The 230,638-nt window shown below is 40.1% G+C and overlaps 7 protein-coding genes and 1 non-coding gene across 12 annotated transcripts; 4 read left to right on the top strand and 4 right to left on the bottom strand.

Annotated features, from left to right (window-relative positions):
* Positions 1-323: 323 nt before the first annotated feature.
* HELZ (helicase with zinc finger) lies at positions 324-70,697 on the bottom strand. Of its 4 annotated transcripts, none has more exons than XM_072351852.1 (31): positions 70,586-70,642; positions 55,598-55,825; positions 53,874-53,910; positions 51,181-51,305; positions 48,496-48,552; positions 47,748-47,796; positions 47,402-47,477; positions 45,498-45,696; positions 44,311-44,418; positions 43,687-43,984; positions 42,038-42,305; positions 39,073-39,406; positions 35,945-36,075; positions 33,441-33,620; positions 32,846-32,950; positions 27,397-27,575; positions 26,859-26,977; positions 25,553-25,698; positions 23,913-24,060; positions 21,403-21,586; positions 20,232-20,460; positions 16,558-16,762; positions 13,727-13,778; positions 12,731-12,924; positions 10,181-10,391; positions 9,628-9,704; positions 8,686-9,253; positions 8,062-8,302; positions 6,377-6,890; positions 3,606-3,858; positions 324-1,502 (listed from the first exon to the last, which is right to left on the bottom strand). In XM_072351852.1, exons 2-31 carry the CDS (start codon positions 55,805-55,807, stop codon positions 1,171-1,173), a joined length of 5,829 nt encoding a protein of 1,942 aa, XP_072207953.1. In that variant the 5' UTR covers positions 55,808-55,825; positions 70,586-70,642; the 3' UTR covers positions 324-1,170. The 4 variants fall into 4 exon arrangements, with proteins under 4 accessions (XP_072207953.1, XP_072207954.1, XP_072207955.1 ...); XM_072351853.1 differs by having other exon boundaries at positions 32,846-32,947; XM_072351854.1 differs by lacking the exons at positions 53,874-53,910; positions 55,598-55,825 and having other exon boundaries at positions 70,586-70,697.
* A 3,937-nt stretch (positions 70,698-74,634) lies between these two features.
* Positions 74,635-81,820, bottom strand: PSMD12 (proteasome 26S subunit, non-ATPase 12). Its single transcript, XM_072351755.1, has 11 exons — positions 81,603-81,820; positions 80,554-80,613; positions 80,209-80,337; positions 79,416-79,523; positions 78,584-78,688; positions 78,023-78,172; positions 77,745-77,879; positions 77,304-77,416; positions 76,755-76,929; positions 76,172-76,249; positions 74,635-75,081 (listed from the first exon to the last, which is right to left on the bottom strand). Exons 1-11 carry the CDS (start codon positions 81,708-81,710, stop codon positions 74,872-74,874), a joined length of 1,371 nt encoding a protein of 456 aa, XP_072207856.1. The 5' UTR covers positions 81,711-81,820; the 3' UTR covers positions 74,635-74,871.
* A 1,920-nt stretch (positions 81,821-83,740) lies between these two features.
* PITPNC1 (phosphatidylinositol transfer protein cytoplasmic 1) lies at positions 83,741-140,670 on the top strand. The gene is made up of 10 exons (XM_072351682.1): positions 83,741-84,369; positions 108,960-109,108; positions 112,201-112,289; positions 112,651-112,658; positions 121,638-121,709; positions 129,302-129,397; positions 134,368-134,523; positions 135,013-135,076; positions 137,168-137,286; positions 140,533-140,670. Exons 1-10 carry the CDS (start codon positions 84,322-84,324, stop codon positions 140,536-140,538), a joined length of 807 nt encoding a protein of 268 aa, XP_072207783.1. The 5' UTR covers positions 83,741-84,321; the 3' UTR covers positions 140,539-140,670.
* Positions 140,671-146,301: 5,631 nt separating this feature from the next.
* Positions 146,302-157,992, top strand: NOL11 (nucleolar protein 11). Its single transcript, XM_072351763.1, has 18 exons — positions 146,302-146,532; positions 147,282-147,395; positions 148,237-148,293; positions 148,870-149,015; positions 149,285-149,342; positions 149,799-149,937; positions 150,313-150,510; positions 151,093-151,169; positions 151,866-151,989; positions 152,610-152,713; positions 152,887-152,961; positions 153,828-154,012; positions 154,114-154,239; positions 154,643-154,864; positions 155,255-155,333; positions 155,807-155,899; positions 156,125-156,232; positions 156,547-157,992. Exons 1-18 carry the CDS (start codon positions 146,383-146,385, stop codon positions 156,658-156,660), a joined length of 2,169 nt encoding a protein of 722 aa, XP_072207864.1. The 5' UTR covers positions 146,302-146,382; the 3' UTR covers positions 156,661-157,992.
* A 1,566-nt stretch (positions 157,993-159,558) lies between these two features.
* BPTF (bromodomain PHD finger transcription factor) lies at positions 159,559-202,348 on the top strand. Its single transcript, XM_072351756.1, is given in 32 exon segments — positions 159,559-159,866; positions 159,868-159,955; positions 160,003-160,339; positions 169,732-170,554; positions 173,120-173,343; positions 174,522-174,722; positions 175,179-175,367; positions 177,096-177,266; positions 177,395-177,570; positions 178,485-178,840; positions 179,101-179,232; positions 179,545-179,674; positions 179,864-179,999; positions 180,377-180,592; positions 180,854-183,278; positions 183,742-183,866; positions 184,086-184,214; positions 184,505-184,655; positions 185,414-185,456; positions 185,834-186,086; positions 187,598-187,746; positions 188,141-188,249; positions 188,712-188,935; positions 189,349-189,571; positions 189,804-190,687; positions 191,470-191,552; positions 192,940-193,165; positions 193,566-193,918; positions 198,038-198,230; positions 198,507-198,591; positions 199,345-199,531; positions 201,424-202,348. Coding segments are annotated over 32 exon segments (9,228 nt in total). The 5' UTR covers positions 159,559-159,696; the 3' UTR covers positions 201,461-202,348.
* Positions 202,349-205,820: 3,472 nt separating this feature from the next.
* Positions 205,821-211,921, bottom strand: C17H17orf58 (chromosome 17 C17orf58 homolog). 2 transcript variants are annotated; one of them, XM_072352006.1, is made up of 5 exons: positions 210,952-211,129; positions 208,567-209,187; positions 208,364-208,444; positions 207,007-207,198; positions 205,821-206,483 (listed from the first exon to the last, which is right to left on the bottom strand). In XM_072352006.1, the coding sequence occupies exons 1-5, from the start codon at positions 211,013-211,015 to the stop codon at positions 206,296-206,298; spliced, it is 1,146 nt and encodes a 381-aa protein (XP_072208107.1). In that variant the 5' UTR covers positions 211,016-211,129; the 3' UTR covers positions 205,821-206,295. The 2 variants fall into 2 exon arrangements, with proteins under 2 accessions (XP_072208107.1, XP_072208108.1); XM_072352007.1 differs by lacking the exon at positions 210,952-211,129 and adding an exon at positions 211,610-211,921 and having other exon boundaries at positions 205,822-206,483.
* On the bottom strand, positions 211,780-211,852 carry TRNAR-CCG (transfer RNA arginine (anticodon CCG)). The gene has a single exon. It is a non-coding gene; the product is annotated as a tRNA-Arg (tRNA).
* Positions 211,922-213,093: 1,172 nt separating the features above from the next.
* Positions 213,094-218,570, top strand: KPNA2 (karyopherin subunit alpha 2). Its single transcript, XM_072351792.1, has 11 exons — positions 213,094-213,158; positions 213,806-213,917; positions 214,011-214,148; positions 214,590-214,678; positions 215,262-215,530; positions 216,188-216,282; positions 216,377-216,640; positions 217,262-217,495; positions 217,579-217,761; positions 217,866-218,015; positions 218,113-218,570. The coding sequence occupies exons 2-11, from the start codon at positions 213,846-213,848 to the stop codon at positions 218,203-218,205; spliced, it is 1,587 nt and encodes a 528-aa protein (XP_072207893.1). The 5' UTR covers positions 213,094-213,158; positions 213,806-213,845; the 3' UTR covers positions 218,206-218,570.
* The last annotated feature ends 12,068 nt before the right edge of the window (positions 218,571-230,638 follow it).

The raw sequence follows: 230,638 nt of genomic DNA, 5'->3' as shown, positions 1-230,638 counted from the left end.
AAATCTTTTACTAAATTCACGCAATTTGTTTCTTTTAAAATAGTTATTAAATCTACTAAGCACCAACATACCTAAAAATTTCTTTTCGGCTTCATGATTCATTTAAAAAACCTATCAAATTAACTTTTCAAACAAGCTTATATTACCGGCTTGTCCAAAAATAAAATGTCATGTTTTTGTTTTTGTTGTGGTTTATTTATTTTTTTTTTTTGGGTTTTTTGGTTTTGTTTCCTTTTTTTTTTATTATTTGTTGTTTTTTTTGTTTTTTTGTTGCTATTGTTGCTGTTTTTTTGTGTTTTTTTTTTTTTTCAATATACCAACACTTCTTTTTTTTTTTTTTTCTTTTTTTTTTCTCTTTTTTTAATCTGAATGCTTCCAAACAATGGCATCGGTGTCTGCAAAGAATGCCTTTACTTTACCCTACAGTGAATGGAAAATACAAGACCACATCATACAGAATCTAAAACTATAAAAGTCTGAGAATGCAGCATCCCTTCACAAAAAAGCTGATAAAACTGAAAGTATTTAGAAGATGCTGCATCTTTATTAAAAAAAATTAAATGAATTTAAGCAGAAATAACATACATTTTTACATTAACTGGCCATTTCTGGTACAGAAATCCAGCATAGTATGCTAATGTTATTGAATAAATGTAAATGCTACTTACAATCTTTTTAAATACAATTTAGACAAACTTTTTTTTTTCTTTTTTTCTTTTTTTTCTTTTTTTTTCCTTTTTTTCTTTTTTTTCCTTTTTTTCTTTTTTTCCTTTTTTTTTTCCTTTTTTTATTTTTTTATTTTTTTAATAGTTTTCCAGGTAAGCTCTCAGCTGCTAGTTTAATGCAACAAACACCTCATCAACGTTACACAAATTAAAAAATAACCTGTGTGTTTTCCTACAGAAAAGCTTCCAAAAAAAAAAAGAAAAGAAAAAAAAAAAAGAAAACCAACAAAAAACCAAAAACGACCCACATCAAAAAATGCAAAATAATGGAATACAATTAAAAAAAAAAAAAAATTAGTTGCAAGTCTAGCAGCAAAGCAATTAGGTGAGGATATATTTACTAATATAAACAAAGGGAATATTTGCAACTACAGGTGAAGCCCCAACTATCTTAGATCTACTGACACAAATAAAAATTAAGTTCTCTCTAAAAAAAATAATCTGATTATTTAAAATAGGAGTAAAAGCCATTGCTACCTGATGAACTACCTAGGCTAAGTTCCTGAAACAAAGACAAAGGGTCACTATTCTTTTTTGTCTGCTCAGGAGGAGGTTTGGGCTTCGGAGGAGCCCGCAGAGCACTTGCGTAGGACATGACAGGTTTGCTCCCAGCAGCGTTCTGCTGGCTGGTGCTGTTGGATTCCATGATCTGCTTGTTGGGCATGAGAGGTGGGAACTGGCCGAGATGCTGCAGCACGCTGTAGTTGAAGGAATTGGAGAGCTGTATGTTTTCAGCCTTCAGGTGCTCCTCTGGGGGCTTGACTGTTTTCAGCGGAGCTGGGAAAGGAGAAAGCAGAGTCCATCAAGTGAACAGCAGACTTCAGAAATCCTCTCCCAGGAAGCTCAAAGTGGTACAGAAGGATACAGAAACCACCTCTGTCAGTGACCTTCCCCCCAACCAATTTTTTCTGTTTAGTCCCTCTTTGTCCAGGAAAATTTCTTCTTAAGTTACCCAGCTGCACTCCCAGCTACTGGCCCTTGTATGGCCTTGCCAGCAATGCTAATTAGACTGACATCATTGAGCATATTCTCCATGCACACGTACCGACAGAGTTGGTAACAGTGAACCTGCAAGTCTGCACAGATGGGAGGTAAGCTGCGTCAGAACGGGATATACCCTAATTCAGGTACTTCATCCACTGAGACAGCACAAAGAACATTTCATTTCTCTCGGTTTACAGCATAAAAGGCTCACATTACAATCTGCAGCACCACATATAATGCATTCTCAAGCAGCAGCTCAGCCTTCCGAATGCCACCCAACCTAATGATAATTTTGTCTAAATGCATTTCCACTGCTGTGTTCTTGCTCCACGTTTAACAACTTCTGTACAACAAGAAAAAACAGTTCCTTAAACCATTGGTCTAAAACTGCCTTCAAGTGGATTTCCTGAATCTTAATGAAGCATCTTAGTTTTGTCAGGGGAATTCTGCTGTCTCACACAGCTAAAGAAACTACTCTGAAACGCAGGTATTTATTACAGATAAAATAGCTCAGCAGTTGAGGAACTGATATATTCTGTAATTATTTACATCTTTAAATTCATAAAGTTATTTTGAAGTGCACACACAAGAACGTATGATCAAATGAGTACATAAATCAGACGTGCACAGTTCTGTTTCTCACTGGAAGGATTGCGCTCACCCTTTTGTTTCTGATGAAGTACTCAAAAATGCCTTAGAAGAATAATGGGGAAAGAACACAAGCAAAACATTTTTACTAAGGTTGCTATGATTCAAAACAAAACTTAAAAATAAACAGCAAATAAACAACAGCATATCCACAGAACAACATCACACCCATAGAACACCAGCAAAATACCCCTTCGGATAAGCACTAAGAGAAGAAAACCAACAAGCATGGTCAAAAGTGAAAATGAGGCATGGGAGAAATGAAATACGGAAAACAAAACTAAAAAACACACATATTGAACAAGAACTTAAATCCATTTCTTCCTATCAAGAGAAAGAACTCTGCAAATCAAGCTCTCAAATTGCAATTTTGAGAAGTGCCTGCTTATAACAACACCAAGCGATTCATAGCAGCTCTCCCTGCACTCTCCATAAATCCAAGCTGATAGAACTGAATAGCTGAGCCATAGCCATTTCTGATGTACATAAGTCCTTGAACTGCCTGGTGTCACAAAAGCTCACTCCCAGGCAGTGAATACAGACCCAGGACCAGTTCATAGCTTCTCATTCTTGTGGATTTTTTATTTCATGGATATAAAAACAGCAGTAACCAGTAACACTGAAGTTACTAGTCATTAACTTTCAGCACGACAAAGCCCACTTGGCTTGTAAATATTATCATCATAGAGAGCTGCAAATGCAGAAAAGCACAGCAGTTTTCATGAACTGTTAAATACAGGGTTAGGGTCAGGACAACACTGTATACGGATATATCTACAAAACAGAAATCACTCTTAACCAGAACAGAGAACACATTCATAGGAAATGCAGGTACCAGTCAATACTTGTCCCTTTACTTTAGTATTTATTACTGGACAGCAAACATGCAGGTAAGCCACTTCACATTTATAGGTATTTCCTCTGAGGATTTTACTCATTAATGCTTTCTTCATCAGTACATTAAAGCAACAAAAGGTGGTATCAACAGATCCCAACATAATCACACTAGGGTTCCTAAGCCATTCCCATCAGTGACCCCAGAGTTTACAGTACAATGCCAGAACTGGATACCTCCCTTGATAAGGCATAATATCATGCATTCAGTTCTTTAATTATCCATTAAATGTATGAAGAACCTGAAGGATGTGCCCCAAGTTTGAACCTCTGAACTCAGCACAAAAGAACTTAATTTCAATTGTCTATTTAATGGAGCAGAGAAACAAGCAAAGATTGAGCCTGTATACCTACCTAACAACTCCCGGTGTGGAACTGCTCTGTTGGCTCCATTGCATGGAATGTTTGGGTATGGGGCAGTTGAGGAGGAGTTGACCCACAACTCAGGTGATGAATAGTTGAAGGATGACTGATTACTGTGGTCCTGAAGCTCTTTACACTGACCAAGACTGTCTTGAGGAGTGCTTAATTCTTCAGAACAAGCCTGGACTGAACTAGAGGAAATTCTTCTTTGGTACAACGGCCTGCCTGGTCCTCTCGGTTCATACTGCAAAGACAAAAGAGAAAAACAATTAAAAAAAAAGACCCTTTGGTCCTTCTATTCAATTTTATGTAGCAAATGCCATTTTTTCATTCCAATTTTTTTTTTTTTTTTCCCATGTCTTAAAAGAAAAGTATATTTAGGAACAATAACTAGTGCATTTCAAATATGTTGTATAATATATGTTGCATGTAAGTACACAGATGATGTACTTTAACCACACAAAACAGATGGAGGATGTGTAAAGTGCTTTAACTAAGATTCCTTCTTTTTTATTATTATTTTTTTTTTAAATCAACCCTTATATCTTACACTCCTACACAGGAAATGTGTCACAGAATGATGAGAAAGACACTCAGCATTTACACAAGATAGAAAGGAAGTACAAAAACAAATGAGAGCAAGAGAAAATTCAATTCCAAGGTCCAGAGTTTAATAAAATGCAGATGTACACTCGATTTCATGCACACACACATACACAGAATGAAGGCTCTGGACAAGCGCACAACTTCAAGAAAAATAATGCAAAGAATTGATTTTTATCTGAAACCACGGGAACTACTGCTTGCTTCCACAAATCCTCACGATCACATAAATGAAAATGGCAGAACCTCCATTAACTTGTTGGCTTCAAGATTTAAAGACCCACTAGTCTACACCAAAAAATGAGCTAAGAAGTATCAAATAACTTGCTTACACTGCACAAAACAGGAAAAACTAGTGCACTCCTATCACAACTACTAAACCACAATATATCACAGAAGGAACATTTGGATATCAGTAGAAACGAAATTTCTAAGTTATAGCCTGGAATAAAGCTAAAAGCCCTTCCTTTTATTAAGTTCAATGGTCAATTTCATGTTTTGGTAAGTGATTGGGAAGTTATCAAAGTGCAGCAGCTGGAGAGTTGCCTGGCAGCAAAAGACCTGGTGGTGTTGGTCAGCACTTGGCTGAACACAAGCCAGGACTTTTCTAACCTCAATGATTCTATGATTCCGTTCCCTTTGATATGTTCAAACGTGGCTTAACTATACACGTGAAAAGCTTTCAAGCCCTCTTGAAAACTGTACAAGCAAGTCCTGTCTTGTAACACCTTTACAACACTTTGCATTTCTGTCACATATTTTCAAAGGAAGAAGAAACGAGAAAGAAATAAGAAATAAAATGAATTTGCTCTGATTACATAAAGACTCAACCTATTTGTCTTCAGATAGCAGGAGCTGTCACAAACTCTGTAGGAATATTTAATAGTTTACTGCTGAAGAGCCATTGTTCTTATGTCCCGCTGCACTGATGGCATTAAATGCTGTCACAAAGTATTAGATTTTATACAAGGTGATACAGCTTAACGGACTGAGACAAAGAATTTCTAAATGCCTATAAATCCGAATCTTACTGCAGCTCTAGCTGGGCCAGAGGACTGCATTAAGCTCAGTGCATCTGCAGCAGACACAAATTTGTAAAATGCACTGAACTTCAATTTTAGTTATTCTTCTCAGACACAAACAGTAAGATTTTTTCTACTTCCAGAAATCAAAAGACAATGAAATGCACGTTACATGGGACAGCAATGAGCTCAGACACCATAGCTACTCTAAAAACCTTCACAGAAACGTATCCAGAACAGGCCACTTAACTGTATGTAAAAATATTTGATCACAAGCAGTCAGTCCAACATTAACTGAGAGTATTAATTCTGCCCTTCCTTTAATGCAGCCAGGCTCCAGCACTCCCTGTCTGCGTATCATACAGCCCTTAGCACTCTTGATTCCATCAGGGTTTAAAAACCTCTGTCTGAAACACAGTCTGTCCTCGCTGTATGTGCTCAGTCTCCAATCACATTAACACCACCTCCATGAGAGTGCAGAACAAAAAAGACCGATAGGGACAGACACAGTTTTTGGTAGTAGGTCTGTGCTGGACCCAGATTTGTGCTACACAGCTGGATATTTCTGCATTGACATGCAACACCAAGTGCCCAAAATACACAGAACGACTTTGACAGAATTAATTCAGGTCAGGTGGGATTTATTAAATCAAGCTTTATACCATGTTTATAAACTAAAAAAAAAGCACTGTTTCTGGTCTCAAATTAGTATGAAAACACACACGTTCAATTTAGCAGTAAGCCAACTGGCTAGCTGATCCATGCTGACCTGCCAGAGAATCATTTCATGGGTTTTCACCTGAGGTGAAAACAAATGACAGACAAATGACTGTAGATAACTGAGCAACAACAGGGAAAGAAAAAAAAGCCACCAAAAGAAAACTACCCCTCTCTCTCTCTGGTAACCTTCAAAGAGCCAAAGACCTCCCATTAAGCAGAGAAAATTTTATACCTGCAGCGAGGAGAACCACAAATACACAAAGGGTGAACAGAAGACTTAAAGAAAATTCGACCTCAAAGAAATCCCTGGTGTGAAGCTTTTAAAACATGAGATATTTTTTGCATTCGTGACCATTTCAAAATATAACCTGATATTAAAATGACACAACAATTGCATAAGCAGACAAAAATGCCTACCTCTTCTAAGCTGTGGAGCGAAGAAGCAGATACTGCTCGAGATGTGAGTGGATGAAATGGCTCCTGACCAACTGCATGCTGATGATTCTGTATTTGTATAAAAGGGTTTTGTTGTGACCTATGGGGCAATGGAGGTATACCATAATGAAAGCCCTGCCCCATAAGGTGATTCTGCTGTAGGTTAGCATAAGTCCACGATCCATCAGGTTGCAGGTATTTCAAGGGAGATGGGGTTATGTGTTCAGATGGCATTGAGAAAGGGGGATTGTATATTTGGGGTAAATGCTGCTGAAATGCTGGGTTACTGGGGATTTCAATGTCTCTGTTGTTTTCAGTGAAGTTAGGAAAGTGACCACTGTGATTAGAGTTGCAGGAAGGAGAAGGGAGTGCTGGTGGGCTTCTGGGCTGAACTTGTCTATATTGCAACAGTCTTGACTGAGGGGGTGGCATTTCAGCTAAGTCCCGACTTTCACTTTGATCACGGTGTGACAGTTCTCTGAGCAAATCCTGGAATCTGTATTGACAGAATAAACGTATCAAGAAAAGGTGTTTTTTCTAAAATCCCACTCTTTGAGACTGAGAAAACTCAAAGCACAAAACACTGGATTTAAATACACTCATCTTTGAGCTGACCCTAACTTCAAAAGATATGACTGTGAGCAATCAGAAATTAGGCACAAGAGGATTAACTGGATGAAATACCCACCTGAAGCATCTCAAAGTTTTAATAACTCTTGAGATTTCCTTTTCAGTCAGAAGAATCAAGTTTTTGTTATCTCTTAGGAGACAACCAAAGTAAGGATTTCCTGCTTTATTATACAAAAGCCTTCACACAGTTAAAGGAAAATTTTAACTCTTTAAAAGGTAAAAACCACAACAATTGGGGATTTCCCTCACTTGTGCATTTCCAAACTTCTTCAAAAGGTGGGGGATATACAATTCAGCACTTTACGGAGTCGGCTAAGAGAGCATTTACAGGCTTTACCATGGCTATAACAAACCAGATGGAAAATAAAGCTCAGTGGGAGATGACAGTAAACAGAGGCAATTTAAAAATCTGGCCTTTACGATATATGTGATTAAAGCTGGTGGCCACAGGAACTATTTTATTTTATTTTTTTTGCTTATGTTCAACAGCTTTCTTTCTTGCCCCTTAATGCTGCATCTCAAGAATAAGCACATTTCTTTAATCCTCTTTAAAAGCAAAGGCTTTTTAAAAAGGAAGAGAAGTTTGAATTTGACTGGGGAGAAGAGCTGTGGGCAGGGGTTGGTTTTTTCAAGCACAGAAATCTGAAGTTTTTAAGACCAATTCAATCTGAAGAATTTGCAACTTAGCAGGCCTTAACTACACTCCAGTACCACTTGCAAAAGCACAAGGGCCTTACCCTCTTGCCATACTTGCTCTATAAATACAACACTGAGATACTCCATAAGCGTATTTTCTTCACTACAGTTTTAGTGACAAATAAAAAAAGCACTACAGCTTCATTACAATCCGATAAACAGAATAAAGCATAACATATAACAAAAGCACAGATGCGAGTCAGCCTGCCAACTATTTTAACCTTCATAATAACAGCAGCAAAACACAATACCTTTTAGTGCCTTGTACCAGATCACAGTGTTACAGATAGGTGCCTACTGCTCAATTTTATACAAGCTCTGATGACTCAGTAAACAAATACCTTGAATATGTTGCCTCTGTTTCATCTTCTGTATTACTGGCAAGTTTCCAGTTTGCCCTAACTTGCTGCTGTTGATGCAATCCAATTGGTTGCTGAGGAAGATGTGGTAGATGAGGATGGTGATGGTGTTGATATGGAATTGTGCCTTGACTGAGATAGGCATTATGTTCATTCCATTGCTGTAACCTGGCTTGTTGCTGCTGCCTTATTGTTTCCAAAGCTACATTTCCATGCATACGATCTATAAAAATAGTTTTAAAAAAAAATTTATCTAATGCCCCCCTTTTTATTTTTAAGAGAGAAAAAAAAGATTTTTATGTCAGGAAAAAAAATACTTTTTATACAGTATATTTCAAGGCCTATTGTCAACTAACTGCAATGCAGTGTATAACCTGGTTATTTAAATTATACGGAAAATCATATAAACATGAATCTTCTAATAAAGGGCTGAATATTCAAACATGCCTTAAGCAGCAAATTATACTCAATGACATTACTTATGGAAACTAACCCAACAATGACCCAATTCAGTGCAATATGCCTGGAAAGGTAAATAACTCCTTCATTTTCACTTCAATGTAGTTATAATTGAACACCAAATTCAAATAAAGAAAAGTCACCTACCTAAAGTGTCCCCTAGGGGCATTCCTGATGGATTCTCTTCAATGAAGTTGTTCAAGTGGGTTGGCAGAACAGGGTTGTGCTGTGCAATAGGCCTCAAAGGATTACTGACTTCTTGTAACATAGGAGGGGGGTGTTGTTCTGAAATCACAGCATCTACAGCAGGAGAATGTGGTCGGTGGGGAACTGGGTTATTAAAAAAAGATTGGCTGGGGCCTGCCTGGTAAGCAGGGGAAAGCTGCGAAGGTTGTGGAGGCTGTTGGTTCAAATGATTATGCTGCTGAACTACCTGGCTTTGCTGTGGTGGCATTTGGTTTTGTTGTTCAGGCAAATGATTTTGTTGTTGACTTAAAAGGTTTTGCTGCTGTTGCAGAGGATATGGCTGCCTTGGGATCTGGGACAGGTGCTGGAAATGGCGATTGGGAACTGCATACTGCGAGTGGGGTGGGGTGAGATGTAGATTCAGCTGCCTGGGGTTAAGATTATCTTTACGATGAAATTTAGCATTAGGGTAAGCAACATTGGAACGTGATTCCGGGCTTCTAGTCTGAGAATTTGCATCTAAGTCAACCTAGAAAAAGAGAATAGGAAAATCTAAGAAAACATACCTAATAAACAAGAGAATGTCAGCAATGAATAAAGCCATTTAACAATGAATAAAGTGTGTAAAACTTCTACAGTATAGTGGGAGGGGAACAGCAAATACATTCTTCATTACACAGTAGACATATTTAGCCATCAGTTTAATTCCTTGCTGTTCTCTAATGAATTTAAATTCTTTTCCCCTCCCGAATGAAGGTAACTAATTCTTCTGACACTATTCCAATTATTGAAAAATAAAAATATGAATAGGTCAGAAAGAGACAGATATCCTCTTTGCACAAAAACAAAAAAGAGCATCTAGAAAAAAAATGGGACTATTAAAAGAGATCACAGCAAACCAACCTGCTTAGACTCTACAGGTTTCTTCTCAGGTGTTCGAATTTTATTGATTTCGGGTCCAGCAGTGCCTTCACTTTTACCTAAAAACGATGAAGAAACATGCTAACTAGTTACAATGGAAGTCTGTATTCCAGATGCAGGAAGATTTAGAGTTATCAGTATCGCATTTACAGTATCATAAAAATGTAATTCAATTTACCCAAATAAGTTCTCCGCTAATCTCTGTGCTTTCTTCATTAATCATCAATAAGTAGCTCTTCCAACTTAACTGATGCTGATGTTATTTGCAGTCATCATTGAACTGCAGAACAGAAACAGATCTTCCCACCTCTTTTCCCTGACAAGTTCTGACTGCTTCCTCTTCTGTATGCCACAATATTTGAGTTATTCTATTTACACTGGCAAAACATCAGTTGTTTCCCTAACTCTTTATATTCCTCAGTTTCACTTAAAAGGCAGAAAGAAAGAAAGAAAGAAATCCTTTCCACAATACCCAGCTTAAGTTACAAACTTACTCAAAACAGAACTAATTTACAATGGAATTTCAACAACTCACCATTTCGACTTTGCTCATGTTGCTCCTTGTCTGGATGCTGAAGCTGTTGCTGCTGTCCTATACTAACTGGTGAATGATGTCCCAAGCCATAAGGTATAGGAGACCCACGCCCATGTGCCTGTAACAGGTTCATATTATATGCCATAGCTGCTTGATGAGTAATGATTCGAGGGTCAACTGCAAACCTACCCTGATACCCCGTCCATGGTACCTATATAATTAAAAAAATAAAGAAAGCAACCTGTCAAGGTACATTAAAGGAAGTAATGTTACAAGCATATTTATATGACATCAGTAAAAAGCAGCTTTCCATGCATCAGGTGGCCTGGCACGCTAGCACACAGCTACAGTAACACTGAAAGGGAGAGCAACAATGACAGTCTAGTGGCAAGGAGCAGAAAGTAAAGGTTTTAGAGGACTATCCATTGTACAAATTATTGTACTGAAATCCATTCCAGCTTCAGTGGTGCCAAGATTAAAACAGAAAAGGTTGATGGACAAATTACATTTTAATATTTATTATATTCCATTTTTCTCTTGGTAAGTTATCATTGGGTTCAGTAAAACAAAGCCCTTCCTCCTGGTAGCTGAAGAGAGATTGGGCTGCACTTCTGGGATGCAACAGAAAGAGGACTCCTTAACCTGAGGGCCTCCTTATGGTCCTTTAATCACCCAGCGTTGTAAACCTTGTAACACAGAATTAGTGGGAATACCGGTCTACTGACAGAATCAACTATCCGCACGGACGACCACTCTATTCTACATGACACACCTTTGCAGATTGTCTTCCTACTTATTAGAAGTAAAATCCACTTCCTGAAAGTATGTAAAAAAAAGTCAGGAAACTTTACAAGATTTTATATTTCATCCCTATAAGGAATGCAAAGGATGGCAGCTCGGGATCAAATTAGTTCCATCTTGCCCTGCAGGGAATTTATTAAAAGAAGGCAAATAGATACATGAGTAAGAGGAAAGTGCCAGGAAAGTAATTATCAACACTCAGGCTGACAAAGTATCCTTTTACTGATGACAGAACACAACCAAACTCCCCATGTTTTTACATTAGACATGGAAACAGCCTTAAATTAAGTAAAGGGATCGTTTTATCTCACACGAACATAAACGCACTTTACCTCAGATCTTAGTTATTTCCAAGTGTAATGACTTCCAAGCCATTCTTTTTTTAAAATTTTTATTTGCCCTTGAAAATACGCACTTTGAACTTTAGCTTTGGGCTGCTGCTGCATCTGCACAATCTCAAATCATGTCCAATAATTTTCTCTACAAGAGCAGCTATCCTCATTAGTACCTCAGTCTTCCCACTTAATGATTTTAAAAGTCCATCCTCAGGGAAGGTGAGCTCCAAATACTTATTTTTAATACATTTCTTTTAGTTGGAAATACATGAAAGTAGATTAAGCTTGGAACAATAAAAGAAAAATATTCAAATTATCTTGGTTTGATATTAATACAATGTGAGCAAGCTTGACAAAGATACAGCTGCTCGCCTTCTTGTTGCATTTAAGTTTATCCATCAAACGTAGGCTTTCCAGCAAGCTAGGAAAAAGGCAAATTACTTGACCTAGTGAAGGAAAAGAAGGAAAAAATAAAAAACAAACTGCCAGTTGATTCAAAACTTACATGTGAAATTTGAGTTCCTCCAGCAAGTCCCTTACACAGGGACCATAACCTACATTTCAGCAGAAGACTCAAGTAGTCAACAGCAAAATGTATGCAAATACTTAGACTTCAGAATGGAATTAAACACACATGCACGTGTGGGTTCCATGCCCATCCTACAGATAGTGCATACGTTTTATGCCAGAACATCCTTTCTGCAGCCATTGTTCTTTCCTCCCCATTTTCCTCCCAAAATATACTACGAAGGTTAGAATGAAATCAGAGACTGCTTCTTTCATTTGCACGAGCTTTGGTAGACCAGTTTTAGATGCAGTGCAAAATTATATACGAAGTGGAGCTCCAGAGACCTGATTACAGATCTTCACTATGCTCCCAAATGCTATGACAAAAGGGGACTGGAGAGGAAACGAGTGCACTGCGAGGCTCTGGAAGGGGAAAACATCCCAGTATGCTTATTTTCCTTATCACTATACTTCAGACAGCCTGCACTGCAGACATCCAAAACAGACAATTTTAACAGTATGGAGCTTGCTCTGAATTGCCCACATCTCTCCAATGATTAAGAACTGGACTAGGCAATTAATTCACATGCAGGTATCTTGAGTCAGATGAGAAATCCCACTGGTGTGTCTATATCTGTAGCTGAAAAAAATAAGCCAAATTACATTAACATGAAATTGCTTTTAGGTTGTCTGGAGTTATTTGTGGGAACAACAGTTTTAAGCCCTCTGAGCTGGGTGGTCCTCTGCACAGCCACTCTGTCGAGTCAGCTAAGGACATATATTTGAGGTGAAGTGCTGGAACACACAGCAAAATATTCAATAACTAATATTCAATAACTTTATTTATTGTACATAAAATAAACCGTATGGAGACATGGGGGAAAAAGTAAAGGAAATGAATTCTTACAGGCAAAGGCACAGACATGACCATGTTTCCTCCATAGACAGCAGGTACGTATAGAATACTTGTCCCAGTGTGTGGATCTATCCTTTGAACAGGACTTGGAGATTTCCCCAGGTTGGGGTGAGGTCCCAGAGGAGGAGGGGGAGGAGTAAATGCTCGGATAGGATTTCCTATTAGAACAGAAGGATTGGGCTGAACTGGAAAAAAACAAAGAAAAAGAGACACGTGTATAGACACTAAAAGAACATGATGTATATTACTTTCTTCATACTAATCGCAACTCTCTTGTTAAAGCACATGGGCAGCACCAACAGCATAGGACTGACATACTGAGAAAAAGTATTAGTCCTATATTAAATCCTGCAACCTACTTCAGAAATTAGAAGAAAATGTAGGTTGAAATACAGAATAACAGGTCACTGGTAACTGTTACAAAAAGAAGGTCCCAAACCAGTTACACATGCTGACAGTAACAGTAGCTGCTAGACACTGCATCAAAACAGAACCATCCTCCTTTCATCAGCAGGGAAGACAAGTTTTAAATTAACACCCTTTTAAATGAATAAACAAAACTCTTAAGCTGCTTCAAGCTATCTTGCAAGTATGTTCAGTACTATCTGGATATGTGACAGTCCAATATAAGTTCAAAATACATACCATTACATGCAATAGTACGTCCTACCTCTTGTCAGCACAAGAACACTGCTGGTATGGTATCTTGCATAATGAATGACAAGCAGCTATTTTTTAAACAGTACACAATCTATACTGTGATAAAGCTAAAAAGTTAGTTCATATAATACCTGTAAAGGGACAACCTGGGATATACCTGATGTACACTTAACAGTCTACGATTTGTTTCTCAAGTGCATACAAGAAGTAAATGGCTTTCAGATAGAGAGCAGATCAGATGTTCCATTCACATCAAATTACTATCAATCTGACTGAAGCCAATTCAGCACGAGCTCAGAGAAATTCCTTATTATAGCACATACTTACCAATTCCATCAGGTGGGAAATGGTCATTCTGGTTATGATGATGGACCTTGCCCTTTAAAGGGGAAAAAACAGTAATAGTAACGCTTTGCAGACTGAAAATTAGAATTAGCTTAGCTTTTATTTCAAGTGAATGTTATAACTGAATCGAATGCAAAACCCTCAGCACCCTTTTTCAGTGGCAGCTCTCAGTGGAAGCATAATTCATTTTTTTCTCCAGGTTCCAACTTAAGAACCTTGGATCCAAAGCAGCCACCACCAGTTTTATGCCAGTGTTCACTTCCTTAGAAAATGCCTCCCTACCCCATATCAAATACCTGCTTCTGCACCTTTGCTCCTTAGCTACTGCCCCCCCAGAACTGTAATAGAGAACCAGAGTACCCCAAGGAATTTATTTGTCCTTGGCAAAATGTACGTTAGAAAAGAAGGCTAACAGAACTGAGTTACCCCTCTGGAGCTGATGAGTTTACAGCATCCAGTAAGCAGTGAATATTCATAAGCAGTGAGCACATATTCAAATATCTGTATGCTCTTAAATACTTAGTGGAAAAGGAATACCTTACTTAATCTGGACTTAAATACATTCACTAGTTTGAAATAAATGTAAAAACCCTTTGATGCTGCAAAACTTTTCTTGCCCAGGAGATAAGTCTAGGCAGTTTTCCAGCAGTCTGAGCAAATTAGTCAGGGTACCAAGACAGGTTGTTTGACAGTGTTGACTCATGCATAAACTAGATTAAAGAACTGGTCTCTGAATTTCCTCCCCTTTTTAAAATGAATTATTGAAAAATAAAGTAATAATTACTTTTCGTTATATTACAGTACTTAAAAGAAACCTGAATCTTGTTCCCTTTAGCCAATAGACAATTTAAAATAAACCTTAGAGAAGCTACATTCTTTAACAATCACTCCTGGCTAAAACAAAGCATTTTTTGTACCTGTTATGCTGTCAGTTAGCATTAAGCTGGATGTGCAGAAGCACAACAAATGTCTGTTCTCCCTTCCTCATTTTTATTTTATGGGGCCATATTTTTAAAACCAAAACAGTAAATTATACACATTTGATTAAATAGCTGTCCTGTCCAACAGGGCCTTCAGGATGTAACCATACCACACAGATGAAGGTAAATGAACTGAGACCATTTCTGCGTTGGGAAAAGAAGGTGCTGGCTTTGTCTTTTCCTTTTTTTCTTTTAAGAGTTCTGATGGCCCTGAACTGCAATGGATATCCATAAAATCAGCACAAAACAGCATCTTCAACACTGTACTCCTTTCTCAGTATAAAACACATCAGCATTAGGTTTTTAGCCTTTCATCTTCGTATGTTAAACACTGCACTTCTGAGGCTGAAAATGAGCTCAGCTAACCGCCTGCTTTTACAACCTCAGCAAAGAGAAATACGTCTCTTAACACAGCCATTTTCTGTAACACTGGAAAACTCTCTGCATACTTTGTCTGGTTTTGCACATGCGAGCTGCCAGTTGCATGCAGAGGGAAGAGATTTCATTATAGTTATGATAGAGGTGGTTAAAATGCTTCAATCTTAAACTGAAATTACAGTGCCAGCTGATTCAAAGTGCGCCTTCTGATTTCTACAGCACATGTGCTTAGTTTACTAACAAATTGGAAGAAAAAAATGTAAGAGTCTATTCACAAGACTACCATACCTGCATTTTCATATAACTCCATAGTGACACAAAAAAAGAGAAAGAAAAGAGCCTTCAAGGCTGTAGCATTCATGAGAATGCTTAAAGAATTCCTTAATTTTTGTTTTTCTCTAAGTGAATTGTTTTGACACATCTCTGGATGCTTCCGAAAGACGTTTGTTTCAAGGAGTAATGCATGTTGATGATGAAGCTAAATGTTCTCACTTACAAAATCTCTTTTAGGAAGGAGTGTTAAAGGGAAGGCTTTCTGTTTTGTATTGTTGAAGTTCGGGGGAAAAAAAAAATGGTAAAAATTTAAATGAAATTCAATAGTTTGTGACAAAAGTGCATTTCTTCCTTGATGTACAACAGAATTCCTCACAAAATCAGGCAGCCTGCATTTTTGTTGCCTCTCTAAAGACAATTTAAATAAATTTTAACTAAATACATTTTGAAATAAGCTACAAAAAAATCTATTAAAATGGAATTAATTACATCACAAAACAGCTCTAAAAAATTCAGTGTTGTTCTTTATCATCTTAAGAAAGCAAGGAATGTGTTTTCATCACTTTTTTCACCTGATTTTATGAAAAGAGCTGAGAAAATTACTGCTGAGAGGTAATTGCCTCTCTCTGCCCTCTTAATGCCCACGAGGTCTGGCCTCCTGGAGAATGTTGTCAGTGAGACAATCCAAGCATTATATTGTCTTACGAGTTATTTTTAATGAAATCCGACACTTATCTCACACATAAACCCCTGAATTTTAAATGCAATTTTCAGTTCAAATGGCTTGTGGCTTGTTTCCTTGTGCTCCCTGCCACTGACTGCACCAACCTGTTGCTCCTTGGGATGGGGATTGCCTTGCATTCTGAAGTTTCTATTGGCTTATCTAACCACAGAGGCTGAGAATGATAACCAAAGTTTTTTGGGGCTACTGCAACATAGCCAATAAACACACTGAAGTGGCCCACAGTATATATTTTACTAAGGGAACAAGGCTTTACCTATCCCAAATTACTGCTAAGTCCAGAGTTGAAAATGCTGAGAATCCCATCAGAACTTGTATTTGTATCCGGGTGCCTGGATATCACATTAAAACAACTTGCCTGTAAACCTTTTACATCATTTCCCACCAACAGGATTTCTCAATCAGCTCCCTGACAAAGTTCACCACTGCTGAAGGTTTACCTTTGGAGGTGACTGCTGCTGTTTGGTGGTATTCGCTGAATGCTGATGCCGAAGAGCTCGGGGAATAAATTCAGGAGCCAGTGGGTTCAACACGTATGTTTTCTTTAACTCCAAAGCTTCCAGCTGAGCTTTGATCTGTTCAAATGTGATACCGTGGAGACTTTCATTCTCATGACATAGGGCAATAAACCTTTCCCAAAATTTCCTATGGAAACAATTTTTAGAAACAATAGAAAGGAGTAAGACTCACTGGCTGTTGTTAAAATGAAAATGGATTTTATACAACCAAGTCAATTTTTACCTTTCCCATATGCTCATTTTACACATCAAGACATCAATTTTGCAACGTGACCCTTCCATCTGAACCCAACAGCATAATGCAAAGCTCTCCAGTCTCTTAAAAGAGACATATGGATTTGTCTGTGCATATCAGACTCTGCACTGGGTCTATATCACATACAATATTAACAGCATGGATAGATCCCAACACAGAATTTTTCTAAGACAAAACACTTGCAAACACAATGCTTACAATTCTGGAAGGTGTCTGATTTATATAAGTGATAAAAGCTCAAGGAATCATATGAATCATGTGGGTTTCCAGTTGCAAAACATGTCAAAAAGACGTCATGATTTTTGGCAGATCATTCAGTTCCAGAGTCACAAATACAGACTTGTGATCTATTCTCAAATCTGTGCTTGTGAAGCTCTTCAGTGTCGCAGAAAGATTAACATGTCAGAAGCATCCAGAGGGACTTTGAGGTCCTCTGGTGGAAGACACACAAAAGTGTGGGATTTAGTGCATGTCAGACATTTCTAACATATGTAAGAAGTTTCCAGCCAGATAACCACCAGAGAGCACTCAGAACTTCTAGAGAAAAAGTCAGATCTGATCTTTTAATAAAAACAAAATCAGGTGTAATAAAAGTTACTTTAAAAACGGGGTTAAAAAGACAATAATTACAGAAGTGTGCCTGACTGAACTTCACTCCTTCATGCCTCAAAGATTGAGAAAAAACCTCAATAAGAGACACACATTATTTCATAATATGCATAAATACATGTAATACCACCTTGTATAACATGAAATGTCAAATAAAAGACTACGAATTTTAATTACACAAACAATTTCCACACAAACCAAGACAATAAGAGTATTTGTCCCGGGTATCTTCACAGAGCCACAAGGAAAACCACAATGCTCATTTTATTACATCATTCTACTGAGCTGAAAGGTGGTGCAGTTTGATTTTGATTTGGGGATCTTTGCTTGTTTTTAAGTTACATATTTTGTTCCTCCTCATAGTTCCCTTGTCAGTAACAAGGCCTGGCCAATCAGCTCTGTTTGCTTTCGTGTTATCTCCCAAATCCTATAAAATGAAAGACTGGCACATACCAACCTCAATAGCAGTGTCACACTTTGCTGAGCACCTGCCCTTTGCAGAAAAGAACAAATGTCCTTCTTTGCAAGAAAATCGTAACATTACTGATATATTTAAGAACTCAAAACAGTTTTCCCATCTCCTGTTGGAATTTCATATTGGTTCAAAATGCTCTTTAAAAACTCAGGATGCAATTATGCCCCTTTTCCCGCATTTTGTTGTAAGGCAAATATATCTTGCAAAGTTTTAAGTAAGGATTAAAAACCAAAATGAAATATTTCACTGGGATGCTTTAACGATGGAACTCCCTCTGATTAATCAATTCACCCACCAAACCTACTGTCGAGTACCACAAATCCACAGGGACCCATACACTTTTGCTTAAAACGCCCCAAGCAGTCTCTCTATACATGGAACACTTGTACTGGGGTGTAAGAACAGAGAATAAAATACTGCTGCCTCTGTCTTCCAGAGTGCTCTGGAGTTTAAAGAGAGTGTCTGCCATACCAGCCCTGTCTAGTCTGGTTGTAACACACAGAAATGTAATGATTACTCAGGGCATACTTCACAAAGCCTTCTACAACTATCATTACAGAGTCTTGACTCATCTTGACAGGTATTAGAATATTTATAAAATTCAAGTACTCTCTAAACTTTTTTGAGGTCTGTTTTTTCCTAACAAAATGTCACTGATTTCAGACTTCTTCACTCCTGCTGTACTAAAAAAGAACCATCTTCCTCACAGTACGCCTGAGCCCCTCCAGCACTACTTTCAAAGAGTGAATGTTCAATTATTCAGTGATATGAGACAATGGCATATTAAAAGCAAAGCTTGAGTTACATCCTAATAAAGCTCCAGTCATTCTGGTTTCTTAATTATCTTTTTCGTTTAATGATTCTGATCAGCATATAGATGTATAAACAGCTGCTGGTCTTAGAAAGGCAGACCAAACATCTTAAGTGCCGACAAAGTAACTCAGGTAACAGGTACCCTGCTAATAGTCTATGCTTGTATTTTTACAAGATCTTGCATTCCTGACTGAGGGTATTTTGAAAGAGCCATACCCAGAGCAACTTCCCAACTCCCACATTTGAAAACCAGGTCTCTTTTCACCATCCAATTTAGAACCTCAACATCCAGACGTACATGAAAATTCATGAGATCATCATCTCCAGCAAGATTAGAGAAAATAAAATGGCCGTTCACCCACAAGAGCCATACTTAGTTGCAGAATCTATAGTGGTTCTAGGTGCCAGCTAAACTAATTACAGATTAACTAAGAGACAGTGTTAGGTAACATTGTGCATCCTGAACACCACTGTGGGAAGGGAAGGAAAATTTGTCAACTAAGTGTAAATTCTGAACCAGAAGTAACAAATGTCAATCAGCACATCATAGCAAACTCCATAGCTGAGTCATGCACTGCTGCTGTGTGGGTTAATGAACCAGAGACTCCAACAGCAGACTAAGAGACACTCATCATTTGTGGGTCAAGTGTTCAAGAGCTCTCTCTGATCAGCTAAACTAGATCACATCTGAAACAGAAGCAGATTAATGGGAAAAATGAAATAAAACCACAACTCTTATTTCACTTTCAGTAAGATGTTATTAGTAGTTTTGAGCAGATTACTATAGTAACAAACATATGGCACTCTTGGCACTTCCCTTGCAGATAAGCAGTTAAATACAGGCTATGTTTCATAAATACAGCAATCAAAGGTTTGGAATCCACCTGGGCTTTTCAATTCTAACCTTTGAAAACCACATTCCATTTTCAGTTCTTGGTCAGGAAAGTAGAATACAATGTAGCTGTAGTACATATTTTTAGTCTTATTATAATGACACAGTCCATGCAGTGTTTTCCCTCTTCCAACAAATAAGCCTTAGGGCTTATCTCTGATCATCTTAACATTTCAGGTCCTCCATTGAAAGAGAAACCTTTGAAGAACAAGAGCTTAGTATCCTTAACAACACAGCTTACATTTCTTTTTCACCTTTCTACACTTAGGTATATAAAAAGTAAATCCAAAGTTTAGATCTTTGCAAGAGTTGGGAATACAACAAATGCTTTGCCATCTTTATGGTATTTTAGTAGGTATAAGTGTGAAGAGCTTAAATATCATTATGCAGTTATTTTAAGGACTTAAAATGTAATAACATGTCTTATTTGGCACCTGAAGGAACATCCCTTGTTTTACTGAATCCATCAGTCATAGATGAAAAATATTTTCCAGCATCTCTAAGTTAACAAAGGAACATACATTATATATATATATATATATAAAATATACCTGCATCTTCCAATGGAACATAAAGCAATGGGATCTCCCACCACAGCTACCAAGGATTGTGCTCTTGTAATGGCAGTATTGAGAAGTTTGTAATTAGACAGAAAACCATAATCCAAGTCTTCTGTTGAATCCTCGAGTAACTGCTCTTTCCTTTTAATTGGCGTTTGCTTATGTTTGCATGTATGCCGTGTTCGTACTGTGCTGAGAAACAACACTCTGAACTGTTTTCCTAAAAACAAAGCAAATAAAAAAAAACAGAGGTCAGATAATATAGCTATTTCTGCTGGTAAGACAATCAGCCCACTTCTCTTGCCAGCCAGACTTCACACCTGGATATTCTGAACAACTGATAGCTACCCTTCACATGAACGGCTTTATGCAAGAATAATAAGATGTAAAAATTTTAAAAGACACACTATAAATAGCATTTTCTATTATAAGAAAATTTCCTGTATAAAAAAATAATTTTCCATCTCAAAATTAATCACTCCAGAACTTTCTGAAATTCAAATCATCTTTACAATACTCCTATTCAGCCAATAACAACTCATGCACTTATTTATTCTACCTTATAAAAAAATAATGCTCTGGATGTTCTTGTTTTATATTGACCAAATTTCTCCAATACATGATAACTGCCACGAATAAAACAGAGCACACCACTCCCTGTCACTCAGTTTCTTATCTTGCTCTGCTTATTCCTGACTAAAAGTGCAACCTAGCAACAGGCCATGCCTACACAAAATCCTTACGTTATCAATGTGATCCAAGAGACTTATGTGTGTGGACCTCTTTTTTCTTTTTACATCCTGTTCTATAAGCAGAAAATCAGAAAAACACTTTGAGGCTAAAGCTTTGTTACATTTTTATTTGGAACTATTTTTTCCTTACAGTAAAAATATACCTGCTTTCAGTAAATCTAGTCTTGAAATCAGCTTGAACTTAGTTTTGAAAAAAAGAAAACATATCCATGAGTACTATTTTGCTATTCTATGTTGGAAAAACATCTTATCAGCATATTTGCCATGTTCATTTTGATACACCAGTTTCATTGGCTATATCACAGGTCTCCTTATATTCTGACTACTGTTTTTAAGTATATTGTACCTAGTTTCAACAGTCACATTTTAACTTCTTTATCACATCTCTGAGACATACAACCATTACTTACCCTGAACGTTGAGCACTCTCTCTACACTGACATCAGACAGCCTTTTTTTCCGAAGTTCAGCCCGAATTCTGAACACTTGATCAGCATAAGGTGTTACGACACCTATACTGCCATCATCCAACTTGCCCCAGGCAACAGGCCATTTTCTTCTCAACTCCTCAACACGCTCTACTACTTCAAACACCTTAAAAGAAAGTCAGAATTCTTAAAAGAATGCTTGAGTGAAGATCATTCTTTGATATGGAAAGATGGTTTTAATTTTAAAGTTCTAAGCCATTTAAACAATACAGCACTGCATAGCTCTACTGAACAAGAAACAATACTATTGTATTCTATACCAAAACTCTGAAGTATTATGTAGTAAAACAGTGCATTAGAGGTATTTACTATACATTACATTTTTCCAACCTTGAACTAAAAGTTTGCCCACAAAAATGTCACCTTTCAAGTACAAACAGGAAAATGATATTAATAACCTTAATTTTAATACTTATGATCTTACTAAAATGTCAAGTGCAGTAGGACCTTTCTGATCATAAATTATCTAATTTTTTTTTAAGTAAACACACTGCCTAAATAGGGATTATTTAATTTTTACCCTGAATTTTATAAGTGATATTTGAGTTTGGTAGCTCAAAAAATATAAAGAATGTTTATATCAGAAGACATTCACTTCCCATTCCAAAGGATACCACCAGGAGTTTCAGATTTTATTATATCAGCTGTTAGCCCATCCAAATGGAACACTAGTAAGTGTATTACCAGAAAAGAATAAACAATAATAATGGTTGAAAAACATTTCCTGTGAGAAGACACACAGATATGAGATGCTGCACTCTAAAAGGTATTTCTGAAAAGCTTTATGAGTGTTTTTTTATTATTATTATTAATTTTCAGATGTCTACATTAGAATTATCACCATACAGGTAAATTTTGGAGTTAGAACCAAAGAGAGGAAATTCACTTTGCTGACTGATAGTTAACAGAGGCACCAACAAACCTTACATTGCCCGACTAAAATTTCAATTAAAGGACAAACAGCAAAAAAATCTCCTTCATCCCCTGAATTTCAGTTTATGTTGGGTTTAAGCAGCTGTTGTCCTTCATTTCTGCCTGCAGCTATTAATGACTCACAATTTTCTGACAGTTACTGGGCCACTGAAGATATTTTAAGCATTTTTTACAACTTTTTTTTTTCTACTGGAGAAGCAGTACAAGTATATTGATGAAAGTAGTCAGGTGCCTTCAGTTTTTCCTCTGTGATGTGTCCAGAGATCACTGCAGGCTGAAACGCACCTAAAACCAGCATGAGCTTTTTATTGAAATAGATATTTTAATACATGGAGGAATGCGTAACTAGTGCAGAATAGCAACAACAAAAAGGTTAAAAACTGTGTGTCGAATGAAATGAACCACTAGTCAAAGAGGGAAATCAGACAGCTCTGCAATACTTCGTAACAAATACTGATGCTAAACTGTAACCTAAATTCAGTTACAATTCGTTACCTCATGAAGTTAAGATGGTTTCCTGCGTTCAAGCAAATCAGTCATACTTCTTTTTCTTGCAAAATCACTTAAAAGATTTATTAAGGCAGTTTTTTAGTGGGGAAAAACAGGGAGTTTGCTGACTTGAGGTGACTGGAGAAAATACATGTATATACATCATTCTAAAATTAATGCCTTCTATTTACTTCCCACATTTTTCCTACGTGGATGAATTCACTTCCACCCCCTTATTCCATTCTGCACCACTTCCATGTCAGAAACCATTCTGTCAGGCTGTCCCTTTGCTGCCACCTGTCACGTGGCAACGACATGAAATGGAGAACTGATGGGAAGGTTCAACCTTTACTGCCATACCACCAGCACCTACCTCTGATGCTGGGGGCCAAAATGGGCGAATTACAAGGGCTACTCCCAAAGTAATGCCTATTAACAATAGTGCCACGTCTGGTCTTTTTCTTAAACCCAAGGGAAGGAATAATTAAAAATAACAACTGTTTGAATACCCATAAATATATGTAAAACAAATACTTTAAGCCAGGTTTTCATTGAAATAAAGTAAAAAAAGTATCTGCACATGATCAATTAGGCACCACTCCCGAACATATTCAAGCAAATACGAAATGTTACTCCAGAGGACTCTTATCTGAGTGGGAGCATTTCTACAACAGTAGAAGAAATTTAAGTTTTACTTCAAATCGCAGTTACTCTCAGTTGCTAAGATACATCCATCACACTGTCACAAAAATTATCAGGGAAGACAACCCAAAAAACGAGCCTGAGAGAAAAGTAAGCAGCTTGCAATTTGCAAAGAGAAAAAGGAAAATAAATTAGTGGAAACATTTACCACGATCGCAACGTTCACTTTCACATTTAACAAACTTCACGTTTCTCTCTCATGTTAGACAACAATGCACGCTTTCCTCCCACACTGAGCATAAACCAATAGACATGAGAGGGTATGAGAGCTTTAAGAAAAATCAAGAATAAAGCCAAAGAAGAGTTACCTCTGCATTATTGTAAAAAGCTGTACTATTTTTTTCCTGCACATCTTCCCCACGTGCTGTGAAGAAAGTTAAAGGGTAGAAATCTTTGTGTGCTGGCTGCTTTCCACTTGCCATCAATTTGCCTTCATAGAAAAGTTCAGATGTGTAACTGCAACAAAGCAAAACAGAATAAAATGTGGAGCCTATACATGAGGTCACTAACATCAGAATTTCACCAGTCAAATATACAAACACAAAATTCTTTGTAAGTAAAACCACTGATTACTATTCACCATCTCCAAAGGATACACTCTAAAGCAGTATAGCCATACTACAATTTCTTTTGCAAATTAATCCTTAGTAATGAGTTCTCATTAGACAACAGAACACCCTTTCTACAAGGACTGCATTTTCCAGTTACAGCTCCAAAGCTGTTCTTCATTTCTTTTTGGTCTCTCCTCTTCAGTTAGGTAGGCACGATTAATGAGATCACCAGGAACTGTCTTCCCACACTTATTTCTGTCATAAATGTCATGGTTCAACATATCAAAGGAAATTCCACGTTATAAAGGAAGTAAACTTGACAGAATCCCTACAACCGGATCACTGTGAGAGCATGTTTCACTTCACACAACAGTACATTACATACACTGCATTTTGTCTCAATAGCCAACTATCCCCAGCGGTACTTTTGCAATCCTTACCTTGGTATTCAACACAGTGAGTCTCTCTAGAAACACACTGTCTGAACTTCTTGTGCTGAAATTTCTGAGGCAAGTTTCATGGGAATCACCTCTAAGAAAAAGCTGAAACAATTCCTACTCTTTCAGACTCCCTCTCATTTATAACTTAAAATTTCTAGAAACATCTAAGAAGTCTAGAATATGTAACAAATAAAAAAGAGATCAAGCTGTGTAATAAAGTACACTATATTCTCCTTTTTGATTCCCCAGTGCATTTAAATATTCCTGCTTTTGCTTTGAACACAGTGATAACCTAATTAGTATGACTGGATACCAACAAAATATCCCTCAGTACATATTTGAGTCAGGACTTAAACTTTAGCATTTTTCCCCATGATTGCACTTATTCTTTCTAGCACAGCTCATGGATGAGCTCATTACATTACACTTGCAGCCATTAGGTTATCATAGCATAAAAATGCAAAACCACTGATTAACTTCTTGAAAGAAGAAGCAAACATGCCCAAAATTTGACCTACTTTTTTTCCCTCTTCATAGCTGTACATCTGTAAGTTCCTTATACTGCACATATTTTACTGCTCCAACATAACCTACCCTACTAATTCTAAAAACCTGAATTTAAGGAAATACAGATCCTGCTGAAAATATTGCGTAATGGCTAAAAAGGGACAGTTAGCACTTTGACTCTGCATGCCCATCTTGTAGCCAGATCAGTTCTTCTCAAATAAGAGGGTCTGTAATAGATCTGCCTAAGTGACTCTTTGATGTCTGCTCTAAGAGACAGAATTTCAACCTTGTAAGAAGGAATTATTCTACTAATTAACTCCGAGACAACGAAGATTTCATTACAGGAATGTGAAATGCTTCATCAGCTGTTCTTGGCGTATCAAAAGAAAAAATCTGTAGTGTTCACTCGCACCAGTGAAAGCATGATACAGTGAAAAAGTTCACACCTACTTGATGATAGCTTCATGGGAGCGATAGTTCTCACACAGCAAGATCCTGCATGGAAATTCTGCAGGGTAGTGCTCATAGAGCCGATCAAGCAATGAAACATGAAGGTTTCTTTCCCTGGCAAATTCACTGTAGACAAAAGGACTGAGCTGTAATAGACACACACATACAAAGAAAACGTAACTAAATATGTGGATTTCATATTTCATGCTCCCAAGAAACACACTTTGCATCAAAATAAAAACAGAAGTTGCATTGTATATTCATATTTGGAAGACACAGAGTATGGATAAGCATTTTCTATTCCACAGAAACGTTCATTCCTACTATAAAAGTGACAAAAGAGCAGCATGCGCTTACAGGAACAATAAAACACTTAATAACTAGGTACAAAGGAGAGAAGAACCTTCATACATTTTTCTTTGTGGCTTGCAAAGATGAATAACATAGGGCAGAGTTGTATGGTCAAAAAAATTAAAATTAAAAAGACTATTTTGAATGCCATTAACAATTATGCTGTGAAACCTTTTACAAATGGTTACTACCAGCCATAGAGCAGTACATAAAATATAGAAATTTGTAAAAGAAAAGAAAGCTAACAAATTCATTTGAAAAAAAGTAATACAAAGGCAACCCAGTTACAAATACACTATTACCAGCCTTCTTTAACAACAACAACATCGTCTAAGATAGCAGGAAAAACAGAAACTAAAGATGCTGAAAAAACAATTTCAAGTCCAAAGTCAAAAATTATACCAAAATGTTGATGTTTTAAATGTTCATTATTCACAATCTGAGTTCATTATTTTTTTACCCTCAGGTATTATTTTTGGAAATGTAAATGGCTCACAGAACAGTTTCCATCAGAACTTTGTGTGAACCTGAGCTACAAAACAGCTCTTTACATACATAGCCAGAGACATCCAGACCAGAGTTACCTCCAGCCATCCTGCTGGGACTCACAAGTTCTAGCCTGAAGAGTTAAGGATACCACACCAGCCTCTTAAAAAGCACATTTGAGGCTTGTTTCATAAGAAACAGATAACAGTCCATAAGATTATGATTATCATGACTTTACATGATGCAGCAGCAGGAACAGGATGTATAACTCAGTATCAACAGAAGAATCGAAATGGTAAAGAAAAGAAAGACTACAGCAATGCAAACATCCACTTTACTGCCATCTTGAATTGTCAAAGGAAAGGCAAATCTATCACACATGCCATGGACTTTTGGAGAAGTTAGATTATGTAATTAAACAAACAAACATACTACATATACATCTGATATTATATACTACAGCTTTTACCTGCATATGGTCTCCAGCCAAGACAATTCTCGTGTTTTTATTAGCTAATGCTAGAGGCATAATAGTTTCACACTCCATGGCCTGCGCAGCTTCATCTAACAGAATGTGTGTAAAAAAACCTGTAAGACAGAAGTAGCAGCAAATAAGTGAAACTAGAGATATGGTAAAATAAACAGCGATAACAATATAAGAAACTGTACTAAAAGTTCTGTATTCTGATAGTAATAAAACACTAGAAAAAAATTCTCAAACAGATTTTTCCCCCTTAGATCTCAGAAACACCAGTTCACACACAGTACCTCTTCCTTCTTTATTTATACAAGGGGAAAAAAAATAGGGAGGCAAAAGGCTAACTTGAATGTCATTAATTTTACAGCTTGTTAATGAACATTTTTTTCACAATAAATAAATAAATAAAATAAAAAATCCAAACAAAGAACTGAGTAGGGAACAGAAAGAGCACTTGTCACCAATGCTGGAAAGACAAAGATACCTCTCAAAGCACCTTACAGACATGTCTTCTCTACAGCTATCATACCTGGTTCGAGATCCAGTTGACACAGATACTGTGATGTATTTAAAGTAACAACTACTACTCGTTGCTTAAGAATATCTTCTTTCTGTGGCATCTGAAAGGTGGAATGTGTGCTTGAAATCAAACAGTACTGATGCACAACTGGGTGGACAGTCTTTACCCAGCGATTTCTGAAATATACCCTACAAAAGAAAAAGGAGGCTTATTTTCTATACAGTTGGAACACAGAGACTGTCTAATGTTTCAAATTCTAGTATTCTAGCAAATAAAAGTCTTCAAAAAGCAAATCATCACTATTGTGCACAATTACATGCTGAAATACCTTGGTTTCCTTCCACTACTTGTTGCGGAGCAATACTACATATATGAATGTTTACCAGAGATTAATCCACATGCAAAAATCTCTAAGTTCTTCCTATATTTAGGTACTGTGACCTTCACATCAATGCCTTTTTTCTGTCTGTAAGCTCACTATAAAAATATATATAATTTCCTCAACTAAAATATAATAATAGCTGATGGAGTGGTAGTCGTCTCCACATTTCATCAATTACATCCATATGATCATTGTTTTGTTGTGTTGTTGTTGTTTTTTAAAGGCATTAATAAAATCATGCACTATTTTCACAAATATCATACACTTTCTAAGAACGAAATTGGATCTAAATTCACTGCTTAATCATGAAGGACCTTAATTCTGATATACTTAACAAAAGAATGATAAAGCAGTGCCAAAGGAAAGCTTTCTTCATCTAAAATATCAGGACACTGTCAGCAATGCACTGGGCACCAAACATCTCTCCATGTGATTTAAGATATTTTTAATCACTGTATCATGAGATCAACAATGAATTATTCTTAAGTGATGAAATGTCACAGCCCATCCAGCTAAAAAGGAAGAGGGAAGACACAAAGGCTATGCCCCAGAAGACAGAGTAGAAATAACTCCACATGGGTAAACAGAAATATACCCAACCACACCAGCTGCGGATCAGGATAAAGATGTGAAAGGGCTTCTTTAAGTGGCATTCCTCAAAAACATCACCTGTATCAAGTCAGAACTGCAAGTCTGAAGTGCAATTTTTAAATTACAAGACACTACTGTACATTGTTATTTAGAATTCAAGTTATTTCAACTTATTACCAAAGCAAGTTAAGATGAAAAGGTTTAAAATAATTTCAGTTCTGAATATGGGATCCAATGCTGTTTATCTATTCATTAATTACTTCCTTTTGATTAAGTTTCTCCCACAACCGCATTACAAATCCCAAATCATTAATAAAATATTTGAAAAAGTGAAATTATGCACTCAAGTGCAAAACATGATTGCAATGGCTGGACTCTGGATACCATACGTCTCCTCAAGTTGGAAAAGCACAGTTCAGTTCCACATAACATGAGAGAAACGGTGAGGGTTGTGATAAATTTGGTGAAAATACAGTATCAATGTCCATTTCAGACAAGACAAGAAAAATGAAAGGCCCAAGGGTGCAATTGTGCTGCAGTAATCTGAATGGCAACACCACCAGCCAAAACTGACAGTGATCAACCATAACCAGTTCAGCCTGGGTTCTGCACAGGTGCACTGTTTCAGGATCAAGAACCTTCCAACATGATCAATGAATTTATTTCCCATCAGCCATCAGGCTGATAAGCCTTATTTGATATGCTGTTATTACACCAGTGCAGCAACATGCAGTCAGAACCGCACCACAAGAAGGAGGCAGCAGGAGCAGAACAGCCCTGCTCTCTCCATCGCAGCCATTCACATGATTCAGTTTCCCAATGTGAACTGAGGATAATACTTACCTACCATCTCACAGGAGTACTGTGAGGATTAATGAGTTTATTGTGAGTTTATGTTTGTAAAGCACTTTGAGATTCTTGGATGAAAGGTGCTATTGAAATGCAAAATATTATGGTTATTAGACATTATTATACCATGCACTGTCTTTCATTACACAAATCCAACTATCTGTGACTCAAAGATTGGCTGACAGCATTTCAAACTGCACTGTTGCTTACCCATTAATTTATTTTATTTTGATGCAAGATCAAAAAGGTATCCCAAAGCTAATATGCACCAATGCCACAAAAGCACCTGGCAGATGTGACTACTTGGAAGTCACGATATAAGTAAGTCACGCAGAATGTGGCATTTCTTGTGTGCAATCTGCACTAATAGCACCTTCTGTAATTTCAAGCTTGTTTTCTTAAAGCTGGAGGAACCCGCTGCAACATATACAAATATTTTTAACCATCTTAATGCAATTCAAAAACAGCTCATTCTGCAACATACCCTTAACCTCCGAGCGAGCAACTAACCCAACTTCTACTCCTAATGCTTCCCTAAGCAAAGGCCCTGAGTGCCAGCAGTCAGGAGCCACCGACTGACCTTTCCTTCAGTGCCTCCAACTTCTGCTCATGTGCAGCTGGGGGTACAATCACTGCCACTACAAAACCAAAATCAAACCACTATTCACGTGCAAGTGTATTTTCTCACATCACGTGCCTCACCTTAAGACTTTAATTACAGAGAAATTGGATGCTGGAAGGCTAGCTTTGCCCAAACCACAGGCAGCGGAATCACAGACAAATACACTGGGAACCACATTGAAACAGAAGCCTCGTAAGTTTGAGTCCCTTAAATCTTCCACAAACAAAAGCACTGAAAGCATCCCCTGTACACAGGTTTAACTTACACAGAATCTGTATTTCATATGGAAAATGATACCACCTTTGTGTCTAAGTGTGACATCACATATTCCAACACAATTTCCCTCCTTTTAATAATGTATTTGAAACACACAAATAATAAACTACAGATACTGCAATAACTGCATGGAAAGAATCTCTATGCTTCCCAGGTCTGGACTAGAGTTTTTAGGTGCCACGTGCAGCTCCAGCACCTGCCTGCAGTGCCTGCTGCCAGAGCTGCCTCCTGAGGGCTCCAGCAGCTGATGCAGAGAGACAAGCACAGCCACAGAGTTAAAGCATACACAAGTTGGATGTCAATTACCACCTCCACTGCTTTGAATCACCCTCCATCACCACCTGCTTCTGCACGCAAAAAAATGAAAAGTAGAGTCTTAGCATGGAACAGAAGCATTTAATTGCAGGCTCTTTTCTCCTATCTGTAGGTTCCTTTCAGAAACACCTCAACATTAAATTACATCACTAAAACTTCAGAAACAGACAGGTTTTGGAGAGTGTCCCTTGAACAGCATTACCCCTATTCACAACCAGTGCCATTGTCTTTACTGTTTATGGACATTAGGACTGAGAATTTGGCCACCTGGCTTCCTTGCTCTCTTATTTAGGTGCAGATCCTAAATTCAATAACTTTTAGATTCATAGATAACTTTCAGATTCCTAACTTTTCCCCAATTCATTCTGCCTTTATGTTTTCCAAAGGGTAGAGATAATTATTTATTAGAAAAAAATACAAACACATGAATTTATTACATGGTATTTAAACAACCTCCTCCCCCAACTAAAGACTTCACGTTTTTATGGTGCAACTCCTAATGGGATAAATTATTTAGTGCGTGTTTTACCCACAGAAATTTATAGAAATATTTACGCAGTTCTCAGTACTCAGCCAATACTAAATAATTAAGCTTACTTCACAAACAACAGAAATATTACAGTGCTCCCAAGTAATCTGTGGAAACATTCTTAGCAAAGATGCTATTTAACCAACTCATAGCTGCAGAGGAAATACAAAACACCTAAAACAAACTGCTCGGCCATTCCAAAGCACAAACGCTGCAAGCAGCACATCCTGCTTGAGTACTTTCCTGCTTCTGTTCCATTCTGTTTCCCTCAGGCAGCAGCAAAAGGCTCAGGGCACCCTGTTTAAACTAACAGTAATGATTTTAATTTGAAAACATATCTCGACAATAGTCAATAAGAAAGGTAAGAGAACCACAATTGATTTTATGCTAGGAATATCACACAGCTCTAGCTTTCCGTGCAGATATTGACCCTCTATGTCCTGCTAGATCAGCTGGCATTCAGTTAGGCTTCCCAAGCATAAGCTGTTTGGAAGCTATGTAACTCTTTCAAAGTCATTTACAAGCATACAAACTTTGTGGATATATGAAAATAGACAGGAGACGTCCCTCCATTTTCCAAAAACTTTTCCTAAAGGTACCATGCTTATTAGAATAGAACATACAATTCACAACAGCACTTTCTAAAGTACTCATAAAAAAATACTTTGAAAGTTACTTTTTATTTTAAACATTCAGTGGTTTATTTTGTTTATGTATGTTTTTCACCAGCATGTCTGAGACTGTGCTAAACAGAATATAGCACGTGCAGAAGGTAGCAGAAGACTGGCAACACAATAAGACTACCTAACACCTTGCTCTGTTAAATCACAGTTCAATATTCCTGAAGTAACACATGCTTTTCCCCACTACAAAATTATTATACCGTAATGATTTCCATCACAAAGTGCTTTACAAAGCATCTGAAGATAATCTGTGTCAAAACACTCCAGATCCAAGAGAACTTCTCCATGCAAACTGCCTTCTCTTCTTGGCCACATCCTCAGTGTCTGTCACGTGGCAACCAAAGCCAACACACCTACCAGAATTTACATCTGTTGTAAATTTCACCCTTTCGTGGAACTTCTTTGGCTTTGCTGATATTATGTAAAATTTAAGTCCAGGATGGCTCTTAGAAGCTACCAAGTAAATACAGCGAATCATTTGCTTTGTAAGATAATAAACTCACACACTGGCATTTAGAAAATGAAGCCTGTAATTTAAAGAATATACACCAAGCTAGCAGTATTATGCACTGTGGTATCTTTGCAAATATTCCCAAGAGTGAGTTTCTGCCCATAAACACATACTCCCTATTCATAGGCATGTTTCACTCTTCCTGTGCTTTAGGTTTCCACTCCATCTTCTTCCATAAGTAACTCCCCCAGAATAACCATGTTGAACACATTTAATCACATCAACAATTACTTCAAGTTGACTGATCAGAAGAGGCCAAACTATCATGGTTTAAATGTATATTTTCCAAATATTTAACTCCTAAGACATATTTTTCCATCAAAAAGCCAGGTGAGCAGCCCCCTTTTCCAAACCTTAAGCATGACTCAAAGTCCTCTGGAATTTAAAATACAGTTAAATTTACTTTTATTTTATTACAGTAGCTTTAAGAGGAGCACATCAAAAGTTTGCTCATTAGGAACGACACATTTAGCAATAGAAAAATAAAAGCTTAAAAAAAGGATGTCTTTATTTTCGTTTAAGAAATGACACAAAGTTACGTTGATGTTTCATATTCCTTTTAGTCTATTGTTTAAAGTCACTGCTGGTAATGCCAATAGGCTTTGAGTTTTCAAATGTTCTTTAACTTTTTTTTTTTTGTAATAGACACCTTTTCTTAAGAAGAGTATTTTATAGATACATAATAAGCCTTAAAAAATACCTGAGAGGTCTTGCCTGGGGATTGCCTGCTTCTACATATGGATGTAAATAATCCTTTATGTAGAGATCAGCAGCACTATTAGAATGGGTGCAAATGAGAATCCTGCTGGAATAAATGGTGCAAATAAAAAAGCAATGAAGAAACAGAAAACAATTCAAAGCAGTAGAATACAAAACAAAGGAAACAGTGGCCATCTTCCTGTACATTTCTCTTAACGAAACTAGGCACAGACCTACTGTGGTTCACAAGGTTCAGACCTTTAACTTAAATCCTTCACTTATGTAAAAGTTTAAACATTATCTTGCAGTTATTAATCCAGACTTGATTTTAAATAAGGAACAGCTTTTACTATCAAATATGCTGCACAACTTTCCGTGTTGAACAAATCAGTCACTGTCAATTTTAAATAGTTTTAAAATGGAAAATACAGGGTAAGACTATAAATTTACCATTTGTAACAGTAACAGATGGCTCGGGTATTGGTTGTTTTTAAGCTGGATGGAAATTCTATACTTCTACCTTTAACATGAACTTAATAAGAGATGGTACTCCCTTTGCTAATCATGTATTGCTCTATTTAGAGCCCCCACCTCACCTAGTATCCTGTTGTTGCAGTATGTGCTTGACTGCCTGAGCCAGCGTGAACGTTTTTCCTGTCCCATAGGGACCGATGATAAGAACAGGAGGCAGTTGTATTGAAAGTGGGGTAGTGATAGCCAGAACAGCCTCTTTCTGCTTAGCATTTAGCCGAGGGTCCAACTGCTCATCCCATTGTCTGTACAAAAGGAGGCAAGAGTTGAAAATCAGAACCTATGACAACTCACAATCAAAAAGAAATGAAATGAGGTAAGATTTCAAAAGCTTTCATGAAGGTCTGTATGTTAATGAACTGATTCTGTTATTCTGAGGCATACTAAAACAAACCAACAGATCTAGCAAAACGTTTACAGTATCCTGCCTAAAAATAATTAGCCTCTATAAAGCACATTTCAGACAGAAGTATATAGTAAACCACTACTTGATAATAAAAGAAAGCAGCCATCAATGTTTTTCTGTCATTACTATATAAAATGTAACATTAGCTACACTGATTCCAGGCAGTATTTACCCTGTCAGCTTCAAAAGTCAACATTTATATTACCTCAGGCTTGGTAAAAATGAACTAGGATGAATCTCAAAATCAAACAAGAAAAACAAAAAATAACTAGTAATCACCAATTACAGACTTCTTTTTCCCTCTTTTGAGATCATTAAGGCATATAACTTCAACAAAAAAAGAAGTCTAAAAGGACCTCTGCTGTAACCAGTTAGAGATACCAGCATTAACAGAAAGATTCTTTCAGAAAGTTCCACTGAGCACAAGAGGTTAAAGATTTGTAGGCACAGTTTATAATATTCCCAGTGACAGATTTAAAAGTAGACACACACAGTAAAAAACACCTGTCACTGCTGCACATATGGCCATACTTTAGTAACGTGATCTGCTTTGGTGCAAGCACCATGATTCTTGCAAATAAGGAAAGCTTCTGCTACCAAAAGGGACTAAAATCAAGAGGAGCTGACTGAAGTCCTAACTTTTAAGATAGCTAGGAACAAAAAGCTTGCAAAGGAATCCAAGAAATACTGGAAAGTAAGAGAGACATAAAAGAGAAGTACAAGAAAAGCAGTATAGGAAAGATGGTTCTGAGTTAAATCAAACACCAAGCCATCAGAGGGAGAAAAAATAAGCTCATTACACTGACTTAAACTGAATGGCAATCATTATATGCATTATTTACATATATAAAAGATACAAATCAATTATACAAATAATTACACAACTAGAAGCAGTAAGTAAGGTTCTGATAACATAAATCTCCTGACATGAAACAGAAAAACATTCCAGCTTGCTTGACTTCCTTCCTTTTCATTGAAATCACTGCTTACTTCCAAACCATTCCTAAATACTACTTCTTTACAAGATTTACCCAAAACTTAATTAAGTCAGCGAACAGATTGTCTTTGTCCTTCATTAGCTTTGTGGTATAGCTGTGCAAAGCCTGCTCCCTTCTTGCAGTCTTTACTGACAAAGCTTTGACACATTCAGCAATCTTCCCCACCCAGAACACTGCACGAGCACCCCTTTATCATCTCTGTTCTTCCTGCGCTTCAAAAACAAACTCAGCTTTTTCCAGTAACTTTTTCCCTTACATTTTCTAGCTGCCTCAGTTTTCTGGCCAGATCACCCTCCTTCTCATCCTTGAGCTATCTTCTGTTTTGTAGTGCAGCACAATCACACTCCTAATTCGCACCTTCAAGACATCACATGACTCCCTGAGTGCTGCACAGGCACTCAGTTCCACATACCTCTCATTTCCCTACTGTCTAAGTACAAAAACTTCATACTTTTTTTTTCCCCCCCCTCATCCTTCCCCATGCACCAAGAACACTGACCATATTCCCTAAGCCACAAGCCTTATTTCTTCTCTAAGTTTCCTCTTCAGATGAACTTTTTACAGGGGTGCAGTAATGCAATGAAAGTTTTCTCAAAAGAGCTTAAATAATGTGGAGGTTTTTATGGCCTAAAAGAAAATGTAAAACATATACACAAGGAATCTCAGGACTAACTGCAATGTCTTATTCACACACCTTTTTGTTTTGCTATTCCCTTCAGTGATATGTCCAAATTTGAGTCACTGTATCAAACTCAAAGAGTACTAACGGATTGCTCATGTTAGTGAGTCTGCATGTTTAAGATCCTGCACAGCAAAATCCTTGCAACAGGTATTTCCATAAAGTACATATTTTGAATAAATGAATATCAGCAGAACAGGAAATAAGAACAGGAGTTTGCTTGCTGCAGCTACAACACAACTGCAGTGTCTATTAAAGTCACCATTCAACCACGGGGAAAAACTAATCTACAGATTCCAGTCCTCCGAGGATCAGCTTTCTTGTTTTATTCACAAGAGTTTCACTCCCTTCTCTGAACCATCCTCACCATTAATGAAGAGCAAGTCATATTTCCTGTTCCAGGGCAGATTTCAGCCATCTGTTATGGGAAATGCAATACTACATTACCATACGATCGTTGATATTAAAGTGTTTGTATTCTTGTACCTGTTGGGACTCCAGGGTATGGTGGGAGTCATGCTGACATCTGGAAACAAAATACTGTTGTCCTTAATCCTGTCCAAGGCATAATGCATTTCACAGAGGGGTAAGCGATTTAACTGAAACTGCAGTTCAACCTGCAATAAAAAATGAATTAATTAATAGATGAACCCCAAACCATTTCTTTAGAAAACACTGTAGATTTTGCTGCATACAAGAACTATTAACTTCCTGCAACCCACTGGTTCTCAGAAGGTAACAGGACTGGTTTTGTTTTTCTGTAAACAAAATACAATACAGCACCTTCTGTAACATCATTTTGTTGCTTAAGATCAGATTCCACTGCACTTTCAGGAAAAAATAGTAAAATATTCTTCAAATTATTTTGGGAACACAAAAAAGTGCTCCTTGAAAACAGCACTGACCTAGAGCATTGTTTTTAAACATCTAAGCCTCCATAGTTTACAGTAAGGACAACTTGAAAACAGAAACAGACCAGGAACTGATGCAGATGAACAGATAGTACAAATCAAATGTGTGACAAGCAGAGATAAAACCCAAACAGTGCTTAATTCCAGCCAAACATTCTTCAATAATACAGTTTGTCACTTCTGTTGAATGGTGAGAACTCTCCAAAACGTAATTTCTAAAATCTAGTTGTTTATCAATACTTTCTGTTTGCCTTCTCAATTACTCATGTCTTAAAGCTTGTAGCATTTCCTTTTTTCCCCCCCTATTACATTTAAAAGCACTGTTCATATCACAATGTAGCATGTAAAAAAAAAGAAAGCAATACTAGCTTTGCTGTAAATAAACACCTGCTTGCATCAGTGCAGCCACTAACTTCCTGTCTCTCACAGATATAAGGCACTAAATATTCATCTTACCTACTGCATCTTACAGCAAGATGTATAAAGAAAAGGGCAGCAATGGAGCTAAGGAACAAGCATGGAGCTCATGGTAGCAAATGATAGCAAAGCTTGCTTCTTAAAAATGCTCAAAACACTGTTTCCCCACTCTATAGAGGAAAAGTTCCTTTGCTCCTAAAGACCAAAGGCTAACAGAAGCCCACCTGGTATTAAAAAGCTGCAATTTAAACAGAAACTATAAATCTGAGCAACACTTTAACAGCCCTTTCTGGGAGTCCAAGGAAGGAGACTGGCATTCAACGTCTCTTATTATCTACCAGCATTCTCCATTTTCACAGCTTGTGATTTGTTTTGTTTTCAATCCAGTTTGGATTGAGTCATGTAGTTATGTCTGCTGTTGCAGAGTACTGAATGAGGCCATCTGTGAAGGAGAAGCATGTAACCTGCTTCAATAAACATTCCAGAACAAGAAAACAGTGGGAAAGGAAGTTAATCCATTGCCAGTTCACAGAAAACAACACAAGACAGTGCAACTACTCCAAAAATAAAACAGTCTCCTGTTAGTTTGGTCACCAAGAAGAGCGGCAGCCAAGGGGCTTTAAAGCACCAGCTCGTTCCAGCCCAAGTCAGAATTCTCTTTGTGCTTTAGTTTAGCTAGGACAACAGACAAGGAAATTATCAGCAGAACTCCAAGATGAATAATTAGGTAATAAAAGGAAGAAAAGCATGCATTTTATCCAAAATATACAGAAATTACTGCAATTTTGTCAGTGTTTAAGTATCACATAGGGATTACTAAATTCACTGGAGATAATGGCAAGATTTCCAGCATCTTTACTGGAATCAATGCACCTCCAAACTGTACCTCCCTCAGTTCTAAACTGAGGATCCCTTTCCACATTTTTCAGTCAACGTTTCATCAGAAAAGCTTTCCTCCCAGTCACGATTCATTAAAACATAGCTAACTGCTTCAGGATTTCACCACCAGTTCGCTGCTGTATATGTGAAGCACTGCATGATTTCACAAACTCAGAGCCTAGTTTTTAATGGAGAAGAGATTTGCTGCCTCAGGCCTGGCTCTATGACACTCGAAGGAAAATAAGTCAGTTACTCAAACTCCAGCTCATTTGGAATTCCAGAGCAGTTTTTGATAGAATCAATTAGTAGATTTAATTATTGTTTTAAGAAAACAAACACAAAACCAAGAGCCCAGAAGAGCGTAAGCCTTCCCAGACCAATCAGTCACATTGAATTAAGACATTAAGATTCCTACATATGTTTCCACAACAGAAAGTAAATTGAGATAATTCCTTGGTGAAAATGCATTCAATTCAAGTAATTTCAGTGACCTTAATTTGAGGTCATTTCTGGTTAGTAAACAAGGTCAGCTGCAAATTCTACAGCAGGCACACAGAGGGAACAGGTAGGAGGAGTGCAAGTAGTTAACTACAGCTTTGTCTTCCCTTCCTGCATGAGCAGGAATTGCAAGCTTGTTCGCAAGCTGCATAACACCACGATTTAAAAGCACTCTCATTTCATTTTAACTGCAAAGTAAACAAAAACTTGATCTTACTGCCAACACCGCTGTCACCAGCAGCAGTGTTGTAACTCTTCATGTTGTGATGGAACGCCTCCCAGACAGGTATTTCAGGGTTAATGGAGGCAAGTACCATTGTGAAATACAGGATATGCATCAGAAAATTATTTGTTCAGTTTCCTCACTCCTGTTTCTATTCAACCCTCATCATCTTTATCAAGGCAGTAAAGATGTCCACTAGAGGACGATATTCCTTTTGTTGTGATACAGGTGCAGAAGGCAGCACAAAGCCCATCCACAGCCTCAACAGACTTCCCTAAAAAGTCATCTCACCTCAAACCCAGGAACAAATGTAACAGAATCCACAGCAACACAAGGAAATAACACAAAATCAATAGCCTCAGATGCAAATGACCAAAGAGAGTTCCAGCTGACAATGTAAAGAGCTCCAGTGATTTATTGTTTTGGAGGAAAAATAAATCATAACACTCCTTCCCTTGACTTTGTTAATGAATAGATTCTTGCGGACTCTGGTGACAATACATGTTTTATAAACAAACATACACATTCCACCTATCTGAAATTCTCATTTGCACTCTACTTTCTCCTCATCACAAAGAGAAAAAAAAAAAAAAAAGCTTCCTTACAATATCTTCCAGCAATTATTTTGGGTGGAGCTGAAACAGACAAAATGCAAACATGCCAGGACAGTTTTGTCTCAGGCTTACCTGCATCTCACAATCTGCCCGAAGATTAAGCTCTTCACAGCATTCCCTGGATACCCTCAAGAAGATGTAATCCTTTGTTTTCTCTTCAATAGCTGCTTCATAAACCTTCTCTTTGGTTCCTTGGGTCTGTGCTGACTTCTCTTTAGTGACGGGCAATAAATAAACAGCGTTGACTTTGGTCATCACCAGCCGTCCAGCCAAAGTGTCTTCTGAAAGCGTTTCAGTGAGCTTAAAGCGTCCAAAGAGTTGTCCATTTTGGGCATACTTCGCACCTCCAGAAACCCCAGTGAGCATGAAGCTTGCCACAATCTGCAATTGCACTTTTATGTTGAACCTAAGCAAGAAAGCACCTAGTAAGTGCAGGAAAACACTCTGATTTGGAAATACCATGCATCCAGACCCAAGGTTCACTGCTCAACACTCTGAGTATGGAACAACATTTGAACAAGTATAGCTAAAGTGGCCCTTCAGAAAGAAGTATGTAGCTATAGAACACGTACATGCTTTCCTTCTGATGTCAGCCTACAAAACATACAACTAAGAGAAGAAATATTGATGAAGCTTTAAAAAACTAAGTCATAAAAAACACCTTCACTAGACTAAATCAAATACAAAAATCTCTGTGACCAAAATAAGTGAACTTGAGCTGCTGTGAAGGCTCCAAATCAGTTAAAAAAAAAAGATATAAATACTTCATAACCTTGTATTATGCTCACCAATACAAGGTATTCAGGGAGAGAGGTATAGAAGAACCTATTTATTCCTGTTTATTCCATCCACCTCTCCCAGGCTGCACACCAATGAAAGCAACCCACATCTTGAAGAAGGTAAATGGTATTATACCTATAAATTAGATGGATTGATTAAAACGCTAAAAATCAGCATATGGGTATTAAAAAATTCCCAAGCTGCTAAATGGGCACTACCTGATTCTCAAACTTGGATTTGTAAAAAGCTACAGGGAAATATTATTGCTGCCAATCTGATACAAGGCACAAATTACTGTTTTTGTACGTGAATAAACTGATCCTACTATACTAAAGGGAATCTCAAGTTTAGAGATTATCAGTTCTCTGTGAGTAAGCTGACATCTTCTGGTAAGACCTTAAATTACAAAATCAAGATCAGAATTAAAAATCCCCAAGTTTCTTCTTCCACCCTATCTCTCTATTTCTCACCTTGTTTAGCAGTGAGCTTTATACAAAGATCAACAAACTACATTATTAATGGGAAGAATTTATGTAAGATTCCTCATTGCAAAATCAAATCAGAGAAATACCAGATAAATCAAGAATCAATGCACGGCCAAGGCAGCCAAATTCTCTGTGACAAGTGAAGCCATTCTGAACAAAGCTCCATGCAACGTTTTCTTAAAGGTAAGTTCAACATATTTCATTTTACATTTGTATCTGCAGAGCTCAGACAGGATGCACAGTGTGACATGTACTTATGCACTGATAAAATATAAGACACAGTAATGATGAAAACAAATCTCAGAATTTTGACTGATGGAAAATAGTTTGCACAGCCTCGAGGCTAAACCTGTTCTATAATTCTGGAAGCAGAAAATGTAGTGCATAGGAGGAGCTGTGTTGCCTCACACACTCACTGATGTTCGTACAAGCAAACATATAGTTTTAGCCAACCTAACCACTACAGGCTGCTTCTCTTCAGAATGCATAAAAAAAAAGGATGACACTTAAAACAATCAGCAGATGGTACCAACAGCAAAGTGTTCAAAAACCAAGCTAGCATCTAGATCAGAACATTGTTTTGCTTTTTGCATTTGAAAACGAGTCAGTAATATAGCCCTTACTTTAACCTTTACTGCTTTGTTTTGCAATGCAGTCACGCTGCATATGCTTACAAAAACCCCTTGAAATATTAGAATAAACACGATTTAAAAGTAAAGCTTTTCAAGACCATACAGAATGGACTCCCTTAGAATTAAACTCAGGACTTCATAACATCATTGCAATTCAGTGGTTCCTCTCAGGTGGCCTCAAACTCAAACTGTTTTCCTAGAAAGTGCAAAAAAACTCAACATTCCACCCCAACCCGAGCTGCACACAGTCATGTTTTTTCCAATCCTGCCAGAAAAGACCATGCTGACAACCCTATTGGTTTACAAGATGCGTCCACAAATGCATTAGAGAGTAGCTGCTTATCAACATGTTGACTCTCAACAACTTCAGAGGTAATACAACCCACCTGCATTTGTATTTCCAGACCTACTTCTAGGCTTGCAACCCTAGCACCTCACTAGAGAATAACAAGTGTGTGATCTTAGCCACAGAGGATCAGAAAAATGTGCTACTTTCAGCCTTGTTGCAATTAAGTGGGTCAGCTACAAGATCAAAAGAATGCTTCTGTCATCAGCACTATCAAAGCAGAAGATTTCAAGAACATTATTAAAACTTACTAATCTACAAGACAGAAAAAGAAGAGCAAAAACTTATTACTGCACCATAAGGGAAGCATGACACAGAACACATTTCTTATTCTTTCATTTCTACAGGCATGCTGCTCTTTGCCTTCCTGTGAGGCGCAAGAGTGTAATTCTTGGTGTGAGAATTCACTCGGCAAAAACAATCTAGTTCTGCAGCATATTTCCCAACAACTCATTTTCTTTCTGTATCAAGAGCCCAAAATACATATATATATATAACTTTTATACATACGTTAGTAAACCATCGTACAACAGAAGTTTAGTGTCTCCAACTGTAAGCAAAAAGTGATACGTACAACCTACTTTAATGAGCATCACTAAGTAACACTTGTTAAGCACTGTTCTCTTTCATCAAATCACCGTTTTCAAATTCATATTCAACTTTATCTCCAAGCAAAAAGATGACTTAATATTTTAACTAATCATGAAGATTTAATCAGAAAAATTGCCATCTTCAACACTTCATCAGAACAGTAACAAATATGTAGCATATACTCTTGTAAATGTATTACTTACTTGCTAACTTCCTTATACTGTGCTATTTCTTCAATATAAAGGAGGTCATGCAACCGTGACTGATAGTTGGTCTTGGTCAATGATTTGTCCAGAACAGATTGCGTAAATAACTGGTCAGCAGATAGAGGGATTTGGTATCTGGTAAGAAGGCTCTTCTCCAATTCAGTAGTTTCATTAGGTTCAAACTCTACAATAGTCTTAGAAGTAGAATCCCAACGCTTAGCTGTAGTTAGTAGCTGTTGCCGTGCATGCATCAGGTATTCAAGATCTGAGTACATAACAGACAAAGGAACTGAGTTACAGACAAACAAACACTACTAAAAATAATCCCATTAGAGAGAATGAATGAAGTGCAAGAGTCCCCTCTGTCTACAAGTTTTAGTAAGTTAACTGCCAGACTTACCACCTCTTACTGTCAGGTGTACGCAGAGCAAGCAGGCTCTCAAACTACCTTAACATGGGCCCAGGATTTGGGTTTTATGAGTACATATTAAACACCTAGCACACTTTTCATTCAAAATAAGTATTAGCAACAAACTGCTATAAGACATTGGAACCCTTCCGTACATAGAGAAGCAATATGATAAAACAAAACATCACTGACTAATGCTAAAGACTTCTAACTCAACTTTATCCACCTCCTTCACGTGGACTTGAATTAGCTGTTCCCTGTGTTGATTTGGTTACTTTAAGCCAGCAAGAACCCAGAACACACTAGTTTGACAGTGACTTTGCAAACAAATTATGACTTAGGTTTTTTTTTGGGTCTTAAAGAGTTTTAAAATAAAAGGGCACCAGCACTCACAAAACTTGATGTCTTATGAAAGTCTGTCAGCTGTGATTACCCAACACAGCTACATGAGGATCAGATAATAGTTCCTGAAAAGACCACTGCTTTGCTTCTAAGCATAGTATCTTGTCCCCAATACAATATTCTGTGCTTCAGGAGGCACTACAACTTGTACGGACTTCCTGCTCTATGGTCATCTGGAAAGCATGGTTTGTGGTCTTTGTATTTGCTATTCACAGCTTCTTCTTGGTAATGCTGAAGATGTTAATCTCTTATTTGTAAAGAAATGCTGAGAACCTAAAACTGTTGCTTTCTTAGTGACATGTAATTTTTTAACCCTGAATAAACACATATACAAAAAAAAAATTACATTTCCAAAATTTGTTTCACAGAACTCTGTTGAGTCATAAACCTGAAGTTTATCTCTTGCCTTTAACAAGTGCAGTCAGCCATTGCAAGAAAAAAGACACAGTTTTCTTTGATTAATGAATTATGACGAATTTCTGTGATCTTTCTTACCTTTTCCTTCATCTTTAGCACTTTCAGCAACACAGACACGTACTACAGTAGAAATTCTCAGCTTTTTTTTTTTTTTTTTTTTTTTTAATACAAGATTTAGGAACCATATCCTGATACAGTGTAAGAATTACAGGGACATTGCCTCCCCTGGGCCCAAGCTAATCCATACATTCTGAAGCTTTTGTCTACTATTTGTATTCACACATGTGATTAAGATAATACACAATAAAATTTATTCATTAGCTGTTAATACAGATGCTGATCTGCCCAGAAATGTGAAAAAAGAAACAGATGGCATTAAAAACTTCCATTATTAAAAAATAATTTTTTTATACATTACCTTCAGTTGAAGCAGCATCAATCATTACTCGTTGCATGAGGACTGGTTCTAATCCAAAATCAAACACAACAGTTTGGCGAAAAGTTCCAAAGATTTCTGTGTTAAAAGCTATACTGACTTTGTATATATAGTGATCTATTCCATTCTGGACCATCTTTCCTCCTATCCACTCCTGACAGTTTTCCGGAACTTCTTGTGATACCTGGGTAGTGCTGTCTCCAGCAGATATTGCAATGATACTGAAATGTGGGCGATGGGCATCATAAAGCAATGCCACTCGATACAGCATTCTTGCAGGCTATTGGAAAAAAAAACAAAATGCAAGGGATGAAATTAGCTACATTGGAAAACAAGAAATATTTCAAGAGTGTCTTTATTTGCAGTCAAACAATGACAGCTTACATGAATTCTCAACTTGACATAGCAAGTACAAGTCCTGCAGGCACAAGCCATAGTACAAAACAGCGCATCTAATATACAGCCACCAGGACTTCTGGAGAAGGCATGGTTCTAGTGAATTGCTTTGTTTTAAAAAGAAGTCCTACACAACTCTAATCAGAAAAGGCTACGGATTACATTCTCATTTTTATTACACACTCGCTATCAAAAAATCAGGAGTCTTACCTTACAAGTGAGAGCAAATGTCCAAGTTTGATGAGACTTTTTGGTGGTGACAGTTACTGATAGCTCAGGATTATGTTCTACTCTCACTCCTTCTATACTTTCACTAAGCTAGATTAGAAGAAAAAGAGCATAATATTAAACTTCTACAGACAAAGTTAAAAGAAAAGCATTCAGGAAATACAGCAATTTGGAACTGAAAATGAAGAATGGTCTCTCAGATTGTGCAGAAATGATACAAGTCCTGTGTGGGAATCGAATATAACATGACCTACTTCAGAGATAAGCAAGCCAGATCTACTAGATCATACAGAGTAGGCAGAGAGTACAACCATTTATGACAATTAACCACAGGACTTGATTTTCAAAAACCAACTGAATTGTACGTGTTTTAAGCAGAACATGATTATATTTGGAAGGAAGGATCCAATACAATGAGGCCCCAAGACTGCATTTCCAGAAGACCCCAGATCTCAATGACATCAATGAGAACTCTAGAGATACCAGGACACTAGAACAAAGCTTCCTACTCATTAATCCATTCAGTAGAAAGCCCACTCTTCCCAGACTTCAATCAACAATAGATGGACCAAAAACTCCTTAGGGTCAGTGGTAAGTAGAGCTGGTCAAATGCCACAGAAACATTCTTTGGAATTCCCAACAGTTGCTAGGTTTCACCATATCCAAACCCCCTCACTCTTCAGCGTTCAAACTTTTGAACATTGTGGATTGGCTTCTCTTCATAAAAGTGTCTGCAGCCGCAGGCAAAGAAAGGGAGCCATGCAAAAACAAGAGTATTCTCCACTACATCATGAAAGCTTCACCATTTATTGTTCTCCAGCTTAAAAGGTTTTGCCATCCACTCACGGAACAGAAACAATACCATGAGACTTGTCTGACTCATCCTGCACTAGGAATGGTAAATATGCAAAATGAGCACACTATGATCAACCCACAAACTGCAATTCACAAACTCTACCATGAATTCCTGAAAAGGACATTTGCAGAATTCAGTTCAAGTCTCTGGTATCTTTGCAAGAAGATACAGTGCAGGATGGAAAGAGGAGCAAATTGGTTGGAGAACTTCTTGGTAATGAGTAGTTCGACCAGCTCTGATAGTAAGGGCCAAAAACAGGCTCATCTATTAGTTTAAAACATGAGCACATAGGGAGGTAGCATATTTTCCTTACCACTTTCTCAGGAGATAACGAATTCATCCATTTCTCAATCAAGGTTTCCATATAACTGCCCGAACATTGTTTGTTTTCCTTCTGCTGTTTTAATCTGATCAAGCGGGAAGCATATCGTTTTTGCCATTCTGTTAGCTCTTCCTGGGAATGTGCTGAAGTACACTGTGCACCGTACCTGCAGATCCCTTGCTCTAAAAATCTACATAAAATACAAAAAATGATTATGCTTTGAACTTTTCCTTCTCCAATTAAAAGGTGAAAATTATCAAAATCTTACTTTTAAAGCCAGAAGGACATTCTTTAAAGCTTTCTCTGAACTAAAGGCAAATTTAGCCAATGGGAATTAATTTGGAAGTGTATAAACACACACAGTGTTTTGTAAGATAGGCAGCAGCCCCTCTTACTGAAAGGTCCAAAAAGGTGTGTCAAATTTGTTTGAAACACACAGGGACTTCTTACAAGATTTCCAGCTCCAAAGAAGAATCAAATGACTGTAAAGCAATTAACACAAGGAGATCATAGACCATCCCTAAAATTGCTAGGCACTGTATTAACATGAATAAAATGCTGTCACGAGGGATGTTATAGCATAATTGCCTCCAATAGTTAAGTCATCAGCTGTGATTTGCTCAATCAGCAGTTTTTCCTGGAACAACAGTGACATCACATGGACTTATGCACTAAATACACCTACACAGAAATCTTTCAAGGAAAAGATTTATTCCCCTCAATGGAAGAGCATCAGTCCAAAAGGGTCTATTTTCAGAGAGGTTAAGGATTTGTTACAAATTCATAGCATGAGCTGATGCATCTAAATTAATGATTTTCAGCACCCCACATCATTGACAAACACAGCAGAAGTCATCGGTGACTGAAAAACATTTCTACAGTAAACAAATTATATAATACAAAACATAGCGTGAATTAGTATGTGAAATTTGAACTAGCTGACAAAAATAATACTTGGCTATGACAGAAAAACCTTGAAGCAAAAGTACCTGGATATACAGGCCACACTTTCATCACTGACTATAATGGAACACCTTTCCTTTAAGAAAATTCTGTTAAGTATGTAAAGGTTTAAGTGCCAAATTTCTAATAAAATAAACACGATATATACTATAATATTACTGCAGATTTTCCCAAGCTAAGATATTCAATACCTTTTGAATTAAAGATTTTTCTTAGTAGGCAATTTCAATACAGTATTACACATCTTCAAATTCAGCACTGCATTGATATATTAAAATGCTAAAGCATAATTGTCATTATCATGTCCCAAAGGAAATGGAGCACAAGTATAAAATATAATATTGAGCCGTTATTATAAGGTATCTAGAAAATATATTTATAATCCAGCAGCTTTGGTTTTCCTTTCCATTATTTCATAGAAAAGCATTTTACCTTAAAAACCCATCATCATTATGCATGTTTTTCAAATTTCTGTATTAATACTATTTTTTTTCCCTTTTGTGATTAGTTTCTTATTTAATATCCCTGCAATTCCATAACTTCATTACCCACAACAAATACAATACACTCCTACAGCTTTATAGCACACGAGAAAAATAAATCATGACTTTATAAGCTCACATTCAATACCAGTAGCCATCTCCTTATAAAGAAACTAAAATCTTTAATCCATATAGGCATGCACCTACACGCTGTCAAAGCATGCTTCACTGTGATACCATTTGCTAACAATGCTGCCTATGGGAGTGAATTTCCGAACATCTGAAATTATACAAATTCAAAAAGGGAGGGGAAAAAGACAGGTGTTGCCCTGCCTCTAAAAAATGCTGCTCAAACTACTCTCAATACAGTAGAACTAGCCATTTTACTCTACAGAAAAACTGAGGTGATTTGATTCTTTCTAGAACATTGGTATAAAGCAAAGGCGTTACCTTTTACATAGTGTATATTCCTCACTGCTTGTGACTCCCCTGGGTGGAGGGCGGAACTGCCAGCCATCCCGGGACCCTGCAGGGTAGCAAAGGTTTAAAGGGTATGAAGGTAAATTGCAATAATTTGCAGAATTAAGCAAGCTCTGGTACAACACTTTGACAAATAGGTGGAAAATTCTGTCAACAAATTCTACCAACAAGATAATTCAACCTAAAGCCCAAGGGATAGCCAAAATAAACAATCAAAACTGGTTTCAGGTGACTGCTATCCAGTGTTGAACATTCATCAGAATCTTCAAGGACTTCTCACTACAAAATTAAGGAACTTTATAAATGAATTACATACCTTCTTCTAAATCTTCTACATGATATCCTGATGGAACTTTATCAGCTGCCTACAATTATTAAAAATACAGTTATAAAGGATCGCAAAACAATTGCAGCAATGAGAACTGCCCTGGCTTCTTTTAAACTGTATCAATTGATTCAAAAACAATCGGAAGTCTGACATCAGTTGTAGTCACAAAATAGATTTTGTAACAACTAAGTTACAACCACTGATACAATTAATTCTATCAGGAACACTGAACCCACCCAACTTCAGGAGAGAATTACGGAGGGTTCCACCATGGGGAGGGTACTTTGAGATGGACTGCAACCAATATTGAAAAGGCCAAAAGTCCAACCTCAATACTGAGATGTCTCTCAGCTTTAAATCTATATTCCGAGTAAAACCCCAATCAATGACTTAAAGCATAAGAAGCCAAAAATTAAAAGTTAAACAAGCAATGGAAAGCATTTATGCATTTAACTCATACATGTAATTTCAGAATCATTTCCAACAGAGAAAAATAAATAAATAAAATGCATCAAATTCTTTCTACTTGCTACTTCAACCTATGAGCATCACTGTTTTCTTATATGTCATAAGAAACTGGGAGGAAAAGCTACTGAAAAGGCAGTAAAGACCAACAGCCCAATGGAAACAACAGAATCTAAACCAGCAGGTTCACTGTGAGCCCTGACATACTGGGATATTCTTGAGCTCTATCGGCTGCTACTCACTGTTTTCCCAATAGCATGCTCATTATTACCTCTGTTTCAGCAAGAAGTGTTTTCAGTCGTGTCAGATCTTTAGTTACCATCCCGTTCTGGGGAGAGATGTGGAAGAGCAAAATTTTAACATATGAAACACAAACTTTCAAACACATTAAGCAACAGCAAAAGAATTGAAAGAAGGGCAATAAGGAAAGATGAATTTGACTTGCAATGCATAGTGCTAAATGACATCTGTGTGCAAGAGCAGCACATGTAGAACAAGTTGGAAAGAAAGCTCTTATAACATTTGGTACCCACCCAAGATAGATAATAGTGACATTACTTACTGAATACTATGATCCAGACCAATACCCCACACAAGAGGTGGCCATGGAGGCATGATGCCCCAGTGGACAAGGGCTCTATGCTCAACACCTCTGCTCTGTTATCAGCTTGGCTACTGGGTCACCTTCTGCAAGTCACATCTCCATGCCTCAGCTTCCCACTTGCAAAATGTTGATTGTAACACTGCCTGCCTTTACACAGCACTTGGTAAGCTGCTGGCAAAAAGCACTATACATCAGCCATATGCTATGGTTACTGAACACTTCAGCTCCAAAGGAATCAATATAATAAACTGTCACTGCCATTGCAGCAATGAATTCATTTCTTCTTAAGGATGTATTTTACAGCCTACTGATTTCTGCTTCCAACTCTCTCTGCTCTGATGCAGACTATATCATTTCTGGATTTTTTTCACTGAAGATAAGCAATGTAATTAAATATACCTGCATGTTCAAGCATATCTGAATTAAAATCTTTCAAAATGGAATTTGCTGAAATAGATAACTGCCGTGCAACAGCTTCACACTCATGTAAGACAAAACCCAGCAGAAGACCTTTGGTTTAATTTCAATATATTTTTGCAGAAATTTAAGTGTCATTGTGTTCACCAGGCTTCTCCACATTTTTACTTTGTGCCCTGCTGAAAATTTATGTACTCAACAATTCACAAGCTTTGGGTTTGTTTTTTTTTTCAAAATCATTTTTCACTTCCTCAGTAGAAAGTTGCAAATCGAACCTGCTGAGCTTACATGTATTAAAGCATAATTAAAGTTACTGAGAGTCATTCTCTTTAAGGCACAGCGAAGGAAAGTGGATGGATTCCAGCTCTTCAACAAATTCCTTCCAAAACTTTGTTTCATTTCTCTTCTCATCCACTGGCAGAAGTCAGTAAATTATTTTGATTTTAATATTCCCACCAAAAGCAACAGCGAATGACCTTAATCACACATGAAGATACCTCTTCGTACAATAGCAGTGCCACACAAGGTCACTGTACATTCCCTATGATAAGGAGTTTGGGGCTATTTCACTCATTTTTTCTAAAATCAAGTTTCCTTCAATCTTGCCAGGAAGTTTTCAATGACGCTTCTTTTTCTTTTTTCCCCGACTAGAAAAAACCAGCCAGCCAAAGAAAAATCTTTTATTTATGTAGAAACAGGCAACAGAGGGGGATGGAGAGAAGGAAATAAGGAAATAAATAAATCAGGATATATACAGTACAGACAGATAACCAGAACATCCCCCCAGAAAAACCTATTGCTTAAGTCAAGCACCAAAATACAAGACATGGACTTCAGCTCACTGCAGGTTATTTTCTAGCTGAATATCTAACTAGGGAAAAGCACAATCACTCAGTGTGCACATTCATGTCTTTGGTTTAATTCACATATTTTCCAAAAGAAATTTAAAAATATATATCCATATTCATAGCTATCTTATCAGAAAAGTGACTCTGCATAACTAATAAAATATCAACACACAACTATAATAACACAGAAAAAGTTACACTTAAGCATTACAGTTAAATAATACTGAATAGCATTAATCATTTGGAAATATGTAATTACAAGGCAGTGCTCATGCCGCAATATACTCCAGAAGAAAACTCTTTTTTCTCTCCTTTTACTTCCCAACACCCAACTTCAAGGTAACAGTCTCTCCTAGAACAGTTTGTGACGTTACTTAACACACCTCACAGTCTGGCAAGAGTTGCTCTTCTCTGTGCTACAGCCACATCTCTGGATTTAGCACCACCAGCAGTTCAAGGTGATGAATTGCATATTATTTAATCAAGATGAGAAAAATTAAAAGGATATCATTCTTTGGAGACTTACACACACCCCTAGATTTCCCCATATGAGCAGTCACATTTGAACCTTAACACCCTTTGACAGTTCAAGGGTAAAACAGAAATCTTGATAAGATAAAGTATTTCCCTGAGAAGTTCTTCATGCTGCCTTACTCTGCAGACCAGTTACTTCACAGTCCCATCAATATTTTTTTCTGCTTCAAAGGTTAAACTTACTGAAGTACACACACAAAATGGTATCAGATGTGACCCAAATATATAAGCTGAAGTTTGAAATTCACATTATTCTATTAAATTACACAAATACACTCTTTTTTTTTTCCCTTGTATTTTTTCTTCTCCTTTCTCTCTTCAGGATTCAGAGCCAACAGTAAGAAAAACTTGCCTAAATCATGCTGACTCCAAAGCACTGATACAGCACGATCGGTGTCCTGACTGAACAGATACTTATCTTTGGCTTTTGGTACCACTCATTTTGCTGCAACCTGCCAGTCAAACATACATTTGTTTTTCAAACACATCCCCCAAAAAAATGGAAATATAAAACTGCTTTTTAAATTACACAGATTGCAGGAAACACACTTACCAGTGATTCACCCATCAGTGATTTGGAAAGAACATTAGACACAATTTGCAGCTTCCCTTTAAGATGCATGCAGCAGAGCACTGCATGGAAAGATCCATCTCCCTTGGCCAGCCCCTCTCCCAGCACTGCAACACAAACCAGAAACTATTAGCTTCATCACAGCATACAGTTAAATAAACACCACAGTCTTCCTTCACCTTTAACATGAAAATAATGTCTGAAACGTGGGTTAAAACCGTGGCTTCTTTGAAAGACAAGGCTTGGTATTACTTGCTCATGCCTAATATTAACTTGAAACTTGTCTCATGCCATCTAAGAAATGCTGTACACGAGTCTCAAAAAAGGTTGTAATGTTTACATTCTAAAATAGACAAAAAATTAAATATGGGGAGGATAAATCCTAATATGTGACATAGACACAAAGGACCTCCTCTTCACAGAAAGAGGGAAAAAAAACCCAACAACCAACAACTTGTCAGTAACACAAACATGCTCAGGAAGATCCATTCATGCTCACAAAAAGCGTGCCCTGTAGTTTCCAAATATAGCTAACCTCGTCGTGGTCAATTCCTGTTACATTAAAAGGGCTTTTATTCACTTATGCCGTAAATTCAGGATATAGGAACGATTGTTTCAGTCGAGAAGTTTACAAGCTCCATGTAACTGAAAACTTGCCTCATGTTTTCTAGCACTGGATCAGCCAGCAAGACAAAGTGACACTTTCAGTGACACTTCCAATAGTGAAAAGACTTATTTCATGACACAACTTTGCTTCAGACCAGGAGGCATAACATGTAATCATATATATTACCTGACCAGAAAAAGCAACGCCTTTCCGAGCAACTAAAAGGCCAGTGAAGCTGAGCACATGAGTTGAAAGGAAGGCTGGACAGTTGTTTTAAATAAATAAATAAATAAAATCACAGAACTACAAATCTGTATCACTGTTATTGCAGGCAACATCAGCATCTGTGTTTATATTGCTATTCACGCAGACCATGGGTACCAACAGCTTGTGTTAGTGCTAACAGGAATTTTACACTCGCCACAGCTTCAGGATTACGTTTTGGAATAATAAATCAAAGCTCCTCACACAGACATTCACATCACTAACAGAAATTACATGAAATGTGACAGAAATAAGAGACCCACAAAAACACGCACACAAAACCAATTAGACAGCCCTTCAAAATGAAATGGTAACTAAATACTGTTTGTACAGCCCCTCCAGCATTACTCCAGATTCACCACTCTGATGATACTGACCACATATCCAAAAATAGAGCCTACTTCCCAAACCAGAAGCAGCAGCACCAAAAATAGCTTCAGCACGTCTGACAGTTGGCTATTTTAGCCTCAAAGACTGGATGTCCAATTATGAAATTTCGTATCATTACCCACACAGTACTACCGAGCTAAAACATTAAATGTTACAAGACACGACCTAATTCCTTTTGTTAAAGATTTGTGTATTGGCTTAGTAGATTTTACTTTACTATCACTCCTTGTAACAATGCAAGCACTACACTATACAGAACATGCATTTATCCCCAGAACAACTTATCATTCAAGGTCAAACAGCCACAGGTATGCAACACACTGGGTTTGTAAAAAGATGAAACAGAAATCTGTCCTTAAAAAAAAAATTGTGAGCATCAAGAAATACAGCTAGGCCATACTCAGGTGCTATTTCAACCGAGACTGGAGCAAAACCTTTAAGAATTACAATGAAAATACTCAGATGCTACAATCAATAACAGCACAACAAAGGGAACCCCAAACCAACTGCTGATTGCTATATGCATAAAAATAAGGTGTATATAATACACAGGAACACACACACACAACACACCACTTCTACATTGGCCTGAAGTTGATAAATGTCTTCAGTTTTAGATCTGGAAAAAGTACGCGCAGAACATGCCGGCATGAATTGAAGATATTAACACTACACTGGGCTGATTTTTTATTACTAAGATAAAAGCTGGTTTCTCTAGATTTTTCAGATTTTCAAGTGTACCAAATGATTGGTATTCCTATCCCACCCATTTCTACACACAACCAGTGAAAGGAATAATGCAGTTCACACTACAGTTCATCCAAGATGCTGATTTCTGACACAAGTGCCAAAAGAAGAATGTTCAACAGACAAACGTCAGCCAACTAACGTTACAACAATCCCATCAGATCGCATCAATGAGAACACCATTCATTAAAAAGAATTCTCCTTTCTACCTCCTTTAACAATCATTCAAAGCCATAAGCACACTGTCCTGATGTATCTCTCTGAACCAACACCTAACATGCAAACCTAAATATCAACCAACAGCCCTAGGAAGGAAGATGGAACAATCAGTTGCCTTTATCATCACAAAAATCCTAATATTATCAACCTATCCTACATCTGTATACTAAAATATCTACTAGCCAAACAGCACCCCTATGGCAAAGAAAGCTGCGTTTCAACTCCAGCACCTGAATGTGAATTACAAAATAGTGATATCTCCTTAGAAAAACAAGTAGAAAAAGTATTATAAAACATAAATTTAACTAGAAAAACATCCCCCGTTAGCAAAGCAACAAATTCAGACAACTGACTGCAATTTATAACACTAAAGAGTAAAAAAAAAAAAACAGAACAAAAAAACAAAAACAAAAAAAAAAAAAAAAAAAAAAAAAAGGAATAACCATACCATGCCTACAGTCTTCATCTGCTTGCCCATACTTTTTCTGAAAGGTAAAACATGAAAAAGTTTAAAAATAGCATTATTCCACTTGGCATAAACAACTACATGCTTGAATTAGAAGTCTCTTAAAACTTTTACAAACTTATTGGCTCTTTCTTTTCCAGGGTAGGACATGTAAAGAACATCAGTCACTTGACAAATTCAATCTAAAGATCCCTTACAATGTTGACTTTGTCCTCAAATTCTCAGCAAATGAATATTTTAAAAGAGGTACGTTTTCCAGGAGAAAACTGAACTTACTTCCTAGACTCTAGATTTAAAAAAACAACCGCTGCTAATGCTGTGCTGTTGAAGTTTGCAGGGTCTGCAGTTTATTTACTGTCTTATTAATGGTGATTTTAAACACTACATCTTTTAGTAAAACACAAAGGAAAATAAGACATTTTTCTACTTAAAAATCTGTACAAATCTTTAATACTTGAATACTTAAAGAATCTACACAAATCTTTAATAGGGAGGTTTTGATTGCAAGAGTTTTCCAAAATCCCTCAAGGCTTATTTACTGCAACAACTGTCACTATGTTGAACATCCAGACAGGTGCCTCAAAGCATTTCCAGAGGCATTCAGGCCAGAAATGTGTTAAGTACTGCTAAGCATCTACCTGCCTATTGACCTATGGAAACGATTTTGAGAAGTCAACCTGTGGGAACACAACTGACACTAAAAAAACAAACAGAAAAACCAACCCAGCTATATGGTAGGTCACATCTAAACTCAGGAAGCTTCCTGATTCTTGTTTTGCTCATGGAAGAGCTATCTATTTAAAGAATGGGCGTGATCAATCTTAAAGGCGTCCAGCAAGGTCTTACAAGTTGGCCAAACATTTTTCCATGTGAGATGTTGATGTTCATAACTGATACGTGAAGATTTGAGGACAAGAAGACCCCTCTAAATTGATAATAACAACATTTCCAAAACAAAAGGGTAAAGAAAAATTAACCATTACAGTGCTGTTTCCCTTAAGAAACTGTAGCATTCTAATGCATTCATGGAAGGTCACACTTTCAGTAATGGCATCACCTACAATTCAGGGACATGCACCTTGCCTTGCATTTACAAAATCCCTTACAAAGCTCCCAGTTTTCACATTTCTATTCAAAATCTGCCAGAGCCTAAGAGTTACGTCTTTCAGCAGACATGCTCTAGCCTAGCAATGGAAAACTAGCAGTGATCAAATATTAAAAGGCTACTGTTAGGTTATGCAAAAGCAGCTAAATTAAGTATGAACTGGTTGCCTGAATTCTGATATTTCCTAACTTTGTTTTTTGAGCATTCAAATCTGTAACTTTATTGTATGCTCTTTAAAGAGAAGGTAATTTGGTACACCATTCAGCATCAATTAATGAAAATAATACTCCTAAAACAGTTGTTTTTTCTTCTTAGAATATATTTTGGGTTAAAAAGAAAATAATAATAGTAATAATTCTCTATTATTTTAAGGAACTGTGATTCAGACCCAGAGTGAAATTCAGAGGGCCCAATCTTGAAAAATAAACAGGTCAGGGAAAACTACGAGAGAGAAGCCTCAAAATGTTTTAACAATGAGGATTCTGTGGCAACCAATATGCCAACCGTAGGAAAACACAGAATTTTACTTAATTTTTTGATGGTATAAGATAGTTGATTGTTCTTTCCAGTTCATTAGACACTATGAAAGAGTGACACTCACAAGTTGTAAAAAGGAAGCAATTCTATACAGCAGAGTCTCGATTTTGATGCGGTCGATTTCTGCCTGGCATGCCTCCGGGAGGTGAGCTGGGGGGTACTGGCTGAGGGAAAGGAGTGCCTCTGTGCAATGCTTCACTGCCACTTCATAATCCTGCTGCTTAAGGGATTCACATGCTTGTTCACATGACTTCTCTGGTCTTCTGTCTGCCATGACTCAGGGACAGAAATCCTAGAGTGGGGGCAGAGGGGATGATAAAACGTTGGTTAGCTGCATGATGGCAGTGACAACTTGCCAACCAACTGCCATTCCCACCTCAAGGTGCTGTAGCACATCCCCTTTGCTCCATGCCACTTGCATTCCCTATCCCAACCTAACTAACCTCTTACCCGTTTTCTCTCCGTGCTCCTACTCACAGCCCTCCTGGCTCTCACTTCCAATTCTAATTCAAGTAGGTACTTAAGCCCATGACTGATTTTAAAAAATATGTAGTGGTTTCAAACTTCAATGCCAGCATGGGTTTAAGCACTTCGCTGCATAGAGGCTTCTGTGTCCTCAAGTCTGCTTTGGAAGCAATGAAACTCATCCACCAGCCACTTCTCCAAGCCTGGAGAGCCTTCCCCAAGACACCTTCAGTTTCAAAGCACTCCTCACCTACTTCTAGGGCACCTGGGCCAGCTGGGGTGGATGAAGCAGATGGAATGGACACAGATGGATGAGAAGGAGCTGGAGGTCAGCAGGAATACACTTAACAGCTCCTGCTCCTCTTTAGATTCTGTGAAAGCCTAAGTGCCCCCACCACACCAACACCGTGGGGCACCCTGCCAACAGAACTCCTCAAACAGTTCTAAAGTAAACATTCTGTGGGGGAAACTGAAGCAGTGAGGATAGAAATCTATAGAGAAGACAGACATCATCATCTGCCAATGAACTGAGACAAATGGTTACCCACAACCATACGTCACCATATGTGACAAATTCCATGTTCCCCACCATTCTTAAGATTTTACTTTCAGTATCACAACAGAAACACGTAAGGGAACACTGCCTTCTGAACACAACGCTGACAAATTATGTGCCCTTTTACACCATTTATACAAAAATGTCTCACATCCAACACTGCACCGTCCCAGAGGGGAAGGTACACGGGAATGAAGCAGCTTCTGCATTTCCAAACACATGAGAAAGTTCATCTAAAGAGTAACTACATTAACACTCAGTTGGATCACTTCAATAATCACGTTTTCAATCAGTTAGGTGTTGTTATGTTTATGCAAAGAGCCTTCTGCGTACAACTAAAAATGCAACAGATTTCCATTTCACTCAAGTTCTGTACCACAGCAAGCTTTACAAATCCAGTACTTGCCACCCAGCAATACAATAGTTAACTGATGCCTTTCTCACGTACTTTGTTTTCCTCCAGAGGGACTGAAAAGAGAGGATTTCATGAACTCTGCTGTACTTCTGATTTCCTCACTTCCTGGCTGACGAAGAACCAAAATTCCTTTGACCAGAAGTCTCAGCAGAGCTTCTGTGTGTTTACTGCAGAAGAACAGTTTATACACAGATCCCACACTGGCCAGCACAACCAGCATGCAGAGGGAAGCTCCTTTACCCAACCCTTCTTCCCCACCACAGCACTACAAAAAGCCAACGTTATTTACCAATTGCTTTACGCTGGCCATTTCAACTAACACTGAACTATTCTGTGGAGAGGTCTGACACCCCCAAGCAGCAGCCACAGATTTCTCTGGTCAGTTGTAGGTTTGGAGAGCACTGCAGCGGATGCTGTATTCTCAGCTCTTTGAGAAACTGAGCAAATGACTCACCCACTTCAGTCTTTCTGCCTGCTAAACCGAGATTAAAATACGAAGCATGAAGCAGAATAAATGTCAGGATTATTCATTTTCTCCAAATGGCCTGGAGGACTGCATACCAAAAGAGCTTCATTCACATCTGAATAATTATTTATTCTAATAGCGAACTTCAAGACATCTTCAGAATTCTACAGAACCAGTTGGCAGGCACATCCTCACTATCTGAAGTTACACATCTGAAACAAGAAGACCTTAGAAATACAGCCACAAAGTATTATCACCAATACCTTTATTATCATCAACCAATTCAAAGCATTCCTCAGCTTCAAACCACCTCACAGCAGTGCCACTGCCCTACAGGACGGCTTCTCATCTACACAATTAAGTAACATATTCATGCACAGCACCTGCAAATGCTGCCAGATAGAACAGTAAGCATCATGTTGACCTGAGCACATACAGGAGCTGGCAGCTCTTCCCAGTGAGCTAATACAGAGATGTAAACCCCACTTTGTAATCCCTGCCTCCAAAAGCCTCCTCCCATTAGTAGAAGAAAACTTCCTGACCTACATTTATTTCAAGTCATGTCCAGCTTAACCTCCACAGAACATCTGCTGTCTCTATCATTTACAAGATCCGTCTAACTCCAAACTGGTGTAACTCAAACCCTGATACCTGGTTTTGTTTTGCCAGGGATTTGTGAGAGGCTTTCTCCCTACTAATGATTTTTGGGGTCGATTTTCATAATGTGTATTTCTCCTTCTTGCCAATGAGATTCTCTAAACAAACAAACAGACTAATTAAAAGCTAATCCCCAAATAAAACTGCCCGTTTCCCTGCCCAACTGCAGAATGGGCCAGGAAAGGCAGAAAGGACAGCTTCAGAAGGAAGAGCTCCAAACAAGACCACCTACACTGCCGCTTACTTCCCAGCAAACACCACCCTGCCTGATGCACAAGAAGCTTTTGGAGAGGTACTCCACAGCCTGACTGGTCCAAGTGCAAACCAAAAATCAGTGTAGGAGAGAACATCGTGATCTAGAATTTCAGTATTTCAGAGCAGTTTAACTCCTGACTCTGCACTTCTAAACTACAGAGTTTACTGATGTATTTTATGCAACCAAAGGGTCCACATGCGAAGATAATGGTAAGATAAAGTAAACAACAGTTCCAAAAAAATTCAAGCAGATGATTTTTAGTTCACTGTAAAGCATCGAGCCAGATAACTCCTGCTGTACTTCATAAACAAACAGATTAGAGGGCACAATTCTATTCCTATTAATGCTATTGGCAAAATTCCCAATGTCTGCCAAGACAGAAGGATCAGATCCAAGGTCTTGCATGCCAAGCTGACAAACAGCAGACAAGTCAGTAAATATTTGCATATTTTAACCAGACATTAACATTTCTTGTGAAGATTTATGCTAAAGCAGTGATGTTCAACTTGCAGTCCCACAGCGAGACCTGAGGAATTTGCCATGAACTGAATGATGCTCCAAGAGCCACAAAGTGGGATCTGTGCTCTGTTGCACATGTTAGACCCAGGGCCATGGGCACACAGAGGGGAAGAGCCTATCCAGCTGCCTCCCATTACAATGCACAGCTCTGCTGGCAGCAATCAGCACCCACCTGCTCCCTGCTAGAGCCATCAGCTGTACCTCCTGCCAGCACCGTGCTGCAGGCTCTGAGAAAGAGCAGCAGTACATCAGCTTGGGAAAGGTATATGGTCACCGTGATGCTTCCAAGGACTTGCACAAAACTGAAAAGGCTGCTGGACAATAAGGAAAACCACATTCAGCTTCTTACTGATATGCAGAGGTCAGCTGCTCCACCAATTCTTGCCACGTGCTGCCATCTACCCAGACAGAAGATGCTGCTCTAAAGATATTTGCTAGTCAAGAAATATTTTATTACCTGTAATAACGAAGGCCAAAAACTGTGTTCGTTAGTTTAGCTGCTCAAGAATCCATCCATCAGTTTCCATGCTTCACTAAAGCAGTCTCCAAACCTTTTAGGAAATCAGTACACTTGGCATAACTTCCTGAAGTTAGTTACACTGAGATGTAAGCAATTCACATACAAAGGTCCCACAACTGTGAGTATTGTTTCCATAATACAAAGAAGTAATATTTGGGAAGTTGGATAGCTGGGAAGGACACAGCATTGTGACTCAACAGTCCTGACTTCCATCTCCCTCAAAATGATCAGGAAAAAAATTCACAACAAACTTTAATTCATACAGGCAAGGAAAAGTCTGGGTTCATTTTATAACCTGGAGCAAGTAAAATACATGAGGTAGTGCTACACAGCACAAATGTTAGCTACCAGACCTGCAATCGCAACATCATACTTAATTTAAAAAAAAAAAAAAGGAATAGATCACTAAAGCTCAACTATAGAGACACAGCAAACATACTATTTGTCAGTCCACATACTGAAATAGAGAATAAATCCATTTATTGCTAAAACCACATTATATAGTTCTTCCGGCATCTCTAGTGATCCCAACTTAAGGTACCTCTGCGTAATGTCACGTAACTGTTTTTGTAGCACACTGAAATACCACTCAAGTACCTTTAGATAAGTGAAATCAAATTATTTACTTTCCTTACTTAAAAATATACAATGAATGTATTTTGCTTTAAGACAAAAAAGCATTTTAGGCAACTTTACAAGAAGGAATATAATACAGATGCCACTTACAGACATACATACAGAACATATATGCACTACATATACATCTTAAATAATCCCATCCTCAGTAATCATTGAATGAAGTGTGAACAGGTAACGATCGTGCACTACACCAATGTGAAAGGCGTAATAGAATGCAGAGGAAAAGAACAGTCTCTCTCACACAGAAAAGTCAAAGGAAAGATTACTTCTGAGCTTTTTTGTCTTTTAAAGCAAGAACCTAACAGCTGAATTCTTATGCACTCATCTACTGCAGTTATGGCTGAAGTTGGTAACACACACAGTGCTCAGAAATGCACTGCACACCTTACAGAACAAATACAAAGTCCCCACCCTCGAGAGAGGACAATCTAATCTGTTTTTCTAAAATAACCAAATTACTCCAGTTAATGCTGTACAACTCCAGGCAAAACGACCCTGCTTTACATTCCACAAATGATGTGAAATCTGAAATGGAGCACACAGAAGGAGGAAGGCTTATTTCAAGGTTTTACTATATAGCATAACAGCAACAAGAACTTGCAATGATTTGCCTCTAGAGAACATGATATGCTTGGTTCCAGGGGGAAAAAAAATGAATGAATAGTAGAGAACATCACGAACCTGTTAAATATACGGGTTGTCCTTCCACTTCAAAAATACAAGAAAAAAAGACAGGACTGTAAACTAGTAGGACAGGGGATCTCTGGCCACACAACTGCAGCCTTCAGTCTGATCCTGTAAACTTAACACATGGAATAAACGCAACAACATCCACAATATGAGGAACAAGTGTCTATGGGTGATTTACCATTCACTTACCAGCAGTACAGAAACACAGCAGCAACTCAGATTAAATGGTTTCTGCATCTGAATCCTGTGCTCTTTAAATCACTTTACATACATCACAGATGGGAACAAGTTAGATTTTATCACACGACAGCTAGGATTTCAGTACAGACCCTTTATTAAGTGATCATTAACAGCTTGTTATCTCCACTAATCTCTTCTGTTTTCACTTTGGAAGCAGTAGTAGAAAGAACATTTTATGTCACAAATCGCAGCAATATTCACTGTTGGACAAATTGGCCATCTTTGGCCTCACATCCAAAATTAACTCCTGCTCTTAGCATTTGTAATCATCCCATCCAACATATTAATATTCCGAATATCTTCATCTCCTGCATTTCAATATATATATTTCGTAGGGGAGGGCTGGGGAGAGGAGGGTGGGTAAGTTTGTTTGTTTATACACAGCTGTCCAAAAGCATTACCTATGTTGCTGAACTATGCAAAACAGATGGCAAGTCACAGCCCCACACCATCCACCTCACATGCATCACTGCATGCAAGAATGATAGACACAAGACTCCTATTTACACACAGCAAAACCAGAAAATACCGCCTAGTTACATGACAGCGCTGCACTGAATTGCCAGTACAAGCACTGGGTTGCCAAGTTCACCACGCAGAAGCTGTGCAGTGAGCAAGTCACTGGTACAAGGTGATGCTCACCCTCCCGTGCACCTGCATGATGCCAACACGTGTATCTGCAGGAATCACACCACACCTCTCAAATGGTACCAGGTCAGAGAACCAGGCAAAGCAGAGGCTGCTGCTTTACCAGCACCCAGCTCAATTCTTCTGCACAGTACCTAAGGCCTTATTTACTGCGTGCAACTCAAACCTGGTCTCAGAACTGCATTTCAATGTTTTCATAAGCTTTTTGGTAATGCCTGACAAAGCACTTCACAAGTATTAAGAAAAGCTTTCTCATTTTCATTCAAAATTGTTAATGCCCAGTTTCTATGACTCTCTTATATTCAGCTTGAGATATACAAGTGATTTTCCCCCCCTGTGCTCTGCCATATTCCATAGAGCCCTTCATACATCCAGAGTAAAACTCAGCATCTGTGGAATGACTTCAGTGTAACTGCAGCATTCAGCACTTCTTTACATCACAGCATGACATCATTCATCAGTAGAACAGAAAATAAAGTAAAACAAAGCTGTGGCTAAGTGTGAATTGCTTCCCTCCCCATTCGAACTTACTAAAAACTGCCAAATTTATGCATATAATGAAAATGTATTAGCGTTATAAGAGAAATTATACATACCCTTGAAATAGGTCTTCCATTTCTTTCTAACACCCAGTATTTTCTGACCTCAATCTCCTTGCTCATCCATGCCCATCTTCACATTCATTGTACACATCCTGTGAAAACCTACACTTCGGACCCTGTGTTTAAACCAAGTCATTGCCTCTTCTGTGCTGTGTGAAGACAGAGCAGACAGGAAAGTGGAACTGACTTTTGGGAGTGCAGATGGGGAATTCTGTGCTCTCATTTTTGTCCAAAACTATACCAGGGAATGACTGGGGGAATGAAAAAGCCCCAGCCTTCAAATAGTACGGAAATCCCCTTTAGCTCGGGTTGAAATAAATTCACAGCACAGATGATCTTTTAGATTTGCACTAATAACCAATTTAACTGATGCAGATTTTCACAGGGTTGATAAACATAACCTTGGCCAGAACAGCAGACAATGCCACCTCTTCTTATCTTCCTGCAAAGCTGAGCTCCAGCACCTTCCATTTTTTTTTTTCATTGTTCTTTTTACTGTGAACAGAAGAATATATTTTGTCCAACTTGTTTAGAAAGACTCAATCACGTCAGCAGAACCCTTCACTCCCTCTACGGCAGCTGAAAAGATGCCCTCAGATAGACACCTACCATGGGAAATTTCAGCCCAAAATAATTACAATTTGGCAAGTAACTGTAAAAGTAAGCATCAGGTAACATCATAACAGGCGGTGCTTCTGCCCCGCCTAAAGTTCTTTTGGCTCCTTCTTAGAAAATCCTCACGTAAACAGTCTTTCATAATAACTGGGCAACAGCAGCAGCCTGTATTCCGTATTGGTTTGTTCCCATGTATGTTCTTGCTGCTTTTTCAGAGCAGAGTTTCTCACACTTATGCAAGATGAGGGCATTTTAATTGAAATATTGTCTCATGGTTACCGTTTTATCCCCATAACAACATCACCAATTACTTACTGTAAAAAAATGTTTTATAAAGGTAATTCAATCTTGGCTTCTCTTAATGACATTTACCCAAGGAAAACAAAGGCTAAAAATCACTACAGCACAAGCGTGGTGCAGGACCAGCCTACAGGTCTCCAGCTCCTACAGTGATGCAGGAGAAGATGGTATCCATATTCTACAGCTGTTTAAAATGACCCACCTGCAGCACTTACAGCTGCCTACCCATAGCAGAGCTTCTCTTCTCAAACACTTGAGTAACGTGACCAGGCCTCGTTCCCAAGTATCTGCACATTTCACAACATAATGGTTAGTAATGATTTTGACCAAAAAAAAGTGAATACCGCTGATCTCAAGGACTTATCAGTCATGCAGTTACCAATATTCTTCTCCGCTGAGTCATACAACTGCCAAAAGCCCTTCCTGAGCTACGCCTGTGCTATGACATGCAGGTACAACTGCGTACATATGACTAAACACGTCACTTCGTTTCCAAAATGCCAAGCACTTACAGAACGATGTGACCAATGAATGCAGAGGGATGTCAGACAAGGTTCCCAAGCACCATTTCCACACATAACGATATATATGAATGTAATGCAGAAGCTTAAAGGCAACAACATATGGCACAGCAGCTCCCCACCAGGCTCACTCAAGTGCTGCTCACAGCACGGCCCACAGAGAGCAACTGCCTACAGCCCACTGGCCAAGCTCACCGACTTCCTTGAGCTCAGGGACAGAATCAGACTTAGCAGTTCCTCACTTGGCCTCGTGTTCAAATCTCAGCTTCTGCTAACAAACTTATACTTGGATTTCACTATTAAAAGTATTTTTAAAACCAGGAAATTCTTTCCTGCAGCAAACCCTTTCCTTTTGGAAAGCCCCATACAAACTCTCCCATTTTTTCCTCCACCAGCAAAGCAGCTCCAAAGCCCAGTGGCTCAATCCAGGTTTCCTCTGCTCAACAAAGATTCTGTCGTGATGCTGAGTCTCTTCTCAAGCGTCAACCTTCAAGTTTCACACAAGATGTTTCTCAACCATTACACATCCTGATATTGCAGGGCACCACAACCATACGTGTAAGGGATCTACCCGAAAATCACAGCTCAGGTCATTAGTTGCTACAGGTATATACTGTAGAGTTGAATTTAAAAGCCCAAAGTTTATTTTGTTCGAGAAGCAAAGCATGAACTGTTCTGAATTGCTCTTTCAATTCATTCAAGAAGGAAAAGAATGCAAAACTCTTCAAGCTGAATATCAGCTAACAGTGCACAGTTCATAAACCGAATGCAGAAATTTGCCTGAAGGCTGTGACACAAAGCAGAAAACTCCTCTTTCAATACGCTTAAATTCTTCATTGTCACATCATAATGAACTTACATTTATTATCACAGTGAGTAACACTGACCAAATTTTTTGTTACACGTTCACAGTGCTTCACACAGAAGGGTCCCACTGTAACAGACTCCATAGCACAGTGCCACCCACAGATATCCCAAACACCTTTCCCCAAGCTATATCTATCATGCAACCGTGGTATTTTTGTGCACTGTTCTGAAAGTTCAAAGCAGTAACAAACCTCCACCATTACAAATCATTATCTTTATTGTAAATAATCTTTGAAATTCATCTCTGCGTGGCTCTGTTTCAAATAATAAGGCATAATATAGCTAACCTCGGATTGAGGAATATTCCTCTGGCTCCATATTTTAATGATATTACCCTTCTGCATCCAGATAATGCTTTTACAACTTCCTTATTTCCTCCCCTAAAATGCAGGAACGCAATACCACAAACAAGTTCTATTTCCAGAACTCTCCTGAGATCAGGATATGGACTCTCAAACTCCTCCTCACACAGCAAACCCTGTGGGCAGCCCCATAACTCGGTTCCCAAACAACACAAGTTGCACAACGGCATTCTCCCGACCCCTCGGCGTTCTCCCTACTCATCCCTTTTGAAATGAACATTAGACATTCGGTCACATATTTTTAAACCCCACTCAAAAAACAGACATCAGCAGCAATGAGTAACGACCCTACTGTGGTTAATGGAATCATTCTGACAAAGCTTTGGGAGAAGAAAAACGGTGCCTAGCCTAGGCAAACAAATACAAACCAGGGTACAGCCAAGTAATATCCACAAGTTCCAAAGTCAAAACAACTGCCTTGCACCGTTCCACACGTGCGACTGCCTCAAGATATGGCCCAAGTACAGTTACCTCAAAGCTACTAGCCTAAACAACTATAATCCAAAACAATTTCAGCACAATACCCGCAGCGCTCAGCTACAACGCTGTGCTAGCATAGACTCAGAGGCACGCTATGAAAACATTCTCCTTAACAACCTCCCTGCGCAGACGAGAGGAGTCCAACACGTTCTGGCTGCTGGGATGGCAGGGATCAGCTATGAGCAGGATCCAGGAATCCCAACCAGCTGCGGGGAATTCAGATGGCAAAAGATCACCGTTCAGGAACACAAACATACTGTCCATCCTCCCCCCAGAATTATCCCAAAATAAAATGAAATAATCATTTTTACAATAGCAGTTATCTTAAGATGACGTAAAGAAGATACATAGGGGAAGAAGCACTATTTAACATGTTGCCAAAACCACTATGCTTTTCATTTGTAGCATTCTCCATTTATTATGTCCACAAAGATTTGCTACTTTCTTGGTTTGCTGAACCACTAAATATTTTCCAGCAAATTAAACACTTGTGCTGCTTTGCTAACAGCAGAGATCCAAGAACAGCTCTTGCTGTTAAGTATTTCCCTTTGCTGTGGGGTCTGGAGGGCTCTGAAAAAAAACTTTCTAAGCATATTTAAGAGGTGTAATTTTTAGTGTTGTGATGAATACACTATTTTTGCAGTATATAATTATGAAGGAAAAAAACCCAACAAAACGACACATAATTCACAGACTGAAAGACTGCTTCTAAACAACACTAACTACCCCAGGAGCAGCTTAGAACAACGCATGCACTGCTCGCGTTTCTGACCTTTACTTCCTGCCCCTCCAACATTTAAAATTTCTCATGTGACATAATTCTGTTTTCCTTTCATTTCTGCCCTGAGATCAGCAGTCTTCCTGCTGCCTGTAACAGAACAGATCAGAAAACCTATTTCCCCAGAGCACATACTATCCAAAGACTGAAAAACATCCACTTCAGCCAATGCCATTCACACGAGTGCTACTTCCTGAGACTAACAGAAACAAATCACACAGCAGTTTGCAGTCACCACCACCAAAATATCTCTTCACATAAAATAACTCACAGAAACTCTTCCCCCAACTCTGCAGCACTTCATACCTGCTGTTTCTTGGGAATGCTGTAGAGTACAAGGCAGAGTCTTTGCACACCTGACAAAGGACTCCGTGCAGCTCAAGACAGTTTGGGTCTCATTCACAGCTCAGGTGGGGCAATAGTAACCACTTGTGTTTCAATGTAGTAAAATTTCACTTACAAAGGAATAAGACTGAAAACTATGGTTTCTTACATGGCTTTTTGGAGGACCCTGAGAAAAGACTTGGGAAATAATCAGTGCATTCCTATTAGATTGATAACAAGGAATTGACATATAAATTGTAGGGAAATATTTGCATATTATATCTATATTACGCATCCTTTAACCAATGTTAATGTGCAATGGAAATGCAACAACAACTACAAAATTGCACGCCTGAGTAATTAGAATCTGCTTGCTTACATTCCTAAGGACTTCTGTTCCTACAATAACATTCCCTTTCCTCTCTTCCTCAGACATGAGAGATCACCTCTTGTTGAAACCTCACGTTGTAAACATTTGTGTGAAGAGATGAGATCTCCATAAGCAAGACTGGTTTTGAATATGGAACCTGAGTTACGTACCAATACTTCCACAATAAAACCACCAGAAGCCCTGTTTCTGTATAGCAGTCTAACATCATAGACTCCTAAGTTCACCATAGACAGTTGAGCCGTCGACTGCCATCCCCAAACACTGGTCAAAACCTCTGCACATCAATGCTGTACTAACTTTTGAAGAAGTGGTCTCTTTTTCAATGTTCTCTCTCTTTATTTGCTTGCTGGGTGGCGGGGGGGAAAAAAAAGACAACTGCAGTAGTCTACAAGCATATGAACTATGATATCTTTAAATATATTATCGATATATATAAATACAAGTGCTGGCTATTGCCAAAGGCCATGGAAAAAAAACAGCAAGACAAATAAGAAAAGGAAGGCCTTGTTTGTTCTGGTAATCTGATCCATAATACATCCACTTAAGTGGAGAAAAGCATACGTTCCACGCAGTGATAAAGGGGTCTTGCCTTAGGACTACTGTGAAAGAAGGAAAGATGGGGAATGCCAAGTTTCATCCTCCCATCGTGGGCCATCAGCAACCTTGTGCACAGAGGAACACTGGGGATCTGCTTCTGGGAACAAGACCTCAATCTCCTCCCCCAGATACAATGCTAAGAAAACATTACAGCCAGGATTCACATTCCTGCGAGAATTCTTGGCCTACTGATCACCAAGGCAGAGGGAATGCTGGCTGCCCAACCACCTACCCCTACACTAGGTTAGAACAACACCATCCTTCCTTCTTGTTCTCCTGCGGCTTTCCCAAGTTATTTAGGCTGCACGCTGGAGATAGGAGTTATATTATTACAAAACACTTCTCTAATTGAGATTTCACTCCTGCTACCAGACCTATCTGGGTACCACTGACCTCAAGAGGGAATACCAGGGAGGTGAAAGCTTCAAGGGCTTTCAACTAATCATCTGAATTGCTCCAGCAACTGCTTCTGCCATTACTAAAATGAGAATACCTAGAATTAAGGGCAGTAGCAAACAAAGTGGTACTAAACAGCAGTAAAAAATAAGTCAGAAAGAATATCCAGCTATAATTCCAAGTGGATTCTAGTAGCGAATATAATTGCATATATTGGAGAAAATATTTCATCAGACTACTAAATCAACAATCAGAAAAGACCAGTAATAATACTGCCCAGCTTTTACATAGCCTCTCTCATCTACAGACATCACAACTCTTTACAAGATTCATGACTCCTATTTTAAATTCCTTTACAAAAAAAACCTCATAAACAAGTGAAGGGATTTTTAGCACACAGCCCAAAATCTCTTGAGGGCCAGGCCTGTACCCCATCCACTTGGAAACATTTGCTCTTCACTCTCTTGAAATGGGAATTTCTGAGTGTTATCTGCAAACCACAGCCCTTAACCTACAACCAGATCTACAAATACAGATCCTAGAGCCCAGGAGCAACTTCTCTGAAATCAATGAGATCCCACAACCTGGCAGATCAAGTAGCAGAACTGGGTGAAAATACAGCTCAATGTGCAGCTTCTACATCTTCCTTTAGTTTCAAGTCAGCTGGGAGAGACAAAAACACTCAAAATAAATAAATAAATAAATAAGAACATAGTACTTTGCTATCATAATCTCTTGAGTCCTAGAGCTATCACTTGGAATGCATCTCTCTCTTCCACAGAAAAACGTATCTGAACTCACTGAAAAAGTCACAGCGGTCATATGAATAAAGGATGAGAAATACATACTCTATGTTTAAGGGTTTTTTTTAAGTCCAGAATCCACACAGGTGAGGAGTGATAACAGAACTTGGATTTCTGTGTGTTTCTGTTGTTTGTTTTAAGTAATTTGTGCTTTCATAACATACTACAAATATAACTCGATTTTATCAGTAATAATGCACAAAACATTCTTTCACTTACCAATAAAGAAGTGCTCTGCTAATTAAAGTTCAACAAAGAAAGCTGAACTCAGCTTCCAGCACTCATAATTTCTCTGCAGTGGAAGCTCAGCCTACCCAGGCCTGATTCATTCATGGGCAAATCCTTCCGTCTGCATCCGGGAGGATGGTGGTGGTGGTCACTGCCATGCTCTGCCCTCACCCAGCTGTAAGTACAGAGCCAGCTCCTCACCCAGCAGCCCCAGGCTGCCCCAAGCAAACAGGCTTTGCCATTTAAAACACAGACTCACCAATATTTAAATAGCAATTTAAGAAATCTCATTTTAAAACCTCCGTTCTACCAGTGTGTCTTGGGGAAAAACAAAACAAAATCATTTACAAGCAAAGTATCTCACGTAATTTAGTTTTATCTTTTAATTTTACAAAAGAATTTCTATCTCCTAAAAGTAATATATTAAAAAGAGGGATATTTCATCCTCCCCTTTATTTGCATTATAATATTGAACAGAAAGACCAACACCAGAAAGCCCCACCAATTGAAGCCACCTCAACAAGACTGGCCATCTCTCAACAAGATGTATTCTTATGCCATTTTTGGTACTGCAACTGATTTATGTTTTAAACAGAGAATTAAATACGTTATTTTAAAACTCCAGCTGAAGCTCACTGCAACTTGGCTAAAAACAAAAGCCTCATTACCTTGTGAACTCCTTTGGACAGTAAGTGAAAAACAACCTTGCAACCATTTCCCTGCATTTCTGAACCTCCATCGATGATGCATTTAATCACATTACTACAATCAAACAACAGCTCCACCAACAGTGCACCGAATCCAAACAAACCCAATCATTTGGATATTAATAACAGGACACGAGCCATTAAATTCCTCAAGAGGGGTAAAGCTGTGTGCAGCTCTACTCGGGAATCTGCTTCAAAAAAAGAAAGGGGGGGAAGAAAGAAAAAAGAAAAAAAACAAAAGGGGGCCGTACGGCAACCTGCGGTATAAACTTTCCCGTTCGCAGTTTCACAACAGTAGCATTGTACAGGAGGCGATCTCGGGATCTCCGCGGCCCTCCCAGCTCAGCGCCCTCACAAAGCCTGCCTGCAAAAAACAAAAATCCCCCTCCCGTGCCAAGCCTGCCTCGCTCGGAGGGCTCGTTTTAAAGCAGCCGTTAAATCCTCACCGCTTCTCTTTTCCACCCCTCCGCAGACCCTACTACCCTAAGCCATTTTCCCCCACTTATTTATTTCGGCATTTCCTGGCTGGCGCTGCCCGTCCCCTCCCACCCCGCCCGGCACAACCCGAAACCGCCCCCCGCCGCCCCGCATCGCCCTCCCCCACAGAGCACCCCCAGAGCCGGGGATAGCCGGCCTTGTGCGAGCCCCCCCCCTCCCCACCCCGGCTCCCCGGGCTGCCCCCACGTTGCCTCCGCCTCACCGAGCTCAAGGCCGCACCCGCCCGCCCGCCCCCAGCTCTGGGCCCTCGGGAGAGCCCGGCAGCCCCCGGGGCTCCGGCCGAGCCCGCCCGCAAACAGCCCCCGAGCGGCCGCCGCCGCAGGGCCCTCCGCAGACACTGGGCCCGCTCCAGCCGGCACCGCTCAGCCCCCGGCCCGCCCCGCACGCTCCTTCCTACCCTTCGGCCGTCCGAGGAGCACCGGGAGCCCCCCGAGGCCCTCGTGTGGGCCCCCCCGGACCGGCCCCGCCGCCCTCGGCCCTCGCTGGGGGCGAATGGGGAAGTCCTGACTTACCTGTCATTACTTTCTACGCCATCTTGGATCCACTTGTCAACGTCCCCACAAAGCATTGTGGGAAAGCCCTCCCCCGCCCTCCTCCCGGCCCGGCGGGCAGCGGGGGAAGGCGGAGGGCGGCCGGGCGGGCTCGGCCGGGCCGGGGTGAGGCGGGTCGGGTTTGGGAGCGAGGCTGTCCGCCGCACCTTGGGGACGCGGGGGGAGGCGGCGGGTGTGCGAGCTGCGGGTCTGCCCTCCCCTCCCCTCTGACCGCTGTGTGAGGGGCCGCGGCCGGGCGGATGGGGACCGGCAGGCGCTTTTTTCTCTCTTTAATTTTTGGGGTTGGTTTTGTTTTGTTTTGATTTGTTTTGTTGTGTTTTATTTTTGTTTTTTTGGGTTTTTTTGGCCGGGGTTGGGGGCGTTGTTTTTGCCCCCCTCTCGTTTCCTGGGAACCGTGTCGCTGCCTCCACACGCTCGCAGCAGCTGCCAAGGCCGGCAGGTCCCGGCGGGGCGGCCCTCAGGTAGCCGCCTGCGCGGGGAAAGCTGCGCGCCCGCCCGGCGGAGCCCCCCGAGCCGAGCAGGTTGGGCCTTCCCTTCAATATCCTTTGTTTGTTTACAGCTGTCTCTCTCTTAAACGTGTATAAAACTGGATCCCTGCGGAAGGGCCGCGGTTAGATGACGGAACACCTCCATGCTTTTGAGAAACTCCATCTCGTTTTGCTGAAGGACCCACCGGTAACGCGTTGCTGGCTGGGCACGAATCCGAAAAACTGCTTTGCAAAACACGTTTGGCCATCGGTGCTTAATGCCGAGGCTGTTTTGCAGCCCTTGTTTTCTGGCCCCGCACAGCAACCCTCCTGAGCTGTGAAGGAAGAGTGGCTGCTTCTGCACCTTCCTTGCGTTTATCAGCAGGGTTCCAGTTGTTTGTTGTTTGTGTTTTTTATTTAAACTTTTCTACTTTAATTAAAATAATTGCGAGATTTAGATCATGTGAGTATTGGATTTTCCTAAATACATTTATATTTAAATCTATGCTTAACGCCTCCTAACTCTTTGAAGAGTAACCACCAGCCGAGTCTCTGATGCGCTGCTGCTGCAAGAAGGTACTTGTGCCCAGGAATACTTTCAATATTCATCAGTAATATGTTTATAAGGAGAGCTCCTTGCAAAAATGAAAATACAAAAGGAAATACGCTTTAAGAAGAAATCCTTTGCATTTGCAGCCCCGGACTCAGATCAATGTGCTTTCATGTTGACTATACAGGTCTGATGGGGACCGTTCCAGTGCCCCTTGGAAGCCTGTTCAGGAGGGGAGTGCAGTTGGGCCTGGCCTCTGCCCAGGGGCCGCCATTTCAGGAGGACAGAAGCAGCCCTAGGCCATGCTGCTGCTCTGGGGCTGCTTGCCTCACACACCATCCCCAGCCGGCCTACGTGGCATGCTGGGAGGTAGGATTTATCCTGTGTGCTCTGCAGAGGCCAGACAGTAATGAAGACGGTGGTTATGGTCAAATAGATAAAGGTGAAATCACGTTTAGGACCTAAATAGCATCGTCTGGGCTGCTGCAATGCAATTAGGCCTTTTATTTTGGAAGATGGTTGTGTCCAGTTCTACTGAGCTTTTATATTGTGCATGAATACTCCTGTAGGGATATGCAAAGAATATTGCATTATTTTTTTAATCAGAAATAGAATGACTTATGTCTGTATGTAAAAAAAAAAAAAAAGTATATATCCTCTGGGATAAGGTAAATAGTTTCTGGCTTTATTTTTCACATAAGCTGCCTTAACTTTTGAATCCCTTTCTTCTGAAAGGATTTCTTTATACTCTACTAGGAAAAACTTGTGTAGTTAGTGAGCTATAAGGGAAGGATTCGTTCAGCAACTTATGCTCTTTTTACTGCTTTGACTTAAATTAAGCTTCTTAGCCCTGCGTGAAGCAGGTTTTACTCCATTTTGTCAACTAGTGAATTGTACTGCAGAAGCCATGAGTGGACAGAGGCTGAGCTAAGAAGCCAGGTCTTCACTGAGCATGGGCTAGGCAGAATCAGATGTTATGTGCTGACTACTCACTCACATTTCCAGAACTGCCCAGACTCCTCAAGTTCCTGGAATCCCCATGTGCTGTGTTCACCAAGGGGGTTTTGCGATGAGAACATCACAGTACTACACTTCTGTTGAGGAATGTGAGGTTTTTTTGTACTGGATGCATAATCTCTTCCTGCTGCCCAGGGAGATGAGCAACAGTGGGTTACATTGAGTCTGTGAGCAGAAGAAAAGCAACAGTAGCAGTTGGAAATGTCAGAAATGCCACAGTCACAATGGGGAGGCATAAGAGGGACTAAAACAATGAACCTCTGCTGAGCATCATGAGACTTGACAGGACTCAGATGCTCAGAAGTGCAACAAGTGATAGTTGTAGAGACTAATTATAATGCTGAGACTTATAATTTAACAAACTCCGACAATATCATGTTCAGCTATATTTCTAATTATATTTTTTACACATTTTATGATCTCAAAATCTTTTCAGATCTGAAAATGGCAGCTTCTTGCTGGAAATTCAGATGGCTCAACCTCCTGGGGAACATAACTGCAAGGAAGCCCTGAACACAAGGTACTAACACATCCAGTCTCCCTACCCTTAAATCAAGATCCCGCAAATCATGACTACTCACAGGGCTTCTCCTGATCCTGTGGAGCTAGGAGACATGCCAAGTACCTTGGAGAATCTAGGTTCTTTGCCAAAAAGCATGAGTTTGAAAACCTGAGGCCACTTAGGGCTACCAGGCGCCCCGCCACGAAGCTGAGATCTGAGCAGTTCTGAAAGGTGTGGCACCAATTCTGGAAGAGTTGGAACCCTCGCTTCCTTCAGGGCTAATGGAAAGCTGGTAGCCAAAATCCCTGGAGCGCTGGCTCTCCCGTGAGTTGCACACTTGGTTTAGTTTCTACACTTTCAAAACAAAACTAATTATTATGAGCTTACAGTGCTGCTTTTTTTTTTTTTCCTCTTTCACAAGACGTTCAGAAAACAGATTTCCATTCTATGATAAAGTTCACCATTTTCTCAGAAATGGCTTTTCTCAAATTCCAATAGAGAAAACCCAATTTTCAATCAGCTTCACTTGTGATGTATTCTAAAGCTAGTCAGGAAACCCCATTATAACTAACATGGGCAATTAGTAAACACAATTACATACAGCATTGAATTGCCTCACAGACCCTGCAGCCTAACATGCCAGTAGATCTCTTTCACCTCTGGAAAATGAAACAGATGTTTCTCAATAGAAGCTTCAGACTGATTGCAATAATGGATGTTCCAAGGCTTAGCACACAAGATCTTTGTTATTTTTTTGAACATTCTCAGAAGCAGCAGTCATGGGAAATGAACAGAAGTTAAGTGGTTTACCCTCTGCCACAAACAAGTCAGTGGTAGACCTGAGGTTAGATAGCAACAGTAATTCTTCATCTTATTAAACAACAAAGTAAACTTTCTAGGCTGATCAGTAGGCTGAGGAGTAGCGAGATCTGATTTTGCAGCATGAAAATTCCCCTGGAATTCCTCCAGTGTCCTCCAACATACAAATGATCTCAACTTTAATCTTACTACGCAATTATCCAAGGGTAATATTTCATCAACACAGACTCCTTAAACACATGTAATTTCTAAAGTAAGGATATTCCAACTAATTCTTGGCTCATTTTTAATTTGAACCACAAAAGGAGAGTGTTGAGTAGCAAACAGCATTAAGGAGATGTTGAAAGTCCACAGCAGATTGATCTGAACTTTGTAGTTTCTCTGTGTAATTGTTTGATCTTGACAGTATAGGATTAAACATCTTCAGTGCATTTTTTAAGAAGCAGGCGTGCCTTGCTGTTGACCTTTGACATAACTCCATGCCATTAGCATATCACCTCAGTGCATGCTACTGTAAAGCCCTAAGTTTTTAACTTTATTTACTATATGTCCTCTCAATCATAGCCTCAAAAATATCCCTGTACCAAAATAACCATAGAATCATGAATTATCCAGAAAAAGCGTAAATGGAAGAGAATAAATCACAAGACTACCATTATACAGGCAATACAGTTTTATTATGTTCTTTCACCAATTGTAGCAAAAATGTTTAACAACTGAATGAATAATCAAGGGAACTCAACTGTCAACAGGAATTTCAGAATTATGTTCTAAATTTTAGACCAGGAAGCCCTGACGGGGAGAAAAAAAAAACCATATACACACTGTAATAATAGTCTCTATTATGAAGATTTAATGCCTTCTTTAAAAGCACTGAGATTATTGAGGCACCTTACTGTAGGTTATGTATCATCTCCTCTTTGGCAATGAGATGTGTGGTTTTGTTAACTAGGGCCATTAGTGAGTTCAGCTTGTGGGACCAGTCATTCAGTATATTGTTTGGATCCTTAGGCCTCTGGAAATTGATAATTCCTGCCAGCCTGTCTACTTTAGCAAAGATGGTCTTGTTAACTACTAGGTTAGACAGGAACTCCTCCGATTCCTGAAAAGACAAACAGTACTAAGTCAAGGAAACAGCATTTTTATCTTCAAAGCATCAGAAGTCCACCCAAACAGCATTAAAGCTAACAGAAACCCAGAGTTAATAGCACTGTATTTAAAAACAGCGTAATACTTTAATATTACTCATTGGCACAGCAAGCTACTAGCACCATCTATTCAAAATTTTGTGGGGGGTTTCTTTCTCGTTTCACCTACATTATCTTTCGTGCCATTCAGTGTTTAACATACTACACCAACAGGCTTCTACACTTTAGAGTACCTGGCTACACAGATATCAGACTGCACTTTCTGACAGCAAGACACAGGAAAATCCCTGTGAATCAAGGATGATAAACCCTGTATCTTCAGTCAGATTTCTTCACTCATTGACAAGAGCTTTTTCACAGTGAAATACACGATAAGGAGCTTCAGCATTGAAGTATGACCTCAAGCACAAACCCATTTTTAGTCTCAGCTTTTGCCTTATGGGCACCTGCATCGTAACAGCCAGATCTGTCTGGATAGAAAAAAAAAAAAAAAGCAAAAAAACAACTTTCCTGATCTCCATAATGGCATGAAAAAACACTCAGGTCCTGGCACTGAACAGCGGAAACAAAGTAGCAAATAAATAGATTAACATACTATTACTCCCAACAGGCTTTTCCACTACCTTCTATCTAAAGAGCCCAATGTTCAATTAACACCTCCTATCACTATTGCATATTTTGTTCTTCCTGGTAAGAGCTGACAAGCACTGGTAGTGCAGTGGAATGAGATGTGAAGAATACTGCACTGAGATATACATCTACAAGCACATACAGATATAGATCCATGAACACTAATAAACACATGTATATAAATCCTGAGATTTTTTTTGTTGTACCAAGCAGAGCATTTGTACAATGCTGCATTGTCTGTAAAACAATGATGGTCAATGGCACTGTTTTCAGAGCATTATAAGAAAAAAGATTAAAAAATCAAATTAAAAGAATGTTACTCTGCTGAGTACTTATGTTCTCGCCACAAGCAAACACACACAGACAAACATTTCTATTCCCTTGATGGAAGAAGAATAAGCAAGCAACACTTACGTCAACGGACAGATCCAGGAGCTGTGCCATTCTCTTCATTGTAATTCTGGTATAATATTTAGCCATTATTCTAATATTCTGGAATAAAAGTGTTCAGAGTAGAGGGTTATGTGCAAAAAATAATTGAGGCAGGCTGCAAAAATATAAAAGTCAATGTTAAAAGCAGATTAGGACCTATAGTGCTCTAATGGCAGTCCAGCATTAATTATGTAAATGAGTTGTGGACAGCTATCGTGCTTGTGAAACGTGTAATTAATAGTCTCTGTGTGACAAATTATTAAGTAACAATCAACTAATTATTAATTTAAGGCAAAGCAAAACAAGCTTTTACTCTACTGAAACGTGAATGCTAAACCTTAACATCTGAGCACAATATGTTTGTTTTGTTTTTGGCCAAATGTGTATCTGTACTATGCACATCTGCATAAATGAACAACTGAAAAACAAACATAATGAAAAATGCAACTTATCTGCTGCTTTCCTACATGAAAAATACCTCTGTAACAGAAGTATGGCAAACAAAAAGCATTTTTAATTCAGACATCGCATACATGGTAACTGGTAAAGGATGAGCCAAGCTTACATGTTCCACAACTCTGTTCTTTAAATCTTTCCATCTCTTTTCACCTTCCTCTGTACAGCCAAAAACATCTGTTGCAGGACTGTCAAGGGATCCTTCTCTCAATTCCTTCCCATATTCTTCAACTAGGGCAGTCCATCGCATCAACTCCATGGTGGTAAATAATTTTAGGAGGTCTCTGCAAATCATTTACTAAGGGTGATTAACAATTCTTTCTCAAGAAGACATATTTCATACTTAAGTAAATCAGAGAAATCATTTAAAATGTTTTCATTACCATTAATACTCATTGATCTTCATAAATGTAACCTCTAATACTTCACACTACAGGGACAGTTAAAAGTCCAACTGTTTCTAATAAAGTGTTTTCTTTTATAAGCAGAAATATTTATTTCAACTTGTAACACACAATCATGAAAGTTTTGCAGTAATTTTCATACAATAAATGCTGAAACGTTTACAGCAGACTCAGCATAAACACATTTCACCTACACAGCTACTGTAAGAGAGATGCCTCTGACCTGAGAATTGCTTATTAGAAAGAGCACTTACTTATACTTCGGGATTTCTTCTAGCTTTTTGTCACTACTAATTCTGTGCACCAGATCAGATTGTTCATTGTCATAAGGTGAAAGGATAACATAAAGAACAACACTCTTCAGTGCCTGGAATAAGAAAGAGTGTTTGTTTACTTTTTTTTTTTTTCCCATAATTAAACAGAAGCATTGAAAACTACTTTGCAGAGCTTAGAATTTAACACGTAAAACGGTTACGCCAAACATATTAAGAAGTTAAGGTGAAATTGATGTTATCTTGCAGAAATGCACCTCCCTTCATAGCAATACAATTAAATTGATACAGGTTAATTAAAATTACAAAAATTCAAAGTTGTTTTCTTTTTCATTTCAATGTGTAACATTCCCATTTCATATGCAGCCCTATAAGGACTTGCAGAGCTGCTTCTCATTTCTCAAGAATTGTTGTTGTTTTTACCTGCTGCCACTTTTCACTCTCAGCTTGAATACATGGAGTATCATAAATGGCTCTGTAGTGCTTACAAATGGAGAGGTAGGAGCCTTCGTGTTGATCCAGCTGGATCATTAGGTTGTAGTATTTCAATTTTAGTTTCTGAAACAGCAGAATTACCACAGTTCTATTAGTTATGTAAATGAAATCCAAATCCACCCCAGAAAGTAGATTTGAATATACATGAGCCTGAATGACATGATTAAAATAAGAAGGAAAAAAAAAAAAGTCCTCAGATGACTTACTTCTGTGTTCTCTTCCTGAAAAAATTTTGTATTGATTTTTTTGCTGATAATTTGAGTCCGAATGTAGTCTTTTACAGCTAGACAGAGCCTCATCTGCTCAAGGATAAATTCTACGCGTTCTTTCTTTTCCATTGAACCGTAAGTTTCCACCTAGAATGGAAATGCAACTGAGTCAGATTATGTAAAACAGAAGCATACTGTGATTCACAAACAAAAAACAAACTAACCCAGCTGTTCCAAAGCAAGTGAGGACGGTGATAAGGTTATTTAATTTCGAATTACAGCCCTTACTTACATGAGAAAATAAAACCAATCGCTGACGTGTAACCCACTGTATTACTGAGCAAAGCAAACTGAAATTTGTTTTCCAAAAGGGAAATATTCCATGAAATTTAACCACAGAGCAAACAAAAGCACTTAAAACTGAATTACAATCACAACAGTTAATCTCATTTCAGGCATTTTCTGCAGATGACCATGATTAGGTTTCAGAACAATAATCTACGAGCAGTCAGAATTAATTTGTATTAGTGATATAGTTGTGATTACGCAGCGTGTTACCTGCAATTCTTGCAGAATAGAAGCAGCCTCTTTCACTTCACCGTTCTGTTCCTTTATTGTTGCGAGTGTCTTTGTCAGGCGAGCACGTTCGATTTCCACATATATCTGAAATCAGAAGCAGCAATTTACATACTGGAATTCTCTAAGAAAGAACGTAACTATAAGACCACAGCCCTATAAGACACCTATTTCATGTTTTTATGCAACTAATTAATTCCACGTGCATCTATAGACTGTATTGATGCTATCCACAAAAATACATTGATAAAATATAATGGGTAGATGGCAAAATTGAAATATCTGGACCAAATTAATCAAAAAAATGCTTAAATTCCTTTACCATTCCCTACACAAACATAAAAGAATCTGTGCAGCAAATGAAGCATTAGATCCTTTCTTTTTTGGGGGGATAAGCAAAAGGAATAATACATAAATAATAGATTCGTGATGTTTCTGACTACTGCAGCTGTACATACCACCCTGCTAAATGCAGGAGAAAATAGTCAGAAATGGGCAGTTTAAATTAATTCAAATACGTAATGCTTTAAAAAGTGAAAAATGGCACTTTCACATTCTCTCATGTATGAATTATTATATTAATACATCCAAATCTACACATAATGGCAATACGATTGGTGTATTGGCAAGTCACTTAACTATGAAATTTGGAAAATATTTGTAGTCTTTCTGGGAAATAAATTCTCAATTTAAAAATATCCTTCTGCTCTCATTTGAACAGAGTGGAAAAATAATATTCAGAAGCTTTGCTTTTAAAGAAGGTGAGCATTTTTATTCTACCTTTTAGATATTCAGTCTTAAAACAAAATCTTACTTTTCCTTCTGTGACTGTACGCAACGTGTCAATTAAGCGCAGTTTCACTGGTAAGTCTGTGATGTCTTCAACGTAAGTGCAGCACTGCTGGACCATTTTAGCAACTGCCTGGTACAATAACAGAATAGAAGCATCATTGTAGGTTTCTCAAATGCATTCAGATACTAGAGAATATTAAACTAAAGAGACTCAACACACATGCAAGGCAAATCTAATCACAGATCTTCTCTTAAGCGTGCACAGCACTTTTTCCTCTTTAGGACACAATTTTTCAAGAAGGGAAGGAAGAGGAGGAACTAGGACTGATCCTTTCCATCTCTGCATATTCGCAGATAAGCACTAACAGGCTGGCATCCATCAGTGACAAACACATATTATTGGAGCGTGTTCTGACAGCAACACTGATAAAGCTGCTACAATTATTACTGAAATACCTACTTCCAGAAAACCTGAATGAAACTTCTAGAAACTACTTAAAGAAAGAAATCAGCTGATTTCATCTTCTTAAATGCAAGTATTTCCAGCAGTCTTGATAGCTGATTTTTCTGACAGAACTGAATTCCAGATTAGGACAGTTTTGAAAGCAAGCATGTAAAGTACAGTCCTTATTCCATCACAACAAATTCCACTAACTGTTTAATGCATACCTCACGAGAACATGAAACACTGAGACTGATGCAGTGTATTCAGGCAAGTGCTACAAAGTCTGTGAAGTCTCTTCAGAGGAGAATCAGATATAATAATACAAATTCAAATACGATTTTTACTTTTTGTTTCAAAGGATTAAACTCACCTGTTTTAACTGACTTCTTCTCTTTGACAGAAGAATAATGTTTTCATTCAGAGCATCCCAGTCTTTAGCTTCGTAACACATCTTCACTATAGCCACTAAGATACGCGATGTGGAAACCATGTCAGAAGCCTTTAACAAACAAGCAGTTTATTAGTGATGGGAAAAACAACCTGCAGATCTCTATCACTTGCATTGCTATGATATAAAGAGGAAAAGAAATCTGCAATATCTAGTCTGTCTGATAAGAATGACAAAAGACTGATGCCACAGTTCCCTTTAATACAATGGAAAGGGGTGGGGAGTGTGTAGACCAACACAGCATTAAACAATGCACACCATACTTACCGTTCGCGTTTGTTTTTCCAAGGAGAGAAGGTTTTCAATTACTTCTTGCAATCTCCCCTCCTGGTGCGACAGGAAAAGAAACATCACAAGTGAAAAAATACAATTCAGTTTAAAAACTTTTAGAAGACTTTCACTGTGACTTTCACCCACATTCATCACATCTTAATAACCGTATATTGTAGAAAACAAACCATGTGCTTTAGTGCCTAAGGATGGAATTACAACAGTAATTCAACAGATGTGCTCTTACTGTCACTGAATTTACACATGTGGGAAAGAAACGTGGCCACAATGCCCATACTGACACAGAGCTGCACCCACAGGATAAAACGTCTGTTGTAGTAGCAGTCTGAAGGCAACAGAGCACACGGCCTTCCTATCTGAATGGTACTGCCTTCAGAAACCCACAACACATCATACAGCCCTGTATGCCTCTCACCAGACTTGCTGACTAAGCAAAGCATTTCTAGTGCGTAGGAACCAGATGCCGTCCTGCTGGAACAGGACAGCAAATCCACTCCCACTGTTCTGTGGTTGGAGAACCTCTACACTACAAAACACGGTCCATAGAGAAAGCTCAGCTGCACCATACCCACACGGCACCATACCCACACGGCACCATACCCACACGGCACCATACCCACACGGCACCATACCCACACGGCACCATACCCACACGGCACCATACCCACACTGCATGGCTGCCCGTGGCGGTGCACAGCCGTTCCTCAGCAGAGGCCCCAGCATTTTCCATCTCATGGCCACGGCCTCCATTCGTTTTCGGGGCGCACAGAGCCGAGCCACGCGGCTGACGTGCGCTGACCGCCATCCTGACGCGGGACAACAGCCCGGAGGCGTCCAACGCGCAGCGTTCCTGCGAGGAACGACCACCTCCGTCTCGTCTACACACCGGAGCCTCCCGCTCGGCCCCGCTCAGGCCGCATCCCGGCCTCCGCTCTCGCCTCCCTCAGCCCCAAGCAGCCCGGGCCTAGTCCGCACCGTGCCATGACTCAGCCCATCCGCACCGCCCTCCTTTCTCCCCGCCGCACCTGCGCCAGCCGCTCGCACTCGGGCAGCCGTTGGTCCACCGTGGCGCTATAATCCACCTCCATTTTCACGATGCGGCCATCGGCCCATTCCGCGCCGCCCTCCGCCATGGCCCCGGCTCGGCTCCGCGTCCCCCCGCGAACACACACCGGAAGCAGCGCCGCGCGCAGGCGCAGTCGGGACAGCCCGGCGGAAGGCCCCGCACTGCAGCAAGCAGGCGCTGCCGCGGCCACCTCTGAGCGGGGCGGAGCGGGGCGGGGCGGGCCGCCTCAGCGGGGCGGTCACAGCGGAGCGGTCCGCAGGGCGGGGTGTTGCGGTCGGTGTGAAGTTCCTCAGCGCTCCGTGTGCCCGTTGGGCTGCGGGCTGAGCCGAGGCGCGGCCCCGGCGCGGCTCCCACAACGTGGTGTCGCTCACGTCTCACGTCCGTTGCTGTGGCCGTGAGGGGCGGGCTGGATGAGGCAATAGCCCCGCGGTTTTACGCCATTTCTCCTCATTCTGAGGCAAACGCGGCGTGAACGTGGCGTAGCGCACCGTGCCGCGGTGCGGTGTTGCAAAGCAGCTCCTCCGGCAGCTCCGCAGCGCTGCTAAGCGGCCGTAACGCTGCGTAGGACCGCTCCTAGCACAGAAACCAACTGAGGATGTCCGCTAAAAAAGCGCCCGATGAGCGAACTGTGAGAAAAAGCCCCGAGTTCCAAAGGTCAGTGTTGGAGTCACTCCCTCCTCCACACGCACGCACAGACAGCCGTGGGAAGCACGTTTGGTTTCCATTTATCATGGCTTCAAGGCACCACTTAACTGAGAAATCGCTTAAAATCGAGGCCGACGTTTTAGATCTGAACTTGGATCTCTCTCCTCTATGGCTGATATTAAAGGTACTGCCTCGTTTGGCTAATTTGCATAAATTTGCATAATTTGTTGCGGCCACAAGTTGGATGTTTACTAACGGCCGTTGTCGGATTTGAAGCAGTAAAACATAAACCACGTTGTTCAAACCTCATCAGGAAGCCCAGGCTGTCAGCAGAGCTCCTGGGTTTTCCATTTCTTTGTGTGGGCGTTTCTGCTCTGCTGAGAAGTCAGGGCGGGTGAAATAGGTGCCGTTAACGGAACGGAGTGGCAGAATTACGTTGTTAGCTCCAGGAGATGGCACTGTGTCCTGTCTGGGCTTTAGATGATACACATCGCCTTGAAATCTACATTCAGAGCCAATGAAAACCAGGGGGGTTCTGCTCTTGTTATGAAATGCATTTCATGGTAGACCTCCATTCGTGTCCAACTGCCCTAAATATGGCATTTAATCACTCGTATCTTTGCAAATAAATTAGATGTAAGCGCATCTTCTACCATTGTGCAGGGCTTTCTATTTGATGCTGCAATCACAGGGCTTCCCTGCAAGCTGTTTTATGGCCATTCACTTGATAGAAGCAGCAGTGTACACTTGTCATGATTTACTCACAGTTATGTAAGCACTCGGGTTTCTCAGATGGCTTCAGAGTTGGCTGCCTGTGTATTGTGAGATGTAAATTAACAACAGTGCATCTGAAACAACAAAAAAACCCACTAGAAAAAAGGTTTAGCTAACAGAAAGCAGAAAGGAAAGGCCTCCCCCAGTGCTCCTGGGGTTGTTCGATTGGGAAGGAGGCACTTTGTCACTGGACTTTACATGCGGCATTTGAAAGTAAATAACCGAGACAAAAAAAAAAGGAAAAAAAAAAAGAAAAGAAAAAAGAAAAAACCGAAACCAACCCGAACCAGTTTTATTTGTGCAGCCAACTCGGCAGGCTGATAGCAACGGGCTGACCAGAAGGGAAATGGGTGAGGCCTTCACATCCTGTGCGGGTCTCTCCCCTGCGCACACTGCGCGCTGCTGCTGCTTTTGTAACGGAGCCGTGCGGGCAGCCCCGGGGCTGCGCCCTCGCAGACCGCCGCGTCGCGTTGTTGTCGTGCAGACGGCAAAGCGCGTCCCAACGGGGTGCGGGAGCGGCCGGCACAGCCCCATCTGCCCGCGGTACCCCCGTCCCAGCTCACACCCCCCCCTCTCCTCCCCGTGCCGGGCCGCTTAAATCCGCCCCATTGGCGGCTGCTGCCGCCCGCCCTCCTTCCTGCCGCGCCGTGATGTCAGCCGCGCCCCCGCCGGGGCCGCCGCTCCGCGGCTCCATCCAGGCCGGCCGCAGCCCGCCCGCCCCCAGCCGCACCGCGGGGCCCCGCGGCCGCCGAGCGCTGCCCCGAGCCCAGCGGGAGCCGCGGCGGTCGGGGAGGAGGCGGGAGCCGCGCTCGGCAGCCGGGGGAGGAAGCGTCAGAAAAAAAGCCTTTGTCTCGGAAATCGGCGTCGCGACTCTCCTGCCGGCGGGGTGAGAGCCGCGTTCTCGGCTCGTTCGGTCTTTTCGCCGCCCCGGGCATGTCTTGACACAGCAGCGAGAGGCCGCCGCTTTCGTGCACTTCCGACGGATGTCTTTGAGCGTGCGACGGGAGCTTCGGGTTTGAGACTTCTTTGTAGAGGTCCGTGCAGTTTGCGAGATTCACATGATCGCGGGCTGAAGGAGGAAGGACGGGAAGAAAGGAGCGGTTGTGCTGCCGTTCTCCGCCGGGTCCGCCCGCCCGGACGGTCGCGGGGCTGCGCGGCGGTCGCGGCGCCGAAGGTGCGCGGAGGGACGAAGGCGATCCGCTGCCCCGCGCGGCAGTGAGCACTTCTCGGCCGGCCGCTCCGCACCGACGCACGGGAATATGCTGATGAAGGAGTACCGGATCTGCATGCCGCTCACCGTGGAGGAGGTAAGCTGCGCTCGGCCGCTCCCGGGCTCTTCTCTGCCCAGGAAGTTGGGGTCGGCTTCGCTGCGGGTGTTCGTCCTTCGCGTGACAAACTTGGGCTCGTGGCTGCCCGGAGAGGCACGTCTGCGGTGCAGGATAAAGGGGTCCTGCGGCAGCGGAGGTGACTGGAGCGTGTCAGCAGCGTTAGTGCCCGGCGATCAGTTGCAAAGCTCCGCAACCGAGCGTGTGAGAGGAATCGCGTTTCGAGGGAGCGCTGTGCGGTCACATCCCGAACCTGCGGGAGGTTTATCCCAAGTCTTGCGTTCTAAATATATCCTCACCTTTGCTTAAAATAACCTTGCGGATGGAAGTCGCGCAGGTTGGGGTCCGCAGGCGGTGATCTATTGGCAAAACTTTTCGGGTTTGGTTTTTGTTTTGCTTTTTGTTTTGGTCATGGAACGAAAAGGTTGGAAGTCACAAACTGCTTTTTCTCCGCGTTCTAAATTCACGTTCGGAACGTTGCGTTTTTATTTATCTGCTGACTTCCCCGCACTCCACCTGCTTACGGCTCTAGGTGCGATAGCAGTACTTGTGTACCAACACGCGCAGTGTTAATTGCGGCCCCGCCGGTGCCCGCAGCCGAGCGCAGCGCCGCAGCCCGGACGCGGGGCAGCAGCCGGGGCAGCCCGCGGAGCGCCCGGAGCCGCCAGCCGCTAGGGGGCGCTCTGCCCGCAGGTGCTGGAAGCCTCTCGCTCTATAGAACGTTCAGAGTTAGCAAAGGTTCTCGTGCAGCTTCTGGTTTGTTTGACGTGGAATCTTGCAAGTATTTAATCCAGGAACTGCAGGTGAGATGCGCCTTGTGAGGGACCTGGGGTGTATCTGATACGTGGCATGAATTTCGTTATTAGTTGTACAAATAAACTATGACAAAACTTTGAAACTTTCATGCTTTGTTTTTGGTATCGTTCGCCCATCAAGCGTTTCCTAAGAGGTGTTGTTCACTACTGACTGAACTGCTGCTTTGTATTCTGGGCTAGGATGCAGGAGGCAGAAACAGATTTGTTCCTCTTCCCTAAGCACCAGCGTGGCTGTTCCAAGAGTGCCTGCTGAGCTGCTGGGGCACTAGGCTGTAGTTCCTATTCAAGTCCAAGGCTCATTCATTAAAGGAAACTTTTATGGGCAGTTTTTTAAGGGCTGTTACATATGTACTGCTGCAAGTTCCCAGCTTAGCCTTGAAATAATTTTGTGAAAGGAAATATCATGTGAACTTCCAAGCAAAACGACAACTACTGGAAGAACTGTGCAGGTTAGGTCAGAACATTGCTGTTGGTTGAATAAGCCAGCAACGTTGCCAATTGGAAGTCACTCTGTACTTCAGTTGTGGTACTACTGGATTGCATGCATGCAAATTCACCCCTTTTGTTAAAACCGAGCCCTTGCAAATTACAAAAAGCCATTTCTTTTCAGTAATAATGTAAAGCAAATGAAATCTATTGCAGTAATTGCTTGGGAAGTGTTGCCAAACTTCAGCCCAGCTGCAATTAATGAATGAGCCTGCTTCTTGATGAATATTTCTCCTCTTGCATTTTCATTTATTAGTTCATTCTTACAAATAGTTACATCATATGAGTGAATATCATAAGAGGGCGCATTGCATTGGCTTTATTAAGCATCATCTGATGAAAACATGTTCCGTAGCAAGTGAAAGGAGCACAAAGTCACCGAGAGTAGCAAAGGTGCTAAAAAATCGTCCAGCTCTTTCTCATTGCAAGTCCTAACTGCGCAATTCTTCATAGGAAGGATCGTATGGTTTTGTGCCATAGAGGTGCCTTTGTGTGAGATCTGCCAGGTTAACATGTTAGTGAGCTTCTACTTGGAGGGAGGATAAGCATGGTGCAGTTGATTTATGTGGAAAGTGATATTCCTTAGGGGGAGGAGGTGGAAACCATTTCTGCTGGATAACGTTGGAAGAGGAGCTGCCACTGCTATAAAATGCTAATAAAGACACGATGCTGGGTTGCATGTATTTTGAAGCTGAATGCAAATTACAGTCATGGTCTTTTTATTTTTCTCGAAAATGGGATGGGTTAGTTCTGATCTCTGTACATATAGGTGCTATCTAAACAAATGAAAACCAACCAAACAAAAACAGGATTTCTTTCCTTTGTTCTTTATCTCGAGCAAGATTATCTCTGCTGAAGTTGGTGGAATTGTGCCCATTGGATGCTGTAAAGACAAGCTCAGGGAGTTCTGTGGGCAGCGCTGCCTGAATGAGCCGTGCAGGAGCAGCTGTGCTGTCGGAGTGCAAACAAGCAGAGACCTGCAAAGTGTTCTTCAATGGGGATTGTGATTTACACCGAAGATCCTTTCAGCACTCGGAAATGGTGGCCTGAGGGGTGCTGCGATTCCTCCTTCTCTTTTAACCAGGAGTACCCGCTCTTAGCTCATTGCAGAATTCTGAGCATTAGAAATTCTCCCATTGTGGATTGTTTACATCAAATGATTTCAGCAATGTGCTTGTGAACAGTATTTGTATTCTCTGAATGTTGTGTGCGCTTCTCCTTTGAAAGATTTCATGGTCTGCTGTTTTGTGTACAAAGAGAACTTGTTAAAGCATGTTTTATGCCTGAGCTCAATGAAAGCATTTCAAGTGCTGTTATGCTCTGAGAGCTTCAGGTGGACAGACCCATATTCCTGTGCACCAGAAAAACCCCGAGTAGGGTGAGGAGTGTATGACACGTTTTCTCTAAACTACTGATATTCTCTCTGCAGTTAATAGAGGCAGATGAGGTCGCCTGAGCGATTTCATTCCGGCTGTAACCAAAGAACATGTTCTCACCAAAATGTAGATGTGTGAGACATCTGAAAGGGCAGCGCGTTGTTTGTAAGCAAGAGCACTACAAGGCAAGTAGGAGGTGAAGTTCAGCTTTACGGTTCACTTTCAATTACTTGTAGATCAAACAGTGCTAAGGCAGAGTCAGGAACATGACCTCTGCAGGAGTAGTTACCGTGGCAATTTTAAGCTGATGCTGGTCTTTTGTGCACACTCCTGTCTGCTGCATCATTGGGCCTTGGCTGCTCTGTGCCCTTACATTGACCCAAAGCTCAGGGGCTGGAGGAATCTTTACAACAACATAGTAGATAACATAAGTTAGTGAAAGCTCAGCACTTAGCTTTCTTTATTGAGTAAGGATAGCTTTTTCACTCTCTTTTGACACAGTACAGTCATAAGGATGAAGAGTTGGAAGTGAGAACTGTATTTGGGTGTGGGAAGGAAGCAAGCAAGCACCTTGCCTTAGCCTGACCTTCCCATTGCAGCCATAGCCACCTACACAGCAGTGAGGGCAGCTGACAGACCTGCACTGAACTCCGCTGCAAAACAGGAGACCAGAAATAAATGATTTTCTCCTCCACTCTCGTTTGCACATGGCAATACCTTTCTTTGAGGGAAACAAGAAAACCTTTGTTCTTAAAGTTTTGGTGTAAGTCATTAAAGAATCTTTCAGTGCAGAGGAGATTGTGTTCTGAACAAAGGGCTGCCTAGTCAAGTAGTGGAAAGCCCATAGCATATAAAGATGATTCATTCGCAGCATTCTTCTTTCTTGACTTGCAGACAAGTACGTTCCCTGGGCTGTACTTGCAGAACTGAGTTGATGTGCATGCTGAAATGCAGGCAGGCTTTCCATCCTTGCTTTGTAATGCACAAGGAGCCATTAAATACTGTATGGTTGGAGTTAGGTAATGTGCATGTGTGAACCATGCAGAAAAATTCAATAACTGTGGGCATGGTAAACATTCTTTGTAACACAGAAAACTTATTTATTATTTACAGTTATTATTTAAGAAATATTCACATGTTTCATCCTTGTCTTCTGTGACTGACCAGATTGCTATAGTGGTGAGAAAGAGGCAGTTTAGATTTCAAGTTGGATGAGCTGGAGGTAATCTGGCCTTGGTCGTGTTTATCTCCTTCTCAGTTCATCTTCTATTCCCAATTTTGGTTATAGGTGAGGAGCCAATTTTGAATCCTTGGATATGTATTAAAATACTGTGTTTATTTTTGTAATGCGTGGTGCGGAGTGCTGAAATGCAGCAGTGACATCTTCAGGGCTTTTCTTGGAAAAATTTCTCTTTTTATTTTTTAATTCCTGTTTGTGGACAAAAATTGCCCAAGCAGTTTTGCATTCTATTGTAGTGTTGCATTTTTATGGCTCTGATGCTGTTTTTACTGTGTGCGCTCTGAGCATTTGCGTATGTTTGTGCACATACTTAATTTAAAGCAGAAGTGGTCACATCCCGAGTCACATGCAGAAATGTTTATAAATTGGGTTTAGAATAAACTTTGTTCATAAGCTCTGCAGAGAATTCGCAGTTGCTGTTTAGGAGCTCCTCAGCAGCATGTCTGTTCTAAGATTAGTCGTGCCTAAGTGATTTAGGAACACTTAGGCTCTGTGGGAATTGTTTTCTGTGAGCATGCTGAGTGTGCTTGATTTTCCATTTCATCAGATGAAATGTCATATTAGGTTGGCTGTGCTGCACAATTCATGGCTGCGTCTAACTTTTTTTTTTTTTTTTTTCAGTAAAAAATATTGTTACAATTCATAACAAAATAATTACGTGATAATGACACTCCAGTATACCACACTGCTGCTGAATTGCTTGATTAGCAGTCATTCAATGATGACAGTCAGAAACACACAACTAATTGTTGGGGTGCGTTTTCAGCTTCTTCTCCCAGTTTATCTAAGAGTTATTTAGAATATAAGAACAGCCTTTAGTGCCAGTGTTGCTAGGCTTCTTGATAGGCTACCTGATAAATATGATAAATGCTGATAAGTGCTGATAAATATGAGCTATTTTTCTTGGTTTTACCTAGCAGGGTTTTGGATGTACTCTCACTTGCAAGGCCTATTGGATATACTAGTCCTAGGGGGTATTGTCTGATCACCTGAAGGATACTTGACAAATTAATGCAGCTTTTTATCTGATTTTTGCCTTTAAAAGTGCAAGTTAGCTGACATTTAAATAATAAGTTATTTAATAAGTTAATTGTACCGTGACTTGACATAAGCCAAATGAAGGGCATGAGTTGTGTACGAAATCACAGTCTCAAGTAACCAGGCTGCTGCTTTTATCATAAAGACTTGATCTAAACCTACTTTGGTTCATAGTTCAGGGGATGAGCTTTTGTTTTCCTTCACTGTGTGAAAGGAAAATCATTCTGTGGAATTCAGAGCTCATGATACCACTGAGAGATCCCTCACTGATGTCAGAGAGGCCGATATTTCACCAAGTATGTATGACAAAACACAGCACGTTTTTAGAATAGGAATGTTGGGAATTCAAATTCCATTTCAATTGCTTGGTGTAGATCTGAATTGCGCTGGCTGCGATAGGTTTGTTCTGGATTTATCCCGAAGTGATTGAAAACAGACTTGAAATAATAGCTGTAAATCAAAAGAAAATTTGTAAATTTCTCAAATCTGTGAATTTCAACAAGAAAGAGCTCAAACAGACATCTCTAATTCATTGGGATTCTTGCCTGCCTAAGGGATGTTTCATACAGCCAGATTAAGGCCCTGGATTTGTGTAAATCCGGTGATAATATCTCTGGGTTTAGCTGATGGAGAATGCAGTCATTGATGTCCCCACGCTGCAAAACTGAGCAGTGATCTCTCAGTTCTCAGTCCTAACATTGCAGAAACTCCCATTCTCTTTTCTTTCTCCCATTTCCTAGTCCTTGGTCACACTCCAAATGTGGAAGCCCAGCCAAGGGCATGCAGCGGCCGGCCAGCTGGCAACGAGCTGCTGCTCCCCACTACTGCCTGCTGCAGAGCAGAAGGAACTGCACAGCAGAATAAAACAATTGGTAATTCAGCTCCCCTCTGAGTCCTAAACCCGGGCTTGAATCTCATCGTTGCATCAGTTTCCATGGATCTTTGCACCCAGGCAGGAGCTGCAGAGAGTACCAAGTTCAGAAATCTCTCACATACTTCAGAGGGTTGCTGACTTTATTTGCTACTTTATTTGTAAACTATTTGCTTCTCATGTAAGCCTCTAGGTTTTTCTTTGTTTGTTTGTTTGTTTGTTTTCTTTCCACAGATGATTCAATATAAAGATGTTTTCTTATTAAGGAGACTCTTATATGTTTGGAATATAAAGTTTTTTCCATTCGGTGTAAGTGAAATAAAGGCCTCTGTTGTGGATTTTGATTTCTCCCTGCTGTTTCGCTGTAGCTTATTTTCTCTATTCTCTGCTTTTTTTTTTTCTTTTTGGATAAACATGAACTCAGTCCGTCAAGTGATGCCAAACTTCTAAATCAATCCTGAGTGGGCTTGAGATGAGGCAAACATTTTAGTGGAAATGTTATGTCATAGTAACAAATGCCCGTGGATTAGTTAGTTTATTTCTAGGGCTGCATGGGCTATACATTGCTATTTATAAGCTATTTATGATTTAGGTTTCTCAAGCAGCCACGACTGTGTTTATGTTGCCATGGTGTTACTTGCCATTCTTGAGGGCGGATAGTAAATGCTATAATTGAAAATAGATACTCCCACAGAAATAAGTGTAACAGGTGGTTATGTGTTTATTTAATCGTGCAGTAAGCATAATGCAAGTTAAATACCTCTGACCTTGCCTCTTCACCAAGATGTTTTCAGGCACGTCAGTTTGTCTTTGAGGGTCAGAACTGGGGTAAACAACATCAGTGGTTTGCACTGCGGCCATCAGGAATGTCAGCAGCAATCGGTGGGTGCCCTCTGCTTCACACTCCAGGAAACAAATGTCCTTATGGGCATGGAAAGCAGATATGGCCACCCTCTCTGTATCAGAGCGTCTTAACCTTCTTCTGGGTACTGTAGTCTGAACAAAGCTTGAGTTCCTTGAGAGCATTTGAGGAAAAGTAGCTGCTGGTTCCATTTGGTTTCCTCATGTCAGCCCTCTGACCTTATCCCATCTCTTATTTTCCCTCAGTTGTCAACCATAACAAATCGTACTTCTGTTTTGAGGTCCACCCTGTCTTAATATAACATGGCTTAGTTTGACGTAAGCTTACACCCACCTTCCTGCCGCTGGTAACGCACATCCTGCAAAGGCAAAGCTATTTTCCCTCTCACAGGCAAAAGCTGGAAGGACGGCTTCTCCATAGATTCAGTGAAGTAATGGGAGCCTTTGGCCTAAGGAGCTGAGGGATACAACTATATGAGGAATAAAAAATGAATGGGTTTAGCTCACAGTAAAGTTCAGTACCCTGGAATAACAAAATGAGAGCTGAGGCACAAGAGGGGCTTGATGCTTCAAGCCCCAAAATTCACAACCCCACGTGCAGATTGGTCTGCAGATGAACCACGTTTTCTGAATTTTTACGCTGTGCATTTTTATGGAGCAGTTTTTTATCATGCAGGTATTTCACAGCTTCTCAGAACAGACTCCTCTTTTGAGGTTTTTCTTTCTGTGTGTTGGAATCCCTCCCAACTTCCTCGTCATTGTTCGTCCTCACCCATAGTTCTGTTGTTTCATAATTTTACAAGTATGAAGTGTTTGAGCTGTATGACTTAATGCAAGTCAGACAATCCATCTTCCATTGTGGTTCAAAACCACATAATTCTGTTTATCATCAACTGTTTGTCTGTACAAGTCTGTCTCTACAAGGGCAGCAGCTATTGGGAAACTTGGAAGCTATCATGCTGTGAGTGATAAGGTTCTGCAAGAGGTGATCGGAAAGTGAAATCTTAACAGCACTTTGGGCACTGAGAACAGTTTGGAGTTAAAGGATAGAAACTCGAGGCCATTGCCTTAAATTTTGCTAGAGCTGTAAATGTAGGAAAGCAAAAGCGATTGCAGGTTTTCCTTCAGAAATAAACCAGAATGTGAAATAATTCAAAACAGCAGCATTGTTTCTATTTGCTGCAGGCGTTGTATACTTTAGAGTGTTAATCAAGTCAGAACGCTTGGGTCAAGATCAGATGATTATTATGGAAAGCATTTAAAAACTGCATTTTTAATAAAACCATGTGAAAGAGAACTAGTAGCCGTGACTGTGAGAGCTGTGAAGTGCAGGGCAGGTTCTCATGTGAGCTCTGCACTGCCGGCTTCTGTTGAGGTTTTTGTGGCCTTTTTTTAGAAGCAGCGGTCAGACTTCTGTCCTTATTCTGTTACCTTTGGTATCCAGTAAAGGCAGTCTGAGTCATTTGGGTTTTGATATGGCTATAGGATAGTGCTGGTAATATGCGTGGGTGCTGTTCCTCTCGGTAGATCTTCTGAGATGTTTCTTTAATTTCTCTGTGTTTTGTGTTCCAAGTCATACATCTAGATGTTCACTTAAGTGCAAGCACTAATTAAAGCTGCATAGTACTGGCTAACCAGCAGCAAATGGGTTTGACTGATTCCTCTCTCTGTATAAGACCATGGTAAAGCCTGCATTTTTCATCCCCAAATTCTTCACGCAGTGGAGGTGACCCAGTGGTGGATTTGTAGCAGCAGACCCAAAGTTGGTTGTTCTGGGTGTCTGTGGCCACTGGGATCACAGAGACAGTTTCACTCTGCTTTTCACCTAACGGGAGTTTCTCTCTAAGCATTAAGAGGCCACAAGTAATCGCAGTAACTCCGTATCCTCTCTGCTCTCTTCTCTCCTTTTTTTTTCACTTTGTACTCTCTATAATATGCCTCCCACTCCATCTTTTAAATCCTTGTTGTAGGAGGTTGATTACAAAAATGTGGCTTTCCATGGTTGTTGGGTTGAAGTTATTGCTTGTTCTTTTTATATATTGTTCTTTGGGGATTTTTTAATAAGTTGTGGGTGAGCATGCTGCCATTGTTAATGAGCACACTGAGTACTTTGAAACCCAGCACAAGTCGCTCTGGGTCTTCACCGGTGTCATCTCTCCAGTGACTGGAAATCATTTGTCTACTTATTTTACTTTTGCATGGTATCATTTAAGCAACAATTTATTGAGATAAGGAACTTTCTTGTCTCATGTCAGATCAGTTCCCTTTTAGAATATCTGGGGAGCGGCCTTGGGAAAATAGGCTTCTGGAATCAAATTAGTGCTCTCATCAGCTATCAGCACTTCACTGAAGGCTGAACTTAGCCCACAGTGTTTATGCACCCATGCTGTGCTATTTACCAAATCCTTTTCTTTTTTTGCTTCTGTAGCCCAAATCACCCCCATACTGTCTGTTTTCTGTTCTGTACATTGAATGATTGAATTAAGGGTAGTGAGTGAAAAGCGAATTACATAATGCAGCTCCTGTCCTACATGGTGGAAGTATAGAGTCTGAGTTTAATGCCAACACAATGTTTTGAATTGATTGTTGGTGCAGAGAGACAGTTCCAATTAGAGTACCCAGCAGATACGTTTCTTCAGCGTTACTTTGTATAAGCAGTAATCTTTATAGAGGGCCTGTTGGCTTTTTAATGCTGATTCATTGAAATCACAAACTATTTGGGGACTGCTTCTTAAAGAGAATCAGATATTAATAATAACACTTAGAATCACAGACTTTTTATTAATATTTTTGTGAGCAACATTTACTAGTGATGTACAACAGTATTTCCATATTATAATGATTTGTTTTGCCAAGCACTGGTTGGCAGCATGTCGTGTTCCTTAGTTTCCATTTGGAGTTGGGTACTCTTCCATCCGTTTAATCTCTGAAATGAATTGGCAACATTTGCTCTATTTTAGATTCTAGCTCTTGCAGGATGCCTATCACATACACTGAATAGGATGCTGTGTTACAAGGCATGATTCTTTTGTTTATCTAGGCTTTGTCATTGCCAGTAGCAAGCATTGCTCTCGCGTTTCATCACTACAGTCCCAGTTCATGCCCAGTGCACACAGAATTGACAGTCTTGAAAACAGAGCGAAATTTCCATGGCCGTGTTTAACTTTGATTTGTTCCTATTCTATTGCTGTGACCTCCTCCTACTGACTGTAAATCAGTAAGTGAAAAGCACACCATGTACGCTATCTACAGCCAAGCAGCTGATATGGTGTAATTAATTGACAGCATTCCTATAATGTGCTGATAAGCAAGAGTAGTGCCCTTCTCAGGCCTGCTTCTATTCACAGTGAAGTCAGTGGGAGTTTTTCTTCAATTAAGAATGCAAAAATATGTTCCTAAGAGAAAATGGTTTAAGATCTGTGTCTGAAATGTAGGACAGGTTCTGTGCTGAACTACACTCACAGCTCCATTGCTTGAAGTCCAGCAGAAGGCAATTCAGGAGTTTATCTGTAAGTGAGAAATGAGGGTATGTGAGGAAGGTTGTGAACTTTGAATTAAAGATTTACCTCGGTGGTACCTTCAGTTTGTCATATACCGCTGCAGGACTTTGTGGCGTATTTCCATCTGTCGCACTTCCATAGGTTTCATCTGGTATCGTGATCCCAGCAAATGCTTTTTGTCTCACTCTCCCACAAAGTACTACAAGTCATTTTTGCATGCGATTATCACACTTGTGCTCTTCAAATCTGTTCTGTTAAAGGAACAAATTATGTTGGAAGATTCAAGCTGTTTCCTAGAGGCATTTTAATACGATTGTGGAATAGGTGACTTGGGGAAAAAATGACATAGAAACAGACAGAAAGGCCCAGGATGAAGCTTCGTTTCCTCTGGTCAGTAGATTACTGTGAGAGATCAGCCAAGCTTGGTGAGCACCGATAAATCTTTCCATTCTGTCACTTGCTGCTTCACCACTCCGTCGTCTTCAGCGAGTTAATGGAAAATAATCCTTCATGTGGATCTGCGTTCTGGAGCACAGGCAATTTTGCTGCCTTCTGTTGATTTAAAAAAATAAATCTTAAAACCTGTCCTCTTCAAGAGAGAAAATCTCTCAGGAGAGAACTGAAGCATCCCATGGCAACAAACGCAGACGTTCTGGCAGTGTCAGTTATGCTCTGCATTCAAATAAGCGTGACATCAATGGATGTTGGGCTCCTGCTCTCTGTAAAGGCTGTAGCCTTGAACTGGTGGCCCCTGGAAGCCTTCGCTGTCAGTAATGGGAAAATATGCAAATATAATAATCTTCTGAATCATCTTTTGTGAGGAGTTTCTGCAGTCTGAGGCAGAATTGCCAGCCATCAAAACATGCGGATCACGTCTGCACGAGTGACAGAGTGAGGGTGTCCCTGTGTTTAAATAGGGCAATACTCAAAATAGTACCATTCCAGCTTTCCATGGGAAAGTACTTTCTGTTCAGGGAGATGTTTTCTTTCTCTACCTTGTCATCAAAAACACCGTCAGTCCCATTCCCAGTGAGGCAGGCTTCTGTGGAACGTGACGTTTGTTCTCTCCTTTACCTGATAAGAGCTGTATGCCTACATTTGTGCAGAGTGTGATGCGTGCTTCTTTTTTATTGCTGTTATTTTGGTTTATTGAAACTTTTTATGCTTGAAAAAGGGCTTGTCTCAGAAAACCACTGCTCCAAAAAATGCTCCTTCTGGTAAATTCACTCTGATATTTTTGAGCACTTATTTCCCCTCCCTGCAAAGTGGGGTGAGTCTGGATTCGTGAAGTAGTTTACGTGGCTGGAAGCAATGCTGCTGATATTTGTCTCTGTAGGAGAACAGAACTTTATTACAGAATATGCTCTCAAGTGAAACTTGAGGATTTCTATATCATTGAAACAATCAGAGTATTACTGCACGTGTTGGAATCATGCCACCAATTTATTGGATGATTTTCTTGGGATTAAGAGAATTAAAATCCATATAGTCAATAAACATATCATTCGACCTCATGACCTTCTGGAACTCCAGGCTTTAACATCTTTTCTCTGCCCTCATGGAGCATGTATAGGTGTCAAGAATTTCATACTCTTATCTAGCCATGACTATCAAGGAAGGTCCAGGGATCAGAGGTCCCCTCGATACGCCAGGTGTAATCACAGACATAACAGTGCAGATTTGGATATAAAAGGAAGCTTTAAAACACTACAGAACACAGGGAGGAATGTGTCACTTGTATATTACTTTCTGTGACTTCAGTTTGTCCTGTAAAATAAAGTGTTCATTATTCTTAGAACTTATTTTTAGCAGTTTCTATTACCTTCAATGTTTAGCATGGTTCTCTGATTCAGTTTGAAGTACTGAGGGGATGTAATCATTGTGAGTATTGGTACCAGCGTGTGTGTCCTTCTGAACATCAAATTAATAGTCTGAGCCACAGAGGTTTAAAGGGATGTGAAGTGCTGCTTTAATGAGGACAGACACGAACATCTTCTGGTCCCTTGTATCGAGTTTAAGTCGTACACCTATCTGATATACCATTATAGTGGTGCCCGCGAGTGCTGCCATAATTATGGGCCTGTCAGCATTTCCATTACAAACCCCTATATGACAGCTGAGAATATCACTCCAGGATGAAGTTTGGTGCAAAGGCTTTCAGCCTTGACAGAGGAATCTTTTCAAAGTTAATTTTGCTGCTTCTCCAATTGGAAAAAAATAAGTGGAAGTTTGGCTGTTGCTTACCCAGCACTGTGTTGGTAAGTTGCAGTGTGGGGAAAAAAATATCACAGAGTCAAAATACTGATATTTATTTTCTGGCATGTGAACGTTACACATTCAGAATGTAAGAGTTGTAAGCCAAAGGCTTTTATTTAATCAAAAAGAAGAGAGGAAAGGTAGCACAAGCAGGTGAGGTACCTCACCCAGCTGCTGCTCAGAGCTGCCTGCAGCCTATGGCCTTCTTCCCAGACATCAGAACTGCAGTGGAGTTACAGTTTGGGTTTTTATCAACGTAGACTAGTTTAAGAATCAGGGTCCAAGGACGAGCACTTAGAACCAGATGTGCCTCACTGAATGTCGCCTGTAGAATTTCAGTTTGCTCGCTTTCTGAATATGTTCTTCATAAAAGTCGTTCCTGGAAAGGCTGGGTGGTGCTCAACAGAACAGCACTTTTTCATTATATGATTATTTGGGGTTTTTGACAGTAATTTATTACCCGTATCTGAGGCTGGAACCGTGGTCTGTCATGGCTTGGAGTCATTATTGACGTCTCTGAATGTTTTACAAAGCATTAACCAATTTATTTTCATTATACATCTTACATTGGAAAAAATATATATATATTTTAGAGATGGAGAACATCTTTATTGAGACATTAGTGTAAAATAATAGTGTGTTTTTTTAAATTTTTAATATTGGGAACCTACGTTTTCCAAGAGGATTTCTATGGCCCATTCCAAACACTGTTCTCATTGGGTCTAGTTACTTTAGCATCGTACTTCTTTGAATCAGATCTCTTGTGCCACAGTTGGTCTGAGGATGATATGGAACAAGCATCTAAAAACTGCTTGTGGAGCATTTAAGCCCCGTGATATGTGGAGTTCTCAGTCTCTGCCCTTCCCCATCCTTATTCATCACGGCTGGGTGCTGTGCACTGGTGATGCCCAGAGGATGTGCACTCATGTGGATTCTTCACTTCTTATGACCTTGAGCTGGCACAGTTTTCCTTTCCCGGTGTGTTTTCCAGCTCTCCAGCAAATGGAGCAGATGCCCAATGTAAATTCATATTCTTCAGTACGTGACTGCCTTGAGAAGGAAGAATTAAAGGTTATTTAACAGTGCTGTAGTGTTTATATGTGCAAATATATTAGTGTTAATATGTCATCCATCTTTTTTTCTCTAGTGACTGAGCATCTGGCTTTGTAAGATTTCCTTAAGTATAGATTTTGTTTGTAGATATTTTGGGTGGCTTTAAACCCTTCTGAGAAGGCCTATCTGTGTGTGCCCATGTCATCGTTGTGTTAGAAGGCTGAGCTGGAGGCACCGTGTAGGTTTCTGCACTTGAGATTGCAATGGAGAGGGTAGTGGGTAAAATAATCACCTAAAATGTTTGTGATGAGATGTGATAGAAGAAAATAAGCAGCAGAAAGGAACAGGGAAACATGCAAGGAAAACACAACCTGTGTGCAGCAGGACCTGTGAGAGGTGTGTGAGTGTGCAGTGAGAACATCATATTTGGTAATTCACCTGGAAAGCTTTGAAGAGCTTCTGTTGAAAATATGGAGCTGTATTTGCAAAGGCTTAAGCTTAATCCATTCATTCTGAGCCCTTTTTTCACATGAATATAGATCCTGCAAGGACGAGGTGTCTGCCAAATGTCAGGTGGGGAGGGGAGCAAGAGCTGATACATTTCCTTCTGATTCACTGCTTTTGTTTGTTTGTAGCTCAGTTTCATTTTGTTGTTGGGGTTTTTTTCTGTTTGCTTGATTTTGGTGATTTTGGTGGGTTTTTTGTTTTTTTTTTTTGGTCTCATTATTCTTGCAAGCAATTGAATCATTCCTGAGCCATTTTGGCTGTGGTTTTCTGAGCATGAGGTAGACATGATAGAAAATAATGCAACTGAAATTTAGCAGGTGTTACCAAAAGGAGAATGATCTCTTGTGGCGGAAGCTGTCAGCAAGCTTAATGATAGGTGATGTGCTACTTTCTGTGCTCATACTTCACACAGGTATCTGTTCAGTGTAAGTGGTTCACTTTCGTATCACCATTAGTGATGGCATCAATTTAAAGCACAGTTCTCCTAACAGAAAAATACTGCTATTTACCCAACATACTACCCATGTCAGTGCTAAAATAAATAGCTGGTGGTAACATGAACTTGTGTTTTACTTAACTGGCAATGACCTGTTACAGTATCAACATTGCTGCGAGCAATATAAACAGTGCAGCCAGTTAATACACAACACTTCCACTAAAACAGCTTCATTTGGGTTATTGTCAGAGCAGTGAAACTGACAGCTGCCTATGGTGTCTGGGGACAGACTGCGAGCATCTTTCAGTCAAATACTGATCAGTAGGAGCTGAGAGTGGCTACTGAGATTCAGTCATAAGCTGCCTTATCTTTTGATACTTACAGTAAGAAAACAAAAGTCAGGAAGGTCCTCGGAGTACAAACGTGCTCCTGATTGCAGTACAGCATTTTAGTGATCTGCACGTTGATTATCTGCAAACATTGGTTTGGTTGTTGGAAACTGTAGCTGTGGTAGCACAGACAAACACGTCAGCCCTGCTGACCTTGCCCTGCAGTAAATGTTGTCGGGATTATTTTCATATTATTTTCAAGTTCTTTCATAAATAAATTACTTGTAATTTACCCTTAAATTTAACCTTCTTTTAGGCCCATCTTCATGTAACCTAAAAACATGTCTGACTTCCCATTCCAAGAAACTGCAAGCTCTTCCTCCTCCTTGAGCTTCTCACTTAGTAGTCACAAAGATCTTTATGCTGCCAGTGTTCTCTTTGAGGCTGAGATGAATTTCATCTCCATTTGAGTAGATTTCTGAAATGATGGAACAGAACGTTTTTGTTCACGGCTTTGTTTTCAGTTTCAGGAATGGCACAGGGTAGTTCTGGCACGTAGAAAAAGAATTTTGGATCCATTGTAACATAAATCAAAACCGGCACACAAGAATTCATTTAATGGCACTTTCTCCTTTTGATGGAGAAAAGTCAGTCAGGTGGCTTAAATGAAACATTTGATCTATGGATGAGTGGAGAAGCAGGCATCTGTGAGTTTTCCATTGGGACTGCTTGCATTGCTACGCATGAGAGAGTGCACACTGGGCTCTGTCGCTGCCCTGAAAGTGTGTCTTCATGAAGACGACGTGATGATGCCCCAATGGCATCTGCCAGTTAATCATACAGCAAACGTGAAACTGTTTCCCATGTTACAGCACATCGCACCGGCTTCACAAACACCTCAACTGCAAAGTCAAGAAGATCCTTTTTGTAAAGGTTAATACATTTGTAATAGAAATCTCATCAACAGATAAAAAGGGAAATAAAATGATCTAAAAAAGAATGGCAAAGAACAGCGTGCACAATTGCCTGTAGTAGTAAGTGGAAAACCAACGTGAGTTTTGTCCTCTTGGTGTAATGAAATGCTGCGTTATCCTTTCATTCCCACAGGTCAAAACAAGAAAACAGAAGCCTGATGTTTGGTAGCTGTGGCTCACTTGGTGATAGAGAAGTGGTTGGTGGAGTAGTTGTGGTTGTCAGGGCTCTGTGGGGGCCCAGAGTGCTTCAGGGAGAGTATAAGTAGCATGCCTGTGATGCATGCTTAGCTCTTCTGGCTACAGAAGTGGAACTTTTATGTAAGTTGTAGCGCCCAATAAAGTTGCACCTATCCAATAAAACAAGAGCCCTTCTTAAGAAAAAAGCCTTATGAAATTAAGGCAGCATACAGAAGGCTCAGTTGGCTGGTTTGTGTGAGCCAAGTGACCTTTGGGAGCCGGCTGCAGGGACCTGATTCTGAGCCCTGTCCTCTTGTCAGGGAGGCCATCAGATCTATAATGCTGTATAATCTTCCCTTTTCTCTGTAACGTTTTTTTGTAGATGAAAAAGAATTTGAGGAAGGTGTGATATGTCTGACGTGATACTGGATCTGCTGGCTTTGTACCAATCGGAGTGAGCCATGGAATGCTTGTGGTTGGTATCTATGGAAGGCTCTGCAGTTTGAGGCAGTAACGGAGGAGAAGCTGGCAGAGAAACTCTGCTGAAACGCTGACTTCTGTTCCTCATTTCCACCCATTTTAATTTGGGTCCTTTACAGCAAATCATTCTCAGGAGCTTGGAAAGAACACAGCAATGGCAGTCCTCTGAGTTGTAAAAGCTTCGTTAGAAAAGAAAATACTTGAAGTTCTGACTTCAGTTAAATTAAGCACACCTTGCTCCTTTTGGAAGGCTTATTCGGTTTCACATCCAAGGTTTTGTACTTGGTGATGATTCATTTTGTGCTTGTGTGTTAGAAATTATTGAAAGAATAGGAAAATAAAGCAACAGATCAATCAGGCTTCCCAGACTGTAGTTTAACATCAGCAAGTGCCGTGGGTAAATGACAAGATGACACTACTGTCATCCAGCAGCCTTGAATGCAGTCTTGCATCTTTCCTTTCATTAAATGAACTTTGTTTAATAATGCTGAGTTTTCTGTGCCCAGTTCAGGATCACAGTAAGGGAATGGATGCATGACAAGTCAGTATATAAACCCACAACGGCTTGTATGCATGCATGTGTCCCACTGGCAATGCCAGACTTCTTGCCACATATTACCCAATTGTCAGCAGTTGTGCTCACAGCAAGGCAGCCATTTGGCTCCAACAGAAGTAGCACTGCAAGGCTCCCCACAGAGCCAAGCTGATAGCTGCCTCTCAGTGAGAGCTGTGACTGGTTAAGCCAGCAAATGTCCTGTTGCTATCCGTTCCATCAGAAAGTGGGGTTTTATGTATGTGCTTATTTATTTTTAACTGCAGCCTAGATGGAAGAAAAGATTCTAGAGGTAGAATTGGCCTGGCCGTCTGCAGTGGCAGGGACCAGCTGTGATTATGTGTGAGATGGGGAAGCAGGTATATCAGGTCCTTATCATCGAGGAAGGAGCTGCAGAATAGACTGTGCCCCCCTGCTGTGTGCTGGGTAGCATCAGCTCCTCTTTCGGAGGTGCTGGGTAGCAGTTCAGCCGTGGCAGTCAGGAATTCAGTGTGCTGCCTGCCCGGATGGTTATCTGACTCCCAAGGGAACTGTGCAGTCCACACCAAGCACAGGGAGGGGGGAAAAGAAGAATTAAAAAGAAAAAGGGAGAGGGAAGCAGAATAGAGAATTTAGGTTTCAAAGTTAGATAATGAACTACCAACGTTCCTTAAGTGTGTTTGTTCTATAGGGTGAATGTACAGGAGGGGAGAAGGGGATGTTACAAAGAGTGGCTGGGAGGTGACAGTGCGGGGTCTGCGCTGTTGGTGTGCCATGGCCCTGCTGAGCCTGGGCTCTGGGCAGACTCCAGGCACAAGCAGAAGATGGAGCTGTGTCGGCCTGCAATAAGTTTTTGCTCTTGCTGCTGACAATGCGCCATGTATGCATGAGAGGCTTTGAGCTCTATGTTTGCCATTTTGAACTCTGTCTTTGTTAGCAGGTTTACAGCCCTGAGAACTTGCATAAGCAGCAATCACGTGGCCCTGCTGTGGTCTGAAGTACTGCAGGAAGAAAACCAGGTTCTTTACAAAGAGATCTTATCTAGTTACCCATCTTGTTGTTGTAGTTCAGCTCTATTCCCTGGTGCTGCCATACACCATGAGCTATTACACCCAAAAGACATGTTCTGAATGACGCCACTGGCTCCGGCTGCTGAGGAAGCGGTTACCTCTGGTGTGTGAGTGCAGGGAGCTGTTTGCTCACCTTGGTCCAAAGCCTCTGCAGCCAACAGGAGGGGCTTTCCACTCTATTCAAGTAACTCATTGCTGCCCAGAAAGCACTTAACACATTTACTGGAGACTTGGTGTGCACACGGAGGGAAGCTGTGCAGAAGTAGCATGTTCCCTCTGTAGAGCCTTATTCCAGTGAAGGATGGTTTTTGTCACTTGAGGGTTTATGGAGCAGGCGTTTGGACAGCAGTGTTTGTCCCCATGAACTGACATGGCAATGTTTTATCTTCTTTTGGTACTAATTTCAGTTTATCTTGTAAATCTAGGAATGGAGAGTATGGTTAAGTATGTCTTAATTTCCTTCTTAAATAGTTCGAGTCTTGCTTGTATGTGTGTCCTCTTCATTGACCTTAATATCCTCATCACCCTAACCTGTAAGGTAGGGACAGGTGATGAATGTCCTGTGCTGGAGTCTGGGCTGTCTGAAGACACTGCATTCTACTGTTATGTTTATCCTGGGAAGGCAGGCATCAAACTGCATTTCAACAGTCAAACTGAAGTTGATTCCATCTGATAAGATCAGAACATGCATTGAAATTATTTGGGATAGTCCAGATGTTCCTTCTGACTGTGAAACAACTTTTGTTTCATTGGAAGCAGCAAAGAAAAATTATCTGCTTTGTTTTTGTATGAGTTGAGAGATCAGAAGGCAGGTTTAATTTTCTACTCCTTTAGCCTGTGAATGGTAAGCCTTAGGTAAGCCTTATGTTCTGATACTGAGGGTCTTTTTCCATTTTATATTGCATCTCCTAAGAAAGTTCTCCCTTTTTTATCCTTACAGGCAGAATTATGTTGCCTAAAATGCCTCCTAAGGAGTTTGCTTACCAAAGAATGTAATTACAGAATTGCTCCCCTCTGGTTGTGATGGAGTTTATCGAATCCTTTGTAGTTTCTTCAGTGCTCCTAAAAGCAAAATGTTCATGGATTTTCGTTTTTTTCCTGAAAGCATCACATTCTCTGTACTTGAAAGTTGATGTTTTCAGTACAAGAGAGATTTTATAAGCGACAAAGAAAAAAGAGTAATTACTGAAGAGTAATTAGAGAAGAGTAACCTGAGGGGAAAGAAGTTCTACTTACTCATCAGTTGAGTGCCACTAGCCATGCAAATAGTGAACATTCATTTCCATTGCATGGGAAGAGTTGCACGTGTGTCCGGTCCATCCGTATCACAGCTGGACCTGACTGCAGCATCACATCCAGGAGGGGTCAAATACATCCCAGTTCAAACTGAGCTGAATCAGAAAATGAACACAGATCCTTCTGCAGTCTGGAGGAGCTGCTCTTTCTGTGCGGTCTCAGCTTTGTGGCTGCAGCTTTTTGCAGTGCTGCACTGCCTGGCTGCTCCTTGGCCTTCCTCTAGGCAACAGAAATGCATTTAATATGTATGGCATGTCAATTTAGAAAAGCAAATTGGTTGGTCACTGCCACTAATTCAGAGAGAATGTTTCTTTGCATGGTGAGAGAAAGGTGATGGTGTCACTGCGTGTGCAGGGATGGATGGATGGATGGATGGATGGATGGATGGATGGATGGATGGATGGAGGAACCTTCTCCTCTTTCATTCTGACTTTTCCTGGAGCATCTGAAATAGGAGGAGGTTGTTTTTTTTCCTGAGGTAGCAGGAAATGGGCCTTGCTTACCATAAGAAACGTGGTAAACTCTGCAAAAATTATGTTGCAAGTTTGAGTTCATTTTTCTGAGTTAAAATTTAAAGAGGGTTAACAAACAGCTCTTTGAACTTCAGCCTTCAGGTTGACTGCAACCTCATGGATGTATTATAGTTAACAAATACAACACGCTGTTGCATTTGCTTAGAAAATACATCAATGATATTTGATAGCCATCAAACCGGTTTTGCAAAGTGGATTGTGCCTGAAAAGCAACAAGCTGCAATTAAAGGTGTGAGCTCCGTGCGGCTCGGAGGTGCGTGCTCAGGAATAGGGACCCGCAGATGGGAGAGGTGTTCCAGTGTGCATTGCTGGCAGATGGGCGGTCCCTTCCAGCTCCTGTTTCTGCTTTTGGGTACAGGCTCAAGCAAATCATGTGCATCTCTTTCAGGAAATATACATCCATTCATAGACCCAGATAATGAGGTATTATTGGCCATTATGGAAGAAGCACATCATGTAAACAGTTGCAAGATTTAACCAGCTGACTCGCTGCAGAATATCATTATTAAGAACTGTTTCTTAAAAAACATGAGCTTGTACATTCAGGATGAAAACAGCTGCTTTTTTTCAATAGCACAGCTGGTGGAGAAACACAAAATTACCAGCATCTGAACAGGACACGAGCTATATTTAGCAAAACGTATTTGCATGTAAGCTGAAAATTTGCAATTTAATTTCCATTTCAGTGAAAACTGAAATGAGCAGTGTTGTGTGTGTATTAACTGTGATTACTATTAATCTGCTTCTATTAATTGTGGCATCGCTCACGTAGGATGCAAGCCATCAGTGTGCCAGGACACTTCAAACTGAACATAGATCAGGTTTCTTTAGATGAAAGTTGTGGAGGAGGGGTGCTGTTCTGCTGAACATCCTATTCCAGTTTCTGCTGAATGTCATTCACTGGAATCTTAACAGTTGGAGTGATTTGCACAAGGAATTTCTTCCTTGAGGAAGGCAACACAAACATGAAAGCAGTAAGAATTGCACTTTACAGCGTGCGAAAGTCAGCCGTCCCTGCTGCATCTGTTTATTTGTGAGGCTGCAAAAACATGTTCCAATGAATTAGGGCAATGCTGAAAAATGCTGCTGGTGCAAGTCTGCAGATGTGCAGTGCATCACGAGCCATAGATGTGTGCAGGAATTAGTTGAAGGGAAGGTTTAAAGCTCGATGTTAAACTTGGACTAGCCAGATTATTTATTACTGGAGTGAGGGACATTTACACCACTGACTGACCTGCCTTGATTGGAGGCTCAGGTCACATCTGTAGACAAAGTAACTCTTTATATGTGATGTTACTTCTCTTGTATCTCATTTCTGCCACTGCTGGTTAATGATCAGTATCTTGCTTTCTCACATGGTTTCTTTTTCTTAGACGCGTATTTTTCTCATTGCTGGATTATTCTGTGGTGCCACACAGCTTATTTCAGGCACTGGCTTTGCCTGATGCTCAGGACAGAGTGCAGCTCTGCTAAGTTTCAATCAGAAGATGCTTGGGACCGCGGCACTCCTTAACTGGTGCATCTCTCTGTGCCTGCTGCTGGATGAAGCCAGTTGCGCAGAGCTTGGGTGCTGTTCCTTGTAACAGATCAATTCTGCTGCTGTTTCAGAGGATTTATCTTTTGCACAGCTAAAGTGGATGTGTTCTTGACAGTGATATTTTAGAAAGCTCCTGTTGCTTCTGGAACTACAGTCTTGCAGTGGTGCCTCAGGACAGCCATTTTGAAACAGCTGCTAGAAACTTCTTTGCACTTAAGATATTTCTACATGGCAAAGTGGATGCAGTGCAAGGTGCCTGGTTTGCTCTGAGCGCTGTGGTGTAGAGATTGGCACTCAAATTATGTGTACGTTTCGCATGCTCTCTGCAGAGGCGGCCTCAGTGAGATCTGGTGCCACCCCAGCTGCAGCCAGGCTCTCTGCAAGGTACTGCACTGGGCTATAAAAACACACCCTTTCTGTGCTCTCTGTTTACTATTCATGCTTTCTTTCTGGGTTTTCCCAGGAGTCAAAACCAGCAGGATTCTTTTCACATGACCCGAGCCTACAATGTAGTCATTTTTGCAGGAAAACCACTAGTTTAGAAATATCAGCTGCTACTTTCACTCTGCTAAGTTATACAGTGTAGGAGAGACTTGAGGGTTGTTCTTCCTGCTCATGGCTCTGTAGATAAAGGCTGGCAGGAAGGTGCTCAGTGCTGCAGTGGTTGTCTGACTGATGTCCTTCCATAGCAGCGCCCTTCAGGAAAGCCTTGAGGTAGTGGTTAGCACACATTGTAAGGCAAGATGTTCACTTCTGTGGCTTGCAAAGCAATACCTGTGCAAGCCAGAGGCTGGGATGGGAACCTGCAGTTGAGAAGAAAAAGGAATTCAAAAAGTAGATCTGGTGGGAGCAGAGCAGGTCTGCCAGTACATGGAGCATCTCAAATGGTAACAGTGGATGTTCCTCTGTGCTGGTTAAAACCAACCGAGGAATGTTAATAGCAAGGAAGACAAATCACCCTGTCAGAACCTGCAGCGCGTGTCGTGGAAAAGACTTTCTTAAATTATTCTTAATAGCGGTGAATCATCATCTACACAGGCACGGTGTTATAATTGCCCGCATGTGAGGGCTCTGCATTAACCTGAGAATGCATTAGGCATTGCCCATTTCAAAAGGCATGGTGATGCCTAATAATAATAATATGAAGGGCTGAAGGATTTATAGTCAGTGAGTGTGATAAGAGAAACCACTTGACTAAGGTAATTACCACTGGGAACTGAACACCTTTACAGGTGTGTGCTGTGGTGAAAGCGCTGAGCTGGGCAGCGCTCAGTTGAGGCAAAATTCTGTGCTGTTCAATCTCAGCAATCTGTTAATCTCAGTTAATCTGTTAATCTCTGTTAATCTCAGTTAACGCTGCAATGTTTGTGGCTCTGGGTCTCGTCAGAGAAGCAGAACTTTCTGTAAGCACCGACTGTGCGATGTCTGTGAGGTGATTCCTCTGTGATACGGCAGCTCAGCCATCCTTGCCCATGTACTAAGCAGAGTGACTTACAGCCTTGGTGGTGTGCTGTTCTGCTGGCGGTTCCTGGTAGCGTGTGTCCATGAAATAACATCAGTCTCTATTGGCTAAACGTGTTGTTAATGTGAATATCTCCGGTTTGTGATATTGGAGCAAATGAATGCCTCAGCACAGCTCTGTTATTCATCGTCAGCATCAACTCACGTTTGTCTTGATGTTTCCCACAGAAACTGAGATTTTTGTGTTCAGCTGAGAGCAAACTTGCCAGGAGTGCATGGAAGTAGGAAATCTGAGCATGCGATGTCATGTGCAATTATGAAACACTTTCCAGAGATATCTGTGGCAAATAAAAGTCAAAAGTAGCAGAAATCAGATCAGAGATCTCAGTAGTGATTCTGGTTTTATGGCAGACTGTAATTGCTCTCCCCCTTTCCTCAACTCACCTTTTCATGTTCCACAGGCTACAAATTACTGATCTCTTTCTTTCCATCAGAAGATAAGCACCTTATCACCTCTCCTCTTTTCTACCATCCTTATCACTCTGCAGGCAGTGCCTTTGCTCACAGGTGGTCTCATTCATACATATCCAATTAGAAGCGGTGCATTTTTGCTCGACTTGTGTTCAGCTTTGAAGAACACAGCTTTGATTTCAGAGCTGAAGAGCAGCTTCATGTGCCTGAAAGTTCTCCCCTTTCCAACACTACCAGCTCGTCCAGTGGAAGTGCTCGCTCTGTCTGCAGGCGTTGCCTTGGCTGTGTATCAGTGCATTCATTTATTATTAGTGAAGCAGAGAAGGCAGTTTTTCATGAGACTTGTTGAAGTGTATTTTTGAAGTCGACAGCTCTTCAGAGCCTTGAAGATGAGAACCGAGGTGATGAGATAGAGGAGAAAAAGATTCAGTAGAGCTCAGCCATTATGGGGTTGTCCGTTGTGTTGGAGGTGATTGATGTGGTAGACGTGATTAGAGTGGATGTCCTTAAATAAATTACTTTGGAGGAGTGATGGATCCAATGGATAAAACTGGACAGGTCCAAAGACAGTTGCTTGTGAGAAGTGCGGTGTGTTCAAGAATGTGGAAGGGGCTTCAGGAAGGCTGAAATCTCAGAACAAAATATGCGTTTTTACTCTAAAACTCTTTGCTAATGAAAGTTTGGGAATGTACTTTTCATTATGCTTCTCTGGAGAAAAAAGCCCTGGAGTAGATGCAGACGGGCTGCAGGGAAGAAAAAGAAGTCAATTGCCAGAGCAATAATTTATTTCTCTGTGATTGCAGCCTCTGGGTTTTGGCTTCCTAAATAATTTGTGAGTCTATGTAAAGCAAAGATAAATGCTCGTGCCTATTTTAATGATATCACCAAATCACTCTTCTCAGACTTCTTTCTGTAAGTGCTCACGCTGCATCTTTCCGTGCTAAATCCACGCATGTGGCTTCACTGTTTGGTATCATGCTGGCGTGACAGGAGGAGTTCACCTGCCATTTAAAACCACCTTCAGTGCAGTGTATTAAATGTCCAGTTATTCTTAACATAATACATATGTTTTTTTTCTATAAGTGAAGCCCTGGATTTAATAAGATAACGGAAGGAACTCTGCTCATAGGCCTGAATAAAGCTTCAAAATGCTGTTTTTCATCCCTTAGATGGCCTTACATTTGTACGTCATAATATATCTTTGTATGACATTGACTTATGAATGCTCCTATTACATAAAGTGAATACGTTGTTCTTGATTTTTGCTTTGCAGTACAGAATTGGGCAATTGTACATGATAAGCAAGCACAGCCATGAGCAGAGTGACCGAGGTGAAGGTGTCGAAGTGGTGCAGAACGAACCTTATGAGGACCCAAACCACGGCAATGGTCAGCTAACAGAGAAACGTGTCTATCTCAACAGGCAAGTGCAATAGAACTGCTTCTTTCAGCATGGGCAGTAATAACAGTTAGCAGTGAATGTCCTTGTCAGGCAAAAAAGTGAAATATGTCTCTCCTGTGGTGAAATTATGCTGCTGAAGGTCTGTACCTCCCAACTCAAAGGCAGGTTTGCTTTTGTATTTATTTAAATACATAAGTTTGTGACCTAAGAAATGTATTGCTCAGTCTTCGTATTACCACTGAACTGACTGAATATTGCTGCTTTTCTGATGTTCTTCTATTCCCCCTGGCCTGCTTCATTTCTATTACTCTTTCATGCTCTTTCATAGCAAGCACAGAAACAGTAGAGCTATTGTTTTTACATTGCAGGTTACTCCTCCTCTGCAGTCCTGACATATCTAACCTTCACTCGGGCTAAATTGAGTCACCAGTAACACTGCACACTCACACACATGCAATCAAACAATATATTTTGCCAACATTCAATATTATTGTGACCGTAATTCCTTTTTTCTCAGGGGCTGGATATAAGACTTGGTAAAAATCAATAAATTTGTTCCTATTGTAGAGTTCCCAGATTTTTTTGTTTGTTTCTGGTTACTTCTTTCCTCCATGTTAAGAGATAAGGCATTATATGCACTGAAGGGCGTGTTCAGAATCATCACTTTGTTGTAATTCATAATAACCACAATGGATCTGACCTAGAAAGCACATGTAAGATGTACTTGGGAAGCATACTGGTTCTGTTAGCATAGGCAGTGGACCAGAGGATCTCCTGCCCAAAGATGGGTGTAACCACTGACAAAGAGGTTTCACATGCCTGCAGGAACTTGAACATCACTGAAGGCTACAGTGGGTATTTGAAATCAGGTTTAAGGGGCTACTTTACAAGAACCTTTATTTAGCTTCAGCTTGTACTGCTCAAATTCAGTCACTTCCTGTATAGGAGCTTATATCAAGTACTTTTACTGTATTCCTATTTCTATAACGCCTCTGTAGACGAGAACTACTTGTATGGATAAAAATAGCCACACTGCTGCTTCTGCAGCAACATCCATCATGGTTACAGCAGGAAACTATGCTGTTTAAATAGACATTTTTGGAATCTCTGACCGCAGAGAGTCTCACTTCCTACAAGACTAACACAATGCACTCAGAGATAAGCTATTACTGCACTTCCCGGTACAAGCTGCCCTCATGCTTCAGAAATCCAACTAGATGTACATCCTGGGAAACAAGGCCAATGGAAAATGCAAGCTGTCATACCTTTCCTGCTGCTGTGTTGAACTGGATATTGATAACTGTATGAAACCTTTGTGGGAGAACCTCAGAGCAGCGTTGAGATCAGTGAGGTGGGTACTTGGGCAGTGCAGATCCCATGGAGAGCCAGTAGCTCTGTAACACGTTGCCAAATCTGTCTCCTGTCCAACTGAGGAAAGAAGCACAGATATTAGGCGTTGTTGGGCATCATTTTCCCTCCAGCTTTCTTTCTTGTATTAATAAGCTTCGATTTCCTTCATTCCATTCTTCTGTTTTCTCGTCATCAGTCTAAATTAAATTACTTTCATGGTTAAATTCAGGAGTAGAAAGGTGAAGAAACTGTTCTATTGGCCTGGTGGTTTTATCTTTGAGTTGGTGGGAACAGTTGTCCTTTCCTGCTTGCACAGCTCATCTTGGCCCAAATATTCCATTTTTATTCCTCTACGCGCATAGTTTTCAAGCAGATGGTCTTTAAAGTTTGCTCTAGTAGATCTCAGGTGATCTGATTGGTTTTTGCAACCATTCATCACGGGACACCTTGCACCAATTTGCGGTGAGTTGTGAAGGAGCATCGCTATAAAGATTCCAACAGCAGATAGGTTTGGACAGCTTCACACAGTGGTGAGCAGTTGTCCTCTGTGCTTTGCCAAATGCTCGTGAACAATGAGTGAGATCCTATCATCAGCACCTTCATCGATTTAGAACTGTTCTGTGTTTTTATGCCTCCAGTGTTGCTCAAGAAAGCAGCACTTTCTTCTCACAAGAAAGCTGCATTTTCTTGCTTGCTGATATTTTAATTGTTACGTTTGTAAAATGGTGCATAAAAGACTGTATGCAAGAAAGGTTTGTGTAAAGAAAACCTGTTTTTGAGCAATGTCATCAGAGAGCAGAAGTCAATGCACTTGACTTTGAATCTTCAGATTGCGTGCTAATGTCTGCACGTTGCCTCTGGGCAAATTCAATATTTATGCATAGTTAGATCATGGTTAAATAAACCTTAATGATCCAAGCTTATTTTCCCCCTAAGTTTGCTAATACAGAAGTCATTTTACTTCCAGCACGTGTAGTTATTTAAGCACAACTGCTTCAAATATTTATAGTTGGAAAACAGAACTTCAGTAAAGATTCACCCATAGCCTGAGTGATCTCCTTGACACATTGGCAAACCAACACAGTTTTAATTGAGTCCCTAAAGTACGATGCAGTTTGTGCTCTCAGAAGGTCCGTGTCTGAGCAGCCAGCACTGCATCTCTGTTACTGACAGCTCAGGTGATCCTCGCTGATGTCATTAGGAAAGGCTTGAATGGTGGGTTTGCATCTTCTTTTTACAATGTGTGGTTGTTCATCACTTGTTTGGTGCCCTGACAGTAAGGCACTGTGTGCCAGCAAGGGCTATGGGGGAATAGGAAGCGGCCTCCAAGAGCAAAGGGCAGAGTCAAGATGGAAGTGGACCAGCACCACAGACTTGCTCATGAGCTCTTATTAGAGAGTGCCTCCCTGTGGCTGAGGATTCTGTGGCACAGACACCTTGCAGGGCTCATCTGCTGCGTCCTCCATGACCTAAACTTCGAGGCTCAGTTCTTGAAACTGCGCTGAAACCTCGTCTGGTGTCTGATCAGAGATCATTGCACTGGTGCCATATTGCTTGCTTGGGAGGGGAACAAGCTGCCTTGGCTTCATAAACGTCTGTGAAGAAATCTGAAATAACGCATTCATGAGATAAACAATACTGTGAGGTCTGAGTGTTACGGCATCCTGTGAAACACTTAGCGGAGTATGAGCATGTTTGGAAGCATCTGTACTCCACACTCATGCATCGTAAGGTATTCTAACTGTGTGTTCTCTTATTTTCAGCAAACTACCTAGCTGGGCTAGAGCAGTCGTTCCCAAAATATTTTATGTTACAGAGAAGGCTTGGAATTATTATCCTTATACAATCACAGGTAAGGAATGAAATGATTACTGACTTGTCTTTGAGTAGTTTAGCTTTCCTTCAGAAGCTCCAGATCTCATGCTGGATGATAGACACTGACTGTGGTGAAGTAAAAGCTGTCATCTATGCGATACCCTCCTTGCAAATAAGCCATCCTGTCCTTAGACTCTGTGCTTGTACCCCTTGTTGTCCCATGCACTTTAATGACACGTGAATCAGCAGATTGTCAGACAGCATTTTGTTAATGATTAATGTGTGTTTACTGCAAGGATTTTGCATCAGTGTTTTATTTCACATTTCTGTTTGTTTGTTTTTTCTTCTTCTTTTCCCTCATCGTTCCTGTTTTTTACAAATGGACAATTGGAAATCAGAATACACAGTAAGTTTTTCTTCTTTTTATTCTATAAATACCATGTAATTATGTGAACTGTAGTACTGGAAGCCAAACTGGTTCCTCCTTAGTACAACTAATATGTAACACCTTTAGAAATGGAACTGTTTGCTTAAGAAACGAAACGTTACATTTGAACTGTTCCCTATGAATTATTGACCTTATTTTATAGCGTTTGAAATCCTGTGGTACATATTGATGCAGTAACTGTAACGTAGAAAAGCTTCTATAAAACAAGGCAAGGCTTTTAAAGTTCCAGTTATTACTCGGTGATATGAGAACATATTTTGTTTTATTTATTGCTTTATTAACTTATAAAATGCTCATCTCTGGTTTGGTATCTGGGAAACTGCGTTCTGCGGGCAAAATTAGGAATAAACTGGGCCTGGTGCCCAGGAAAAAAAATAATCAGCTGTTCTCTCTAGCAGAGCTGAGGCAAAATATAGCATGTAAATCATGAGAAAAATTGTTCTAAATGCATTGACCTCAATAATATACAGCGGGTTTTCAACAGCCCTTGGAAGAAGAGGAGGAGATGGTGAGGAAATTCCAGGTGGAAGGAAAACAGGTTCAGAAACAGCTGCCTTGGTTTAGGTTGAGTGTCTGGTTACGGATAAAATGTAATCCATCTGTTTTTAACTCTGCAGTGCTCAAAGTGCTCGTGCAGTGTTTTAAACCTGTAAAGAACAGAGACAGGAGAAAGATTTTGATGTGATAAATGTGAAGGAGTCAAAATAAAGGGATTTGGAGGCGCTTAGCTCTGAAAGGTGGAGGCTTGGAGTTATTCATGCGGTGGGCTGGGTTTGAAAACTTGGGTAGATGAACTTTACTTTTCAACGTTTGCTTTATATGCACAGGTTGCTCCAAAAGTAATGCCTCCTGCTTATTTCCATGAAACAAAGAGTCCAATAACACTGTTTAATGGAGCAAATTCTCAGCTCTAAAACACTGCTTTTCCACAGTCACCACCATTAGTTGATTCACACAGACAGGCTAATCAAGGTGCTTTTCATCTTGTGATGTGACAGTTGTGCGTGGCCATCCAGAATGTGGCTTGTTCTCATCAGTGTCACTACAGCTGAAAAGCACCACCCGCCCCTCAGTGTGCTCACATCCACCGCTTGGTCTCCATCAACGTTCAGCAAGTGTCAGTGGGTGCCATGTTTTCCACATGGAGGAATTCAGTTCCACCCCTTTGCTTTCTGCTCACTCCCGTGTCATACGCAATTGTGTCAGGCTGCCCCTTCGCTGCCATCTGTCACACAGCAGCAGCACGTAACAGAATATTGGGAAGGTTTGGCCTCTGCTGCCATCTCACCAACATCCACCCTGATGCCAAAGTAGTAGAACAGGAGGCATCGCTTCTGGAGCAGCACTTGCATTTATTATACATTCTGCTTTATTTCACATGTATTTACTGTAAGAAACTCACATGCACCCTAATGGATAATAGCAAGAAAGGGACAGAGCCTCAGCTATTTTTGTCAGAAGGTGTCTTCAGTTGCAGTTTACAGTAATTAAGTGATTAAACCTTTGATAGCAGCTTAATCTTGCCCTGGGAAGATGACATGCTGTGTCACACAGATGCCTGTTACTCTGTTGTGTACTTTTTTTCTTTGACTGAAGGAGACGGGTAGGAATGATTGAAGCAGACAAGCTTATGTCTGAATTTGAAATGCAGTGTGTTGTGAAACCAAAGAGCAATGTCACTCTCAAAGAATTTGAATGGGGAAGCGATCTTTTCCTAATCTGATGAGACAACACCTGGAACGCACTGCAGGGAAGGCATGTAGAGGAGATACAGCTGAAGGGGTGTTTGAAGAGCAGAGTTGAATGCTGTGCTAAAGAAAGATTAAACTGGTCTACAAGTGCAGGAAAATAGGAGAACAGTCCCTCAGTGACAGTGTAACCGCCTGTGGGAATTCCCCAGTTCCCGTAATTGCTCACAGTGGTGCAAGGAAATAAAGCTAAAAATATTGGGATGAGATGAAGGAAATTTCAGACTGCGTTTCAGCCTGAAACCTAAAGCCAGTTGACTCTGAAATGGTATTCAAGGGAAAACAGAGAAAGTTCTTTGCCTCAAACTGTTGATTCTAGAACAGAAATGTTAAATGCACCACTGGGAATAATTGCAATACTCGCCTGGAATATTTATCTAAACTTGTATCTGCATTTATTAGAGAAGTCTTAAAGAAAGCATTAACCAGCACAGATCTTCCCCAGAATGTCTGGCAGCTTGGAAACCCCTTTTGCTCTAAAAATAGAGAATTCCCTCTATGGGGTGTGTGGGACTCCAGGAGGATTAAACTGAGCCTCAGTTCGGGGAAAACTGATTCTGAAGGTGGACCAAGAATTGTATAAATAAAGCATAACTTTACCAAGGTGTGCGTGCTGCTAGGAGGGAAACATCCTGCTTTGATGTCTGAATCTCCGCTCTGAATGAAGAGCAAGGATCCCATAAGGCTCCGTAGTGTTATTTCTGTGTGCGTCAGTGCTTTAGAAGAGGATGTGAATGGCAAACTGAAGCCTGCTGAAAGGCTTATGGCCTGTTCAGAAATTGGGTAGCATCAAGCACATACATTAGAATTCAGTGGTTCAATACAGACTAATCTGTTTTGCCTGTGAAATAGTACAGATTTCATTAATATGACTTTCTCAAGGGCCTGAAATTGTAAAATCTCATAGGGGGGGGAAAAAGATGTTCAGGAAGCATTTAGAATATTTCTGATCACTGTTCTCTGGAATGGCAGTGTGAAAAATCAGGAGTGATTGGATGCGTGGCAACAGAAATGGGAGTCAGTGGTTGTTGTGTTTGTACTCTAAAATCCAGGTCTGATTTCAATGGCATCCACTTCAAAGAAAGGTGACTGTTCCACAGCACATCTCTAAATCTGGCAGCAGGCAACAAGATGCGACTGCCTGGTCGACGATTGGGTCTTGACAGCTGTATTAATAATATGTAATGAGAATGACATACTAAAGATAATGAGCTTTACAGGATGGTTGTACAGGCGATGCTATCTGTTGTGCAATATGTGAAATATTGTCACGTCAGGAAAGCATTTTAAAATGTATCCCATGCTGTTTGTGGAGCAGGATCTCATTAAAACTGCAGCACAAAGGACTTCTTATCAGGAAGGTGTGACATGGGTTATGTCCCAAGAAATGCTGCATTAAACCTTGAGCTAATCCTTGCAAGCTTCCTGCTGCTATTGAAAGAGGAGGAAGTAGGAAAAAACGCTTTTGAAGCTGAAGCCAGAGGAGTTCATCCAGGTTTGAATGAATTTAGAGAATGAGATGGTGCCTTCATGTTCAAACGGCTGTTAGAGTGGTAGGGCATTGCTTAAGGACTGCAACTGAGGAAATCTGCTTTTTGTCTGGCTCTTAAACTTCCATTTAAATTGCTCTGCTTTTGATCTTGCAATTAGAAAGCTGGTGAGAGAGCTTGCTAAAACAGATGTTTCATTTTTACTTACAAGTTCATTTAACGCTGTAATTAAGCTGATGGTAAGCTTATAAATTTGGGATGCTGTATTTGAGGTACAGCTGGAAGGAAGCCCTGTAGAAGTAACTCCTAGGGACTGTGAGTGATCAGGAGTTTCCCTGGGTGCTGGTGAGTGCCTGCTGTCAAGCTATAGGTGCTTTGGGAATAGGTGTTTCCTGCTGCTGGCTTTTAGGAAGAATTCCTTTGCTAGTCTCAGGATGGAAGCTTTTCTACTTGGAAGATGGAGAAAAGATGCCCTGGAGCTCTCAACAAACCCTTATGTGCCAATTTCTTGTAGCGTTTACAAATATGTATCTTTCCAGAAATGCGTGAAATATTCTGTTTTTAGACATGTGAAGAATGACTCTGAGGAGACGCTGACTCCTCTCTGAGGTTGTCCAGCTAGATAAGGAATAATTACCTAGAAAGAAAACTTGTCTGTATTGCAAACCAAATGGAAAAGGATCGCATAGAGCCACATTTCTGAGCCCGCACTGGGATATTGTTCAGTGAGCAGCACTTCCCTATTTCACCTCTTCAAGTGACGGCTGAGATTTTGGACAAAGAGAGGAAGAGAAAAGAGAGAGGAAAAAATACATCATCTTTGAGAACTATTGGTACCACATCTGATATGTACATCCTGTACAGAGCAGGAGGGAGACTTCACATGGCATGTTTTACTCTCTGCACGGAGGAGGAGACTTATTTCAACCAGCCAGTGGTTTAAATTGAGTTAAGCAGAGGACATACATTCAGAATATTTATGAAAAACAGTTATGGAACAGAAAACAGGAGACAATAATTGCTCTGACGATTTATCAAAGTGACATTAATTCTTCTACAGCAAATGACTGAGGCAAACATAATCATTTCATCTGCTATGTGTCAGGGCCCCAGAGTGATAGTTGCTAAATGTTCCATCATTGACCTGCTGTTTTCTGATTACTTTGAGAACAGAGGTGTTACGTGCTTCACTTAGCTGCCAGTTTAGCCATGAAGTAAATTAGCTGGAAGGAATGTTTGTGTAATTGTTAGGTTTATAGTCTTGTGAAGGCAAAAAAAAGAGAAGAATCCGCTCTGAGTTACCTTCTGTCCAACACATCCGTTGGCAATTGCAACAATCCCTTCAGCCACCTCAGATGTATCATGCAAAGGTTATTTTTTACAGGCTTCTGCTTAAAAAGGCTGTAAAACACCACATGTGCTTGACTGTCTCTTTAAGACTTTGGCGAGTGTTTTGGCATACTTAGGTTCTACCCTGTTCTTCTAAGTGTTTCTTATTGCTATGGCAACACTAATCAATCACCGTGCTAAAAATAGGCCTTTCGTTCTCCAAGAGGCTATCTGTGGTGAGCTGAGAATCCAACTGCAGTGTGTGCTTCCCGTATGCTGCCTTCATTTCACTTTATTTTAATCTGGAAATACCCGTGCTTGCCTGCAGTACTTGGTTACCGACCCACGGGTGTTTTGCTGGTTGCTCTCTTGAGCTTTAATCCTCTCCTGGCTCTCCCAAGAAGGATGTTGAGCGCAGGGAGCAAACAAAGAGCAACAGCACAGGGGAGAAAAACACCTGAAATATTCTTTGGTTTTGGTTGGGTTTCTCTTGTTTTGTTTTTCAAGTCCCTTCCAGGCACCCCTACAGAAATGTGGAGGTGACAGTAGGAGACACCTCTTGGCAACCGTTAGTGAAAGAATCTTTACCTTGCGATTCTGAAGGCGATAGGGCTGTCCTATGGAAATCAAGTGGAAGTTTAAATTAAAGATTAAATGGACCACTGTATTGTTTTTTGTCCTGAGAGGATCCTTGCAAGCTGTAGAGATAATGGAACGGAGGCGTGGAAGCGGTTGCCCCGCTCTGCTCTGCGTGGATGGCAGCACACAGGGAGCGGCGCTTTGGAGAAGAAATCTGCTGCAAGGTTTCTTACCTCAACCCAAGTTTGGTTCCAACTGTTGCATAATGCCGAATCCCTGGCTGAGGGTAGACGCAGCCACTCAAAGTAGGAAGAAAAAATGTACTTTTTGCATGAGTAATGAACGTCTTTTGAACGACGCGTAAACAGTTTTCTGGTTCAGCCGGAGCCCTCTGCCAATTAGTCAGAGTGCAGCTGATGAATCATGAGGCGCAGTCTGTGAAATGTTCAAAAGAATTTGGACCCTGCTAAATGTTCCTGAAAGCCACCGAGCCCCCCGCAGCTGTTGGAGCAGTGGTTGGCAGCCAGCTCCGCAGAGCTGTGTTGGCAATCCAGTTCTTTTTTGTTGAACTGGAGCTTTCATTTGGAGGTAAAGTCGTGTTGCCATCTGTAAAGCAACAGTGAGGTTGACTTTGGATAGCTTCATGTTAAAAATGATTTTCTGCTTTTTAATGAGGTGCCGTGAGGTGAGCGGCACTTAGTCGTTCTTGTGCAGAAATCTGGAGATCCTCAGGCTTTTCCTAACATCTCTTGTTTGAAATGCCACAGCAGAAGGATGGTTTTAGCAGTCTTCATTTGGAGTTGCAGGGAAAAACACTTAGATTCGGTGCTTCGCTGAGCTGCTAAAGGCAGCCTAATGGCACCTGGAGTTCAGTCTATAGAGTGACTGCATTTGAGTGCTGGTAAGCTGTAGATGGTCGTAGAAAATAGCAGGTAAACATCCCCCACTGTACCTGAAACTCTGTACTGTTTGATCATTTACTTCATCCTCTGCTTCCATTTGTGTTGGTTCTATTTTGGAAGCATTTGTTTTCGTTGTTTAGCAAAGAAAATTAAATGTTGGCCATCAAATCAAAAGGGCAGGTTCTTAACAGGTGATTAAAGCCTGGGCTGCAGCAGTAACCTTGAAGCATGCAGACACAGTGCCAGTACGTGGTTACGGTGTCACGCTATTAGGGCACACATCCCTGCAGCTTTTGGTGGAAGCCTTCCCAGAAGCTGTTACTCAGATCTAAGCCCTGAGTCCATTGTAGTGCAGCACCAGGTACTGCGTTCAGTGCGCAGCACTGGGAGGTACTGATAAAAACAAAATGGGTTAATGGGCAGGCTCTGCTCATTTCCTCAAGGATGCTTTCCCTGGGGATGCCCATATGCAGAGCTGTCGGTTGTCAGCAGCAGCTCTGTATGCCTGGACTGTCATCCCAGCTCTTATGTGTCTTTGTAGAATACAGAGCTGCTGTTTATGAGGTCCTGAAATTCGTGGCCCATGTTTTCACCATCCAAGCACTAAAGAATTAGTAGTTCTCTTCCAAATGCTCTGCAAACTCTGCAATAGACATCAGTGGGATTGTTATTTTATTTTTAATCTGCTTTCTCCAACCCACCTCCAGTAGTAATTTACATCTGCAACCTTCCCCATTCTCGTGCATGCACAGAAAACAGCTGGGATGTTTACTTTTAGAACGTGAATCATCTGAGTGGTACCGAACATTGTTTTCAGTTGTGATGGCATCTCCATCTGCTGGGTCATTCCATATCTCTGTAGCAAGACATTTATAGCTTTTTGCTTTCTTTGAGAACATTTAATTGTAGAGTTCTTGTCATCAATCACTTTTATTCACCTCTCCTTCCAAATAACATCATTATAACTCACGGCTCTTCATTCCCTCTCTTTTGCTGTAGTTTTTCTTGTTTGGATGCTTTGTTGATAAAGTTCTTTCCACGAAGTGCCTGCTGTTTGCTCAGACATTTGCTTGCAGATGCTTTTAGCTGCCTGTCAGCACAGGAGCAACATACTGAGATGGGTGGTACAACCTCAGTTCTGAGAACATCTGGAATTTCCCTGAGTGTTAGTTTGTATTACGAGATCCCCAGGTCTGTTGGTGTTTATAAACACTGTAAATCTTCATCTGGCGTCTTCTGAGACATGAACATCATCAATCTTTAATTGCCCACGAGATGTGGATAATAAGGAATCAGCTCATCTGACACCAAACTTGCCCCATCTTGCACTCCACATGCTGGTGATTTTTTTGATGTTTGATTTCTGTCACTCACTGCACAAGCTGCACAGCTGAGAACTGGTCGCAGTTTAGGGTGGATTGAAACCTGTAAGGTGCAGGTCTGCAGAAACCTTTACTAAAAGGGGAAACATTTATAAGATCTGAAGGGAAGCTGGTGTGATCTGACATCCGCAGCAGCAGTGTGTGCCATCGGAACATCTCACTGTGTTAATGGAGGGGCAGCCTGAGCAGCAGCCTCCTTCTTTCCTCCAGAATGAGTCTGCTCTCTGTGCAGCCCCTGGCACCACAACTCTGTTCTGGCAAAACTCATTCCTTTTTGCACCGAGGGTGGATGTGCTTATGAATATTTCTGCGGTCAAAAGAAAATGGAGCCATTACTTTTGAGATGAGATCCAGGGAATGGGGAATATATTTTCTGTTGTCTCAAAGGAACGAGCTTCTCATTTTCATTTTGTTGCACGGCAAATTGTTTTCTAAATCACCTCCTTTCTTACTCATCAGCCCATCCCTTAGAAGAATCCTTCAAATTTGATCAAGTCCAAACTTGGACCGACAGCAGCGTTAATGTTAAGGCATCGTAATGTCCTCATTGTGTAAGCTGTATGTACAATACACGAAATAGTCATTGCCTTTGCAGAGACGTTTTGCCATAGGGTATTACTGGTGCATTATACCAGTAACTACCACCTCTGTTTTGCTGGCAGTTATTGCAAGACTGGATGACTAACAGTGAAGATGCTGTTAAAACTAACATTCTTCGGAGACTTTTAGATGTTGACTCTTATCTGCCTCTCTGAAAAGTTGGTTTGAAAGAAGAGCTGTGAAGTGCAAAAGAAAAGATGAAGAAAACATTTCTAATGATGTTGCCTGCTACTATGAACTCTAGTCCTGATAATCCAACTAAATTCAGCAATCCACAGAAAAATTTATTCCCATATGAAATACAGAAATATTATCTTTGATAGAAGAAACATTTTGCATCCTTAGTTTTATTGCATTATTCTCTAGAGTTTGTTTGGGGTTTTACGATAAAAGATTTTTCATGGCAGCTCATAATCCGTCTTAATTTAATTAATAGGAAATTATGCTGAAATTTATTTCCTACTAAAAATGTAAATAAACCAAACCCTTGCATGTCAAAGCACTGGGACTGTTGGTGCAGAACCTGCAGGCAATTAAAAGTCCTTGGGATATTTAGCATGGGGGACAGCCTTGTCTATGGCGAAGAGCATTGTGTTGCAGAGTATTGCCCGTAAGGCATTCGGGAGCATGAAAACTACAGTTGCTGGTTGTTCCAGAGAACTCATACTAAGTTATTTATACACCCATTTCAGTGTTCTGCTTTCAGATGTAACCTCTGCATCCCTCCAGAATCATAAAATGCTTTAATGTTTTCTGTAAATGTGACAATGTTTCTTGAAGTAACATGGGAAGAAAAAAAAATGCCAGCAAGAAAGCTGTTACCAACCGGGATGTACTGAATGTGTCAGAGGATGGAACACAGCACGGTTTTTTTTATCATGTCAAACACATTTCTCTTTTGTTACAGTGTTCATTTTTGCCTAAATTCTCCATTCACATAGAGACCAAGTATGAGGACAACAAAGGAAGCAATGACAGCGTAAGTAGGATGACTTCTGCAAAATTAAATGTAATTCTTTTAGGTAATCGCGATCCAGCTCCGGGTATTTCAGTTGGAGAAAGAGGCCTTCTCAGGTTTGTATCTTCACTCCTACCTGGAGATGCTGTTGGTGAGCAGCTTGGCAGCTCGGAAGGTCGTTACCTACAGCATCACAAGATGGAAGATTCATGCACAGCAGTTTCTTTCTGTATCTCACGTTCTACTTGTTGTTTTTCTAAATACAGTGTAATTTATGTGTGTGACTTCAGCAGCTGTGAACATTAATGGTGAACGAGGAAAATATTGCTTTGTTTTGTCCATGTTTTTGGTTGTGTTATAGTTCATCTATTTCACATTATCTTCTCTGAGCAGAGGGGGTTGAATTCACAAGAGCTGGCAGGACAAGCAAGCAGGAGACTAAATAACGGCCAGGGAGGAAAGATCTCAACAAAACAACATCAGGAAGCAACAGCTGGGCCAGGAGCTGATATGCTGGCAAGTTCGGGAGTTCTCAGAATGAGAGCTTAGAAATGGAAGGGATATTTAACTATGGAACTGTAGGAGAAGGGTGGGAATGACTAACCAGCAGCTGCTGGGTGGGAATGCAGAGTGGGAATAGAAGGGTGGTGGGAGCATTCAGATTTTGGTTCTCTGAAAGGGAGCAAAGCAGGGTCAACTTGCAAGAAAAGAATGAAGTTAGATACAGCTGGATGAATAGACAAATACATTCTTGTGTGTTTGGTTTTGGCGTGCTTTAAACAACCATTTGTTGCAGACTTGTGGGAAGAAGCTTGTAAGTGTGAAATACTGTTGGAATATCTGGAAGGTTGGTCTGTAGCGCAGGGGCCTGACGAAGGAATGTTTGGAAGTCAGTAGGGCAGATTTTAAAGGGACCCGAGGCACAGACCCTTTCTGTTTTCAGAGATGTTCCTTGAGCAGCTTTACTAAGGTTCAAATCATGTACTTTTTAATCTTCCCTTCTGCTTTTTGGCAGCCCTTTTTAATTCAAAGCAAGCCCACACCTTTGGTTTCAGGAGGGTGTAGATTACTGTTCTGGTACGTTATAATATCAGCAGTGAGAAGACACATTCTGTGCTGATGCTTGACAGGAAGAACTGAAGCTGTTTAACCAGTGAAGTTTCAGATATTTTTTTTCAGCTTGTCAGTTTTGTAGCTAAAATATTATGATTTGAGTCCTGAATAGTCCCAGCCAGATGAAAGTTGCACAGGAATAGGATGCTCAGATCATGTAAATGAAAGAATATCTGTTCTTTGAATTCAGCTCTTCAAAATGTAATCGTTACTGGAGTACCAGTGGAGTAATGTTAAATCACATTTATGACCTGAGTCACAGCCTGGGCAAATGCCTACCAAGATGAGCTGCTTTAATTGACCTTTACGTGCAGTGAGGTGGTGGGAAAAAGCATGAGGACTGTATTCCAGCCCTCATCTCCATGACTTCATAATGCCCACAGTTATGTTGTGCACCGATGTGAACACAACAAACCAATCTACATAAGATTGGCATTTTTTTTCTGTTGAGTGACATTTATCTGCTGATGCAGATGTTGGTACAGTGCTGAGATGCTGGAAGGTTTGTAAATACAATGGCCTGGCTGAGCCCCTTGGAGCCTGTGGGCCTAAGAAGATGCAATGTGTACTTTTCTTTCATATCAGACAAGTTTAGATTAGATTTCACTATGTCTGACCTGTCAGAAAGCAGCAGGGTAACACAGCATCCATTTCTGTAGATACACGGTGGGGTTTTTATTGCAACTACCAATCCTGGCTGATAAACAAAGAGTCAGACCACAGCGGGTCTGTCAATTCTGCAGCTGCGATGCAAAATGTAATGAATGAACCGAAATAATGAGGCTGATGCGTGTCTGATTTTAACTGAACAGTTTCTCGGGGTTTCTGATCATACAGGTTCTTTTAAATCTTTGAACTCTGATTTTTCTTCATTTCCATGGTATCTAATAAAGTAGATATTGATTGTAGAAAGCAATAATTAGGTATAAGGATACTAAAGCTAATTACATTGATTAGCAGAAGAAAGTAATACAAATGTTCTCAGTTTCCCGTTGTCCTTTGGGAGGCTGTGATATTATTTTATTTAATACTCTGCATCGTCTGGTAAGATTCTACCTAATTACTGCAATATATCTGGATGGAAACGCCCTCCTGATCTTTTCTTCCCAGCTGTGTTGAGAGAAGAAACTCAGGGAAGATGCTGCCCGCTTTGTAACTTGATTTTTCTGTCTTAAATTTCGACATCGAGTGGCTGGCTGTTTATTATTAAACAGAACACACGAGGTCTTAAAATGGAGTCCTCCTGTTGTTAAAGAGGACGTGGCTTATTAGCAAGAATAGCTTTCTTAGGGACAGTAATTTTGTGGAGTGAAGATTTTGAGGTAGAGTTGTTCTTCACAGTGACAGCGGTGTATGAGTATCAGTGGGCCGCATTTATGGATGTGTCTCAATAATGCTGATAAAGTCATCGGTTACAGCAATAATTCTGTGTTGATTGAGGGAAAAACAGATTATCTGTTTGTTTTTTGCCTTTTCAAAAGTGAGCGTTGAAAATGTGTGTCTGAGTGACCAGAGGAAAACAAGGGGCAGTTCTGCACTCCTTATAGTTGTAAATGAACGCCAGCATCATCTGATGCATTAATAGCTGAGCATGCTGCAGCCAGCCAGCTTACAGCTGGTATTGCCTGATGTGCAGTCCCTGTGCATTGCAGTGCCATCATTCACAGTTATAAAGCCACTTCTTGACATTGAGTTCTCATTCTGCTGTCGTAGAAGTGAGCGAGTACACAGTGCTCGTATGCTTCATCCTGAGAGCTTCTTTCTGAATGACTTGAAACATTTGGCTCATTCAGTGCATTTTCTATTTTAAATACATTTCTCTACCTAAGAAGAAAAGCTGTATCTAGTTTGGTTCTGCTTGGGGTATTTTTTCCCCATTTTTGTTTCCTATCTTAGTACCACAGAACTAGGTTAGAACAAACTTCAATGTAGCACATGTAAATTAAATGCAGATTTACTGTTTAAGGAATCTGCCATGAAGCACCAATTGAAGCTGGAATGCATTCAGCTTTGCCCTGGCTCACTGGAGATTTCACAAGAGACCTTTTAGATATCACTGCAGAATAGGTTGCAGTCAAAGCTTAGGGTCATTTGGGGAGGTAATTTTATTTGTGTCTGGGCTTGTTCTCCATTATGGTATCGTGAACGTGTTTATCTCCTGTATGGCTTGCAATGAAAACAAAACACAAAGTAGCTATGGCTACTATGGTGTAATGATGTAAAACTGCATTTCTCCGTTCAAAAAGTACAAATCTAAATTAGATATTTTATAAGAGATGAAATGATAGAGGAGTCGTGACATGGAGATAAAAACAGGCAGGGAGCATGGCTGCTTATAAATACATAACTGCCTTTGTGAGTTCCTGACTGGCAGGCAGTCATATTCCCATGCTGTTCCACCAGCCAAATTTACTGCTGTCAGGGAGAGGTTCAGTCTTTTCCCATAGAAGAATTGCTCTCAGTTCTGTGTGCCCGCATGATTTTAGGAGCAATGAGGTTGAATTGGTCAATTTCTGTAATCCTTGCCAAAGTAAATCTCAAAAGCAAATTCAGGCATTTTGGTTCTGGGTTTGGAACATGATTTACAGAAGATTTAAAGCCTCCCGTTAATGAGGAATAGATGTGTATTCTCCTCACAGAAAGCATTTGCAAGTGTTGAGGAACTTGTGAGATGACAAGCTGCATAGTTAGACTCCATTTCTGGGATGGGCTAAAATAGAGAGCTTGAAACTTTCTGAGAAATACCAATATTTGTATGAAAACGTATTTTCATTACATATGTAAATATGTAATGCAAATGCTTATATGCACTTAAACTTGGGGATTCTCCTGGCCATGTGCTGTTATTATTCCTTCTGTTGGTCTGTTTTTTGATCCTGATGGCATTGAATGAATCAATCCAGTAGTGAGAAAGTAGAAACAGATCTAATATCATTTAAAATTCCCAAGTATCAGGATATTATTGTGCTTCCCATGTCATAGTCGGCCTGTCCTGCTAGGATGTCATCTTCTATATGGGCACACTGAGTTATAATGTTGATGGGATGGTTGTTGGCTTTGTTAGCGATGCAGCAGAGATACAGAGGTAGAAAGAGATGAATGCTTTCTAAGAGGGAATTTGATTTACAATTGAAATTCACATCTCAGCAACTTGCACTTACATGCTGTTTGTTGAACAATGTCATCATTTGGACTTAAGTTTGTGTGTAGTTGTGGGTCTGATTACTTAGGAGCTGGGATGATAATCACGTTTGCTATCATGTAATTCCTTTGGAAGGGCTCTGCTTTTCTTAGAAGAAAACCTATTACCCATTTCATTTCTCTGCCCTTACTGCATTTATTAGCAGCAGCCAACTGCCTGCATCTAACACAGCAAACAAGGCATAGAGATCTGTCACCCAAAACCTCATGGGTGATGGAAGAAGTAACTTCCTGATGAAGGTACTCACATTTTCCATCTTATAGCCTTAGAATACTGGATTTTCTATACAGACTGCTCTATCAATTTCATCTCCAACAACTTGTCTTTACTTCAGAGTTGAGTGTAACTGTTTCCATAGGAAATTTCCTGTCCTTTTCAGTAGTGTTTAAAATGCCAATTCTCTGCCTTACTGCAGTCTCCTGACCGCAGCCTCCTTGTGTCTGGGTTTTAAGCAAAAATACAAGTAAAAAATGTGCAGTGCACAGCATTCCAGCTGGTACCTTCACTGCGCTCAATGACAAAAAACAAAACCCATAACAAGAGAGAATCGTATATTATGGAACAAAGCCAAGCCAAACAAGCACATATTTGACCCTGGGAGTCCTAGCAGTATAGATGAGGAGTTTGGCGTAGTGACTGTAGGATACAGCTGAGTCTGGCCTTCGCTATTTCATGTCAAGCCAGGTTAGCTGCAGTGACTGTCTATGAGAGTTAACTCTTGGATCAGCTACATGTGAATGAGATTGAAGCCAGCAATTTAGCCTGAAAATGAAAATAAGAAAAATAGCAACGGAGCTTGCAGAAAAATATATTGAAGTTGCTGTTGATTTACCGTCATCTCATAACCTGGCTTTCTGTTCTGGCTTTGGCTACGAGACAAGGAAAAGTTACAGCAAAGCACATAGTGGGACATGTAGTTGTAGGTCACAAAGAGAAGAAACTAAATTGAAATGCACCAGCTCTTATTTGTTGCAGTGTCCTTGAGCGATTCTTAGGATCATCTGCTGGGTGTTTGGGGGGGGGGGGGTTCAAATTTTCCCCAAAAGGAACAATGTGACAGTTTTGAAGATGACCTGTTTAATGTTTAAGGCCTCTCTTCCACTTTTTGTCGTTCTGTGGCTGATTTAATCCAAGCGATGCTCTTGGTGAGCTTTCATTCCTCTCCAAAGGTGGAACATATAAACGCTTTTCTGCTTTAAAGGAGCTGTCACAAACAAAAAAAAACCAATCCACAACAGCCAAAAGGACTTCAGCCGGAATGTTACTCTGTTTTTCATTTGATTGTGTGTTTCAATCTCAATTAATTATCTGGCTCCCAAATAAAAAGCCTGTCCAATTTTTGCCCGTACAATATTTAATATTCTGCCTTCCTTCATCATCATATTAGGGACACAGGCTGTTCTCACCATTCGCATTCTGCACATTTGCAAATACAGCAGCACAGATTGGGAGCCTTATGCTTCTTTTTAGGGCTTTTAATCTTTTCCCTTAAAACTTTTAAGTTTCTCTACTCTCTTTGATCAGCAATGCAATAAACCCATCCTCCCTGCAGGTTTTAAGAGAATCCCAGATTATGTGGCTGGGAGAGGCAATAAGAGAATTACAGCTAAGAAAGAAATCAGTCGTGTTCTCTAATTACTTCTTATTTTCTACTGCTGGTAGAATGAAAAGATTAAATCTTTGTCTGCAAATCTTGTGAGGACAATCTAAGAAGGGGAGAAGCGCAAACGATTAGATGACAGCTTCTGTCAACAAAGAGAAAAGTGATGATGTCACTCAGCAGACTTTGGGAATGGAGGACTTGGTCAGGGATGGCCCGAGCAGCAAATAGTGCATAGCTGAAAAATTCCTCCCGATTTTGACAGATTGGCAAAGGCATCTGTCATCTCCACTGCTGTCAAAGTGTCAAGAGAGATAAACGCTGTAAAACTGTATTGTTTGGAGGTGCAGTGTGTGGAGCAGGGCGTGTGTCTTCAGGTGAGATGTTGGGTAACAGTCCCAATTTAGGACCTTGTAAACATGCAAAGTTCTGCATCTGCTTACAAGTTTTGGATTTATATTTCAGCTCTATCTGGATCCGGGGCTCGTGCTGACCTGGTCATGCCCATTTAAGGGAAATTTCCATTATTTGAAGCTCAGAATATACGGTGGAATGCACCTTGGTTCAGAAATAGCAGAGCTGATTTCTGCAAGATACTGTTCCATATCTCTGAGTTCACATAGGAAAAAGAAGGAGGCACGAAGCACCTTATATACATAAAACATCATACCTATTTAAAATAATACCTCAGTACTATGAAAGAGCGCTACGAAGGGAGGACATTTCAGCTCAAGCTTTGTTCAAATAACTTAATTTTTTGCAAAACAAAACAGGGATTGGGGACATAAAATAAGCATAGAGGTAGAAGCTGTCCAGACTTTCATTCTGTTTCAAATATTTAAACATCTTATATCCAGTTCAGTAAGCATTCAGTGTTACTTTTCAGTAGTGAAAGATGAAATCGCCTTAACAAGCAAAGCGAATTAGAATTGTACAGTCAAACTTTAGCTGTTCATTTATTTGAACGATGATTTCCTTCTTACCGGCTGGTATGCTGGTTTGCTTTGAATGCTTTGTATGGGAAACTGTTTCTTTCAGGAGTACCAACGTAGTGTTCTGGTTCTATTGCATGGGTGTTGGCATTTTGTATTTTTAACTGTTCCTCTAGGATGAAATGAAGCATTCACTATGTTTATTTGAAAAAGAAAGAAGGAAAGAAAATAGTATTTATGCTTCCAGAAACACCAGTTTAAGAACATTGTGCCCCAAAGGGAAAAACACATTATTAGCTGACAGCGCATGCAACTTCCTGAATTGTACAGCACTAACTCTTGATGGTCTTTTAACTAGTCAGTGTTTCCAAGTCCCAGAATCATGAGTGGAATACTGCATACAAAGCATGAGTCTCATGGGTCGCCATTGTACCTGAATAATTAAATTATGAAGCGTTGTGTGCTGCAGATAGAAGTGCCCAGTATTTCCAAAATTTATGATGTTGATCGTGTCTAGAAACACATGACTTATGCATGATCCTGATAACATCCATTTTCTTCTCTTTGCCTGCTTGCTGCATATGCTGTGGTGCCTGCAATGGCTGCACAAAGTAACTGTGTCCATACAAACACTGTAATGCTTGATACCAGCATCTGTGCAAGTGGAAATCTGAAAGGACAAATTGCTGAAGGAGGCTTATAGCCGTTATCCAGGTGGGTTTTCTGAGTATGCTCTGTTAGCGTTACGTTTCTTTAACTCTTGCAGATTTTTGATAATGAAGCAAAAGATCTGGAACGAGAAGTCTGCTTCATTGATATTGCCAGTGATGAAATTCCTGAGCGCTATTACAAGGAATCAGAGGTAAGAGACAAAGTGATTATGGAAAGATGAAGGGAATGTTCAAGGCTGCAGTAAAGCCTTGATTACAGTCAAAACAGTTTTATTTTGATGTGAAATTTCCTTGATCGTTGGTATTTGAGAAGCTTTTGATTAGATGGTAAACTGGTCTGGGCTGCTTGGCCCTTTCTTTTGCAGATGACTTCTCCAACCTTTTGAAATGCTTTGGCATCCTTGTTAATCTGTGACCAGTACCAGACCTTTTCATGCAAAGTAGAACAGGACTTTTCTTTAAATCATGAAGCTCACTTAAATGTTCACAGCTCTGAGAAGTCTTAAACATTACAGGTTTCCTGATTTGCATTCCAGCCCAAAGTAATGCCAGGTGAAGTGTCAGAGCCCAAAGCAAAGGACAGACATGCTGCAGGGAGAGCAGGGTTGATGCAGGTTGCTCGGGGGCAGCTGCAACATGAGACCAATGGGGACTGAAGCACACTGCATAATGCAGTAAGTCCGCTAAAAAGTGTCAGTGGCAAAGCAGCTTGTTCACTCACTTAAAATTCCCCTGAAAATTGCTCCTCTGTACGTTTGACAGACTGCTCCTTTTAGGTCAATGCAATTAACTGTTCTCAAATCAGTAACAACCATGCCAGCGGAGATAAGTCTCAGTGTTTTAATATCAGTGTTGAAAAATGATGTTTCAGAACAAGTAACTGGAGAGAAATGGTCAGATCTCTGTGTTTCATTTTGGAGACACGATTTGCCTCTGAAGCCAAGTATATATTCATAGCTGGCAACAAGTATGGCAGCTGTTTGACTATACAATATGAGATTACACAGTCATTTTTAGGTTAGAAAGTGAAGACTTGCCAAAGAGTATGTTTCTATACCATAGGAGGCAAGCTTTGCAGACTAAAATAGTCGGGTACTTGTTATCTTCTATTTATAGATCTTATTTCAGATTTTTTGTCCTGATCAGAAAAGAAAATTGGGTCTACAGTAGAATGAAAAGGAATTTCATTCGTTTTCTTGGATAATGAAACCCCTCTGCTATGTACCAAAATGATACAACACCTCAGGAACCAGCTTATTGGTCCCATCGTCTGAACTCCCTGGTCTGCTGGGTCTTTTTAGGAATGACTGCCTGCCTGCCACTGAGCACCTCAGCTTTTGACTCTGTTCTAAGGAAATCATGCGAGGTTTTTCACCCTGTGTGCACTTCTACAAATTGTAAATAGGAAGGGAACATCGGGCTTTTCAGCTTTCCCCCTTTTAGTAGCCAACTATTAGACTAATTTTCACTTGATGAGTCTGATGATACAGAGAAACAGCCTCACCGGGAGGAAAGAGTTTTAGTCTGCATTGTATTTCAGAGACAAATCTAGAGACCTTATTCCAAGCAAGATGGAATCTTTTGTATGATTTTAACAACAAAAATAGACCAGCATCTGTTGTTTTCTCTGTACCCATGGCTTCCAAATTCTGTTTCAGAATTCATACAAAGCAGTGAAATCACCCCAGCCTTTAACTGTGTGTTGTGTTCACGGTAGCTGAATTCCAAGTCTTCTCAAGTTTATGAACTGTACCTTATATTGCCATATGATGAATATGAAGCCAAATTCCTCTTCCTGCTGAGGCCTTTTACATTATTTGGCGACTGTAAGAAGGTTTTTACTTATTTTAAATGTCATTTCTGTCTGTTTTTAATCAGAGCAGCATTAAAATGTAACTCCACGTAAATGAGAAATGGTCTGTATTTTCCAAATAACAATTTCAGAGATAACTAAAAGGTATTTTAATTACACTGATAACAACAATCTGGCTGGTTTTGCATCGTTTAATCTGAATTGATACGTTAAAGATTAAATGTGGAGTACAATCCTCAGGATTTAAGAATTAGATCCCACTGGATAAATGTTCTGATTCTAATCCAGAAAGACCAGTGAGAATGCTTTTAACTTCAGGCATGGTAGTAATCTCTTCATTTCAGTGGCTCTTTCATGTGCTTAAAATTAAGCAATTCTGTATCAGGGTCAGCATCCTTAGCACCTTCTAGAAATAAGCTCTAAATTTGTTTTTATCTACTGTTACGGTTACTGCAGGAGGTTCATGAGATAACAAGGGACACCTAGCATCACACTGAACAAGCCTACAGGCAGGAGGGTCTGTCTTATTTCCTTGTGACTTTGACATCAGTGAATAAGTATCACCAGCTATCAGATATTCCCCATGTACACCTCTATGTTTAGCTGAGTTATAGAAAAGAACAAAACTGAGCTTTGCTGGGGGGTGAGAGAGGGCCTCAAGTGAATCATTCACTGAAATGAATCTTTTACTGCAGACGTGAGATACTGAGCTACGTGTTCTTTGCTCCTATGTTCAGGTTCTCAGAACTGGCAGTGTTTCATTTCTTGTTTATAACAAAGCAGTTGAGCGTTGGGCACTTGCAATAAACTTTTTGAGTTACCTGCAAATAAAAAGATTTCCTTACATGCAGCTCCCACTGGTTGGGGTTGTAGCTCACCTGAGCAAGCACTCAATAGATTCTTTAACATCTTATGCTTCCATACAACAGGCTGGAGATCTATTTCTGTGAATTAGTGGCTTTTTTTTCCCTAGCTTCTGTTCATCTGTTTGCAGCTTTATAGTACCAATATCTTAATGTTTTCTGAAAGACAGGAATTTCCATTAAAGCTATTAGATACAAGTTGTCCAGACCGTCCATCGTTGCCTGTCTCTGCCTGAAACTGTCCAGCCAATTTGTGACTATACATCATGTCCTAGAAAATGGACGTCATTAAGGGAAGTAAAGGTGCCATCTCTGTGCACTCTTAAAAGGACTTGGAACTAGGAGTGATATCATGGATGAACTGCATTGCAGTAATTGGATTGTTTGGAGATCACCAGCTTAAGAAGGATTTCCATTATGAATCCACTTGTCTGCTGCGTCAGCTTTATGAAAAAGAAATATAAACAAAAATGTTCCTTTTTCGTAGCACCCGGAGGGTGGTTGCAGTTGAACATGATTCGGGTCCGTGCACAGCTTAGCAGTCATGGGGGGTAGCTGTAATTATTTAATTTTTATTTATAAATATTGAAAATTTGGTGCTGACTCAGATTCATTACATGAATCCCTTTGGACTGTACTGAAGCTATTCCATTACGGCTCTGGTTATCACAGAAGGGATATAGAGTATCCCTGCATAACACTCAGTGTTATTAAAAGGTGTGTCCAAAGTGCTTAATCAATACAATAGCATCATCACTCCAGTACTGTGTATGTAAGAATCAGCAGATTCTTCCGTACATAAAACTATTTCCTTTTGATTTTCCTTCTTATAAAGAGATGCCTATTTATTTCGCTCTGTAATATTTAGCAGAAATATTTGAAATGATACTTTCTGTAATCTATTTCTTTATTCATGGAACCATTTACAAGAATTTTGCATCTTAGTTCTTCATTTTTTCTATTATTATTACTCTATTGCTCGCTTCAGGCAGTAATCAGCTATAAAACAGGCCGTTCAACCAGAAAATATCTAGATCAATCTGAGGTCAAGCTTTATTGAGTGAGAAGAATGGCAACGGCATGTGACTATGAGTTGTGATATATAGCAGGATGTTGCTATGATATATGATGACGCTGAAATGTTTTTTATGGTAATTTAACATTGAAACCCTATTAGAGTTCAAGTTTAAAGTTTCTATTTAGAAAAGAACGCGTCAGCAATAAAACCAATGTCTTTCACAGAGAAAGAAGCCTGTCACCTCATTAGAACTTTGTAGAGGAGCTTTAATGACAGAGCTGCAGTTTATGGGATAGAACAGAAGCTAACTGCACACTAGAAAAAAAAGAGTGGTGTTGGTTGATGTGTAAGATGAAACTGCATGGAAGAAAATTGAAGGCGGAGTAGTCTTACCAGTTTGGGTTTTTTTTGTTCATCTCCTATTTCCCTTCCATTGTGCACGTCATTTAAGTGCACACTTTATTACTTTTCTAGTAAAGGATGAATGTAAAAGGTTTCCTCAGGCCTCAGCTTTGGGCAGGACAACACAGATGAGTACTGGTGCTTATTTTCAATGACAGATTATATGACGTTATTCTCAATGACAGATTTATAGATGCACTATAAATTTACAGAAACTTCACTATCAAGTTCTTCTGAAAATCAATGTTTATGCGTATACTATTTCAGTTTTCAAAATTTAGGTAGCAGGAATAGATATAAGGTGAAGTGCAATCGAATCATACCAATGTGGAAAACAGTATTTTCATAGCAAAAGCTTTCTCCTGTCTGGATAAAAGCAAACCTTACTGAACTGTTGTCCTTACTGAATGTTTGATTGATTCTTGTCTCAGTATTGTAATTTCAACACCAATTTGTTTGATTTTGCAGTTAGTTGAAGATTGACAGTGCTGAAATTACGTCTGCAGTGTTTTGCCCAAACATACCGTAACTCAGTTGTAAATAGGAATGGCTAAATTTGAGGAGTTTCATACTGAACTGGTCGTCTGGATCTGCAGTATCACTTAAAACTGCAAATGGGTCTTAATCAGCCATGGTCCTGTCCTGTTGACGTGTTAAAGCTTAAACTAGACATGGTTTCATGAAGACAAGCAAGTCACACTGGGGGAGCAGAGCAGAAACAAGTTCTAAAGAAGTAGCATTGTTTCCAAAGGCCATAAATAACACTTGGAGTGCACTGCTTTGGAATGACTTGCAGTAGCATATTTTCCTATAGCAGAAAATGTCCTAGATCGAATGAGCTTCAAAGCATCTTCCAAGAATGCCATCAATTCACTGGCTGTTGGATTAAGGAAAGGATTTGATTTTATTATACCCTGGTGCTTATTGAAGCCAATTTTATATTACTTTTTCATAATGTTTTTTAGTATGTTTTCGTATTTTATCTTATCATAACACTTACTTCAGCAACCTGACAAACAAGGCTTACTCTCCAGGATCCCCAAATATGTTTTCTTTGTTTTTCAGGATCCTAAATATTTCAAGTCACAGAAGACCGGGAGAGGCCAGTTAAAAGAAGGTTGGAGAGAGACCCATCAGCCTATTATGTGTTCCTACAAACTTGTGACTGTGAAATTTGAAGTCTGGGGGCTTCAAACCAGGGTAGAACAATTTGTACACAAGGTGAGCGAAACAGGAGCTGTTTCTTATCCTTCACATAAGCAGAACTCGAGCACTGTCCTGCACAGGAATGTAACCGTGTCTCTGCTGGAAGCAGCAAGCTCAGCTGAATCTTTTTGAAGGTCTGAAAGTAGAGCCAAAGTCTTCATCTCTGGTAGAAATTTGACCAAGCCTGAAATTGCTCAGGTCTAACACTGAGACAAGGAAAACGTTTCCAGTCTATTTGCCCCAAAATTATGGTATTTTGTACATAACGAGTGGCTTCCCATGCTAGTGACAGCCGTGCTGCTGTGATCCAGTGTTGGCAGTAGTTCCACTTGAAGTGGGAGGTTGGACTGCAAGATTTTAGAGCCAAGGTATCTGACCTTCTAGGGTGTCTTTTTAGAGATAAAACTGACAGTATATTTTTCACATTAAATCTTGCTGAAAGGCAGCACTTGTCTAAAATGATTTATTTTTGCAAAGGTATTTAACCTTTTCCTTGTTTCACAGGTGGTCAGAGATATCCTCCTGATCGGTCACCGACAGGCTTTTGCCTGGGTTGATGAGTGGTATGGTAAGTATTTTGCAAATTAAACTCATTTGAAAGGGTGAGTGAGAAGCTTATCATGATTAAAAGCACATTTCCATTTGTTTTCATAGGCCATCGGGTCCCACCATTAGTTGGTGTAAGAACCAGAATTTCAGTTTTGCTGGAACATACAGAGCACATTGGCAGCAGGTTCTTTGTTAGCAGGAGTAGGATGTATGTTATGACAGCCAGTAGGAATCATACAGGATGCTGTTACAGCCCGTGCATCTCAGAATATACAGTCCAGTCATCCTGTGCTGTAGGCAGGTCGAATCTCATGCTTCTGGCAGGAATCATCTATATGGAGAGCTGCTTGCAGTTTTATTAAAGCAGCCTTTATACGCTGCGTTGTCAAAGGCATAGTTCTGCCCTTACACCTCTTCGCATTAAGAATAATAGGTGGTAAGAACTGTTGACTAGAAACCTAATATTTCCTTACCCAAAATAAGTGAGGTCAGTTTATATACAACCAGTGCAATTTAACATGTATGATGTGTGAAATGTTTTTAACACTGCTCTTGTCGTGTTTATTTGTGTGGAGAGAAATTGTCAAATATATCGTTTTAAAGAGTCCGTGTGCCTTCAATGTGTCCATTGTTATATTTTCTATATTGAGGTTTGATGAAGACTGAGGTGATGTAAGTCAGCTAAATCAAGTAACCAGTATATTAAATTCAGTTATCAAACATAGTGTGTTACTGATACTACTGATACTACGGATTGATTACTTTTACTGCTACCCTAAGCATGAATGTGTTTTGTCATTAAATTTACTACATTGCTTTTAGCTTTATTATTTAAGAAAATATATTTTCAGAGTGCTTCTTACTAATAAAAAGCATGTTCTCTGCTTGGCAAAACGCACTTCAGCATGTTATTTACATGGCTTACAAGCTTGTCTTTTGTTATGGGCAACAGTAAAAACAGTAGGTTAAAAAAGTGTTAGTTAAGGGTATTTCTTGTTTTATTTTGGTCAAAATTTTACACTTCATTTTCAATGATAAACGTATTACAGCGTGCCATGGATATAACAGCTGAAGTTGTATCTTTCTTTAAAAGCTGTCTCATAAAATACACCAAGACCTTCATATCACATAACGAGAAGTGGTGTGACATAAAAATTCACAGATCCAGATGACACTTGAGAAAAATGATAGCCTTGAGAAGAAAAGCGTGGCATACATTACCAAAAGTGGAATGCATTTCTGATTAGGCTATGCTAATAAAGTGGTATTTAAATGTGATGTAGAAAAGATTGATGGCTAGTTTCATGAAGCACTGAAATTATCAAACAATAGTAAAGAATGGATCAATACTCTGACAATACTGAGAAGAGTGAGGCCAGAAGTCAGCAAATTGGATCCTGTGTTTTTCCTAACTGTGATTTATGACAAAGCAAGTTGAGTTACATAGCAAGCATTCAACGCACTGTTCACTGTTTTGACAACATCAGGCATGCCTAGGCAGAGGCAGATGATCTTGCTCCCAGAATTAGCCCTATTTGTAAAGTACATACAACTTTTAGAAGGCAGTAAATGCCTTGAGACCACAAAATTATTAATGTATTCATTGTTAATCCACTCATTAGTGTGATTAAGCATTAATTTCTAAAATCTGAGCTGATTTGTGTTCTAACAGTGTAAGTATTTGCTGGTTTTAAGATATACTGTACAAAGATAACATATTTTAGAAGGTTCCTACAAAGGTAAGTGAATCTTTATAATACTTCTATCCTTTATTGCAAGGGATCTTCTAAAAAGGCTTTAGAAGATCTTGGCTTTTGGCAAGGCCTGCACTTGAATACTTTTTGCCTACCTTACGTTACACAGATTCTCCCAAACAATTTCCACTCCTTCCTGTTCTCTGGCTCCCTTTGACTTTACCTTCTTATACCTTCCTTGGCTGATCTAACTACCTTTATGAGTCACATTTCATAAAGCTAGTTGCTCCATGCTTTTATTTTTTAGATCCTTTTTGGTTTCTGCTGAAAGGCTGTATTCCTAGCACCTTCTCCTTAGAAGATTAAGTTTGCATTTGAATCAGTGGAAAATGCCAACAATTTTGAACTTTTTACAGATATGACTATGGATGATGTTCGAGAATACGAGAAAAATATGCATGAAAAAACCAACATTAAAGTTTGCAACCAACATTCATCTACTGTGGATGAAATAGAGAGCCATGCCAAAGCAAGAGTATGTCAATTTTTAAAACATATTGCCCGTCCTCACCTAATATGTGCACAGAGATCAGAGAATAGCAGGCAGCTGATCTTGCTGATCAGTCAGTGGAATTTTTGGGAGATTTTGCCTCAATAAGAATAGCATTTTAATCCCTGGAGTGCAATCATACCTTTCTTTTGCACTGTAAATGGCCACTGAATAAAGGGTGGGCTTGGGCTCATATACACCTCGTTATCTTCAGAGAAAACAAAATCATCCAATCTCAGTTGGATACATAAGAAGTTGTTTTATATGTTTTGCGTTCTACTATTTGAATAGTTAAAAGTGCAGAAGTTCAGAGTGCTTCAGTCAAAAAGCCAGGAACATGGAGAGTGGAAACGTTCTATGGGACTGGTAGAACTTTTGGTTGACTGGGAAAGAAAGTGAATGACTTGTTCACTTACTAATTTCAATGTCATCTCTGGTTAGCTCCCAGCAAGCTTAGAGGAAATACTTTCAGAAGTATCTACCAGCAGTCTGTGAAGAAGTGCAGATTTCTCTGTAGGTGCTCTGATTCAGATTATACAAACTGTAAGAACCCGGGTTCCTAATTTAGGTACTTCAAGCAGATGCCTAGAATTGAAAAACATTACTGTCTGCAAATAGAAAAGATGTGGTAATAGTTACTTCTAAAAATATTACTCTTTTGTTTCTACTGACTGAGCTGCAGAACACAGGCATGGTTTTACTCAAGAAACCAGCATGGGGCAAGGCCTGCTGTCCTGAGTGCTTTGTTCTTAGTAAGAAGTCTCACCAGCCTGATAAGAGGTTACCTACAGCATAGACCGAGAGTCAGATTTGACTTGGGTCCCAAATGCTGCAGCATTTGGGTTTGAAGGAAGTCTGCCATTCTGAATTCCCATGCAGCCAAATTACCATGGAAGTCAGGAGAGAATTAGTCATTAAAGAAAAAAGAGACAGCAAGTGCATTTCCCACAGCCTGAACCTCAGGTTAAAGACTTGTTTTGCTTGAGTGTAAATCAGAACAGAGGTGATTTTAAAGTGAGTGTGAGCTAAAAAGTGAAATTTAACTGAAGGGACAAAGAATAATTTGTATCTGAATTTAAAATCAACAGTCTTGGAGAATATTTTATATTAAGACTTCCATCAGTCTTCACTTAAATGGCCAGCAAACCCATAAGTCTTCCCGTCCTGTTTCACTCTGATTCATTCAAGATAAGCTTTATTGTATTTTGTAGAGAACTCCTCAATCAGAAAGAACTGAGATATAAATGCATGGTCTTCCTTCAGTGTCAGTGTGTTTTCAAACAGTTTGGGTTCAGAAAGACTACACTCTGCTACAGAACAAAATGCAATGGAAACAACAAAACGGGTTCAAATCTGTCTCAAAGACAAGTAGGTACAGTTCCTCTGAGACCATCTGTTCATTTCCACCGCTTATCTCAGATTTGAAAATAGCTTAGTCCTCACCCCTAATAAGTGGCACAGTCCTGTAGGCTGAAAGGGCCCTGGAAGCACAGTCTGCATCAAAGTGAGAAGGCGGCTGGCAACTTGTGTGTTTTGTGTATTTCATATGCTGTAATACAACATAAAGCTGCTTCTACAGAACATTTACAGCCAAGGCTACAGATGCCTGCAGCTGGGTAATATTAAAAAGTATCAATGTACTAAAAAGGTAGGATTTTGTCATACATATGGTAAGTAATATTGGCAGTCCCATGTCTCAGACGTCCAAATGTGCCAGAACTTTAAGTTGATTGAAAAGCCATCATTTATATTTCTGAGTTTGTTTTGTTGCCATATGCCAGATTTATGAAGTCACAAAATAGATAACAGTGGAGAAGAGAGATTAGAGAGTGGAAGCAGGAAGGATTTTTGTTGTTTAAATATGAAGTAGAAGTTATCCATATCCTACCAAAGTCCCACATGGTTTAGGTCATAGATTTCTTTCTTACACTGAACGCCACCTGTTGTAGTGAGAGTAGGGCCCAGGGAGCAGCAGAACTATCTGATCTATATTCAAAAATGCAAACAGAATTATCAGCTGACTGCTTTTTTAATCCCGTCTCCCAAAGATTTATTGGGATTTACAGCATATTGAGCAGAGAGAACTCAGAAGAGATTTTACTGGGCATCTGCTCAAGTGTAGGAAAAAACTCTCTGGTGCAGTCAGCTGTTTCAACTGGTATTTATCAGATATTGGGTTTTGCTCTGTTAGATTTGAATATGCTGAGTTTCATAGTGAACACTATAATGTTCACTGAACAGCCTTAAAATGTGTTTCACTTGGCTGAGTGGACATCTCGCAGGTGGTACAGCTATGAAGCAGCAGGTTTCACAAGTGCCTTACTGATGTTTTTGCTCAAATGATTTGCCATTGATTTAGGGGTTTATCAGAAAAAGATTTGCACAGCTCAGTTTGGAAAACATAAAATCACAGAATCATAGAATAATTCAGGTTGGAAAAGACCTTTAGGTTCATCGGACATTTATGCTGGGTTCACTCTGCCCTCTTGTGGGTTTCTACAGCACTGTGACACATCTGTCACCTGGATGAGGAGACTTTCACTCCTTTTAAAACATCCCATGGACCTTTACTATACAAAGTGTCCTTGACCTCTCATTTCATTTGGCCTCTATTTTCCGAGGTATTAAGCAGTGGATTGTTAGAAATCATGTTGTGGCTGTATCAGGTCAGAGAGAATTCTTTAGGAATTCATAGCAGAAAAGCATGATGTCCTCATTTATTTGTGTGCCGCCATAACTAGAAGTCAGTGGAAACTGTGCATGGGGAAAGAGAATTTTTCATCCCTTGATGATTACAATGAGGAAATAAACGCATTTATCAATTTGTGTTCATAATCTAGATGAAAAGAAAAAGAGGAAAAAAAAACTATCAGTTTTATTTTGTTTGTAGTTCTGAAGAATTCTACCTGCTGACTGTATCTAAAAGTATTTTTAGTTGCCTGTGAAATATCTTGATCTTTAGTTCAGTTTAGACCCAGATACAGGCAGAACCATTAATACATGCTTACTGTGCTTAGCTTCTTTTTCTTTACATTATCCATTTATTGTACTCCGATCAATGCATTAAAATAGGAAGGAATTCTTACAGTCCAATACAATTCAATGCTGTGAGTGGTAAACAGACATTCTCTGATGTAAAATTTGGATTGAAGTGGATTAACTGAGTTAATGAAGTCATCGTTCCAAATGATTCTAACGTGCCCTTTGTCTTTTTTTTTCTTCTTGTTGAAGACATGACGATGGATGAAGTCCGAGAGTTTGAACGAGCAACTCAGGAAGCTACCAACAAGAAAATCGGCATTTTCCCACCTGAAATATCTATCTCTAACATTTCCATGCCTTCTTCAACCCGCAGTGCTCCATCTAGTGCTCCATCAACTCCTCTCTCTACAGATGCTCCTGACTTCCTAACAGTTCCCAAAGACCGGCCTCGGAAAAAGTCTGCACCAGAAACCCTCACTCTTCCAGATCCAGAGAAAAAGAAAAATTAACCCCGCATGATTCCTTCTGATAAGCCATGGCTACCACAGCAAGAGTAACATATCGTAGTTTCTAGGAAGATCGTGGTGGTTGGTTGGTTGTTGATGTTTGGATTTTTTTGCTTAAAATAATTTTACTGTTGTGGAAAGGCTGTTTCTTTCCTCAGACTTGATCCTCATAATCTTCAGAGAAGTGCATGCAAGAGAACATAGTTTATATATCTAAAGTAGTGTTCCAAGCCATATGGTACATCTTACTGACATATGATGAAGTCGTCTGAGGGAAACCCTATAAAAGAAAATCTTTCTGTAGCAGTATCTCTATGTACAAATCCACATCTAGGTCATAGCATTTATATTTAGGAATAGGTATTTAGTAAAGCTGCCAAGGACTTCTGAGGCAAATCTGTGCCAACCAGAATGCAGGGTTAACAGGAAAAAAAGCTCCCGTTTTCTTCTTTTTTAACTGATTTTAAAATCCTTCCTGTTCTCAGGCTTCCCGTGTATATTCATAAACCTTTGACCTGCAGCTCATTGTACTTGAACACCAATAGCAATCACTCAGAATCATATCGTGCGTAATATGACTCAGGATTTGGGGCGTAGCTAACAAAAATGAAACTTTTCAAACCTAAAATATCACTGTACGAAGCCCCAATTGTAATTAATTCTATTGACTTTGAGGCCATTTAAGCATTTCTATCTTGCACAGAATTTGTAAAAGAAACCACCTATTTCTTGTAGATAATGTATTTTAATAGCTCTCCCCTGTCCTTTTGTGATAAAACTTAAGTTCATATTGGTGTTCGTCAGTGGTGTTCTATGTACAAGATTGGGAAAAAAAGCAGCTAAATTGAGCCAGTTGAGAAGGAAAACCAATGAATTCTGTCTTGTCCGCTCTGGAAGAAGAGTGGTAGTTACCCTGTAAGACCTTGAATGTAAAGGAAAGAAAATATGAGACTCTTTCTTTCTTTCCTGCCTCTAATCTTTCCTAAACAGCACAATCTCTACTGTCAGAAAGCTGGCTCTAGGCTTTACCACTGTCTCTAGGGAAGGGGTAAATAAATCAGTACTTGAAAGAGCAAACGAATCTTGGGGCTTCTCAGTCCCATATAGGGTGGCATTAAGGAAACAGAAGTGCTCCTCCTGGTCTGCATGTGAAATCACTTTTAAATCTCAGGAATTAAAGGATGCTTCCCAGTACGGAGGTGTAGATTGTGGGGGAAGAGAAAATGAATTTCCGAAGTGTTCTCTTCCTTCATTTCTTATCAAAAACTAAACTCAGTGAGAAACCTTCCCTCTGACCCCCCATTTGGGGCACTTTGTTCTCTTTCATACTAATTGCTATTTAATTAATGTTGTCAGTATCTATCTCAATTGGTAGCTGTAGTAGGCATTAAATAAGCTGGTGTTCTATTCCCAGTGAATGATAGCTATTACCTGAACCACATGATTAAAGTGAATAATGTTTTGTACCACTGGTGGTGGTGTACATGGGTGCAAAAAAAGTGCTCCAGAACTGAACTATCACTGAATACTGAACAATCAGTTTGGGGATGGCCTTTTACCTCTACAGGAAGTCTGTGCCATCTTCTCTGCACAATGCTATGATTTGACTGGCTTAAATGCACTGAACTTCTCAATGGCTGTAGATCCAATAGAAGTTATGTTGAATGTGTGGTATTTCTAGAGTAGTTAGAGTAGTAGCAGGAAAGGTGATTCTGCTGTCAACCTGCACTGAAAACAAATGTATATTTGTTTGATAGTTTAAACCCTCTAGCTAGCAAAATCCAGAAGCTCTTTGTAGGTTAGCAATGATCTGACTTCATGTATTTTCCCACTTACCGTCCATGTTTTACGTTGTGTTTCCCAGAGGTTGTAATTCTGTGTAGTTGGTAAAATAACAGGTGATAATTCTTTGTTTGAAGAAAGCTGCTGTGATGCTGCAAACAAAACTTTATTTTGTTGGTAAATGATTTAATCTTAAAATTGTAAAAAAATAATAATGATTATAACTGGCCTAATCTTTTTATTTTGTTTTATTTAGTAGCGTGATTGAAACATTGGCTGAGAAGGGAAACTCTTAAAAAGCATTAATTGTTGTTTTTTCTTTCCTAAATCTAACATATCAGAATAGTTTAGGTCACCTCTGCCTATTGATTGAGTCTTATTTTTGGAAGAATTTGTTGTTTGCCCAAGAAGAAATTGCCCAGCTGTAGTCATCATTTCCTTGTGCTGACGTGGTACTGTTTCTATATAAGTTTTGGCATCTGAGTTTGACACAGATAATTAGACCAAAGCAGTCATATCTTTACTTGCTTTTAACTGATTCATTTCTAATGCCATGTGGATATGTTGATTATCATGTAGGTTTTGGAGATACAGCACGTATGATAATTACTAACATGCCTGAATAGGACACAACTTACTAGCTGCATGACAAATAGTGTAGGAGAAAGATGCTGATCATGGTATGGACAGTATGCCAGACTGCTTAATGCTGTGCCTCCATCTGCATGTGCTGCTGCTATAGCCCTGCTACCATGCAGTACTGATCATGAGGAGTGCCACATTTATTGACCAAACAGCCTGAATTCACAGCTGGCCAGAATGAGGTTCATGATTACCCACATTACCTCCTTTTTGCTCACTAAAGAAGGAAAATAAAAGGACGTAGCGTGTCTCATTGCATTGGATGAGAAATATCCTGGGCTTTGCATTGCCTGTGCTTGTAACCTCTGCTGTGTTCTGCTTTGTTTTCCCCACCAGCCAGCAATTAACCAGTTTGCCCAGGAGAATTTTAAGCATCATCTCTTTTCCTTTGTGTCTGGTTGTTGTTGTTGTTTTAAAACATTTTTATATAGGATAATGTTTTCCCAGCAAACACAAAATCACAAATAAATAAATTAAATGGAAAGGAAGGTCAGAAAACTTCAGTAACATCTTGAGGCAAAAGCGTTGTTTCCTTTACTGGTTTTATCACAGTGCTTTCTCTTGTACTTTCAACATTTTAATATGAGGAGAAAAAAGGTATTTAGCAGATGTTACCACTTCTTTTGCAACAGTAAATTACCGCTTCGTTTGCAACAGTGATTTAGTGAATACGTTAAGAGTATGTTGGCACCCAGCAGAGCTGATGAGGCACAGTAGCTGTGCTTCAATTTCTGCCAGGCCAAAGAACTCCACGATACAGCTCTGCTAGACGTGTCTGCCACAACAGGGAGTTTTCAGTAAGGAGAAGACAGTTCAGAGCAAATAATGTGATTAGTTTGTTTGGGTTTCTAGTAAAGCCTTCTCCCAGCTTTGCTCATATTTCATAGAGAGCAATTAAAATAACTGGCAGTTCATAGCGGTCTTTAGAACAGTAGGTCTCCTAATAAATTCAGAAGGGAGGTACCTGTAAAGACGATGAGGAGCTGCACATTCCTGAAACACGGGCTGAATGGGTTTTCTTACGAATGTAGCTGTCCATTTTGTAAATGGCTGGATAAATCCTGTGGAAAGAAACTATCTGACCTTATTCTTTGGCTTTTTTTGATTATTCTGGAAGGTGATTTTGTCACATCTAATATGCATTAATTGCTGCTGTAGAGATTTTGAAACAGAAATGTTTGTTCCTTGACTTTTATTTTGTAACAAGACTGCTAAATTTGTTAAAACTGCTTTGAAGCTTGCTGCACTGTAACTTCAGAACAACGTGTTAGCATTTGAATTATGCCAAACGAGTATGCTTTGTAAGAGTTAGTGAGCACAGTAAGAGAGAATTCATGATCTTATCAATAGGAGCTTTTCTGTTTCCATTGTTTGGACTTGGTTTTATATGTGTAAGTTAAAATTGCTAAGCAAGTCTAACAATGTTTTGCTTTAAATGAACAGCATGATCATTGAATTACAATCTCCTGTAGTCTTATGGTGTCACTTTAAGGAGCTTCATTGTTTTATTTCATTTCTGTGGTAATTCCCTGTGACTCTGAATGTCTGGTAATTCATTTTTCTTTAGAACTATGATAGCTACATTAGGCAATACATTGCTACCGTCAGAGAAGGACCAAGTTTTGACTTGCTCTGCATGTTAAATAATGCAAGGCTAAGCAGGAGAATTTGATTGTCATATTTTTCATGCATTTCGCTTAGTTTCTGATTTTTCCAAGTTATTTATTATTTTTAATATTGTATTTTTCCTCGTGTTTTGTTGTAAATAAACTGCCGACAACTATTCTTTACAAGTGTAGCTGTTGTCTTTTACACAGTGTTCTCTGGCAAGGAACATGGATATTTCTACCACCAGCTCTGCAAGTCAGTTCCTCGAAATAAATAGCACAACCAATTGGCATTGTAAGGGAAATTTAAACCTCTTTCCTACATCTAGATTTTGTTGCTCCTCTGCTTTCAGGATGAGTGCCCTGTCAGCCTCATGTTAGCCCATTCATTTGTAAATGGCCACTTGGTTGATAAGCTTTCATTGGGGAGCAATTTCTAATTCTCAGTGGTGTGTTTTGCGGCCCAGTGTTGTGGTAAATACTGGGAAAGGGAACAGGAAACCTTTCAAAAGACAGAAGTCCTCCATCACGTACAAACAAGCCATTTCCCTTGTTGACATTAATTTCATGTGTAAAATGATCCTGGGGCATCCTGGGAGCTCCCACCAGCCCCACACTGCAGCTGGGGAACCAATGGGTGCCATGTGCCAGCAGGAGAAGTGCCCAGAGCAGTTCTCTGATTCCCATGACCAGATGAAGAAATGCTGACACAGGAATGCAGTAATGACGTCAGTAATGACCCATAAAGTCCTGCCAGAAGGGAATAAATGAAACACACTTGGCGTGGCAACACGGCTGTCATGCACGGGGTGTGGAGGTGCCTTTGCATTGGGATGGGATGGAAACGTCCAGGTGCAATCCAACACAAAATGGTTTGTTAACAGCAGGTGGGGGCTGTGCCTGCACACAGCCATGGCTCTGGCTCTGCTTTTGTCCCCTTTTCTTTCGGTTGTGTTTTACATGTTGGGTTTGTGTTGTTGGGCTTTCACAATTCGTGCACAAACAAAAAAGGACTAATGCACGCGTGCACATCAAAGATCAGCTAAAACCTGGTTGCATTAGTTTGCACTCTTGCAGCAGGAATGCATTCGTTACGAAATTCTTCTTTAACGTGATGTTTCCTACGGCAGAAGTGCATTGAGTTAAACCAGCAGCACTTTGCAATGTAGGTGTAAAACCATGGAAGCCTTTTATTGAACGTACATCTCTCCAGCACCATGGAGCCCTCACACATTACACCGCGATGCTTGGGATTAATATCACACATGAAATACGCTGGAAAAAGCTGAATAAATAAAATCCTTAACGCTAAGTGGCACAGTGAAAAATGATCAGCTCTTGTTTTTTTTTATCATACCTAAAACCCGCAGCGCTGTTTCCGCACACGCTGAACGCCGCCAGCTCGGGCTCGTTCGCACCCCCGCGGAGCGGAACTTCCCGAATAGCCTCGGCCATTTCCGCCGCCGTCTCGCAGGGGGGCGCTGCCGCCTCTTCCAGCCAGCGTACTGCGCAGGCGCAGTGTGGCGCCGCTGCCGTCTCGCGAGAACCGAGCGCTTGCTAAGATGGCGGCCCTGTGCGAGGCCTTCACGCTGTGCGGCTTGGGGCCCACCGGCGGCGTCGGTCTCGGTAGCGGCCTCCTGGCGCTGGAGCCAGGCGCTGACCCCGACCACGTCCTGCTCACCGACCGCGGCAGAACAGCCACGCTTTTTAAGGTAACGGCGCAGCTCCGGCCGCTCGGGCCGTGTCAGAGTACACGCGCGGCGCCTCGCGGGGAAGCTCCGGAGCTGCCACGGGCGAAACGCGGTGTGAGCAGCCTCGGGCAGCAGCTCCGCTCCGGGCCGTGCCGCTGCGGAACGGCCGCTGTCCCTCCCCACTCAGCTGTGCTTCCCCTGCCCTCTGTGTACCTGCGGTAGCGGCCTTGGGCGGTCTCCTGGGTGGTTCCTGTGCTGGTTTTAGTTTTCTTCCTCTCCGTTCCCAGTGCCACGCGTTACTTCCAGCCCGGAGCAGCAGCGGTGGTCACTTTTCAATAGCACGTTTCGAGTGACAGCAGTTCTGCTTAATTGTCAGCTTGGTGTCGGCTGCCTTCCTGTTGGGTGGAGAATAGAGATTTAGTGTGCCTGCAATACTGGACCTGTGTGTTGTAGTTTGCTTCTTTTAATATATGCATGTATTGAAGTGAACCATTAAATGGCAATTTCTGAAAACATTTGTCTTTTATCTATTTGGTCACATATTTAATGCTATTTCCTCATGTGGGGGGAAAAAATAGCTTTTCATTAAAGCAGAGCTCCGCCATACTCTGAAATTGATAGTACTGCAGTAAAGAATGCTAACACAGAAGTTATGAGTCCTATTAGCGTGGCACTTTCCTTTTCTTTTTATGTTCTCATTCTGTCATGAGAGAAATCCCCAGCATGTTCTGTTGCACATTAACTACATGACTTTATCCTGGTTTTTCTAGGTCTCAGATCAGAAGCCACTGGGCTGTTGGTCAGTGAAACATGGGCAGTTCATCACGTGTCCAGTTGTATGCAACTTTGAAACTCATGAATACATAGCTGTTCATGATAACAAGGTGAGATTCTTTACGTAAGGGGAAATATGATGCCGTGAGTCATCTGAGTGAATATAGGGAAGAAATCAGGAGTGCTAGATTCTTTGCTAAATGGAAATGCGTGGAGCTCTCAATGCCTTGTGATAAGCTTTCAGAGCTGGGAATAGGCTTTAATGCTCTTGTCACTCAGTTCATTTCTGCTCTTAGAGTGGATAGGGCTGTGCAGTTCCAAGGCTGCGCAGTTCGTTTGTTGGTGACATGAAAATCATCAGTTACACAGTGGACTTTTAAAAACTGCAGTATTCTCAGTGAAGAATTGCTCATGCACGCATTCACTAAGAATAAGCTACTTTTCTTGTTGCAGACTGGTAGAAACTCAGATCTGCATATTGTTTTGAAAAGGTTCCGAGCTGCATCCTTGTCTATCAGTTCTTGTCTGATGGTTAAACATTTTCTGCTTGTGTATTTATGGCAGTTTGCTCAGCACATACTGATCACTTGGCTTTTTTATTGTTAATGAAATATTCTTTTTGACCTTGAAATGTTCCCTTCCGGATCAGACCGTCTGTGTCTTAATCTGCCTCCATTGCTTTGATCAACTTTCATTTAGAGCTTTGCTATATCTTTTTTTTCTTAGCCATATTCTTCCCCATCCTTTCTTTCAAGTTCCAAATTGTAAGCTTTATTTGCATTCTTGTGGTTTCTGTTTCAGCTTCTTCCCATGCAAACTTCCTAAGTCTGTTTTCAGTAAGGCTGCTTGAATACTTAACTGTGTGTTTTTCCCCATTTTTCAGTTATTTTATGTGGTCAGAAGCCTATATATTGCTGGTTTACTGCTTAAAAAGTGATGTTTCTCTTTAAGGTTTTAAGAATATGGAAGGATGAAGATGTTAACTTGGACAAAGCATTTAAAGCAACAGTAAGTCTCTTATGTATGTTTACTTTTAACACTTTGAATCTCATGGGGTTGAAGAGATGCTGACTTTTGTAATACTATTATGGTTTAGCTGATAGTTATCTTGATTTGTGCTTTGTGATGTTATGGAGCATTGCAAGCAATCCATTTCAGTTGACAGGCTTAATCATCAAAGCACCACACATAAAGTGATGGGTGTCCAACATTAGAAAGGACTTTTATGATGGTGAATCACGGTGAAGAATTATTTTCTGTTCTGCTGGTGGACACAATAAACAGCACTTTGTGTAATGGTGTATAACAGTTGCTGGAACTCTTTAACCTCAATTACACTTTTTTTCTGATGTCATTTTAAAACTTCATGCTCATGAGGATGCTTTCCTGGCTTTCTGTTGGGCAGTGATTTGCAATATTAGTAGCATTTCAGAAAAATAAGAAGGTTTTGGTATCTTGCAGGTTCATCGTCCTTATATTACTTATTTACTAAAATAACTTCTTTTAAATGTTATGCAAAACATTTGGATTTCAAGGCAACGCACTGACGAACATAGCACTTAAGCCATTTCCTTTTCTGTATAGCTGTCAGCTGAAGTGTACAGAATACATTCACTGCCCCATGTGGAACCATTGGTATTATTCAAAGGAGGGGGTGTTCGAACTTTAGATGTTCTTTTGGAAGCTCCACAACAAGAAATTGAGAACGTTATCTCAGATGAAGTTATCAAGTAAGTGATATAAAGTTATGAATCCTGATCCTTGATCTCATATTGTTGCACAAGATTTCCTGTTGACGGGAAATCTTAAGACTAACATCCCACAATCGAGATCTTGGGGTTGATTTACTGATGATTATTATTTTTTTAATGCATTGACTTTTAAAAGCTTAGATTTTTAGTGTAGATATAAAAGTAAGAAACTGCCTGAATACATATGGTATGATTTTTAAATACAGTCCCAGAATTCCGAAAATGTTTGTACATCTTTCTGTTTTTAGGTGGAGTGAAGCATTTCTGGAAGGTCAACAAGCTGTCTTAATTTTCATTACAGAGAAAGTGAGTTTAACAAGTGTTTAACTTTCCAACTGCAAATCTAAATCTTTCTTCTAAAATCCATCACTTGTCTAATTGGATTCTAAGAGCTTTTAGTGTAATAATTACTCTGTGCGTGTGTTGTCTGACACAACACTTAGGCTGTTTTCAGGGCTGGGTAGCCTGGCTCTTAGAACTTCAGAACAGCTGAGATTAAACACAATATACAGTCAATTGACTTTTAATTTCTCTCTTCATGCAGATGTTACTTTCTGTGAATCTATTTGTTGCATCAAATTAACATTTTCTTTATACAGTTGTTTTCAAACGCTTCAGAATGTGTGTTCTTCAGCTTCACGTTCTGTAGTAAATACTAATTCCTAATTTTGTTTGGCTTTCAAAATAACTCAGTAGAAATATGTGAACTTGGTAGCCCTTCTTTTCGTACATTAAAGATGGTCTTTTCCCTCTTTGTTTCAGGATGGAGATTTTTATGTCTACGTGCAGAAATTGAAGATGAGGAGTCTACGCAAATATAAACTTGAACAACAGGAATTATCTCATCCACTGAGTTTCACAGCATATATAAAAAAGCAAATTATCACGCTTCTTTGTTTATGTAAGTTGAATTTTCTAATAATTTTTTAATATATTAAAACCATAAAATACCTAGAAGGACATAAAATACTGATGTTTGTGAATTACTGTTTAATATTTTTGTTCTTCTCAGTTGAACTTTCTGAAACATCAAGCGATAGATTAAACAGTTAAATTTTCCTGGTATTTTAATGGTTGAAAAGGCTTACTGTTCTTCAGCGTTATAACTTGTACTTTAAAAATCCTGACTGCTGTGCTTTTATTTTTCTTCTTTGCATGATAATGTGCCCTTTAAATATCATATTTTACTTCTTTTCTCAGTGCTCATCTTGCTGTGTTTTATCGAATAGTTTTTCTTAATGCCAGACATAAAGATATCATTTGTTTCCTTTGACAGACTCCAGTGACTCTGTATATAAGGTTCTGATACCTCTACAGCAAAACAGTGAAGAGGAAGAGCAAACTCTATCCAAATCACTGCTACTAAACCTTTCAATATCTGGAAGTGTTCTAAAAGGAACTTCTTTTGTTGTTCTTGATAAAGACCATGTTGCAGTACTAGGAAGTCTAGCAGCATCTGGTGAAGAATCCAAAGGTAATTTGAAAAATCAGATGAAGGTGTCTTAAGTTCTGTAACATTCTTAAAGCTGCAGGTGTTTTGTGTCTTTTTGTTCTTGATTGGTTTTGTTTAACAGAACAGATGAAGAAATACCACGATAATAAAGAAATATTCTTTAGTGAATATTATAAATACTGCATATTAAATGATTGGTCCCTAAAACCGATGTATGCAGGGAAATGGAGCTCATGTACTATAATTAATTGGTATCTTAAAGAAGTTAAATACTTGTTTCATGACTAAACTTCTGAGGCATGGGATCACTGAAAATTAAGCGAGTGAACATAACTTTCAGTCATCAAATGCTACAGAGATTACGGTTCGTCTCATTGCAGTTTTTTCTCCAGTGCTCTTTGAGGATGGCTGATTTTCAGACTTGCTTGTTGAGCGACCTAACCAAAAAGACTCATTGCCTAATGCTGAGTATATTATTAAGTGGAATTATTTTGAAACAGTTACTTTTATTTCCTAAAGTGCTTCTGAATTTAAGTAATGAAAGAAAATGTAGCATTTTTGTTGCTTTTGGGTTTGTCACATTTATCTCTTTATTTTTCCAAGAGTGCCTAACAATATGGAATACAAAATTTCAGACGTTACAAGCTTCAAAGGAGCTGCCCTTGGGAACCAGTGGACAAGTGAGTTCAGTCTTTACTTCTTGGTTCATAAACCTTCATCTAGTGCATATGGCGCAATAGAAAGTGGGCAGGCAGGCTGCAATTATGGCTCTGTCTTGAAAAACAGTAAATGTCAATTTCTGAAACAAAACTAATACTGGCCAGCTGATTTTTGTCATAATCTCCAAATAGGAACATGGTAGCCTTTAGCAAAATCCTTAGTAACTCAGTACTCCTGACTTCTGTTAGCGTTGTTGGGTGAGAATGAAATTCTCAGCTGGTATTTATTACATTCTGGAAGCTTGCAGGTGACCATGGTTCAGAATATTCAGCTGTCAATAATAAGTGAACTGCAACCTAATTAATAAGTATGCTAGTGAAATAGAACAGCTGACTTTTTTTTTTTTGTCATAAAATTATACAAGAAAGAATTCTAAAAATAATAACGAGAAAAAACAAGTGGACTTAGTGCCTCAAAGCAGTCACTTTAGTTTAAGGCATCCTTGGAAAATATTCAGCATTGCAATCATTTCCATATATAGACTCAACAGTTAATGAAGGTCTGCTAATGTGTTAAAAACTACCAAAAGTAACTGCTAAAAGCATCTGATCGCTGACTTCCAGTTGGATTTTGTAGTTGGAAATTAAAGATTAGCATGTGCAGAAATGTGTTTCTTTGCTTCTCTCCTCAGTAACGATGTGTTTGATATTTTGTAGTTGTGGTGTTATGGGGAAAAATTTTTCTTCACTCATGGAAAAGTGCTAACAGTTGTTATATACAAGTGTGAAACTTCATCCTTGGCAGCTGCTGTGGGAAAGCTGAAGGACAGTCAAACCTCTGGTAAGAAGTTTTCTGATTGCAGTGAGATCTAGCAGGAAAACTTCTGAAATTGCATAAAAATTGTTTTGATATTGTTCTATAAAATCACTTAAGCCTAAACAGCTTGAAGGGAGTTAGTGTATTCCACTGCTAGGTGTTAGTGTTCTCAGTGAGAGAATTTGAAGCATACAAATGTTTGAATTTATGGTGGCTTCATTGAAGTGTCATTCAAATGCTGCAGTTATTGGAAACAGTGAGATGCCAGGATAAACACTGAAACAATTAAAGCACGGTCTTTTATGCTGTGTTTCCAAAGCGCTTATGTGCTTTGTACCAAACCTAAGTTTGTAAACTTCAGGTTAAAGAAAGTATAAGTGAAAAGTACTGCTTAGCACTGCACTGGGAAAATTGCAAATGATGTTTGCAATAAGTTGTGGAATAACTTTTCTCCTCCTACCAGGGACTAAAAAGGGAAAGCATGCAAAATGTCTCAAAGTTACTTGCTGGTGAGAGAAAACAGAGAAGTTTCTTTGCAAAAAAAATGTATTACATTTCAGAAAATGCGTATTATTATCAGATGATAAGGTTTGTAAAGTGGCATTTGTTGGAAACTTCATGTAATTTTATTTTTGTTTTCACAGATCTTTCTTCATTTCTAAACTGGGATACCCTTAGAGATGAAGAGCTCCTGGTTTCCTTTCAGTCACCGCAGTCCGTAGCTCTAAAATCTGAATCCAAAATGATGGTAAGTTAACATGGCAAATGTGTGAGCTCTTTTGTTTAGTATTTGTGTCTTCCCAGTGCTGCTACTTTTAAGTGTAATTTGTAGCAAATGACACATGATATTCCTAGTTATCTTGCTTGAAATCCTTGAATCCTTTTTGGAGCTGAATAATAACTTGTTTTTCTTTATTACAGTTAAGATCAAAGAGTGCAGTTGCAAATGTGCAGCCGGGTACCTCCAAAGTTGGGCAGTTCTTACTAAGTATAAAAGTAAGTGTACAAAGTAGCCTTAACAAATTTTCAGTCACACTTGAGAATATTCCAGACATCTCCTAAGCTGTTATCTTCTCACATTTCCTCTTGTGTAGATCAAACTGAAGAAGCTGCCTTAAACAGGTTTGTTGGAGGATTCTGTTATTGCTGTGTGAAAATAGTGTTTGGGCATGATGAAGTTTTGTCATAGGAAGATGTTATATAAGTGTTCAATATGGGGTTTATAACAGCTGTCTGAATTCTGAGAACTTGCACAAATGCATTTTCATGCAGTAAATAAGGTGAGACTATGTTTCACCTGATATATTTTCTTAATCTTTTAACTTTTTTTTAATGTTTTTAACTTCAAAGATATTTTGGATCTAGTAAGTCACAATGCGAGCAAAAAGTTGCTGTAAGTTGCTAACTGCAGATTATTTGTCGTGCAATGATACATCTTAATGTTTAAGAAAGATAACATTTAACTTATTGCCAAAACAAGTCAGAGAATGTACTTGCCTACCCATTTGTTCACTTAGTTCAATGTATCATTTGATCAGTCAGCACTGAAATGAGTCCCAGGATACCCATAGAATGGTTTGTGTTGAACAGGACCACAAAACACCACCTAATTCCAACCCCCTGCCCTGGTCAGAGGCACTTTCCACTTATGAGGTTGCTCAGTGTTGCATCCAACCCAACCTTGAAAATAAACATCATGGGTAATACATCAGATATGGTAACTATGTATTTGTATTATGATATAGTTCCTTTCCAAATCTTATTGGAAGTGTTGTAATACTTTGATCTTCTGCCTCCTTCTGTGAACAGTCCTCAAACCTACGCCTTGTATATCTGAACTGCATGGTGTTTCTCATTTTCAGGATGCTTCCACAGCTGCAATTGAAGATGAATTGGGACGACTGTTGTCAAAAGCACAGACACCAGATTTTCAGGCCACCATTGGATGTGTAATAAGTGCTCTAATAAACAGGTGTAAAACAGATCCAACATTCTATCCTCGGAACTTCCTGGTACAGATGATCCAAAAGCGAGAGTTATCTTACAGGTGATAATTCTGATTTTTTTTTCTCTTATTTTGTTTAAAATTGTAAGCCAGAGTTTCAGTGAGTATGAACTCTGCGGCCTGTTCTTTTCATATTCTAACAGTTTGTGTCCAGACTTAATGGCTGTTGCTTTAGAGAAAAAAGATGTACATCTCTTACAAATCTGCTTACAACGGTTTCCAGATATTCCTGAAGAAATTACTTACGCTTGCTTGAAAGTGTTTTTAAGGTAAGTTGGATTCATTCTTTTAAAATTATTTTTGTTTACTTACTTATTTATTCATCACAGAACCAGGACTTAAGTTTATAGATGAGTAATTAAGTGCCTAAAATTAGTAATTCTGAGTACAGTGTGTGTTGCAGTCCTGCAGACCGACATGCTTTTTGCAAGATGCCCATTGCATGCATGTATTCTAAAACTTGCATAAACACTAATTAAAGGAAAATGCCCTTTGGTAAATTTGGTGGCCTTTATCCATTCTGAAACTCTTCTCTTTTAGTGTGTGTTTGTATACTCATAAGCTTCAAAGGGTTAATGTGTGTTGTTGTGGGGTTGCTGACATTGCTGGGCTTTGTTTGTTTTTATGCTAATGATAAAAATACTAAACGTGTGTGGAATTTTTCTTCTATAGCATTAGTGATGACTATCTGGAAAGAACAGACGTGAATCTAGAATCTGTAATTTCTTACATTGATATTGAACCAAACAATAAAGAAGTTAAGACTGAAGTTGTAGAAAATGGTTTCAATACTGAACTGGAAGAAGACGGTTGTGGTGTTACAGGCATGAAGGAAAACCATATGATGGACAGTGTTGAATTCTGCCCTGTTGGACCTCAAAAGGCAGCATTATTGTATCCTCTGTGCATATGAATGAAGGAAAGTCGGTGTGGTATTTATGATTTGAGTGTCTGTTTGGCACGGCTGAGAATGATCTTTTGCTATTGCTGAAAATTTCTCTGTACCAACTGAAACTTATAAAAGTATAGACTGAAACTTTGTTCAAGACAATTTAAGCTCAATAGCTTTGATGTCTATTGAAATGCTGGCTAGTTCCTTTCTTGCAGTATAGAACTGTTTTCAAGCTGACTATTATGTTTCAATTGCTGTATATATTCCTAACAGAAATAGAAGATTCAAAGAGACCTCTCTTAAACTACAGAAATATTTCAATTAAGGTTCATTTTAGTTTGTAGTAGTTGGCATTTTTCCTGCAGTAATTTTTCCTCAATAACACTGCACAGAAATGCTGTTCTTCATTCAGCTTACAGTGAAACATATCTTTTGCCTCATCTGAAAGACCTTCCAGCTCAGCAAGCTGTTGTAAGTAGTTTGAAACAAAAAATGCTGAAATATGCTCATTTTTGGGAGGGGAAGAAAAGAAGAAGGTGTTTGTGTGTGTGTTTGTTACGTATCAGAAACTTGCCACTAGTGTATGAAAATAGCATTACTAGTAATGTCTAAGGCTGGTAAGTGTTCCATATACTCCAAATGAGCACGTACTATTTTTTATAGTTTGCTCAATTTAGAAAAATGTAAGAAAAAAAACTAGATTATGACCAACAACACTGGAACAATGACAGAATGTCACTTTACACTGAATATTCCTGAATGTTCAAACTCTCAGCTATGGATGGTGGAGGAGAGCTATAATACCTATTTTTAATGCTTGAGTTTCTTAATTAAAAAAAATAAAATAAAATAAGGATTATCACTGTTATTGCCTTGTGCGGGGCAGAACACTTAGGTCTTAAATGTTTCTTCTTAAAAAAACATTCAGTCTTTTCTTCTCTCAGCTGTTTCTCAGGTATTTACACTACCTGTATGTGAAATGCAGTGAAAAAATAAATACAACTCTTCCCGGAGTACTCTCTCCAACTATAAGTCAGGTAAGCAACTAGTTCTGAAGAGTTGGGTCTCCTTCAGTTTTTTATTCTATAATGTATTGTTTATTAGTGGACCTATATGGAGGCATCATACTACATCTGACTTCTATCTGAAAATAAATATCCTGCATTGAACTGTGAAGCCAGGTCTTTTGTATTAGGAGCTAATATTTCAGAGTGTTTTTCAAGCAAAACCCATGTCACTTCTGTTTTGTTTTTTTCCTTCAGATTATGGATTGGATGTGCCTATTACTTGATGCTCACTTCACAGTTATGGTGATGCTACCAGAAGCAAAAGGATTGCTTTCAAGGATGCATAAGTTTGTGAGAGCCCAGGTAAGTTTTGCATAATTATTTCATTTTAGTATTGAGTTAAAATATGGCCAGTAAGATTATTTGGGCAGAATTGGAGAAGAACAACAAATGTGAAAATATATAGCATATCAAATAAAATTTATTCAATGCCATAAGCCTGTTCCTGAACACTAAATGGTACTTGCTTGTCTTCATCATCTTGATCCCTAAAGGTGCTGCACTGTTTTGTTTGAATGCATTAAACTATGTAAGACAGCAGATAGCTACATGGTATACATTGTATGGGAGAAGATTTAAGATTTGTTGTGTCTTAAATATGTGGTCTTTCTTTCTAGGTACGATTCTACTCTGAACTTAACAAAATCGAAGGAAGTTTGCAAGAACTGCAAAGAATTAAATGCCAGAATAACTGTCAGGCATATTCTATTGAAGTGCTGGAACTTATTTGAATATGAAATGAATTATTAACAAACTTGTTATTGATTCCTTTTATGACAAGGATGTATTAGCACTCCATATTGGGGATGTGAAAAGTTGAGTTTTCTGCACAGGAAGAACGCGGTTCCTCAATAGCTGTGTGGAGGGTTGTGTATTAAAAGCTCTTTTTTGACTGGATGATTTTCTTATATTTTCATTGTAATTTTGTTATGCTGTCACAAGAATATCCTAAAATAGCCAAGAAGTGGTAGGATATTTGTAAAAAGGCTTTAGCAGATGTTTCATCAAATTAAGTGTCACTTCTATTCCACTTGCTTTTTTTTCACTTACTGGCAGTTGAATTCTCAGGTGCTTCAGAGCTCTCTCATCTCTGCTCTGGTTAGGAACTATAGATATCCATTTGAGCTTGTTTTTTTCATTTTCTATTTTTAAGTTGATTTATATATATATATATATATACACACACACATATTTATTTTCTGAACAAGAACACCACCAAACTAAGAACATTTTTACCTACGTCCTTGTCCATTTCTTCTAAGTACTTTTTCAGAGTGAACATCTCAAGTTAACCTCATTCATACTGCTTGTTTGGTACAGCTTGAATTCAAGCATTCCAAATTGTCATAACTTTCTGAATGCAATGTTTGCTGAATGTATTGCAGGTACAGTCAGGTAGTGCGTTGTATATCTGATGAGGCACTCACTGGAAACATGCCTTTCGAGAGAACTGTTTCTCCTCATCTAACTCAAGAACAGATGCAGTCCTGAGTATCATATGTAAAATTCCTCTTCTTTTGGTATTCAACTCACTTAGAAATATGCTTTTTTTAAATTATACCAACAGACTCAAAAGGATTAATTTGCAGTTCTAACTCCGAAAGTTAACATACCTCTCCATGAAGTCATTTCTCTAGCTCTACAATTAGAATTCTTTACTAAACAGAATATTAAGCACTTCTATATGACAACTAATAAATAAGAGGTCATTGAGAGACAGAGTGTTTTGGCTTACAGCAAATGTTACCTGGCACCTTTGCTCTACTACAGATGCACAAAATCCATGCTGTTTTACAGAGGTTAACACTTGTAGTGCTCTAGGCTGTACATGGATTTGTGCAGTACATACACAACAAAGTATTTCTTGATTCACCCTGTGTAGGTGGCAGAACTCTCAGGTGTGTTTTACAAAGGGAGACAGTAAAACAACTTATCCCCTTCTGTGTATCAGTGTATTCTTATGTTTGAAGAACTGCTACAGTATTTTGCAAGCATAAGCTCTTAACTACTGATGCAGGATAAAGTTGAATTATTCAAAATAAAAATTGAGTATAAAAGGGTATAAATAGGGTTAGGCAGTATTCTCCGTTGCTTTGGCTGAAGGGTATTGTCTAAAACATGGCTCTGCACTGTGCAGCTGCACTACTGAATATATGAGTGCAACTGAATATAAAAGATGAAAAGAAAGAAAGGCTGGATGCAGGAGTGCAAATTGTTTAGCCCCGGTGTCTGGTGCAATTGTTGCATTCCTTACACTGTAGCATATTTGTGGGTTTAATGAGGTTCTCAGCCTGAGCAACAAGTTAATGAAGAAAAGACACTTCAGAAATTAGTGAGAAGAATGCAATTTAAATTACACATTGGATATAAAACTGGCATGCTTATGGCATGACTGACCGGTATTGAGTTGTTATGTATTACAGAGAAGCATAAGCAAAATACCAAGAGAAAATGACAGTGTGAACATGCTTATTTGCTGAAGAGAGGATGGGAATTTCTGGGATCCCAAACCTGTGTAGATTTAGGAAGAAAAAGGCAGGCTGTAGGCATTGAGAGATGCAGGCGGGCCTTGGGTTGCATTTTGTTTTATCCTGCTTTTGGTCAGGTCACTTTCAGCTGTAGTGGTTGTATTAGAAGACCAACAGGGCAGCTGGTCTCTGTGGATTGCTAAAACCCTGGAGGCTCAGGCAAATGTGAAAATGAGAGAATACAAACTAACCGAAGCCCAGCTCCGGTTTGTAGAGCCAAGTGAGCAGACACAGCAGTTCAGAGAAACTACAAAATTCAAAGGGCAGCAAGGTAATGGTGAGCTGTAAAAGCATATGAATTTCTGCATAAAGGGGGAAGATTTAAAGTCCGGGATTTTAATATGGAACGTGGGTGTTTGGGCTGAGGAAGTTTGTCAACCCCGGAGGGATGGGGAGGGGGGAACCTGCCCTGAGGGGAGCCCGCCCTGAGGAGTCCCGGTGGAAGGAGCAGCTGAGCCCCCTCAGGCCGCAGCGGTGGGCGCAGCCCGTCGCCTACCCGCGCTCGTAGCCGTCCCGGGGACGTGGAACGATGAGCCTCCCCTGAGGGCGCGAGGCGATCGAGGACCGGTAACGGGTGTTTTTATCCGGGCGCTGACAGACGGTGAGTCTGAGACGGACTCGCAGCCTCCTCCCCGGGATCAGCGGCCTCGGGGCAATTTCAGCTGCGGGTCAGGGAGAGCGGCGGAGAGCCCCGGGAGCGTCCGGGACTGAGGGCAGCTTCGTGGTGGGCGGCGTGCCGGGACAGCGCCGCGTGACAGGTGGTTGTGGGTCGGGGGGCTCAGTCCCGGTGTGAGGGGACGGCGGCAAAGAGGGCGCTGAGGGAGCGGCCGGGGGGCAGCGATGGAGCGGGGAGACCCTTCGGTCGGGCGCAGAGTCGCCCCCGAGCGCCGACTCCAACATGGCACTCGAGGCCGGCGGCTGCTGCGCCCCCTGGCGGCGGCTGGCGGGCGCGGCCGGTCACGTGAGGCGCTCGGGGCCTGCTGCCGCCGCCGCTTCCCCCAGTCAGAGCGGAGCGAGCCGAGGCAGAGACGAAGAAACAAGATGGCGGCCGGTGGCGATCCGGAGCGGGACGCCGGCAATTCGGATTGAGCCCTCGGCCCTCACAGCTCGGCGGCCCCCCCTCCCCGGCCCGGATCCCTCGCAGGGGGGGGAGCTTCCCCGTAGCCGCCTGTCCGGACTCCGAGCGCCCTCCCGAGCCTTCCTTTCCCCTCCCTTCCCCCTCTCGGCCAGCGCCCAGAGATGCGGGGCCGGCGAGGCAGGCCGCCCAAGCAGCAGCAGCCGGCGGCGGGCACCGCTCAGGCGAGCTCCCCGGCTCCGCCCTCCGCGGCGGGCCCCATCGGGGGGCTGAGGTCCCGGCAGCGGGGCAGCAGCCGCGGCAGGTGGGCAAGCTCGGCCCAGGCGGAGACGGCGGCGGGGCCCAAGCAGAAGGGGGCCGGGGCTGCCCAGGCCTCTTCCTCCGCCGCCGTCTCCCCCAGGGGGGGCAGCAAGAGGAAGGGAGGCAGCGGCAGCAGCAGCACCCCTGGTGGGGGAGGCAGCAGCGGTAAGGGTAGGGGCAGGGCCGGGGCTGGAGGAGCAGGGGGAGGAGGCGGAGGAGGCAGCTGCAACAGCCAAGGCAGGGCTGCCTCGTCCAGGAGGAGCATCAGCAAAGTGGTGTACGATGATCATGAGAGCGAAGAGGAGGAGGAGAGCATGGTGTCCGACGAGGAAGAGGAGGCAGACCCCGAGGATAACCAGGACTCTGAGGAGGAAGAGGAGGAGGAGATCATGGAGGAGGAGGACGACGACGACTCTGACTACCCCGAAGAGATGGAGGATGAAGACGATGCCAGTTATTGCACTGAGAGCAGCTTCAGGAGCCACAGCACCTACAGCAGCACCCCAGGTAGAGAGTCAGCGGGATAAACTCGCACCAGCCCAGGGCAGCACACACGCTCCCTTTAGGTTTGCAAGCCCAATCCGCATGCATTCTTCCTCCCATCCTTATCCATAAGGGATGCCCACAAGCACTCACAGGGGTGAGGGGTATGCAGCTTAACTCCTAGCAGCCCCACAGGTGCGGAGGACATTAGAACGTGCTTACAGATGCAGCGAGGGGAGGGAAGGAAGGAAGTACATGCTGGAACAAGGGGCGCTTTGCAAATATGCATGGAGATTCTGACTGCTGCAGAACTGTGTGGTACACCAGAACGTGTTGCAAAGAATGTCAGAAGTGTATGGAGCATTCGCTTACTATTTAAAAACAAGGGAAATGAGATGCGTGCCTTGCAAAGGGGTCATTTTGAATATATGCAGCAAAGGATGGCTTGTGCTTGCAAATGTAACTTGATGTAGAAAAGAGCACATGCAACTTTAAGTGGCCTAAAAAAGCCATAAGCATTGGAAATGTGTAAGTTCTCAAAATCAGAGTATAACTGGAATCAGCATTTACTGTCTTTAAGACAAAACAAGCTTTCCAAGGAGGGAAATGAGGTGCATTGTTCAAAATGGAGATTGCATTGTTATAGTTTAGGGAAAAGTGCACAGGGCCTCATTGCAAGGGTGTAAACCTAGTTTTACTTAATAGGGCACAGAGATGAAAAGGTGGAGGTTGAGTCAAATGTCTGAGTTTTAAATCCTGCAGTTATTTCAAGATGTGGCAACCTTTAGAGCCTGCATTTGAGTTAAAGCTTTTTAAATGTCTTTGTGATTGCATTTAGGTTTTTTAAACCTCTAGTGACAGATTTGGGCTCAGTTTTTCTTTTAAGGGCTGTACGTCTGGTTGTCCTTAACGAGTTCCCTAGGTACGTAGGTTTCAAGCTTCAAAAATTCTTTATCTTAAGCACTTTAAATTTATTTGAATTCATTCCAGAACAGAGTTCAAGCTTAGAATGTTTTCTTTAAAGTCTCTATACCAGGAAAGTAGTTAAACTTAGGTGTAACCTAGGAGTGTTTCTGAATTGGGCTACGGGATGGCAAACAGTGGCCAATTTGGAAGGGGAGTTTATGTTGGAGTTTTTTGTTTTAGATGTAGTTTTGAGTAGTTAGCTGATTTTTTATTTTTTTAAGGTGAAGTACTGACTATTAAATGTGTCATTTAGTTTTATTTTAGGGGGTCACTGGTATCAGCCCATTACATGACTATTAGAGTCCTAAAAAACCATGAGGACACCTACTTGTTAAAAGTCTATATCCATATACTTAAGAATTTAAATGAATTCAAATAAATACATATATTACTAAATGAGTTAAACATAAGAGATGTATTTTAAGGTGTTAATACTGGTTTATTTGTTGCAGTTGTCCTGCAGTGAAATGGAATTTTTTTGAATATGTTACCAAAGTTTGAAGTATTGCTTCACAGAAGGGGAAAAAAAAATAGCACTTTCCTGACATCTTAGTTTTCTGTTCACTTTAGTGACTTGTTATTTGGGGGGTGTTTTTGTCAGGGAAAGAATCTTTGATGTTAATTGCCTAGGTCAGGAAGGTGTTTTTGATGTGATCATCCAGGTTTAATGTGAGTTCTGGGAAGTATGGGTGTATTCAGGTTTTTGAAATATACTTAAGAATTCTGGCAAATAGCAAGATGCCTCTGTGTGTTTTACTGTGTGCAAGCAGAGGCAGGTTGTGGGTGGTATTTAAGTGCATCAGAAAACTCTTCTCTGATTTAGCTGTGTATTTTTCACTTGGTCAAGGTAATTTATTTCTAAAGTTTAAGCATTTTCATCTGTAGGTGCTTTTTTAACACAGTGTGGTTGATGGTTAAAATGTTGATGTTGTTTAGGCTTTTCCTGGCGGTTCTCACTAGTTCAGTGTTGGCCTAAAGGCCTCTCCCCCCTCCTTTGCAAAGAGGAAGGTACAAACTTTTCATTCAGTCTGTGTCTTGTTTCTCTTGAACAAATACCTGCATTGTGAATGTGTTGCACAGTGATGGCACTAATTGAAATCTCCATCTTATTGGAATCCAGGAAGACACCCTTAATGTTAGAGCAGTTTTTTATGGGCAAGGAAAAGATCCATCAAAACCCAAAGAGTAGGGCAGGCACACAGTGATATGCCTTCAGGCTCCAGCGCTCTTTGATCCAGGTGCATGCTGGGCCAGAATTTCTCTTTTGCTCTTCAAACCTTTTTACTTTTCGTATATTTATCTTCAAGTAATACAGATTCTAACGTACAGTGACAAAGTTCCTGTGCTTAACAGCAGAACTTGGAGGAGTATCTCCTTTGTTTTAGTCAGCACCACAGAATCATGCAGTGCCCATCAGTTCTTCTCTTAGATGAGGTGATGTACAATTGTTCTCTACTTATCTCTTCTGGATCACATGCAGCCTGAAATATAACAACCAGGATGTAGTCTCCAGGGCTGAAGAGTTCATTTTGTAGAGCAGAGTATTGAAAACTGCAGTAAGAACCAAACCGTCCTACTAACCAAGATTTGCATTTAAATGACATTCCACTTAAATGGGTGGCAGACTTCCTACATTTTTTTTCTTATTTATATTCTTAACAGTTAATTTAAAAGAACACAGTACAATGTCTCTAGCCAAGTAAGGCATGATTTTTGTGCTCTACTGTGGTATTATAGTATGTCTCAAACTTGAATAATTATTACTCTATTATTATAAAAGTACTTAGAGAATCACAATCTTTGGAATAGTAAAAATGCCTTCAGCATCGTGATTATTAATGGCGTACTTAAAGTTATTAAAGCATTAAAGAATTGGCCTTTGGTGGGGGGATTCGTGTTTTTTCTGTTATTCATTTATCCCCAGAAGGCAGATGTACTTTGTGGACAGGTATCCCATCTATCTACTCACTAAGCATTTTTATGGTTACCTGTTTGCTGTAGCAAACCTTTAGGCTCATCACAATTGAGCTGTTTTCCATGCATATTGGAATTTTAAAGAAAATCTTAATCAAGATGCTTAGAAATCTTTTTTTTATTTTTATTTATATTTTTTTTTTTCTGGAGGTTTGTTTGCTTTTTTTTTTTCATTATCTAAAGCTTGGAATCTAGATTTTGGCTAAGGAAATGATCATCCTGTCTAACGAGCTAATGCACAAGACTGAAGATGCAAGTCAAAAGATCTGTCATGTAAGATGTATTAATTTCTTTAGATGGGTATTGATGGGCTGTGAGCATTACAGTGACTGACTGTCGCTTTTGTGAATTAGTTGTTTCATCAGAGAGCTTTGATCTTCAGGGTGAAAGAATTTAACTGGAAACTAGTTGCTACGTTTTCTGTCGGTAGTAATGTTACACTTTAGCAGACTTTCCTGCTCAGAAAGAGTTAAGTGGAGGCACGGATGGAGATACAATGGTAAGATATGCAGCCTCTTGTTTACTGTGCGAGAGGATTTGTCAGCCTCCCAAACATCTCACCTGCTCTCTACATCTGGCATGCTCTTATTTTACGATTTAGGGATTTAAACTTTGATATGCTAACTGGAGGAACTGTAGCTAGCTCAGCCAGCAAGTCATAAAAGATACAGAAGGCAAGTTCAAGTCCTAGCAGAGAAATAGCATGGGTCAAATTAGTGTCTGATACTGCTGTATTGTCATGCAGATTTGCACTTTGTCATCAGCCATTTCTCTAAGCGATTCTGTGCAGCAAATACTATTATCAAGGAGTGTACATGTGAAAATATAGTGAAATAATTTGATGTACTGCAGATGAATATGGAGTGCAGTCTTTTTTATAGATTTGCAGTAAAATTTCTTGACCAACCTTTGTGTTGCATAGAACTAGCATGATGTGGGTAGGTGGGGGCTTTAGGGGGAGCTCCTAGAGCTTACTAACTTGTGAAATTAGTTATAGCTTCTCTTGAGTGTGTCCCAGCTAAGAAATTGTCAGAATGTAAAACTAGTCTGGTAGTACTGCTATTATTTATTTATTTTTTTTCCTTTAATTTGCCTGGGTTCGAGGGACAAAAGAAATGTGACTGAATACTTCTCAGGATAACAATGTGGAATTCCATTGACTGCTTGTCTTGCACTCATTCTTCAAGTGTTAAAACGATGCTTTAGTGTACAGAGATAGTTTGTTCTTTGCTCCTGCTGACATTGCACTGCTGATCCTAATGTTGAAAAACTAAAATGTTGGTATAAAATTAGAGAACTGTTTGATATGTAAGTATACCAACACATGTACCACATGAAACAATAAACCACCAGAGAAGCTTTCAGTCCAGTTTGTGGAGAGCATGAAGACGTAGTTCAGTACAAAAGGTGGTGGCCATCCTTAGCTCAGGAGCAGGTGTTGAGAATTTCTGACTCGAGTGCACTCAGGGAGGTGCTCTAAGGATCTTGTCTTATAACCAATTATTTTCTCATCTGTGATTCAGCTCCCAAAGCATTGGTGATGCTTGGTGTGTCTCATTTTTTATGTTGCCTTAGATTTGAAGTTTACCTTGTTGGCTTTTCCTCTTTCCAACCAAATGACTTTCAGTTAGGTGTGACTGCTGCAAAGCAATATTCGTATTGGAGCTGTGCTTATAATAGTATTACAAAGGCATCCTGTTCTGAAAGAGATTATCCTGAATCTTAGAAACATTCTGGTTGTCATATCAAAAGGAAAAAAGTGCTTGGAAAAATTTCGCCCATCCTAAGAAAAATAATTCTGATTTTTGTTACTGCTTCTCTTAAACAATTCTTATTTTATGTTAAACTGATTCACTTTCACTGTACAGTTCTTTCCACTCTGGTGTCAGCTGAGCAAATACTTTCCCAAGTGGTTGACTTTTAATTAAGGAACTGGTTTGGATATTGCTGTGGCCAACATGTGGCTGTATCCAGTTTGCTGAGAGAAAGGGAGGGGAAAAAAACCAAAAAAACCCACTCAAAAAGTTTTCTTAGTATTTTTATCAAACATTTTAAGTTTTCTCAGTGATATCCAGCAAGAACTTGTGTTGCTGTGCATTCCCATTTGAAATCTGAATGATGCAGACTAGTATATGGGTGGGAGATGTCTGATTTTGTATTTGTATTAAAACTGAACAGAAATAAGGCTGTAGGTTTAGAAAAGCCAGACATTCTAGGAGGAAGTAAAACATAGCAGAGGGTGTCTTCTCTAAAAGCTCGTGCATCAGGATATCGTGTAATTGCCAATTGGTCTTTATGTTGGGAGGTTTCTGTAGTGACTCATGCTCTGAGACACAAGTCTAACTCAGTTCTATTTTACTAAAGATGGACTTTTTATATGGGAATAGCATGGTTTGACTTAAACTGTGGAATTTGAAGCCAAAATTCAATCTTCTTTCTTACGATGAATTGAGAACCCTTTCATTTGCTGGCATCAATTCTGTGCTGTGTGCCTGTGAGGTTTTTTGTTCTATTTTTTTTTTCTCCTTCTGTGACAGATTACTGGAATATGTGAAACTGCAGTCTCTGTGCCCCCTATACTCTACCAAGTTTATTCTCTCCACCTTAGTCACCAACAGAAGCTCTACGCAGTAGCCTTGATGCTGAGAAATTGTGAAGAAGGCAAAGTTTTAAGAGGAATTGGAACTGTTGTTATCTTTCTAACCAAGAAATATTGGAGTCAGTGTTTATTTGCAAGGTCATAACAATGCAGCTACTGCTCTCCCTGTTTAAACATAACAGTGATTCAGGCAGAATACTTCTCATATAGGACCTTTATCCTCAAGTCCATTACTTGAAAAACCATTGGGCTGAAAGCTGTGTTTCCTAGTACTGTCCATCAGGAGTGAAGGGGTAAATAACATAAATGAGTTGAGGCAAAACTGGGTTTTTTCTGTTTTTTTGTTAGCCTACATGTGTAAGGCAATCAGCGTACAACTGAAGTGCAGAAAGTGTCACATTTTGTCACAATATAACCTTTATGTTTTGGCCCCTGATGCAAATGATTTATTCAAATACTGTTTTAAAACTGGCTACATGAAACAGAAGATTTGTTAAAGATGGGGAAAGTATTTTTAAGTTCCATATTCCCAAGTGTTAATGTATAGTAGGTCTGAGGGGTGCAGGCTTTCAGTCTGTAAATGGAGACAAGTTTTTTGCTCCTTTTTGACTTCTGTTCATTTTTAAATTTCAAAATGTCAGTGTTTAAATGAAGTTGAATAGACTGAATGGACTTCACCAGCTCAGCAACTTCAGTGTCTTTCAAATATCATGAGTGTATTCTCCTTGAATACTTGTAATATAAATTATTTTAATAGATTATGGTAAGTGTAGACTACAATTATCAATATCTATAATTAAATGTACCATGAGAGTAAAATTGTTTACTCTTTAATCTTAATTACAGGCAGCTCCTCAACTAGAGAATTCCAAATAGGGAGAGGCAATTACTGCAGACTACTTTGCACTTTGTTGGAGACAACTAGTGAAGGAGTGTGATTTAAAAGAAGTATATGTTAGATAAATGTGCTAAGACACTCAAGATGCTCTGGATGCTGTAAATAGTCCAGTCGTGGCAGCAGGAGGCTACTGGCAGATCAGTTTTTACCCTTCACAATAAAACTGTGGAATTTGATGGAACAGAAGTGGATATATTCGGTCTTTGTTCTGTCTCAGACTTGAATGTGGTAGGGTGTGTGATTTTACAGTACAGAGTGGGAATGTTGAGTGATAAGGTGTAGCGACTGTGCTGTATGCCATGGGGCATAATGCCAAATTCACAAATGAGGTGTGCATTTTCTAATGCAATCTTTTTCCTTATTGTTTAACCTATTAGATACTATAATTACTTCTGAAATGTCTGCTGTGTGCCAATGCAAACATGAAAGTGTGTAGGATGTTTCATATGGGAGGTGGAGAGTCGTGTGAATAATACAGTCAGCTGACTACACTGTGCTTGCACCAAAGTACAATACTTTATTATGGTATTTAGTGATGTACTTTGAGTCCTGATAGCATTTGTTCCATAGCTACCTGAGCCACTATGCTTCCTTTTCAAAAGGAATTATTAGAGGGCATTTTAAGAATGCTTTCATGAAACAGTAGGAATGCCTTACTTTAAGTTTCCTTTTTTGCTGTTTCCTCTGACGTAACATAAATATATCAGTGGTTGTTTGTTGGTTTTTTCCCCCTGGTGAAAGAGACACCAAAAAGACGGGTTGGTTGGTCTGCTTTTTCAGTGAAGGATGAAAACGTGTAAGAAGGAATTGTGATTTTGTTCCTGGAGTAGAAAATCTCTAGGAATGAGAGGACATAAGTGGTAGCTTCTTTCAGCATTGTTCATTTGTTGTAGCTTATCTGCCTGAAACTTGTTCTTGGTGGGCTTCTGGGTCTTTTGTTGTTGATTCTGATTCGCTTAGGCAAATCAGGGCCATCATTCTTTCTACTTGCTTTCTTCAAGGGCAGATTCTTCTATACTTTTACTATGTGAGAGACCAAATATTTTTTTCTGCTAAAATTGTGGACACTTGAAGAATCCTACTTTAAAGCTCTGCCAGCTTTTTGTGGCATGTGGGCTGTAAGATGATTCTGGAATATCTGTGATGCCTTGCATGACCTCTTACTGGGTCTGGTCTTATACCATCCTGCAATACTGAAGGAAGTTCCAGGACCTTAATATAATGTCATCTGAATGTGTATTGTATTTTGGAGGCTTTTAGTTAAGCTGGCTTTGTTTTGTGCACATACAGCCAAGAAAACTTGGGTTTAAATCTGGACATTTCTTGCTATAGGAATGCATGCCTTCTGCCTGCTTGTGAAACTCTTATGTTTTGCTGTGTTTGCTGTGGTCAAACACTTTCCACCGATACGTGCAGCAGCAAACTGAAAGGCAGTCACACAAGCACGCTTTCATTTTCAGCAGAACTCAAACTATACTAAACCTGGAAATGTATTTTCATAGGCAGGTGATGCTGACCCATTGCTTCTGTAATGGAAACGTCTGGCCTCTGGTTTTCTGAAACATTGTTTTACATTGTCTGGCTTGTAGCTGATTCTGTTCCCACCTTTAAAGTTGGAAAGAGAAAGCTGTGCTGGTGTTGTCTGGCTGTACTTGCTCAATTACTGGTTTTTCTTCTAGAATCATTTCAGAAATTCTTTTGTACATCTTTTTATTTGTAAAATATGTATACACTCTTTCTTAAAGGCAGTTTTTCTCTTTCCCCCCCCCCAATCCATTGAATTTTTCATAATGGTATTTTCAGATTCACTGAGATCTGTATTTGAGGATCTATGTGCTATAGCTTATCTTCTCATTCTCCACCACCCTACCTCATTAGACTTGTTTCCTATCATTACAGAGGAAGTGTGGGAGGAAGTCGAGTGGGTTGAACGGATGCCAGGGAGCACTATTACTATAACTTACAAGATGACTGGAACTTCTTTAATTGATAAATTAAAAATGTAATTGTTTACTTAGGTCACCATATATGTACCAGAAGGCTTAAAACCATTTGTAATCTCCATTCCTGATTTTTAAACCAAGATGGTGATTTAATAGTTTGAGATTGTCCAAACTTCATCAGGTATAAAAAATGAAAATGTGGGTTTAGTTTGTTCATCTTAAGACTTCAATTGATAGCTGTGAAATAGTTGTGTGTAGTTGGATGCTTCAGTATTTTGATTGAATATTTCATACTTTTTTTAACACCATATGCAGATATTTTCCTCTTGTGTTTTTCCTTTTGCTGGGCATTTAGGATAGTGGAAGTAAAGACAGGAAAGTGTGGCATCTTATCTAACACGGCATATTCATACATGTTTCATTTGACTTATTTTCCAGCTTGTTGGCTCTCAGTAGGAAAGTTCTAGAAGGACAACAGTAGATAAAGGGATTTCAGTTCTCTTTTGTGTTTTAATTCAGTTGAAATTGATGCCCTGGGACATCTGCTTGAAATAATTTTTCCTACGCATTACAGTTCAGTAGGAAAACAGTTTGCAGTGTTTGAATACAAAATACCTGAAGCTTGATTCTTCAAGATGAAAGCTAACGTTGCTAGAAGGAATGATTAGCTAGTATTACTGAATAAAAATGAGAATTTCTCATTTAATATTTTGTCTGAGGGAAATGTTTGTCTTTTTAACTATTTTGAAATATTGAAATTCTATACGTCATTTTAAAGATTTAATAGATCCATCTTGCCTGAGAAATACTACAGTTCTGATTAAAAATAAAATACATGAGATACGTAATCTGAAATTCTGCTTTATATTTGTAGTTAAATAAGATTATTAGGTGAATATCACTTCAGTGGCTGTGAAAATGCAAGTCCTTAACTTGCAATATTTTGGAAAGAAAGTTTAGCACAGTCATTGACAATAGATATTTTAACGTGTTGATCTGGAAATGGCAAAGTTCTTACTGTTGTTTTTAATTCCAGGTAGGAGACGACAAAGAGTGCATCGTCCTCGCTCTCCAATATTGGAAGAAAAGGATATCCCACCTTTGGAGTTTCCTAAATCCTCAGAGGACTTAATGGTGCCTAGTGAGCACATCATGAATGTGATTGCTATCTATGAGGTACTAAGGAACTTTGGCACTGTTTTACGCCTTTCTCCTTTTCGTTTTGAGGACTTCTGTGCTGCTCTGGTAAGTCAAGAGCAGTGCACACTTATGGCAGAGATGCATATAGTGCTTTTAAAAGCAGTTTTACGTGAAGAAGACACTTCAAATACTACCTTTGGACCTGCTGACCTCAAAGATAGCGTTAATTCCACTTTGTATTTCATAGATGGAATGACGTGGCCTGAGGTTCTGCGAGTATATTGTGAGAGTGACAGGGAATACCATCATGTTCTTCCTTATCAAGAGACAGAGGACTATCCTTATGGACCAGTAGAGAATAAAATCAAGGTTCTGCAGTTCTTAGTGGATCAGTTTCTTACAACAAACATTGCACGTGAAGAGTTAATGTCAGAAGGTGTTATTCAATATGACGATCATTGTAGGGTTTGTCACAAACTTGGGGATTTGCTTTGCTGTGAAACTTGTTCGGCTGTGTACCATTTAGAGTGTGTGAAACCACCTCTTGAAGAGGTACCAGAAGATGAGTGGCAGTGTGAAGTCTGCGTGGCACATAAGGTGCCTGGAGTGACTGACTGCGTCGCTGAAATCCAAAAAAATAAACCATACATCCGACATGAACCTATTGGATATGACAGGCACAGGAGAAAATACTGGTTCCTGAACAGAAGAATCATTATGTAAGTAAACATTTAGAGCTTGTAGTTCATCTATTGCTTGCTTTTGAATTGACGTTTTCATACTTCCGAAGATAGCTCTGAGAAACCCTGTAGTGAAACTGGTATTTCAGAAAATGGTTTCTTTAAATAGTGCTGTCCCACTTGTACCTTCACAGTTCTGCAAAAATCCTACTTGTCCCTTAGGCTTCCCCTCCAGTGAAATGCCTTGTACTCTTTCGTTCTGATGATGTCAGCTTCTGCTGTGATTTCAGAATGAGGATACGTGATTTCACCTATGAGAAATGAGCAGATCATTCTTTTTAATTCTTTTCTTGCTGTTTTCTGTTTCAGTGCAGCAAATAGTACAGAATTGACATACGTTTTATCCCTGACTAAAACTGGTAGTTTGCCCATGCATTGTCTCTCTGGTTTTCAGGCATCTTTTCTTTGAGAAAGGGCTGGAGGTAAAGGAGCATTGGAAAATGTTGTGAAGAATTCGTATTCCAAGCAATCTTCCCAATGAATGTTAATTTTTGTTTGCTTTGATACAAAGTTTATGCAGTATTAGCATAACCTTTCTGGAATCGAAATTTCAGGAGACACCAGTACTAAATAGGATAAAGAATTTGAATATGCATTGAGAATGTGAATGTGTTGTGGATTTGCATAGCTACAGAAACAAGTATCACAGATTTACTGCAGTTAGTTTCCTTCATGTGTGGGTAGCTCTTCCAGTTTTGGGTTAAGCCATACCACTGATGCAAATGCACTTCAGTTGTCTTTCTGAGAAGCCATTAGGGTTTGTTTGCATTTTGCTGTGTTTCTGGGAAAACTTTCATAGAACTGTAACTAAACTAATGTGTGTAGCTGTGCTGCTTCTGAACTGAGCTTTGATTTTGTGCCTCATTCCTGGATGCTTTTTGTGAGTCAGTGTGGGTCTGGAAGCAGTAACATAACTGATTGATCCGTAAGGGAGTGCTCTGTCTCCTTTTGTTCCATGTAGTAGGCAGTTGTTTTCATTACATGGAAATTTATTTAGACTCTTCTCTTGTCTTGATTAAACATTACACACTTGTCCTGTTGGTTGAATTTTCTAAACCCATAAGAATCATTTGGAGGTGAAAATCTAGTAAAAACTAAATATTTTGAGTGTAAAACCTTAGTGAGATTGTTGCAAGTAAAATGAAAGTACTTCTCTCTTCCAAAGGGCAAGGAAAAAGGAGTCTCCTCTGCTAACCACGAAAGAGTAAAGTAAAATAGGAGGGGGTTGAGAGATGAAGGATGAATTCTATCTCTTTTCTGCCTGTGGTTTATCTAATTTCCTTTCAAACTTGCAAGGAAAACCTTGCTGTAATGATGTCCTTGTCTTAATGCTCCACTGCGCTGGCAAATGATTTTATTCTCCTCACCATTATAGATTGAGGAACTGACATAAGTGATGATAAGTCAGGTTTTATTAATGGAAGTTTTATATCTTTATTGGGTTTCATTTAACTAGAAAACATATTGCTAATTCATTGGATATCAACATGGATGGGAACTATAAACAATACAGCAAAATAAAAATTACTATTGGAATTTCCATTTTCCTGATTTTGGGTTAGTAATAAAATGTCTCAAAACATCAGTGAAAAATTTGCACTGTTCGCCAAGACAAGAGTAAATGCTTGGATGTGGCTTGGATTAAAAACTTCTGAAATCCTGCTGATGGAATCAGGGAAACAAACAGGCACGGAGGCATCCTGGTAGCCCTGCAGCTGTACATAGTGTAGTAGGCTTCCACAAGCTCATACGTGAACTTTGAAAAGAGATCTGACCAAAGACAAGTTTCATTCACCTGTGTACAGAGCAGCCAGTTTATGCCCTTGGATGTTCTGCCTGTGCACTGTCAAGAGAGAACTCTCCAACTTGTAACTAATGTGGTGGTAGCCTTTAATTCAAGAGAACTTCTGTGCTCAAAACCCTCTAAGAATGAAGGGAAAAAAAATACTCATGCATGACCTCATGGACTGTTTCTAGAATGTTATTTTGAATGTTTCTTTAATGGGTGAGGTGTGTGGAAATACAAACAGTGGGTCTTTGCTGTAGGATGCTTTCTCTTTGTGGTCTGATGCCTCTGGGCTTTATTGGCTTGCAATACAGCGTGTTTTTACTAGTACTGAAAGCTTGTCCTTGAAATACATAGTGAAACTGAAGGTAACAGCTAATACTGTTTCATTCTAATGGAACCTTGTAGCACTGGACTAAGGGCAGTCTTAAGGGCACATGTGAAAGCTGTATGGATGTTAATATAAAATATTTTATGAATGTAAAATTCTACCCTTTAGATTTCCTGAATTTGTAGTCAGAAGCATAATCTTTTATGGATTTTGCAGTTACATATTCTTTCATTGCACACTATTTGGGACTTAGTAGATTGCTAATTACAGTGATATTAAATACAACGAGAGTGAAACAAGTGATTAATGTTGGTTTATTTGCATTCAGGTATTGACATCTAATATTTAATAATAAAAGTAGGGTGATAATCACTTTTGTCATCTCTCCTGATATTAAAATATTAATATTTTTAAAATACTCTTGTAGAGAGGAAGATTCAGAAAGTGAGAAAGATAAGAAAGTCTGGTACTATAGCACAAAGATTCAGCTGGCAGAGTTAATTGAATGCCTAGACAAAGATTACTGGGAAGCTGACCTATGCAAAACTCTGGAAGAAATGCGTGAAGAAGTTCATCGGCACATGGATGTAACAGAAGACCTTACTAACAAAGCCAGGGGCACCAACAAGTCTTTCCTTTCTGCAGCAAATGGTAAGCATATTCTGTCTAATGGGTATTGCATTTTGAATCAAATTCTAGCTTATATTTATTTTATTGTAAAATGTTTATTGAGCCAAACTGATAATGCCAGTTCTTTTCAACGTATTATTAAAACTGTATTCAAAAAAACAGTCCATTTCTGAATTTACAGGGAGAAAAAGATTTTTACATCAGCTTGGCAGAACTTGTTTTGATGTTCACTGCCCTTTTTTTTTTTTTTAAGCATTTTAACTGCTGTTTGTATCTGATAGTTTGTTTGCATCAAACTGCATTTGTTTCATTCTGATTTAGCATGGATTTTGATTGAACATTCATTTTACAGTGAAAGTGACTGGCCTAAAGGAAGTGCTCTGTACCAGAATGTTAGGTATCTTCATAGCTGGATTTGTTTGGGAAGTATACAACTAAATGAATGAATATATGGCAGGAAATTATTTTACATCCTACTTCATAAATACATCGTTAGTGTTTGAAGCTAGGTCAGTGCCTGTATTAATACTGTTCCTGTTAGCCACAGCTGGATTGTGAGTAGAGAGCTTTGGAGAACCATCATTCAGATGTACCAGCATGGCTGTATGGTGATGACTTGTAGGCCTTCGTATCATGTGTTCCAGGATGTCCTGAATGATTCAAATTTTTGATATGCTCAGGGTGTGCCAGATTGTAATCGCTTAATGTGTTGGAGTTGGCTGTCAATTACTTAATTTACTATGTTATTCTCTTTTTCTCACTCTCTATCTTCATAAACATTTAACAACTCAATAGGAGTTGGAATAGTAAAAAAAACTTCAAGCTCAGATATTTGCTCCAATATTATGTAAAGTATAAAGGAATGCTGTCTCCCTTGCAGTTCCTGGCTAGAGGCTAGTTAATGTACATTGAAATGATGACTGCCCGTTTAAATCTATGGAGGCTCTGGGGAGGGCCATGAAAGTTTGATATTCTGCTTTAGAAGTGAATTTGTCATCACTATATAAATGCATAATTTGAGAAATTAATCATTATTAGACCTTCAGATTTGTTTCTCCTGAGGTAAAAATGGTGATTGAAAAGTTGGATGTTACTTTTTGACCACAAATGAAAGGAAACTATCTGTTCCATGCTCTTTTTGGCTTATAAGCTCTGTAGGTGCTGCTTAGTGTGTATTGATGATGTGCATTTTATTGTAGATGAAATTTTGGATGTTATCAGAGCAAGAAGAGGAGAGGTAGGGGAGGACAGAAACACACCAGCAGAGGAGGCAGAAAAAGCCAAAAATGATGCTGAGAATGACCAGACAGATGGTGAGAAAGGGAAGGAAGAATCTGGAGATCAAGATAAAGCTGAGGACGCACCTACTGAGCAAGCTGTGGAAAAAGTAAAAAATGAAGGTAAAGGAACTGTGATTGTGCTTTAACAACTACATTTATGTAAGGAGATGGTTTAATTAAGGTCCTCGCATTTTTCAAGCTAGCATGTTGTCTGATTCTTTATTTTTAAGCAATATTTGCTGATTTGTGGTTGTATATTATAATTATTTCTTTTGTTAAGTAATTTCAAGATACTGTAGCTTCAAGTACAGGCATCGTTGAAAGAGTGTGATCAGCATCTATAGTAAGCAGTATTTCAGCATTTTTTTTAACATTGTTTTCCTTATTTGAATTAAGTAGTTTCAGACAAGACTTTCCAATGGCAGGAGACAGAAGGGGGGGAAGGGAATAAAATATCTCAACAGTGTGAAATAGTTGGACATGCTTAATAAAGCTGCTTTCTATGAGTGACCCCAAATGACGACCTAAGACATACTTAAGAATATCCCTAAAGTTTTGTTGTGCGTTTTACTATAGAGGCAACAGTCATTGGGGATAAAAGTAACTCTCTGACATCGAGCACTGACGGCAACAACACAAATCCTTCTGCAGGAGAGACTAGTTGCTCTGAAGGGAAGAACACAGTGGGGTGTCAGTCAGAAACCCCTGATAGCAACAACGTGGCAGAGAAGAAGGTGGCATCAGAGCTCCATCAGGAACTCTCAGGTACAGAAGGCACTGTTACTGATGCCTCTGTAATTTGGGTAATCTGTTCAGTTTTTCTATCTGGTTTGTCCACTAAAACCATTCACAGCGTATATCACTCATGCTGTTTGCTTGCAGTGCCATCCTTTACTGCTACGTTGTCATTAACATTTCAAAGTTAATTTTCTTGCAATCAGTGCTGGAAATTTGTGGTCCTCCATGACATTAGCATTTGTTTCCATGCCTTCCAAAGATGACTATGGCTAAGCTTTTTATGTTCTATTTCCTTTATATTTTGTTTTTGCACAGTGATTCATAATGGTTGTTAGCATCCTATCAAAGTTTATTTCAAGTTCTGATTTGCTAATGGCTCTTATTATTTTAATCTCTCATTTACTATGTCAGTTACTAATAAAATAATTTCATTCATATAAGTAAACTGTTGCACTGAGATTTCAGGATAAAAATTGTCATGATTGACAGGAGCTGTAAGCTGATTTAAGACTTGCATGTGTGTCAATGTCAGTGTATGTCAGTGATTGTAAAGTGATAACATCGTGTTTAAGGAAGAACTTTAGATTTAGTAACAAATAGAATTTGATCCATTGTAATGTAAGTTATCAAAGTATTCTTTTAGAATGATATTCTCTCAAGCTTACAGTGTGACTGGAAGTTACTCTAAGCAACTTTAGTATGTTTTCAGTTGTTATAAGTAATGTTCAGATGTGTAATGCAGACAGCTTCTTTGAAATAGTGTAGAGAAATATATATAAATATATGTACAAGTTCAGAAGGAAGGTTTTGATCTGTTGCCTTCTTAATAGGATCCCTGATCTTTTGAAAGAGTTCCAGAACTAGATATTTCTTTTTTTTTTTTTTTTTTTTTTTTTAATGAAGTTATGTCTCCATACAAAATTAAGATAACATTGCTTTTGTGAGGCTTGGTGCCTTCTTCCTGGGAAGAGGGAGCAATTTATTTCTAGGCAATTGCAATTCAGTGACACTTAAGTTGAAAGATCATACTTGGATCTGGTGTCTTGGAGACGAGGGAGGTGGCACTTATGTCTGCAGCCATCCAGAGACGTGGTAGCAAGGACAACTGAGGACTCAGTAGTCTTACTGACTTTGAAGCAATGTCTAGACCTACCAGATTGTAAGAGGAGAAGCTGGTATTTCAAGTTTGTAGAAGAGGAGATCTGAAAAGGTGTTTCCAATGGAATTGAAATTGATGGGACTCCTCAGAATACACTGAAGAGGAGGAAATGATCAAAGATAGGATTGAAAATGGGAAAGGAACGGAGAATGGTTTGCTTTGTTAAAGTGTGATATGGTCAAGAGACTCATAGAGGCTTCAGGAAGACTAAATTCATTAAATCTACATTTTAAATCAAACCAAAATCTCAGTAAAGGGCTCACTGTATGTGTGTATATAGAAAGGGGAAAAAAATACAATTTTTATTTCAAATAATTAATACATAGAGTAATATGTTTTATATTTCAGTTTCAGGAAGTTTAAGGTTTAATTCAGAGCTATAGAAACCACTTGGAACAGAACAACAACAAAAATTTCCATGGATTCAGGGCTCTGGAGGAAATAAATATCTTATGGGTATTTCTTTGCAGTCCATCAAAAGATGTTCATCTGACTTTGATTTTTTTTTTCATTAAAAAAATAAACCAGAAACAAGAAAAAATTTGCATTGATGCAATTCAAGAGGGGAAACTAAAAATCAAGTTCTTCTTTTGTAGAAGAAACTGGTCAGATGATCCCAAGCAACAGCAGTGCATCTGCTGCAGCTCCACAGGCAGATGTTGAAAACAGCAACAGTAGTGAGCTCAGCTCTGGGCAGAATGACTCCATTAAGATTCCTGATGATGCTGAAAATGCAGAGGGGGGATCGCAGACTACAGAGGACATAGGTAAAAACAAAAAAAGGAAAAATGTCTATATATTTTCATGCTGTTTGTCTTTTATCTTTACTTCCATACATCAACAGAAAACTTTTAGCTTTTGAGTTTGTTTTAAAAACCTTTTTTTTCTTGGACAGGAGAGAAAACTAATGGTGAAAGAAGTGATTCTCCAGGCGCTGGAAAAGGGACGCCAGGTTCAACACGAATGCTCACAAGATTACGAAATCCAGATAGCAAGTTGTGCCAGATGAAAAGCCAGCAGGTTGCTGCTGCAGCACATGAAGCAAATAAGTTACATAAAGAAAACAGAGAGGTTTGTGCACTTTTGGGAAATTCGGGGAAGAATGAAAACTGTTTTGTAAAACTGATGTGTTTTCTGTGTTTTGTTTTGCTTTTTTTTAATTAAAAAAAGTGATTTTGGAGATACTTTTAGAAAGGAAGTTCTAATAACCACCTGTTGTGTCACAAGACACTTTTTTCCTCCTTTTTGTTTGCTCTTGCAGTGTAAGTTGCTATCAGTACTGTGGTATACCAGTGGCTCAGTGCATGTACTTGACTTTAAAGTGCTGGTCACAAGCTACAGAATTGTTTACTATATACCCAGTAGTAAGTTTTATACATTTTCTCCCACTTCTGTCTTCAAATTTCTCGGAACTGCTCTGCCAAAAGTGTAACTCAGTAGTGGTTTGTATTTGGTTGTTGTTTGAGCAGCTAGGTAATAACCAGGTTTCCAGTTCATTTGAAAAAAAATCTGTTCTGGCAGATTATATTAATTTTAAAATAGTCATTGCAAAATCGTAGCACTCCTTGCTGCAGACTGAAATGAAAGCTCCCTGGTTTGGAACTCCATTATGAGGAATTATCCATGTCGTGTTTTCAGTGTCAAAGATATTTGTTTGTTTGGGTACATATGTGAGTTCTGTGATCTACTCTGAAAGTGTTTCACAGAAAGCTTATTTCAGTTTAGCTAAGCTATTTTCCCAAAGCCATCAACAGGCATAATTCAGAGCAGCAAAACAAGTTCCTGTTTGACAGCTGAAGAGGCAAGGTCTCTTTCCAAGTGTTGCTCTTGAGAATATTGTAGTTCTTTGTGCAGTGAGTGTGAGGACATGAGACAGTTACTTGCTTTTACAAACTAATGTTAGGTATCTTTACTAATTTGTATATAGGCAGTTGAAGCCTTATAACAATTAAATTTTAAACTTGTGAAATTCTTTCTTGAACTAGGTTCTGGTAGTCAACTCTCAAGGTGAAGTCTCCCGAATGAACACAAAGAGGGAAATTGTGATGAAAGGAAATATCAACAATTATTTCAAATTAGGTCAAGAGGGGAAATACCGTGTTTATCATAATCAGTATGCCACTAATTCCTTTGCACTGAACAAGCACCAGCACAGGGAAGACCATGACAAGAGACGGCACCTCTCACATAAATTCTGTCTGACTACTGCTGGAGAGTTCAAATGGAATGGGTCTGTACATGGGTCCAAGGTTCTTACCATATCCACTTTAAGGCTAACTATTATTCAGCTAGAAAACAATATCCCAGCGTCGTTCCTTCACCCTAACTGGGCTTCCCACAGGTAAAGATGTATTCTCTTGTGTTTTTGCTAATAGTGTGAATGAACCTATGGCTTTTGTTGTATCAAGTTGGTGATTTCCAAGCACTATGCTTCAGTATATTGAAATAGAATAAGTTTGAGTCTTGTGATGAATGATTGAGGATTGCACATTTGAGTTAAGTATTAAAACATAGGAGGCTTTATCCTATTACATTCATTGACTTAGCATGCTGTATTAGTACATGTATATGTTTCATGTTTTTATCTTGTCTCCAACTTAGGTCTAACTGGATTAAGGCTGTTCAGATGTGCAGCAAACCTAGAGAATTTGCACTAGCTCTGGCTATATTGGAATGCGCAATTAAACCGGTTGTCATGTTGCCAATCTGGCGGGAATCCTTGGGACATACTAGGTAAAAAATGAAAAAATATATGTGCATTTTCAAATTTTATACTTCCAGAGAAACTTGTAATTATTAATTACTAAAGCTGTGTCTACTGTTAGACACAGTTGCAGGCAACTATGTCTACGTTATTGGAATAAGCAAAAAACTGGTGTTCCTGTTACAATTCATGCATATAACCTGATATTAGCTTTTCCTCTTAATTTCAGATATTTAAAATTATTCAAATGGGTAGTATAGACTGCTGTTTGATTTATTATATCCTATTATAAGATCCTGCACTTAAATATATCTAAATGTGCTTAAACCTATATGTGCTAGATTACGCAGAATGACGGCAATAGAAAGAGAAGAAAAGGAGAAAGTGAAAAAAAAAGAAAGAAAACAAGAAGAAGAAGAAACAATGCAGCAAGCTACATGGGTGAAATATACATTCCCTGTTAAACATCAGGTAAGGTTTTCTTTAGTATGAAGAACATACAAAATACAGAAGCTATCGATGTCTAACTTCCCACACCTTTACTTTATAAGATAAGTTAAAAATTTAAACTTGAGACATCTTAGGTTTTTAAATAAATGCATACATCAACAGTGCAACAAAAATCATGATTAAAATTAATACATTTAACGTATTTAATAGGTTTGGAAACAAAAAGGAGAGGAATATAGAGTGACAGGATATGGTGGTTGGAGCTGGATCAGTAAAACACACGTCCACAGGTTTATGCCCAAATTACCTGGAAATACCAATGCAAATTACAGAAAGTTGTTGCCAAGTAAGTATGTGTGTTAATTAAAATCTTTTTTGAAAAATTTTACATACTCCCTTTTGTTGCTTATTCATATAATTTACATTAATTATAAAATTGATAATCTGTCATCACTGTTAATGCACTCAGTTCAGTTCTCATGGATATTTTTTAGCTACATTAAATTGTTACAATTACAAAGTTGTGTAGTATTGGTAGATTCTGTAAATTAAAGACAGGATAATATATAGATAATCACAAGCTAAACAGTGGCATCTAAATACATGGATGCGTATATGTACCTGTTTTTCTGCATTGGCAGATGTGTGAGTGGGCATTAAAATGAGCAGATGATTAAAGAAAAAAACTGTTTGAATAATTGAAACCGTTTAATTTGTTAACAGCAAAGAATGAAGATGAAAAATGCAATTTGGATAAAAGAAAAGGTTCGATAAAGGTAAAAATAGAGAAAGATAGAATGAAAGATTCTCATGATCTTCAAGCAAAGGACAAAGGCGATACATCAGAAGCAGCAGAGAAAGTACAAGTGAAGGAAGAAAAGTCACATGAAGAAAAAGTTGATACAAATTCTGAAAACTTAAGTCATGCAAAAGACAAAGGTGATATACATACATCATTATAAAACCAGCTATTCATTGCAATACTCTGTGTAGAAGTGTATGACCTCATGAATAACTACTAGAAAACATCTATAGTGTCTCAGTTGTTTTATTTTAATTATCTTTTGTTGAACTGTCTAAAGTTTTCACTTTTTTTTTTTTTGCGATTCATTAGTATGTTACAAAATACATTTATTTATTAGTATTTAATGCAAAAATGGTATTATTAAAGGAACTTATTCAGAATTATTTTTTCCACAGTGGAGAAAGAAGTCGATGGTGAAAATTATAAAGTCATCAAGGAGGAACCTATGGATGTAGATATGAAAACTGAATCCTCAATAAAAGATGAGGATAGTCGTTGTAAGTTTGATATAATCAACGTCAGTGAGGGATTTCATTTAAGGACTTACTACAAGAGGAAAGTAAAATCATCAAAATTAGATGGACTACTTGAGAGGCGAATAAAGCAATTTACACTGGAAGAAAAACAACGTCTAGAAAGGATGAAATTGGAGGCTAGTGCTAAAAATGGAGGCATTCAACCATTAAGCTCCCAGAAAAATTTAGATGAACTCCAAATGAAAAAAGTAAAGGAAGGAAGTCAATCAGACACGTCTTCCCAAAATCAAACCTATATTTCAGATAAAATCCAAAGTGACAATACAGGACAGGATTGCTTGCCAGTCAGCAGCATCTCTTGTATGAAAACTGGTGAGCTAGATGAACTCTCTTTACCTTCTACAAATAGGCTGTCAAAAAGAGAAGGCCAGATTCCAGATGAAGACTCACCTCAGTCCTCTGAAGGTGAAAAGACTATTCAGAATGATAGCAAAGAGAACAGCTCTGAACCTATGGCAGCTGATAAGAGTCAAGTACAAGAAGACGTTAGAAAGTGTGAGAGTTCCTTTGCTGATGACTTGAAACAAACAAATACAGATGGTAAAGTCAAATGGGATGTTTCAGAAACAAACGAAAAGCCTTTGAAACAAAAACTACCTATTACCAGGGTATCTCAGAGAGAATGTGAAAACTCAGAGCCAGTGATATCTAAAAGCAGCTGTAGAAAAGGCGCTCTGGCTGTTTCTGAAAAAACAAATACAGAAGGGAATTCTGAACAACAGAGCAGAGATCCGGAAAAGAACTGTATGATAAAAAGCCATTCTGAACCACTGTCTGTTCAAGAAAGTGAACTGGGAAAAGACATTACTCCAAGAAAAACTGAGAGTAAATCTGAAAACAAGATTGTGTGTCACCAGAAATTAGTTAGTAAAGAAATAGAACCACTTAAAACGGAGCTTATTTCTGAAAGAAACCTTGGAAGTCAAACTTTGGAACGTGAGGATGGGGTGAAAGTTGATGAGGAACTACTGAGCTCTCAACTGACTGAAGCTAATGGTCAAAAGAAAGGTCAGGAACTGAAGGTAGAGACAAATACCATAAACAAACACCTTGATCAAGCAAGTCTAAATAGTGTTACTGACAAAAAGAATAATAAAGATGAAGAAACTGAAATGGACTTAGAAAAAGACAAATCAACATTTCAAATGAATGGCAAAGACAACGACATTAGCGTACTGTCAAATAATGAAAGTTTAGTTAAAGTCACCTATGAAGCAACAGCAGGAGATGATACTGAACCAAGAGTTAATAATATTAATAAATCCTTTCCAGAGCATGAAATGAAACCATTGACTTCTAAGGAATCATCACTAAAGCCATTCATGAATGGTGACATCACAACTGAGGACAGTGTTGACAAAAGTGCTGTGGGCCTTAAGTCATCTCTGCAGACTTCACCTGAATTTGAAGCTGAAAAGACTATTCAGCCATCAGAGGAAGTCCCAAAATATGTGCAGAAAACTGAAGAAAAGCATCTTTCTCCTCAGAGGTCTTCCTTTCTTGATACTTCTTCAACACCACCGCGTGATTTCTCTAAAGAAAATAACCTTAGCAGTGAAACAGAATCTATGGAAACTGAACATGCTGAGGATAAGAAAGTCGCTTCATCTCCTGTAATGTCATGTGAGGAATCTAGCTTGAGTAGTGACTTTGCTGATCAGAATGGTCTACAGGCATACAAAGCAGAAGACGTTAATGGAGAAAGTAGAATAAAAACTGTTATTACTGAAGTGACCACCACAACATCAACTGTTTCTACAGAATCCAAAACTGTGTTTAAAGTTGCGGAGACTCTAGCTTCTAATGATGAGAAAACAGCAGTGGTGTCATCTACAGAAAACTGTGCTATATCCACTGTAACTACCACCACCACTGTGACTAAGCTTACTACTCCAGCTACAGACAGTAATGTTGATGTCATTTCTGTACAAGAACATCGTAAAACAGTGGTTACAACAACAGTGACTGATTCACTGTCCACCCCAGAAGGCACACTGGTTACTTCCATGACTGTCAGCAAAGAGTACTCTACGAAAGACAAAGTAAAGTTGATGAAATTTACAAAACCCAAAAAAACACGTTCTGGAACTGCCTTGCCATCATATAGAAAATTTGTAACCAAAAGTAGTAAAAAAAGTATATTTGTTTTACCCAATGATGACTTAAAAAAGCTAGCCAGAAGAGGAGGTATTAGAGAAGTTCCCTATTTCAATTATAATGCAAAGCCTGCATTGGATATCTGGCCATATCCATCCCCAAGACCAACTTTTGGGATCACTTGGAGGTATGTATGCTCTGTTTTAGAGGGAAAGTTTTAGGATGGAATGAAATTAACTGGATTTAAACATAAAGATGATACGCATGTTCATGCTCAGAAGTGACTTTTTCACTAACTTGAGTCCAAATCGAAAACTTTTCCTCTTGCTCACAAAAAATTTAGGGCTTTTGAAATGACAGTAATTTTACTTACAAGATGGAATAACTGTACTGTCTTTGTTGTTCAAACCTGACTTTCTCCTACTTTTTTAATTCTGAACTTCCTCCTTGGAATTTCAAAGAGCGCTTTGAGCTGCAAAATCGAAACCTCTCATATAGATGGCTAGATGGGAGCTGTTATACATTTTGCTGTTTGTTATTAAAAATATATATATTGTTCAATACAGGTAGAATGGGAAACATGTCTCTGGATTAGTTAGGTAATATAAATACATTTTGATTTTAAAATTTACTTAATACTTTCGTGGCAGGTACCGACTTCAAACAGTAAAATCGTTGGCTGGAGTGAGCCTTATGTTGCGATTACTGTGGGCATGTCTCAAATGGGATGACATGGCTGCAAAAGCTCCACCTGGGGGAGGAACTACACGTACAGGTATTTCTTTTAATTTTGGAGTTTCTGAATGCAGCTGTCCTTGCTGTTAATTTTGAGTGTTACTTTTGTTCCAGGCTCAATATTAATTTGCTTTTACATGTATTTTTTTAATAGCCAACAGTTTGCACTGTAGTTGCTCTTTACCTTGAGTGTATTGGATTGACTGGGGATTCAACCTTTGTTTCCTGTTCTTAACATGTTGGGACTAATTTCTTTTAGAAACTACTGAAACTGAAATTACAACGACAGAAATAATTAAGCGAAGAGATGTTGGTCCGTATGGCATCCGGTCAGAATACTGTATAAGAAAAATTATTTGTCCCATTGGTGTACCAGAGGCTCCAAAAGGTATGTTGGTTTAGACATTTTTCCCTTACCTCGTAAGCTTCTACAGAAATTAAGGTAACTAGATCTTTATGTTAATTCAGACCATCAAAGGAACAAATGTAGCTTGACATGAACTATTCATTCTACTATATGAAACAGATAATGCATTTAAAACATTGACTTGACTTCTCTGAAGCTGAAAGGCATTCCTGTTTCTAAAATAAGACTAAAAAAGGTACTAAATTTTGGTTTACACTTCAATTCTCTTTTATGATTGAGCTTAATGTGTATGTTTTGACTGTTCTCTAAAGAAACTCCAACACCCCAGAGGAAGGGACTTCGATCAAGTGCACTAAGGCCAAAGAGGCCGGAAACACCCAAGCAAACAGGCCCTGTTATAATTGAAAGTTGGGTAGCAGAGGAGGAATTGGAATTATGGGAGATCAGGGCATTTGCTGAAAGGTAAACCAACTCAAATAAGCTTTCTTTGAAAGTTTTGATTTTTGTGTGTATGTTAAATAAAGCTCCCACTAGAGAGCACAGACTTGACAGCCACAGTCAGTTAAGGCTGATCTGTGTTGCTTTTTATTTCTGTGTCTTTTGTTAGTAATACTGAAGCATGAAGTTGTAAAGCTAAATTATTTGCTAATATTTAAACTTAATTTATGCGAATCTAACAGATATGTTAAAATGATTCCATTTTTATGAAGTCATCAATGTTGTATTGTTTAAAGGTTATAATGGTAATGCTTTTGCTTGACTTCAAACAGTATGTGTAAATACTTCTGTAACACAACATTATTGTATATGTGTGTTTTTAAGTAAAGGTAAATTCAGTCTTAGAATATTCAAGTAATTAAAAAGGAAGTATTTTCAATTTTTTGTATTGAATGCTGGAACGTTTTGAGTCCCATGAGAAATAATAGTATGTTACATACATCATATTTGCAGTCTCAGATGTATTTATAAATTCCAGTTTTGATTAATAGTTTCTTTTAAGGTGTCACATGAATCTAACATCTGAGTATTTGGGGAATGTTGCATGCACTTTCAATAGCTTATTTCAAAATACTGTAAAAACAATAACCCATTTCTCAGTGATCTTCAGACTTGACGTTTGTTCTTATAAGAGCAGTTCAATTGGATGAATTGGAATCCTATTTGATGGTTGAAATTTATGTGCTGTTTTAACTTTCTTTCTGGTTGTGTGTCTTTGGCAGGGTGGAGAAGGAAAAGGCGCAGGCAGTTGAACAACAGGCTAAGGTTAGTGAACAGAAAGCGGCTCAACTTAAACAGCAAGGGTTGGCTGGGAGCCCCAATGGTGGCTGTATGTACACAGTCAAAGCCAAATATAGATGAATATGTTTCAAAGAGGTTTTTTTCATCTTTTCATCTGACGTTAATTAATATATTTTCTTTAAAATGTGTGGTGAAATTAACATAATCTGAGGGTTTTAGAGATGAAAATTACTAGTTGAGTACTATAAGCAAAGTGAAGGAGTCTTGTGCTCTAAGATATGCAAACAGTTTATACTTCAGTCATTTATAACTTGAACTGAAATCTTACTCAGGTTATTTTCCAATACAGCATTTATTTTACAAAGTCTGAAAAATCTTTATTTTTTTCCTGAATTCTGTAGAAACGGCTGGAACAGCAGAAGCAGATACCTGTAGCAGGTGTGGCTGCCACTGTCACTACAGCCAGCAGCACTACAAGTACGGTCTCAACTCCACAGAAAGTTGTGGTAGGCCCTTTAGCGGGCCCAGTTCCCACTGGAACCAAAGTAGTACTCACTACAAAAGTGGGTTCTCCAGCTACAGTAACATTCCAACAGAACAAGAATTTCCATCAGACTTTTGCTACTTGGGTTAAACAAGGCCAGTCTTCAACAGGTAATTATTCATCTTGGAAAGAAAATCTAACAAGGAATTTATACATGCATCCTACCTACAAAAAGCACCTCCATCTTCTCTAGAGTATGGCATAACTGCATTTCATATAATTGCACTTAACTCTCTGCCATATCAGCAGGGTGCTTCTAAAATAATACCTGTCTAATCTTTCTTTGCTCAGCCTTTCTAGATATATTTCTGACCTGTCTCATTTATTACTGACAGTTGTTGTACCAGTAATCATTGATGATTAAAGCGTTCTATGCTGTAACTTTTCTGTTTCCAAAGATGTCTTTACCAAAGAAAGAATGACACATTGTAAAAATAATCCTGTAGTTTGCTGTTTCATACTTGAAAATAGTCATATTCTTGACTAATTATTCTGCTCTAAAATTGACTGTTCTGTGTACCTCAATAGCCACTAGCACAGCTGCCACTTCAGCCACAACCATTGCCAGCACAGGGCAGACCTTCCAGATCTCAGGCAGTCCAGTAACGATGGCAGGGAAAGTGATAACTAAGCTGCCACTCCCTGCAAACAGCAAGATTGTTGCCGTCAATGTGCCATCAACTCAAGGAGGTAGGGGAAAGGGAACCGAATTCAAAATGTATTCCAGCTTGCTGTTTAATTCTCCATTGACACTATTTTCCCAGTGAAATAAACTATGACTTGAAGGGGGAGAAAAATGTATACCATTTTCTCCCTATATTGAGTATTTGTGTCTGGGGGAAAAAATGCAAGTGTCTTGCCTATAAATTATTCTACTTTTAACTGTGTGGAATGCCGCATGCTTTTTCTCGTTATCTACATTAAACATCAGCAAAATAATTTTCTACCAAACTTTAAAAAAAAAATAAAATCCATTGTTGTTCTTAGACATTTATGCCTGCATCTGCTCTTCACTGGTGAGCAAGAGTTTGGCTCCAAACTAAGGTTAGCATTTTCCTTCTTGACTCAAGAAGAGAGCTTAATGCTTGGAGATACATGAATATATATTAAATAGAAAAGTTTGATTCTCCGTCTCCATTTTACTTAGTGTCAAATCATGAAAGATACCAGTTTTATGTAGAAGTTTCTTAGGTGACAAGAAAATCATTACCCAGTTTCTTTAGCACCATGAGCTTGTAGGTGAAAGGTTTAAACTGGTCCTCTTCCATTTTAAATGAGTCAAATTAACTTATACTTAACGACTGCTTAATTCTAATTTTGTGTCACGATGTCATGCAAGGCCTGAATAGCAGTTACCATCATACTGATCTTTATCAAGATTCACTCTTTCCTTAATCTTTTCTGAAATACCTGTTTCATAACTTCAAATGTAGTTGGACTGTTGACAAAGTATTATGCTGCTGCTTTTTACAATACGACAGAGGTTATCCCAAGAAGCGTTAAAAGACACAAACATGTTTTAGAAACCTGAAGACTTGTTTCGAGATCCATGCTGGAGTTGCATTTTGTTCTTCTGCTAACAATTATCTCATTAATGAATTCTCAATTTTTCTTTAATTAGGTGTTGTTCAAGTTCAGCAAAAGGTATTGGGCATCATTCCATCAACAACAGGTGCAAGTCAAACATTTACTTCATTCCAGCCAAGGACAGCCACTGTAACAATTAGGCCAAATACCACGGGGACTTTAGGAACTACAAGTACTTCACAAGTATGATGTTTTTCTTATTGCTTAAAACAAAAATGTGGTGTGCATATATTGTAAGTTATTTGGTAAATAAACACTTTGGGTTAGTCACTTCTCTACATTTTTGCTTCATCTCAGTAATAGTGTCAGTGGATCCTTTATTCCCGAGGGTATATAAGTTCTATCCAGCCTAGAAAAATTAATAGCTTAGATGCTGGGTAAGCCTTATCAGTGGGAGCACAAGTGAAAAATGCTGGATCTACTTGCATCCTTCTGTTTCTTACTGTATTGAAAGGAAAAAAAAAACAAAAAACAAAAAAACAACAACTTAAGTGCATATCTCAGTGCTTTTGTGTTGTGTTTTGATGTATGTGTTTGTTTCGAAGTTCACATACACTTTTTATTCTGGTCTGTGTAGGTGATGCAAGGGACACCACTCCGTCCTGGTATGACAGTAATACGAACACCACTACAGCAGTCAACACTTGGAAAGACAATCATTCGAACACCTCTAGTGGTGCAGCAAGGTATTCTTCCAGCCAGTAGGTTCATTTTAATATTTAAATTTCCAGTGTGAAATCTGTGGTTTGTTTCTAGATAAATACTTCCTGTACCATATATTTCAATGCAAAAAATACCTCATTTAAATGCTTGACCTGTAACAAGTACCTTTCTTGGCTTTTGAACATGCTAGTAGAAATCTAGTAGTTAAAATTATCTTGTTGTTTATTAAGAAAAACATTCAGAGTAAGTTTATATTGAGGGGGCCTTTCTATATTTAAAAAAAAAAAAAGTTCCTTGTGTATTAACAGACCTTTTTTCATCAGTCACACAGGAAAATGGTATATAATGGGAATTCCTGTGCAAATTGTGATATATGCTTCTCTTGTTTGGTAATACATTACTGCAAGAAGTTATGATTCAAAAGCTTATAGTGCTAATGACTAAAATATTAGGCACTTTTTTAATCAGAAATTATTCTCTTACAGGTCAGTCACAGCAGGTAGTGACTCAGATAATCAGAGGTCAGCCTGTCTCAACAGCAGTTTCTAGTACCAGCACAGCTTCTACTAGTTCTGGGCAGAAGACTGTAACAAGTCCTGGAACACCACCTCAGCAAATACAACCACAAACCGCATCACAGCCCCCTCGTCCTCAGCAGGGGCAGGTGAAACTTACCATGGCCCAACTTACACAGCTAACACAAGGACAGGTAAAAATAGCCTCTGAGTGTGAACATAAGCTTATGCTTGATAAACTTTCTCAAATCTTTTTATTTCAAACATGTAGTTTATCTTGTAAACTTTATGTTCTTGGTTTTATTGCTTGTAAATTCTAGAAACAGAGATGTTCCATTTTAGCATCTTTCTGAGTAGGTTTCTTGCCAGTATTTGGATGAAAATATTTGTTGTTAACTCCAGCTCAGTTATCTGCTGGTAGCATTGGTGAAGGAGTAGTATGCTATTTCATTATCTCAGAGCTGCTTTTGTATTTCAGGAAAATGGTATGTAGGAGATACATGATATAGGTATTTAATTCTGAAACCCAAAACTATAGTTATTCTGATTTAGAGCAAGGTCTGTCTAAGAATTGTGTCACTAATATATCAATTTTAATGTTTTTCAGGGTGGCAGTCAAGGATTAACAGTGGTAATTCAGGGACAAGGTCAAACTACCGGTCAACTACAATTAATCCCTCAGGGAGTGACTGTAATACCTGGTCCAGGACAACAACTTATGCAAGCAGCTATGCCAAATGGTACAATTCAGAGATTCCTTTTCACCCCACTGCCAGCAGCTGCTACTACAGCTAGCACAACTACAACAACAGCTTCCACTTCAACCTCAGGTATGTGTTATTCTGTTCAGAAGAAAAAAAGGCTTCAATTTAGTTTGCGTGGGAGTTCTTGTGTGGTTGGAGAAAATATCTTTTAAAAGTAGCTTTATTGGAAATGTATTATAAGCCTAGAAATATTTTGTATTTCTTCGTAGACCTTTACAGTAGTTCTAAGGGGCTCAACTGACTAAAGCTGGTAGACTTGTCATTTGAAGTGAGTGAAATTTATTTTAATCCTGCACAGCTACAGAGCAGAAGCAAGCTCTACAGGCACCACCGACATCAGCGCTGCCACCAGTTCAGCCACAGCCTCAGTGTCAGCAGCAAGCCCAGCCTCAAGCACAGAATCAGAGTGCTCAACCTGTGTCTCCCACCCAGCCACAGGCACCACAGCCACCACTTCAGCCTGAAACTCAGACCCAGCTTGAATCTCAAACTCCAACATCTCTTGACTCTCCAGTCACACCTGAAGCACAGTCATCTAAATCTCCAGTGCAGTCTCCAGTGCAGACCCAGGCTCAAGGACAATCTCCAACGCAAGTCCAGAGTCAGCCACAGAGTGCAGTCATTCCACAAGGCCAGTCCCAAGTCCAGCCTCAGCAACCAGCTCAGGTGCAGACTACAACCCAACAACAGATTCAGATGCAGCCCCATGCTCCCATACAAATTCAACCTCAGCTGCAGCAATTACAACCTCAGGTTCAGACTTCGGTCTCAACCCTTCCAACTACTCAAAGTTTAAATCAGGTTCCTGTGCAATCCCCAACTCGTCCTCAGCTGCAACTTCAGCAGCCTCCAACTAAAGTTATTACAGTGCCTCAGCTTCAGCAACAAGTCCAAGTGCTCTCTCAGCTTCAGTCACATGTTGTGGCTCAGATACAAGCCCAACAAGGCAGTGTGCCCCAGCAGATCAAGCTTCAGTTACCTATTCAGATTCAACAAAGTAGCCCAGTACAGGCTCACCAGATTCAGAATGTGGTAACAGTTCAAGCAGCTAGTGTTCAGGAGCAGCTGCAGAGAGTTCAGCAGCTCAGAGAGCAGCAACAGAAGAAAAAGCAGCAACAGATAGAAATTAAACGTGAGCACACCCTTCAGGCTTCTAATCAGAGTGACATTATCCAGAAACAGGTAAAGTTAACAGAAGAAAATAAAAATTTAATGAATGAAAGAAATTTCATTTTAAATGCCTGTTCTTGTTAATAATGTTAATACATTTGGTAGGCAGTTAATTTGATTCTTTCAAAGATAGCATACAATTGGTTTTGGCAATTTAATTAAATATTCTACATGAATTCAGCACATCTAGACAGCTGTACCATCTTTGCAGTCTTTGGCACATTGATTCAGCTTACCACTAGCTGCTGGGACAGTGTATTGTTATTCTCAGTTCAGGAAAGATAGGTTATAGATAGGAGAGCTGGTGTTCAGAACACATGTACAGTACTTTTGTTGCCTGCTATAAGGAACTGAGGTTTCAAAGAGGTATCTGAAATGTAATGCTGTTGGATGGCTGCGGGGCTTTAAAAACAAACAAAACCAACATTTATATAATAGAATCTTACCTTTTTTACTTTTTTTTTTTTTTCTTAAATAAAAGTACCATCACTGAAGAAATACTGTCAACATATGTTTAGTCCCTAGGTTTAAACAGTGCATAAATAAAATATCCTGCTCTGTCTGGGAGGTGGAGGAGGTGTCAATGTTGAATTTCATTTTAAAAGCTTTCAAATTTTAAATAATTACTTTAAACAAGTGCTGCCCTGATAAAATCAATTCCATTTTTTCACTTACTGAAATAAATGCTGCTTTTTTTTCTTTTAACTTAGGAAATGTCCTGGTTCTCCCAGTGGTACTGTGAAATACCAGCTAAAGTTTTCATATTTTGTTTTGGGTTCTCTGTTGTCCTGCAGGTGGTTATGAAACAGAACGCTGTCATAGAACACTTGAAACAAAAGAAGACACTGACTCCAACTGAGAGGGAAGAAAATCAGAGGTGAATATGCATCATGTTGTAGCTTTAGATTGAAACATTTACACTTATAATGTCATTTAATATGCATAATAAAACTGCTTAATAAGCACCTTCTTAAAGAGAGATTGCTATTTTTAAATTGGTGAAAGTAATAGGTGAGAATTCTAACTCAATCCTCTATATTCCCAATTTTACTTTGATAATATGTATTGAAGTTTTGTCCCTTGGCATCACTTAGTCTCATTTCAGCATTAAGCATTCCACTCTACAAAAGGAACTGAAGAGTTGGAAGGTAGCACTTATTCAGCAAACTAGGAGATTTCATCCTTGGAGCTGCTAAACACAAAGTTGTTTGTCAGATATCTTGGGTTTATCTTGACATCATCTCAGATAGTTGCTATAGTTGGATAACTACAATTGTGTGTTGACATCTAGTAAGAAAACAGTGTTTTTCATAAACTTTTTATCATCAAATTAGAGCAAAAGCTTTGTTGATTACAGTGGTACAGTTTGATGCTACTTGTTTCACAGTGTGATAAAAGTAAAAAGTGTTGTCTCATACTCCTCATTTAATGGTGTCAGATAGTCAAGTTGGTATTTTGAATTGGGTTTCTGTAGCAGCAGCTACTCTTCCCAGCCTGTGCTATTTTGTCTGATTTTGGTTCAAATGTCAGTGAGTTATTTTTCATGGTCGCTTTGGCAACAAGAAGCATGTAGTTTTCAAAGAAGATTGAAATACAATGGGAAGGGAAATCAAAGTATGTTTATTATATTCTGGAAAAATAAGGCAGAATAAGTGAAATATATGGAACTTGTAAGCAGGGAAAGATGACTGTTGTTGGGTAGACAGCAAACATGGGAGAAATAATCATTTGTTGCCAGCAGTGAGGAAATTTAAAACTGGTTTATTTATATTCAGTCCTTTACACTGGAAAATATTTGCCAATCCTTATGCCAAAACACAAAAACTTAGTAATATTTGGTGCTCACGAGAGAGTGAGAAATAGTTTTCAGCAAGTTATAGGCTTCCAGCTTACATGGCTTTCATCCTGCATCAAAATAAACAAAATCCAGCTCTTTCCAATGAGTTAGTGGAAACTGAGCTGAGTTAAAATATCTCTGTAGTGAAGCTTAAACTTTGCTAGGAGTTTTATAGGGGAAAGGCAGGAATCAGTTGAATGAAATTTATATCAGCCCTCTGTAACTAAATTTGTGATTTGATATCTCCCCTTGGTGATCTAGTAAAGCATGAGTGGAAGTTATACATTACTAAGTCTACCACTTCATTTTAATAAGCATCATAATTTAGCTTGAAGCTTCTAGAGACTGGAGAACTAAATGATTCTGCTCTCTCAACTGGGGATAGACGGGCAGCTCAGCACAATGTACTTTTTCTTTATTTCACCAGAATGATTGTATGCAACCAAGTGATGAAATATATTCTGGATAAGATAGATAAAGAAGAAAAGCAGGCAGCTAAGAAACGAAAGCGAGAAGAGAGTGTGGAGCAGAAGCGTAGTAAACAGAATGCTACCAAGCTGTCAGCTCTACTTTTCAAGCACAAAGAGCAGCTCAAAGCTGAAATCTTGAAAAAAAGAGCTCTTCTGGACAAAGAACTACAAATTGAAGTGCAGGTAAGGACAGTTATTCTCAGACCTACTTGATTTTCAGTTGGGGACAATGTTTCAGCAATAACTTGATCTATTTTCTCAGTGAGCTTTTAAGGAAACATATGGGAAGAAGTTCTGATTTATATGCATGGTTCTCTGCAAAGCCAATGGATGTCCTCTTTATGCTTTTTGTTTCTTACTCATGCTGAAACTGCCTTGTTTCCTTAAACAGTTTTTGTACGACTGCAGCCAGCAGGCCATAGTGTGCCATCCTGTAATGTTGTAGGTTGTGCACATTAGCAGTTTGCACCTTGGGAAGACTTGTATTATTTTCTTCCAATTACTCATGGGGATATGTCCACATTTTAAACCTGTTCTGGAATAATCATGTGAAGTGCCTCCCTCTCTGTTTAATATACTTCAGGAGGAGCTAAAGAGAGACTTGACTAAAATTAAGAAAGAAAAAGAAAAAGCCCAGGCAGCAGCTGCAGCAGCAGCTGCAGCTGCTGCCGCAGCAGCAGCTGCTGCCACTGCCACCCCACCACCGCCGCCGCCACCGCTGCCATCACCACCACAGCACCACACAGCCAGCGTCACCTCCTCCTCCTCCACCACAGTCCCAATGCCAATATCCTCCCAGAAGAGGAAGCGAGATGAGGAGAGAGACTTGTCAGCTTCCAAGTCCAAGAAAAAGAAAATGATTTCTACTACCTCAAAGGAAACAAAGAAGGACACAAAGCTTTACTGCATCTGTAAAACGCCTTATGATGAGTCTAAGTGAGTAGAGAATGCCATTGGTTTTTAATGTGTATTATTAGAGTTAGATTTAGTAGTTAGCTTAGCAGTGAGGTAGTTCTAGAAACGAAGTATCAGGTGTTACTGCAGTGATCAGTAAGGTGTAGAGAATGAAGTCTTTTTCGCTAGCAGTTACAAAACTATTAACATACTTGATTTATCTGTTAATGTACGTAACTTATATTTCTACTTGTTTGCATGTTTCCATTGTATGATCTTTCTGTCTCACATGCACATACTCTTTTTTTCTTTTTTTTCTTTTCCTCCGCTCTGTTATTCTTTCTTTTTGCTGTTTGCCTCTGCCTCGGAAGCAAGTGACAGTTTGGTTTGAGCGATTTCTTGTGAACAGGTGGCTGATGCTCTTTAGAGATAGCTCTGATACCATCTTCTGATAAATGATTTTCTTTTAATTGCTAGCCAGTAAAAGAGCTTCTGTGCTGCTTGACTGCACTTCACTTTGGACAATGTTTTGGGCTGAAATCATTTTTGTATATTAATGTATGCTCCAAGTTTGATCAAAAATTGTGTGTGTGAGCATTTGACAAAGTGAAAACTGCAGGTCCCTATGGTTTATTTCTTGCCCATGGACAAGGAAAAAAACTTCTGTGAAAGAGGAAATGCTATATACAAACCTTGCAAAGAACATGATTAAATGCTGGAGTAGAAGACTGTGGATGGCAGGGGACAGTGTTAAGCATTTCTGCTGAAGTTAGTGGTGATTAACATTCTTAGTAATAGTTACCATCTGATAGCTGTCTAGATATGTGTGTAAAATAAATTTGGCTTCAGACCAGTTCCAAGTGAGTATTTTATCTGCTTAACGAGTGATGATACCGAAAAGTCTTAATTGATGCCATTTGGTGGTGCTTTCAATACTGGTAACAGAAGTGAAATATGTAGTGTTTTCGTTCTGGGAATGATTTCTCATTTCAAACTCAGGGTCAGGACTAGAGGATCTCCTGCAGTTCCTTCCAGCCTCCTTTTCTTAATTAACATTACTAAATTCAGTTGTTTTTTTTGTTCATTTTAGGTGCTTGGTAGTTCTGACCATTGCAGTATTACATCAGCATGGGAAATTGTAGGCTATCTGTGCTAGTATCTCTTTGTAAATCGCAGACTCCCAGCATCCTGGTTTGTAACTCACTACTGTTTCTAAGGCATGTGCATCTTGCCTGTCTCAATAAGAATACTGTATGAAGTTCACTGAATGGCAGAAAACCTAGGAGGAGGAGACCTGCTCTCCTCTTGTTGTGATGCTGAGCGCTGGTCTGTATGAGCACTGCTGTAGAATTGCCACAAATTAAGACAGGATGAACAAATTCTGTGAGCAAAAGAATTTGGTTTTCATTTTATTTCAGTGGGTATTTCTGTAAGCTGAGCAAAATATGGTCATAGTGTGAATTTTGGTGTCCTGAACCAATGCTTAAATACACAGAATAAAACTTTAAGACAGTGATTTTAAGACTAACTGATCAGTGCCCTGAGCAATAGGATTCAATTCTGCTGTTCTGCTTCTTGTCAATTCTGACTGTTATGTTCCTAAAAATGATGGCTGTGCCACTGAGCTGTATTATGATTTCACTATTTGGAAAGCAATTAGGCCAATTTTCAAAGAGCTTCCTGGTAAGCATTGTTTATATGTACGTATATACACACACGTAGGTATGAGATACTCCTCTTTGTGCTGGTGTCTCTTTTCTGCTTTAAGGAGGATAGATGTGAAACTGAAAAGATTATTTGAGATGCGTTTCAAATGCCCTGTGCTTGTTAGGATTTAGTAAGTCCACAAAGGTAATTCTCTGTGTTACTCTGTTGCAGGGCTCTTATGTTTAGTTCTCACTGGTTTCACGCCAGTGTTGTAGGGTCCTATGTATATTGTGTGGAGGATTGTCAACAAGGACATCCTTCTAAGATTCCTACTTATATTCCAACTAATTTGTTAAAGCATAATGTGAAGCCTGTTTAACATTCTGGTGGTGAGTTTTGCTTTAGCTTCTATCTGCAGACAGGAGCAGCTAGGTCTGATCCCCTCTGGGAAAAAGACCATGACTGAGTTGTTGCTGACAGCTGTTAGAAGGAGCTGCGTTGATCCATTGTTGATGGAAGGTTGGTTTGTGCCATTTTTAGTATTTGACTGAAAATGCACAGGTAGGTTTGGAGTATCTTGAGCAAACAGCCAGGAAGGCGCAGGTGTTCCTTTGGTGGAGCATTGGCTAGCTGTTCTGCTGCTGCTGGTGTGCACTGAGCGGTGGTTGGCTGAAGACTGATGAATTAGGGCGGGCTGCAGGAACTGATAAAGCAGCATAGAGCAGGTGGTTGATGGTGTCTAAGATTTAGGAAGATCCCCAGTGTCAGCTTGCTTTTGCTTAGGCAGAGAGAATGGATGTGTAACTTCGCCCATCTGGTTGATTTCCATGAGTCATAGGTATGTTCTGAGGTATCCATACACAAAATGTCAAACATCCTTGCATAATATTTTAGAGTTTTGTCACTTCATTCTGTGCAAGGTCCCATTCACATGATTCTGTATCTGGTTCCCTTCACGTTGTGTCATACCACATCTGGTTCTGTCACGTAGCTGTCTGAGAGTAGACACTGTTCTCTGATCAACGGTACCAATTTACTGCAGCATTTACTGAGTAGCTGAATCGCTGTTTTTCAGCCTGCCTCCCCCATGCCCTCAATTAAAATTATGACAGCCATGTCCTGACACAGTTTATTTTTGTATCATGTTATACCAATCCGTATGGGACACATGGCTGGTATGCATGTTCCTTGTAACTTGTAACTCCTAGCTGGTGTTTGCGCTTTGCTTTTGTTTTTTTTTTAATTAACTGAGACCTACATTTTCAAATCTGAACGAAATGTTGAAGTAGCTTTTGAGCTGCAACTTTGAAAATGTAAATCTTTTCCTTTGGCCTTTTTGTGCCTTCTACAAATTTTCACACGCACGTTGGAAGTGCGTTTTTAGACCGGTTTTGTCAAGGTCTGGTTACGTTATTGATGTGCATTTCAATGAACTGTCAATTGAAAATTGACCCAAGTGACCTTATCAACAGCACAGCTGTTTGCATGATGTTAGCTTGTAAGGATAGAATGCTATAGGAAGCAGGGAAAACAAAGAGAAAGTTGAAGAAAGTAGGGCAGCAAGAAAGTGCATCAGAGAGAAATGCAGGGAAAAGTGCCATGCCATTTGAAATGACAATTACATTGTCATTTTCATTGTGAATGCTTTTAGGTTCTATATTGGCTGTGATCTTTGTACTAACTGGTATCATGGAGAATGTGTTGGCATCACAGAAAAGGAGGCTAAGAAAATGGATGTGTACATCTGTAATGATTGTAAACGGGCACAAGAGGGCAGCAGTGAGGAATTGTACTGTATCTGCAGAACACCTTATGATGAGTCGCAGTGAGTTCTGATAAGAACCTCTTATTTAATGTCTAGGTAGCAAACTGCTCTGACTTTGGTTACCTGTTCCTTACAAAGAAAAAAGTTATTCTGCATATATTGTATTCATTTGTAATACAGATTCGTTTTCAGTAATTGTCAAATGTGGTATTCGGTGGATTTTTTTGTGCTTTAGTCTGATCTGGATAGAAAGCATAATGTCAGTCTGGGGGTACATGATTGGCATCTTTTTGTAAGGTTTTGAGTCGTAAATACCCTCTTCAGTATTCAACTACAAGACTGATGCTTCCATATGCAAAATGTTTGTACAGAGCAAAATAGGAGCCCAGTTGTCGTCCAGTTTGCACAAAACGCACCTCGAATAGTTTGGGGATTCTTCTTGGGAGCTATTTCTGGTGTTACTCTGTTCCTTTCAGCTCTAAAGCAGATGATTGATCTGAAACCTTGAACGCTTGATAGTGTGTAGCAGAAAATTCAGTAACTAATTGTGAAATGTTCTGTCGTTTAGTTTGTAAATACAAAAGCAGTTTGAATATTGTAATTAGAATTTGTCAGTCCAAAATGTCGCGTGCTGTTCTTGTTGTATTTGTGCCAAGTAACTTGTGTGCAAGGGACTGCAGGCTTATGCTTTTAAATGTAATCTTCAATTTAAATAAATGTAGTCACTGACCTATTTTTGGATCTTGCAGATTTTACATTGGCTGCGACCGGTGTCAGAACTGGTATCATGGTCGGTGTGTTGGCATTTTGCAAAGTGAGGCTGATCTCATTGATGAATATGTGTGTCCGCAATGTCAGTCCACAGAAGATGCCATGACTGTACTCAGTCCGCTAACTGATAAAGATTACGAAGGGTTAAGGAGAGTACTGCGCTCTTTACAGGTGAGAACAGAAACTACAGGGATGCTTTACTGTGTAAGAGGTACCCAGTGAGCCTCGGGGTGTGTCCTGATTTCTCTTCCAGTTGTTTGAGATTTAATAAAAAAAAGAAAGAAACAGCAAGATCTTATTTTGTGCAAAGTGCCACCGTGTCAGCTGCAACTGAACTGGCAGTACTGCACTGTGGAATAATGTTCAGCATATCATTCCTCCTTCGTGAAAGTATCTACTGAAGAGTGCTAATTTGTTGTTGTTAATTACCTGTTGTTTTCCTGACAGGCTCACAAGATGGCCTGGCCATTCTTAGAACCAGTAGATCCCAATGATGCACCAGATTATTATGGTGTTATTAAAGAACCAATGGGTAAGTGTTTTGGAATAATCTCATGATGAGCAAGTAGTTTTGGGATTAGGAATATCAAGTTGGTTACCTATTATGCTTGTAAGTACTGCAAGTAAATATGCACGTGTAAAAATACACGAGGTAATCCTGCCCACCTGCGTGTTCACATGTTCTCCATAACTGATGTTTGAAAATAAGCACTTCAGGGGCATTTTCCAAAGGTAAGTCACTGTTTTTCCAGTTAAATATTGTTTTTTTTAATTTACATTTGCATTAAAATAGAACAATGACAGCTTTGTCATCCCTGTCTCATTAATGGATCTAGTTGGTAGGAGTGGAGGCACCTGTATTTTGTGTGGTTGTGTACTTGAAATCCTCCATCTGTCCCATGTGGCAAATATACATATTCTTGTGGAAACAGAAGATTTGTTTAAGGCGAGTCATGAATTCAGGTGCCAACAAGGGCTATAAGGGAAGTGAAGTACAAGAATCCAGATTTTTTTTTTCCTCTCTTTGAGGTTTTTTTTTCCTTAATTTCTTCAGGAATAGTAAATAGCTTCCTGCAAGAAACCAAGAGCTGCAAGATCACCTTGTGCTGTTTAATTCAGCTGTATGTGACACATTCATACATAAGTGCTTATTCTAAAGGAGGTTTACTGGTGTTAACATGTCACAACTTGAGTTCCTGTAGGCTTTGTTTCCTGCGCCCTGTAACGTTAACTTCTGTTGAAGATGAAAATGCCTCGTTTTAATAATCTTTGCTTTCTTTTCAAGACCTTGCCACCATGGAGGAAAGGATACTGAAACGTTACTACAAAAAGGTCACAGAGTTTGTGGCAGATATGACCAAAATTTTTGATAACTGTCGTTACTACAATCCAAGTGACTCTCCTTTTTACCAATGTGCAGAAGTTCTTGAATCATTCTTTGTACAGAAACTCAAAGGATTTAAGGCAAGCAGGTAAGCTAACGTGTTCTAATCATAGATGTTCTGTGGTCCCCTAAAATCTCCCTAATGCTTTTAGAAGCTTACCTTACATTCATACAAAGATTTGCTTGTCCATGCGCTTACTTGGACAGCTGCTTTTCTTTTAAAGGGGAAAAAAAAGCTGTTCTGTAGCCGCCAACTGTCATTTTCAATCAACATTAAGTCTTAAATATGGGGTTTTTTGAGATTACTTTGTAATACTCATTCAAAATGAGATGTTGTAGACAAGTTTAATGTAATACCCATAGAAAACTTGAATGACCCTAAGTCATAGCTGCAGAAAACTTAAATGAGAATCATTTCTCAGCAGGACATGCACTGTGCTGTTCTGAGCTTTAATTATGTTCTGCTGTGCACCAAGTCCTTCTTAGACACTGAAAAGAGACAGTTCTGCTGTGAAGCTTGTAATTCAATGAAAGAACTGAAAGCAGTTCTCTTCTTAATACCTTCTCTAATCGTTTTGTAATGTACCTTATTTCAGAGAGAATAAATATACTTTATTTAAAGATAGATGGAAAACTAAATACAGTTCAAATTTGAGTATTTAAAATCAAGTTTTCTTTTCTAATGTTTTTCTGTAGAAAGACTGATGAAGAGTATTTCCCTATCGTAGACATTTCTGAAAACGAATAGGCCACTGTACTATGGATTTTTCTATTGTCTATCTATATCCTTGTTGTACTCCAACATGAGCCAACTGTAACTGAATTGCAAATGTTGAATGCCTTCCAGCATTATGCCGAAATCTGTATGTGTACAGTAGTTAAATTTGTCCATCTGATTAAGGTTCCTAGTCTAAGGTATTAATGCAGGATTAAATTTGTTTGTAATCAAGTAAATTGAACGCTTTGCTTTATACCTACTGCTGTGGAAGCTCTAATCCAATGAGAGTAATATTGATGAGAGAGGATGTGGCACCAAATGGATTAGACCAGCATTTTTCCTTCCTGATGTAATACTGGAGTAATAATATTTATTAGGTAGTTCTCAACTCATGTTTCTTCCATCGTGCATTTGCTGGTTATCCAGCATCCACTGCTTACACATTCATTTTGTTGCTGTGTTTTTTTGTTACTGGTTTTCATTTATTCCATCTGTGTCCTTTCTTCTCTTGCAGATTGTGATATCTTTAGTCTGAACTGTTTTAACTGGAATCAGAAATTTCTTTTATTGTACAATTTGATAATATTAAATAGCCCTAAAAAATCCAGATTGTTTGTCTAACAAGTAAACACTGAATATTTTTTATTATTACCAGCAATCCTGCTGGTTAAACGCAAATGTATTAATAGGAAAAAATGAAATGGTCCCATTCCTGGAATACTGTATTGAGAGAAATGAAAAACCCATCTCAGAAGCCATGTACTGTTTTATTTTCAGTCACTAATAAAATGGTGAATGTCAAAGAGGAGTTTTGCTGAATGGTGATGAGCAAAGATGTGATTTTTAATATGCCTGGTTCAGTTTTTTTCTATTAAGTTAATCCAAAGATTTCTTGAAGAAATTTAAGCTGAATACACCTTATGATAAATATTCACCCTTATGAATTGTCTTTTACCTTTCCTTTTGATGTATTACTGCTACGTAAACGTGAGAATAAAACTGACTTCAGGCATTTTGAAATATTCCAGTAACACTGCATGTGGCAACTAGTGAAATGTTTGTATGCAGGGCATGAAAATGTGACTGAAACGCAGGGAAAATTAAGGGGGGGGGGGGTTTCTGGAAGAGTTAAGGCCAATAAGAAAAGGAAGCAACAGGGCAGTAATTCCCTGCCAATGATTTACCTGTGGCAACACCTTGCAGCAACTGTGTTTCCCAAAATGAAGGGTGCTTAATTCTTCACTTTCTTCTGTACTCTGCAGGTCCCATAACAACAAACTGCAGTCTACAGCTTCTTAGAGTTCTGCGTGTTAACCTTACAAACGAGCAAGAATCTGGTTGTCTGAAAATTTTTAATTAAGAAGCCAGATGTTTTTAGTCGGGTTATCCTGACAAGACTTGATGTAAACTGCGTTTTTATTGGTCACAACAGTCAAATTATATCCTTGGCTTATTTTGTCCAAAGGACAAAGAAATAAAAATCAGCAGCACCACTTTCTTGTCAAGATCAAATTGTTGTATTATTGTGGCAAAAGCAGGAAAACTTGGTTTTGTTGAAGGAGAGAAAGAGCAAGAAAAAAAAAAAAGATACAGTAAATGGGGTCACGTTTAACTCCATGGAAATGCCACGTCTGTTCTTCAGTGAAGAAGCTGGTTTAAAGTCCACACAGAAAACTTTGACTGTATTTATTTATTGTTGCAAAAAAGACGCTTTTTTATTGCTGCCCTCATTTGTCAGCTAATTATTTTTTCTTATAAGATCCAGCCCCGGTCACATGTAATCCATTCTGTATCTTAACATGATTCCTGTAGGTAAAAGTACAAGAAGACCTCTAGATGTCTTTTCTTTCTATGAAAGGAGCTGCTATGTACACATGTGCACACACACAGAACTGGGAATCAACGATGAGTTTGTCATTCATGGTAGATTAAAAACAAACCAGAACAATTAAGCTTGCATAAAGGTTGGGCTAAGTGGTCACGGACTACAGACTCTGTTGCCTTGAATATAACAGTACAATTTGTCATTTACTCTGCACCAGACTGAAACGAGTAAAATCTATTTGAAGGTATCTTGTTTGTAAACATTTGTCAGATTCTAATTTTTTTTTTCTTTTGTATTAAAATTCAAAATATGGATGTATATGAAACAAAATAAATGGAGATAATTGTTCTCCCCACACACGTAGGTGTCTTTGAGTGTGCGCTAATATGTTTGTAATGCTTTGGGGATCTGTTGGAAAGCAAAAGTATTTCAAGTTAAGCGGGGAGGGAAGTGGAAAAGGAGATCTGACTTGACTTGGCTCCAAAGGCAGCATTTAGAACTTCTCTTTTTAAGCAGCTGTTATCCCTTTACACAATCCCTACAGTGGTGCCAAAATGACTGTAACAGATAACGCAGTAGGAGGCACTGTGTGAAATGTCACAGCCCACTGCTGGATTAAGCGATGTTTTGCCAAGTAGCCTAGAAATGTAAAGTACCAAGTGTAAGTGTATCTACCAGAGGCGTTCTAGATGGCCTCCTTGTTTCCTGTGTAAGGAGTTGCTGGCAAGAAGGATAAGTTAAAGTCAGAAGATGCGATTTGCAGATGTTCCTTTTTCTTTCTCACTTGCATACCGCATCAATGACTTTCCCGTATGCCCTTTATCTGCAGTCACTGAGCCATGATTTATATGCAGCTCTCCAACCATTCGACTTAAGCTTTTGCACTAATTCACAGTTAACTTCTGTTCAGTGAGCTGGGATTTCCCTGATGTGTGAATAAGCTCCTCCTGGGTCTAACCTCACACCTTGCTATGCAAGAACCTTCCTCGTTTTTTCTTAAAGATGTTGCTACTGACCACACTTTCTTATACTGACAGGCTCAGGTGTACAGATACTTCTGGGATAATTTTATCTAATAAAACCCGTGTTTTTTGTACATGCTAATGTTGTCATTTACCCTATATGTGAAAACGAAAAGCAATTGCTGAGTGTGAAAACAATTACCCATTCCCGCTTCTTGCAGTTAAAGAGGAGTAGTTGCATTTAGGTTATGTTGTCCTTGACGTTTAAGAGAAAAATGCTGCACATTGTTTGCGTTGTGTTTTTAATGCAGAAGGGGAAAAAAACGCAGCTTCTAACGGTGTTTGAACACACCTTGCCTTTCAGCAGAGCTTCGCAGTATTTCCGTGCTATTCATATACCAATGTGGCATTTACAATGTCCAACCTGTAGGCAATAGATTGCTGTGTTTTTAAAAACTTGTGGCAAATTGAAGAGTACTTTTTTTTTGTACCTGAAAGGACGCAGCATCCCAGACAAATAAAGGAACGTGCTTGACATTGATTTGGTGGTGTTTCTAATGAAACAACTGATCGTGTTACGCTCTATAGGTTGTGGCTTCTCCAGGTTAGGTGCAATTGCTACTGAACCAGTTTTATCACTTGACTTTATCCTGCTGAAAACCATCCTGAGTTTTTCAGTCCCCACTGAGCACATTGAGGCGTTTTCCTTGATTTATTAGAGGTGATATTTATAGTTAATTGCCGTTTCTGAATCAAAGCAGTCTTGTAAATGTAATTAATTCCCACCTTCCTAAAAGCACGGTAAGTTCCTGAGGTCTGTTATCTCTGTTCAATCATCTTCCTTTTAACTTCTTTATAAATAATAGCGTGTTTCAAAATAGCTGTGCATTGTAACATAGATTTTGACAATGTGAGCCATTCAAGCTTGGATTTTTCTTTCTCAGACTACTGTCAATCAATTTCCTATGACCTAAATTTACTTCATGAAACAGTTAACGTGGATTTAAAGCTGGTTAAGAAGTTGAGTTTACCCAAAAGCCATGAATAATCTAGGAGGACAGGAAGGCGATATTGCTCTACACCTGCATTTCTGTGTGTTGGCTGCAGAATGTTCATGTTTGTTCTGGGAGGGAAACAAAACGATTTTCTGTGAGATATCTAACTTAGCATAGCCTCTATTGCATCTAAGTAATATCTTCATTTCAGTGTGGTTAATGCATGTGATTCAGAATGTTTTCCTTCAATACTGTGGTGTGTGATGGGCCTGATAAGGAGTCAGCTGTATTTCAGTTGGGCTGTGAAATGCAGGGGTGTGTTGCTTTGCTGCTGTGATATTTTAAGGAATGCCATCCAAGAAGGAAAGGGAAGGAAGATGACCTTGTAATGCAAACAGAGAACAGAATGCGCTGCTCTTCAGGCTGGCTTCTAGAGCAATACTTGTACCTGAGGCAGCAGTGGGTGCTGTGTCAGTTGCCAGCCTTTTACTTTGGATCTGGATGTCATTAGCTCTGGTATACTGTTATCTCTTCTGAGATAACATCTATGGCCACGTCCCATGTTGGCTGTGTTTTTGCACCCATGCTTTGCCTGCTTTAGATTACAGTAATGTCTTGGAGGTGGGGATGGGTGCATAGTTGCTATTCTGGGCAGATGATCGATCTGGGATTTGCTCATTAGTCCCTGGACTGCATTTGAAAATAGAAACAAAGAAACTGGAGAAGCACATGTAACCCTTCCTCCTTCCTTCCCCTGCCCTGCTCAGTCCAGTCCGGTGCTTTGAATCATTGCCAGGAACAGTCATTTCTGCCAAATCTTAATTAAGTCTTGGGAAAATTCCACCTATGTACGTTATGCTCTGTATGACCTTTTTCACGCTACAGAAATGAGATGGTGTATTGTAGATGAACACAAACTACTGGTGAGTTTATGTCCTACAGTAACGGTCTGCTGCGCCCTACAATGTACAATGTTCACTGTTGGTGTTTTGTCTCCTATTCCAGATCAAGAAGTATCTCATACAGCACAACTTATCCCACATCCGCTGCTCCGTATCTTCTCAGTGACCCTAAACCGAGCTTCAGGCTTATCTGAGGTAGAACTGCTAAAAAGAAAAGTAAATGAATAAATAAAATTAACTTTTAGTTGCTGTTAAGGTTTTAGTGGCTTATTAGTAGGGATGTTTGCAAGTACTGTCAGAGCTACTGCTTTTGCAAGCATATTTTGTCTCACTAACAGTAATTAGCTGTTATGTTTCTACTCCACTGTATGAAGTAGGCAGATTTGAACTGTCTTAAAGTCAGTAGGTGATCCTTCCAGCAAAGAGATGCTCCCATTTAATACTCTTTACATCCAATTTGTTGATCTTCTGAAACCCAGAAAAGCAATGAACTGAGACCCCCGAACACTTCATTAATGTATTGTAAAGACTCAGAAATTGTGACTGCTGACTCTCGGAGCAGTAAATGTTGAGAGATCCCCTTTGCAGAATGTCTGTATAAATGAATTCTTAAATCTCCACCACTTAACAGAACTAAAAGGTTGTATCTTTGATTCACAATGACTTCTGATGTGCAAGTGCAAACTGATAATTCTCATGGGAAGATAACATTCAGAACGCAGTTCTAAGGATGAACTTTTAAGGCACTGACAGTGTAGCCAGGCATACAAAATGTGCTTGCAATTGCAGACTCATTTTGCATTCCTTGGCATGAACTTCTGCCATAATTTGTAAGCCTAATTGGGCATTTATGTTGTGTAGTTACTTGATTTGCTTTCAGTTAGTTGTTAATTATTCGAGTATATGAATACACTACTTTGTAAGCTTCATATGAAAACTCAATGCTGTTCAAAGAAGCAACATAATACAAAAGATACTTGGTTTTGTTAGTTTCTTTTGCATCAAATGTATATAACACTTAGAGCTGCGTGAACACACAACCGCCATCCTCTATAGATTTGACGTCCTCTAAGGGTTGTTTGAGGTGAAGGGCTTGGAAGTACCATTACTTCTTGTGTACCTAAGAACCATGTCTTCAGAATTTCACTTTACAGTCACTACAGGTTATTAGGGGTATGTTATAGCAGAGGAGGCAATAGCCTGTGGCTCTGAAAAAAGCTAGAGCAAGTTTATGACCAGTTACTGTAGATGGACTTCTGTGCTGTTTCACAGTATATAGGTAGCTAGTCAGAACATTCAGCTAGCGTTTGCTACAGCACAAATGCAAGTGCTATCACAACCAATTTCAGCCATCATTAGAACTACACTCCCACTGTTGCTAAATCATTATGTTTATTCTGGTAGGTGAATTCTACTGCAGCCTGTGTTATAGGAGGAGCTTACTGAAGCCTTATCTACATTTACTGCGAGCCCCTTGCACTTTGCGGCTCCTTTTCCTGTTGAATCTCTTCACGTAGCTGCTGCTGCTTGCAAGCAAGCCATCCCCTGGCCTCAGATGCCCACGCAGGAACTGCACTAGGTTTGCAGGGATCTGTCTTCTCTTGTGGTAGATCTGACCCATCACGATGTATCTGCTGCCTGCAAGAGAAATGAGAATTCTGTGTTATGAAGAGAACATTGATTCATTCACTGCACTCGCTTTAGGGACAACAGATCTGTGAGTATACAAGAAGTTAGACCCTAGCAAAGTACATCCTGGGACTCGGGGTTGTACTTGCACATGAATTATTTACTGTGTTGTATTGCAACAGAAGGCTTTGTGGGGAAATGCTGCTATTGGATAACCCTGCACTTAGAAGGAACACTGGGCTATTTACTAAGAGCTTATGCTCCCACTTAATTTTGTTTAAGCAATCCTGGAAACCCTTGCAATCATCTCTGAACTGGATCAAGTTGAAGGGCTGCAGTGCTACCTGATTTCTTTGTGCAGGTGGGTCTCTGACCAAGGTGCAGAAGCGGGGTAGAAAGAACTCTCCAGTTTAAGCACAGTTTTTGTTTTCCAAATAACACAACTCAGGATGAGCCTTTTGAACAGAGGCAGCCTAAAGCTGCACCACATGCAGGAGGAACAGCAGAGTGGATTTAAACTGGGGTTGTTTACCAAGTTTGAAGTCTGGACATGGTCTGCTGCAGTTGAAAGAATCCACAACTAGAATGTGAACTCGGAAGAAGAAGCCATCAGGAGTAACATACAGGCGACTCATCTTGTATAGTCCATCAGTGTTGACCAAAAGTGTAATCAGGTGGATTCCGCTCCCCAGCTTTTCCATGTTATAAACAATTCCATTCACTGCTGTTTTAAGGGCAAGGAAAAAGAAGCGTCAGGTTACGTATCGTAGTGGCAACTCAAGGTAAATGTGAAGACTCGTAAATACTGCAAATACCAGCACAGAAATTACTTGGTGCAGAAATTGGCAAATCTGAAAGTTACTTCAAATGATGACATTTGGTGACTTACTAACATCTGTGTTCTTTGCAGCTCTGAGTTCTAAGTGAAGTTTATAACAAGGTTCCCAATGAATTGATGGTTTTAGAATTGCTCTCTATAATCACAGCAATGGAACTCGGCTGATGTCTTGCTCAGACTGCTTTTTTTTGTACCTGGCTTCCCCAGTGTAAGAGTTGGAGAAGACTGCTCTTTGTTAAGGCTGAAAGGTCCAAAGGTTGTGTCACTGTAAGGCCTATGTTCAACAGGAATGCGTGAGAGTTGTAAAACAAATAATAATAGTAAAAATACATAACGTTTGTAGAAAGCACTTCCTGACTATTCCATTTAGAGAAAACAGATGTCTTGTAACATGTTTATATTGTGCAAATGGAAACATCTGTTACCAGGAGGCATGCATTTTGCTCATCTCTTAAAATACTGTGGGAAAAAGTTGCTATTTGACGTCATAAGTGTAAGGAAAGATTTCAGTCAGAAAATGCTCTTCAGTACGAAACGACCATGTTCTTTTCTAACATCTTTAGCTACATCAGCATGGATGCAAGGACCGAAGACACGAGTCCTAAGTAATGTCATGAAGAGTCCTCTATTATACAGAGAGCACGCTGATGGGGTTACTAATGATTGTCATTTGCATCCTTACCCCCCAAATCATAAACTTGTTCTAAGCAGTGTGGGCTGTTACACAGCTACAACAGTTATCATCAGAGTATTGAAAACTGCTGGTCTTCAATTCTGTAGATCAGCAACAAGAGCACAAGAGTCTTCTGCCCTGGAGTGGAAAGTAGAGGAAACAGGGAAAAAGAGCACCGGTCCAAGGCAGAGAAAGTAATGTTAGACTTGGTACTATTGTCACAGTGCTCTTACAGATTGCTGTGGTGGCTCCCTTTAATACACTCAATGATTACTTAATATATGTAGTGCAACAGTACCCTAAAAGCAGAATTAAGTGTCAAGCAGTACATGAACAAGGACGGCCTTGGCTTTGTGTGGCTCGTGGAAGCCAGCTTACCAAATTCACTTGTGCAGTAGGCCTCCACTTCGTCTCTCTCTTTCCTGCACTCGGTCAGACATGCCTTCTCCATATCGGCACCTAGAACAGGCACAGAGACTGAGGGACAGCAATGTGCCCTTCTGGGATATTTTATCCAAGTTAAGGCACCCAGCCTTTGGAAAGCTCACGGTGTTCCTTACCAGAGCAGTCTCCTCCCTTACCTTCCTTCAGCACACTGAAGTGGTACAGCAAGTTGGCTGGCTGGCGGTTGGTGACCCAGGAGGGTTTGCTGATCATTTTCAGCAGTTCAGTGCTTTTGTAGGGGTTTACCTTGCCTGGTCGGTTGAAATGATCCAGCACAGCAGGGTCAGCTGACCCTGCTGTTCCAGAGTCTAGGAAAGGATGAGCCCCTAGGAAGGATGTGATCTTATGATAGGAAGATGCTGCGTGCTGGAAATGAGCCGACACGCTGTTAGCAGCCTCAGCCAGCCGCCTGTCTGCCTGCTTTCTGTTTGCCTCATTCAAGTCAAAGGAGGCGGGAGAAGGCCCCTCAGTTGCCGGTTCCAGAGGCAGGGTCCCTCCGTACTGCAGGAGGTGTTTCCTCAGCCCCGTGCTGTTCTCTGTAGAAGCCTTGGTTCGTTTCTTTTTGTCTGAAGAGAGGGAGGTGATTTCAGGAGGTTTTGGGTGCTGCAGGTTGGTGGCAGACAGCAGCCGGCGTTGGCTGGGATCTTCTCTAGCGGTGGCCCAGGCTGGTAGTTTGGCTTGTCCAGGTGCAGCATCTGCTGAGTTATACACATATTTGCTGAGAGACTGGCTGGCTTTCTCAGCACGGGGCAAGGATCCTACGTTAAAAACAAGGAGAAAAAGAGCAAGTCAGAATTGTTTGTTACTACATGTCCGTGTGAATGGGAAGTAGCTGGCAGACTGGGGTGTCTGCTCCACCAATGAGGCCTTCAACTGTATGATGGTGTAACTGACAGCTCAACTGATCAAACAAGAGCTCTTCATTCCTCCGTATTCAGCCACAGAAGGCCTGATACAGAGAATGCAGCTGTGAGCAAAACAGGGAGATTTGCATTTTTACTTTATTATTGTTGTAGATTAAAAACACGACTTATAAACAAACCCATTTCTCAAAAGCCTGAATCTCCAGGGAGCATCTGAGGAAACCAAATTCACATTGCCGTTTGGGATGCTTGTTTAAAAGACCATGACAACAGAACTGTTTGGTTTTCCCATCCATGGGATGCCTTATTGACAATGTCATCTGGACTTTCCAGCGGCTTTCAGCTTTGAACGCTACTGAAAAGATCTGTATCCGCATTTCTGGATCTCTGATTTTTGCACTCCGTATTTGTATGGGAGTCCAAGCAGACCCAGCCTGGTAGCGGCTATTGCTGCTGAGTAACAATTATTTCAGGCCTTTTCTTAAGCTGAGAGGACAAGAGCTGAAAAAGACAGGAAGAGTCTGGGACTGCATTGACAAAGGGACGGGCTTAATGGCAGTTTGTGCCGGCCGGACAGTTACCTCGAGCTCAGTTTATATTTCACCTTGATTGCTCAGAGCTCACAAAGCAAAAGACTTTTCTTTTATGCTGGGAAGAGAGAAATCGCCTCTTGAGGTTCTCTCTCTTCAGTTGTCCAGTTTGAGAACAGTTCACCCACACACAGCCTCTGTCTGGGTGTTCGCCCTGTGGTTAGCACTGTGTAGGAGGCTGATCCTGACTCCTTGTGTGAGAAGGGATATTTGACTTACACAGATGAACAACATCCTGGTTTATCTTCCATAACTGACTCTCAGCTGCTGACCCTGCCATTTCTCCCCCTCTGCTCTCACCAGCTGCTGTCATGGGAAAGATTCCCTGATATTTGGGCTGGCCGCGTTGTAAAGTCAAAAGAATGCCCATGGAAAAGGGTGGAAAAAGTCCAAGCTAAAGAAAGTAATAGGCAAGGGCTGTTATGGAGCTGTTCCCATATGAAGCCCTGTGCTCTAAGCAGGTGTTTTAGATTTGGCTTTTATCAGTGCACTTTTCTGTCAGCTTATTGAGCTTTCTCAGTCATGGGTTTTTCCTACTCCATCTGCTCAGGACGCTGAGCCTCATTCTGCTACACCAGCACGTTCCTGTCCACCTCTTGCAACCTAAGAAATACAACTGCACCATCATCAGCTCCAGGACTTCTCCTTCCTTATGGAATAGATGCTCTTTACTTGCAGAAATTGGATATACGTCTGTTCTCGACAGCTTGCTCCAGGGGGTAAATACTAGATAAGTCCAGCATTTTTCAGTGCAGAGAAAGACAGTAAAAGGGCACAGCCACACGCAAACGGAGAAATCCCGCATGCAGAAGGAAGGCAAACTTCACCTGGATGCACGGCACCAGCTGCCTGCCTGCTTCGGGCAGGTGCTCCTCGTGCTTTCCAACCCCAACAAAGCAAATACTGCAGTTTACGTTCCCAACCCGCAGATGGGTTGAAATGTTTCTTTGCTGAGCCTTCACGTCATTAGTGCTACAAGAACAAGTGTAAATGCCTTTATCCTCCCCTAACACCGCAGGCAGATACAGACACAGACGTGCCCCAGCCCCGCTGCGCGTGTGGAACTTACCGGCCGCCGAGCTGCAAGATGATCTAATGACAAAGCAGAGGAGCCACAGCGCTTTGGCTGTCATTGTGAAGTAAAACTTTGGGGGTTGGTTTGGGGGTTTTTTACTGTTGTTTGTTGTGGTTTTTTTTTCCCAGCCTCAAAACGAAGCGCCGTCTTTTACGCCCTTCCCCCGATTCATGCTAATGAGAGGCAGCCTTAAGGGGAAGCGGGACAGCCGGACAGCCCCCTGGAGCAGCACCAAGCTGCGGCCTCCCGCCCGCACCCGCTGCGGGAGGAACCCGGGGGCTGCAACCACGCGGCCGGAGCATCCTCTGCTGAGGGAGCGCTCCGGGCGGCAGTTCTCGCCCATCCTAAGGGGAAGCCCCGCTGACAGCAGCCGCCGCTTTATTGTTCGATCCCCGTTTGCTGACGCGCAAAACTTTTACACCCCGAGTCAACCCCGACACGGGTCGTTGCGTTCAGGTTTATCCCACCGGAACGGGCGACCTCGTTACCGGACCGAAGTCCCGCTGACACCTCCGGAACGGCCGCACCGCTCCGCACCTCCCGGCCCGGAGAGAGCCCCTCGGCCCGGATAACGGCGCTGCGCCGGGCAGTCAGCCGGGCAGTCGGACCGGGCTGCCCGGGGCGCCCCGCGTGCCTCGCTCCGTTCGCTCACCCGCACACCGAAGCGGCGGCCGCTCCGCGCAGCTCGGTGCTGTTCCGAGGGAAGGACGGAGCGCCGCCACCGGCACCGCGACCAAAAGTGAGGAGTGCGGGAGGACGCGCTGCGCTCCGAGCTACAGCCGGCAGGAGATCCGAGCGCCGAGATGGTACAAAATAACGACGCGACCCAGATGGGACTCGAACCCACAATCCCCAGCTCCGGAGGCTGATGCCTTATCCATTAGGCCACTGGGTCACCCGGCAAAAGCTGCGAGCGGCGTGCCGTAAGAGCCCCGCCCGGCGGCCCGGCCCCGCCCCCAGCGGCGCCTCCCCGAAGCTCCGCCCCTTCAGCCTCGCGCGGCCCTGAGAGGCGGGATCGCGCCTCGGCCCCGCCCCTTTCGCGCGCGCCGAAGTCGGTGCCGCGCGGCAGCCGTTGTTTCCCTCAGCGCCGTTCCCTCGCGCCGGTCGCTGCCTGAGGAGCTCCGCTGCCGGCCGCCTTTCCCGAGGTCGTCTCCCTTACAAACTCTCCCCATACGGTGTCCCGAAGCTCCGCTTCCCGCCCCTCGGCTGTTGTGTGGAGCCGCCCCGCCCCGCAGCCTCTCCGCTCTCAGCGTTCTCCCGCGGGCGGTCGCGGCGTTTTCACCCTCAGTTCCCCCTCCGCTGTCCCGGTTACCTCAGCCGCAGTTGAGGCCCTGCGGGGCCGCCGTCCCGCTCGCTCCGCAGTCGCACGTTGGCTTCCCTCGGCTGCCCGCCCTCTCGCCATCCTTGAGGCCGCCGTTCCACACGCGGCAGGGCCCTTCGTGCGGCGGTTCCCGAGGCTGGCGGCGCACAAACGGGCTCCCTGCAGCCCCTGCCCCGCAGCGCCCATCCCCGCGTTCCCATTTGGTGCCCTGCTTGCAGTCACTCCACATCCGCACACGGCTGCTGCGCTCCTTTGCCCTGCCAGCTGTTTGAGCTCCGTTTCTACTTTGAAACCGCTCTTTGTTTCCCCCGTTCGCCATTTCTGTTGACCGACGTGTTTTGCTCGGTGCCGTCGGGTCAGTGCAGCATCTCTCCCCTGCCTTGTCCCCTATTGAAGCGCTCGGGTTGTGGCAGCCATGTCTCCCTGCTTGGGATCATACCCACAAGTAACGCAGGGCTTTGTACGATCCCAAATCTGCCCATTTTCCAGGCACGCTATAAGGTTAAACATACTTTTGTATTACTTCGTATGATTTTATTTCGCTCCGTACTACGAGTTGCTCTCAGCCCACTCTGGGAACTCCATGTCCCAGCATGCCCTGCCCGGTAGGCCCGAGGGCTCCGTGCCCGCGTGCGGCGCGTTGGATGCCGGGAGTTGTAGTGCCTGCGGGCGGGCGGCTGTGACGATCGTCTCCCTTTCATCGCGAGACGAGCCGCATTTCAAACCGGCCAATCAGAACGTTGCTATGGCTCGAACTGGCCAATGGCAGAGCGAGGGAGCGGGAAATTTAAATCCCGCCGGGAGCCGCCGGGGTTAGTGGCAGCGTGGTGCTGGGCTGGGGCGGCAGGAGGGTCGCGTGTGTGCCGGGTCTGCAGCCGAGGTGCGGAGCGGGAAGGGGCTGTGCGGCCTGCAGGGTGTGGTGCAGCGGGAGGGCTGCGCTCTGGGGGTGCTGGGCCGTGCCGGTACTCGGCTCCGGAGCTTTCTGGGTCTCTTTCTGGGTCTCTGCGGTCCTCCGGTATTGCTGCTAGAAATGAATCTGATGGGGTTGTCGCTTTCCGGAGGGGTTTTCGTGTTCTGATGGAGCTGTGTCTGAGAGGAGGGCAGCTTTTCTGTAGTGGTTCACCTTGTAGCAGGCCTTGTCCTGGAGGCCTGCTTCATTGCTGGCTGCATCGACGTGCTGAGCTCACCTTCCTGGTGCCGGAGTTCTGCTCTTATCGAGAGGGGCTGGTGTGGGTGTGGGCGGGGAGCCTGTGCCATCCATCCTTAGGACTTAAATAGCTTTTGTGTTCTCAAATGCTGTCTATGGGAATGAAAGTGATGTTTGTGGCTCAGGGGGTGTTAAAATGTGTTCTGTTAACGTTAGAGGCTGCCATAACAGTTAAGGTTTTTAAAAAGGCAGCTTGTGTTACTAATATCTTTAGTCAGAGGATATTAATGTATCTGCTGTTCTCTTGGACTCAAACCTCTCTTTAATTTGTGTTCCTGTGACATAAGCTTCTGGTGTTTACCATTTACTCTGGTTTTCAGGCTTTTCTTCTCCTCCTTTGTCTTCTGAACTCTAAGCAAGATGTCCACTAATGAGAATACCAATACAGCAGCTCGCCTGAACAGATTCAAAAACAAAGGAAAAGATACTACAGTAAGTATTCAGATGTAACTACTATAGCTAGCTATCAATACTTTAAATAGAGTTGTATAAGTAAAGAACTTGATATGAATGTGTTTTCTCCAGGAAATGAGAAGGCGGCGTATTGAAGTCAATGTAGAACTGAGGAAAGCTAAGAAAGATGATCAGATGCTTAAAAGAAGAAACGTTAGCACTTTTCCAGATGATGCCACTTCTCCTCTTCAGGAAAATAGGAGCAATCAGGTAAGTAGGTCCCCAGAACAAGCACACTTCAGTGGTCATCCTAATGCAAATTTCTTCTCTTGTGGGACATTGCTCAGTTACATATGCATTACCAGCTGAAGGCTGTGATAATAACTTTAATAAACTGCCGTTTAGATCCTTAAGTAGCTTATAAGCATGTGCAATACTACTCTTCTCTGTGCTACTGAAGAGACATCTTGTAAAGAGTTCAGGCAGTTGTTTAAACTTGCAATCTCTATGTATTGGTCATGTGGAACAATGTTTTCAGTAGTGCAAGTAACTTTCAATTAAACTAGCTGAATTTTTGGAGTCACATAAGGGTATAACGTTTATTGAAGGACATGACTGAACAGTGGCCTCTCCCTAGTACTGTGTAAAGGCTTCTGGAGATGTGTACCTCTCCCAGCAAAGTGCTCATAGAATTCTTTTATTTTAATACAGGTTTCTGCACACTGGTCTGTTGAAGAAATAGTCAAAGGAGTTAATAGCAATAATATGGAGCTTCAATTGCAGGCTACTCAAGCTGCCAGGTAAGGAGATCAGAGGTAACCAGCTCTGCATGCAAGTCAGTAACTAGGCCTGGTCAAAGGTTTGGTTTATGAGCCTAAACATTGAAGGACAGCAACTATGGCTCTCATCAGACAGTACTTCAACAAACACATAAATTAGCTTTTTATACAATGTTTAGTAATAATTATTTTAGCCACAATATTATAGAGACCATGTGGTTTCCGAATGTTCAGGGTGCCAAACTAAAGTTGCTAAATCCTAGCAACCTTTTACATAACTTCATGATAGTCACTACCCTTCTGTCTATTGAGCAATATCTATGAAATTGGGCATATTATAACTTGCAGGTCTGTTTAATTCTGGAGCTGTAACAGAACCTCTCATGAAGACATGCCTAAACAGCGCTCACCACTTCAGCTAGTATTCAAGCAGTCTGTAGATTGTCTGAATTTTCCCTTCTTGTATTTTTATTTTGCTTACCTTAATCCTTTCCTCTCACTTGTTTTTTGTTGTGGATTATTTTATACTGACTGTTGTCTGTTGTTCAGACTCTGCAGATCTCTGCAGACACAAATAACACTTCCTGTTTGTATTCCTCCTTAGGAAACTCCTTTCAAGAGAGAAGCAACCCCCCATAGACAACATAATTCAGGCTGGTTTGATTCCAAGATTTGTCTCCTTCTTGAATAGAGCAGACTGTAGTCCTATTCAGTTTGAATCTGCCTGGGCACTTACCAACATTGCTTCAGGCACATCAGAGCAAACCAAGGCAGTAGTAGATGGTGGGGCTATTCCAGCCTTCATTTCACTTCTGGCCTCTCCTCACATTCATATCAGTGAACAAGCTGTGTGGGCATTAGGAAATATTGCAGGTATGTTAATATGCTATGTAACTTTCAAATCTATTCCATTCTCTTGAAATAAGAGAATGTTATTAGTGACCTGCTTTGTGTAGCATGCTGAGCTTCTTGAAACTCTTTCTACCTTGGTGATGTTCAAGTACATATATGGTCTACAATGTAGTGTATGCTATGAACAAGTCTTTACCTTCAGTCTTGGCTTATGTTATGTCACATATAACCTGGCAATCTGTGAGTTGTATTAAATGGGTCACATTAAAATTCAAGTTTTAAGTAGCTATATCAGTGTGTTTTCCTGTGTATACTGACCTGAAGGAGGAGCAAATAGCTCATGTAATTGTGTATGTGATTGCCAATGTTCTTTGCTTTGTAACAGTTGTTAGTACTTTCATATCAATGAACATACTGAAGTTTCTCATGCATGTTTTAGGATTACTTGATCTGCCGATGTTGGATCCCATTTTTCAAAATATAATATTATAGCTGCATTGTTTTCTTACATTTGTGTTTTTTATTGGCATAAGACTTAACCATCAAAGTAGTTCATTTTCCCCTTTTACTTATTTCTTATCTAGCCCTTATGTGTAGTGTTCATGAAGGAACATGACTGTATACATGCATACTTCTGTGCTGTTCCTTAACAGGTTATTGTTTTCATTGTCTTTATAGGGGATGGTTCTATCTACAGGGATCTAGTTATTAAATTTGGTGCAATTGAACCACTACTGACTCTACTAGCTGTTCCTGATCTCTCCTCTCTGGCTGTAAGTTTACAGCATTACTTGAAGTACAATTGCTAATGAGTGAGCAAAGAGCTAAAGTAACAGTTGTTAATGGTTTATTTCAACTGTTTTGCAGTCTGGATATTTACGCAATGTTACCTGGACCCTCTCAAACTTGTGTCGTAACAAGAATCCTGCACCACCCATAGAAGCTATTGAGCAGATTCTTCCAACTCTTGTCCGACTCTTGCATCATGATGATCATGAGGTGTTAGCAGACACGTGCTGGGCACTGTCCTATCTAACAGATGGTTCCAATGACAGGATAGAAGTTGTTGTGAAAACTGGATTGGTGCCACAGCTCGTCAAACTGCTGGGCTGTGGTGATCTGCCAATAGTGGTAAGTTATCAGGCATGAAAGTTGTCGTTGCTTGACTTGAATTGTGGATAAAACTGAGGTTATAATATTCATTTAAACTGAAGGGTCTTGACATACAGAAATCTGATGCTTGTTCCAGGTTTTGTGTACTTTGAGAAGCTTTGAGCTTCTATCTTGACTGAAAACTATCCCAAATGAGGCATAGACTACTGTTGAAGAGTGACCTTGACACATGATGAATGGCTCTAACACACAGGCCAGGATGATAATGATCAATGTTGTTTAAAGCTTGACTTCATTTCTACACTATAGTTGGGAATACTGCCTCCAGAAACAGTGTTAAGAATTGGGCTTTTTGCACAATGTGACATACATATCAGTATCATACATATCAGTAGTATAATTACTACGTCAATACTTAAACTTTGTCATGAATAGTTTGCAGTTGAGTCTCGAAGGTATGTCATCTTAATGTGTTTAATGTCTGCCTATATAATCCTCCTTATGAGTTTTAAGCTTGTCTTATTATCGAGCTGCTAACTAGAAGGCTGGAGCTGAGGGTCTTAAATGATGGCTGTTTCACAAGTGTGGCTTAGATGACACTGTTTTTTTTCCTAAGTACTACTTTCACATCTGTTTCAGACTCCTTCTCTGAGAGCCATAGGAAACATTGTTACTGGTACTGATGAACAGACACAGATTGTTATTGATTCAGGAGCCCTCTCTGTTTTTCCAAGTCTCCTATCTCATCATAAAAACAACATTCAAAAAGAAGCTGCATGGACAATGTCCAACATCACAGCTGGACGTCAGGACCAGATTCAGCAAGTTGTAGATCATGGCCTTGTGCCTTATCTCATTGGTATTCTGAGGAAGGTAAACAAAACTTGCATCTACTGTGCTGTGGCTTTAGCCATTACTGTGGTCTGTACTCTAATACTTTATTTTTACCTTCATAGGGAGATTTCAAATCTCAAAAAGAAGCTGTGTGGGCTGTGACTAACTACACGAGCGGTGGAACAATTGACCAGATTGTGTATCTTGTTCAGGCTGGTGTTGTTGAACCTCTACTGAATCTCCTCACTGCTAAAGACAGCAAAACTGTGCTAGTAATTTTGGATGCTGTTTCTAATATCTTCCTGGTATGTGGATGCAGTGTACTCAGTTGCTGTCCAGGTTGCTGCCAGCTGTTCTTCAGTAGTTATACCATGCACCTTTGATGTTACTTCATGATTGTCTTTTTCAGGCTGCTGAGAAGATAAATGAGACTGAGAAACTTTGCCTCATGATTGAGGAGTGTGGAGGTCTAGACAAAATTGAAGCTCTTCAGTCGCATGAGAATGAGCAAGTGTACAAGGCCTCGGCCACCCTGATTGAGAAATACTTCTCAGCAGATGTAAGTGGCTGCTGTACAACTTCAATCTGCTTTTGTATTCCAGCACTGACTGAGTGATTGAAATGTTACTGATCTTTCTAACTTTGTTTCCTTCTAGGAGGAGGAGGACCAGAATGTTGTACCAGAATCTACTGCTGCTAGCTATACTTTCCAAATTCAGGGCAATACTCCTGATACTTTCAACTTCTAGATGCTGCATACACTGCAACCACCTACAAGCCCCTTGGCATACAGATGGCTGCCACTTCTGTGTCTTAATAGCCCCTTTTTTATTTTTTTGATCTCTAGCACTTTGGCCAACTGAAACATACTTGAACAGTTCAGAGCTGTACATATGTGAATTTTTAGCTGTTAATTCTTTCTGACATTCTTGTAAATACATCTTCTCACTTCTGTCTTCTGGCCTTTTACTGTATCTGTCTTCTGTAAGAATACAAGTAGGGTATTATAAGCTTCTTTCTGTAACCCCTTGCTCTGTGTAACATATTGCAATCAAAACACTGAGTAAGCTTTTAAGGATTCATTTCAAGTTCAATAAAGTGTTAACAATACCTCAAATTGAATTGTGTCAATTGCTTTCTTGAATGGGAGCTGGCATGGTAAATGCCATGAATCAAGATGTATGTAATGGTAAGAATGCTGTTATACATTGTGAAACTTGTTTCCAAAGTTGGTTAATTAATGGTAAGTATATTCAGACAGTCCTAGCATAGGTCCTTAGAGCTTAAAGAAGTTACTTCGGTTACCTGCTTAAAGAGGGAACCTTATAATATCTGATCTTGTGTTGGTTTGTTAGTTATATACCTACATGTCTATCTTAAATTGCGTATGAGTCAGGTTTGGATGCACCTCATTTCTTCACAAAAGATATCTGATCCTAAAATGATAGCTTTTCCTAAATATGCTGTTATTTTTATGTGCTGATACTACAGCAATGACTCATTTGAAGTAGTAGGTATCATTCTCTCTGTTTACTATAAGCAATGCTACTACAGTTTGTTATATAAAAGTGGCTGATCTATGTATGTTTTAGCAAGAGTTCCAGCTAAGGAATAAACAGGATAATAGGAGTAAGAATTGGCTGTCCTACAGCAAGCAGGGCCAAGCTTATAATGCATAAGTTTCTCAAATTTTCAGATAGCTTTAATTTATGCTGAGTGTCAATTAAGCTCACATGTATGTACTGCTGGATCATGGTAATGTTACAAGAGGTATCGGTCCTTTGTGTACACGTTCACTTCTCTTTTTATGGTTAACAGCAATACTCTTGTAGAGAAAAATCACTTGCAATACTGGATCAAGGAACTCAGCCAGCAAAGCCTTGTTTCTGTTGATCTCTTAAGTATGGAGTTCATCCATGCAGTGAAGACCATGGCTGTATAGACTCCTACACTGCTGGTACATAACATCGGAAGGGAGTTGCAAGTTTCTCCTGTTATAAGAGATGTTCTTGAACTAATGATTTAATGCTTTTGACTGCACTGCTTTACTCTGACCCAGAACAAAGCAAGTAAGCTTTGCAGTCAGAGTTCTTGCACCTAGTAGGTATAGTAATGCATGTTATATGTTTTAGTTCATGTCTCAGTGTTACTTGCTCTGCCTCTATCAGTCCTCTGGAGATAATGTTGCTGCTAAGTAGATGAGAATTAAACATGCTTTGGTGATGAACTGCATGAGAAACTCTTAACAGGGATGGGAGGTGGCACAATGTGGGTCTGAGGAGCAGAACCCAAGTCTAGCAACACGGATACTGCAGTGCTTATAGGATGTGATTAGGTACCACAATGGTAATAGTGTAAAGTAAAGGGAATCATTTGCCTTGTAATACTGAAGCTTTAGACATTCTGAGAAACAATAAAAGCAGCACCAAAAGACAGGAAGGTCTTTTATGCCTCTGCAGTAAAGACTTGTCTCCTTTGTCGTGCTGTTGAACCTCCAGATTTGACCTAAAAGCACTCACAGAGTTGTGTACGCGTCTGTAGAGAACTAAGGAACTAGATCATATAAAAGTAGTTATGCAACGTCAGCTTTCATAAAGCTACTGATGCCACATAATTACATCTGTGGGTTGTGACACGTCATTCGCAATTCTTGAGTCATTTTAGTTGTCTAATTCTGTAATGTAATCCATTTCCCGGCAGAGGGTGCTGCAGGCAGCACCACAGTTGTTTCTTTGCCTTTAGGAGGCTGGTGTGGAGTTTCTTCTGATATGAAGGACACGGGCATGATGTGCTTTATTTTTCTTTAAATAAAGAGGTAGAACCCATTACGAATTAGCCTGTAATTACAGGAAGCAACTATGTGCTAATGCCTTAGTGTTTAACAGGACTAAATACTTTATGTAAAGAACAGTCTTCTAAGCATGTTTTTCATGTTTGTTTCTAAAACGCACATCTCACAGTTGCTTTTTAGCATATATACAGTTATTTGACTTTCTGCAGGATGAGAATTCAGAATGCTTACTGAATAACGTTGTCTCTGCTTTTCTATCACAAGGTACTGGCCTCAGAGATATCAGTATTCTGAGTTATAGGACGCTGCATGCTCGTCTTTAGACGCCTGATAGACCAACACTTTGTTTTTATCCACAAAAAGTGTTCAACCTATCCACCAATAAGCCCTGCTCTTGGCAGAATGCATTTCCACAAGCAATAATCTACGAGTAAGTGATGGGGGTGAGTCACTCTCTTATTCTAAGAAAATGCAAACTATTTCTGAGGTTAAGATCTGCTCACCCATTAGGCTTTAAAAAACGGTAGGAGCAAAAGGGGAGAGGAGAGTTGTTAACTCTCTTGGCTGTTTTTGTTAGTAGCTTTGCTTTGTTGTGTATTGTTTTGGTGTTACCCAGCTTGACTTAAGTGCTAGCCTTATTTATTTGGCAGACACTTAATTCAGGGCAAGGGCTGAAATGAATGTCTGATGGCCCATGTGTCAGTCTGCCGACTTGTCTGTGCTGAAAGCAACAACAACAGACCCTGCTGACATCAGCTGGCTTGGAATGGAGTTGTTGCTAATTCTTTATTTGTGGACTGATGGCAATATCCCAGTAACAGCTTCTGAAATTCTGATGCTAGGAAATGCAGTTGGTGTGATTGCTTCCACTTGCATCTTAGGAAGTCTAAGACATGAAGGAAGAGCAGAGGCTTTGCAGCCTTGTTCTTCAGTAGGCTGTCTGCATATTTCTGCTCTCAGGAGTGTTTAAAGTTATGGAAGAGCTCGGATTAACCAAATTAGGGTAAATCTGTTCTTGTTTTCCCATGATTTAAACTGTGAAACATTGTCTTAAGTGAAGCTACTTCCTGCTGCTCTATACAAAATAATTTATCTCTTCTGTTTGTAAACGGCTTTGTGGAAGAGCAAACTGAGATACAAGAATGTTATCCACAGATGTGCAGAAACTAATGTGTAGAATTAACCTGGAGCCTGGGAATCCTGATGTCCCTTCCTCTAGTGAACTCATGGGACCTCCAGTTGTAATGATCCTTTTGCGTGACTGCAAGGTTATCCCAGCAGTACTGAATCTCTTCTGTGACAAGGTACGAAATAACGTTTGACTATAGGATTAAACCATGGGAATGTGTGCGATTTCTGGAAAAAGTACTGTTATTCAAAGCAGGAGTAATTAATGAAGATTGATTGTGACGAGTCGTACTTGGTGTAGAGAGGAAAACATTGGCACTTACACTTAAAACCTAATAGGCCAAAGTGTTAATGTGTTTCCTGAGTAAAAAACTGAAGCTTGATTCACCTTCAGAAAGATGTGTCAGGAAAAAGGCCTAAGAGGGCATTTAGGTGAGCCACCCTAAGGCTGGGAAAGGTGGACCTCATCTCAGTGCAGACTTTAGAGATAACACATTCAGAAGAGCATTCAAGCTGCAGGTGTGTAAAGGTGTTCAATGTGCTTGGAAAACACTTTGCTTTTACTGATCTGTGACGTTTGATAGGTCAGGCAGAAACTCAGCATGTAGACAGCACCTCATGTGGAATAAGGGTCACTGGACTCCAGTCTGGTTTCTGACTGCAGAGCACTGTCTGTCTCAGACTGGCTCCAGGAAATGGACGCTTCCACTGAAACCAAAAGATTTCGTGGAAGAACTGTGGCCTGTTTCCAGGCTGTCGCTCACCCGCTACCCCAGGGAGTGTCATTAGTGGGAGGGAAGTAAAGTTGGGATTTGAAATGGTGAGGTAAGGAGAGAAAAATTAAAGCGGAGTGGAGAAAAATCCCATTAATTCTTACTAAGCAGAATGTGACCGCATTCAAATGTTGTTCTTATTTAAACAAAACCACGGGCAAAATGCAGAAATGCTGTATACATCGTATGTCAGGAAGGGAGTTTCAGTTGACTGACTTACTAAAGGCAAAATCAGTGGCACCCTGATTTCACTGGGGAAGAGGTTGGGTTGCATCCCTAAGCTTACTGAAAGAAGCAGTATAACAAAGAAGTTTTCTACATTATTTCATATACTTCTCAGTTTGCACTGAAATGATAAATTAAAATTATGAGATCAGCTTTTGGATGTCTGATTTACACACATGTGTACACATATTATTTATCTACACACATTAGTGAAAAAGCTGCTTCATTTGTTATCTAAAACAAGATTGGGTTGTGTACAGGTTTGCAGTGCTAGAATAGTTTTAATACCAGAAGTATGTAACTGGGCTCTGTGGGCATGTGGAAGAATGGATGTACAAAGTTATCACAGAATCTTGAATAATCTCCAAGGCACATTTCCATCATCTAAATCACTTCATTTTTATCCGCTATATGAAACAGATGTAAAAATAGCTCTTTCATCAGTGGATTGCTACACATATTTGGGCTGCAGAGCTTTAATGCTGTTCAAAGCAAGACTGTGAAATCATTTGCAGAATGTTCCTGTTAATCAGAAGCAGCGATTTAATGTTACGTATCCATCCCTCTTCCCACCCCCAACTCCCCTTCCCAATTCTGAGCAGGAAACGGCACTTGGACGCAGCTCAGAATACTGACTTTCTGGATAGACTCTCTAGGAATGAGGAGGGACTTGAATTCTCTCCATATGTCATTTCCTTTCCCCTAATGGCTTAAAAAAAATAATGTCGTTGCCATCCGTATAACTTGCAATAGAGAACACATTACCACCATAGGAAAATGAACGGGGGGAGCGTGTGTGACAGGACGTTCACATTCCACTTCTCAAAAACTGCTCTGCAAAGTTGGGCTCGAGTGAAGCAGAAATCTTTCTTCTCTGTGTAGGAAAACTGTTTTATATAGATCCTAAGACTGAAGCTATTACCCCATCTGTGCATATCAGCACCTGCAGGCTGCAGCCAGGCATGGATTAGGGAACCAAAATGAAAGCAGAGGAGGGATGGCAGCAAATATGTAAGCTTTAAATTTAGGGAGAGCAGAGTTGTTTTGGGAACACGGTTGGAGATCTAATCACGTCCAAAGCAAACAAACAACCTATTTTAATAGCAAATAATCCTGAAAATTGCTTATGAAAAATCAGATTAGCACATTCCTGTAACCAACTTTTGTCCAGACTGCCTTTAAAAACTCTTCTGTTCTGCATAACCAGGAGCACAAGCAGTTACCTTAAACTGCTGCGAAATACAACATTTGGTCTACACCGCACAGCTGATCTGCAACTGTCAGTGGAATTCAGTGTGCCATAGCTACAAACAAATTACCCTCAGAAATAAACACGGAAAAAACAAAAAACAAGTGAAAAAAAGCCATTATAACTGAACAGAAAGTTTACTTCCTGGTAGCCAACCCACTGTGGATTAGGTTCAAATTGGAACATAATATCTTTCTAGCAATGCATTCCAAATGCTTATTGGATCTGTAGTAAGCAAACTGTGCAGTGCTCACACAGGGACTAGATGCATCTGTTAGCTGGGTGGTTATGTTTGATTGAAGAACTGAGACCTCACATCATTCCTTAGGCATGTTACCTGGTTAGACATATTGCCCCTGAGTTGTGCTACTTAAAAACAGAGGGGAAAAAAAAGAACTCAAACCCAATATGCCTCCCCTTCGTTTCTATTTTAAGGGACTTCAATAGTGTAACAAGAGAATATTTCAAGACAAATGGTAACAGATTTTGCTCTTGGTTATTTCTAGCACTTCACGAGACCTCTAACCTCCTTAAACAACTGAGCTGCTCTTACCTGGCTTGAAACCTTGCTTTATCATTTTTAGGATTAACTAATTTTGTTTGTAAATGTCTACAGACTTGTGAATGTAAGAGAAAGGGAAATGCTTCTAGTCCTTTCGAAAGCTGGTTAATCTGGGTTCTTTGCAGTAATTCACAGTGCTGTCTGAGCATGTGCATTACATACCCTGCTGGTAACTTCCACACTGCAGACAGTGATGATCTTGCGGGGTTAAGGTTCTGTTAGCTATTTTTGTCCTCGAACCTTGCAGAATCAATTACCTGTAGAAGAATGCAATCTTGGTGCAGCTATTACAAGAACGAAACTCATCTCTTGAGTGTTTGGAAGTAACTTGTATGAGACACATGGAAAAATTTGCTTGAAGAAACAGAAAAGTAGAACAACGATGTGGTGGCTGTTTTAATTATTTACGCTTACCCAAGAGGCTTGACTTCTCTGCTAACATCAGATAGAGTATGCTTCCTGCCTCATTACTTATCCATATCAGTATTTGCCTTAAACAGACACAGTCAGCAATAGATTGGCATGGGATAAATTAGCCCTCTTGAAACCTCATCTTAACCCCTGACATGTACATAATTCTGTAAAGCCAGAAACATGATGTTTTAATCCCTGAATATCTAGATAGGTAACAATGGCCAATGAGAACTAGCTAATTATGCCAATGTACTACAGCTTATCACATCATGTTCTGGGGTTTTTCAGGAGTGAGGAAGGCACCTCTGCTTTCATTGGCTGCATGGATGGAAGGTGCATCACAGAATATTTGTTACTTCTCCAAAGCATCATATACTGGCCGTGGCCCAAGCCTTATATTAACTAGGCAAGCTGAGAGATTGATTTAGCATGGCAGCTACCTTCCAGTGTCTCACTCTTGATCAGTGGTGTCTAAGGGATGAATTTATTGCAGCAAGACTGAGTCAGATTTTGGCACTGCTGTCAGCGGCACCCTGCTCTCAGCATCAGCATAATTAAGACTTGGAGAGACTGACAATACAGGAGATTTTACAGCTCATCTTTTGCAGACAACAGAATTATTGTTTCAAATTGATGCTAGACCACAGGGGATAAGAAAGATTAGAGAAGTCTTGGTATTCCTTTAGTGGATACATAATATGCCTCGGTCAAAAACAGTGCTTTATGTCAACTGTTTTAAATAGTTGTTTGAGCTGACAGTCTTCCTAATAACACTTCATTTGTCTAAGCTGCATACCACTGGGACAAATACACACTGTGTCAAGTTGTTTCAGACTATATCTGGAGACAGATGTTGTAGTACAGTAGTGAAGTAAATTCTTGATACACATCGCTCAGAGGAGATTGTTTCTGTCTTATTCAGTGAGGTCTTTTATGAACCTCACTTTTATGAACCTTTTATTAGTCAAATAAATCCATGGATAAGGTTTTTTAAGTTGCTCCATTCACAAAGGAACAGGAGAATATCCTGCAGAGTAGTTGCACGATGGAACTCACAACTCTTCAGGAAACCTTAGCATTTCGCTTGGAATATTTAGCTCTCAAAGCATTTGACAAAGTCATTCTTCAAAGAGTCTGGTATAGAAATTATGTTATCTACAGTATTTAATGGATATATAATTAGAAATCAATCAAGAAAAAAGGCGTATTTATTTATTTTCAGAAATAGACTTTCCTTTTTGCCCGAGACTTTTGAAGACCTAATTTGGATATTGAATTGTCATTCACGCAGATACTGAAGGTAAATCAAATTAGAGAAAATCTTTTAGATCTAAGGTACTCCACCATACTCAAAGAATGAACATAGGTTCCCCCCTTCTTGTTGGGCTGTGCAAAGCCAGTCATTGCATCACAGTGTTTGAGACACTGCACATTCAGCAACAGGGAATGTTATTGACTTGAGCTAGACACCATTGCCATGGATAGAGCATTGGTGTAAATGGGAACAAAACCCATTTCATTTCTAGTCTTTAGTCTAAGCACCACAGCGTGGTTTCTCACTTTAAATGAATGATAGACATCTCTTTCAGAAAGTGGACTTTATGTTCTGGCTAGTAACGATGCAATATATCTGTTCATGCTGTGTCAATACCTGTCACCTCCATGAAATCTGCTTTTCTTCTTAGGAAGTTGCGTTAGGATAGTGCTGTCCTGCAGGACCGTAATAAGGAAACAACATGGCTAAAGAAGTGCATGGAATATCTGTACATCAGTTACTAGTCTGCTTTGGATGGATGGATTTAGAAGTTATCTTAGTGACTAACCACTGGAAAATCCTGTGATATGGGAGCTCATGCATTTTTCTGTAGCCACAGCTGCAGTCATTTCCCTTCAGAGACACATCATTTCCCCAAGACACATCCTGTCTCAGAGGGCTATGCTGTCTGCTGCTCCAAGCTTCTGTCCCCTTTTTCAGGAGCCAGAGTATGGGTGGAGATTTCCTTCCTAGTTTCTTCTCCTGAAAAGCTTCATCTCAAGCTCCAGCTTGAGAAATGGACTGAATCTTGACCTCTTGCATAAACAGTGTCTCTGCATGCCAAAAGGAGTCTTAGTGAGAACCAGAGCCTCTGTCTAGACATGTTTCTTCATCATATAACTGTGATAGGTATGCCTTCCATTGCTGCCTTTACTATCTTTGTCTCTTACTAGTAACGATATCAGAGTTAAACCAGGTATTTAAATACATCTGTATAATTTTATGTAGTGTATTCAGTTCATCAGCAACCAAAACAACGGTCCGATAGAAGCTGCAAGGGATAGTAAGTACTTCTCTACAAAAATAAGCTATTGATTACTAATTTTCCTGAAATGCAGAAGTGTTTCCTCTGTAACTTCAGTAGATTTGGGTCCTTTCATTCAGGCCAGCAGTAGGGAAATCAGCAAAAAGCCGCTAAAGGATGGAATTTCTTGCAGGAATGGAATTGTGATTGATCTGCAATGGAGATGGGAAATACCTTTGCTACAATAAGAAGTAATAAATGCATTAAAGGAAAAACCTGTGCCAAAGAGGCAGGTTAGGAGAATGGTACCTGTTGCAGGCAAATGTGTTCATCAGGTCCAGGTTGAGAGGGATGACAGGGAACAAGGCTCTAGGTGGCATCAGAAAATCATCATCTACAAAATCAATGAGGAGGAAAAAGATTCTGCAAGTCCATACTGCAAAATCAAGTATATTTTGTTTCATTATCATTCAGGCAACTGAGTAACATGGGATCTTGTTCCACATGCATCCTCTTTTGTCTGTGATTCTCCTGGAAGCTGTAACAGCCACTCCAGTCACTTATGCTCACCGCTCCCTTACTGTGCATTTCAGGACAGTGAGCATTTTGCTTGTACTTAAATAGACTGCTTTGGCCACTACTCTTTTGGAAGACATTTTGCCTAGATTCCGGTTTTAACGAAGTATTGGAGTCTAAGCTTTGGTGTTGTAGATTAGTATTATTAATTACTGCCTTCCACTGAGTCCTGTATTCTGACACCAACTTAGATATGGCCTAATTAAGACAGTAAGAGAAAGTCCCTGCTTTGAAGATGCTTGCTATTAATTGTGGAAATTGGTTTGGGACAAACGTAGTAAGGGAGGACGTAGTAGGAAGGACAGGGAGGAGGACATGTAGTAAGGGAGGACGTAGGAAGAAATACAATCCAGCTAATTTTAAATAGCTTTATTTTTAGGAATTATCTCAGGAAAGTGCTGTTTTCACCTTTTAATTTACTCAGAAAAGCTTGACAATAGTGGCAGAACTGTTCTCCTCTCTTGATATCATCACAGAAGCTAAGGAAGAATGTGGTATAACACCAGGCAGCTCTCATTACTGCTGAAGGAATGTGGTGTGATTAAACCTCTATACGGAAAAAAATGGAATGTAATTCTTACATGTTGATTCGCTTTGAATGCATGCCACAGGCTGAGGAATGGATTTCCAGCGTATTCTTCCATTTTTAAAGATGCAGAGGGCCTCACCGCCAAAAAATTGACTATCCTGTTCTGAAAATGAGGAGCGTTTGGTTAAAGACGTTTGTTCATATTTTCCAGTATCCAAAACCACCAGATCCCTTGAGAACTATCTCTGAATGCAAAGCCTTCTTTTTCTTCCTATTGGGAAATTCAAGTGTCAAAGCCCTTTTCTGTGAAGCCATAGAACAAAAGTTGTTTTTGTATTTCTACATATTTCTTCAAAAGTTTCACTAACACATTACCAACTGCTAAATTATTTCATCCTCCCAGAGTCCTCTACAGATGCCTGAGCTCACTCCCTTTCTACAGAACCCTTGAGACTGTGTCTCAGCTGCTAACTTCTGGCTGAAGAAGACTGGATGGGACTCCCTTCTGAGTCCAGCAGCAAGCTGTCATCCAAAAAGTGAGCTGTGGGGTGATGCAAGACACTCCCTTCCCTCCGGATCTGAGTTAGCTACCTCATCTTGAAAGGATTTGTGGCTCAGTGATATCAGCTTAGAGTGAAATACAGATCACTTGTCAGCAGTTAATGATAATATTTACTTGCTTACCTCACAAGATCAGCACTGTAAAGTGTGAAACCTCTGCTCACCCTTGAAAATGAACTCCATAAACTCAAAATTTACTGTAAGACGTTGGCTTAAAAAGCAGGATCAGTTCCATTACTCTAAGAATATTTTCAGAACTTGGGGGATAGCGCTGGCACAAGAAACAATCTGGATCATGACGGTAATGTGGAATTCTTCTGTTGGAAAAGTAGCACTTTCAATCATCAGGTACTGTCAGTATTTTCGGTATCCCGCATTCCCTGCAGCTCTTGGCTCTCTGCGAGACTTCCTGACCTCTGCTCATTGCAGATCCTGCACAGATCCTTCATTGAGCTGCTTGTCTTAAACTCCGCTTGGCAATTCTACTCAGCAAAGGGGAGCAATGAATAAAAACTCTAATTTCCCTACAGAAAATTGTGGGATTCCGTGGGACAGAAGCATCTGTAGAACATCCAGGCTACAGACATCGTAATGCTTATACAAAGCCAGAAAGGAAGAAAAGAGCATTTTGCATCTGGTGCATTTGTCTATTCAAGTGCAACCTGATTGAGATCATTTGTACTCACAGGAGTCAAGGATGTAGTCCTGACCTAAACGGGGCAAGTATCATGCCTGCAAGATGCTAATCAGGGCTAAACCCCCTCTTCTCTTACTCTATTAGATACATACATACTGAATAGAACTATCTTACATGTTATAAACAAACGCATCTTGTGTGTGCATGGCAGTAACAAATATTGTGCATTTTATGTAGCGACACAAAAGTGTGAGCTCTCAACTGACGCTCCAGCACTTCACAGCATTTTCACTGGAAGCTGAGCAGTCCGCTCGAAGGAAGGCTATCTACTAATATTTGCTATCTCTGTATTTAACAGGCAACGTTATAGGAAACAGATACAACCCTGTCTGAGGAAGGGGCTTGATTCCAGGACTGCTGTGTTCCCAGGTGAAGTGACATTGGAACAGCAGTGCCACTGCAACAGGGAGCACAGAAAATTTCCACCTGGAAGGATCTGGTGCTTGAGACACACTGTGGGACGATGGAGACGTGAGTCTGTGCAAACGGGAGGGGACCCTTTCATAGAACCATAGAATGGCCTGGGTTGAAAAGGACCACAATGCTCATCTTGTTTCAGCCCCCTTGCTGTGTGCAGGGTCACCAACCACCAGACCAGGCTGCCTGGAGCCACATCCAACCTGGCCTCATTTTAAAGGGGAAAACTTTGAGAACCATATCCTACTTGTGAGGCCTTCAATGGGCCAAAATCAATTCCTGCTCCTAGACGTGATTTAATGAGGTCCAAGCCCCAAACTCAGCCAAGATGAGACAACTCTGGACATGCTAGTTCAGTTCTGTGCTGTATGCAGCTTCAGAAAGTAAATGCTGGGCTATGCAGAAGCTACATTACAAACTCTGCAAAGCATTGGTCATCTTTTCCTCCTGTGTTTGGATCTTGGTACACAGGTTGGATCCTAATCTATGACCGCCCTTATAGTAATACTTAACAGGTTGTCTCAACAGGAAGAAGTCAGTGCAATGACACGACTGAGTGAGATGCACGTGAACATACAGAGCATTAGTAAGGTTGCTAGTACGAATAGGTGTGTGGTTTATTAGCTCAGTCTTCTAAGGTAAACTTTACTGTGGCAACTTTACAGCTTTTCCAGGAGCTTTTCCCAGCCTTCAGAGCCCGCTCTGGCATTGATACTGGGCCCTGCACAGCTCCTGCTGCAGTGCGGCGCTCCCCTCCCCTCCTGGGAGACGTGAGGGAGCTGGACAGACTGTGGAAGGAGTCACCTTTCCTGCAGGATGGAGCTAAATTAGGCCTCACAATGGGAATGCAAGGCCTTTTTTTTTTGGCAATTAGCACAACCGTGCTGCTAATTTTAAGGAGCGCAGACAAGCAGTGCATCAGCTCAAAGTTCTTTGTTCCCATGGCCAGTCTGCCGTGCCCCATCCACACAAAGTACTGCC

Source organism: Excalfactoria chinensis, chromosome 17, assembly GCF_039878825.1.
Source record: "Excalfactoria chinensis isolate bCotChi1 chromosome 17, bCotChi1.hap2, whole genome shotgun sequence".
In the NCBI taxonomy this organism is placed as follows: domain Eukaryota; kingdom Metazoa; phylum Chordata; class Aves; order Galliformes; family Phasianidae; genus Excalfactoria; species Excalfactoria chinensis.
Note: the sequence above shows the minus strand (reverse complement) of the source record. Positions and strands in the feature narration are given on the sequence as shown.

Excerpts from the sequence above, each read along its gene's own strand:
- HELZ (XM_072351852.1), bottom strand. The coding sequence starts at position 55,807 with ATGGCAGACAGAAGACCAGAGAAGTCATGTGAACAAGCATGTGAATCC. Across the intron at positions 42,306-43,686 it reads TGATGCTGCTTCAACTGAAG|ATCTTGAATACCTGATGCAT; the intron begins GTAATGTATAAA and ends TTATGTACTCAG. Across the intron at positions 39,407-42,037 it reads CAGTATAAGGAAGTTAGCAA|GTTCAACATAAAAGTGCAAT; the intron begins GTAAGTAATACA and ends TTTCTTGCTTAG.
- NOL11 (XM_072351763.1), top strand. The coding sequence starts at position 146,383 with ATGGCGGCCCTGTGCGAGGCCTTCACGCTGTGCGGCTTGGGGCCCACC. Across the intron at positions 148,294-148,869 it reads ACAAAGCATTTAAAGCAACA|CTGTCAGCTGAAGTGTACAG; the intron begins GTAAGTCTCTTA and ends TTTTCTGTATAG. Across the intron at positions 156,233-156,546 it reads ATAAGTTTGTGAGAGCCCAG|GTACGATTCTACTCTGAACT; the intron begins GTAAGTTTTGCA and ends CTTTCTTTCTAG.
- C17H17orf58 (XM_072352006.1), bottom strand. The coding sequence starts at position 211,015 with ATGACAGCCAAAGCGCTGTGGCTCCTCTGCTTTGTCATTAGATCATCT. Across the intron at positions 209,188-210,951 it reads ATCTTGCAGCTCGGCGGCCG|GATCCTTGCCCCGTGCTGAG; the intron begins GTAAGTTCCACA and ends TTTTTAACGTAG. Across the intron at positions 207,199-208,363 it reads CTACTGCACAAGTGAATTTG|CAGTGAATGGAATTGTTTAT; the intron begins GTAAGCTGGCTT and ends CCCTTAAAACAG.
- PITPNC1 (XM_072351682.1), top strand. The coding sequence starts at position 84,322 with ATGCTGATGAAGGAGTACCGGATCTGCATGCCGCTCACCGTGGAGGAG. Across the intron at positions 84,370-108,959 it reads TGCCGCTCACCGTGGAGGAG|TACAGAATTGGGCAATTGTA; the intron begins GTAAGCTGCGCT and ends TTTGCTTTGCAG. Across the intron at positions 109,109-112,200 it reads AAACGTGTCTATCTCAACAG|CAAACTACCTAGCTGGGCTA; the intron begins GCAAGTGCAATA and ends TCTTATTTTCAG.
- PSMD12 (XM_072351755.1), bottom strand. The coding sequence starts at position 81,710 with ATGGCGGAGGGCGGCGCGGAATGGGCCGATGGCCGCATCGTGAAAATG. Across the intron at positions 78,173-78,583 it reads CTATTCTGCAAGAATTGCAG|GTGGAAACTTACGGTTCAAT; the intron begins GTAACACGCTGC and ends TTTCCATTCTAG. Across the intron at positions 76,930-77,303 it reads GAAGAAATCCCGAAGTATAA|AGACCTCCTAAAATTATTTA; the intron begins GTAAGTGCTCTT and ends AATGATTTGCAG.
- KPNA2 (XM_072351792.1), top strand. The coding sequence starts at position 213,846 with ATGTCCACTAATGAGAATACCAATACAGCAGCTCGCCTGAACAGATTC. Across the intron at positions 216,283-216,376 it reads CTGATCTCTCCTCTCTGGCT|TCTGGATATTTACGCAATGT; the intron begins GTAAGTTTACAG and ends ACTGTTTTGCAG. Across the intron at positions 216,641-217,261 it reads GTGGTGATCTGCCAATAGTG|ACTCCTTCTCTGAGAGCCAT; the intron begins GTAAGTTATCAG and ends CATCTGTTTCAG.